This window comes from Lynx canadensis, chromosome E1, assembly GCF_007474595.2.
Source record: "Lynx canadensis isolate LIC74 chromosome E1, mLynCan4.pri.v2, whole genome shotgun sequence".
Lineage (NCBI taxonomy): Eukaryota > Metazoa > Chordata > Mammalia > Carnivora > Felidae > Lynx > Lynx canadensis.
In genome coordinates this window covers 44,053,612-44,287,564 of record NC_044316.2, presented here as the reverse complement: position 1 = coordinate 44,287,564, position 233,953 = coordinate 44,053,612, and the positions used below count along the sequence as shown (strand labels likewise).

The 233,953-nt window shown below is 37.9% G+C and overlaps 2 protein-coding genes, 2 long non-coding RNA genes and 2 pseudogenes across 4 annotated transcripts; 1 reads left to right on the top strand and 5 right to left on the bottom strand.

The window, feature by feature from the left end:
- Window positions 1-29,730: 29,730 nt before the first annotated feature.
- On the bottom strand, window positions 29,731-43,579 carry LOC116737755. The gene is made up of 3 exons (XR_004342890.1): window positions 43,526-43,579; window positions 42,734-42,838; window positions 29,731-29,785 (listed from the first exon to the last, which is right to left on the bottom strand). It is a non-coding gene; the product is annotated as an uncharacterized LOC116737755 (long non-coding RNA).
- Window positions 43,580-46,659: 3,080 nt separating this feature from the next.
- LOC116737752 lies at window positions 46,660-50,708 on the bottom strand. The gene is made up of 3 exons (XR_004342878.1): window positions 50,649-50,708; window positions 49,802-49,906; window positions 46,660-46,714 (listed from the first exon to the last, which is right to left on the bottom strand). It is a non-coding gene; the product is annotated as an uncharacterized LOC116737752 (long non-coding RNA).
- A 13,120-nt stretch (window positions 50,709-63,828) lies between these two features.
- LOC115501263 lies at window positions 63,829-88,882 on the bottom strand (annotated as a pseudogene).
- On the bottom strand, window positions 78,722-220,760 carry LOC115508163. Its single transcript, XM_036064353.1, has 60 exons — window positions 220,706-220,760; window positions 220,013-220,123; window positions 219,594-219,635; window positions 217,881-217,943; window positions 217,150-217,251; window positions 209,022-209,126; window positions 205,828-205,881; window positions 204,522-204,626; window positions 203,950-204,003; window positions 202,714-202,818; window positions 199,761-199,814; window positions 197,289-197,393; window positions 196,448-196,501; window positions 192,035-192,139; window positions 190,221-190,274; window positions 189,502-189,615; window positions 188,899-188,952; window positions 187,264-187,368; window positions 184,207-184,260; window positions 183,483-183,587; window positions 182,531-182,584; window positions 181,567-181,671; window positions 177,127-177,180; window positions 176,034-176,138; window positions 175,221-175,274; window positions 173,693-173,797; window positions 154,701-154,754; window positions 146,484-146,537; window positions 144,728-144,832; window positions 143,981-144,034; window positions 143,115-143,219; window positions 142,461-142,514; window positions 141,694-141,798; window positions 141,068-141,121; window positions 140,619-140,723; window positions 139,129-139,182; window positions 138,446-138,550; window positions 137,576-137,629; window positions 135,630-135,683; window positions 134,625-134,729; window positions 131,207-131,260; window positions 130,218-130,271; window positions 129,608-129,709; window positions 129,040-129,093; window positions 128,247-128,351; window positions 127,168-127,221; window positions 125,168-125,266; window positions 122,592-122,645; window positions 120,863-120,913; window positions 119,387-119,491; window positions 107,827-107,880; window positions 106,650-106,754; window positions 105,443-105,496; window positions 104,745-104,849; window positions 97,537-97,590; window positions 89,969-90,071; window positions 89,271-89,324; window positions 88,792-88,896; window positions 79,472-79,523; window positions 78,722-78,765 (listed from the first exon to the last, which is right to left on the bottom strand). The coding sequence occupies exons 2-56, from the start codon at window positions 220,086-220,088 to the stop codon at window positions 89,971-89,973; spliced, it is 4,254 nt and encodes a 1,417-aa protein (XP_035920246.1). The 5' UTR covers window positions 220,089-220,123; window positions 220,706-220,760; the 3' UTR covers window positions 78,722-78,765; window positions 79,472-79,523; window positions 88,792-88,896; window positions 89,271-89,324; window positions 89,969-89,970.
- LOC115500365 lies at window positions 166,422-171,247 on the bottom strand. Its single transcript, XM_030294690.2, is given in 2 exon segments — window positions 166,422-170,381; window positions 170,886-171,247. Coding segments are annotated over 2 exon segments (4,188 nt in total). The 5' UTR covers window positions 171,201-171,247; the 3' UTR covers window positions 166,422-166,508.
- Window positions 220,761-222,883: 2,123 nt separating the features above from the next.
- Window positions 222,884-223,530, top strand: LOC115501262 (annotated as a pseudogene).
- The last annotated feature ends 10,423 nt before the right edge of the window (window positions 223,531-233,953 follow it).

Here is a 233,953-nt window from a genome sequence, read left to right as displayed (position 1 = left end):
AAGGGCTTCAATGTAAAGTGCTACAATGAGCCAGACAGGGGAACATCAGACTCTCACCGAATGGGTAAGACACAAAGCTAACAAGTTTGTTTGGTAATGGACTTTTAGGAGGGTGGAAATCACCACTTATCCCTGCCCCCCAGTAGCTGTTTCCCAATCTGCTCGTAGGATGGCTGTGTGAAACTTTCCTTCATGATGGCTCTTGCCTCTAGCTTGAAGATGCAGTTTAGCAACAAAAACAACAAAATGGTAATTATGTGAGGTGACAAATGCGTTAGCTAACCATATTATGGCAAATATTCTGAAATACGTGTATCAAATCATCACATTGCATACATTAAACGTACACAGTTTAGTTTATATATATCTATTATATCTCAACAAAGCTGGGGAAAAAAATGCTGTTTAAGTGGGCAATTTGCACCTCCTAATCATTTCCGATTTCAGGAAAAGAAAACTCTTGCTTTTAGTCCTCTGGAACCACACCGCAGTACTTCCATTGGGAGGATAATACCTGGGGAGGGAGCCAGTCTTCTGCACAAGTGCCTGGGAGGAAATGTGTACAAGGGTTGCTCTCCCCTAGCTGCTTCAGACTCTTCTGGAAAGCCTTGCACCATGGAGCTTCGAAAATGCCCCCCACCCTGTAAGCAGCCAAGGAATGATTCTTCAGATACAATAGAGCAATTTCCTAGTCTGCTAGCTCGATCACTTTTTTTTTAATTAAAAAAAGGTTTTTTTAATGTTTATTTATTTTTGAGAGAGAGATAGAGAGACAGAGCGTGAGCAGGAGAGGGCCAGAGAGAGAAGGAGACACAGAATCTGAAGCAGGCTCCAGGCGCTGAGCTGTCGGCACAGAGCCTGATGCACAGGGCTTGAATGCACTAAACCCCCTCCAAGATCATGACCTGAGCTGAAGCCAGATGCTTAATCAACTGAGCCATCCAGGAGCCCCTAACTTGATCACATTTTGACAGACATGGGCCTTCTTCTAGGTTATCAGTCTAACTACCCCTGCCATCTGTATCATTCCCATTCTTCAAAATGTAAGCCCACAAAGTTTTCTATCCTCTCAAATCTATTCTGTGTTTTACCACTCTGATTTTTCTTTCCATTGCTAGCTTTCTTTTCACCCTTCCCACAGTGCCCTCTTGGGCTCATATTTCATTAAATATGAATTTCTCTAAATCTTCAGTCTCTTTGACTCTTAACTTCTTTCATAACTGAACTTTGTCTGTTCTGGATAGATTTTCCTTTTGCTTTTCCTTTTCCTTTTCCTTCCCTTCCCATGCCCTCCCCACCCCCTCCCTCCTTCTTTCCTTCCTTCCATCTCCCCTCCCTTCTTTCATTTCCTCCTTCCTTCCTTCCTTCCTTCCTTCCACCCTCTCTCCCTCCCTCCCTTCCTTCTGAGAGAAAGCTGCTCTTTTTTTTTTTCCCCATAACTCATTTGCCATAGGGCTTACATTCTCCGAGATCCTATTTGCTGCTTTCTGGCCATACTCAAACCTCTCCTTTTGTGAGAATTATGGTACTTGGCTTTCTTTTTATTGTCACTTACTGACTTCTTGGTCATTTAAGGAGCTTGTCCCATTACTCACAGTCTTCCTCTGCACCCAAATTCCTGGCATCATAATAGGCAATTCTAGTCTTTATATAGATAGTTCATTCCACAACCTGGCCTCTCAATTTCTTGAGCTCCTTAGCCTCAATGATGGTCCCCTAAATCCTATACTACTTACCTATCAAGGACACATCCTGAACTTTGTCATCACCTGGACATGCTTTGCCTCTAACATCTTCAATTGTAGCATACCTACTTTTGGTCAGAACCTATGTTCTTGCACTTCTTTTACTTCCTTCCTCCTACCACACCTGTTACAGTTTTGATAGAGACTTTCATTCCCTTCTCTCTTGCTTTCCTCCAAGTTCATGCTTTCCATGATAACTTCACTTCCTCTTTTAGCCACACTAGACCACCTAACCACTCTCTTCACAACACCACCATTGTCTTTAGGCTTTCATTCTTTTGGCACATCAGCTTTAAGAATCTCATACTTTGGGGGGCACCTGGGTGGCTCAGTCGGTTAAGTGTCCGACTTCGGTTCAGGTCATGATCTCGCGGTTTGTGAGTTCGATACCCGTGTCGGGTACTGTGCTGACAGCTCAGAGCCTGGAGCCTGCTTCGGATTCTGTATCTCCTGTCTGCCCCTCCCATGCTCATGCTCTGTCTCTCTCTGTCTCTCAATAATAAATAAATGTTAAAAAAAAAGAATCTCATACTTTGGGGGGTGCCTGGGTGACTCAATCGGTTAAGCATCCAACTTCAACTGAGGTCATGATCTCATGGTTCATGAGTTCAAGCCCTGCGCCCACTTTGGATTCTGTGTCTCCCTCTTTCTGCCCCTTCCCCATTCATGCTCTGTCTCTCAAAAATAAATAAATGTTAAAAATAAATAAATAAATAAAAAGAATCTCCTACTTTGGTCCAACTGAAGGATATCATAATCATGTGAAAAGTCGCCATTACTTATTTATGGTGTCTGACTTTGGTTAGACTCTTGGCACTTCTCAGCAAGGCTTTCATATATTCCTCATCAACTCTAGTTACTGTTCTCTTATCTGAATTATCCACCATCATTAACACTTTCCTTAAAGTCCTCTACCCCACCACTGGGTCCTTTCTTTTAGTAGCTGATCCTGTTTCCTACTATACAGAGGATGGAAGGTTTTAGATGAAATCCTCTGAATCTTACTTCCACGTCTACCTAGATTCTCTATATCTGTATCCTTCCTGACTCGAGGTCTGCTTGTCTCAGAAAAAGAGGTGGCCTCAGATTCTTACTCACATATTTAACTGCCTAAGGTTCAGTCTCCCTGGAACCTCAAACTCAGTATGACCAAAATGGAAACTGTATCTCTACTTCTAAATGTATTTTACTGAATTACATATTTTGGTCAACGTCACTGTCACCCACTCAACTACTCAGCTCAGAAACTGAGGAGTCGTCCTTCATTTCATCCTTTTGCTCTGGCTCTATACAAAATCTACAGTAACCAAACTCTACAGTTTCTATAGCTGTAACATCTCTTCTACATGTTCCTTCCTCTCAAGCCTCACAGAGAATGATTTACTTCTACTCTTTACTGTCATTCACCTGGACATTTACAACATGCTTCCTAGCTAGTTTCCTTGACTCTATTCTTGTACATACACCTCCCTCAATCCTTTATACTGCTGCTAGAGTAATCTTTCTAATTTACAAATCTAATTACATAGTCCCCTGCTTAAAATCCTTGGAAACTTTTCTGAGTAGGTCTTGTGGGTCTTGTATTATGGGGTCATGCTAACATATGCTAGGTGTGAATTATATAATGGCAAAGTACTTTGAAAATTATTCTCCATCTTGAAATTGTTTCTGGTAGTTCAGAATCTACTCTAGGTAAATGTTTTTTTTTTTTTTGTCTCTCTTTTAACACTATTTCCTCCTTATTCTATTTGCTTACTTTCAAACTTTTCTTATCAGATATTCCCTCCATTCTTCTTCTTTTTTTTTTTTTTTATCTTCTTCTTTTGGTCTGATTATAATCTCATCAGTGCTCTGGCATGTTGCTAAGCTTTGCTGAATCTGTGGATTGGTAACTTCCTAAGTAAAGATGAATTATTAGAGTATTCATTTCTAACCATATTCATACATATATCTAGTTGAATGTCATGTAGGTATATTAAAGTCAACATGTCTAAAACTGAAACTACTCTCTTGACACTGTAACCTGAACATCTTCCTGAATTCTCCAATTGGCTTATGATATGACTGATGACCTAGCCACCAAAAGGTCTCTGTTTTCTTAAAATTCTTATTTTTCATAATTCACATGTAATCAGTCATCAAACCTATTCATCTTAATTCTAAAATATTTCCCAAATCTCTTATCTGTCATTAAGTTTACTTCCCTTGCTCAGGCCTTATCATCTCTTGTTGCATCATAGCAATATCTTTCAAATTTGAGTCTTCGCTTCCAATAGTGCCTCCTACATTGTCATCAGTATTGACTTCCAAAAGAGAAATACTCTAGAAATATCATTGCCTATAGGATAAAGTCTAAGATCAAGGAGAAAAATAGAGAATTCAAGAACAATAGTTGGGATTTCAATATTCCCCTCTCAATAAAGGATAGAACAACTAAATAGAAAAGTCAGTAGCATAAAGGAGACTTGAACAATATTATCAACCATGAGAAATTATTTAGGATATACCAGGCCATAAGTCTCATTCAATTTAAAAGCACTGAAATCATAAAAAAGTATGTCCTCTGACTATCATGGAATTAATTCAAAATCAACAGCAGGAGAAAATTTGGGAAATTCACAAATATTTGGAAATTCAAAAACACATTTTGAAAAAACCCATGGATCAAAGAAGAAATATTGGAAATTAGACAGTATTTCTAACTGAAAATGAAAACACATCATATTGAGATTTCTGGAATGCAGCTAAAGTAGTGCTTTGAGGAAAATTTATAGTCGTAAATAAACACCTATATTAGAAAAGAAAAATTTCAAATTAATAATCTAAATTATCATCTTAAGAATCTAGAAACATAAGAGAAAATGAAATCAAATGTAAGCTGAAAGAAGGAAATAATAGAGATTAGAGCTGAAATCAATAAAATAGAAAGCAGAAAACCAGTAGGGAAAATTGATATTGGCTCTTTGAAAAGATCAACAAAATTGACGAATCTTTAGCTGGGTTAACCAAATAAAAAGAGAAAAGACATGGATCAAAATCAGGAGGGATGACATCACCATCAACTCTACAAGAATTAAAAGGATTATAAAGGAATACTGTGAACAATTTCGTGTCAACAAATTAGACATGAAATGGACAAAATGCTAGAAAGGTACAAATTACCAAAACTAATTCAAGAGGATGAAGGCTCAGCTCCACAGCATGGTATAAGGTCTTTCCAGTCTCGGCAGCCTACCTTTCCAGCCATGTTTCCTGTTTCTTTACAACATGAAGCATATATTCTAGCCACAAGGGAATACTTGCTGCTCTCCTAACATTCATGAATTTGCATGATTTTATGCTTTTGTATGCATTACTTTCCTCATCTGGAATGCCTTTATCCCCCCTCAGGTTATCCTTGAGTTTTCTCACATAAGTAAGCACTTGCAAGTATAGGCTCTATATGTACTGTACATGTAGCCTGTGGGTGGGTGCTTGTTTGCTGTGGGTTGTCCCAGCTTTCTTTTCTTTTTCTTTTTCTTTTTATCTTTATTTTTAATTTTTTTTTGAGAGAGAGAGAGAGAAAGAGAGAGAGAGAGAGAGAGAGAGAGAGAGAGAGAGAGAGAAGGAGGGAGGGAGGGAGAGAGAGAGAGAGAAAATCCTAAGCAGGCTCCATGCTCACCATAGAGTCTGATGCAGGGCTTGATCCCACCACCCTGGGAATCAAGAGTTAGAAACTCAACTGACTGAGCCACCCAGGCACCCCTCTTTTTAAACATTTTAATTCCAATATAGTTAATGTACAGTTATATTAGTTTCAGGTGTACAGTATAGTGATTCAAGAATTCTATACATCATCCAGTGCTCATCATGACAAATGCCTTCCTTTAACCCCATGGAATGCCTTTTTTTTTTCCCTGAAGAATTTCTATACAGTTTTTTTTTTTAATTTTTTTTTTCAACGTTTTTTATTTATTTTTGGGACAGAGAGAGACAGAGCATGAACAGGGGAGGGGCAGAGAGAGAGGGAGACACAGAATCGGAAACAGGCTCCAGGCTCTGAGCCATCAGCCCAGAGCCCGACGCGGGGCTCGAACTCACGGACCGCGAGATCGTGACCTGGCTGAAGTCGGACGCTTAACCGACTGCGCCACCCAGGCGCCCCTCTATACAGTTTTGACAAGTCTTCCTCTGATTCTTTACCTGGTGAACTTAGCTTTTCCCTTCCTCAGGATCTTACTGAATGCATTTTTAGTATTATAGCACAACCGCATAGTGGTATGATGGCCTGTCAGCATGTGAGACTCCTTACCAGATGCTGAACTCCTAGAGGACAGAGAACCATCATCTTCATTTTTATATTCCTAATAGCTTATGTATATTAGGCACTCAATAAAGTCCACTGCAGGAATTGATGAATTCTTGAGGATTGGGTCTCTTTCTTTTTGTTTTTTAATGTTTCTGCACACTCTAAACATGCTCTCAGAAATTCTCACATACAAATGCAAAGTTTCACCGTAGGAGCAGCTCACCATCAGCAGGCAGGTTGCTGAGCAGGTCCAAGTACTCCTCTTCTTCCAGGTCAAAGCCCATATTTTTCATGAAGAGCCCTAACTGATTAACATTAAGCTCCACTCCTTAGGGAAACAAAGGATGGAAGTGAGAAGGGCAAACAATAATGATAAAGTGAAAAATGCTAGGCGTGTCCATGCATTAATTGGAGGGACAACAACCAAAGGAACAATAAATTTGCTTAAATGAAAAGAGCTAGCATGGGAATCAGGAACAGAACCTGCTCTTCATTGTTGTCCAGAAGACTTGACTGTAGCTCTCGGGAGACATTTATAAGGAGAAAAATAAAGGATTGGCAAGTCTGATGAAGACCGTCTTTCTAATTCCTCTCTGGAAATGGGACTTGGAATGATAGAGACAAAAGTAATTCCTTCAAAGGTAGTTATGTTAAAAGTAGTAAATGATGAGACAAAAATTTGTTAGATTGACAAATTTGTCATCACCAAAAATAAATGTGGTTTTTAAAATGTAAATACGAAACATAAGGAATCTCAATTTTACCTGACTGCTCACTCACCTTTGAGAGACCTTATGCCACCCAGCAACTTATGCTTATACAACTTTCCAGCAGCTGTAAGATAGGGCACAATACAGTAATTGGTATGGGAATCTGTTGTAATAATTCAAAACCTAGCGATTTCAGAAAGAACAATTCTTATAGTTTTACTCATTCCCCCCCCCCCCCGTTTATTATATCCCAACTTAAGAGTTAGACCAATAGAAAAAGCTCTCAAGAGAGTAAATCTACACACTACTTAAAAAATGTTTATTTACTTTTGGGAGAGAAAGAGAGAGAGAGCACGTGTGGAGAGGGGCAGAGAGAGACGGAGACACAGAATCTGAAGCAGACTCCAGGCTCTGAGCTGTCAGCACAGAGCCTGGTCGGGGGCTCAAACTCATGGTCCGTGAGATCACAACCTGAGCTGAAGTCTAATGCTCGACTGACTGAGCCACCTAGGTGCCCTGTACCCACTTTCTGATTTGACAGTTGAAACAATTATTAGTGGTGTCTTTCCATACCTTTCCCATGTCTCTCTTTTCATCTACTTCTCATTTTCTCCTTTTTTTGCTTAAGATCACACATATTAATGCTCACAGGGATAAGAGTAGATACAGTGGGACTCATGAGTGAAGACATGGATGATTTCTGAGCTAAAAAAACCTGACAACCATGACAGGACTTCTTTGAATATTAGTAATGAGTATTTCTACATGTTTTCCACGTGACATCACATAGATGTTGTTTTAGATATTTTCATTGACAAGCCCATGAAAATGACTCTTCTGCAAGGTAATCCCTCAGTGAGATGTCCTGTGCTGCCAACACAGGTGTTGAATTTTACAAAAATTCAAACATGGATTTCTACTCCCACATAGGTGGTGGACTAGCATGAATATCTGGTTCCTTCCCCACAAATCAACCCTGAAGAAACTGAAGTCTGAGCAGTGTCTAACCACTGCCCTTAAACCCAACAGGCTGATGTTCACTGGAGCCTGACCTTACACCTTTACCTAAAGCATATTTTCAAACATAGTAATGATGCCCCAAGAGAACAAGGACTCACAGGACAGGACCAAAGTAGCCAGTCATCTGAGGAATATAACTACTTCAAAAACAAACAAACAAACAAACAAACAAACAAACAAACAAACTAAATAATGTATATCATTAGAATAACAATTATTGGAATAAAAGGACCAGGAATTTAAAATAAGCATGACAGATATACTTAAGGAGAGAAGATATTAGCAAAATATAAAAAGAACAAGAAAATATGAAAAGAATCAATGGAAATATTAGGTATAAAACATTTGGTATAAAAACAATTTTAATTTTTTTAATGTTTATTTATTTTTGAGAGAGAGCACAAGTAGGGGAGTGGTAGAGAGAGGGGGGGGGGGGAATCCTAAGCAGGCTCTGTTCTGTCAGCATGGAGCCAGATGAGGGGCTCAAACCCATGAACTATGAGATCATGACCTGAGGGGAAGCCGAATGCTCAACCAAGTGAACCACCCAGGCTCCCAGGACACCCAGGCACCTCTGCTATAAAAAAGTTTAAATAAAGAAACACAGTGGATGAGATAGAGTACAAAGGAAATATCTAAAAAATTAATTAGTGGGTAGTTTCATCAGATTGAAGAATTCTCTCGGAGGGCAGCAGAAAAGGATAAAGAGGTGGAAAATGGAAAATTATAAGATATGCCTATAGAAGTAGCAGTGCTAATCTCTGGGTAACAAGAGTTCCAAAGGAGAGAAAAAAAAATGGTAAGGAGAAACTATTTGATGAAATAATAATTTAAAATCTCCAGGATTAAAGAAAGATGACTTTATATTAAAATAGCTCATATAGATTTAAATAGAAGATGGAAAATTCCAACCTAGATATACATTATAGCGACTTTAATAATATCAAATAAAAAGAAAATTCTAAAACTCTTCAGAGAGAAAAGAAGGAGACCTATAAAGGAAGAAAAACCAGATTGACATCAGATTTCTCAACAATAATTCTAGATGCTGCAAGGCAATGGAGTAAAATTAATGGAGAAATATTAAAAGGGCTTCGAACTTAAATACAAATTGTTATTTAAGCATGAGGGCATAACCAAAATATTCCCAAGGACTCAAGGTTTATGATTCATCACACAGAGACCCGTATTGAAAACTTTTTAAAAAGAAAGTACTCAGGGGTACTTGGGTGGCTCAGTCGGTGAAGAAGTTGACTTCAGCTCAGGTCATGATCTCACAGTTGGTGAGTTCGAGCCCCCCATTGTGCTCTGTGCTGATAGCTCAGAGCCTGGATGGAGCCTCCTTCAGATTCTGTGTCTCCCTCTCTCTCTGCCCCTCCCCCCGTTGTGCTCTGTCTTTCTGTCTCTCAAAACTAAATAAACATTAAAAAAATTTTAAAAAAAGGGCAGTACTCGATAAGTAAAACAAATCTAGGAGTTGTTACAAGAGGTATGGAAGGGAAAAGTGACCAAATATCTGGTGAAGTATATTGATTTTTTTTAAAGTCAAGAGAAAAAAGAGTAAGAATATTATCCATAGTAACCCTGACTTAAATCCTAGTTAAATACCAACATAATTGGTATAGCAAGCAAGGTAAGTTGACAAATAGGACATGAGAGTATACGAAAATCCTTGTCTTATTTGGGGGATTGATGAATTTAAGAAAGTGAGGTAAGTGGCCATGAATATGGGTCTTAGGACAACCACTGTAATTTTTCAACCTGTAGAATAAAACTTAATGAATCTAACGGGAAATATAAAGACAGAAAAAAGTAATAAGAATACTGTAAATGGAAACTATGAAATATTATAGCAGAACCATGTCCTATAAACAGTAATTATGAAGGAATTTATTAAGGAATTTAACTCAACAATTATAAAATATAGACTCTTAGATGATATTAAAAAATAAAACCAAACAGTATATTGTCTACAAGTGACATAACAAAAAGACAGTAAAACTTGAAAACAAAAGCATGGATATGAACCAAAAGAAAGCCAGAGTAACAGTACTATACCTGACAAAATAGGATTTAAGGCAAAATATATATTATAAGGGACAAAGAAGGATGTTCTCTTAATGGTGTCTTATAAGTCCTTAGGCCTTCTTTATTCCTTTTCATTTTCTGTCCATTTTGCTTCTCTAATTAGATAATTTCAAATGATATTTCTTCAGGTTCACTGATTCTTTCTTCTGCTTGTGCCAGCTGGGTTCTTAAGTTTTTAAGCTCATTATTGAATTCTTCAGTTCAGTTATTTTATTTTTCAGCTCCAAAATTTGTTTGGTTCATTTTTACATTTTTCATCTCTATGCTGAATTTCTCATTTTGTTCTTGTATTGTTTTCATTATTTAAATTGTTTATTTGACTTCTCTTGTAGCTCTCTGAGTGTCTTTAGAACAATTATTTTGAATTCTTTGTTAGGTAATTTGTGTATCTCCATTTCTTTGGGGTCAGTTACTGGAAGTTTACTGTGTTCCTTTGGTGGTATCATGTTTCCCTGATTCTTCATGATCCCAATAGCCTTGTGTGTGTCTGTGCATTTAAAGAAGCAGTCTCCTATACTTTATATGGGCTGTTTTCAGTAAGGAAAGACCTTCACCCATCTTTAGGGATACACCAGAGTTGTTGCGGCTCTGGGACTAGTGGTACCTGATGCCAAGAGTGGAGATATGTGTTGACTCCGGGTCTGGGGGTATATGGTGTCTTGTCTGCTCACATTCCTGGGGTCCATGACATGAGCAACTCCATGTTCCTTAGTGAGAGCTATGGGGGATCCACAGTGGTTTCAAGGGCTTTTGGGGTCTTCAGTAGCACCTCCAGGTCCAGTGGCTAGGGAATAGGACAGGTGGCAGCGGTGGCTGGAGTTAGTGGTTTGCACATACTCAGCTGTGGGGCCTCACTGCAGGTGAGCCAGGGCTGGCTGCAGACATACTCATAGTAATGTGGGTAGCTGGCTTCTGTGAACACAAAAACCTTGAGCAAAAATCTTAGTGGCAAAATCTGCAGGAAGTCTGTAGTGGCTGTGTTGACATTTGCTTTCTTCAGTAGTGAAAGCTATTGGGGTCCTCTGTGGAGCAGTGTGCTGGGGTCTGTAATGAGGTCCTCAGTGATGAAAGCTTGGGGTAACTTTTGTATTTGCAAGGGCTACTGAAGTCATCAGCAGCAAAAATTGCTGGGGCCATTTGCAGATGAGGTCACTGGGAACTGTGGTTGCTCCCACTATGGACTGATAATGGTTTCCCTTTCCCTTCTTCCTTGTTCTTAGACATCTTTAGATGTCTTACCCTTGTTGGTCACCAGGTGGAGTGAAACGTAAGCAGGTCCTTTGTGCAGTGCCCCAAAGGCTTGGAAAGTTGGTCACTTATTCCATTCTCCTTTTCTTAGGAGGGGAACTCTTTTGGGCTGGGGAGTTTCCTCTCGGCACTGAGCAATGTTGGCCTAAGGGTGATGCAGGCAAAATGAAGCTGTTCTTTTTACTCTTTTTGTGTGGTTATTCATGGGTTTTCTTGATCCACTGTATTGCTTCAGGTTTTTAAGTGGACTCCTGAGCTCTCCCAGAGCTTTTTTTGTTTGTGGATAGCTGTCTAATTGTTGATCTTTGTTGAGGGAAGGAGGCTAGGGTCTCCTACTCTGCCACCTTGGTGACATCTCTCCCCCAAGTAGTTTTTAAAAAATGATATTAACTTATAAAATTTTTTTAATGTTTATTTATTTTTGAGAAGGAGAGAGAGACAGACAGACAGACATGAGCTGGGGAGAGGCAGAGTGAGAGGGAGACACAGAATCTGAAGCAGGCTCCAGGCTCTGAGCTGTAAGCACAGAGCCCGACATGGGGCTTGGACTCATGAACCATGAGATCATGACCTGAGCTGAAGTCAGATGCTTAACTGACTGAGCCACCCAGGTGCCCCTAGAAATGATATTAACTTAAAAACAATGTTTACTTATTTATTTTTCAAGAGAGACAGAGAGAGAGAGAGAGAGCGAGCCAGGGAGGGGCAGAGAGAAAGGGAGAGAGAAATCCCAAGCAGGTTCTCCACTGTCAGTGCACAGCCTGAGGCGTGGCTCAATCTCATGAACTGTGAGATCATGACCTGAACTGAAACCAACGGACACTTAACTGACTGAGCCACCCAGGTGCCCCCAAAATGGTATTTACGTAGGAATTTTTTTCTGAACCTTTGCTCAGAAAATGTCTTATTTTGTGACATATCAGATAAAGGGTTACTATCCAAAATCTATAAAGAACTTATCAAACTCACCCCCCCAAATAAATAAACCAGTGAAGAAATGGGCAAAAGACATGAATAGACACTTTTCCAAAGAAGACATCCAGATGGCTAACAGACACATAAAAAGACACTCAACATCACTCATCATCAGGGAAATACAAATCAAAACCACAATGAGGTATAACCTCACACCTGTCAGAATGGCTAACATTAACAACTCAGGAAACAACAGATGTTGGTGAGGATGCAGAGAAAGAGGAACACTTTTGCACTGCTGGTGGGAATGCAAACTGGTGCAGCCACTGGGGAATACAGTATGGAGGCACCTCAAAAAATTTAAAATAGAACTACCCTATGAATGGATAAAGAAAATGTGGTATATATACACAATGGAATATTATTAGGCCATCAAAAAGAATGAAATCTTGCCATTTGCAACAATGTGGATGGAACTAGAGTGTATTATTCTAAGCTTAATTAAGTCAAAGACATAGGATTTCACTCATATGTGGAATTAAAGAAACAAAACACATGAACATAGTGGAAAGGAAAGAAAAATAAGATAAAAGCAGAAAGGTAGGCAAACCGTAAGAGACTCTTAAATACAGAGAACAAACTGAGGGTTGCTGGATGGATATTGGCGGGAAAATGTGCTAAATGGGTGATAGGCATTAAGGAAGGCACTTGGGATGAGCACTGGGTGTTATATGTAAGTGATGGATCACTAAATTCTACTCCTGAAAGCATTATTACATTATATGTTAACTAATTTGGATTTAAATAAAAATAATTAATTAAAAAAAGAAAATGTCATATTTTGAAATATGTGAGGATATGAATTTTATTCTCATCCTTGATTGATAGGTTAGCTGGATATAGAATTCTAGGTTGGAAACAAATTTTCTAATAATGTTCAAGGTATTACACAATTGTCTTTCATCTTCAAGAGTTGTGGAGAAGTCCAATACCATTCACATACCCCCAACTTTCTATGTGACCTGCTTCTTTCTCTTTGGAAACTTTTATAATTTCGTTATTTCTGGTGTTCTGATTATTTTACAACCTACTCTGATGTGAATCTTTTTCTTTCTTTTCTTTTTTTTTTTAGTTTAATTATTTTTGAAAGAGAGAGAGAGAGCAAGCAAGCGAGCATGAGTGGGTGAAGAACAGAGAATGGCAAACAGAGAATCCCAAGCAGGTTCCACACTGACAGTGCAGATGTGGCGCTCGATCTCATGAACCATGAGATCATGACCTGAGCCAAATTCAAGAGTTAGTTGCTTGACTGACCGAGACATGTAGGAGCCTCGGGTGTGGATCTTTTCCTATTCTTTGGAGTGGTAGGTACTTGGTGAGCCTTTTCAGCCTGGAGTCACATTCTTTCAGATTTGAAGACATTTTTTTAGTAGGATTTATTTTACAGTTTGTTCCTCTATTTTCTTTGTTTCCTCTTTTTGGGACTCCTTCTATTATTCAGTTGTCAGAGTTGTCAGACTGATTTTCTTATTTTTTTTTTCTATTTTCCATCTTTTTTGTATTTTTGTTCCAATTTCCAAATTCATCTTCCAGCCCAATGAATTTCTAAATTTTTAGTGCTTTTTTTCCCAAAGAGCTTTTTTCTTTAAAAAAAAAAAAAGTTTGTTTATTTTGAGAGAGAGAGAGACAGAGAGAGAGAGAGAGAGAGAGAGAGAGAGAGAGAGAGAGAGAGAATATATGCAAGCTAGGGAGGGGTAGAGAGACAGGAAGAGAGAGAATCCCAAGCAGGCTCCACATTCAGTGGAGCCTGACATGAGGTTCTATCTCACCAACTGCGAGATCATGGCCTGAACTGAAATCAAGAGTCAGCTGCTTAACTGAGTGTGCCACCCAGGTGCACCTCCAAAAGAGCTTTAAAAAAATTTTTTAGAGTGCTCCTTTTTTTTAATTAAAAAAATTTTTGTAATGTTTTTATTTATTTTTGAGAGAGAGAGAGAGAGAGAGAGAGAGAGAGAGAAAGAGACCAAGCCCAAGGGGGGAAGGGACAGAGAGAGGGTGTGACACAGAATCCAAAGCAGGCTCCAGGCTGTGAGCTGTCAACACAGAGCCTGATGCAGAGCTTGAACTTGTGAACCATGAGATCATGATCTGAGCTGAAGTCAGATGCCTAACACACTGAGCCCCCCAGGAGCCCTGTTAAAAAATTTTTTTTAATGTTTACTTATTATCGAGAGACAGAGACAGCATGTGAGCTGTGAGATCATGACCTGAGCCAAAGTTGGACGCTTAACTGACTGAGCCACCCTGGCGCCCCATAGCGTGCTCCTTTTTCATAGTGTGTCCTAGCTTGTTGCACAGCCTCCTTTTCTTGTTTCGTAACTAGGGCTTTTCTCATCTTTCTGAAGATATTAGTTAAAATTGTTTTGAATTATTTTTCTGCTTTCTCTCTTGAGTATAGTAGTCTCCCCTTATCTTCAGTTTCACTTTCCCTGGTTTCAGTTACCTGTGTCAACTGTGGTCTGGAAGCAGATGACCTTCCTTCTGATGTATTATCCAAAGGTCAATAGTAGCCTAATGCTAATCACAATGCCTCCATAATTCATTTCACTTCATCTAATCATGTAGGCATTTTATCATCTCACATCATCACAAGAAGAAGAGTGAACACAGTACAATAAGATATTGAGAGAGACACAGAGCACATTCATGTCATGTTTATTATGGTGTATTTTTATAATTGTTCTATTTGATTTTTAGTTATTAGTGTTAATCTCTTACTATGCCTAATTTATAAATTAAACTTTATCATAGGTATGTTTGCATAGGAAAAAAACATATATAGTCTGGTACTAACCATGGTTTCAGACATCCCCTGGGGTTTTGGAACATATCCCCATGCATAAAGGGGGATTACTGTACTTCCTCCCAGTTCCTTCTTTTCTGCTAGCTTTTATTTCTGTCCTTCATGTAACAAACCTTCTTACAAGTCATATGATTCTTGGTTGTCTCTGTTTAAGGGTGAGGTGTTTTTGTTTTAGTAGTACACATGTTATTATCTATCGTTTCATTGCAAGCTACAGATCTAAGTATCTGAATAAAGGATATTAGAATTCACTGCCAGCATCTAGGCAGGCCAATGGGAGAAGATGACAGGGGATCTCACCATGCTACACGTTGACTTTCATGTAATTTCCTTGTTTCAGTAGAAAATTCACTCCCAACCTTGGCTGGGTCTGATGTCTGAAAATCTCCCCAGTTTAACCTCTCCAGAAAGTAAATCTCTATGCTGCATGGATAAGAAATACTTGCTTAGCTGTGGAGTGAGGAAGGGTATCTGTTGATTGCATTGATCTTTTTAAAGACTTTCAGCCATATCTCATACTCCTGACTTTAGAGGTAACTGGTGCCTCTATTTCCTGAGCTGTTTACAGTTTTGTGACATGAAGTAGCCCTATTTTTTTAAATATTTTATTGTAAGTAGTATCTATACCCCACATGGGGCTTGAACTCACAACCCTGAGATTAAGAGTTGCGTGGTCTACTGACTGAGCCAACCAGGTGCCCCTGAAGTGGACGCCTTCTTGTTTGCTTCTCCTTTCAGGCTCAGTTTTCACCTTTTATGGTCTTTCATGCAATTTGTTTTTCAAAATTTAACTGACATCTCTTATCTGCTATAATATTCTCTTCTCTTAGTCTTTGTGGAAATATTTAATTTGTTTTAAAATTAAAAGAAATTTTTAATTTGTTTTAAAATTAAAAGAAAATTTTTATTTCTTTTACATCTTTTTGGTATTTTAGAAAGTGGTAAAGATAAATGCAAATATTAAAAAAAGATTGCCATGTTTAGCCAGAAGGTCAAAATATGTATCTCTGTCTTATTTAGTCAACTAGATTATGAACTTTTTAAGTGCAAAGACTCTGTGTTATTTTGAGCAGTGAGCTTCTGGCACATATCTTCATAGCTCCTGAATCCAGAAAAATGCCTTAAATATAGAAATCATTTAATAAACATAACTGGAGTTCTGAAATAGAAAATCTAATAATTAATATCCTTAGATTTTAAACATTAATTTTTTCATATTTTCACAGCCACTATTTGGTTATCTTCACCACCATCATCATAGATATGCATTGTTATTATCCTGTTCCACAGATAGATTCTATAAGAATTATTGATTAGTTTGAGTCAAGCTCATAAAGTACTTGTCCACATAGTGTGAATGTGTACTCAGCATGAAACTGTGCATGGTGCCCGAAACTTGCCATGGTTAGGTATCCCTCTTTGACTTTTTCCATGCTTTTACTTTTGGTTCTTCGTACCCCCTACCATCAAACCTTTCAGGCCTGTTTAAAGTAATAACCACTCTGTGAGGTCTTAGACACTCCAGGAATAGTTGGTCAATATCTCCTTTGCAGTTTCATAGCAGAATAGATATTTATTAATATTATAGCACGCATCACAGTGTATAGCATTTCTTTCTGTTTTGTATGTGCTGTCCATCTCTAACTGAGGGCTTTTTAGGACCTTGGCTATGCCTCATTCATCTTTGTAACCCTTTGTAGTATTATGTCTCATACTTTATGGCAACCAGTAAACTTTTAGGGGGTGGATGAATACCTCATTGGTAAATTAAACACTCACCATCAAGTGGCAAACTTTTCATCAACACAGAGTTCTCCCTCAGTCTGAGTCTTAACCCAATGTTTTTCAGAATATTTTCCAGGTCTTCATAGTGAATTTCTTCCCCTTAAAAAAGAAAATAATGGTAGAAGGTCAAATTTCAAGCTTTAAATCATCATCATATCAACTATTTTTGTGTAGCATCACCCTCAAATATAGGGTAAAAAGTAATGGAAACATTAAGTGTTGTCTAATTACATAAAATTAGAAGGGAGATTCAGAAATAGAACTTCTTTTTGTAAAATGTTAGGAACAAGGAATTAATGCAACATGTAGAAAGTTGGTATTTTAACAGCCCACTAAGTTTACTGGTGTAAATAATTCTGCCAGCATGTACCATTTGCTATATTGTTTTATTTTTGCCTGAATTATGAGCTTGTTCATCTGGTCATATTACTGGTATGTGCAATCTGCCTTGGAATTTTGTCACTAGAACAGTAGAAAATAAAATTATACTATTGACACTCCAAAGAACATAGGGGTTGTTATTTCAACGTTATACTGTGGCCTTTTGCATAAGATGTAGATAGCAACTGATTATACTAATAACATTTAGTTTCTAAAGTTTTTCTTTAATTATGTATACATTACCAATTAAAAGAGATAAAATGACAGAATTATTATGTCATGGATAGGATAACAGAAAATACTTTAAAATGGATAAAGATTTGTTATATAGGCACAATGGAATATTACTCAGCCATCAAAAAGAATGATATTGTGCCATTTGCAATGACATGGATGGAGCTAGAATGTATCATGCTAATCGAAATAAGTTAGTCAGAGAAAGACAAATGACATATAATTTCACTCATATATGGAATTTAAGAAACAAGACAGATGAACATATGGGAAGGGAGGAAAAGAAGAGAAGACAGCAAACTACAAGAAACTTAAAAAAAAGAGAACAAACTGAGGGTTGATGGAGGGAGGTGGATGGGAGATGGGCTAGATGGGTGATGGGTATTAAGGAGGGCACTTGTAATGAGCACTGGGTGTTGTATGAAAGTGATGAATCACTGAATTCTACCCTTGAAACCAATATTGCACTGTATGTTGACCAAAATTTAAATAAAAAAATAATTGGGATGAGGTGGCCAAGTGGTTAAGGCAATGGACTTCTGAATAAAAAAGAATTATTTTAATATAGGAAAAAAATAACTTCTTTTGTTAAGTATTAATAAATTTTTTTTGAAGTAGGCTCCACCTCCAGTGTGAGGCTTGAACTCACAACCCTGAGATCAAGAGTTGGATCCTCTACAGACTAAGCCAGCCAGGTGCCCCAAGAGATTATTTTTATTATGCTTTATCATTATTTCTTCTCACTCACCTAGAAGTTCATGTACTTCATCCAGAAGTTTATCCAGTTTAACCCTCCTCTCATCTACAAGACAAGACAAAAATTAGGTATAGTTCCACTATGGACTGAAGTGTGTCCCCTCAAATTCCTAGTTTGAAGCCCTAACCTCTGATTTGACTGATTGGAGATAAGGTATTTAGGAGGTAATTAAGGTTATGAGGTCATAAGGGTGAGGCCCAACTCTGATAGGACTGTGGCCTTATAGGAAGAGGAAGATAACTCTTTCTCTTTCCGTCTCTCCATTTCTCCCCCTGTATCTCTCCCTGTCTCTCTCCCTCTTTCCTATCTCCCTGCCATGTGAAGACACAGTGAGAAGACAGCCTCTGCAAGCATGGAAGACAATCCCCATCAGAAACTGAATCAGCTAGTACCTTGATCTTGGATTTCCCTGCATCCAGAACTGTGAGAGAATACATTTCTGCTGTGTAAGTCACACAGACTATGGTATTCTGTTATGGGAGCCTGAGCAGACTAATTCAGGTTCCCATTACATAAAATTCTTAAACTGCAGAGTAAAGTATAAGGATTTAGCAGTGGCCTAAAATTTTTTTTCTAATTAGATATTTTATTTTCATACTGTAAAGCAAAAGGTCGAAAAAAGAAAAAAATCTAAATAAGATAGAGACATCTATTCTACTCATACTTTTTCTTTTTGTGTTCCTCACTCATCAGAATGGAAGAAGAGAAATTCTTTCCATTTTTTGTTTTTTTATATCTGCTTTATTGAGGTATAATTAACAAATAAAATTGTAATATATTTAAGGTGTACATCATGGTGATTTGATATATGTATACATGAAAGGAATCCCCCATCTAAACTAGCACATCTATCACCGATTATATTTGTCTTTTTGTGTGTGTGAGGATATTTAAATTCTATTCTCTTGGCAAATTTCAATTATATAATACAGTGCTATCAACCTTATTTTTCATTAGGCCCTCTGTCCTTACTCATCTTAGAGCTGGGAGTTGGTGCCCTATTGCCGTTTTGTTAATAATCATTTTCTGGCTGTTTCGTAATTCCTTTGATACTTTCTTCTCTTGATTTCTTCTTTTATAATTTGATTATTTTCAGGAGTGTTATGCTTAGATTCCTTTCTCTTTCTCTTTTGTGTACTGACTGTAGGTTTTTGCTTTGTGGTTACCAGGAGGCTTACATAAAACATATTTATAATAGTCTATTTTAAGCTTATAAGAACTTAACTAAGAATGCATACCAAAGGTATAAATTTCTATTTTCCCCTCCTTTTATGTTTTTGTTATCACAACTTACATCCTTTACCTTGTGTATCCATTAACAAATTGTTAACTAAAAATGTAGTTATAGTTATTTTTAATACTTTTGTCTTTTAATGTCCATACTAGATTAGTAAGTGATATACCCCCTACTATTACATTAGAATATTCTGAAATTAACTGTACATTTACCTTTAGCAGTGAGATTTACATTTTCATATGTTTTCCTGTTACTAGTTAAGCACCCTCTTGTTTCAGTTTGAAGAAGTTTCTTTAACATTTCTTGCAAGGCTGCTCTAGTGGTGATGGACTCCTTCAGCTTCCGCTTGTCTGGAGAACTATTTCTCTTTCAGTTCTGAAAGACAACTTTGCCAAGTAGAGCATCCTTGGTTGGCAAGTTTTTTCCTTCTCTCACTTTGAATATATAATGTCACTCCTCTCTGGCCTACCAAGTTTCTCCTGAAAAATCTGCTGATAGTCTTATGGGGTTTTCCTTGTATATAACAAGTTGTTTTCTTCTTTCCATATTTAAGATTTACCCCTTGAGTTTAACAATTGTAATGCATCTTAGTGTGGCTAGCTTTGATTTATCTTATTTGGGGCTACCTGAGTTTCCTGAATCCTCATGTCTGCTTCTTTTCTCAGGTTGGGGGTGTTTCCAGGCATTATTTCTTTGAATAGGCTTTCTGTCCTGTTCTCTCTCTCTTCTCCTTCTGGGAGCCCTATAATGTGAACATTGGTCCACTTCCTGTTGTTCCATAAATCCCTTCAGCTATTTTCACTCTTTTTCATTCTTTTACTTTTAGCTCTTCTATTTGGGTAAATTCCACTGCCCTGTATTTTGAGTTTGCTGGTTGTTTCTTCCACTTGATTGAGTCTACTGTTGAACCCCTCTACTGAATTTTTCAGCTGAGTTATTTTATTCTTCAGCTTTCTGATTTCTCTTTGGTACTTTCTTATGTTTTCTATCTCTTTGTTGAAATTCTCACTTTGTTCGTGCATTGTTCTCTTGACCTCAATAAGCATCTTTATGATCATTATTTTGAACTCCTTATCAGGTAAATCACTTAACTCCATTTCATTGAGGTCTGTTTCTGGACTTTTATCTTGTCCTTTTGTTTGGAACATATTCCTTTGCTTCTTCAATTTCCTTGACTCTGCTGGTTTCTGTACATTACATAAAAGAGCCACCTCTTTTAGTCTTTTTAATTTTTTTTTAATTTTAAGTTTTTAATTATAGTTAGTTAACAGTGTTGTATTAGTTTCAGGTGTACAATATAGTGATTCAGCATTTCTATATATCACCCTGTGCTCATCACAAGTATACACCTTGATCTTCCCTTACTTCCTTCCCCTCTGGTAACCATCAGTTTGTTCTCTATAATTAAGAGTCTATTTCTTGCTTTGCTTCTCTCTTATTTTTTCTCTTTGCTTGTTTGTTTGGTTTCTTAAATTCCATATGAGTGAAATCATATGCTATTTGTTTTGCTCTGACCTATTTCTCTTAGCATTATACTCTCTAGCTCCATCCATGTTGCAAATGGCAAGATTTCATTCTTCTTTTTATGGCTGAATAATATTCCATTGTGTGTGTGTGTGTGTATATATATATATATATATATATATATATATATAGCACATTTTCTTTATCCATTTATCAATCATCCTCTCAATAGAGTGGTCTTATGTAGGAGGTAAACCTTATTTGTTCAGCTTAGTGAGAACTCCTGGTTGTTTCTCAAGCCCATGTGTTTATCTAAGCTGTCTTTGTTTTCAGTGGCTACCAGGAGTTGGGGGTGTGCCAAGACTTGTCAGTGCCCCAAAATGTAAGATCTCAGGCAGCACCTTGATGCAGGCTGATTTTTTCATTTTTTAACTCACCAAAAAGTATTTGCTGGATGCCTACATATATGCCAGGCTCTATTTTCAGTGCTAGAAATACAAAGCAAACAACATGAACTCTCTGCTTCTGTTGTAGCAATTACCAACGTCAGAGCAACCACTGGGTTACGAACAATTTCAGAATGACCAATAGAGCATTGAATTAAAACAGAAATTTATTTAAAGTGCTCTATGTCTTTGTTCCTTAGATTTATTTGGGTATCTTTGTTTCTTTGGTTATATTTTTAAAAGTCAGTTCTTGGTAACCTGTTTTACAGAGCAGAGGCAATAATATTCATTTTGAGGTTTTTAGCTAGACTGCCCTCCAGATAATTTAGGGTGGGGCCATATTCCAATTCCAACAGGAGTTTTATAATCTTGTCTGGCTCATGTGTTACACATGTGAAAAAGAAATAGTTTGAGACAAGAAATAGGAGACTACTTTTTTGACAAGCATTTTGACAACGCTTGATTTCAAGCATGATCAGATCATATTAGATAAACTCGTAAACCAACACTTCTAGGATGCTTATCAAACTATTAATCCACAGAATCATTTCAAGATACTAAAGATGTTAAGATGCTCAAGATACTAAGACTTAAATAGAGTGCTTTGATCAAATGCTATTGCTGAAAACCATGCCAAAAAGTGCTAATCCTAGATAAATATACTAATTATATTTTTCTCTATATCATAAAGGTTAGCTATTTCAACAAATTAACTATAGTGGGGGTTGCTTATTTAAAATTAAGATTCATAGGAGCGCCTGGGTGGCTCAGTTGGTTAAGCTTCTGACTTCGGCTCAGGTCATGATCTCACGGTTCCTGGGTTTGAGCCCCACATCGGGCTCTGTGCTGGCAGCTCGGAGCCTGGAGCCTGCTTCGGATTCTGTGTTTCCTCTCTCTACCCCTCCCCTGCTCGCGCCCTGCCCTGCCTCTCTCTCTCTCTCCAAAATAAATAAATAAGCATTTAAAAAATAAAATTAATGGGGCGCCTGGGTGGCGCAGTCGGTTAAGCGTCCGACTTCAGCCAGGTCACGATCTCGCAGTCCGGGAGTTCGAGCCCCGCGTCAGGCTCTGGGCTGATGGCTCGGAGCCTGGAGCCTGTTTCCAATTCTGTGTCTCCCTCCCTCTCTGCCCCTCCCCCGTTCATGCTCTGTCTCTCTCTGTCCCAAAAATAAATAAACGTTGAAAAAAAAAATTAAAAAAAAAATTAAAAAAAAATAAATAAAATTAAGATTCATAGCCTCCACCTAAAACATATTTGATCATAGTCTTGAGGGGGCAGGTAATTTCTGTGTAATTTAAAGTTTGATACCTGTGAATTAATTTTAATGTGATTGTTAGATATATGCTGTATATATTTTACAATAGCACAAATAACATTTAACAGTTTCCAGCACCCTTCCCCATTTCTTTTTGTTGCTTTCTGAATTCCTTTATAATTTTCTGTCCCTACCCCTCAAAAATACTTTTTTGTTTGCTTTATTTTTTTCACTTTTATTTTTTAACATGTTTATGTATTCATTTGGTTGGGGGAGGGGCAGGGAGACAAGAAGAGAGAGAATCCCAAGCAGGCCCTGCAATGTCAGCATAGAGCCTAACATGGGGCTTGATCTCACAAACTGCAAGATCATGACCTGAGCCAAAATCAGTTAAGCCAGATGCTTAACTGACTGAGCCACCCAGGTGCCCCTGTTTAGCTTATTTTTTTAACTTGTTTACTTGATCCCAACACTGATTTTCATCTCATTTTGGTATTCTCTGGCATAGGAACTCTTCAAGCAGCAATATAAGCAATTATTGATATTTTATTTAAGATTAATATTGAGACAATATATCTCCATTCTTTAGGATTGGGTATCTATAAACTTCTGGCTTTTTCCATGAAATTAGTAAGTATGTTTAAGATCTTCCTACAGAGCTCGGTGTGGGAAGATGGCGGCGTAGGAGGACGCTGAGCTCACCACATCCTGCGGATCACTTAGATTCCACCCACACCTGCCTAAATAACCCAGAAAATCGCCAGAAGACTAGCAGAACAGATTCTCCAGAGCCAAGCGTAGACGAGAGGTCCACGGAAGAGAGTAGGAAGGGCGGAGAGGTGGTGTGTGCTACACGGACTGGCGGGAGGGAGCTGGGGTAGAGGGGTGGCCCGCGGGCCAAGCAGAGCCCCCGAGTCTGGCTTGCAAAAGCAGAGGGGCCGGACGGAGTGTGTTCTGACAGCAAGCGGGACTTAACATCCGGAAGGTTATAAGTTAACAGCTCTGCTCAGAGAGCGGGAGGGCTGGAGGACAACGGGAGGGAGAGTTGCTGAGCCCCGGACGACAGACCTCAGCTTGGCGGGGAACAAAGGCGCTCACCAGTGCCATCTCCCTCACCCATCCCCCAGCCAAAATCCCAAAGGGAACTTGTTCCTGCCAGGGAACTTGCTTGCACCACGCAAAAACCCAACGCTGTGCTTCTGCGGATCCGTCCCTCCAGCGTGTCTGACTCCCTCCCGCTGCCACAGGGCCCCTCCCAAAGCAGATCTCCCAAGGAAAAGCGAGCTGAGCCTGCCCCTCCTGCCCCTGTGCACCTTGCCAATCCACCCCAGCTAATACGCCAGATCCCCCACACCACAAGCCTGGCAGTGTGCAAGTAGCCCAGACAGGCCACACCACCCCACAGTGGATCCTGCGCCTAGGAGAGGGGAAGAGAAGGCACACACCAGTCTGACTGTGGCCCCAGGGGTGGGCTGGGGGCAGACATCAGGTCTGACTGCAGCCCCGCTCACCAATGCAAGTTATTCAAGACAGCAGAGGGGAAGTGCCCCACAGTCCCGCACCACTCCAGGGACTATCCAAAATGAAGAAATGGAAGAATTCCCCTCAAAAGAATCTCAAGGAAATAACAATAGCTAACGAACTGATCAAAAAGGATTTAAACAATGTAACAGAAAGTGAATACAGAATAATAGTCATAAAATTAATCGCTGGGCTTGAAAACAGTATAGAGGACAGCAGAGAATCTATTGCTACGGAGATCAAGGGACTAAGGAACAGCCAGGAGGAGCTAAAAAATGCAATAAACGAGCTGCAAAATAAAATGGAGACAACCACAGCTTGAAGAGGCAGAGGAGAGAATAGGTGAACTAGAAGATAAAATAATGGAAAAAGAAGAAGCTGAGAAAAAGAGAGATTAAAAAATCCAGGAGTATGAGGGGAAATTAGAGAACTAAGTGATGCACTAAAGAGAAATAATCTACGCATAATTGGTATTCCAGAGGAGGAAGAGAGAGGGAAAGGTGCTGAAGGTGTACTTGAAGAAATCATAGCTGAGAACTTCCCTGATCTGGGGAAGGAAAAAGGCATAGAAATCTAAGAGGCACAGAGAACTCCCTTCAGATGTAACTTGAATCAATCTTCTGCACGACATATCATAGTGAAACTGGCAAAGTACAAGGATAAAGAGAAAATTCTGAAAGCAGCTAGGGATAAACGTGCTCTAACATATAAAGGGAGACCTATAAGACTCGTGACCGATCTCTCTTCTGAAACTTGGCAGGCCAGAAAGGAATGGCAGGAGATCTTCAATGTGATGAACAGAAAAAATATGCAGCCAAGAATCCTTTATCCAGCAAGTCTGTCATTTAGAATAGAAGGAGAGATAAAGGTCTTCCCAAGCAAACAAAAACTGAAGGAATTTGTCACCACTAAACCAGCCCTACAAGAGATCCTAAGGGGGATCCTGTGAGACAAAGTACCAGAGACATCGCTACAAGCATGAAACCTACAGACATCACAATGACTCTAAACCTGTATCTTTCTATAATAACACTGAATGTAAATGGACTGAATGCACCAACCAAAAGACATAGGGTATCAGAATGGATAAAAAAAAAAAAAACAAGACCCATCTATTTCCTGTCTACAAGAGACTCATTTTAGACCTGAGGACACCTTCAGATTGAGAGTGAGGGGATGGAGAACTATTTATCATGCCACTGGAAGTCAAAAGAAAGCTGGAGTAGCCATACTTATATCAGACAAACTAGACTTTAAATTAAAGGCTGTAACAAGAGATGAAGAAGGGCATTATATAATAATTACAGGGTCTATCCATTGAGAAGAGCTAACAATTATAAGTGTCTATGTGCCGAATACGGGAGCCCCCAAGTATATAAAACAATTACTCACAAACATAAGCTACCTTATTGATAAGAATGTGGTAATTGCAGTGGACTTTAACACCCCACTCACAGCAATGTATAGATCATCTAGACATACGGTCAATAAAGAAACAAGAGTCCCGAATGATACATTGGATCAGATGGACTTGACAGATATATTTAGAGCTCTGCATCCCAAAGCAACAGAATATACTTTCTTCTCGAGTGCACATGGAACATTCTCCAAGATAGATCACACACTGGGTCACAAAACAGCCCTTCATAAGTATACAAGAATTGAAATCATACCATGCATACTTTCAAACCACAATGCTATGAAGCTTGAAATCAACCACAGGAAAAAGTCTGGAAAACCTCCAAAAGCATGGAGGTTAAAGAACACCCTACTAAAGAATGAATGGGTCAACCAGGCAATTAGAGAAGAAATTAAAAAATATATGGAAACAAACGAAAATGAAAATACAACAATCCAAACGCTTTGGGATGCAGTGAAGGCAATCCTGAGAGGAAAATACATTGCAATCCAGGCCTATCTCAAGAAACAAGAAAAATCCTAAATACAAAATCTAACAGCACACCTAAAGGAAGTAGAAGCAGAGCAGCAAAGACACCCCAAACCCAGCAGCAGAAGAGAAATAATAGAGATCAGAGCAGAAATAAACAATATAGAATCTAAAAAAACTGTAGAGCAGATCAACGAAACCAAGAGTTGTTTTTTTGAAAAAATAAACAAAATTGATAAACCTCTAGCCAGGCTTCTCAAAAAGAAAAGGGAGAAGACCCAAATAGATAAAATCATGAATGAAAATGGAATTATTACAACCTATCCCTCAGAAATACAAGCAATTATCAGGGAATACTATGAAAAATTATATGCCAACAAACTGGACAACCTGGAAGAAATGGACAAATTCCTAAACATGCACACACTTCTAAAATTCAAACAGGAGGAAATAGAAAGCTTGAACAGACCCCACAACCAGCGAAGACATTGAATCGGTTATCAAAAATCTCCCAACGAATAAGAGTCCAGGACCAGATGGCTTCCCTGGGGAATTCTACCAGACATTTAAAGCAGAGATAATACCTATCCTTCTCAAGCTATTCCAAAAAATGGAAAGGGAAGGAAAACTTCCAGACTCATTCTATGAAGCCAGTATTACTTTGATTCCTAAACCAGACAGAGACCCAGTAAAAAAAAGAGAACTACAGGCCAATATCCCTGATGAATATGGATGCAAAAATTCTCAATAAGATACTAGCAAATCGAATTCAACAGCTTCTAAAAAGAATTATTCACCATGATCAGTGGGATTCATTCCTGGGATGCAGGGGTGGTTCAACATTCGCAAATCAATCAACGTGATACATCACATTAATAAAAGAAAAGATAAGAACCATATGATCCTGTCAATCGCAGAAAAAGCATTTGACAAAATTCAGCATCCTTTCTTAATAAAAACCCTCGAGAAAGTCAGGGTAGAAGGAACATACTTAAACATCATAAAAGCCATTTATGAAAAGCCCACAGCTAATATCATCCTCAATGGGGAAAAACTGAGAGCTTTCCCCCTGAGATCAGGAACACGACAGGATGTCCACTTTCACCGCTGTTGTTTAACATAGTGTTGGAAGTTCTAGCATCAGCAATCAGACAACAAAAGGAAATCAAAGGCATCAAAATTGGCAAAGATGAAGTCAAGCTTTCGCTTTTTGCAGATGACATGATATTATACGTGGAAAATCCGATAGACTCCACCAAAAGTCTGCTAGAACTGATACATGAATTCAGCAAAGTTGCAGGATACAAAATCAATGTACAGAAATCAGTTGCATTCTTATACACTAATAATGAAGCAACAGAAAGACAAATAAAGAAACTGATCCCATTCACAATTGCACCAAGAAGCATAAAATACCTAGGGATAAATCTAACCAAAGATGTAAAAGATCTGTATGCTGAAAACTATAGAAAGCTTATGAAGGAAATTGAAGAAGATATAAAGAAATGGAAAAACATTCCGTGCTCATGGGTTGGGAGAATAAATATTGTCAAAATGTCAATACTACCCAAAGCTATCTACACATTCAATGCAATCCCAATCAAAATTGCACCAGCATTCTTCTCAAAGCTAGAACAAGCAATCCTAAAATTCATATGGAACCACAAAAGGCCCCGAATAGCCAAAGTAATTTTAAAGAAGAAGACCAAAGCAGTAGGCATCACAATCCCAGACTTTAGCCTCTACTACAAAGCTGTAATCATCAAGACAGCATGGTATTGGCACAAAAACAGACACATAGACCAATGGAATAGAATAGAAACACCAGAACTAGACCCACAAAAGGATGGCCAACTTATCTTTGACAAAGCAGGAAAGAATATCCAATGGAAAAAAAAGTCTCTTTAACAAATGGTGCTGGGAGAACTGGACAGCAACATGCAGAAGAATGAAACTAGACCACTTTCTTACACCATTCACAAAAAGTAACTCAAAATGCATAAAGGACTTGAATGTGAGACAGGAAACCATCAAAACCCTAGAGGAGAAAGCAGGAAAAGACCTCTCTGAGCTCAGTCGTAGCAATTTCTTACTTGACACATCCCCAAAGGCAAGGGAATTAAAAGCAAAAATGAACTATTGGGACCTCATGAAGATAAAAAGCTTCTGCACAGCAAAGGAAACAATCAACAAAACTAAAAGGCAACCAACGGAATGGGAAAAGATATTTGCAAATAACATATCGGACAAAGGGCTAGTATCCAAAATCTATAAAGAGCTCACCAAACTCCACACCCAAAAAACAAATAACCCAGTGAAGAAATGGGCAGAAAACACGAATAGACACTTCTCTAAAGAAGACATCTAGATGGCCAACAGGCACATGAAAAGATGCTCAACATCCCTCAGCATCAGGGAAATACAAATCAAAACCACACTCGGATATCACCTCACGCCAGTCAGAGTGGCCAAAATGAACAACTCAGGAGACTATAGATGCTGGAGAGGAGATGGAGAAACGGGAACCCTCTTGCACTGTTGGTGGGAATGCAAACTGGTGCAGCCGCTCTGGAAAACAGTGTGGAGGTTCCTCAAAAAATTAAAAATAGACCTACCCTATGACCCAGCAGTAACACTGCTAGGAATTTACCCAAGGGATACAGGAGTACTGATGCATAGGGGCACTTGTACCCCAATGTTTATAGCAGCACTCTCAACAATAGCCAAATTATGGAAAGAGCCTAAATGTCCATCAACTGATGAATGGATAAAGAAATTGTGGTTTATATACACAATGGAGTACTACGTGGCAATGAGAAAGAATGAAATATGGCCCTTTGTAGCAACGTGGATGGAACTGGAGAGTGTGATGCTAAGTGAAATAAGCCATACAGAGAAAGACAGATACCATATGGTTTCAGTCTTATGTGGATCCTGAGAAACTTAACAGAAACCCATGGAGGAGGGGAAGGAAAAAAAGAAAAATAAGAGGTTAGAGTGGGGGAGAGCCAAAGCATAAGAGACTCTTAAAAACTGAGAACAAACTAAGGATTGATGGGGGGTGGGAGGGAGGGGGAGGGTAGGTGATGGGCATTGAAGAGGGCATCTTTTGGGATGAGCACTGGGTGTTGTATGGAAACTAATTTGACAATAAATTTCATATAATAATAATAACAATAATAATAATAATAATAATAATAATAATAATAAAAATAAAAGATCTTCCTACAGAAAAACAAAAATTTCCTTACAGGGCACTGTGTACTTGAAATGCTCACCATCAACTGGCAGGTGATTGCACAATTTCTCAATTTCTTCCTCTTCAAGTGGGAATTCCATATTTTCAAGAGCATCATCTATTTTATTGACATTAACCTTTCCTCCTTAGGAAAGAAAGAGATAACAAAATAAATTTGTATTTATGCCAAAGAGGGAGAACTGCTTGGTCATACAAATCAAGAAACACAAATAGGAAGTAAAAAGCAGTGTTACCATTAAGTTCTCAGAGTGATCAAAAGAATTAGCTAAGGATTAAGAATAGAAAAATTCTCCCTGTCAATTTTCCAGAAAACACACTTATAGCAACGTGTATGATGAGTTTACCCAGAAGAGAGAGAAGAGCAGGCAAGACTGATGAGTTATAGCAAAGAGACAACCAATACACAAATTTCTTACCATTAAATAAGATTTGAAATTTGCTACAGTGACAAAATAGTGTAGGTTATTTTCCCAAATGTGACTGTGTACAACCAAGAATGATAGCTCATTAAAAAAAACAGAATAACATAATTAGCAGTCTAATCATTGAGAAATAAGAGAGATTTTAGAAAAGTAAATGCAAAAGCTTGAAGATGTTTTCTCTTTCTTGGCATGCTTCTCACTCACTTCTGTATGTCTTCACTCCATCCATCAACCTTTTTTTATACACCTTATTGTTATCTGTAAGATAAGGGTCAAATTTGGTTGACTAAGAAGTGGAAACAGAGAAAGGCAGTAGCATTTAGTTATTTGTAGATTTTTACAAGTTATTACTAGTTATAATTCCAAAGAAGAAGGAAGCAAAGAGATGACTAAGATTCTCAAGGTAACTATTTATCTCTGCATCTGAGCTACTATTGGTAGAACTCTAACATGTTAAAACAGATTTCTTTCTTTCTTTCTTTTTTCTAAAGTGTCCCTCCTTTCCCTACTACAACTGTTTTATCACCTTTTTCCTACCTTTAGCTTTAGACTTGTTATAGATGCTGGTTCCAACATTGAAAAATGTTTATCCATAACAGCAGTACCCCAAAGAGAACATTACTCCCAAATTAATATTTAAGTGGTAAGGACAAAATATTTTATATCAGAAGTGGCTCGTTCTACATTTATTTTTCTCTTAATTTTTAAACACTGAGTATAATTGACATACAACATTGTGAAGTTTAGGGTATACAACATATTGATTTGATATATTTATATTGTAGTATGATTCCATTGTATCATTAGCTAATACCTCTATCACATCAAAAAATTATTTCTTTTTGCAATGGGTAAAATTAAGATCTGGCTACTTAGCAACTTTAATGTTTACAATACAGTTTTGTTTTCTATAATCATGTTCTGTATACTAGATCTCTAGGACTCATTTATCTACTAGTTGTAAGTATGTATCCTTAAACAACATCTCTCCATTCTTCCATGATTCCCCCTACCACCCAGCCCCGGTAACCAGCATTCCACTGTCGAGTTTTTTTTTTTTTTAGATTTCACATATGAGATATCATTCAGTATTTGCCTTTCTCTGCTTCACCTATCTCATGTAGCATAATGTCCTCAAGGTCTACCCATGTTGTTGCAAATGGTAGGATTTTTTTCTTTTCTCATGGCTGAATAGTATTCCATTGACTATAATACACCACATCTTCTTTATTCATTCACTCATTGATAGGCACTTAGGTTGTTTCCATATCTTGGCTGCTATAAATAATGCCGCAATAAACATTGGAGTGCATAAATCTCTTTGATAACCTGTTTTTACTTTTTTCAGATATATATCCAGAAGTGGGATTGTATATTGTATTGTAGTTTTATTTTTAATTCTTTTGAGAAGCCTCCATATTTTTCTCCATAGTGGCCAAACCAGTTTACAATTCCATCAACAGTGTACAAGTGTTCCGTTTTCTCCACATCCTCACCAACACTTGTTATCTCTTGTCTTCTTGATGATAGCCATTTTTACAGGTGTGAGGTGGTATCTTATCGTGATTTTGATTTGCACTTCCTTAATGATTAGTGATGTTGAGCACCTTTTCATGTACATGTTGGCTATCTGTATGTCTTTGGAAAATGTCTATTTAAATACTCTGCCTTAAATTTTTTTTAATATTTATTTATTTTTCATAGAGAAAGAGAGAGAGAGAGAGAGAGAGAGAGAGAGAGAGAGAGAGAGAGTGAGTAGGGGAGAAGCAGATAGAGAGAGAGGAAGACACAGAATCTGAAGCAGGCTCCAGGCTGTGAGCTGTCAGCACAGACCCTGACATGGGGCTCAAACCCATGAGCCACGAGATCATGACCTGAGCTGAAGTCGGACATTTAACCAACTGAGCCACCCAGGCACTCCTAAATACTGTGCCTTTAAAAACATTTGATTGTCTTTTGCTATTGAGTTGTGTGAATTCCTTATATCTTTTGAATATTACCTTTTTATCCTATACATGGTTTGAAATTTTTTTTTTCCATTCTGTAGGTTACATTTTCATTTCATTAATTGTTTCTTTTGCAGTGCACAAGTTTTATGTAGTTCCACTTGTTAAATTTTTTTGTTGTTTGTGCTTTTGGTGTCATAGCCAAAATACCATCGCTAGGACCAATGTCAAGGACTTCCTTCCCAATGTATTCTTCCAGGAATTTTACCAAATTGGGTCTTGTGTTTAAGTCTTTGATCCATTTCAAGATATTTTATGTGAGTTGTGTAAGATAGGGGTTAAGTTTTAGTCTTCTGCATGTATTTATCCAGTTTTCCCAACATCATTTGTTGAAAAGACAATCCTTTCCTCATTGCATGTTCTTGGTTCCCTTATCAAATATTAGTTGACTGTAAATATGGGGGTTTAGTTCTGGGCTCTCTCTTCTATTCCATTTGCATATGTGTCTATTTTTATGTCAGTACCATACTGTTTTAGTTAACAAAACTTTGTAATCCGGAAGTGAGATGCCTCAGATTTTGTTCTTTCTCATGATTGCTTTGGACATTCAGGATCTTTTGTGGTTCTATACAATATTTAGGATTGTATTTTCTATTTCTGTGAAAAATACCATGGAATTTTTATAAGAATTGCATTGAATCTAGAGACAGCTTCAAGTAGCATGGGAATTTTAACATTAACTCAATTTATGAGCACAGGATGTCCTTCCAATTGTTTATGTCTTCTTTGATTTCTTTCAACAAAGTCTTGTAGAATTCATTTTACAAATCTTCCACTTCCACTTCTAGGTATTTTATTGTTTGTGATGCTATTGTGAATGGGATAGGTTTCATTTATACATTCATTTTACTTTTTTTTAAAGTAAGCTCTATGCCTAATATGGGGCTTGAACTTAAGACTGTGAGATCAAGAGTCACATGCTCTACTGACTGAGCCAGCCAGGCACTCCTGGGATAAGTTTTTTTTTCTTCCAGATGTTTTATTGTTCGTATATAGAAATGCAACGGATTTCTGTTTATTGCTTTTATATCCTGCAGCTTAACTGAATTGATTATATCCAACACTTTTTCTTAGTTGAGCCTTTGAGATTTTCTTTTTTTTTTTTTTTTTTTTAATTTTTTTTTCAACATTTATTCATTTTTGGGACAGAGAGAGACAGAGCATGAACGGGGGAGGGGCAGAGAGAGAGGGAGACACAGACTCGGAAACAGAGCCTTTGAGATTTTCAATGTCACTTGCATTTCAATATCATTTGCAATTAATGACAATTTTGCTTCTTCCTCGCTAATTTGGATGCCTTTTATTTCTTTGTCATGCCTGATTTCTTTAGCTAGTAGTTCTGGGATTATGTTGAACAAAAGTGTTGAGAAGGAACACCCTTGTCTTGTTCCTAATCTTAAAGGAAAAGGTTTTGGTTTTCCACCATTGAGTATAATTGCTGTGGGTTTGTTGCATATGGCCCTTTTTATGCTGAGGTATTTTCTTCTTATACCCAATCTGTTGAGGTATTTATAATGAAAGGATGTTGTGTTTGGTCAAATGTTTTTCTGTATCTACTAAGATGATCATACAATTTTATCTTTCATTCTATTAATTAGTGTATCACATGTATTGATATGCATATATTGAGCCATATTTGCATTCCAGGGATAAATCCTACTTGGTCATGGTGTATAATCCTTTTAATGAGTTCTTGAATTTGGCATGGTAATACATTGTTGAGAATTTTGCATCTGTGTCCATCAGGGATATTGGTATACAGTTTTCATTTTTGTAGCAGGTGATGCTGGTCTTGTAGAATGAGTTTGGAAATGTTCCTTTCTCTTCAGCCTTTTTGGCAGAGTTTGAGAAGGAGTGGAATTCTTTAACATTCTTTTTTTTTTTTTGAAGAGACAGCAGACTCTTGAAATTTATTTTATCTTTATAATACTGACTAGTTTTGTATTGCTTACTTGTTGTCATACATATTACTTATCCATTACTTGAGACTCCTCTATCATCTTTAACATTTTTTTTAAGAAAGAGAGCGCAAGCAGGGGAGAGGGGTAGAGGGAGAGAGAAAGAGAATTTCAAGCAGGCTCCATGCTAAACCTGGAGCCTGATGTAGGGCTCTATCTCACAACTACAAGATCATGACCTGAGCTGAAATCAAGAGTTGGCCACTTAACCAACTGAACCACCCAGGTACCCCAAGAAGGAGTGGCATGAATTCTTTAAACTTTTGGTAATATTTGCCAGTGAAGCCATCTGGTCCTGGAGTTTTCTAGGTTGGGAAGTTTTTCATTACTGAATCAATCTCCTTACTCATTATTAGTCTGTTCAATTTTCTATTTCTTCTTAATTCAGTCTTCATAGGTTGTATGTTTTTGGAAATTATATATTCCTGTTATCTATAGTGTCAGTTGTAATTTCTCCTCTTTCATTTCTGATTTTATTTGAGTCTTCTACTTTTTTGAACCTCATTAAGAGTTGTCAATTTTGTTTGTTAAAAAATCAGCTCTTAGTTTTACTTATCTTTTTTATTGCTTTTTTTCATCTCTATTTCATTTATTTCCACTCTGATCTTTCTTATTTCTTCCCTCCATTAATTTGAGCTTAACTGTTCTTCTTTTTTTTTTTCTAGTTCCTTTAGGTATAAAGTTAGGTTGCTTATATGTGATCTTTCTTATTTCCTGAAATATTCATTTATCACTCTAAACTTCTCTAACAGAACTACTTTTAAAGAATCCCATAGGTTTTTTTTTTTTTATTTTTTTTTATTTTTTTTTTAAATTTTTTTTTTCAACGTTTATTTATTTTTCGGACAGAGAGAGACAGAGCATGAACGGGGGAGGGGCAGAGAGAGAGGGAGACACAGAATCGGAAACAGGCTCCAGGCTCTGAGCCATCAGCCCAGAGCCTGACGCGGGGCTCGAACTCCCGGACCGCGAGATCGTGACCTGGCTGAAGTCGGACGCTTAACCGACTGCGCCACCCAGGCGCCCCAAATCCCATAGGTTTTGTATGTTGTATTTCCATTTTCATTTGTTTCAAGGTATTCTTTGATTTCCCTTTGATTTCGTCAACCCATTGACTTGCCAAGAGTGTGTTGTTTAGTTTCCACACATTTGTAGATTTTTCAGGTTTCCTCAAGTTGTTGATTTCTAGTTGTTCATTGTCTTTGGATAATGTACTTCTTTCTTTTTTTTTTTAAATTTTTTTTAACGTTTATTTATTTTTGAGACAGCGAGAGACAGAGCATGAACGGGGGAGGGTCAGAGAGAGGGAGACACAGAATCCGAAACAGGCTGCAGGCTCCGAGCTGTCAGCACAGAGCCCGATGCGGGGCTCGAACTCACGGACCGCGAGATCTTGACCTGAGCCAAAGTCGGCCGCTCAACCGACTGAGCCACCCAGGCGCCCCGGATAATGTACTTATTTCACTGTTGAAAGTAGGACATTCAAGTTCCCTACTATTATTGTACTGCTATCTATTTCCCCTCTCAGATCTGTTAGCATTTGCTTAATATATTTGGATGCTGTGATGGTTTGTGTATATTTATGATTGCTGTATATTCTTGATGATTTTACCCCTTTATTATTATGTAATGACTTTCTTTGTCTCTTGTTACCATTTTTGATTTAAAATCTAGTTTGTCTGATATGATCATAGCTGTCCCTGTTTCTTTTGGTTTCCACTCACATTAAATGCCTTTTTCGATCTCTTTACTTTGAGCCTATGTGTGTCCTTAAAGCTGAAGTGAGTCTCTTGTAGGCAGCATATAGTTGGATCTTGTTTTTATCCATCCAATCACTTTTGACTGGTGAATTCAATCCATTCACATTTAGAGTAGTTATTGGTATGTCAGAACTTACTAATGCCATCTTATTAATCGCTTTCTGGCTGTTTTGTGTTCCATTGTTTCTTTTCCCTTCTGTTTCTGCCTACCTTTATGAATTGGTAAGGTTTGGTGGTGGTATCCTCTGACTCCCCTCTTTGTATCTTTTGTAAATTAAAATTTTTTTTTCAACGTTTATTTATTTTTGGGACAGAGAGAGACAGAGCATGAACGGGGGAGGGACAGAGAGAGAGGGAGACACAGAATCGGAAACAGGCTCCAGGCTCTGAGCCATCAGCCCAGAGCCCGACGCGGGGCTCGAACTCACGGACCGCGAGATCGTGACCTGCTGAAGTCGGACGCTTAACCGACTGCGCCACCCAGGCGCCCCTTTTGTAAATTTAATCCAGGTTTTTGCTTTGTTGTGACACCATAGGGTTTACATAAAATATCTTATAGATAAAACAGTCCACTTTAGGCTTATGGCAACTTACTTCAATCACCTACAAAGGCTCCATCCTTATATTTCTCAGTTTCACATCACTGATGCTACAATTGACCTATTTTTAATATGTGTATTTGTTAATTTATAGTAGTTATAGGTATTTTTACTAGTATTCTTTTAACCTTTATGCTATAGTTGACTGATTAACACACCATTCTATTATAGAATTGGAGGTTTTTAAAAAAGTCTAACTGCATATTTTTCACCTTTGCCAGTATGTTGTGTACATTTGTATGTTTTCAGGTGACTGGATAGTGTCTTTTCATTTCAGCTTAAATAACTCCATTCAGTATTTCTTGGCCAGACAGGTCTATTAGTGGTGAACTCCCTCAGCTTTTGTTTGTCTGGGAAAGCCTTTATTCCTCCTTCATACGTAAAGGATAACTTTGCTGAATAAAGTATTCTTGGCTGGCAAATTTTCTTTTTCAGCACTTTGAATCTGTGATTAAACTCTGGAGTTTCTGCTGAGAAATCTGTAGATAGCATATAGTGGGAGTTCCTTTCTGGGTTACATTTGTTTTTTACTGCTCTTTTCAGGACTTTTTATCAATGATTTTTAAAATTGAGATATAATTGACATATAACATCATATTAGTTTCAGGTTTACAGCATAATAATTTGATATTTGTATAGATTATGAAGTGATTATCACAAAAAAGCTAGTTAATACTATTGATTTTTGACTGTTTCAATATAATGTGTCTTAGATAAAGTCTTTTTGCATTGAGATAATAGGATGATCTATTATTAGCTTGATGGACTTGGATGTCCAAATCGTTCCCCAGATTTGGGGGGTTCTCAACTATTATTTCTCTGTTCTCTGCCTCCTTTTCCCTTTTTTCCTTCTGGGAACTGACTATTCTAATATTTGTCTTTTGATGGAATTCTGTAGCTCGCATAGGCTTTCTTTGCTCTTTTAAAATCTTTGTTTTTCCCTCTTGCACTCTTGGTGGGAATGAAAACTGGTGCAGCCACTCTGTAGAATAGTATGGAGGTTCCTCAAAAAGTTACAACTAGAACTACCCTGTGATCCAGCAATTGCACTACTAGATATTTACCCAAAGGATACAAAAATACAGTTTCAAGGGGCACCTGGGTGGTTCAGTTGGTTAAGCATCTGACTTTGATCTCACAGTTCATGAGTTTGAACCTGCATCAGATTCTCTGCTGTCAGCACAGAGCCTGCTTCAGATCCTCTGTCTCCCTCTCTCTCTGCCCCTCCCCTGTTCTCTCTCTCAAAAATAACCAAACATTTAAAAAATACAGATTTGAAGGGACACATGCACCCTGATGTTTATAGCAGCATTATCAACAACAGCAAAACTATGGAAATAGACCAAGTGTCCATCAATTGATGAATGGATAAAGAAGATGTATATGTACAATGGAATGTTACTCAGCCATCAAAAAGAATGAAATCTTGCCATTTGCAATGACATAGATGGAGCTAGAGTGTATTGTGCTAAGTGAAAGAAGTCAGAGAAAGATAAATACCATATGATTTTCAATCATATGTAGAATTTAAGAAATGAAACAGATGAACATATGGGAGGCGGAGGAAAAGAGAGAGGGAAACAAACCATAAGAAACTTTTTTAAAATTTAATTTATCTTTTAAAATTTACATTCAAGTTAGTTACCATACAGTGCGACAATGATTTCAGGAGTAGATTCCTTAGTGCCCGTACCCATTTGGCCCAACCCCCTCCCAGAACCCCTTCAGTAACCCTCTGTTCTCCATATTTAAGAGTCTCTTATGTTTTGTCCCCCTTCCTGTTTTTATATTATTTTTGCTTCCCTTCCCTTATGTTCATCTGTTTTGTATCTTAAAGTCCTCATACAAGTGAAGTCCTATGATATTTGTTTTTCTCTAATTTCACTTAGCATAATACCCTCTAGTTCCTTCCATGTAGTTGCAAATGGCAAGATTTCATTCTTTTTTTTTTTTTTAAATTTTTTTTTTTCAACGTTTATTTATTTTTGGGACAGAGAGAGACAGAGCATGAACGGGGGAGGGGCAAAGAGAGAGGGAGACACAGAATCGGAAACAGGCTCCAGGCTCTGAGCCATCAGCCCAGAGCCCGACGCGGGGCTCGAACTCACGGACCGCGAGATCGTGACCTGGCTGAAGTCGGACGCTTAACCGACTGCGCCACCCAGGCGCCCCAAGATTTCATTCTTTTTGATTGCCAAGTAATACTCCATTGTATATATATATACTATATGTTCTTTATCCATTCATCCATCGATGGACATTTCGGCTCTTTCCATACTCTATTGTTGATAGTGCTGCTATAAACATTGGGGTGCATGTGCCCCATTGAAACAACATACGTGTATTCCCTTGGGTAAATACCTAGTAGTGCAATTGCTGGGTCGTGGGGCAGTTCTACTTTTAATTTTTTGAGGAACCTCCATACTGTTTTCCAGAGTGGCTGCACCAGTTTGCATTCCCACCAGCAGCGCAAAAGAGATCGTCTTTCTCCACATCCTTGCCAACATCTGTTGTTGCCTGAGTCGTTAATGGTAGCCATTCTAATAGGTGTAAGGTGGTATCTCATGGTGGTTTTGATTTGTATTTCCCTGATGATGAGTGATGCTGAGCATTTTTTCATGTGTCTGTTAGCTATCTGGATGTCTTCTTTGGGGAAGTGTCTATGTCCTTTGCCCATTTATTTCTTCACTGGGTTATTTGTTTTTTTGGGTGTTGAGTTTGATAAGTTCTTTATAGATTTTGGATACTAACCCTTTATCTGATATGTCATTTGCAAATATCTTCTCCCATTCTGTTGGCTGCCTTTTAGTTTTGCTGATTGTTTCCTTCACTGTGCAGAAGCTTTTTATTCTGATGAGGTCCCAATAGTTCATTTTTGCTTTTGTTTCCCTTGTCTCCAGAGACGTGTTGAGTAAGAAGTTGCTGCGGCCAAGATCAAAGAGGTTTTTGCCTGCTTTCTCCTCAAGGATTTTGATGGCTTCCTGTTTACATTGAGGTCTTCCATCCATTTTGAGTTTATTTTTGTGTATAGTGTAAGAAAGTGGTCCAGGTTCATTCTTCTGCATGTCGCTGTCCAGTTTTCCCAGCACCACTTGCTGAAGACTGTCTTTATTCCATTGAATATTCTTTCCTGCTTTGTCAAAGATTAGTTGGCCATATGTTTGTGGATCCATTTCTGGGTTTCCTATTCTGTTCCATTGATATGAGTCTGTTTTTGTGCCAGTACCATACTGTCTTAATGACTGCAGCTTTGTAATACAGCTTGAAGTCCGGGATTATGATGCCTCCTGCTTTGGTTTTCTTTTTCAAGATTGCTTTGGCTATTCGGGGTCTTTTGTAGTTCCATACAAATTTTAGGATTGTTTGTTCTAGCTCTGTGAAGAATGCTGGTGTTATTTTGATAGGTATTGCACTGAACATGTAGATTGCTCTGGGTAGTATTGACATGTTAACAATATTTGTTCTTCATATCCAGGAACATGGAATATTTTTCCATTTTTTGGTGTGTTCTTCAACTTCTTTCATAAGCTTTCTATAGTTTTCAGTGTATAGATTTTTTACCTCTTTGGTTAGATTTATTCCTATGTATTTTATGGTTTTTGTGCAATTGTAAATGAGATCGATTCCTTGATTTCTCTTTCTGTTGTTTCATTATTGGTGTATAGGAATGAAACCGATTTCTGTGCATTGATTTTATATTCTACAACTTTGCTGAATTCATGGATCAGTTCTAGCAGGTTTTTTTGGAATCTTTTGGGTTTTCCATAGAGTATCATGTCATCTGCAAAGGGTGAAAGTTTGACTTCCTCCTGGCCTATTTGGATGCCTTTTATTTCTTTGCGTTGTCTGATTGCTGAGGTTAAGACTTCCAATACTATGTTGAATAACAGTGGTGAGAGTGGACATCCCTGTCATGCTCCTGACCTTAGGGAGAAAGCTCTTAGTTTTTCCCCATTGAGCATGATATTAGTGTTGGGTCTTTCATATATGACTGTTATGATCTCAAGGTATGGTAAGAAATCCTTAAATAGAGAACAAACTGAGGGTTGATACAGGGAGGTAGGTGGGTGATGGGCTAGATGGGGGATGGGTATTAAGGGGGGCACTCGTTATGATGAGCACTTGGTGTTATATGTAAGTGATGAATGACTAAATTCTACTTCTGAATCCAATATTGCACTCTATGTTAACTAACTAGAATTTAAATTTTTAAAAAGGAAAAAATATTTATTGCTTTTATTCTATGTTATTTCAAAACTTCTATCCTCTGAGTAATTTATTCTTTCTTCCATTTTGTATGCCCTGCTACTGATGCTCTCTATTGCATTTTTCATTTCATTCACTAAATTCTTTAGCTCCAGAATTACTGCTTGGTTCTTTTTCATAATTTCAATTTCTTTGGGAAAGAACTCAATTTGTTCTTACATTTATTCCTGATTTCACTGAATTTTCTTTGAGTTTTCTTGTAGCTCATTGAGTTTCTTCAAAACAATTATCTTAAATTCTTTATCCACTAGATGTCAATATGCATACCTTTGAGCTCAATCTCTGAAGAATAATAATTTTCTTTTTATGATGTCATATTTCCTTGATTTTAAATTTTTCCTGTGGTCATGTGTTGCTACTTTGGCATTCGAAGGAACAGACACCTCCTTAGCTCTTTGCCTGTTGTCTTCAGATGGGGCGTTATATTCTATGGCGTTGTTATTATGAGTTTTTCCTTTGTCTTTGTGAAGGTATGCTTCCTCCACTCTTCTTGTTCACTTTGTGGCCAAATTTAATTTTAATTTTTTTCAACATATTTTTTAAAATTTGAGCATAGTCAATACATGTTACATTAATTTCAGGTACACAACATAGTAATTCAACAACTCTCTCTGTTATGCTATGTTCACTACAAGCGTAGATACCACCTGTCACTATGCAGCACTATGACAATACCATTGACTATATTCCCTATGCTGTACCTTTTACTCCCATGATGTATACATTCTGTAACTGGACACTTGTAACTCCTACTTCCATTTTGCCCAACTTCCACTCCCCCTGCGCCACAGCAACCATGTTTGTCTCTATTTATAGGTCTGATTCTGCTTTTTGTTTGTATAATCTTTATTTCTTTTTAGATTCACATATGAATGAAATCATATGGTATTTATCTTTCTCTAATTTATTTCACTTAGCATAATACTCTCTAGGTCCATCCATGTTGTTGCAAGTGGAAAGATCTCATCCTTTCTTATGGCTGAGTAATATTCCATTGCACATATACACCACATCTTCTTTATCCATTCATCTATCATTGGACACTTGAGCTGCTTCCCTATCTTGGCAGTTGTAAACAATGCTGCAATAAACACAGAAGTGCACACATCTTCTCAAATTGGTGTTTTTGTTTTCTTTGGGTAAATACCCAGTAGTGGAATTATTGCATCATATGGTATTTCTATTTTTAATTTTTTGAGGAACCTCCATACTGTTTTCCACAATGGCTGCACCAGTCTACATCCCCACCAACAGTGAATGAGCATTCCTTTTTCTCCACATTCTCACCACTACTAGTTATTTCATGTCTTTTTGACTCTAGCCATTCTGATGGGTGTAAGGCGAGATCTCAGGGAAATGCAAATCAGGACCACAAAGAGATGTTACCTTATACTTGTCAGAATGACTTTGTGGCCAAATTTTAAGCTTTTATATATATATTTTAATGGTCTTTAGAATTCACCAGGTTGGCTATTGAAAACTTTTGTTTTCCACCAGGTGGCGCTCTAGCTCAAGTTTATGGTTTCTCCCTTGCCACTCCTGGCGGTTTTCTGAGCATGCTTACTACTGGAAGTCTCTCTAGAGGACGCAGTTGTCACTCCTGCACAAGGAGCTAGCAGCAGAATAAGGGGAGGTGTGGGCTTAGCACTTGGGCATTGGGATTCTTGAGAACCATAGGGAGATCCCCAGGTGTATTCCCAGAGACTCATGGGTCGACTTCCTGCTGAGCACAATCTCAACACTGCCAGTTGAAATTCATCTCTGCCTTTAAGAGTTCCCGCCTTAGTCCCCTGGGTGCTGGTGGAGAGAAATGGGTTTTCCCAGCTGGTCCTGCTCTGCTGGGGAAGCCAGGCACTCAGGCACTCACTCACTGCTTTCCTTTCCCCTAGGGGAGAGGTCACTGTGGCCTATACATCACTCCTGTGCATTATTTGCCTCGGGGAGAGTGGCGCCAGGGAAGTTTCTCTTACTGCCTCCGCTGTGACCAAATTCGTATTTTTCTTTCTTTCTTTTTCTCTGATGGTGTGTTGGGAGTCTCCCTCCAGCAAGGCTAGACTTCTGCAGGTTCTCTCTCATGCCTGGGTCAGCACTCATCCGATTTTTGCCTGACAGCACTGAGAGAGATGTACACAATTTTGCCGGAATTTTGTGTTGTACGCAATTTGTACGCAATTCTGTGTTGGCTCTGCAGCCCCGTATGGAGGCTGGCTGTCTCTTGCGGGTTGCACAGGTGGGTGAGCCTCCTCCTGGGTCCCTTGGAGTAAGGTGCTAGTTCCCGAAACACTCCCAAAGGCACTCTTGTTTGTGTGTGAATGTCCAATTCATTGTTTTTGTTTTTAAAGTTTTATTTAAGTTATCTCTACACCCAATGTGGGGCTCCAACTCAGGACCAGAGATCAAGAGTTTTTTGCTCTTCCAATTGAGTCAGACAGGCGCCCTCTAATTCATTGAGTAAGAAGGGTGGTTAAAAGGACAAAGAGCTTCCATGCCATGTTGCTGATGTCACCCCTTTTAAAATTTTTAATAGGACTTTAAAGAGTTATACTTCGAGAATTTTATACAAAAACTCTTAAGCCCAATATTCTCTGAAATCCACAGCAATGCCTGAAATGCTTACCATCCAATGGCAGTATGTTCAGTAGATCCTGGCTTTCTTTATTTGTTAACTCAATACCTACATTTTTCAGATAAAGTTGTGTGTCACTGGCATTAATTTTATCACCTTTAAAAAGATGGGAGATAAGGTATGTGAACATTTTCATGCATAACAATTCTAATTTAAGAAAATTATAATAACATAGCAGCATCTCAACTTGCTAGAGATATAACTTCAGAACAAGGATACAGGGAGGCTTGTCTAACTGCATCACAAGAAGGGGTTAAAAGATAACATGTCTCCTTTAAGCCTTGTCAAAAGAATGCTTTTATTTTTTATTTTAATTTTTTTTAACGTTTATTTTTGAGACAGAGAGAGACACAGCATGAACGGGGGAGGGGCAGAGAGAGAGGGAGACACAGAATCGGAAGCAGGCTCCAGGCTCCGAGCCATCAGCCCAGAGCCCGACGCGGGGCTCGAACCCGCGGACCAAGAGATCGTGACCTGAGCTGAAGTCGGACGCTTAACCGACTGAGCCACCCAGGCACCCCAAGAATGCTTTTATTAATGCTCTAAAAAAGGGGGACAAGCCAACCAGCCTATAATAAAATAGACTTCTTAAAAAATGATACTTCTAAAACCATAGGTAATAAGAAGTCCATCTATATTCTTAAAGACAAACACGCCATCAGTATATTGGTGAAATAAGGCTTGTGTATAGTTTGGAATACTGGGATATACGATTAAAATATGGTATGTACATACAACAAAGGATCCTGATTTTACATTTTTTCCTCATTACTTCTCACTCACCAGAAAATAAATTTGCTGTCCTCATAAAGGAGTTCAGTGAAATCCTTCCACTCTCTGGAATACAAATCATAAATTGTACACAAACAAAACATGTATTGCTATTGGGAATAGGACGCCTTTCTTCCATGAAATTTTCTAACTTCTCATTCCTTACATAGAGGGAATTTGTTGATTTTTCATTTTCTTAAACCATCCAACAACCTTCTAGAATTCTAAAGAGGGTGTTTTAACATGCTAAATCAGATCTTTAATTCTTTTCCACTTGACCCTTTTCACTTAAAAGATATCTCTCTGGTGCCATATTACTGGTCTAAAGTCAGATATCACTGAGCTTCTATTTCAACCCAACCCGACATTCTTATTTGTGAAATCAGAATATGATCACCTCTGGTTTGTACACTACTTGTCAGACAATTCCAAACCTTTTTTTTTTTTTTTTTTTTTCCTCCTCATATGGTTTTGTCAATCTCTGACCTTTTTCCAGCATCACTTCTATTGTTTTCCTCTGAAGTACTGTTTTGCTTTTCCTAGCTAAATTGTAATCTACCAGCGCCCTATTGATCCTCACATGGTATTAACAATAATAATCAGAAGTCCTATTTCTCATCCTCGAGGATTATAACTCTACAAGTGCTTTTAACTTTCTAAGTGAAATTGAATAAGAATACTCAGATTTCATGAGAAGATTTCAAAGATTTTTCTGAAAGGAAGTGGTAAGTGAAATACTCACTATCAATTTTCAAATGATTCCGTAGATCTTTGATTTCTTCATTTTCAAGGTCATAGTTCAAGTTTTCCAGAATGGTTTCTAGTTTATTTTCTAAAATTTTCCCTCCTTAATAAATAAAGAGGCAAAACAGAAATGTGAAACTATGCCTATTATTAAAAGAATTCTAGTTAAGTCTATGCACCAAATCCCAATGGGGTTGGGGGAGAAAAGCAAAGTTGCCATGCAGATGTTCAAGGAAAACATAAAACTAAGGTGGAGGGGGACAGGGCTGGGGAATGTGAAGAAAAGAACATTGTCCTTACATATGCTATAAGACACCCTGCTAAAATTTGTTATAGAACATAAAGCAAGGAAAAGGAATGAAATTTCTTATTCGTTCTTCATTTATTATTCATAATGGAGGAATATGTCCGAAACAACAGCCACGATTCTGGCTGCTGAGTTTGAAACCTGCCATTATAACAGTAAACCATTTCTACACACTTAGTGGTTACCTGACCTTGAATTATAAGTCATAAAGGGGAACAAAAAGGTTAATAACCTAACTGTTAAATATAACAGAGTGGTTAGGAATAGGAGTTCAAATCCTCTTCCTAAGTTCAAACTGTGTGACCTTAGGCAAGTGAGTTAATACCTCCCATTTGTAAAATGGTGCTAATGTAAGTACATACCTCATAGAGTTTTTATGATAATTAAGCGAGTTATTAGACATCAAGTACTTAGGACAGTACCTGGCATTATAATCAAGAGAAATAAGCTATTGTTATCATTAAGCTTATCACTCACCTTGGAAAGTCTTTACACCTTCTAGCAACCGAACATGATACACCTTTCCATCAACTATAAGAGAAGTCATAATTGATGTCTTAGAGAAAGTGATACAGCAATTCATAACAAGAGTACAGTCTATTTAATAAAGACAATGTCACATGCTTTGCCTTACAGATTTATCTCATTTCTTATCCACACATCCTTCTCTTGGCTTTAAGAAAAAGGGAAGGAGGGGGTGCCTGGTTGGCTCAGTTGGTTAAGTGTTTGACTTCGGCTCACATAATGATCTAGCTCGCAGTTTGTGAGTCTGAGCCCTGTATCAGGCTCTCAGATATAGCATGGCTCTCTGAAGCAGCATGCAGCCTGCTTCAGATCCTCTGTCTCCCTTTCTCTCTGCCCCTTTCCCCTCTCAAAAATAAATCAACTTTTAAAAAAGTACATGTCTATTAAAAAAAAAAGAATAAAGGGAAGGAGTAGAGGAAGGTCTTAAATTTATCCATTTTACTGTTCTGAATCTTTCCATCTCTTTGATTTGACACTTTTTAACCTGACTTCCTCTCTTTTTCCCCCTTCTTTCTCTTTATGCTTTAGGGCTGCCAAACATTTCAAAGTTAATATACTAAATTAAATTTTATCAATTTAAAAATCTTAATTTCTTTATGAAGTCCTCAAGCTAAGTCCCAATCAAGTAAGCTCCATCCCCTATGGCAGCCTCCATGAGGGCAAGGATTTTTGTCTTTAATCCCATAACCTAAGAAGTGCTCAATAAATGCATTGAATATACATATATGTTTAATAAATGTTTAATAATTCCCCACCTACCCCAATAATATATACACTTAAACTACTTTCTCCTAAAGGCCAAACCAGTATCAGAAATGCTCACAAGTAATTGGCAGGGTTTTTAGCAGCCTCCAGCGTTCCTTAGGTGTGAGTTCTATCCCTATGTTTTTCAAAACGTCATCTACTTCATCAACATTAATCTTGATTCCTTTGAAAAGATGTAAATTATGACTGATGAAAAATTTAAGGGTGATGAGTGATTCTAAACTATGATTTTCATCTAAGTTTAATTGCAGAATTAAGAGTGGGGTTGGTCAAAATACTGAGTCAAGACTCTAAGGGAATGTCAGAAACAGCACTAAATCTCATAATTCTAGAGAGAAAAAAATACTCTTTGAATGCTCAAATAAAAATGGGATAAATCAACACTCTGAAATGGGAGTTGTATACGAGACTAGAACCACTTATATAAATGACTATATAAATCATTCCATAAAGATGGTATGTATATTACTTTTTATCTGCCTGTATGATAAGTTATTCAGAAAAAGATTTATACCAATGTTTTATCACGCCAGTTATTGTGGTAACATAGACTTTTGGCTCTTCCAACAATGGAAAGTGATGGGCATTTTTGAAAAAAAAAAATCCAGAGAACACAGGATATTTTAGTGAGACATAAAAATTTAGTAGTTTTGTTCAAAAAGCATATAACTCAGAGCTAATCTGGACTATTAATATACCAAGAAGACTAATAATGTCAGTATTATAGGAATAAAATGTGTAAAACCATAACATAAAAGCATCAGAATATTGCTATTTATAATAAGTTTTTCCTATAAGCTTTCACTCACCTCTGAATGGCTCTAAATTTTCCATGAGCATATTCAGCTTAACCTTTATATCTGTAAAATAATGTACAAATGAGACCCAGCCATAATGACTCAGACCCAGAAAACATTATAAAGATGTCATATTGTGGAACAAAACCCTGAAATTTAGAAGTTTATCCCAGATGAACATGGAATTGGAGAACAAAATTTTATTTTATTAATTTTTTAATGTTTATTATTATCTTTTTTTTGATAGAGAGAGAGAGAGAGGGAGGCAGGGGGGGAGGGGAAGAGAGGCAGAGAGAGAGGAAGACAGAATCTGAACCAGGCTCCAGGCTCTGAGTTGTCAGCACACAGCCCGATTCGGGGCCGGAACTCACAAGTGTGCGATCATGACCTGAGCCGAAGTCAGACACCCAACCGACTGAGCCACCCAGGTGCCCCAAGAATAAGAATTTAAATATGACAAATATATAGCAAAGAGGAAGAAGCTGCAGTATAAGATATCAAATGCTGTACATAGGAGTGTTAGCAAGTTTTATTTTTAAATTTATTTTTATTTTTACTTTGATAGTTTCATGTCTACAATTTATTGACTCAACACTTCCACAAATCATCCTGTGCTCATCACTACAAGTGTACCCTTAATCCCCATCACCTATTTCACCTATACCCCCACCACCTCCCTTTTGGTAACCATCACTGTGTTCTCTATAGTTAAGAGTCTGTTTCTTGGTTTCCCCCTCTATTTCTTCTCCCCTCTGATCTTTTGTTTTGGTTCTTAAATTCCACGAGTGAAATCATATGGTATTTGTCTTTCTCTGACTTATTTTGCTTAGCTCCTCTAGCCATATAAGCTCCTTATATCCTCTAGCTCCATCCACGTCGTTGCAAGTGGCAAGATTTCATTCTTCTTATGGCTGAGTAATATTCCATTGTATATATCTGTTTATCAGTTGATGGACATTTGGGCTCTTTCCATTATTTGGCTGTTGTTGATGATGTGTCTATAAACATCGGGGGGGGGGGCATGTATCCCTTCAAATTAGTATTTTTGCATTCATTGGGTAAATACCAGTAGTGCTAGAAAGTTTTGAAAGCATTGCTGGTCCTGCCTTCCACTTCACTTGTTCTACTTTGGACTCCAGGAGTATTCTGAGGTTTGGCCACCTTACATTGCAGGATTTAAAAGCAATGTATACTGTAACATCAATGTGTTCACCTACCTAAAATGTTGTACGTGGCTACTTCCACACTCAACCCTTACTCAGCACATTCTTTAAGCTTCCAATTCCATAGCCACCAAGATTTCCAGTCTTTTCTGAATCTCTCATTTGTGTACTTACTGGTTGAAAATCCTCATTTCTAGGGCCACATCACACAGCCCCCTGAGGGTATCATTCATACCACAGTCTATGTAGCCCTCCTTACCTCTCCTACACAAGGTAGTATTATTTAGTAGAAAGGGCAAACCTTTGAAGTTTATATAAACCTAGAAAGACTTCTATAGGGTTGACATCCCCACTCTGCCACTTAGCAGCCATGTGGCTTTGGTCAAGTCAATTAACTTCTGTGACTGACTCTCAGTTTCCACGTCAGAGAAACTAGGATTACAATCTATTTTTCAGAGTTGTTTTGAGGACTATTGATAACATATTTCAAGTGCCAAATATTGTTTGTGGTATATAGCAGGCATTTAATACTTTGTAATTATTGAGGAATAATGTCAGCATCATGGCAGGATAAGACATCCCTCCTTTTTGTCCCCCTTTCTAACAACGGAATTCAGCATCTATCCATGAACAAAAGTGTCTCTGTGGGAGTTGTGGGATCCGGCACCATAGGCCAAGGAACCCAGCAGGAATCTACCCACATGGGTACTGGGTAACAGGTAGACAGACCTTGGTACAGGCTGTAGAACCAGCAGGAACTTGCAAACCAGCCACAGGCCCTCTGTGGTTGGGAAAATCCAGAAGAGTAATGACTTGGGCAGACACCCACAATGAGTGGGCCTTTGTGGAGGTCCACCTCTCCTGAGGAGAGATTCCAGCACTCCACTGGTGTTTGGATGCACTGGAGAGGGTAAGAGGAATCCTGCCAGTGTGGCCCCACCCTGAAGGCAACACAGCGCAGGGCTATACTACTAGCTGGTGACAGTCTCTCCCGTGGAGGAAGGGATAGCTGTGAGTGATTGTCCAGCTACCCCAGCTGTGTGGAACACTGCTGGAGAAGCCGGTTTCTCTCCTGCAGCACCCCAAGTGTTGAGGTGGGACCACTATGACTGGGGAAAGGAAGAAGATCATGAACAGGCAGATAATGTTAAAGAGCATTCAACGGATGTGGTTTCTGCTGACTGCCTCAGGACGCAGTAGATAAGCCTGTCCATGAGCTTCTGGGAGAACCTCACCTGATGAACCCCACACCTGGCCTGTGTGGGCACCTCCAACACCCCGAGTTCTAAGCCCATACCTCTCCCCAACTCTGCAGCAAGCTGCTTGTGCAGGCTCATGAGTGTGGTGGCAACAGTAAACAGGAGTGTCCTCAGAGAACACTCCAGGGGCTGTGGACAAGGGAGAAACCACAAACTTGAGCTGTAGCTCCACCTTTTGGAAAACAAAAGAGAGGTTTCCAATAGCCAGCCTGGTGTGTTGTAAGAACCAAAGACAGACAAGCCTAAGAGTTCTTCTGGAAAGTGGAGCTAGAAGTGTGGGCCAGGTGTATCCAGACAATGTTGGAGGAAGTCCCAGATAGAAGCAGGACGAGTGAAAAATCTCTCCCATCTGAAGATAATCCTCAAGACAAGTAGATTTGGGGAAGTGATTACTTGTCTTTTCTGCTATTATATCTCCTTCTTTTAGTCTAGTTAAAATGTATGGTGATTTAAGGGCTTTTTCCTTTTTTTTTCCCCCTGGCTGGTTTTAAAATTTCTTCTTTGACTTTACTTGCCTTTGTTTCATTTCTCTACCTGCTTCTCAGGTCTGTCAATTTCTAGTTGGTGTCTATGAATTTAGGCCTGCAGGGGTGTCACTGTTTTAACAGATTACTGATGTCTGATTTAAACAATAATGATCTGAGATGATACATTTTTTCCCATATGAATAAATTTGGAAGTTTTATTAGAGGAGTTCACTTTCCCTAAAGGTGGAACAACAAACTCACCATCAGTTGGCAGACGATTCTGCAGGTCCTCAACTTCCTCATCCTCCAGCTCGTAACCCAAGTTTTCCAGGATGCTTTGCATTTTAGGGGTGTAGCACTTTCCACCTTAGGGAAGACGGAATAGGGATAAAAATAGGAACTGATATCCAAGAAAAATACTGGCTATATTCACACACCAACTGAATGAAACAAATCCACAGCACAATAATTAAAAACAAAACAAAACTGTTTAGGGCTACCTGTGGGACATGTTGACACATTCCACAATAGAAATGTATTGTGGAAGCCAAAAATAGAATATATTCATATATATTCATATATACACACATACATACACACACACATACATATATATATATATATACATATGTACATATATATGGTGAATCTGATGAATTATGTTAGAAAATAACTAGAGCTCTGGATAGCAAATAGATTTTTGAAACTTTTTCAGTATCAGAGGACTATAAATTATCACATTGGATGTAGTTGCATCTAAAGCAGATCTATAGGCTAATGGGATAATAAAATCAATAATCTAATTATTGTGTAATGATAAGGTCTTTTAAAAGTTAAGGTAAAGTCTGGGGTGCCTAGGTGGCTCAGTCAGTTAAGCATCCGACTTCAGCTCAGGTCATGATCTCTCACTCTGTGAGTTCAAGCCCCACATCCGGCTCTGTGCTGACAGCTCAGATCCTGGAGCCTCCTTCAGATTCTGTCTCCCTCCCCTGCTCATGCTCTGTCTGTCTCAAAAATAAATAAAAACATTAAAAAATTAAAAAAAAAAGTTAAGGTAAAGTCTGTAGATCTTAGTTTTATTTGCCTTCTTGTTGAGATTCTGACTTACCAGGAAAAGCTTTTATATAATAGAGCAGTGTATTTTTCTCTACCTTTCCATCAGCTGTAAAATAATACATATTTAAGGTTAAAAAAAATTAAGGTTATATGGACAGAGTAAGAAGAGTGAAATTTCATAAATACATACTTTAAAAATATCATCTTAAGTTATATGCCTACATTTCCCAGGCCTACCTATCCTTAATAAATAAGAAAAAAATAAGATGAAGAGAAATTTTTTAATGTGGACAGTCTGTCCATTCTTCTACACTGAAACAGATACACCTTTCCCTCTCATCCTGATTTCTCCTTTTTCTTCTTTTACTACCTGCTAAATTAGCCTTCTTTTTGTCTTTGCCTTGCTTAAGCTTCATTCACTTCAGAGTAATGATACTCTTAATGGCAGAATCTAGGTTGGAAGATACCGTAGCCTCCCAAAACAATACACTTAAATGTCAAAGGCATAATTTCTTTACAACTAAGTGTTGATCTTTTTGTCTTTTAGATTTTTATAGGAAACCAGATGGGTCCATTCTTTAGATGTTCTCACATTAAAGTTTACACTAGCATAGAGATATACCATACGTATACAGTGATACAGAAACTACCTACCAGTAATCGGCAATGTTTTCAACAGCCCCCAGAGCTCTCTATCTGTGAGTTCTATTCCCATGTTTCCCAGTGCTTTGTGTATATCCTTGGCTTCAACTTTTCCTCCTTTAAAAGATGGGAACGGTAACAGATGAGAATTGCCTACTGACTCCAAATGAAGCGTCTAAGCTTAAAAGGGTTATCTATAGTTATCAGAAAGTATTTCTTGAGTTCTAAATAAAATATTTATTCCTAGCGCCCTTAATGACCTCAGAGGAGTTAACCCAGATCACAGAAAGGAATATATAGGAGACAAAGTGATCTAAGTTATGTACAGGCAGCTACCTCATTTTAATTGTATTATCATCACTAAAATCTGTTACTCTTTGCTTTGCCCTACTTGGAAGATAGATTACCTTCACTGACCGCATTATTTGTATCCCTGCCAAAGTTTCACCTTAACAATTGCTGGGTTACAGTAAACGGTAGTTAAATATTTTAAGTAAATGACCACAGGTGTGTTGCCCATTGGAACGAGTCACAAAATAAAAATGAAGTTTCAGAGAATATAGAACTTGTTATAGAGAGAGAGCAGCGCAACATTTTTGCCAAAACATAAATGTCCAATGTAATCTTCATGTCATTAGAATCAAATTTTAATCATTAAAAAAGTAGAAGTTAACGGTCAATGACAGAATAAGAAAACATAACCTTAAATATGTATGTGAATGTGAAGTATTTGCTTTTTTTGTTTTACATCTTTTCACAAAGCATCTTGCTCACCTGTGAATTTCTTTATTTCTTTTAGCAGTTTATGCAGATCAGCCATCCCGGAAGCTAAAAAAATAAGCCACAATTCAGACAGACACAATTGTGCACTGATAGAGAACGACTGTTAAATAGAGCAAAGGGATTAATGTTTCTTTATGATTTGTTGTTGAATACACGTATGCAAATTAGCATGAAATGGAAAACTCCTCTCTAAAAATGCTCATTGTTAATTACACTATTTATTTTCTGCTTTCTTTTAATATCCCAACCTCCACACACCATGTAACATCTCCCTCCTCAGGCTTGTTCTCTTCAATGTATACCACCTACTATACCAGATCCTGGGAACAAGAGTAAAAAAGTTTCAGTTCAGAAATTTAAATCTAACTCTTTCCTCATTTAACATTCTCCAGTATTGACACTGCCAAGTTAACTTAGTTTATTGCATGTTTTCTAGTAGGTATGTTCATTATATGCTCAAAGATTGTGAGTGCCTTTAAATGAAAAAAAAAAAAAAAGTATTTATTCTGTATTCCCTCCAAACATCCTAACCCAGGAAGCACCATAAGGCTTTGCACATGGTAATGTTAAACACTTAAAAATTGAACAGTGGAGTGGAACATGTTAGAATGACAGAATTAGCTCTGAAATCAGTATATTTTTCCAGGATTGCAGATACAGTGTATTTTAGAGTAAGGAAAACTTAGAAATTATGCATATTATTAGCATTTTCTTACCCAAAAATATGCCACTTATGACTATGGAATCCCATTCTTCTTTTAGGGTAGGTTCCAGTATACCGTCTCCATATATATTTTGTTAGCAGATTTGCACCTTACGGGCTCTTGCTACATATATAGCACGACGTCATTTTACATAAAACTCCCAGTTAACTATCAGTTAATGCCTATTGCTGACCATAACTGGAAAGTCTTTGTGGAAAGCCTTGCAGAGTGGCTAAGAAACATATTACTTAATTAATTCAATTCCTCATTAATTCAACAAGTATTTACAAAGTATCAAGTATCTGCACATATGTGGGAGGCACTGAGGGATACAACAGTGAGCAACATAGACATGGTTCCTTTCCTCACAGAGCCTTTATTCATTACATATTTCACTGAGGCTAGGTAAGAAGAAACCTTTGATCTGTCAGCTTCTCTGTCAGGACACATTTTCAGAAATCTCTCTTTTATTTTTTATTCTAAGATAGCAAGGAAAATTTGTGCTGATTTCACAGGATCCACAGCAAAGGGATAACAGCTAATCATGCACACGATGATAATGGGAATCATTGAGGGAAGCATAGTATTATTTGTTTGACCTGGGTTTGTAAATGCTTATCTTTGCTCCAGAAGTACATAATATCCTCTAGCCTGAGGACTAAACCCAACGGCTTCTCACTTCTCAATTTTTAATTGGAGCTCTCTCTCTGGATTTCAGTTATTTCAGTTTTTTTCCTGAGGAAAAAAATTAGTTTGATCAATTTGTTGGCTAGGGTAATGTTTCAAAACCTTACTCTCCACAAGTATTTCTTTCTTCTTCTTCTTGGAAACTTCACTAAAATGATATGAAAGGAATAACAAATGAATATGCTCACAAAGACAACAATATAGAAGATACCAGTGAACAAAAAACTTCACAAATAATTGCAAATTAGAAAGCAAGTAAGGTAGTGGTAACTAATTTAGCAGAGCTGAGGAAATTATATTCCCCTTATGAGGGGAATAGTAATGAAAAGTCATTGGAATGTCTCTGAGAGATAGTAAACTCAAGTGAATAGGATGTAAAGCAAATCCTTTCTGGAGGAATGCATTTCATTTCAGGTGTCAAAGAATTCTCACAGGAATTTTTCAATAACATTGAACAGCGTATAGTAAATAACCAAACACATAGGGAAACAAGGACACCGTAAATGAGAATCAGAAGAAACAACAGAGACAAAACCCCCACCAATAATTCATTAACTGGAATTATGAGACCAAGATTGTAAGAGAACCATGTTAATTTGAAAGTATCTGTAGGGAACAACAAACTAAAAACCTGACCTACTAGATTCGGAAGAGAACTAAGTAGAATTTCTGGAAATTAAAAATAAAAAACCAAAAGGATACAAGACAAGATACAAAAAAATACAAACGACACAAACTATTGTTTATATTTCTATTGAAATACAAAAACTAAAACCAAGAGGTTAATAGCTAGATCTAACACCAGGCTAGACACAGTTGAAGAGTTAGTATACTGGAAGTCAAGTCAGGCGAAATTATCGAGAATGAAGCACAGGAAGAAAAATACAGAAAATACTGAAGAGGGGCTAAGTGTCATGAAGGATAGAGGAAAACGGTTTAATATACGTTTAATTAGAGTTCCAGGGGAAGAAAAAAAGACTATGTGATACAGACAATATTGGAAGAGAGGACGACTGAGAATTTTCCAGATGTGATGAAAGATTCTAATTTTCAGACTCAGAAGTCCCAAAGAATCCTAGGGAGAATAAGTGAAAAGAATTCCATTCTTATCTTCCACATTATAGTGAAACTTTGGAAACAAAGATAAATGTTTTAAAAGAAAAAAAAAAGATTACCCCCAAAGACCAATAGATTCATAGCTGACTTCTCATCAGCAACATTATAAAGCAGAAAACAATTGAGTAGTATTTTCAATGTGCTGAAAAAAAAAAAAAAACTGTCCACCTAGAATTCTAAACCCAGAGGAAATATTTTTCAAAAGTAAGTGGAAAATAAAGATATTTTTAGGCCCAACTCCCCTCCCAAATCATTATTTGTTACTAGCAGATCCTAAATAAAGGAAGTTACTAACAGCAGAAGAAAAATTATCCCAAATGAAAGATCTGAAGAATGAATAGAAAAGAAAAGGTAAGAGTGGTTAAATCTGGATGAATATTGGCTTTATAAAACACTGCTACTAATAATGCTTTGCTGAGTTAAAAGAATATAAGACAGTATTAAAAGACATTAAACAACTTTAATATAGGGAAGGGGAAAATGGAGTTAAAAATGTTCTTAGGTCCTTGTACTATCCAGGAGGAAATGAATTTGGAGGGGCATTAATCTGTAAGTTTATATGATTTTCTTTAGCAAGGCTCAGGAATAAGAGTGGAGATTTGAATGACTGAGATGATCAAATGTTGGAGTTATATACAGCATGTATGACAGAGAGAGTAGTCGGACAGTGAAAGAAGTAAAGTTAAAACAAGTTATATATTGAAAGAAAATGTAGAAATGCAGGGACTAGTATTTTTGATGAATATGAGGACTACATTTCTTGGTAATTAAGGTGAGAAAACTAGAAGGCTATTTTTGTTTGTAGGTATGTATGTAATCTCTCTATACCCAGTGTGGGGCTTGAAGTCACAACCCTGAGATCAAGAGTCACATGGTCTTCTGACTGAGCCAGCTGGGTACTCCTAGAAGGCTATGTGAAAGAAGGCAAAATATTGCTGTTTAAAGTTCCTAATGTAGACCAGGGAGGAATAATGAAAACTAGTACCAAAACACAGGAGGAGGGAATCAGGAAGTTGGTATATCACAAAGTTACAGAGGAATGGTTGGTTCACAACCTTGGAAGCTTCCTGGATGAAATCTAAACCTGGACCCCCTAAACGGAGGGCAGAGAGAGAGCAAAGAAAGAGGTGGACCACTCCAGATTGGTAGATGGCAGGTTTAATAAGCAAGGGAACTTACATATAAGGATTCTCCTGGGTAGCCACAAGATGAATAGATCTCTGCATCTACACTCTGGAATCTTAAAGGTCATAGAGAGGTCTTAACTGGGTTCGGTCATGTATACTATCCAGATGGTTTCAAAACACATTGTTTTTTCAAGACAACATCCTTGAATATAGCTCTCACTGTGGGAATGGTGGACAGAGCATATATTCCAGGGACAGGGGAGGGAGTGAGGAGCCTCTGATTGTCTGGGTCCAGCTCGATGGTCAACCAGTAGTCATATCCTTTTGATTATTCCTCCAACAGGATTGTATAGCTAGGTGATATGACTTTTAAAAGATATTTAATTTTTTTTAATGTTTATTTATTTTTGAGAGAGACAGAGACAGAATGCGAGTGGATTGAGGCAGAGAAAGAGGGAGGCTCAGAATCTGAAGCAGGCTCCATGCTCTGAGCTGTCAGCACAGAGCCCGACACGGGGCTCGAACTCACAAGCTGTGAGATCATGACCTGAGCCGAAGTCGGATGCTCAACTGACTGAGCCACCCAGGCGCCCCTATAAGATATTTAAGTCACATAGTTAATTTGAAATTAGCAACCTCTTCCTTTTGGGCAATAAGCCTTCCTTCAGCTACTTTCAAGTAAATACTTATCACCTATAACTTACTCTAACACATATACTATGCACCCTGAGATTAATGAAAACACACTGAATCAAAAATATTGTTATGTTTAAAGAGTTAAAAAGTCACCAAAACACCAAAACACCAAAACAGAATTAGATCCAGACACTCACATAAATAAGCTTTTAAGTCTAAATTTCCCTTAAGAGGTCTCTAATATCTATGATGCTTACCATCAGTTGGTAGGTTTTGTGATAAATCTTTAAGTTTCTTATCTGGGAGCTTGATTTTCATGTTTTCTAAAATGTTTTCCAGGTTACTGACATCAACCTTCCCACCTAAAGAAAGAATTGGGAATACAAGAGAAATTTAATGCCTTCTCCAAAGGAAAAAATTCCAATTAATCCCCCCGTGCCATGCAAAAATATCAGTGACTGAACACATTCAAGTTCCCAAAGGTGGACAAAGTAGAATGGCAACCTTTTCCTTGGTCTGGAGGACAATCCTGCAAAGTACAAATTCGTTCTCCAGTGAATTATAACGGTAGAGACAACCAATTGAAACCTTTTTTTCTGGTAGGCAGGGCATAAATGCTGAGTTTCATTCTTCCAGTCACTGAAATGCCCTGAACAACTGCCAATTCTTTTTTTTTTTAATTTTATTTATTTTGAGAAAGAGAGACTGAGAGAAAGAGAGAGGGAGAGCTGAAGTGGGAGAGGGAGGGCAGGAGAGGGAGGGAGGGAGGGAGGGAGGGAGAGAGAGAGAGAGAGAGAGAGAGAATCCCAAACAGGCTCCATGCTGTCAGTACAGATGTAGCCCTACATAGGGCTTCATCCCAGGAACCTCGAGATCATGACCTGAACTGAAACCGAGTCCGATGCTTAACTGACTGAGCCACCCTGGCACCCCTACCAATTTTTGCCTCATGTTTTCTATGTACATCCAGATTTAAATATGCTCTTAAATTAAATTTGACAAAAACCAAACTTACTCAACAGCAAAATGAAAGAATTTGAACAAGGCAGCTATATTCACAACAGCAAAATAAATACAGAATCAGTTCATATGAGAGGTGGTAAGAGCCACAAGAGAATAGCTAAATAATAATACAAATGTGAGGCAGGGGAATCTTATTTATCTTTCTTGTCATCATGTTACTCACCATTGAAAGATTTCAAACCGTCTAGCAATCTGTTTTCATATATGTTTCCATCATCTGTAAGAAAAGGCACAACTGATATCACAGATAAAGTGATATAGAGATAGACTTTATTTATTTATTTATTTATTTATTTATTTATTAATTATTTTAATACGAAATGTATTGTCATATTGGTTTCCATATCAAAGGGCTAGTATCCAAAATCTATAAAGAACTCACCAAACTCCACACCCGAAAAACAAATAATCCAGTGAAGAAATGGGCAGAAAACATGAATAGACACTTCTCTATAGAGATTTAAAGACACAGTACAAACATGTCATTTCACAAAGATACTTTTAAGTGATTTGCCTTAGAGATAAGTCTGATTCTTCTTTCCCTCCAATGAATCTGAAACCATGGAATGGAGAAAACTCTCAGAGAGCTGTGTCTGGCCAAGTGCAAAGCCAATAATTAGTGGCAGGTGCCATCATGGAATATGAAGATATTTTTCCTTCACTTTCTTTGACTTTTCCTTCTTTCTCCTAATCTCTTAATTCTCCCACCCTCACTTTTTTCTTACACCTCTCAGCTTAACTTTTAGTTTTGAGGGTGAAACCAAAATACCTGAAAATTTTATATCAAAAGGGAGGATTCAAGAAAATAGAGTTGCTGACTCCCAAAGAACTAATTACACTTTCTAAAGGAAGAACAAGGTTATGCTAAAATTTCTTAGACCTTCCTTTTGTTGTTGTTTTAAAATTAGGAATATGTAATAAGTATAGTTTTTAAAGATCTATTTAAATTCAAGCAGTTCACTAATAATGTAGTATTGGTTTCAGGAGTAGAATTTAGTGATTCATCACTTATATATAACACCAGTGCTCATCCCAACAAGTGCCCTCCTTAATGTCCATCACCCATTTAGTCCATCTCCCCACACACCTCTTCTCCTGCAACCCTCAGTTTGTTCTCTGTATTTAAGTCTCTTATGGTTTGGGCAGAAGACTTGAATAGACACTTTTCCAGAGAAGACATCCAGATGTCTAACAGACACATGAAAAGATGCTCAACATCACTCATCACCAGGGAAATACAAATCAAAACCACAACGAGATACCTCCTCACACCTGTCAGAATGGCTAACATTAACAACTCAGGCAACAACAGATGTTGGTGAGGATGCGGAGAAAGGGGAACACTTTTGCACTGTTGGTGGAGATGTAAACTGGTGTAGCCACTCTGGAAAACAGTATGGGGGTTCCTCTAAAAATTAGAAATAGAATTACCCTGTGACCCAGCAATTGCACTTCTAGGTATTTATCCAAAGGATACAAAAATGCTGAATCTAAGGGGTACATACACCCCAATGTTTATAGCAGGGCTATCAACAATAGCTAAATTATGGAAAGAGCCCAAATATCCATCGACTGATGAATGGATAAAGATGTGCTGTATATACATGCAATAGAATATTACTCAGTGATCAGAAAGAATGAAATCTCGCCATTTACAACAATGTGGATGGAACTAGCATGTATTATGCTAAGTGAAATAAGTCGTCAGAGAAAGACAAATGTCATATGATTTCAGTCATATGAGGAATTGAAGAAACCAAACAGATGAACATAGGGGAAGGGAAGGAAAAATAAGTATAGTGCTTTTTTAAAAAGTTGTTTTAAACACACAGGACCACCTCCCTTGAAGGCTCTAAGAGTATTTGAAATGCTTACCATCAACTTGAAGATTTTTCACCAGTTCCAGGTATTCTTTAGGTGTGAATTCTATCCCAATGTCTTCCAGAATATTTTTCAGATCTTTGACGTTAACTTTTTCTCCTTCAAAAAACAGAAATGGCAAGTATAGTTGACAATATTAAGAATTACCTAAGTATTCAAAAAGATGAAACAAAACTGCCCCTTTTTAAACATCACCCTCCCCAACTGCTAGGTAAAAAACAAAAGCACAAGACCTGCTTGGTGAAGTAAAGGGCAGGCAGAGAATTAGAATGTATTCCCTTGTCCCTAGGGAAAGGTGCACTTTCTTAACACTGGGGATAAGAAAGCACAATTCTCAGTAAACTGGGCTTTTTAGGTAATGTCTTGCTAATTAGAATATAAAGGTTAACTTAATATTGCTCTCAGTTCCCCCCCCAAATTATTAGATTCTTTGAACAATATACCCTAGTTTTTACTTCAACTATTGTTGTGGTGATCTAGATCAAGGATTGGTGAACTTTATCTGTAAAGGGCGAGATTGTAAATTAAATTTTAAGCTCTGCAGGGTATACAGCCTCTGTTACAGCTACTCAACTCTGCTGTTGTAGCACAAAAGCGGCCATTAATAATACATAAATGAGGAATATAACTGTGTTCTAATACAATTTTATTTATAAAAAGAGGCAGAGGACTAGATTTGGTCCATGGGCTGTAGTTTGTTTATCCTTGATACAGATTTTCAGGTTTTTTTTCCAGTGGTGAGGATCAGAAGCATTATTATAGGCAAGTATTTTAGAGGATATAGGACTTGCTACCGAGAAATGAGAAAAAAATTTTAATCCAGACAACCCAAAGATTGACTTTGGGCAATTAGACATAAGCACTTGGAACAACATCTTTGTAACCACCATGCAGGTGAGAAATAGAACATGACAACACTCTGGGGATCTGTCATACTCTTTCCCAATCCCTATCCACAGTCTTTCTCTAGAGGTAATCACTATGCTGACTTTTTTGGACAATGATTTCTTGCTTTTCTTTATAGATTTCTCACAATGATCTTAAAAAACAAGTTATAGAACCTGCAAATTATTAGGGTTAAGGAACACTGCACACTATTTGTGATAACATTTTTATAGAGGCAGATGAAGCAAAATGAAATACTATGCTATTATTATATAGGTAATACAACTATTATTTTTAAAAAGAATAATGAACAATATAAAATTCAGAATAGTGCTATCTCAACAAGTAAGGAGGCACGGTAAAGGAATAAGGAAACAACCATGTGTTGATGCAATGGTATTGGAAATATTCTAGCTACTTCATTGAGGTGGAGTCATGGAAATGAGTACTATACTTATGGATTATGTGTTCACTGAAAACAGGAAAATGTCATTAAAGAATTAGAATTTTAATCTTTATGATAACTTGTAACTTGCCTGTAACTGCTTTCACATCACTCATCACTTTTTTCAGAGAAACATTTCCATCAGCTGTAATACAAAATATAAAACATTCAGACCATGACATAACTGTTAGAGAAAATTGGGACTTAGGGCCCAGTGAAAGTCCATATATTCTACTAAATAATTTGTGTTCACCTTAAATATATTTTCTGCTTTGAGTGCTTGATTCCTTATTAGTAAGAAGGACAATGGCATTTGGGTCATGTTCCTTGAACACAGGGTCTGAATATGACAAACGTACTATCTCCAGATACTTTCTTATAAGCATGGCAAAATATATCATTTATAGAGGCCAGCTGGTTTTGTTTTTGGTGAACTTTGCATCTAGCACAGATACTGAGCAAGGGACTTTGCATCTTCCCTCTATTTGCCATTAACATTTCTTGAGTGTTTTCAACTCCTGTATCTATCTCAAAATGTTGGTGACATGTGGTTATTGGATATAATATTAGTGGTGGAAATATTAATGATGTTCTACTACTTCCAAGATGTATATTTTTCTCCCAATTATTTCAGGCCCCCTTGGTTAGTCATTCATTCATTTTCCCCACTGTTCCCATGTTTGTTTCTCTCTACCATTCTCTGGCATGACAACAGCTATGAATAACCTTTCTGCACTAATCACTGTTGAGTGGGATGATAATTTCAGATGAATAGAAATGAAAAAAGACAGGATTTCTTCTTAGTTTAAGACCAAGTTCTTTGGACGCCTGGATGGCTCAGTTGGTTAAGTGTCTGACTCTTGATTTTTTGCTCAGATTATGATCTCATGGTTCATGGATTGAGCCCTGCATCAGTCTCTGCACTAACAGCATGGAGCCTGCTTGGGATTCTCTTTCTGCCTCTATCTCTGCCCCTCACCCACTTGCAGGCACATGTTTTCTGTTTCTCAAAATAAATAAATAAATTTAAAAAAAGACCAAGTTCTTCTCCATGATTCTTAAAAATATCTTAAACTCCTCAAATCAATCTGGTTTTAGAAATTCTTATACATGATCCCAAGATTCTAAGTTTTCCCCTAAAAGGTGATGTAATTATTGACAATGCTCACCGTCAACAGGTTGATTTTGTATCACATTTTTAAATTCCTTATTTTTGAGCTTGATCCCCATGTTCCTCAGAACTGTGTTCAGGTTATTAGTATCAATCTTTCCTCCTTAGAAAGGGATGGAGATGTAAAAAAAAAAAACAATAAAGACACAATATGAAAAATACTTCTTGTGCTGATGAATTAAATCAACTCTGAATAGGTCTGGATGCTAGTCAGAATGTTAACTGGAATTACCTTACTGGAAAATGGTTTGGCAGTAACTATCGTGATTCTTCCCAATTTTTGTAATAGCCCACTAATTCCACCTTTGGGAATGTCGAAAAAGCTTATGCCACAGGGGAGAAAGAAATGTTTATTACAGTCTTACTTAAAATAAGGAAGGAAGGAAGGAAGGAAGGAAGGAAGGAAGGAAGGAAGGAAGGAAGGAAGGAAGGAAGACAAAGAAGGAAAGAAAGAAGGAAGGAAAGAAAGAAAGAAAGAAAGACCCAGAATTTCAATATCTAATGACAGGGTATTGGTAAGCAAACCATTATATCTTCATTCCACGGAAAAGTACATAGCCATAGCTGTTACAAAGGTGATTGCCACAGGAAAATAGTGTCATTTTATAGGGTGTTTTTATTAAAAAATTACATTATTTTATAGGGTGAAGTTATATCAATCATTTAACATATATGAATTAAAATCATATGCCCAGTAAAAATATACATAAAATGAACAATGTAAATAATGCATGGGATTCTGACATTCCGCAGTCAGCAAGTACATAAATAGAGTCAACCCAGATGGACATCAACTTGTTATTCCAGGAGATGGATTCATTTCCCCTATACCTATCATACTGCGAGCATCTTAAGTCAATGTGATTCTAGTATTAGATACAATTTTTTGTATATTGTGGCTCTTAGGCAAGCCAACCACTTTATCTAATTGCTTAACTATAGCGATAACAATGTATTTCATCGCTGGAAGAATATGTTTGACTTACCAAGACTAGCACATTGGTGTCTTTTATGGAGTCTTCCAATGGAATTTCAGAGCACTTGTGACTCTATGAGATTATTGCTATTTTAACCATATAGGGCTTTAAAATATTAACAGTGGTCATGATTGGATAGGATTATGAGTGATCATTTTTCTTTAATTTATATTTAGTGAGCACATGGCACATTTAATATTGAAAAAAAATAGAAGAAAACTAACAATTCACAGTTGACATTATGATGGTTATTTTCAGCATCATGAAGGCTGAAAGTCTAATTAGACCTATCCAAAAGTGCATAGAAAGACAACTGTGGAGATACTTAGGACTGATTCCTTTGAGTCTGATCCTGAGATCAAGCCTATATAGCACCAAAAAAAAAAAAAAAAAAAAAAAAAAAAAAAAAAAAGATTAATATATAGAAGGAATGGGAGAGGAATCATGATCTCATCACTAGGAAAAAAATACAAATACAAAGATTAAAGATGTCAATTTTATATACTTTCTCAGTACATTTCCTACCTACCTTTGAAAGACTTCAAAGCTGACAGCAATCTATTCTGAAAAACTCTGTTGTCATCTGAAAGAATAGGCACAGTTCAGGATAGAGAATGAGTCACAAATAGATACAGGGGTCAGACTTTCCTTTGTGTGACTAACTTTAGAAATCTATCCACTTTAACCTTCAAATCATGATGACGTTAAGCAATGAAAACAGTTCTCGCTATGGTATAGAGTAGTAGTATGGTTTAGAGGTTCAAATGGCCTGGGTTCAAATTCTTGCTCTGGTGATGACCAGTTTTGTGGCCTCAAGCAAATTATTTAGCCTTTCTGTGCGACAGTTTCCTCCTCTGTAAAATGGGCACCAGCTGTCATCATTTTGTGTGGTGAGGACAGAACCTGGCACATCATTAGGGCTCAACAAATTTGAGCTGTTGTTGTTATTAGATCTACTTTACTCTTTCACTCTCAAGGCAACTGTTGGTTCATATGCTACAGAGGTGAAGCTCACATACCCATACTTTACTGTTCTATTTTTGGCTCCTCTCATTTCTTATTTCTATCACATTTCCATTGTTTCCTTTACTTCTTACTCCCAAAGTTTGTCAGATCAGTGACCTAATGAGTAACAACAGGAATTTGCTTGTACCGTTTTTTCTTTTTCAACAGCACTTAATTTCTGAAAAGCAGGTGATTATTCCTCTGTGTTCTGCATCTTCTGTATCTGATTCACTTCCTGCAGGCGTTCTCTTGTGTTTTTTTGAGAGAGAATTCATAAATGCAGGAAGGCCTTTGCCAGAAAACATCTTTAGTAAATAAAGAGAACTCTGGTCCTGGGGAGATTTGAGATCATTTCTGGCATCTCCTGAACTTTTTCATAATTGACAAATGCTCTGAGAAACAGGACAAAGCCTAAAATCAGGAACACCTGCCAAAGCTCAGGATAGACCATCAAAATATCCAGAGAAATAGGTATAAAACTTGACAATCAAGATCCACTTAATTTGAGAGAGACCAAATCCTAGAATGGTCTCATACCTTCCTGTGGCTGAGGTGGTCAAGAAAAAGACGTAAAAAACCCAATCCAGTTAAAGGGGCATGCCATGAAAAAGAGTTAACATGAAAATCCTCAGTTGGTCAGCATCATCAAAATTATTCTGACCCACAAAATCCTCACCTCTTCCAGGAATCAAAGAGATAGTAGCTTCAGCCTTGGTTTTCATGGCTTCATCATAACTTCATCATAACGCTGCAGTGTCATAGATGGAGGCTTTGGAAACCCAGACTCATCTTTGCAGTCAAAATAATGCTGCATTCTCTTCCCATATGGTGGAGGAGTTTCACCTGCGGTCTGTTCAAGTTCCCCTCACCCTTTCTCATTTTGCAACTGCTGGTACCTGCTCCCATAAAGCTTGTGCTTGAAGGTTTTGCTAACTTCCAAACTGGTATAATAATGTCTAAAATTTTAATTTTCTAGGAGATGGCATAAGAGTTACTTTATAGATAGGCCTTTGTTAAGAAGATGCCGGGGCGCCTGGGTGGCGCAGTCGGTGAAGCGTCCGACTTCAGCCAGGTCACGATCTCGCGGTCCGTGAGTTCGAGCCCCGCGTCAGGCTCTGGGCTGATGGCTCAGAGCCTGGAGCCTGTTTCCGATTCTGTGTCTCCCTCTCTCTCTGCCCCTCCCCCGTTCATGCTCTGTCTCTCTCTGTCCCCAAAATAAATAAACGTTGAAAAAAAAATTAAAAAAAAAAAAAAAAGAAGATGCCATTTATTTATTTAGGAAGATGATGCCTTCCTTTGTGCTTAAAGGAAAAGAGAAATAATATTCATAAACAAAAGAGGAGACAATTTTGGCATCCTTTCAGAAACTGAGCTTAAAGAGGAAGGAAATAATAAAGATTAGAGCTGAAATAAATGATATAAAAATTAAAAAAACTTCAATAGAACATATCAGTGAAACCAGGAGCTGTTCGTTCGTTCGTTCGTTCTTTCTTTCTTTCTTTCTTTCTTTCTTTCTTTCTTTCTCTTAAAATTTAAAATTAAAATCAGGGGACTATAGATGCTGGAGAGGATGTGGAGAAACGGGAACCCTCTTGCACTGTTGGTGGGAATGGAAACTGGTGCAGCCTCTCTGGAAAACAGTGTGGAGGTTCCTCAAAAAATTAAAAATAGATCTACCCTATGACCTAGAAATAGCACTGCTAGGAATTTACCCAAGGGATACAGGAGTGCTGATGCATAGGGGCACTTGTACCCCAATGTTTATAGTGGCACTTTCAACAATAGCCAAATTATGGAAAGAGCCTAAACGTCCATCAACTGATGAATGGATAAAGAAGATGTGGTTTATATACACAATGGAATACTACTTGGCAATGAGAAAGAATGAAATATGGCCTTTTGTAGCAATGTGGATAGAACTGGAGAGTGTCATGCTAAGTGAAATAAGTCATACAGAGAAAGACAGATACCATATGTTGTGAAAACATGGATCCTGAGAAACTTAACAGAAGACCGTGGGGGAGGGGAAGGAAAAAAAAAGTTAGAGAGGGAGGGAGCCAAACCATAAGAGACTCTTAAAAACTGAGAATAAACTGAGGGTTGATGGGGGGATGGGGGGTGGGCGGGTGGGGAGGGTGGGTGATGGGCATTGATGGGGGCACCTGTTGGGATGAACACTGGGTGTTGTACGGAAACCAATTTGACGATAAATTTCATATTAAAAATTTTTTTAAGTTTTTAAATTTTATTTATTTATTTATTTATTTATTTTTAAGATTTTAAGTTGATTTATTTATTTTGAGAGAGAGAGAGAGAGAGAGAGAGAATGAATGGAGGAAGGGCAGAGAGAGGGGGGGACAGAGGATCCAAAGTGGGCTCTGTGCTGAAGCAGAGAGTCTGATGTGGGGCTCGAACTCACAAACTGTGAGATCATGACCTTAGTTGAAGTCAGATGCCTTATGAACTGAGCCATCCAGGTGCCCCTTAATTTAAAAAAAAATTTATTTAAATCCAAGTTAGTTAACATATAGTGTAATAATGGTTTCAGGAGTTGGAATTTAGTGATTCATCACTTACATATTACTCTCAGTGCTCATCCCAACAAGTGCCCTCCTTAATGCCCATCACCCATTTAGCCCATCCCCCGCCCACCTCCCTCCATCAACCCTCAGTTTGTTTTCTGCCATTAAGATTCTCTTATGCTTTGCTTCCCGCTCTCTTAAGAATCTTTTATGGGGGGCACCTGGGTGGTGGTTAAGTGTCTGACTTCAGCTCAGGTCATGATCTCAAGGTCCATGGGTTCAACCATGTCCGGCTCTGTGCTGACAGCTCAGAGCCTGGAGTCTGCTTCAGATTCTGTGTCTCCCTCTCTTTCTGCCCCTCCCTTGCTCACATTCTGTCTTTCTCTCTCTCAAAAATAAATAAACAATAAAAAAATTTTTTAAAAAAGAATCTTTTTATGATTTGCCTCCCTCTCTGTTTCTATCTTATTTTTTCCTTCCCTTCCTCTATGTTCACATCCTTTGTTTCTTAGATTCCACATGAGTGAAATCCTATGCTATTTATCTTTCTCTGACTTATTTTCCTTAGTATAATACACTGTATCTCCATCCACGTTCTTGCAAGTGGCAAAAGATCATTCTTTTTGATTGCTGAATAGTATTCCATTGTATATATATTTTGCATTTTCTTTATCTATTCATCAGTTGATGGACCTTTGGGCTCTTTCCATAATTTGGCTATTGTTTATATATATATATATATATATATATATATATATATATATATATGAAATTTATTGACAAATTGGTTTCCATACAACACCCAGTGCTCATCCCAAAAGGTGCCCTCCTCAATACCCATCACCCACCCTCCCCTCCCTCCCACCCCCCATCAACCCTCAGTTTGTTCTCAGTTTTTAACAGTCTCTTATGCTTTGGCTCTCTCCCACTCTAACCTCTTTTTTTTTTTTTTTCCCTTCCCCTCCCCCATGGGTTCCTGTTAAGTTTCTCAGGATCCACATAAGAGTGAAACCATATGGTATCTGTCTTTCTCTGTATGGCTTATTTCACTTAGCATTACACTCTCCAGTTCCATCCACGTTGCTACAAAAGGCCATATTTCATTTTTTCTCATTGCCACGTAGTATTCCATTGTGTATATATACCACAATTTCTTTATCCACTCATCAGTTGATGGACATTTAGGCTCTTTCCATAATTTGGCTATTGTTGAGAGTGCCGCTATGAACATTGGGGTACAAGTGCCCCTATGCATCAGTACTCCTGTATCCCTTGGATAAATTCCTAGCAGTGCTATTGCTGGGTCATAGGGTAGGTCTATTTTTAATTTTCTGAGGAACCTCCACACTGTTTTCCAGAGCGGCTGCACCAATTTGCATTCCCACCAACAGTGCAAGAGGGTTCCCGTTTCTCCACATCCTCTCCAGCATCTATAGTCTCCTGATTTGTTCATTTTGGCCACTCTGACTGGCGTGAGGTGATACCTGAGTGTGGTTTTGATTTGTATTTCCCTGATAAGGAGCGATGCTGAACATCTTTTCATGTGCCTGTTGGCCATCTGGATGTCTTCTTTAGAGAAGTGTCTATTCATGTTTTCTGCCCATTTCTTCACTGGGTTATTTGTTTTTCGGGTGTGGAGTTTGGTGAGCTCTTTATAGATTTTAGATACTAGCCCTTTGTCCGATATGTCATTTGCAAATATCTTTTCCCATTCCGTTGGTTGCCTTTTAGTTTTGTTGGTTGTTTCCTTTGCTGTGAAGAAGCTTTTTAACTTCATAAGGTCCCAGTAATTCACTTTTGCTTTTAATTCCCTTGCCTTTGGGGATGTGTCGAGTAAGAGATTGCTACGGCTGAGGTCAGAGAGGTCTTTTCCTGGTTTCTCCTCTAAGGTTTTGATGGTTTCCTGTCTCACATTTAGGTCCTTTATCCATTTTGAGTTTATTTTTGTAAATGGTGTGAGAAAGTGGTCTAGTTTCAACCTTCTGCATGTTGCTGTCCAGTTCTCCCAGCACCATTTGTTAAAGAGGCTGTCTTTTTTCCATTGGATGTTCTTTCCTGCTTTGTCAAAGATGAGTTGGCCATACGTTTGTGGGTCTAGTTCTGGGGTTTCTATTCTATTCCATTGGTCTATGTGTCTGTTTTTGTGCCAATACCATGCTGTCTTGATGATGACAGCTTTGTAGTAGAGGCTAAAGTCTGGGATTGTGATGCCTCCTGCTTTGGTCTTCTTCTTCAAAATTCCTTTGGCTATTCGGGGCCTTTTGTGGTTCCATATGAATTTTAGGATTGCTTGTTCTAGTTTCGAGAAGAATGCTGGTGCAATTTTGATTGGGATTGCATTGAATGTGTAGATAGCTTTGGGTAGTATTGACATTTTGACAATATTTATTTTTCCAATCCATGAGCAGGGAATGTCTTTCCATTTCTTTAAATCTTCTTCAATTACCTTCATAAGCTTTCTATAGTTTTCAGCATACAGATCCTTTACATCTTTGGTTAGATTTATTCCTAGGTATTTTATGCTTCTTGGTGCAATTGTGAATGGGATCAGTTTCTTTATTTGTCTTTCTGTTGCTTCGTTGTTAGTGTATAAGAATGCAACTGATTTCTGGACATTGATTTTGTATCCTGCAACTTTGCTGAATTCATGTATCAGTTCTAGCAGACTTTTGGTGGAGTCTATCGGATTTTCCATGTATAATATCATGTCATCTGCAAAAAGCGAAAGCTTGACTTCATCTTTGCCAATTTTGATGCCTTTGATTTCCTTTTGTTGTCTGATTGCTGATGCTAGAACTTCCAGCACTATGTTAAACAACAGCGGTGAGAGTGGGCATCCCTGTCGTGTTCCTGACCTCAGGGAAAAAGCTCTCAGTTTTTCCCTGTTGAGGATGATGTTAGCTGTGGGCTTTTCATAAATGGCTTTTATGATCTTTAAGTATGTTCCTTCTATCCCGACTTTCTCAGGGGTTTTTATTAAGAAAGGATGCTGGATTTTGTCAAAGGCCTTTTCTGCATTGATTGACAGGATCATATGGTTCTTCTCTTTTTTTTTGTTAATGTGATGTATCACGTTGATTGATTTGCGGATGTTGAACCAGCCCTGCATCCCAGGAATGAATCCCACTTGATCATGGTGAATAATTCTTTTTATATACTGTTGAATTCGATTTGCTAGTATCTTATTGAGAATTTTTGCATCCATATTCATCAGGGATATTGGCCTGTAGTTCTCTTTTTTTACTGGGTCTCTGTCTGGTTTAAGAACCAAAGTAATACTGGCTTCATAGAATGAGTCCGGAAGTTTTCCTTCCCTTTCTATTTCTTGGAATAGCTTGAGAAGGATAGGTATTATCTCTGCTTTAAACGTCTGGTAGAACTCCCCTGGGAAGCCATCTGGTCCTGGACTCTTATTTGTTGGGAGATTTTTGATAACCGATTCAATTTCTTCGCTGGTTATGGGTCTGTTCAAGCTTTCTATTTCCTCCTGATTGAGTTTTGGAAGAGTGTGGGTGTTCAGGAATTTGTCCATTTCTTCCAGGTTGTCCAATTTGTTGGCATATAATTTTTCATAGTATTCCCTGATAATTGTTTGTATCTCTGAGGGATTGGTTGTAATAATTGCATTTTCATTCATGACTTTATCTATTTGGGTCATCTCCCTTTTCTTTTTGAGAAGCCTGGCTAGAGGTTTGTCAATTTTGTTTATTTTTTCAAAAAACCAACTCTTGGTTTCGTTGATCTGCTCTACAGTTTTTTTAGATTCTATATTGTTTATTTCTGCTCTGATCTTTATTATTTCTCTTCTTCTGCTGGGTTTAGGCTGCCTTTGCTGTTCTGCTTCTATTTCCTTTAGGTGTGCTGTTAGATTTTGTATTTGGGATTTTTCTTGTTTCTTGAGATAGGCCTGGATTGCAATGTATTTTCCTCTCAGGACTGCCTTCGCTGCGTCCCAAAGCGTTTGGATTGTTGTATTTTCGTTTTCGTTTGTTTCCATATATTTTTTGATTTCTTCTCTAATTGCCTGGTTGACCCACTCATTCGTTAGTAGGGTGTTCTTTAACCTCCATGCTTTTGGAGGTTTTCCAGACTTTTTCCTGTGGTTGATTTCAAGCTTCATAGCATTGTGGTCTGAAAGTATGCATGGTATAATTTCAATTCTTGTAAACTTATGAAGGGCTGTTTTGTGACCCAGTATATGATCTATTTTGGAGAATGTTCCATGTGCACTCGAGAAGAAAGTATATTCTGTTGCTTTGGGATGCAGAGTTCTAAATATATCTGTCAAGTCCATCTGATCCAATGTCTCATTCAGGGCCCTTGTTTCTTTATTGACCGTGTGTCTAGATGATCTATCCATTTCTGTAAGTGGGGTGTTAAAGTCCCCAGCAATTACCACATTCTTATCAATAAGGTTGCTTATGTTTATGAGTAATTGTTTTATATATTTGGGGGCTCCGGTATTCGGCGCATAGACATTTATAATTGTTAGCTCTTCCTGATGGATAGACCCTGTAACTATTATATAATGTCCTTCTTCATCTCTTGTTACAGCCTTTAATTTAAAGTCTAGTTTGTCTGATATAAGTATGGCTACTCCAGCTTTCTTTTGGCTTCCAGTAGCATGATAAATAGTTCTCCATCCCCTCACTCTGAATCTAAAGGTGTCCTCAGGTCTAAAATGAGTCTCTTGTAGACAGCAAATAGATGGGTCTTGTTTTTTTATCCATTCTGATACCCTATGTCTTTTGGTTGGCGCATTTAATCCATTTACATTCAGTGTTATTATAGAAAGATATGGGTTTAGAGTCATTGTGATGTCTGTATGGTTTATGCTTGTAGTAATGTCTCTGGTACTTTGTCTCACAGGGTCCCCCTTAGGATCTCTTGTAGGGCTCGTTTAGTGGTGACAAATTCCTTCAGTTTTTGTTTGTTTGGGAAGACTTTTATCTCTCCTTCTATTCTAAATGACAGACTTGCTGGATAAAGGATTCTCGGCTGCATATTTTTTCTGTCTAGCACACTGAAAATCTCGTGCCAATTCTTTCTGGCCTGCCAAGTTTCAAAAGAGAGATCAGTCACGAGTCTTATAGGTCTCCCTTTATATGTGAGGGCACGTTTACCCCTTGCTGCTTTCAGAATTTTCTCTTTATCCTTGTATTTTGCCAGTTTCACTATGATATGTCATGCAGAAGATCGATTCAAGTTACGTCTGAAGGGAGTTCTCTGTGCCTCTTGGATTTCAATGCCTTTTTCCTTCCCCAGTTCAGGGAAGTTCTCAGCTATTATTTCTTCAAGTACCCCTTCAGCACCTTTCCCTCTCTCTTCCTCCTCTGGGATACCAATTATGCATATATTATTTCTTTTTAGTGTATCACTTAGTTCTCTAATTTTCCCCTCATACTCCTGGATTTTTTTTATCTCTCTTTTTCTCAGCTTCCTCTTTTTCCATAACTTTATCTTCTAGTTCACCTATTCTCTCCTCTGCCTCTTCCATCCGAGCCGTGGTGGTTTCCATTTTGTTTTGCATTTCATTTAAAGCGTTTTTCAGCTCCTCGTGACTGTTCCTTAGTCCCTTGACCTCTGTAGCAAGAGATTCTCTGCTGTCCTGTATACTGTTTTCCAGCCCAGCGATTAATTTTATGACTATTATTCTAAATTCACTTTCTGTTATATTATTTAAATCCTTTTTGATCAGCTCATTAGCTGTTGTTATTTCCTGGAGATTCTTCTGAGGGGAATTCTTCCGCTTGGTCATTTTGGATAGTCCCTGGAGTGGTGAGGGCCTGCAGGGCACTTCCCCTGTGCTGTGGTGTATAACTGGAGTTGGTGGGCGGGGCCGCAGTCAGTCCTGATGTCTGCCCCCAGCCCACCGCTGGGGCCACAGTCAGACTGGTGTGTGCCTTCTCTTCCCCGCTCCTAGGGGCGGGATTCACTGTGGGGTGGCGTGGCCCGTCTGGGCTACTTGCACACTGCCAGGCTTGTGATGCTGGGGATCTGGCATATTAGCTGGGGTGGGTAGGCAAGGTGCACAGCGGCAGGGGGGGCAGGCTTAGCTCACTTCTCCTTAGGTGATCCACTTCAGGAGGGGCCCTGGAGGCAGCCGGAGGGAGTCAGATCCGCTGCCGGAGGTTTGGCTCTGCAGAAGCACAGAGTTGGGTGTTTGCGCGGAGCGAGCAAGTTCCCTGGCAGGAACCGGTTCCCTTTGGGATTTTGGCTGGGGGATGGGCGGGGGAGATGGCGCTGGCGAGAGCCTTTGTTCCCCACCAAACTGAGCTCTGTCGTCCGGGGGCTCCGCAGCTCTCCCTCCCTTTGTCCTCCAGCCTTCCCGCTTTCCGATCAGAGCTGTTAACTTATGACCTTCCAGACGCTAAGTCGCGCTTGCTGTCGGAACACAGTCCGTCAGGCCCCTCCGCTTTTGCCAGCCAGACTCGGGGGCTCTGCTTGGCCGGCGAGCCGCCCCTCCGCCCCGGCTCCCTCCCGCCAGTCCGTGGAGCGCGCACCGCCTCGCCGCCCTTCCTACCCTCTTCCGTGGGCCTCTCGTCTGCGCTTGGGTCTGGCGACTCCGTTCTGCTAATCCTCTGGCGGTTTTCTGGGTTATTTAGGCAGGTATAGGTGGAATCTAAGTGATCAGCAGGATGCGCGGTGAGCCCAGCGTCCTCCTACGCCGCCATCTTCCCTAACACCTGGCTATTGTTGACAGTACTACTAAAAACATTGGGGTGCATGTGCCCCTTTGAATCAGCATTTTTCTATCCTTTTGGTAAATACCTAGTAGTGCAGTTGGATCATGGGGTAGTTCTATTTTTAATTTTTTCAGGAAACTCTACACTGTTTTCCAAAGTGGCCACACAAGTTTGCATTCCCACTGACAGTGCAAAAGTGTTCCCCTTTCTCTGCATTCTCACTAACATCTGTTGTTTTCTGAGTTGGTAATGTTAGCCATTCTGACAGGCGTGAGGTGGTATCTCGTTGTGGTTTTGATTTGTATTTCCGTGATGATGAGTGATGTTGAGCATCTTTTCATGTGTCTGTTAGCCATCTTCATTGGAAGCCATGTCTTCATTGGAAAAGTATCTGTTCATGTCTCTTGCCCATTTCTTCACTGAGTTGATAAGTTGAGTTTGATAAGTTCTTTATAGATTTTTAGGAGCTGGTTCTTTTAAAAGATCAGCAAAATTGATAAAGTAGCCAGACTCATCATCAAAAGAGAGAGAGAGAGAGGGAGGGAGAAAGGACTCAAACAAACAAAATCACCAGTGAAAGAAGAGAAATAACAAACACCACCACATAAATACAAACAATTATAAGAGAATATTAGAAAAAACTATACACCGACAAATTAGACAACTGAAAAGAAATGGATAAATTCCTAGAAACATATAACCTACCAAAATGGAAGCAAGAGGAAATAGAAAATTTGAAGTGAATGATTACCAGCAAGGAGATTAAATCAGTAACTAAAAAACTCTCAACAAACAAAAGACCAGGATCAGATGGCTTCACAGGTGAATCTTATCAAACATTTAAAGAATAATTAATGCCTATTCTACTCCAACTATTCCAAAAATAGAAGAAGGAAAAATTCCAAATTCATTTTATTAGGTGAGTATCACCTTTATCCTAAAACCGGATAAAGACACCACTGCCAATATTTCTGATAAACATAGATGCAAAAATCTTGAACAAAATACTAAGCAAACAGAACCCAACAATACTTTTAAAAAATCATTCACCATGATCAAGTGGGATTTATTCCTAGGATGTAAGGGTGGTTCAATATTCGCAAATCAATCAACGTCATACATCACATCGACAAACGAAAGGATAAAAACCATATGATCATCTCACTAGATGCAGAAAAAGCATTTGATAAAATACAACATCCATTCATGACACAAGCCCTCAACAAAGTAGTTTTAGAGGGAACACACCTCAACGTAATAAAGGTCACATATGAAAACTCCATGGCTAACAAAGACAAGGATGTCCATTCTCACCACTTTTATTCAAAATAGTACTGGAAGTCATAGCCACAGCAATTAGACAACGTAAAGAAATAAAAGGCATCCAAATTGGTAAGCAAGAAGTAAAACTCACTATTTGCAAATGACACAATACTCTATATAGAAAACCCCGGAGTCTTGTGGTTTTTCATTGCTGAGGAGACCCCAGGAAAGAAAGTGTGCAAGCTAATTTTGAGCTGCCTCTTTTTGTAGTCTTAAGAGAGCAGAGCACCTGTTGTCTGACTATTACCCTCTATTTTTCTGTAGACAAGTCTTGTCTATACCCCTCACCATGGCTCAGCTCCAGACACGCTTCTTCATGCTTGTCTGGATTTGTTCAAAATCTCCAGACATGCTTTTGAACAACTTTTTTTTTTGGGGGGGGGGTGGGGGTGGCCAGGGTCTGCAGTCTTTTCATTACTAGCAAGATATTGTTCTTGATTCAGAGATATTCACATAGCATTTCCCACAGGTGCTTATCTTTACTTCATCTGTTGATGTACAGAGATTCTTTTTTTTTAAGTTATTTATTTTGAGAGAGAGAAAGAGCAAGTGGGAAATGGGCAGAGAGAGAGGGAGAGAGAATCCCAGGCAGGCTCCGCACCATCAGCACAGAGCCTGATATGGGGCTTGAACTCATGAATTGTGAGATCATGACCTGAGCCAAAATCAAGGGTCAGACGCTTAGCCTGCGGAACCAGCCAGGTGCCCAAGAGATTTTGATACATAGTTACTTCTAAATTGAAAGACTGTCATATAGTCTTCTTGTTGAAAAAGTCTTTGAACTGGAATAAGAATTATTCTTGTAATAAGAGCTTTGCAATACCAGTATATGGATGTTTGTCGTTACCCAAACAGTTGTATATTTTTCTAAATTTGTAGACTGAACATTGATTTATTTTTGTATAAATCTAATAATTAAGTCATTGTTCTTTTTTTTTTTAATTTTTTCAACATTTATTTATTTTTGGGACAGAGAGAGACAGAGCATGAACGGGGGAGGGGCAGAGAGAGAGGGAGACACAGAATCGGAAGCAGGCTCCAGGCTCTGAGCCATCAGCCCAGAGCCTGACGCGGGGCTCGAACTCACGGACCGCGAGATCGTGACCTGGCTGAAGTCGGACGCTTAACCGACTGCGCCACCCAGGCGCCCCTTAAGTCATTGTTCTTAAGTTGAAGATGTAAATGATTCAGATTTCAGATTTTTAAAAAGTAAAAATCCAAATAATTTAGTGAGAGAATTCTTTCAGAAGTATTTTAGTTAATAGATGCAGGAAGAATGAAGAATTTTTACCATTTTGTAACTCCAAGTGAAATAATGGGTTTAAGTAGTGATTATCAATAGCTGCTAAAACTATTCATTAGGTAAAAGGCTGACAGAAAATATTACGATGGATGGGATCAGAATGACATCATCAGAGTCCAGATGTATATTTTCACATCATATAGAAAGAGATACAAAAAAAACCCAAACAAAAACAAACAAACAAACAAAAAACAAAAAAAAAGAAAGAGATACAAGCTAATGCACTTCCTCATGTGATGCAATATGAAGCACATGATACTAGGTGTAAATATTCTTTCTGGGGAAAAAAAAGCAAACCTGAAATCTAATCAAGTGTTTAGGTCTGCCTAGTGTACAGAATGTGTAGGTGGTAGAGGAACATTTAAAGAACTCCCTGGAGGGCTGCCTGTGTGGCTCAGTTGATTGAGTGTCCGACTTTGGATCAGGTCATGATCTCACAGTTCATGGGTTCAAGCCCCACATCAGGCTCTGTGCTGACAGCTTGGAGCCTGGAGCCTGGAGCCTGCTTCGGAGCCTGTGTCTCCCACTCTCTCTGCTCCTGTCCCACTTGTGCTGTCTCTCTCTCTCTCTCTCTCTCTCAACAATAAATAAAACATTTAAAAAAATTTGAGGAACACCCTGGAGATGTAATCAATGAAATCTAGAATGTAAGAAATATTAGAACAGATGACCCAGTTTCTTTAATAAATAAATGGCAAGAAAAAAGGGAGGGGGAACTGTTAAAGTTTAAATAAAACATACTAATAAAAAAGAAAACCCTACAGACTTCACCAAAAACTACTACAACTGATAAATGAATTCAGTAGTCACAGGATACAAATCAATAGTCAGAAATCTGTTGTATTTCTATACACTAATGATTAAGTAGTAGGAAGAAAAATGAAGAAAACAATCCCACTTACAACTGCACCAAAAATAACAAAATACCTAGGAATAAACCTAATCAAAGAGGTGAAAGACCTGTACTCTGAAAACTGTAAAACACTGATGAAAGAAATTGAAGAAAACACAAATGAATGAAAAGACATTCCATGCTCATGGATTGAGAGAACAGATATTCTTAAAATGTTTATACTACCCAAAGCAACCTATACATTATTGTAATCCTTATCAAGATATCAACACATTTTTTAACTAGAAAAAAACCCTAAAATTTATATGGAACCACAAGAGACCCCAAATAGCCAAAGCAATTTTGAAAAAGAAAAGCAAAGCTGGAGGTATCACAATTCTGGACTTCAAGTTATATTACAAAGCCGTAGTAACCAAAACAGTATGGTACTGGCACAAAAAGACACATAGATCAATGCAACAGAATAGAAAACCCAGAAATACACTCACAATTATATGGTCGATTAATCTTTGTCAAAGGAGATAAGAATATCCAATGGGGAAAAGATAGTCTCTTCAATAAATGGTGCTGGAAAAACTAAACAACCGCATGCAAAAGAATGAAACTGGACCACTTTCTTACACCATACATGAAAATAAATTCAAAATGGATTAAAGACCTAAATGTGAGACCTGAAGCCATAAAAATCCTATGAAAGAGCACAAGCAGTAATTTCTCTGGCATTAGCCATAGCAACATTTTTCTAGATGTGTCACCAGAGGCAAGGGAAACAAAAGTAAAAATAAACTATGGGGACTTCATCAAAATATAAAGCTTATGCACAACGAAGGAAACAATAAACAAAACTAAAGGCAATCTACTAAATGGGAGAAGATAATTGCAAATGACATATCCAATAAAGGGTTAGTATTAAGAATATATAAAGAACTGATACAACTCAACATTCAAAAACCAAATAATCCAATTTAAAAATGGGCAGAAGACGTGAACAGACATTTCTCCAAAGAAGACATACAGATGGCCAACAGACACATGAAAAGATGCTCAACATCACTCATCATCAGGGAAATGCTAATCAAAACTGCAATGAGATATCATCTCCCACCTGTCAGAATGGCTAAAATAAAAAACATAAGAAACAAGTTTTGGTGAGGATGTGGAGAAAAAGGAACACTCTTGCACTGTTGGCGGGAATGCAAACTGGTATAGCCAGTGTGGAAAAACAGTATGAAGGTTTCTCAGAAAAGCTAAAAATAGAACTACCCTTTGAATTGCACTACTGGATGTCTACCCAAAAAATACAAAAACACTAACTGAAAGGGATACATACACCCCTATGTTTATAGCAGCATTATTTACAATAGCCAAATTATGGAAGCAGCCCAAGGGTCCATAGAGAGATGAATGGATAAAGAAGATGTGGTAAATACACACACACACACACACACACACACACACACACACACACCCCAGAATATTATTCAGCCATAAAAAGAATGAAACCTTGCCATTTGCAACAACATGGATGGAGCCAGAGAGTATATATGCTAAGCAAAATAAGTTAGTCAGAGAAAGACAAATACCATATGATTTCACTCATGTGTGGAATTTAAGAACCAAAACAAGGAGAGAGAGAGAGAGAGAGAGAGAGAGAGAGAGAGAGAGAGACCGACCAAGAAATAGACTCTTAACTATAGAGAACAAACTGATGGCTACCAGAGGGGAGCTGAGTGGGGTGATCATGAAATAGGTGATGGGTATTAAGGAGTACACTTGTGATGAGTACCGAGTGAGGTATGGAATTGTTGAAATGACTATATTGTACACATAAAATGAATATATCACTGTATATTCACTACACTGGAATTAAAATAAAAACTTAATAAAAAAGAAATTGAGCTTAACAGAGGGGGGAGTTTTGAGGGTTCAGCTCTTAGAGGGATAAGGATTAGGAAAAGGGAACCCCCCAGGGACAATGTAAGGAACAGTAACTCTGGGAGAGAACAGGAATTTATGAGGACTTTTGCAATGTTTACTGAGACAAGATATAAATCCCTCTGTCCTTTCCCTTCCCAAATCATCAGTAACATCTTTCCTCAATACTGATTTTGTGGAAAAGGATTCTTTTTCACAGCTGAACTCTGTACTTGAATAGTACAGAGTAAGAGACTGTTCAAGCAAGAGCTGGAGGATGGGTGCAGGTAACAAATACCTGAACATGTGTCACTTTAAAATATAAAGATCATAAATAGAACCATTAAACTGAACTCTCTGGAGGTCACAGATGCAGCTCACCATCAGCAGGTAGTAATTTTTGTAGTTCCAGACATTCCTTATCGTTGACTTCTATCCCCATGTCTCCAAGAATGTTTTTCAGATCTGTGGCATCAATCTTTTCTCCTTTGAAAATACAGAAGGTTTATAGGTGAAAATTATAGAAATTAATTACTCAGTATTATGTAAGTTTAAGAGGTTCATAAGAAAATGTTATTGACCTATAGGATATGTACTTTTAAATATACTTAAAATAGCTTATATGGCATCATTCCCAGTTGGGGATTAAAGAGTGAAAGTAAAATGGAATGTGGAAATACAGTGTGTCATTAGAAGTCAAAGCAAATTTGTTCCTAAATTATTGATATAATAAAGGCTCCCTTAATTTGGGGGATAATGAACAGAATAAAATCTAGTTACCAAATTGGATAATGAATTGCCGAAAGAAATGATTATGGCAGGAGATCTTATATTGACTTATGTAATTGATTGTTGACAAAACCACATTATCTTGAGCTTTCCAAAACTTTACCTTATTTATTCATGTGCTTACCTAAAATTTAGCTATTTACATGTAGGTGAAGACATATATACATATATGAGAAAAAAATCTGTACAGTACATAGGACATGTTATCAAAAGCAAGTCTTATAGTTTATTTTTCAAACAGATAATCCAAGATCAAATGGATTTTATCAGGCAGAAATATTTTATATTTTATAATAACTGGGTAAAAAGGCAAAATTAATATGGACAATAGACTACTAGGAATATAAAAATTTAAATATAATTTATTATAAAGCATTAGGGTTTCAGTGTCATAGAAACTCACCTGTAAACTTTCATTTTCATTGTCACATTTTTCAGATCAACCTTCCCACCACCTGTAAGACAAAAAGCAGTCACAGACCAACAATGAGACTGTTCCTTCTGCTTTCTCTACTTATGATACCTGTCCCCCAACAGGAACGTTGATATCATCTTGAATTTTAGTTCCAGACTATTATATTACATTTTTCATCATATTTACTTAGATATAAGAATGCTTTTTACAGTTTTTTCCTCCACTTTGTTTCATGCATCTCAGTTTTTTCCCCTGTATTCAGATTCTGTTATTTTGTTTATAGTCGATTTTTTGTTCTCTTGTTAACTATTTATACATTTCTTTTGGTTCCTGATGCTGTAAAATTTTATATGACTGTTTAGGTGCAGGTTGAAAATATATTTTTTTTAATTAAAAAAATTTTTAAGTTTATTTATTTTGAGAGAGAGAGAGCACACACACAAGCAGGGGAGGGGCAGAGAGAGAGGGAGAGAGAGAATCTCAAGCAGGCTCCACATTGGCAGCACAGAGCCTGACACAGGCCTTGATCTCACAAACCCTGAGATCATGACCTGAGCAGAGATCAAGAGTCAGACACTTAGCCAAATGAGGCATCCAGATGCCTGAAAAAAATTTTTTTATTTGACTTAGCTCTCAGTGTTCCCTTTCAATATAGGACAACAGGGAAGGAAGGATAAGAAGAAATGAAATGATAATATATAAATAATTCTGGGAAAACATTGTATAAAACAAAAACAGTATCATCTTGAATGAGGATAAAAGTCCAAAATAAAATTGGATTATGATAGATTAAGGATGCATACTGTAATTTCTACAATAACCTTTGAGGCTTCTAAATTAACAAGAAAAATAAAAAATAATTAGTCCAAAAGGAAGGCAAGAATGGAAGGAAACAGAAAGTTGAACATGTGGTACAAAAACGGGAATTCAGTAAAAGTAGATTTAAACACAAATATGTCAGTAATCTCATAATTACCACTAATATTACAAAAATGATTTTCAGACTGCTAATTGTTTAGGGTTTTTGCATGCTAATTGGTTAGGATTTTTGCATTGTTTGTTTATACAAAGATTAGCCTGTGATTTTCCTTTTTTGTGTTGTCTTCATCAAATTTCGGTATAAAGATTATGATAGTTCCATAAATCAAACTGGCAAGTGGTTCTTGTTTTTATGTTTTTTGAAGAGTTGAGTAACGTGGAAATTATTTCTTACTTATATGCTAGGTAAAATTCATCAAGGAAGTGATCTAAGGCTCTAAAATTTAAGAATTTAAAATATCTGAAATCTAAGGATTCAGAGAAGTCAAAAGTAAAAGGATGGATAAGTATAGACCATACAAACACTAAGCAAAGGTAGAGTAGGAATATTAACATCAAACAAAATAGGCTTTAAGAAAAAGCTTTTCTAGTAATAACAAAAAGAAGTTTAATTCACCATGAAGATGTTATAATTCCAAACTTGTATGCTCGTATTAACACGGTCTCAAAAAAAACAAAGAAAATTATAAAATTATAATGAGAAATAAAAATCCAAAATTACACTGAGAGAAATTTTTTAAAGTTCATTTATTTTGAGATAGAGAGTGTGCGAGCAGAGGTCAGGAGCAGAGAGAGGGAGAATCTTAAGCAGGCTCCACGCTGTCTGCACAGAGCCAGATGTGGGGCTCAAAGTCACAAATTATGAGTCATGACTTGGGTCATAAGCCATCTAGGCGCCCAGGGGGAGATTTGATACATCTTTGTCAGTAGTTAATAGAATAAGCAGAGGGGCGCCTGGGTGGCGCAGTCGGTTAAGCGTCCGACTTCAGCCAGGTCACGATCTCACGGTCCGTGAGTTCAAGCCCCGCGTCAGGCTCTGGGCTGATGGCTCAGAGCCTGGAGCCTATTTCCGATTCTGTGTCTCCCTCTCTCTCTGCCCCTCCCCTGTTCATGCTCTGTCTCTCTCTGTCCCAAAAATAAATAAACGTTGAAAAAAAAATTAAAAAAAAATAGAATAAGCAGATATTAAGATATTAAATCCTTAAGACTTTAGGATATTTGAACAAGAAATTTAACAAAGTTGATTTAATGGAAATATAGGCAACACCGTACCCAATAATTCCAGAATGCATATTTTTTCACATAGGGAATATTTAGCAAAAATCACCAAGTACTGGATTATAAAGCCAAATCTCAACACACTAAAAAGTAATGGCTATAAGCAATTCAAAAATAATAGTAAGGAAAGTGTCACTTAGAAGAGCACTAAATAGAATAAATCACCTAGGAATAAAGTTAACAAAAGAAGTACAAAGATCATACTTCAAACACTACAAAACATTGTTGAAAGAAATAAGACAAAACTCTTAGCAAAATAGGAATAGAAGGGAACTCCTTTAATCTGATAAAAGTGATATATATAAAACTTCAATAAGGTAATACTTAATGGTGAAATATGGAAACGTTTCTCTTCGCGATCAGAAATGAGGCAGGCTGGGGCACCTGAGTGGCTCAGTCGGTTGAGTGTCCGACTTCGGCTCAGGTCTTGATCTCATGGTTCATGGGTTCAAGCCCCACATCGTGTTGACAGCTCAGAGCCTGCTTCAGATTCTGTGTCTCCCTCTCTCTCTGCCACTCTCCCACTCATGTTCTTTCTCTCTCTCAAAAATAAATAAACATTAAAAAAATTTTAATTAAAAAAAAAAAAGAAATGAAGTAGGAACTCCTGGGTGGCTCAGTCGTTTAAGCATCTCTTGATTTCAGCTCAAGTCACAATTTCATGGTCCTAAGATCGAGCCGTGGTGCTGAGCATGGAGCCTGCTTAAGATTCTCTCCCTTCCTCTCCCTCTGCCCAGCCCCCACTTGTGCGCGCTCTCTCTCTCTCTCTCTCTCTCTAAAAGAAAAAAAGGAAAAGAAATGAGGTAAGGATGTCCGCTATCATCACATTTACAATACTATACTGGAAATTCTAACTGAAGCAGTAAGGCATGATGAAGAAATAAAAGGCATAATGATAGAAAAGAAAGAAAACTGCCATTATTTGGAAACATAATTATATATGTAGAAAACTCAGGAGGATATTCAGATAATTATAATTTATAAAAGTATAGAAAGGTTGCTGGGTACAAAGTCATTACACAAAAATCAATATTTTTTATGTATCAGCAACAAACTGAAAAAGAAAAAAATTTAAATATACCATTTTCAATATTATAAAAAATACCTAAAAATAAATCCATTGCATTAAATGCAAAGCTTTACCTAGAAAATTATACAATAGCCAGCCTGGGACAACCAGAACACCAAGAAGGTGATGTTAACTTTGTTAGTCCAAGCCACTGTTTGGACTGTGAGGAAAGGAAGATGCAGGCCGACCCACCTGCCCCTACTCTGGCACTTTCAGCAGTAAACAACTTCTCAAAAATAAGTTTGAACACATAGGTGTGAAAGTTTGTGTTCAAGCCAGGGATTGTAATAGCTTTTCTTATATTCTAGAATATACCAAAACAAAAGTAGATTCCGATGGGGTCAGAGTGGAGTCAGAGTGTTCATCAAAAAGAAAGCACAGCTAACACTTTTAGGAACAGAATTGGTCTAAGTTGAAGAGTTTGTGTTCAACAACCCCAACAAGAAAAGAAACTTGTGGCTGTGGAGAAAGCTTTAATATGTGAAACCTCGGGACTAGTCTGGCTGTAAGCTCCTGGAGGCTTGTGGAAGTCTGCGGGCTTACGGAAAAAATCACGTGACTGTTATATGTTTAAGGTTTATAATGTATAACTGCCTTATGAGGAAAATACAGTGATGCATTTTGAAAACGAAGCCACTATGTTAGACTCTAGATGATGTTATTTGTATTCTTTTTAGAGGACAGAAAATGAGAAGCCCTCACTTTTGGGGGGTCATTTTTCTACTTTTTCTCTTCCTTTTAAAAAATTCATGTGTAATTAACATTCAGTAAGTTTCAGATGTACAATATCCTAATTACACAATTTTATACATTTCTCAGTGCTCATCAAGATAATTCTACTCTAAATCCCCTTTACCTATTTCACTCACCTGCTCCACTCACTTTTCTGTGAAGGAAAAAAATCCTACTCTGCACTTAACTCTCTTGAATCTTTTCTGTTAGAACTAATTCCATTACAGTTGCCTTTCTGAGAGGATTTTGGGAAATGTATTCTTAATAGGTATGCAGTCATTAGATCTCTGTTGAATGGCCTGACTGCAAATCCATTGGCATTTTCCTGACCAGTTGACAGCTTTTAAAATTTAGAGGTAGGAAGTTCTGACTTTTAATCATTAAAAATTTTTTTTTAGTGCTCACAAGTTTATATTTTTAGGTTTGTAAAGATTCTTGTGTATTTTCTAAATACACTGACAAAACAGATTTGGAGGTTTACATATGTCTTAGGACACTTATACTAGGCAGGTAAATTACATTAAAAAGATTGGTCTTCATAAAAGATCTTCCCAGAGAGCATTAATATATTTTTTTAAGAATTTATTTAAATTCCAGATAGCATTAGGGGTGCCTGGGTGGCTCAGTTGGTTAAATGTCCAACTCTTGATTTCAGCTCAGGTCATGATCTCACAGTTTGTGAGTTTCAGCCCCTCATAGGGCTCTGTGCACAGAGCCTGCTTGGGATTCTCTCTTTAACTCTCTACCCATCCCCTGCTCACTTGCTCTCTCTCTCTCTCTCTCTCTCTCAATAAATAAATAAATAAACATTAAAAACAATTTAAATTCCTGATAGCATTAATCTTTTCCCTCTGCTTTTACTGTGATTATCTTAAGTTCTCTTCGTCTGTCAATAGATTTCAGCCACATCTATTTTTTACTTTGATGTTTATAATTTATTTAGGAATTCTATAATGATTGCTTAGTACTTTGTTTCTTTAGTTAGGCAATTCCCCTTGTTTTATTTTTAAAATTTAATTATTTTTTAATTTTATTTTTTATAGTTTCAAGTTTTAATTAATTTTTTTAAATGTTTTTTAAAATTTATCTTGAGAGAAAGTGTGCGTGAGAGGGGGATGGGCAGAGGAGAGGGAGAGAAAGAATCTTAAGTCTGAAGCCAGGCTCCATCTCAGGACTGTGAGATCTTGGTGTGAGCTGAAATTAAGAGTCAGATGCTTAAGGGGTGCCTGGGTGGTTCAGTCGGTTGAGCGTCCGGCTTCGGCTCAGGTCATCTCACGGTTCGTGAGTTCGAGCCCCGCATTGGGCTCTGTGCTGACAGCTCAGAGCCTGGAGCCTGCTTCAGATTCTGTGTCCTCCTCTTTCTCCACCCCACACCTGCTTGTGCTCTGTCTCTCTCTGTCTTTCAAAAATGAATAAACATAAAAAAAATAAAAAAAAAAAAGAGTCGGATGCTTAAAACCAACTGAGCCAGCCAGGCGCCCCTCGTTTTTACTTAAACTCCAGTTAGTTAACATATAGTGTAATATTACTTTCAGGAGTAGAATTTAGTGATTCATCACTTCCATACAACACCCAGTGCTCATCACAAGTGCCCTCCTTAATCCCCATCACCCATTTAGCCCACCCTCCCCACCTTCCCTCCAGCAACCCTGTGGGGATAAGCTTAGGAATCCCCCAGGTTTACACCAATGGGTTAACAAGGCATAAAGAAATACAAAGTCATAAAATGCTCACACCCAAGTTTGGGTAAACTAGATTGGCACTCCAAGAATAGGGGGGTGCAAAGACACCCCAAGAATAGGGAGGCACAAAGGTGCCAGGAATAGGGAGGAGAAAAGGCACCCCAAAATAGAGAGGGGGTGCATAGGTCCCAAAATAGAGAGGGAGAGGCAAAGGCCTAAAATAGGTATGGTGCAAAGGTGCCCAATAGATAGGTATATGAAATTTTTTTTTTAATGTTTATTTATTTTTGACAGAGAGAGAGAGAGAGCATGAGCAGGGGAGGGGCAGAGAGAGAGAGGGAGACACAGAATCCGTAACAGGCTCCAGACTCTGAGCTATCAGCACAGAGCCCGACACGGGGCTTGAACCCACAGACCGTGAGATCATGACCTGAGCCGAAGTCGGATGCTCAACTGACTGAGCCACCCAGGCGCCCCTGATAGGTATATGAAATGAGCAAGATTAGATATTCAGGGTGGAAGTACCCCCAAGTTAGTACTACAGCAGAAAATCTGCTTTCATAGAAGAATAGGGCCAGGTTAGGTAAATTGGTGAATTGGACTATGGACCGCTGTGTGCAGGCAAAGCAGCCCGAAGCGGGAGATGGTTAAAGTAAGAAAAGGTGGGGCGCCTGGGTGGCGCAGTCGGTTAAGCGTCCGACTTCAGCCAGGTCACGATCTCGCGGTCCGTGAGTTTGAGCCCCGCGTCGGGCTCTGGGCTGATGGCTCAGAGCCTGGAGCCTGTTTCCGATTCTGTGTCTCCCTCTCTCTCTGCCCCTCCCCCGTTCATGCTCTGTCTCTCTCTGTCCCAAAAATAAATAAACGTTGAAAAAAAAATTAAAAAAAAAATAAAATAAAGTAAGAAAAGGTGCCTTATTAACCCTGAGGTTATTTCCCCTAACTGCCTTATCCCCTAGGCTGGCAAAGCTAAATAGGTATGATAAAGAGCGCCCCCTGTCTGCTGTTAACAACCATCTACCCATCTGCCTGGTGCCCAGATTTTGTTTTATATTGACCCAAACCCCAAACACTGTATATCTTCAAAACCCCCCTTTTCCCTCACGTCCCCAAGTTAATGTTCCTAGTTTGTCTCTTTGTACACACCCATTACATTTGGGTGTAAGTCTTCTGATCTGAATAAATATGGGGCAAGGGCCCTTATTCGGGGCTCTTGTCTTTTCCCCAGACATTATCCATCTCTTGCTTTAATCTTGTGTCCACTCTTTTGCTGGTCAAAAGAAAACTTTAGACTTAGAGTCTATGACACAACCCTTAGTTCTTTCTCTATCATTTGGAATCTGTTTCATGGTTTGTCTCTCTCTCTTTTTAAAAAAACATTTTTGGGGCGCCTGGGTGGCGCAGTCGGTTAAGCGTCCGACTTCAGCCAGGTCACGATCTCACGGTCCGTGAGTTCGAGCCCCGCGTCAGGCCCTGGGCTGATGGCTCAGAGCCTGGAGCCTGTGTCTCCCTCTCTTTCTGCCCCTCCCCCGTTCATGCTCTGTCTCTCTCTGTCCCAAAAATAAATAAATGTTGAAAAAAAAATTAAAAAAAACCATTTTTAATGTTTTATTTATTTTTGAGAGAAGAGCACAAGCAGAGGAGGAACAGAAAGAGAGGGAGACACAGCATCTGAAGCAGGCTCCAGGCTCTTAACTGTCAGCACAGAGCCTAACAAGGGGCTCGAACTCACTGAACCATGAGATCATGACCTGAGCCAAAGTCGGATGCTTAACCGACTGAGCAACCAAGGCACCCTTGTCTCTCTCTTTTTTTTTTTTTTTATAAAAAATTTTTTTTAAGGTTTATTCATTTCTCAGAGACAGAGCGTGAGCGGGGGAGGGGCAGAGAGAGAGAGGGAGACACAGAATCTGAAACAGGCTCCAGGCTTTGAGCTGTCAGCACAGAGCCCGATGCAGGGCTTGAACTCATGGACTGCAAGATCATGACCTGAGCCAAAGTCAGATGCTTAACCGACTGAGCCATCCAGGTACCCCTGTCTCTTTTGGTGCCACCAGGTTATGTAACCTTCTCATTTTGAGATCTAGTTTTATTGAATCCATGAAATTGCTCCGTAATATGAATTAATTGTCAAGTACTTCTTTTTGGTTGTTCCTTAGGTTAAACTGACTATATTACTACGAGATGGGGTTATTTGTTTTTTTGCATGCTATCTTCCTTCCATTCCATCTTGTTTCCTTATTTTTCTTTTGCTATTTTTCTCTGCTGTGCTAATGCTAGAATTGGTGCCATATCCTTTCTTTTCATTTTGCATATACTTCAGCAGTTGTGTTCAGATTTTCATTTTATTCTCAGGATTTAATGTAACAATGTTTAGTTGCTCTTTTGATAGCATCTCAGACCAGTTAGCTTTCTTCAGCTAGATGCATTTAAAGAAAACTGTTCTACTCACTTCTATTGTAATCGGAGAGTGTGGTGATATGTTACATGGTCTTCATTATATGTGAGCCCTGCTCCCATATCTGAGGTTTGATTTAATGTCCCAGCAGGGTTCGTTGCTCTAGTTAAGTAGAATGAACTCGGTAAAGACATTTAACCAAACCACAGATCTGTGCATGGGATGGTATTCTTGGGCTTCCCATCAGACCTTCAATTCTGCCTGTAGCTCTTTGTTCTTGTTCACTTTGTTAGGTATTGGAGGAAAGAAAAACTAGACAGATTTTGGTTTTTTCATCATCTTAAACTGGAATCCTCTGGACCGGTTTAGATAGGATTTAAATAAATTGAAGATTTGAAAGAACTTACTCCTAAAACTCTCTGTGCCTGTCACCTTTTGTTAGAGTGACAGGTGGTGGTGGACAGTTGATAGATGCAATTATTTGATAGGTTTTTGCAATTATTATTATTGGTCTCTCGATTTTTTTCACTTCTTTGCTCAACATAGGTAATTTATTTTACGCTGGAAAAATGTTCATTTTATTAATATTTTCAACATCTTAATCTCATGTTATATATAACATATTGTAATAGTATTATTATGCTTGATATCTAGTATGTTTTTAAAATTCTTATTATGTTTCTCTCTATCCCTTTTTAGTCTTTCTGACTATATCAGAATAGCTGAGGCATATATACTGGAAATAACCATCCGTCAATGTTTTAAAGATTTTTATTTTTTATATTTATTTTTATTAAAAACATTTTAAACGTTTTTATTTATTTTTTGAGAGAGAGAGAGAGAGATAACAGCAGAAGGGCAGAGAGAACAGGAGAGAGAGAATTCCAAGCAGGTTCCACACTGTCAGCGCAGAGCCTGATGCAGGGCCTGAACCCATGAACCATGAGATCATGACCTGAGCTGAAATCGAGTCGGACACTCAACCAACTGAGGCACCCAGGCACCCCAACCGTTAGTCAATTTGAATCATTCTTCATCATAGGCTGTTCTCTTATTGTTTAGTGTTTCTTTTAAATGTTTCTCATTCTGTTTTCATTTTCTTCCTTATTCTTTGATCTGAGAATGGTCTGTCAGTACTCTCACCAATTTTAATTATTCATAGTAGAACACTCTCTTAAAGAAGAGACAGGATGTACTTTCACGTGAAACTTGAATTCAGCCACATCCTTTAAAAAATGCCCTGTTGATACTAAATAAACACTATTACTGGTCTATGGATACTCTCAAACCCAAGCTGTCCTAAAGGGAATGCATTTTTATGTGCAATGCTCACCATCAACTGGTAGGTTTTGTGAAAAATCTTCAAGTTCTTTGTGTGACAGCTTAATCCCCATATTTTCCAGAAATGGGACGAGGTTATTCATAGCCACCTTTCCTCCTTAGGAGAGACAAATTATCATAAAAACAACCAAGATGCAGAAAATCTCCTTACTAATTCATGTATATTATGGTTATCACTTTACTCATGAAGAATTTAAGGTCCAGTAAAAGCTAGTCAACGGTATAAGGAGGGTCAATTTTAAGACTAGATGTAGAGTCTCATCCTCAGACTATCTTTTTGTTCATATCAACATAGTGCAAGTTTGAAAAGGGCTGGGTAATTTCCTAGGGATTTATGGCATATATCACATATCCATAAATATTGGGAAATACACATGTGAAATTTTTAATGTAATAAAAATAAATCAGTGTATATGAAAAATAAGAGAATATCACAGATATATCTGCTTTCTCATCATACTTCTCACTCACTTTGAAGAGCCTTCACACCATCCAGCAGCCTTTTTTGATACACCTTTCCTTCAGCTGAAAAATAATAAGGGTCAGAGAAAAATAATAAGGGAGATTCACCTAAATAATAAATATTCTACAATTTTCCCCCTATTTCCATAATTTCAAAAAAATAGACTTTTTAATGATTTTTCTGAAATGTACCTAATTTCCTCTCAAATAGTGACAAAGTTGGTTTGGACAAAGATTTTTAATGAGGCAAATTTATTCACTTTTGCATAAAAGGCAAGGATTAGTGGCTTAAAACTTATAAAACATATCTCATTTGATTTATTTTTACCTCTGACTTCTTTCCTTACATTCTTTCTTTTTCCATTTTTACATTTTTCCACGTACTCTCAGGAATATTAATGGAACTAAGGACAACAATACACATATCTTATTGGCAAGATTAAGGGAAATAGCTATTGATTACCATAATGAAAATGAAATGACCCTGATTTTTTGGGTCACTTAGTTTTTATTCTAAAATAAAAACTAAAATTTTAGTTTTATTCTAAAATTATTATTTAGAATCGTTCTAAATAATGCTAAAAGTTTTCAAAAATGATTAAATAAAACAAAACAACCTGTAACAATCTGACAGCATTTTAGAAGAAAATCTCACAGGCAAGTAGTCTAAACCCCTTGAAGTATACATATATATTTTAAATCCTTACCATCAACTGGTAGTTTTTACTAAATTAAAGTATTCCTTGTCTGTGACCTCAACTTTCATGTCTTTCAGAGCACTGTCTACATCACTGACATCAACTTGCTTTCCTAGAAAAGACAGAAATGGTGATAAAAAAGAACTTGGGAAGAACACAAAATTAGTGAGTTTGATTACAATCAAATGCTGTTAACTAGCAATATTTTTACTCATGTGCCATTAAGATAATTTCATCAGTACTTAAGAATCACATAATCTATAACAAACAAAAAAATTAAAGTAAAAAAACCTTTTTTTAATGTTTATTTATTTTTGAGAGAGAGAGAGAGACAGAACATGAGTAGGGAGGGGCAGAGAGAGAGAGACAGAATCTGAAGCAGGCTCCAGGCTTTGAGCTGCCAGCCCAGAGCCCAATGTGGGGCTCGAACTCATGAATGTGATCAAATCACGCATGACCTGAGCTGAAGTCGGACACTCAACCGACTGAGCCACCCAGGCACCCCCCAAAATTAAAATTTATTATCACCTTGGCTGGTTTATAAATATATAAAAAATAAAATAATAATTTGGGTCTTTTCTTCACAAAATAGAAATGTAAGTAGTTCTCCTGATGGTTTGAAATTGTAATTATGTTAGGAGCAGTATAATGTTAGGCACATAAATTGAGAAAGGTACAAAGATTACATGCCTTAATATGAATTAATAATTAATATAATATATATAAAAATACACATAGTGATACTTGTTAAAAAGTATGTTTCAAAACAGGTCCTCAGGCTTCCACAGTAATTTTTGTTTTGTACTATTTTTATGGTAAATAATCTTTTGATTATTATACTTTTGTAACTTTAAGAAGGAAAAACAATTTTGGTTTAATTAAGCCTTTTGTTTAAATCAGTGTAAAGGGAACCTCTGAAGTTTGCTGCCTAGAATCCTAAACTTTTAGTTCACAAATTAGATATGTTGCATATTTCAAGTGCATATGTCTAGTATAAATTTCTTTTTATTTATTCTGCTTAGGAGTCACTTGGCTTCATTAGATTTATACTATTTATCTGTTCTGGAAAGTTCTCTTCAAATATTGCCTCTGTCTTGCTTTCTTTCTCTTTTCTTCCTGGAATTCCAAATAGATATATATATAAGATTTTCTTATCTATCCTCGGTGTCTCTTAACCTCTCTTTCATAGTCTCCATTTCTTTGTCTTTCTGTGCTATATGCCTGGTATTGTCTTTCTCTGACTGACTTAGTTCACTTAGTATAATGCACTCTAGCTCTATCCACATTGTTGCAAATGGCAAGATTTCATTCTTTTTGGTGGCTGAGTATTATTCTACTGTATATATACACATCTTCTTTATCCATTTATCAGTTGATGGACACGTGGGCTCTTTCCATAATTTGGCTATTATTGATAAATGAAACTAAGAGCTGGTTCTTTGAAAGAATTAATAAAATTGATAGCCTCCTAGCCAGACTTATCAATAAGAAAAGAGAAAGGACCCAAATAAATAATATCATGAGTAAAAGAGGAGAGATTACAATCAACACCACAGAAATACAAATAATTATAAAAGAGTATTATGAAATTTTATATGCCAATACACCAGACAATCTGGAAGAAACGGACAAATGTTTTAAATTTTTACTATTTTCACGTCTCAAAAGTCTTTTTGGTTCTTTACCAAATTGCTTGCTCTTTCCTTATGTGTTCCAGCCTCTCTTTTGATTATTAAACTATATTAAGCATGCTTATTTAATAATTTTTGGTCTGATAATTCCAAAATCTAAAATCTCGGGGCACCTGGGTGGCTCAGTCGGTTGAGCGTCCGACTTTGGCTCAGGTCATGATCTCGCAGTCCGTGGGTTCGAGCCCTGCATCAGGCTCTGTGCTGACAGCTCGGAGCCTGGAGCCTGCTTCAGATTCTGTGTCTTCCTCTCTCTGACCCTCCCCCGTTCATGCTCTGTCTCTCGCTGTCTCAAAAATAAATAAACGTTAAAAAATAAAAATAAAAAAAAATCTACAATCTCTGCTCATCTGCTAAATGTTGTTCATTATGGGGGTCTTACTCATGGTGACTTGTTTCTTTGTATGTTTAATAATAATTTTAAACTCTAAACTGCTCTTTATGTGAAATTTTTGTTTTGAGAAAGAGAGTACCCTTCAAGACAAGAGTCAGATTGATTCATTCTAGATTATCAGTGCATGAGGTCAGGCGACACTTCAGGAGCATTAACATAGCACATCAACACACAAAGACCATTGCTTATTATAGATTATCCCTTAATTCAGTAGCCTTGGCTATATCCTCCTTGCTTCAGAGAAACAGCCATTTCTAAAGTTAGTCAAAACATCTTCAGATCTCACATTAAGATCATATTTAAATCTGACAGCACTATATACAATTATAATCTCTACTGCTACCTGAAAGTATCCAATATTGTTTTGACTAGTTGGTTACTAATAATGGACTATTGCTACTTTCTCCCCATATTACTATCCATGGTGGAGATATGATTACTATCATATCACTCTCAATCCAGTGACTCTATTTCCTTCACCGGTGGAGAAGAATTCTACTTCTGTAATTACAATTTCTGTAGTTCAAGAAGGGTCCATATCCTAAACAGATCATTTGGAAACTTCAGTACCACACTCCGATTTAATACTATTTGTTGGTGGGTCTTGTCTTAAAAGTGAAAAGGGACATAGTAGGCTAAATATGCAATAATTAGTTTAGTTTCTCTTGAAAGATCCAAGTCCTTAACAGATATAATATTGGTTCAAGTGACTGAACATTGCCCTTTCTAGAGATTTCAAACTGGTAAAACTAAAGGATAGGTGACATACTTTTGTAGTAATTATTACTTGGTGCTTTGATGCTGCTCAAAGAAATTGCTATCATAAAGGTAGAAGTCCACAGTAAAACAGATGATATAATGACTAGAGAGAATGCTGTAGCAGATCGTCTTATTAAATAGACTGTGCAGAAAAGAGTTAACACAGCAAACCTAAGTCTGCGATCTTTACAAGAGCCTGCTTGCCAGGTGGCACTTGGCTGGCATATGGGAACTCGGATTTCAGAATGTTCCCTCCAATATCAACTGATAAGCCTAAGTCACTGTGCCTAGACTTGTGCAAACAATGCGATTTATGGTGAATATTTGTTTTTCTTCTGGGAGTCTGGTATATTGAGAGTTGTTAGGCAGAGAGTGCCTATGTGACAAGCCTCCAATAAAAAACCTTGGGCACTGAGGGCTTAATGGACTTCCCTGGGCACACACGTGAAACTGCATTTTTGCTGCTGGAGGGAAAGTATGTTATGTGTGACCCTTCATAAGAAGGAGAGCATAGGAAGCCTTCACATAGATTCTTCTAGAAGCTGCCTACATGTTTTTCTCTGACTGATCCAGCTATATCCTTTGTGTTTACCCTTTGCATCATACAGTTCTATGGGTTTTGACAAGTGCAATATGTCACGTATTTACGATTACAGTAACATACAGAATAGTTTCGCTGAACTAAAATTCCCTTGTGACTCTCGTGTCCATCACTCCTTCCTATGCCACCCCCCGTAAACTCCTGGAAACCACTGATCTTTTAACTGTCTCTATAGTTTTCCCTTTTCCAGAATGTAATATGTTGGAATAACACAATATGTATGTAGCCTTTTCAGACTGGCTTCTTCCACTTAGCAGTATGCATTTAAGATTCCTTCATGTCTTTCCATAGATTGATAGCTCATTTCCTTTTAGAACTGAATAATATTTCATTATGTGAAGGTATCACCATTTGTTTATTCATTCTTTAATTGAAGGTCATCTTATTTGCGTCCAAGTTTCAGCAATTATGAATAAAGCTACTATAAGCATTTGTGTGCGGTTTTTGTGTAGACATGTTTTCAGCTCATTTGGGTAAATACCTAATTTGCAACTGTTGGATCTTATGGTAATACCGATTAAGTTTAGCTTTGTAAGAAATTGCCCAACTGTCTTCCAGAGTGACTCTACCATTTTGCATTCCACCAACCATGAATAAGAGTTCCTTTTGTTAGCCATTCTAATAGGTACATAGCATTCTCTCATTGTTTTCATTTGCAATTCCCTAATGCCGTATGATGTTGACCATCTTTTCATACCCTTCTTTGCCATCTGTATATCTTCCTGGGTGAGGTGAATATTCAGATCTTCTGTTCACTTTTTAAAAAATGTTTATTTATGAGAGAGAGTGTGTGCAAGGGAAGGGCAGAGAGAGATGGGGCAGAGAATCTGAAGCAGGGTCTGCGCTGACAGCAGAGAGCCCAATGCGGGGCTTGAACTCATAAACCATGAGATCATGACCTGAGGCGAAGTTAGATGCTCAGCCAACTGAGACACCCAGGTGCCCATGTTCACTTTTTAATTAGGGTTGTTTTCTTATTGTTTAGGTTTTTTTTGTTTGTTTGTTTGTTTTTTAATTTTTTTTGAACGTTTATTTATTTTTTTGGGGACAGAGAGAGACAGAGCATGAACGGGGAGGGGCAAAGAGAGAGGGAGACACAGAATCGGAAACAGGCTCCAGGCTCTGAGCCATCAGCCCAGAGCCCGACGCGGGGCTCGAACTCACGGACCGCGAGATCGTGACCTGGCTGAAGTCGGATGCTTAACCGACTGCGCCACCCAGGCGCCCCCTTATTGTTTAGTTTTAAGAATTCTTTGAATATTTTGGATATAAGTCCCTTATCAGATATGTGTTTTGCAAATATGTCCTTCCCGTCTGTGACTCATTTTTTCATTTTTAAAAACTAAAGTTCGTGTTTTTTTTAAAAAGTTTATTTATTTTGAGAGAGAGCATGCTCACCCATGCAAATAGGGGAGGGGTAGAGAGACAGATAGAATCCCAAGCAGGTTCTGTGCTGTCAGTGCAGAGTCGGACATGGGGCTCAAATTCATGAACCACGAGATCATGACCTGAGCCAAAACCAACAGTCAGACACTTAACCAACTGAGCCACCCAGGCGTCCCTAAACTAAAGTTCTTTTTGAGTGACCTCTTATAGATAAGAAAAACATGTGTAGGATCAGATTCAAAGATTCCATTATAGAATTACAAAATTTGACTTCAATTTTGTAAAGAAATACTTGGAATGGTCAGATTATAATATCCATGACAATAAGATCTGGCAAAGCCAGGATTTTTACCTCTTTGCATACATTTCAAATTTATTATTTGCTACAATCCTACATAAAACAACATATCACTGTAGGAATAAAAACCCCACATTATTGTATTTTTAATTTTATTTTGGGGGGGGGGGGGGGAGAGAGAGAGAGAGAGAGAGAGAGAGAGAGAGAGAGAGAGAATCCCAAGCAGGCTTCATGCTAGGCATGAAGCCTGATGTGGTCCTCAAACCCATGACCCTGGGATCATGACCTGAGCCAAAATCAAGAGTCAGATGCTCAATCAGGTGCCCCAAATTTGCCACATTATTAAAAACTGATTAAGATATTTTGTATTATATTAGAGGACATCACCAATTCATGCCTCCTCTGAAATAAAAATAATTCTGGAAAATCTGTAACCTTGAGCCCTGAATTAGAACTATACCTTAAGGGACCATTTGGGCATTTCCAAATGGATTTTATATAGTTGCTTCTGAGTTATGAATATGTACTAATAATATTATGTTTATTTTCTGGATGGGTTGAAACACTCTTTTGTCAAAAATCCATAGCACACATAGTGGTTAACAAACTTTTAGATGTCCTGTTACCTACCTAGAGCATTCCATCTTATCTATTCAAGTGTAGGGCAAAATATTTTCTTTTGGTAATTATTCATGATTATACAAGAAGTTTTGCCTATTATTCAGAAATTTCACTGCCTTTTGAACACAAAAACTTCTGGTAATATTTAAGAGACATTATCAGAATTGGAAAATTACATTAAAGACCTCAAACTGAGGTTCTTCAGAGAGTCCAAGAAGCAGGTGGTTCATATAAGTCACCTGCTGACCCCAAATCCAAGATCCTCAGAACAAGCGGAAAATTGCATGAAGTAGACAGCTTCCATGTAAGATCATGAGAATAAGAAAACACTGATTGTCAGTGCTTTGTATACTTTTCACGTTTTTTTATTCTTATTTTGTCATATTTATTCTTTTTATTACTTAATTATATACTTCTGATTTAGCCTATCATGATCTCCCTTAGTACTACCAATAACTTATTAAAGTTTAAGTTTTACTAGAGACAATCAGTTTGCTACAGTTAGGACAATCCTAACTCTATAACGCAGCCTTTTACTAGCAAATCAATTTAAAGAATTGCTGTGGGGTAAGTGACAATTTATGTGTATGAATTGTGCATGACTTTCCAATACTCTTGATGGACCTTGTCTTCTTATCAAGAGTCCATGAGATTAGAAGCTTTCCTGGGGAAATAAATAATATCTAGTGGAACAGATTCCTAAGTATAATGTATTCCATCTACAGTAATAAAAAAAATTTGTGGCTGACTTAGCATATCATACAGTCCATGCCCTATTATTCAGTACAATAAGCCAGGTAAAATTCCCTGGATAAATGATAGAATTGCCTTCAATTTTCTTTTGACTAGAGGGGGATTTGCCCCATTGTTAATAGTGCGTATTGTACTTAGATTCATACCATAGACCAATTTATCTAAGAAAAGATAACTTGATTATGTAAGGTAGACTTAAGGCATTATTGGGACTAGTTTTCTTTCAGGCCCAAGAAATACTGGACCATGATTCTAGACTGCCTTCCATTGCCTTCTTATAACACCTTCAGCTAGTTTTGTTTGTCTCACAGCTGTTTGAGTTCTGCTTTTCAGAGTCTTAAATGCTTCTATGTAGCTGCTGTATGAACAAATAATTAAACAAATGATTCAGAGGCAAAACCAGGATGAAACTATCCTGACATTCAGATGTCCGCTCATCTCAAAGAAAATCAACAATAGTGAAGGTCTGGACAGTTCCTGATAATCTCTCCTGGGGCTTTGGTTGAGTGAGGATCAAACGGTGGAATTAGGAATAAAAACATTCTCACATTATTAAGAAAAGTCTGTTGCTATAATAGAACATTATCAAAAGAATACCAATTGTGAAAGACAGAACAAAATGTATTTGGACAGTACCATATTCTATTGCCAGATGAAAAACAAAGACCTAAGGTCACCTGCTGTATTATGCGGAGTGAATACCAGACTTAAAAATATATATTGTTCCTTATTTATAATAAAAGGCACATCTTCATAATGTTGGAGGAAAATACTACATATAATAATATGAGGCTAATATTACTGAGCAGAAAATTATGTTGTTGATGACCTATTCAAATAATTATGTCTACATAATTATGTAGTATCTCAGTTATAACCTAAATTTTGAAATTTCTTCTCATAGGTAAAGACCTAGTACCTCTGTTGCAAAAGCGCAGATTACCAAAAATAAATAGGTTATCAAAGCAGGTAGAAATATTTAATCAATGAAAGGTTAAAATAGTGAAATTAACAAATAAAGGGATGGTAGAAAATATCATTTGAACCGTGTAAAGAATTAAGTAACTTTTCACTTACCTAAAACAGAACTCAATTCTTCAATCAATGTATCTAGTTTGACCTTCCCTTTATCTGTAAGTCAAGACAAAATTTAGACACTGAAAAATCCAAACTCAAAAAAAAATAAAGCATAAAACACTTAGATTATGAACTAGAGTAGAGCCTAGATGAAAGCCATTCACTATATCTTGTCCTTTTTTAAATTTATAATTCTTGGATTTTGAATGATAGCTCCATTATCTGCAAGGGACACTAAGATTGTTTGAATCATACAGTTTATCTTAGGTAAAATGTTCTCTTCAGTCTTTTGGATTCGTTCTGTTTCGAACTCCATGTTTCTTTAGGAATGGCTGATAACACATGACTGGTATACATTTAAAACCGTTGTTTGTCGGGTGTGGAGTTTGGTGAGCTCTTTATAGATTTTAGATACTAGCCCTTTGTCCGATATGTCATTTGCAAATATCTTTTCCCATTCCGTTGGTTGCCTTTTAGTTTTGTTGGTTGTTTCCTTTGCTGTGAAGAAGCTTTTTATCTTCATAAGGTCCCAGTAATTCACTTTTGCTTTTAATTCCCTTGCCTTTGGGGATGTGTCGAGTAAGAGATTGCTACGGCTGAGGTCAGAGAGGTCTTTTCCTGCTTTCTCCTCTAAGGTTCTGATGGTTTCCTGTCTCACATTTAGGTCCTTTATCCATTTTGAGTTTATTTTTGTAAATGGTGTGAGAAAGTGGTCTAGTTTCAACCTTCTGCATGTTGCTGTCCAGTTCTCCCAGCACCATTTGTTAAAGAGGCTGTCTTTTTTCCATTGGATGTTCTTTCCTGCTTTGTCAAAGATGAGTTGGCCATACGTTTGTGGGTCTAGTTCTGGGGTTTCTATTCTATTCCATTGGTCTATGTGTCTGTTTTTGTGCCAATACCATGCTGTCTTGATAATTACAGCTTTGTAGTAGAGGCTAAAGTCTGGGATTGTGATGCCTCCTGCTTTGGTCTTCTTCTTCAAAATTCCTTTGGCTATTCGGGGCCTTTTGTGGTTCCATATGAATTTTAGGATTGCTTGTTCTAATTTCGAGAAGAATGCTGGTGCAATTTTGATTGGGATTGCATTGAATGTGTAGATAGCTTTGGGTAGTATTGACATTTTGACAATATTTATTTTTCCAATCCATGAGCAGGGAATGTCTTTCCATTTCTTTAAATCTTCTTCTATTTCCTTCATAAGTTTTCTATAGTTTTCAGCATACAGATCCTTTACATCTTTGGTTAGATTTATTCCTAGGTATTTTATGCTTCTTGGTGCAATTGTGAATGGGATCATTTTCTTTATTTGTCTTTCTGTTGCTTCATTGTTAGTGTATAAGAATGCAACTGATTTCTGGACATTGATTTTGTATCCTGCAACTTTACTGAATTCATGTATCAGTTCTAGCAGACTTTTGGGGTATATATACAATGGAATACTATGTGGCAATGAGAAAAAATGAAATATGGCCTTTTGTAGCAACGTGGATGGAACTGGAGAGTGTAATGCTAAGTGAAATAAGCCATACAGAGAAAGACAGATACCATATGGTTTCACTCTTATGTGGATCCTGAGAAACTTAACAGGAACCCATGGGGGAGGGGAAGGAAAAAAAAAAAAAAAGAGGTTAGAGTGGGAGAGAGCCAAAGCATAAGAGACTGTTAAAAACTGAGAACAAACTGAGGGTTGATGGGGGGTGGGAGGGAGGGGAGGGTGGGTGATGGGTATTGAGGAGGGCACCTTTTGGGATGAGCACTGGGTGTTGTATGGAAACCAATTTGTCAATAAATTTCATATATATAAAAAAAAATAAATAAAAAAAAATAAAACCGTTGTTTGTGGTATTATGTTGCTTTCTATCATTGGAGAAAGACAAAAAATTTCAGGAAAAGGATCAATGAAGAGCAGAGTGTGTGGTGAAACTAAAGCTTTTAAATTTTGCTTGAGGGAAAAATGTCATGTAGGGAGTGGAAAGATGATTTGAAAGAGATTGGTTGGAACCAACAGTTTAGACATTGACATCAGATTGCCTGGATTTGGGAATAGAGTAGTGGGGGAAAAAAAGATAAAAATCTTGGCTCCACAAAATTTACATTAATTTGTTTTGTTTATGGCTGTATTCCTAAGGCTAAAATAGAGACTGCTAGGTGTTAGGTGTTCAATAGACATTATTACATGAATGAATAAATTAATTTATCATAAAAATGCTTAGCACTGGGTCTGGAATATTGCAAGACTCAATGCATATAAGGTAAGAGGGGTTCACTGAAAGTATTTTTTTTAATTAAAAGATTTCTTAATGTTTATTATTTATTTATTTTTGAGAGAGAGAGAGAGAGAGAGAGAGCAAGCAGGCCAGGGGCAGAGAGAGAGATTATCCCAAGCAGACTCCACGCTAACAGTGCAAGGCCTGACACAGGGCTTGAACTCAGGAACTGTGAGATCATGACCTGAGCCAGACGCTTAACTGACTGAGCCACCCAGGTACCCCCATTGAAAGGTTTTAATCGGAGGAATGACAAAGTCAGCTTTTCACTCTGGTTAAGTCATTCAGGCTAGTGTGTACGGAATGAATTTAAGGCAGTGTGACCAGTGGCTGTTACACCAATCGGGAGCCTCCTGTAGCAGTAAGTGAAGGATGATGAAGATTCATCAGTAGGGTAGCAAAGTCAGAGAATATGTCTTTGGGATATATTTAGGAGGGAAAATGAGGGAACATAAGTCAAAGATAGTTTGTGGCTTATTTCATGGGCAATTGTGGGTAGATGACAGCAGCAGAGAAATAAGAAAATAACTAGGAATGAATTTAACAGGGAAAATAGTTTACTTTTCATATGTTGAATTTGGATTTCCACTGGGAAATCTATGTCTCAATACGGATTTGTTCATATAGGAGATCTCTTAATTGATCTCCGTTTAATCAACCTGATGGCCTGACTATATTCATCATTCATACTGATGCTGATGGTATGCTAAACTTTTATATCTAGTAAGCTACACTTTTAGTAAGCCAGCACATTTGTGTTCTTATGGGTTGAGTTGTTGAACTTGTTTCCAGGCTTCTTTTTATAAAGAGTTGTACTTATTATTAAATTGATAACTTAATCATTATATAAACTGAGGAACTATAAATGGAAAAGGGAGTTATTACCATAAAAACAAATTTGAATGTTTTAGAGAGTTTATGTAAAGGCAAATTGCTAAAAAAATAGTTGTGTTGAATTTGGTGTGGATAAAGAACTATAAAAAAAATTGGGGAAAGAATTAAGATCTAGATGGATTCTGATGGAAAATTCTGCTCAACGTTTAAAAAAGCACTTTGCTCCACTTAAGAGAAACTGAAAATGGGGGTGCCTGGATGGCTTAGCTAGTTAAGCATACAATTCTTGGTTTCAGCTCAGATTATGATTTCACAGTTCATGAGGTTGAACCCCACAACAGGCTCTGTGCTGACAGTGTGGAGCCTGCTTGGGGTTCTCTCTCTCTCTCTCTCTCTCTCTCTCTCCCTCCCTCCCTCCCTCTTCTTCTCCCTCTCTCTCTGTCCCTCCCCAGCTCATGCACACACATGCATGCTCTCTCTCAAAATAAATTTTAAAAAAACTTAAGAAAAGAGAGAAACAGAAAATGGGAGTATAGATGACAAATGGGTATATTTGTGCAAAAAAATCTCCAAAGAGCATGGCTACATTAAATTAAAATGGCATTGGCTCAATTTTTTCATGGAAACAAAACATTTAAGGTATGTTTGTATATATATATATACATATGTGTATATATATATGGATATATGTATATGTATACATGTATATATATATAAATTTAAGGTATATATATGTATATATATGTATATATGTATATGTATACATGTGTGTGTGTATATATATGTGTATATATATATAAATTTTATTATTCCTTACTTTAACTAAATTTTTATATTATCAGATCTTGCCCCTGCCATGGTACATAAAAAGACCTCACTGTCCTAAACTGAAATGGATGAAATAAGTATAGGTTTGAGATAAAAGGCTTGAAATCTTAAATACATATGGTTAAGTGGAATCATACAGGAACAGTGTGGAAAGAGCCTGAAAATAGAACTGTTATATTACTATCATTTAAGCCAGTGATTTTCAAAAATTTTTACTGTAAACCATACTGAGAACTCTGAGCACGTGCGCACACACACATGTGATCAAGAAGACTCATGAAACAGTATCTAGCTTTACTATTTTATTCTATTTTATTAAAAAAAAACTCAACCCACTGGTTTGAAGTGAGAAAGAAAAGCCTATAAGAAAATGAGCCTTGTGAACAAGACAAGGGTACACATTCTCACCACCTCTACTCAACACAATACTGGAAGTCTATTCTAGAGCAATCAGTCTAGGGGAAGAAAAAGCATCCAAATAGGAAAGGAAGAAGCATAATTGTCTTTGTTTGCAGATTATATCGTCTTATATATAGAAAGTCCTGAAGACTCCACCAAAAAACTGGTAGAACTAATCAATGAATTTAGTAAAGTTGCAGGATACAAAATCAGCATAATGAAATCAGTTGCATTTCTATACACTAACAATGAAATATCTGAAAAAGATATAAAGAAAACAATACCACTCACAATAGCATAAAAAAAACAAGATATTTGGGAATAAATGTATGTATGTATGTATGTATGTATGTATCTATCTATCTATCTATCTATCTATCTATCTATCTATCTATTTATCTACAAATAGGCTTCACAACCAGTGCGGAGCCCAATGTGGGGCCTGAACTCACATCCCGGAGATCAAGACCTGAACTGAGATTGAGAGTTCGACACTTAACTGACTGAGTCACCCAGGCACCCCTTTGGAATAAATTTAAATAAGGAGGTGGAAGATCTATATAATGAAAACTACAAAACCTTGATGAAAGAAATCGAAGAAGACACAAGCAAATGGAAATATATCTCATATTCATGGGTCAGAAAAATTAATATTGTTAAAATGTCTATACTACCAAAAGTCATTTATAGATTCAATCCAATTCCTATAAAAATTTCAATGGTATTTTTTTCATAGACATACAAAAAAATCCTTAATTTATATGGAACCACAAAGGACCCTGAACAGCCAAAGCAATACTGAGAAAGAAGAACTAGGCTGGAGGCATTACCCTTCTTGATTTCAAACTATTATTACAAGGCTCATCAAGCAGTATGGTACAGCATAAAAACAGATACATGGGCCAAGAGAACAGAATTGAGAGCCTGGAAATAAAACTTCACATATACAGTCAACTGTCAACAAGGCAGCCAAGAATACTCAATAGGGAAAGGATAGTCTCTGATACGATGGTATTGGGAAAACTGGATAACCACACGCAAAAGAATGAAACTGTGCCGTAATCTTATACCACTCACAAAAATGAACTTGAAATGGATTAAAGACTTAAATGTAGGGCCTGAAAACTGTAAAACTTCCAGAAGAAAACATAGGGAAGAAAGCTCCTTGACATGAGTCTTGGCAATTATTTTTTTAGATAGGACACAAAAAGCACAAGCAAAAAAGAAAGAGAGAAAGAGAGAAAGAGAGAAAGAGAGAAAGAAAGAAAGAAAGAAAGAAAGAAAGAAAGAAAGAAAAAGAAAAAGAAAAAGAAAAAGAAAAAGAAAAAGAAGAAAAAATTACTAAGTGGGACTACATCACACCAAAAGGCTTCGGCCCAGAAAAAGAAACAATCAATCAAATGAATAGGCAACTTACAGAATGAGAGAAAATATTTTCAAACTGCATTTCTGGTAAGGGGTTAATATTCAAACTATATAAGGAACTTGTACATTCAGTAGCAAAACCCCCAAAAATCCAGGGAAAAAATGGGCAAAGAAACTGAATGGCCATCTTTTTTTTTTTTTTTTAATATATGAAATTTATTGTCAAATTGGTTTCCATACAACACCCAGTGCTCATCCCAAAAGGTGCCCTCCTCAATACCCATCACCCACCCTCCACTCCCTCCCACCCCCCATCAACCCTCAGTTTGTTCTCAGTTTTTAACAGTCTCTTATGCTTTGGCTCTCTCCCACTCTAACCTCTTTTTTTTTTTTTTCCTTCCCCTCCCCCATGGGTTTCTGTTAAGTTTCTCAGGATCCACATAAGAGTGAAACCATATGGTATCTGTCTTTCTCTGTATGGCTTATTTCACTTAGCATCACACTCTCCAGTTCCATCCATGTTGCTACAAAAGGTGAATGGCCATCTTTTTAAAGAACACACACAAATGGCCAATAGGTCCATGAAAAGGTGCTCAAAATGACTAATCATCAGGGAAATGCAAATCAAAACCATAATGAGATATCACCTCACACTTGTTAGAATGGCTATCATCAAAAAGATAAGAGATAACAAATGTTGATGGAGATGTGGAGAAAGGGAAACCCTTGTTCACCGTTGGTGGGAATATAAATTGGTGCAACCACTGTGGAAAACAGTATAGAGGTTCCTCAAGTAATGAAAAATAGAGTTACCATATAATCCAGCAATCCCACAGCATATGATTCAAAATCCCACTTTGAAAGAGGATTTCAAAAAGATATCTGCACTCCATGTTCTTTGAAACATTAATCACAATAACCAAGATATGTCTCTGTCAACAGATGATTAGAGAAAGATGTGGTATATTATATAGAATAGAAAATTATTCTGCCATGAGAAAAAATGAAATCTTGCCATTTGTGACATGGATAAACTTTGAAGGCATTGTGCTAAGTGAAATAAGTTGGACAGAGAAAGACCAATACTATATGATATCACTTGTATGTGGAATCTAAAAAAACTGAACTCACAGAAACAGTAAAATTGTGGTTATGAGGGGCTGAGGGAGGAGGTGGGGAAATGGGGAGATGTTAGGTTAAAAGTACAAACTCCCATTTCTAATGTGAGTAAATTCTGAGACTACAATACAAAATGGTGATTATAGTTAATAACACTGTCTTACATACTTGAAAGTTCCTAAGACAGTAGATCGTAAATGTTTTCACCATAAAAAAGGTAATTATATGATGCAACAGGGGTGTTAGTTATGGCATAAACATTTTGCAATATACAAGTATATAAAATCAACAGGTTTACACCTTAAACTTACACAACGTTATATGTTGACTGCATCTCAATAAAGATGAAAACAATAAATATCTCTTAAAAAGTACAGGGGGGATGTCAGTGCTCACCATCATCTGGCAATCTTTCTATCAGATCCATGAATTCTCCTTCTGTGATGCTGATTCCCATGTTTTCTAAAAGAGTGTCCAGCTTATTGACATCAACACTGCCTCCTAAGCAAGGAGCAGGAAAGGAATATAGTAAAACAATCTTTCTAAAACTGGGACGGTGCATTCACTCTACTGTGTTATTATTCCTCTTTATCAAGCATATGTTTTATTATAATAAGGAACATTTCACATATTTCTTAGCATTATTGCTAAGATTTTCAAGGCAAACACCAAAAATCCAGTTTTGTTCAGTTAATAGGACAATAAACTTCCTTTCACTTTTATGTTAGGATTCTGAAAAGCCAGAGCTAGAGGTGACTGACATAATATTCATAAAACAAGAGGTATTTTTGTTGCCTGCGCTTTCAAATTATTTGCCTTTACTTTTGATTGAAATCTTTATCTGACAGCATTCATTCTTCACCTTTTGCTTCGTACTTTATTTTGTTTCTTTGGGGCTAAGGTAGGAAAATCCCAGACAGTTTAACACTTTCTGTCAAGTATTAGTGCAGGAAACTACTTGGTTTACCTGATAAAATGCAGATCTACTAAAGAAACATAAATAAAGACACAATTATATAGGAAAGGATGATTCCTATTTTAACAATACAACTAAAGGTTTCAGATTCCGTCTTTTCACAGTGCTTCTTACTCACGTTTGAGAGACTTTATGCCCTTCATCAACCTTTTCTTATACAATTTTCCATCAGCTATAAAAAATGGGTATTTTGAAAACAGAGTCAGAAAGAAAGAGTTTAGAAATCTTTGAGTAAGGAACATTTCAAATTACAAACAGATAAATAGATATACCAAAATGTTTGCTCTCAGGGGTAAAGGAGTAAATTGGAAATCATAATCATTGAGATACTCTTTTTTGTTGTTGTTCTGTATTGAGAATGTAGGGACAATAACATCCTCAAATACTGTTTGTGGGAGTTCAAATTATAAATATTCTGGAAGGCAAGTGAGAAGACAAAATATCTTCCATTCTGTAAGTCTACTTAAAGGAATTTCATCTCAAAAGATTTCAGAATGCTTACAAAGATTTATCCACAAGGCTGTCAAATAAAAAAAGGACATCTATTCAAAGATGGAAAACTGTAAAATATACATCTCATTTTTCACAGTAGCTATCACTTTGAGTTGGGAATAGAGAGGTTTTATTTTCACTTATCTACACTATCAAGATTTCTATGATAAATACACGTTACCATTGTGAAGACATAACAGTTATAAATAAATTAATAACACATAAATATTATCTATCAATCTAGTATCTACTGTGCACTAGAAGGAAATGTATGAAAATATTAATAATGATTATCTTTGGGTTAGAGGATTAAAAGCATTTTTTATGAAATTTTTTGGTGTAGTTAAGAACTATGGCCTTTTCTCAATGTACCATATTACCCACTTATTGATAAACTATATATTCGAAGCTGCAGAAACACACAACTACATTATTAGTTGGTGCTGGGAAAACTGGACACCTTCCTCTCTCTCTTTTTTCTTTTTATTTAAATGCTTTTTTTTTTTTTTTTTTTTTTTTTTTTTACAAATCCAGCTGATCAGTAACCTGAGGGCTGAGTAATGAATTTTTCCTTTGATAGCAACTTATAACTGAAAAGGCTTAGACAGATGATTTTTATTTTTTTTATTTTTTTATTTGTTAATTTATTTTATTTTATTTTTTATTTTTAGACAGATGATTTTTAAATCAAAATCCAAGTGGTGAGATTTTTCTGTGTATTTGCATTAGCTTTTTAACAGTTTTCAAGCATTTTTAGTTTATTTTGTAATTTTTCATATAGTTCTACAAAACTAGTCTTTCTAAAACACCAAAATAGCACCCATAAGACTCACCATCAAGTGGCAGTGTCTTCAGCAAGTTCAAATGTTCATTAGGTGTGAGCTTAATCCCCAAGTTTTCGAAAACACTTTGAAGTCTATTGGCATCAACTTTGTCTCCTTTGAAAGAAAAACGGATTGTTGACACATGGAAATTTTAGGACATTAGAATGATCCAAAATAATGAAAAGGCTGACTTATAAGAATACCATCCTCACTTTCATATTCTCATATATTCTAATAGTGTTTAAGAATAATGAGGCAAGGGGCGCCTGGGTGGCGCAGTCGGTTAAGCGTCCGACTTCAGCCAGGTCACGATCTCGCGGTCCGGGAGTTCGAGCCCCGCGTCAGGCTCTGGGCTGATGGCTCAGAGCCTGGAGCCTGTTTCCGATTCTGTGTCTCCCTCTCTCTCTGCCCCTCCCCCGTTCATGCTCTGTCTCTCTCTGTCCCAAATAAATAAATAAACGTTGAAAAAAAAAATTAAAAAAAAAAAAAGAATAATGAGGCAAAACTTATTCCTTGTTTCTTCATAAAGACAAGAGTGGCCTCCGAAGACTAATGGCAAGACACCATAGAAGAAAATCAGGTTATATAATTGGCTAGTAATTTAGGATATTTAATCTGTTTTTCTCTTTTTAATGTTGAATCATGTGATTATTATTTAAAGCAGAATATTTTCTAAACTTATTCATCTTCCTATATTCTGTGCCTACCTATATTTGGCTACTCAAGCCAGTAGTCATTAACTCAAAAGCTTATAGGAGCCTAGACAAAGAAGGAATGAGTGAAACTAGCACATGCCTTGTCCCAAGAGAAAATACATCAGTTATTGTGGTGAGGAAATGTAGGGCCAGTGTTGCCTTATCTTACAAAACTTGACTGCAGACTGGATTCAATTCATGGGTGGCCTGTTTGTTAAACCTCTGATTTAAACACTGGTTAGGATCAATATAATACTGGCAGAAACTACAAAAAAATATCATTATTACTTAAATATCACCATTTTCTTTTGTAGCCAAATGCTAGATAATTCAAAGTCAAAGGGAAAAGTAACGTTGAATGGAAATACTTCATGAAAATATGTAAAATATCAACATTAATAAATTTATGATATAATATTGGGAAAACACTATGCAAAATATAACATAGGGTTAGAATTTAATTAAAAATGTTTAAGTAATGTCTTACTCACCCGAAAAAGATTTCACTTCATTCATCAGCTTTTCCAGATCAACCTTGCCTTTAACTGTAAGGCAAGGAATAAATTGGATAGAAACATGACAATGAGACCAAGAAAATGTGTTGCATAGAGCAGAAAAACTTAGCAGTATTTATTTGCTTTAGAAAATTTAACCTTTTGCAGGTACACACTTTTAGTTACAAAATAAGTCATGGGGTTGTAATACACAGTATGATGACTATACTTAATACTGAAATATTAATATTTGAAAGTTGTTAAGAGAGTAGATCTTAATTTTTTTAACGTTTTTTTCCTTTGAGAGAGAGAGAGACAAAGAGAGAGCATGCAGGGGAGAAGGGCAGAGAGAGAGAGAGAGAGAGAGAGAGAGAGAGAATCCCAAGCAGGCTCCAAGCTCAGTATGGAGCCTGATGCAGGGCTCAATCCCAATATCCTGGGATTGTGACCTGAGCTGAAATCCAGAGTCGGATGCTCAATCGCCTGAGCCACCCAGGCACCCTGAGAGATCTTAAAAGTTCTCATCAAAACAAAAAATATTTGTAACTATATAGTATGATGGATGTTAACTAGACTTAGTATGGTAATCATTTTGCAATATATACAAATATTGAATCATTATGCCTGAATGTAATGTTATATGTCAGTTATACTTCAATATAAAAAATATAAAAACTGGTTACACATACACACACACACGCATGTGCACATCACACACAAGCGCACACACACTAAAACTTAACCTTTGCTACACCCTTCATAAGAAGGTAGACATCTTCGTCTGTACCTGGATGGCTCAGTTGGTTGAGCAGCTGACTTTGGCACAGGTCATGATCTCACGGTTCATGAGTTCGAGTCCTGCATCAGGCTCTGTGCTGACAGCTCAGAGCCTGGAGCCTGCTTCGGATTCTGTGGTTCCCTCTCTCTCTGTCCCTCCCTGCCTCATGCTCTGTCTCTCCATCTCTCTCTCAAAAATAAATAAACATTAAAAAAAAAGAAGGTAGAAGAAGAAAGATGTCAGCTTGAATGATAATAAGCACAATTATTTCCTGAAACAAGTAATACTCCAATATTTCCAATATATTATGCTCAGGGAAGAAAAGTGGCTAATTCCCATCATTTAGTTTCTGAAAAGTGCTTTTTTCCCCACAGTAAAATAATACTCCATGTTGATGAGAAAATCTAGCTATAACCTAGTGTTATAGGAAACACGGTGTAACATGTAGTTATTCATGAATTCAACAAACTTGTTTTTGAGTGCCTACAAAATACTCAAAGAATAACCAGAAAAGTGTATCAATTACCAATAATGTTGCTAATTCTGTGGTGAGAATTTTTGGACCTTATTCTTTGTCTCTTAAAGTATTCTTAGCCACTAATAACTTCTGCGTCAATACCAACTACAGGTCAGGGCAAAATGGAAAATGTGTGCTGGTTTACCTGGGTCATTACAAGTAATCAAGTCTGTCATGAAAAAGAGATGGGATCCTTGGAGAGGATTACAATTTTTGGCCTGGCTTTGTACATGGGTCACTGTGGTTTTCTGTTCATCCTTTCCTTTGCCCATCTGGCTTATTACTGGGAAAATTCTGACCCAAGATGAAAGGGCTCTCTGCCATAGGCCGTCTAATTGGGAGGGAATTCTGTTCCATTAAAATATTCCAAGTTCCTCTCAGCAGAGGAGGAATCTACTAGTAAGATTTAAAACATCTGGGTGACAAGGGAATTTTTTTAAACTGAAGTTGATCATTTTTCTTTATTTATAATGTTATTCTTACTCTCTTGTATTTACTTTAATAAAAATTTTGGAAGGGCTTCTGTGAACATGGAGACTGGAACATGGCTCATATCCCTTTAACTACCACCTCAAAGCTGTCTGCCTTTGAAATTCAAATGCTGCTGGTCTCTCTAGGCTGCCAGGGCTATGTCAAACCTTCAGCTCTGGTTGTGTCCTGGAAGAAGAATGGGCATGGGATTCTTTCCCCTCTCAACTAGGGAAGCACCAGAGAGGTGTCAGAGTGCACGAAGAGAACTAGAAAGTAATAGATCTGGGGAAAAGCTTGGCATTTAGAATCCTGAAGACCCTGGTGAAGACCAGTAGAGGCCAGCATGAGGGCATTCCAATTCCTCTGACTCCTAAAAGAGCACGAAGGAAGAAGATAGGTGGGCAGAAACATATATGCTCCTGAGGTGGTAGAAATACAGAGATGTCAAAACAGATGCTTCCTTCTTTTCTAGAAGCTTGAAAGTAATCTTTTATGGAATATGTAATATTAAGTGTTAAATAAAGAATCTTGAAATAGAAAGGAAATTATTTAAGATAGTTTTTTTTTTATTATTGAGAGAGAGAGAAACACACACACACACACACACACACAGCAAGCAGAGAAGGGGCAGAGGGAGAGGGAGAGAATCTTAAGAAGGCTCTGTGCTCAGTGCAGAGCCCAATGCAGGGCTCAATCTCACAACTGTGAGATCATGACCTGAGGAGAAATCAAAAGTTGGATGCTTAACTGAATGAGCCACCCAGACACCCCTAAGAGAAATTTTATGAGTTGTTTGTTTGTGGGAGTTAAAACTATATGGTTGGGGAAGTAAAAGACATTCCCAAGGTCTCATGGTGAGGAGTGGGGGAAATGGTAGGAGGAATAAGAGTCTTCCAAAAGTTTGCCCGTATTGTGATTGTGTGGGGGGTGAGAGGGAAGGGATAAAAGTGAAATGAAATATTTGATCGGAAAGGCTATCTTGATGGAGAATAAAGTAGTATTTTATTGCCAGTAATAGTTATTATATGTAAGTATGACAGTGAATGGGAGGAAAAGAAATGTAAGGCTTGATGAAATTTGACCCTCCTCTGAAACTTCAGAATTAATTAGGAAGAAAACAAACATAATGAATGACAACTTGAACAAACCAGTGATAATAAGCATAAGAAAAAAGAAAAAAAAACAACAGAAAATAAATAATAAACATAAGATTAAATAAATAAAATTAAATATATCCAGTATTACACCAAATCGGAGCAAACTGAAATTTCTCATTAAAAAAGGAACGATAGGGGCGCCTAGGTGGCTCAGTCGGTTGAGCGTCCGACTTCGGCTCAGGTCATGATTTCGCGGTCTGTGAGTTGGAGCCCCTCGTGGGGCTCTGTGCAGACTGCTCAGAGCCTGGAGCCTGTTTCAGATTCTGTGTCTCCCTCTCTCTCTGCCCCTCCCCCGTTCATGCTCCGTCTCTCTCTCTCTCTCTCTGTCAAAAATAAATAAACATTACAAAAAAATTAAAAAAAAAAAAAAGGAATGATAGGGGCACCTGGGTGGCTTGGTTAAGGGTCTGACTTCGGCTCAGGTCATGATCTTGGCAGTTCGTGAGTTCGAGTCCCACATCAGGCTCTGTGCTGACAGCTCAGAGCCTGAAGCCAGCTTCGGATTCTGTGTCTCCCTTTCTCTCAGCCCCTCCCATACTTGTGCTCTGTCTCTCTCTCTCTCTCTCTCAAGAATGAATAAACTTAAAAAAAAATTTTTTTAAATAAAAAAAATAAAAAAGGAACGATTGTCAGATGGGTTCCTTAAAAACCCAGCTATATGGGGGCGCCTGGGTGGCGCAGTCGGTTAAGCGTCCGACTTCAGCCAGGTCACGATCTCGCGGTCCGGGAGTTCGAGCCCCGCGTCAGGCTCTGGGCTGATGGCTCAGAGCCTGGAGCCTGTTTCCGATTCTGTGTCTCCCTCTCTCTGTGCCCCTCCCCCATTCACGCTCTGTCTCTCTCTGTCCCAAAAATAAAATAAAAATGTTGAAGAAAAAAAAAAAATTTAAAAAACCCAGCTATATGATGATTTCACAAAATATATTTCAACCAAATGATAAGAAGATTGAAAACAGAGGAATGGGCAAAGATATATGAGGCATATATACAAGCAAAAAGAAACCAGTACCATCAGTTATTAATATCAAAGTATAACTTAGAGTCAAATCATTAAACAGATATAAAGGGGACATCAAAAGGTATAGTTTATGAATAATATTATAGCAGTCATAAACCTATAAACAAAGATTAATATTTTATCAACATTTATTTAGAATTTGAATATGGATTATGGTCTGATTCAATTTTCTTTTTTTCTGGTTAAGTATTTAATCGTATTTGTTTTCGTTTTTAAAATTTATTAATTTTTTAAAAATTTACATCCAAGTTAGTCAATGTATAGTGCAATAATAATTTCAGGAGTAGATTCCAGGGATTCATCCCCTACATATAACACCTAGTGCTCATCCCAACAAGTGTCTGCCTTAATGTCCCTGGCCCAATTAGCCCATCCCCCCACCCACAACTCCTCCACCAACTCTCAGTTTGTTCTCTGTATTTAAGAGTCTCTTATGGTTTGTCCCCCTCCTTGTTTTTATATTATTTTTGCTTCCCTTCTCTTGTGTTCATCTGTTTTCTATCTTAAATTCCACATATGAGAGAAGTCATATGATATTTGTCTTTCCTAATTTCACTTAGCATAATACACTCTAGTTCCATCCACGTTATTGCAAATGGCAATGGCAAGATTTCATTCTTTTTTGATCACTGAGTAACACTCCATTACACACACACACACACACACACACACACACACACACACACACACGTACTACATCTTCTTTTTTCATTTATGTGTCGATGGATGTTTGGGCTCTTTCCATACTTTGACTATTGTTGATAGCTCTGCTATAAACACTGGGGTGTATGTGCCCCTTCGAAAAGCATTCCTGTATCCTTTGGATAAATACCTAGTAGTGTAATTGCTCAGCTGTAGGGTAGTTCCATTTTTCTTTTTTTTGAGGAAACTCCATACTGTTTTCCAGAATGCCTGCACTGGTTGGCACTCCCACCAGCAGTGCAAAAGGATTCCTCTTTTTCCACATCCTCACCAACATCTGTCATTGCCTGAGTTGTTAATTTTAGCCATTCTGACAGGTGTGAGGTAGTATCTCATAGTGGTTTTGATTTGTATTTCCCTGATTATGAGTGACGCTGAGTATCTTTTTAAGCCTGTTAGCCATCTGGATGTCTTCTTTGGAAAATGTCTAGTCATGTCTTTTGTCTATTTTTTCACTGGATTATTTATTTTTTGGGTGTTGAGTTTGATAAGTTCTTTGTAGATTTTGGATACTAACTCTTTATCTGATATCTTTGCAAATATCTTCTCCCATTCCGTCAGTTGCCTTTTAGTTGTGCTGTTTTCCTTGCCGTGCTTAATGAGGTCCCAATAGTTCATTTTTGCTTTTGTTTCCCTTGCCTCTGGAGACATATCAAGTAAGAAGTTGCTGTAGCTGAGGTCAAAGAGGTTTTTTTCCCGCTTTCTCCTCTAGGATTTTGATGGCTTCCTGTCTTTCGTCCATTTTGAGTTTATTTTTGTGTGCGGTGTAAGAAAGTGGTCCAGGTTTCCTAACACCATTTGCTAAAAACATTGTCTTTATTCCATTGGATATTCTTTCCTGCCTTGTCAAAGATCAGTTGGCCATACGTTTGTGGGTCCATTTCTGGGTTCTCTATTCTGTTCCATTGATCTATGTGTCTGTTTTTGTGCCAATACCATACTGTCTTGATGATTACATGTTTGTAATACAGCTTGAAGTCTGGAATTGTGATGCCTCCAGCTTTGGTTTTCTTTTTCAGGATTGCTTTGGCTATTTGGGGTCTTATCTGGTTCCATACAAATTTTAGGACTGTTTGTTCTAGCTCTGCGAAGCATGCTGGTGTTATTTTGATAGGGATTGCACTGAATATGTACATTGCTTTGGGTAGTATCAACATTTTAACAATATTTTTTCTTCCAATCCAGGAGCATGGATATTTTTCCTTTTGTGTGTGTGTTTTCTTCAATTTCTTTCATAAGCTTCCTATAGTTTTCAGCGTATAGATTTTTCACATCCTTGGTTAGGTTTATTCTTCCGTATTTTATGGTTTTTGGTGCAACTGTAAGTGGGATCGATTTCTTGATTTCTCTTTCTGCTGCTTCATTATTGTGTAGTGAAATGCAAGTGATTTCTGTGCATTGATGTTATATCCTGCGACTTTGCTGAATTCATGGGTCAGTTCTAGCAGTTTTTGGGGGAAATCTTTTGGGTTTTCCACATAGAGTATCATGTCATCTTTGAAGAGTGAAAGTTTTACTTCCTCCTTGCTGATTTGGATGCTTTTATTTCTTCATGTTTTCTGCTTGCTGAGGCTATGACTTCCAATACTATGTTGAATAACAGTGGTGAGAGTGGACACCCCTGTCGTGTTGCTGACCTTAGGGGGAAAGCTCTCAGTTTTTCTCCATTGAGGATGATATTGGCAGTGGATCTCTCATATATGGCTTTTATGATCTTGAGGTATGATCCTTCTATCCCTACTTCCTTTAGGGTTTTTTATCAAGAAAGGATGCTGTATTTTGTCAAATGCTTTCTTTGCATCTATTGAGAGGATCATGTGGTCCTTATCCTTTCATTTATTAATGTGATGTATCACATTGATTTGTGGATATTGAATCAGTCCTGTATCCCAGGTATAAATCCCACTTGATTGTGATGAATAACTCTTTTAATGTATTGTTGGATCTGGTTGGCTAGTATCTTGTTGAGAATTTTTGCATCCATGTTCATCAGGGAAATTGGTCTGTAGTTCTTTTTTTAGTGGGGGCTTTGCCTGGTTTTGAAATCAAGGTAATGCCGGCCTCGTAGAATGAGTTTGGAAGTTTCCCTTCCATTCTTTTTTTTTTTTTTTTTTTTTTTTGGACAGCTTCAAAGGAATAGGTGTTAACTCTTCTTTAAATGTTTGGTAGAATTCCCCTGGAAAGCCATCCAGCCCTGGACTCCTGTTTTTTGGGAGATTTTTGATTACTGATTCAATTTCTTTACCAGTTATGGGTCTGTTCAAATTTCCTTTTCTTCCTGCTTCAGTTTTGGTAGTTTATTTGTTTCTAGGAATTTGTCCATTTCTTCCAGATTGCCCAAATTGTTGGCATGTAGTTGCTCATGATATTCTTACTATTGCTTGTAGTTCTGCAGTGTTGGTTGTGGTCTCTTCTCTTTCATTCATGATTTAATTTATTTGGGTCCTTTCCTTTTTCTTTTTGATCAGTCTGGCTAGAGTTTTATCCATTTTGTTAATTCTTTTAAAGAACCACCTCCTGGTTTCATTGATCTGTTCTACTGTTTTTTTCTATTTCAATATCATTGATTTCTGCTCTAATCTTTATTATCTCCCTTTTTCTGCTGGTTTAGGTTTTTTTTTTTTTCATATTTTTGTTTTTGTTTTTGTTTGTTTTTGCTGTTCTTTTCCCAGCTCTTCTAGGTGTAACGTTAGGTTGTGCATTTGAGACCTTCCTTCCTTCTTTAGGAAGGCCTGGATTGCCATATATTTCCCTCCAGTGACTGCCTTTGCTCCATCCCAGAGGTTTTAGCCTGTCGTGTTTTCATTTTCATCGGCTTCCATGTACTTTTTAATTTCCTCTTTAAATTCCTGGTTAACCCATTCATTCTTTACTAGGATGTTCTTTAACTCCAAGTATTCATGGTCTTTCCAAATTTTTTCGTTTAGTTGATTCTGAGTTTCATAGCATTGTGGTGTGCAATCATGCAAGGTATGACTTTGATCTTTCTGTACTCATTGAGGGCTGATTTGTGTCCCAGCATGTGATCTACTCTGGAGAATGATCCATGTGCACTCGAAAAGAATGTGTATTCTGCTGCTTTAGGATGAAGAGTTCTGAATATATCTGTTAAGTCCATTCAGTCCAGTGTGTCATTCAAAGCCATTGGTTCCTTGTTGATTTTCTGCTGATGTGATATGTCCATTGTTGTGAGTGGGGTGTTGAAGTCTCTTACTATTATGGTATTATTATCAATGAATTTATGTTTGTGATTGATTTACATATTTGGGTGGAAACGTTGGTGACACAAATATTTACAACTGTTAGATCTTCTTGGTGGACAGACTCCTTAATTACGATATAATGACCTTCTTCATCTCTTGTTACAGCGTTTACTTTAAAATCTAGTTTGTCTGATATAAGTATGTCTACTCCAACTTTCTTTTGATGACCATTAGCATGATAGATGGTTCTCCATTCCCTTACTTTCAATCTGTCAGTGTGTTTAGGTCTAAAATGAGTCTCTTATAAACAGCATAGAGAAGGATCTTTTTTCTTATCCATTCTGATACCCTATGTCTTTTGATTGGAGTGTTTAGTCCATTGATATTTAGAGTGAGTACTGAAAGATATGAATTTAGAGCCATCGTGTTACCTGTAGAGTTGGTGTTTCTGGTGATAATCTCTGGTCCTTTCCATTCTTTGTTGCTTTTGGTCTTTTTTTGTTTTATCTTTTCTCCAAAGAGCCCCCTTAAAATTTCTTGCAGGGCTGGTTTAGTGGTCACAAACTCCTTTAGTTATGTTTGTCTGGGAAACCCTTTCTCTCTCCTTCTATTTTGAATGACAGCCTTGCTGGATAAATAATTCTTTGCTGTGTATTTTTCCTATTCAGCATGTTGAATATATCCTGCCACTCCTTTCTTGCCTGCCAATTTTCTGTGGATAAGTCTGCTGTGAATCTGATCTGTCTTCCCTAATAGATCTACGACTTTTTTCCCCCTTGCTGCTTTCACAATTCTTTCCTTGTCTGTGTATTTTGTGAATTTTACTATGACATGCTTTGTTGATGGTCCATTTTTGTTGAATCTAATGGGAGTTTTCTGTGCTTCTTGGATCTTGATGTCTGTGTCCTTCCCCAGATTAGGAAAGTTTTCTGCTATAATTTGCTCACATAAACCTTCTGCCCCTTTCCCCTCTTTTCATCTTCTGGGACTCCTATGATTCAGATGTTATTCCTTTTTAATAAGTCACTGAGTTCTCTAAGTCTTGTATCATGCTCTTTTGCCTATATTTCTCTCTTTTTTTTCTGCTTCATTATTCTCCATAATTTTGTCTTCTATATCGCTATTTGCTTCTCCGCTTCATCCATTTTTGCCGCTGTGGCATCCATTTGAGATTGCATCTCAGTTATAGCATTTTTAATTATGTCCTGACTAGACTTTACTTCTTTTATCTCTGCAGAAAGGGATTCTCTACTTTTTCAACACCAGCTAGTGTTTTTATTATCATGGTTCTAAATTCTGCATCAGACATCTTGCTTATATCTGTGTTGATTAAGCCCTTGGCTGTCATTTTTCTTGTTCTTTCTTTTGGGGTGAATTCCTTCACTTTGTCATTTTAGAGGAAGAAAAATTAATTAAATAAAAAATAAAAATTAAAAACTGGAAGACAAAATATCAAATGAAGGAAGCTAGATCCTATATGTGTTTTGGTCTGCTTCTTAAAAGAAGCTTGATAGAATAGAGGCAAGAAAGGGGAAGGAAAGGGGGAAAAAAAGGTAAGAAAATTTATATAATAGAATAAAATTAAAGAAAATGAAATGGAAGAAAGTAGTTTTAAAAATAAAGAATAAGGTATAAAAAATAAGAATAAAATTTTCTCTTTCTGTATCCAAGAAAGAGGAAAAACAGAAAACAATTTAAGCAAAAACAGAAGGAAAGGAAATGAAGAAATAAATGAACCATCAGGTGGAATGAAACCTGAATGAAGTTATATCCAGTTTCCCCTAGAACTAGAACTATGAAGTCTTCTTTAGTCCGTACACTAAACAGGTGGAGTGACTTGTGCTGGTCTTCTAGGAGATGTGCCTGGAAGCGCAGTTGGGTGGGGCTTGGTGTAACAGTCTGTTCTCCACTAGGTGGCGCTGCTTAGCTTGCTGGGGTGGATCAGTGTGGTGAGCATGTGCGTGCAAGGGAGAGGTGGCTTCGCCACCTAGTCTCTGGCATTGGAACTTTGTGCTTTCACTGACACAATCAAGCACCCCTCCTTTGTCTCAGGCCTTCCTCGACTCCCTGTCCCTACCCGGTCTGTGTCCAAGCTGTCCACCTGCCAGGTGGCACCTCCCTCTAGAGTTTATCTCAGATGGGGCTGTGTTTCAAAACCCCAGACACTTGAGAGACCCCTGAGGCTGGGACCGGTGCCAACTCTGGGGAGAGTCTTGCTGAGCAATGGCCAGGTGCTGACTTGCCCCAGAAGACATTTGTGCGATCGTGCAGTGGCAGAGGGTCAGGGATTATGGCAAACCACAACACACAGCCGGTTCCAGGTTTCATTGCACTCTGATGTCCAATACCAGCAAATGTGGCTGCTCTCTGGGGTCTGTGGGGACTTTTGCCAATGGGGAAGCCATATGGCCTCTACCAAATGCACCCCAAGTAGGAGAACTGCTTCTCCCTATTGGCACAAGGACCCGTCAAACCCCACTACCTGCTCCTGGAGATTTGCCCTACTTCCTCACCAGAGCACCACCAGGCACTGACCTCCAGAACTTCAGGCTCTGTGCTCCACTGTTTATAGAATCCTGGTGGTACTGACACCCTCTCCTTTCTTCCCATCCATAGATTTTGGGGGGCAGATTTCTTGTTCAGTCCCTTGAGAGTGTTTCTCTTTCTCTTTCTCTTTCTCTCCAGCTACTTTCAGGGAAGTGTTGTTCTTCCATGATCGTGATGGACCGCGCTCTCTTCCTCTCTCTTTCCTCTGGCCTCTCTCAGCAAAAACAGCTCCCTACCCTCCGTGGCTTTTCTCTCCCCCAGTCCACCTCCCCACACTGTGTACCTGCTGAGTTCTGTGGCTCAAGTTATGCAGATTGTTGTGTTGATCCTCAGCTCAGTTTCCTAGGTGCTTGACATGGTTTGGTGCTGATCTAGCTGCGCTTCAGGGATGAGGCAAGCTCAGGGTCCCCATGCTGCTCCACCGTCTTAACTCCCACCAAAACAAATCACTGACACAGACAACACCAGAGATGAATCTAAAACACGTATGCTGAGTAAAAGGAGCTGTGGCAGAACATATGTTTCAAGGATGGCTGAGACATAGATTTCCCGCCCCACACGATCTTATTACAGTGTGACTGATACATCTCCCACCAAAAGCTTAGACTGAATCTGGGCAGGGTCTTGTGATGCTTCAGTAACAGCATTTGGTGGAAGGGAGGCTCTGTGACTTCTGTGACTTCACTCGGCTACTGATTTAGAGTTTTCCCCATAGGACCCAGGTGAAGGTGAGACACAGACAGACACTGAGATGGCGGCCATGTAGTGCAGGGATACTCTGGCCACATTAACAAAGAAAAAAAACAACAACATTACAGATAGCCACAGCTATACTAAGTACCCTTTTTATAAATACTGATGTCACCCATTAGCAAATGTGGCCAAAGAGCTCAATTGTAATTTGAGCAATACCTATCAATTCTCCCTTACTCTGTAGGGAAAAAAAGGTAAGGTTGAGTGAAAAAGTCAAGTTATCTTGAAATCTTTCTCTAGTGTGCGTGTGAAACCAGCGACAGACAGGATGCGTTCTTTCTTTGGACCTGAGTTTTTTTCCCCAAGCTTTTCACAATGCCTTCTTGATGTCAAATAAGCATTTTGAATGATTGTTATAAATAGGCTTACAAAAGTAGTTTTTCTGGAGTGTTCAGTGGCATCCAAAATGCTCACCATTAACTGGCAGATTTTGCATTATGTCTTTAAGCTCCTTTTCAGTGAGGTCCATGCCCATAGCTCCCAAAACTTCATCCACTTTACTGGAATCAATCTTCCCTCCTTATGGAAAAAGAAGTATACAGGTAACAGTTAATGTCCCTAAAATGTGGGATAAACCCTGACCTCCGGAGGATTATGGTTATCATGTTCCTCCAAAAAAAACAAAGCCTGATGAGATCTTTACAGGAGGACAGAGTCAATAATAAGAGTTTGAGTTTGGGGCGCCTGGGTGGCGCAGTCGGTTAAGCGTCCGACTTCAGCCAGGTCACGATCTCGCGGTCCGTGAGTTCGAGCCCCGCGTCTGGCTCTGGGCTGATGGCTCAGAGCCTGGAGCCTGTTTCCGATTCTGTGTCTCCCTCTCTCTCTGCCCCTCCCCCGTTCATGCTCTGTCTCTCTCGGTCCCAAAAATAAATAAACGTTGAAAAAAAATGTTTAAAAAAAAAAAAAAGAGTTTGAGTTTGAGTTTATTGTTTTAATTTTAATCTTTTTTTTTTTTTAATTTTTAACGTTTATTTATTTTTGAGACAGAGACAGACAGAGCATGAACGGGGGAGGGTCACAGAGAGAGGGAGACACAGAATCTGAAACAGGCTCCAGGCTCTGAGCAGTCAGCACAGAGCCCGATGCGGGGCTCGAACTCACATACCGCGAGATCGTGACCTGAGCCGAAGCCGGACGCTCAACCCACTGAGCCACCCAGGCGCCCCAATTTTAATCTTAATATAAGCATGCCCAGTATAAAAACTGAAAGGTGACAGAATGACTTCTCAGAGAATTCTAGTAGGGTGATAACAATTCCAGCTTTTCTAACCACTATTGTCTCCTTTTCATTATGTTCGTTTTTACAATTAATGTCTAGTTATGTTAAGGCATGCTGTTTTTCCATTACCATTTAAAATTTTTTAAAATTTAAGTAAAAAGTAAATCAGTATCAGTGAAAATATTAATAGTAGTACAAATAGTGTGTGGATTTGGCAGAAATCATGAAGGTGGTATTCGGAACCTTGCTCAGACATGACCTTTTTCCTGGCCTGCTCCCTGTCTATCTATTCAGTCCCATGTTCTTTCAGTTTCTTGGAGACTTTCTAGCACTCTCTTGCTCTCTTGGTCTAAATGTCAGATTAGTAGTCTTTTGTTGCTGCATAAACTAACTGAAGAGGTGCTAATTTTCCCTTTACTTTTGCTATGTAGCCTGGGCTCTGATAATTTCTACTTCTGTCAAAGTTTGAAAAATCCAGAGAAAGCATAGGAATTCTTTCCAAGTTACAACATAAAAGATGATCTCCTAAAGAACACGATCATCCACAAAAGAAACAAAAGTATATAATAATGTGTTAAGTGGCAGAGTTGACAATTTAATCACAAGGAATTAGTCTAAATGCCAAACGTGATGATCTCAGACTGATGTGTTTTGTTAAGTTTCTCCCTTACCTTTAAGAAACTTTATACCATCCAGCAACCTTCTTCGATAGACCTTTCCATCTGTAAGGAAAAGGACTATTCAGATCACAGAAGAGTAATGTGGAATTTCATTACTGTCTAGTAAGAAATCAGCCATTTCAGTAAGACATCTTTTGTGAACTGCCTTAGAAATTTTCTGAGTTAGTGTCAAATAATGAAATTATAAGGGATGGGGATACTGACATTCTGCCATTCTGAAAAATATCTTTTACTTTTCTTTTGTGATATTTTCATTTTCCCCTATTAGATCACTCCTTTCTCTTTTTCTCATTTATTCTGGATTAAATTTTACATCTCTTGATAGACTCAAAAGTTATAAGTAATATAACTGAATCCTGATGATAGGAGTCATGATGATACAACGGTTACTTCTCAAACTAAAGATAAATTTGGCACAGAGAAAATTTTAACATATAATAGTCATTTAAAATTATGTAACATGAATCATAAAATTATTTCTGACAAGCAATAAGATAGAGACAATTTTACAAGTTTTCACAAGTTAACAATACACTTCCCTGTATGACTACATTTTTATTTAATACTCACTATCAACTGGCAGATTTTTCACCAGTTGTGAGAGTTCTTTATCTGTGAGTTCTATTCCCATGTTTCCTAGAACTGTTTCCATGTCATTGACATCAATTTCCTCTCCTTTAAAAGGACAGAAATGGTAACATGTGACATTTTAAAGAACCATCTAATTATTCTAAATAATAATGAAATCTCTTATTACTGTTTAATTATTAGCACCAATTACTCAATCCATAATAAAGTCAAATGAGTCCTGTTTGACTGTAGTTATGGTAAAATATTAAAGTGTTTATTTCCATAACTTTAGTAATAATAGAGACAAAATAACAGAGTGCAGGGTAATGCATTTCATAATACTCTGTTGTGGGAGATTACTAGTAGGTAATAAAACTTTAGTCTCTTTTTATCGCACTAATATGTTTTTAGTAAAAATCTGGAAAAAATGAGATTGTAGGGCCTAACAAAATATGGCACTATGTTTTGTTGTTAAAGCATTGACAAACCGGAGAAAGACAAATACTTTCTGATTTCAGTCATATGTGGAATTTAAGAAACAAAACAGATGAACATAGGGGAAGGAGAAAAAAAAGGGAGAGGGAGGCAAACTCTTAACTATAGAGAACAAACTGAGGGTTGATGGAGAACGAACTGAGGTGGGCAAGGGATGGGCTAAATGGGTGATGGGTATTAAGGGGGGCACTTGTTATGATGAGCACTGGGTGTTACATAAGTGATGAATCACTAAATTCTACTCCTGAAACCAATATTACACTATATGATAACTAACTAGAATTTAAAGAAAAACTTAAAAAGAAAACCCTGAAAAACCAAAGTCCAGGAAATCAGTTTATTAAAAATTATGCCTAATTTATTTACTATTATTTTTAATGCTTATTTATTTTGAGAGAGAGTAAGCAGGGGAGGGGCAGAGAGAAAGGGACAGAGAGAATCCCAAGCAGGCTCCGTGCAGAGCCAGGTGCGGGGCTTGATCTCACGAACCGTGAGATCATGACCTGAACCAAAATCAAGAGTCAGACACTTAACTGACCGAGCTACCCAGGTGCCCCAAAATATCATAATTTAAAAGGAGTATAAAGTAACAGGGAAGAATATAAAATATGTGTAAAGAATCAGAATCATATGTATTTGGTAACTTTTTCCTCACCTGTAACAGCTTCTACTTTTTCCATCAGTTTTTGCAGATCAACTTTCTTAGAGCCTGTAAGACAAAGTTTCATCAGAGAAGAACAATAACATGGACTCAGAAAAAAGAAGATACACAGGACAGGAGGTTTTTTTTTTTAAATCTAAGATTTATGGTTGCAGAAGATGACCGAGGAAAATAATTCATTAGCAATGAGGACCAAGATTTAATAATAAATAATGAAAAAAAAATATCTTAAATGGTTTTATTAAATAATAAAGATGAAAACTGTCAAAGTTTATTTCACCTAATATTTAAGAAAATTCAGGTTATAACTATTCCATGATTCTTAGAAGAAACAATGAATTCAATGCCGACTGTTACAAGTGTGTTGGGATGTGATTTTTTTCTGAGCAAATTAGGGTATTGTACTCCACAGCTTTTGAACTTTGAAATGAGACATATAAAAATAACCTTTACCAAAAGATTGACTTTGTTCTAAGAGGTCCTTTAAGATCTTTTGAAATTGAAAACACTGTATGTTGAATGTCCTGTCATATTATTCATGTACATATTATTCATGTACAATTTTTTTTCTTCAATTATTAAATGTTCTAACTCTGCCAGGTCCACATTCGTTAGTGGCTTTATGTGATTTGAGTAATCCTTCAATCTTACTTTCCTCACTTTTTAAAATTATGTATCTCCCAGTATTCGTTAGGATTGTTCTCTTGTGTTACCACATGTTGATGCAATGGGCAGATAGAGACCAGTGTTAAGCAGTGAGGGATATTTGATAGGAACTAGTTACTTAAATGGTCAATTTAGTGATCTGCTGAACCTAATTGGTAGATAAAAACACAGCCAAAATCCTGTCATTTTACCACACCATTTGTATACATCTTTTTAAAAAATTTTTTAATGTTTATTTATTTTTGAGACACACACACACACACACACACACACACACACACACACACAGAATGTGAGCAGGGGAGGGGCAGAAAGAGAGACAGACACAGCATCTGAAGCAGGCTTCAGGCTCTGAGCTGTCAGCACAGAGCCTGATGCAGGGCTCAAACTCACAAACCGTGAGATCATGACCTGAGCCGAAGTTGGACGCTTAACCGACTGAGCCACCCAGGCACCCCATGTATTCATCTTAAATTAAAAACAAAATAGGGGCGCCTGGGTGGCGCAGTCGGTTAAGCGTCCGACTTCAGCCAGGTCACGATCTCGCGCTCCGTGAGTTCGAGCCCCGCGTCGGGCTCTGGGCTGATGGCTCGGAGCCTGGAGCCTGTTTCCAATTCTGTGTCTCCCTCTCTCTCTGCCCCTCCCCCGTTCATGCTCTGTCTCTCTCTGTCCCAAAAATAAATAAACGTTGAAAAACAAAATAAATTAAGCTTAAAAAAGTGGAATTTAAAACATACTTTGTGTAACAGACTAAAAAAAAAAAAGAGCGTTTAAGAAAAGGTAAACGTCCCTTCTTTTACCTCTCCTCAGCTTCAGTACCTCTCCTAACAGTTTTGTGTATAGCCTTCCAGAACTTTCTTATGTTTATAAAGTGTATTACATATATTTTTTAACAATTGTAATACTATACATATTTTTCTGTTAACTTTCTTTGTTATAGTGACCAGAAAAGAAAGCACCTCAATATCTATGAATAGAGAAATGAGGAATGGCTGAATAATTACATTTCATTTACATTTGTAAATAAAAAAGGCAGATGTTACCACTTTACACTGACAGATTCCTCAGAATGTGCCAATCTACACAGGCTCCTCTTTACACGGGACATACTGCATTATCAAGATTTGACACATGGAGCTTTCTCCTGAAGGCACAGACAGGTGTGTGGCATTTCTAGGTTTTAGTTTTGAGAACCCTGTGTCAATGACAGGTGCACTTAGTGGCTGTCAAATCTTCATATTCTTTTATAAGCGAATAAGCCATCCGGCTCAATGGTCAGAACACAGGGAGGACTGTATTTGGCAGGTACACACAATGGCCTTGGCACTGAGGAGTGGAGCCTCTCATGGATGATGTTCTGCACCATGGTGTGAATGGCAGTGATATATGGATCAGCGAAAAAAAAACCAAAAAAAACCACATTGCAGATCCTATTTTTGTAAAACCAGACAACAAAAATCCCTCCCCTTGTCACTAGCATCCACCCCTAGTCCAAGATGTATAAAGAAATAGATGAGAGGTTTTAAAGCCACAAAAATGAACAGCCTTTGGGGCACCTGGGTGGCTCAGTCGGTTGAGCATCAACTTCAGCTCAGGTCATGATCTCACGGTTCCTGGGCATTGGGCTCTGTGCTGACAGCTTGGAGCCTGGAACCTGCTTTGGGTTGTGTGTCTCCCTCTCTGCCCCTCCCCTACTCACATTCTGTCTGGCTCTCTCTCAAAAATAAATAAATGTTAAAAAAAAAAAAAACTAAAAAAAAAAACAGCCTTTTTCCCCCCTGAGTTCTTCTGCAAGCTATTCAAATGCCTTCAGGCAACAAATAATTTAAACCTTGGAAACAGTCAAAATTAATCCTGCAAGCACAACATCTGTTTAAAATCACAGTGTTTTCTATAATGCTCACCACGCAGAAGATCCTTTAACAGATTCAGTTCCTTTTCTGTCAGCTTGACCTCCATGGCTTCTAAAACAGGATCCAGGTTATTTACATCAATCTTCCCTCCTTGAAAACATGAAAAGGAAAGAAAAAATGGAATGATTACAAAATATTTAGAAAAATTCATGAACGTATATTATTATCTTCAACCAACAGACATGAATGTTTTCCCCCTTTCCCCCAGTTTTATCTTATTTAAAAAAATTTTTTAATGTTTATTCATTTGTGAGAGAGACAGAGCATGAGCAGGGAAGGGGCAGAGAGAGGGAGACACAGAATCCGAAGCAGGCTCCAGGCTCTGAGCTGTCAGCACAGAGCCCGACGCGGGGCTCAAACTCACGAACTGCAAGATCATGACCTGAGCCGAAGTCCCTCGCTCAACCCCCGAGCCACCCAGGCGCCCCTCCCCCAGTTTTATTGAATAATTGACATATGACAGTGTATAAGGTTAAGGTGTACAATATATGCATATATATACACTGCAAAATGATTACCACAATAAGGTTAGTTAACACATCTGTCATCTCACATCGCGACACTTTTGGTTGTGTGTATGGTGAGAACTTTTAAATTGACTCTTTTAGCAATTTCCAAAAATATGATAGTGTTGTTAATTATAGTCAGTGTGCCTTACGTTATATCTCCAGAACTTACTCCTCTTATAGCTGGAAGTTTGCATCCTTTTGACTACCTTCACCTATTCCTCTCCCCAACCCCCTGCCTCTGGCAGCTACCAATCAGGTCTCTGTTTCTATGAGTTTGGTTTTTTAGATTCCACCCATAGGAGGTATCACATAGTATTTGTTTTCTTCTGTCTGACTTATTTCACTTAGCATAATGCCCTCAAGTTTCATCCTTGTAAATGGCAGGCTTTCCTTCTTTTCTGCGGTCAAATAATATTCTATTATGTATTATGTATGTGTATATATATATATATATATATATATTCTATTTTCTTCATTCATCTGTCAAGAGACATGTTGTGTCTTTGTCTTGGGTATTGCAGATAATGCTGCAATGAACATGGGGGTGCAAATATCTCTTTAAGATAGTAATAGTTGGTGCTGTTACATGAATATACTGCTAAAAGAGAATGACTTCACAATCTAGCATAACTGCTAAAATTTTCAAGCAAAGAACAAAACTACAATATATATGTACAGCTCTTTACAAGCTGAGTTACAATTTAAAGAGTTAAAAGCAGGGGCACCTGGGTGGCTCAGTTGGTTGAGCGTCCAACCTCAGCTCAGGTCATGATCTCATGGTTTGTGAGTTCGAGCCCCACGTTGGGCTCTGTGCTGACAGCTCAGAGCCTGGAGCCTGCTTTTGGGTTCTGTGTCTCTCTCTCTCTCTGCTCCCTCCCGCCCCCACTCACACTCTGTCTCTCTCGGTCTCTCTCTTAAAAATAAAAAAGCATTAAAAAATTAAAAAAAAAATAAAGAGTTAAAAGCAGAGTTAGAATTAGAATTTGTTTCCTCAAACGTTAAACATACAGGCCCAGGATAAAGTTAGGTGGGGCAGGGCTGAGCAAGTGTAACTAAAGAGCAATAACCAGTAATCTCCACCAAGAAGTAAAAATTATAGTCCTTTCCTAAACTCTTACTCTGAGATTGTTTTGTTTGCTTCTGCTCACATTTTGGAGTAAGTCCCAAACCTTCTTCCTTTCTCCTTCCCACCTTCCTCCCTTGCACACGCCTGCCTGCCTTCCTTCCTTCCTTCCTTCCTTTCTTCCTTCCTTCCTTCCCTCCTTCCTTTCCTTCCATCTTTATTTCCGTTCATATAATTGTTTCTTCAGAGAGAGCTTCAAAAACACAATGCAGTAGAGAACTTTTCATCTAAGATAAAGGATTACTACCAGCAAAAACATAGATGTGGTACAAGAAGCAAAATAAGGTGTTATATTCTAGTGATATAAATTTAATGCTTAAGGATATTTCATATGCCTCATCTTTGTGCTTCTTACTCACTTTTATTATACTTCACATCCTTCAGCAACCTGCTTTGAAACACCTTTCCATGGGCTGTAAGAAAAAGTACAATGCAGATCTCCAGAAAACCAAAACATTACAAATTATACGATTGTAGAAAGATACATTTCAATGATTTGCTTTAAAAATGCATCTATTTTATAGTTATACGATGTGGACATTTAAAAATATAAATGTTTGTGGTGCCTGAGTGGCTCAGTCGGTTAAGGATCTGACTTTTTTTTTTTTTTTTTAATTGTTTTTTTTCAACGTTTATTTATTTTTGGGACAGAGAGAGACAGAGCATGAACGGGGGAGGGGCAGAGAGAGAGGGAGACACAGAATCGGAAACAGGCTCCAGGCTCTGAGCCATCAGCCCAGAGCCTGACGCGGGGCTCGAACTCACAGACCGCAAGATCGTGACCTGGCTGAAGTCGGACGCTTAACCGACTGCGCCACCCAGGCGCCCCAAGGATCTGACTCTTGATTTGGGACCAGGTCATGATCTCTGTCATGAGACTGAACCCCATGTCAGGCTCTGTGGTGAGTGTGGAGCCTGCTTGAGATTCTCTCACTCTCTCTCTCTCTCTCTCTCTCTCTCTCTCTCTCCCCCTGCCCTGCTCATGTGCTCTTAGATAGATAGATAGATAGATAGATAGATAGATAGATAGATGTTTTCCACAGTGACAAACTTACCCATTCTTTGGAATTAGAGACATTTATTAAACTCTCTCATGGTGCAATTCTAAAAAATACATTAAAATATTTCTTCCTTTTTATTCTACTAATATCCTCTTTCTCCTTCATTATGTTTCCTTGCTCTTATTGCAAAACTAATACCAATCTGAGAGGATAGTATTAGTCACTCAGATTACTATATGGCAATGTAGTGATGAATTTCAGATTGTGTTCCAAGAAGTAATGAAAGAATTTCTTTTCAAGTCAGAAATGCCTTTCTCTATTAATTTATGGCATTTTAAGACAAAACTGTACTACTAAAAGATTAAGAGTGGCTCGCACTGACCCATAAAGTCAGGTTCCCTGGAAGGCATGGTGGCATTTATGTGGCATTCACTTACCATCAAGGGGCAGTGTTTTCCTCAGTTGCTTGGCCTCCTTGTCTGTAAGCTCAATCCCCATGTCTTTTAGAGTATTTTGTAGGTCCCTGGAATCAACCTTTTCTCCTTTGAAAAGACAGAATAGTTACAGGTTAAACTATTAACGGACAATCTGATTATTTAACGTGATCTAAACATTTACTTTTGCTGCTCTAGTCCTTTCTCTGATACCAGAATGAAAAGGAAAGATGGAGTGAAAGATTTTCTAATAAAAAGAGTCAAATGCTAAATAAAAAATAGAATTTGTCCCTCAATATTAGCAAATGGGATGTATCCCTAACACTGGGAATGATATCACATAGTACAGAAGCAAATCTGGTCATATAATTATCCAGAAATAAGGTCAAGAGACGGTTAGTATGATACAAGACACAATTAACAAAGTATGACATATTTTACTTTACTTTGTTAAAACTATGTAATTAGCTGTTGGTAATGGACTTTTATTTCTACAGCTCCACTCTGCTTTTGCTGTGATCATCTAGGTTTGGGTGTATAAATAAGAGCCAGGCACTTTTACTGAAAAAAAGCATCAAAGAATATATGACTTACAATGAAGAAATAGTCCTTTTGTTTTACTTATAAACCCAGATAATGTTAGATTAAGATGTTGATCAGTAGGTGCACATATTTATCAAAATGAATACTGAAAGTATGTGAATCTGTAAAGCAGTAGTAGAATTTTGAGAAAATGCTATTAAAATTTTTAGTGTAAATCACAATTTGTTGCAAATCATTTATAACAAATTCTTGCCTGTAAAAGCTTTCACTTCATCCTTCAAAGTTTTCAGAGCAACTGTATTATCAACTGTAACAAAAAAAAAACACATAACTTGAAGCTCATAAAATGATATAAAATAGCATAAGAACGCTCTCCTCCCCTTCAGATTATAACAGCATTTTGTTACTGGGCATTTTGTTATGCACTTTAAATAGCCATTCAACAAATATTTACTCAGAATATGCTTGAATATAGAACAGAAGAAAAGATTTAAAATATTAAAAATATACTTATTTAAAAAATGTAAATTTGACTTTCTATTTCATAAAATATCAACTCTTGAATTTGATAACAAAAAGATGAGATTCAAAAGCGGCCATTTTGTAAAGGCAAACTTTGTTGTCCTCAGAACTTCGCAGACTCTTCTAGTGGCCATGCCACCTGTGTCCAAATACTACATTCTCAACTTCTTTGTCAGTGTTCTTGTCCCATCTACAATCTGGACCTCTTCTGCATAGAAAGTTCCCTCATTCCATTCCTTTCATTGCTAACGGTACATAACACCCAAAGCTCAAAATCCAATGGTATCTCACGTGCTCACCACTGACTGGCAGGTTTTCTTTCAGATCTTCAAGTTCCTGGTCTGTGAGCTTGATTCCCATGTCACCTAGAACGGTTTCCAGGTTTTTGATGTCAACTTTCCCTTAATCAGAAAGAGAAAGGCTCGTGAGGGAAATTTAGTGACTCTAAAAAAGTTATTTTTAGATGATATATATATTTTTTAAATTTTTTTTTCAACGTTTTTAATTTATTTTTGGGACAGAGAGAGACAGAGCATGAACGGGGGAGGGGCAGAGAGAGAGGGAGACACAGAATCGGAAACAGGCTCCAGGCTCCGAGCCATCAGCCCAGAGCCTGATGCGGGGCTCGAACTCACGGACCGTGAGATCGTGACCTGGCTGAAGTCGGACGCTTAACCGACTGTGCCACCCAGGCGCCCCTAGATTATATTTTTAAGAGAGTAAGGGTCTTCCTACCAAGACTTGAAGCTAAAATTTTATTACCAAAACACGAATACCACAAAGCCCAACTATGGACAAATATTTATAATAAGGAGTACAGTAACAGAATCAACATGGCATTTAAGGTTAATGGTAAAATATAGTTAGTGTTCTAATGGGAATTTAGGTTTATAGTGACTTTGTGCTCACCTGTAATAGCTTTCATTCCTTCCATCACGTCATGCAGATCAACATTCCCGTTTGCTACAGAAGTCCAAAAGAGACATGTAATCAATGACATGAGCTCAGAAAAAGATACACTTTGTTTATAGAGTATAATAAAGTCCAGCTAAATTTGTCTCACAACATAATTTTAACTGATACTCCTTTAAATCGAAGATCAAGATAAATAGATCCTGAATGCTATCTTTGGTACTCACCATCAACTTGTAGGTCTCCTGACAATCCAGCAAGTTCCTCATCTGTGAGCCCCATTCCCATATTTCCCAAACTAGTATGGAGGTAATTCTTTTTAATCTTCCCATCTTAGGAAAGAGACAGTAAAGCAACATTTGAAAAAAAAAAGTTGTATAATAGTAAAATTGAAAAATGTTTTTTTAGGAAAACTATTATTAACTTTAATGACCACATATTATTAAAACAAAAGAAACAAAAGATAAAATATATTTCATGCCTCTGTTATTATTACACTTTGACAAGGCTGAAATCCCGAATAGACTTTTCCACTTAAAGACTCAAATAGAAAGTCAATGGAGTCAGAACTGCATTTCCTTTAGTCTATTCTTGTGGACAAGCCTACAAAGTAAAACGAGGTTAAGGTGCTGGAACAAACAGAACTGCAGACCACTAACTTAATTACTCTGCATAAAAAGTAGGGTTCTTTTTTGTTTACTGGCTTGACTTATTAGTGATTATTGTAGCTGACCATTGCTTTTCAATAACAACCAGGGTTTTTTGTTTGTTTTTGCCAGGGTTGGTTTTTCTTCTTGAGAAAAAGTTGAAAAAAATCTAAGAAGACAGTGGACTTCCTGTCAAGAGAAAGTGTATATTAACAGCAGGTAAGATGTAGTTATGCTGGAAGAATTATAAATAAAAGCTTCTATAGGGCCAAGATTCATGCTTGGATGGTGTATCTGGAGACCTAGATAACATGCCTTATAATTTCGGTTTTTACTTACTTTTGAGAGACTTCATAGCCTTCAGTAGTCTATTACGATATAACTTTCCATTGGCTGTAAGAAAAGTCATAATTCATGTAATGGTAGAATGAATACGAGTTTCACAAAAATAGCATGAACTGAATAATTTCAGAAGCAGAAAATGCAGTCTTGTATCAACATACAAAAATCAACTGTATTGCTGCTATAGAGTTGCAACAAGCAAATGAAAAGAAAACTTAAGAAAGCAATTTCATTTACAAGAGCATGAAAAGCATAAAATGCCTAAGAATAATTTTAACAAAAGAAGTACAAAACTTATACTCTGGAGACTATAAACCATTATAGAAAGAGATTAAAGAAGACCTAAATAAATGAAAAGACATCCTATGTTTATGGATTGGAAGACGTAATACTGTGAATGTGACAATATTCCCTAAACTGATCCACGGAGTCAATACATTCTTATAAAAAATTCCAGCTGGTTTGTCTGCAGAAACTGATGAGCTGGTCCTAATATTCATATGATGAAGCTCAGGCTCCAAAAAGCAAAAGTAATCTTAAAAAGGAAAAAGAAGTAGGGGACTCACACTTTTCAGTTTAAAAACTACAAAGTGACAGTAATCAAGACAGGGAGGTACTGGCATAAAACTAGATATATAGATTAATGGAATAGAATTTACAATCCAGAAATAAACCTTCCAATGTTTGGTCAGCTGATTTTTGACAAAGGTACTTGCACATTCAATGAAGAGAGAACAGTCTTTTTAATAAATGGTGCTGGGACAACTGGACAGTCACATGCAAAGAGAATATTCTTTTGATTCCCTATCTCACATTTTATACAAAAAGTAACTCAAAATGGATCAAAGACCTAATTGTAAGTGTTAAAACTATAAAAATGTTGAAAGAAAACATAACTGTAAATTTTCTTAACCTTAGATTAGACATTTTTTAAATATATGACACCCAAACACAAGCAACAAAAGAAAAAAGTTATATTATACACTGGACATCATCAAAGTTAAAAATCTTTTGTGCATCAAGGAACACTGTCAAGAAAGTAAAAAGATAATTCACAGAACAGGAGAAAACTTTTGCAATCATGTATCTGATAAGGAACTTATATCTAGAAAATATAAGGGACTTGTATCTAGAATGTATAAAGAACTTCTACGATTCAATAATAAGAAGATAACCAAATTTAAAAACGGATGAGGGTTATGAATGGATTTTTCTCCAAAGGAGGTATACGTTTAGCCAATATTCACATGAAAAGATGCTTAACATCATTAGCAATCACGGTAATGCAAGTCGAAACCAGATTAAGATACCACCTCATACCCACTAGGATATTATCAAAGGACAGAAGTAACAAGTGTTGACCAGGATGTGGAGGAACTGGAACTCTGATACACCGCTGGTGGAAATGGAAAGTAATGCAGCCTCTTTGGAAAACAGCCTGCACTTCCTCAAAAGGTGAAACACAGAATTACCATATGACCCAACAATTTCTCTCTTAGGTATATACCCAAGACAAATGAAAATATATATCCATGTAAAAACTTATACATGAACGTTCATAAGAGAATTATTCATAATAGCTAAAATGTGGAAACAATCCAAATGCGCATCAACCAATGAATGGATAAATAAAATGTGTTATATCCATAGAATAGCCTATTTTTCTGCAGTGAAAAGAAACAAAGTACAGTTGACTTTAGAAAAACAGAGGTTTAGGGGCGCCTGGGTGGCGCAGTCGGTTAAGCGTCCGACTTCAGCCAGGTCACGATCTCGCGGTCTGTGAGTTCGAGCCCCGCGTCAGGCTCTGGGCGGATGGCTCAGAGCCTGGAGCCTGTTTCCGATTCTGTGTCTCCCTCTCTCTCTGCCCCTCCCCCGTTCATGCTCTGTCTCTCTCTGTCCCAAAAATAAATAAACGTTGAAAAAAAATTTTTTTAAAAAGAAAAACAGAGGTTTGAACTGTGCAGGTCCATTTATATGTGGGGTTTTTTTTTTATAGTATAGCACTGTAAATGTATTTTCTCTTCCTTAGGATTTTCTTAAATTATTTTTTTAATGTTGATTTAGTTTTGAGAGAGAGCTGTCAGCACAGATCCTGATGCAGGGCTCGAACCCACAAACCGTGAGATCATGACCTGAGCTCAAGTCAGACGCTTAACTGACTGAGCCACCCAGGTGCCCACCTTATGATTTTCTTATTAGCATTTTATTTTCTCTGGCTTACCTATTGTAAGAATAGGGTATATAATACATATAACAACAAAATGTATGTTAATTGACTTTATGTTATCAGTTAGGCTTTTGGTCATCAGTAAGCAATTAGTAGCTAAGTTTTTGGAGAGTCAAAAGTTATACACAGATTTTCGACTACACAGGGAGTCAGTGCTCTTAACCCGTGTTGTTCAAGCGTCAACTGTATTAATACATAACAGGACAGAGATAAACCTGGAAAACATTATGTTAAGTGAAACTAGTCACTACGGACCACATATTATATGATTCTATTTATGTGGAATATCCAGAATAGGGCAACTGATGGAGACAGAAAATAGATTAGTGGTTGCCCAGGGCTGAGGGAGATGGAGAAATTGGGAGGGGACTGTTAATAGGTATGGAATATCTTTCTGGGATAATAAAAATGTTCTAAAATTGATTGTTGTGATGAATGTGGTGAATACATTAGAATTCACTTCATTGTGTGCTATATTGGGTTACTTGTACAATATGTGGATGATAATTCAGTAGTACCATTATAAATATTTCACTTATGGGGTACCTGGATGACTCAGGTGGCTAAGCGTCTGACTTCGGCTCAGGTCGTGATCTCGCAGTTTGTGAGTTTGAGCCTCGCGTCAGGCTCTGTGCTGACAACTCAGAGTCTGGAGCCTGCTTCGGATTCTGTGTCTCCCTCTCTCTCTGCCCCTCCCCTGCTCGTGCTCTATCACTCTCTGTCTCTCAAAAATAAATAAACATTAAAAATTTTTAAAAAAATGTTTCACCTAAAATTTTCATCTTTATATAACAGTGAAATTAAGGAAGAGAAGGCTTTTTCAATATGATAAGCTGGTCCCCTTGAGTGGGCCTACTGTACTGTACAAATATCTCTTTCCTTTCTTTTTAATTCTGACTTTTATTTTTAATTTCTTCCATTGCTCGCTTATCTCTCTCTTTTTCCTTCTTATGGTATAAGCCCTGAAGGGAGACAGTAGACATTTGTTGGCTCTGATGGCAACTTACATCTGAGGAGTTGCTTGGCTTCTAAAATAAACTCTAAACGACACTTACTGTCTTAAGATGTAGCTTACATTTTAGTTTTTTAAAAATGTTCCATCATGTTTGAGAAGAAGTGAAAATTTTCATGCAGATCTGTAAAAATCTAATTTCCCTGGAAGCTCCCACAGACACTTGTATGACTCACCATCAATTGGCAGTATTTTCAGCAGCTTCTCTAGTTCCTTATCTGTGAGCTCAATTCCGAGATTTCCCAGAACATTTTTTAGCTCACTAGATTCAATCTTCTCACCTTTGAAAATAAGAAATTTGGTATACATCTTCATTTCAGATAGCAGTAATAATTTCTTTTCTTTTTTTTTAAGTTTTTAAATGTTTTATCACTTATTTTTGAGAGAGAGAGCAAGTGGGTGAGGGGCAGAGAGAGAGGGAGACACAGAATCTGAAGCAGGCTCCAGGCCCTGAGCTGTCAGCACAGAGCCTGATGCGGGGCTTGAACTCACAAGCTGCAAGATCATGACCTGAGCTGAAGTCGGACGATTAACCGACTGAGCCACCCAGGCACCTCCAGATAATAGTAATTATTTCTAATGAAAAAAGTTATTTTAGGATAATACCATCTCCTTGTTTTCAGACTGAAAACTACAGTAATAAAAACAAACATTTTCAACTACAGAATCAATGTAGATGATAGGTCAAATTTATTTTCTTAATGTGAACAAGAGAGTCTTCTAAAATCAGGACAGACTACTTTCAGAATGAAATTTGATCTATTAATTAGAAAAATAGATGCTTATATGAATTTTTCTTTGAAAAAGTATTTTAATTTAAAAAATAAGAATTATATGATAAATACAATAAATTCATTACTTCCATCAATTTTAGGCTTCACTCTCTAATTTGCTGTGCCATACTATACTGTGGTTATTAAACACTGGTGAAGTGAATTACATTATTGGCATAAACAACAGAGACTGTAGAATTTGAAAGCAAGAAATAGTATGGTAATTTCATTGCAAAATCAGATAATTTTATATCAATACATGTAACACTAGAAGCAAATATTTCATTAATAAATATAGAGAAATGTCAGAATTTACAAGTCAGTGATGAAGTACCAGGAAATATTAGCAAAAACCAAAATTTAATGTCGATAATTGGAATCCTAATTTTATAGTAACTTTTCAGTCACCTGTAAAATCTGTGATGTTTTCCATCAGTGTTTCTAGAGGAATTTTCTCATCAACTATAAGAGAAGATAAAATCGCAGTATATTATAGATCCCATATATTATGGATCTCATATATTATATAGACTTCAAATATTACATTCTAGATATAATACAAAAGTTTGTGGGAAAACATGGGAAGAACTATAACAGTTGCACTTAACTATGTGTCAGGCCCCATCATAATTGCTAATATTTACTTAAACAAATATTTTTGAACACACTTTTTAGATTATTATTCTATTCCACTTTTATTCTAAGACAAGCATGAATAACAAGAAAATTCTAAACATGAAAACCACGCAATCGCAATGGTGCAGTTTGGCCTATGATATCTCAAATTTATTTGTGTTAGTAAGGGGAAGTTACTTAGAAGTGAATGTGTCTAAAGAATCTGCATTCTTGTATTCAAAACTGGAAAGACTCAACTACTAAACATGATACTTACAGAGAACACAAAAGACATACATCACACACATATAAAAAACTGGTTTAATTTTGACTTTATTAACTGGATACTCATAAACTCAAATGACATTCTCTGTGTTTTAGTCATTGATATGGTGTCTCACACTGCTCTTGGGCCTTCCCTTCTCCCTATGAAAAAGGGCATTTCCCCGCCCCCCCCCCCCAAGTTTCTTGTAACTAACCTCTCTCCGGGGTTAACTAGTGTATATGATAATATGCTTACCACCAACATGCATGTTTTCAGCCAGATCTTTAAGTTCCGTATCTGAAAGCTTTATCCCCAGGTTGTTCAGAACAGTGCCCAGGTTGTTCATATTGACCTTCCCACCTAAGAAAAGTGACAGTCCATAAAGAATATTAAATGACTTCAAAAGAGAAGTTCTTACACTTTTTTGATACACATATCCCATTGTGAATTTCTTAAGCAGTAGATCATTATTCACAAAATTTGCTTCGGACCAAACAGAAAATGTTTGCTCTAAAGTGAAAAAAATAAATTAATGTTCAACAATTTTAGCACAGAGACAAAATATTTTAAGCAGTCAATTACAAATTTAGAACTATGGCTACTTCTCTTGAGACTTGTCTTGGGGACCAGCCTACAGAAACACAAGGTTTTAAATGGCATTTAATACTGAAATTAGTTTGAGAATAAGGTACAGAAATATGGGCTCAGAGTACAGAAAAGTCTCTCAAGAAATGGATGAAAAAGGGAAGAAAGAGATTGAGTTGTGGCCAAAAAGGGGTGTGGAGAGTTCTAGTTTGCTTATTTTATAGGATGGTGTATGTTGAACATGTAAATGGGCTGAAGAGGTTGAAAATGGCCAGTGGGGCAAGGTCTTAAAAGATATGGGAGACAGTGGAGTCAAGGGCATCCTGGTAAGCTTTGAGGAGGAAGAGGCACTTCTCACTCATCCTTTATACTAACATGGGTGTGCTTAAAGATACCTGAATAGGGAGGGATTGAAGATGTAAAGCTGAGGGCTATCACTCTTGCCAGCCTCAATTTTCTTAATGAATTAAAAAAAATCTGGTTGAAAAAAATGGTGTTCAATGAATGCTTAGGGAATTCTGGTACTGGAGACAAACATTATTTAGTTCTAAACAATAGTAGGTTGACTTTTGATGAATGAACTTCCAATTTAGTTTTTTCTATTTATTAAGTTCTCTGAATCACTGCTAATCATTTATATTTTTTCCCATGTAAACATGAAATTTGATATTTCTCTTCCTGAAAATTTCAAAAATGACAAGAAAGTGTGGTGCTTTACTTCCAAGATAGAACATCAGATTCAACTGCTAAAATAAAGATTGAGGTCCAAAAAAGCATACATTTGCAATCAGTACATATGACAGATGGCAGCATTCAAATTCATATCTTGGAAACAGTATAAAATGAAGATCTCATATTCATTTGTATTCTTATTATGTTTCTCACTCACCTTTAAGGGACTTCACACCATCTAGCAACCTGTTCTTAAAGACCTTGTTATCATCTATAAAAAAGAACACAATTAAGGTCATAGAGAAATGATGTGGCTATTCACTAAAACTTTAGTAAAACTGAGAGTTTCATGATTTGCCCTAGAAACTTCCCTCATTAAAACAAAGTTTGAGAGAAAATTAGGGAAAGTTTATAATATGGTAAGCCTATCTAAAATTTAGCATACAAGGCACTCTATAACATGCACAGCTTTTTTGGAAAATATCACCTCTAACCTTTTATCCCCTTCCAGTCTAACACCACTTCTTTCCCTTGGTTGCTTCCCACAATTGCCTATACGTATCTAAAAAGGTAAGGGTAGCCTCAGAAATGTAGTCCCCTTGATGGCATGAGTCAGCATCATGGGGATGATTATTCTAAAACAGAGAGTTAAACTGCATAGGTGGAAATTTCCCTCTAGAATGAGTGAACATTTAAATTATTTTGTTTGGCATTTGTTTGTTTATTTACTGTTGCATCTTAGCAAATGGGGATAGTTTGAGTTTCTAAAAAAAAAAAAAAAGCTTAAGAGGAGACAAAACAAACACGGGGTAAAAAAGCCAGGCAAACCAAGAAACAGACTCCTAACTATAGGGAATAAACTGATGGTCACCAGAAGGGAAGATGGTGAGGGAAGGGTGACACAGGTGATGGGGATGAAGGAGGGCACTTGTGATGAGCACAGGGTGATGTGTGGATGTGTTGAATCACCAAATTGTACACCTGAAACTAGTATTACACTGTATGTTAACTAACTGGAATTTAAATTAAAAAGTCTTTAAAAGCTTCAAAGAAGACTTTAAGGTCACATCAGTATATAAATGCCTACCATTGAAAGGCAGATTTTTCAGCAGCTTCAAACGTTCCTTATCTGTGAACTCTATTCCCATGTTTTTCAGAATAGCTTTCACATCTTTGACATCAACCTCCCCTCCTTAAAAAAATAGACATCATTACATATACGAATTTAAAGGATCATCTAATGACTCCAAACCGGGAAAATTAATCTATGGCTATGTAGATTAAATCGGTATAGAATAAAGAGCATAGGCCAATGAGACCTCTCCAAATATACTGATGATGACTTTCACAGAAAAAGAATTTGATCTCTAAGTGCTAATAAAAGAAGTCACAGTCACAGTGACAATGGCAAGGCAACTCTGAACCCTGTGAGATTTACATTATGTATCTGCTATTCAATTGGAATATTATAAATTACTTATTCAAATAAATGTATAAAATAAGGTAAGATCTGTTAGTCTCATTTTTTGTCAGTTATCTGTAGTCTTTATCAAAATTTTACTTCATATATTATTTCACTAGTACAGAGTTTGGCCATTCTAAAAAAGAGAAGAGCAAAATATACAAATAAAAAATATACCAGAAAACAAATGAGTTGCTAGTAATTTAATGAACAAATAAATGCCATAACTAATATGGCAATTGAGGAATAATGATGAAATATAATTATTATAAATACTAAATGTTTTAGATTCATAATTTCTCTCTTACCTGTAGTAGCTTTTACTCCATCCATCACCTCTTTCAGACCAACCATTCCATTAGCTACAAGAAAAGGCACAATGAAAATAATGTCAGAAGCCCAGAAGACAAATTTAAGACATATATTTTAAGGAAACAATTCCATTAAAAATTCCTTACATCTTCATTTTACCTGAGACCATTTAGAAAATGCCTGGATCTCAGGGAGTTAAGATGATCTCCATTAATACAAAGGTCTCTTGTATACTAGAAACTGAATCAGGAAAAGTGTGCTCTTCCTAGTATTTTGGATGCCATTATAAGCCATAGCTGAAGATACTATTGGAGTTGGCCAGGTATTCTGGTAACTTTACCTCATGTACCCACAAACAGCTGAGGAAGGGACCACTAATCTAGCTTGGTATGTTCTAAGATTGCTTCCTGCAGGAGATGTGTGTGAACTACATTAATGTATCAGAGCAGTTGATATGAAATATGGAAGGATGGAAGAGACTTCACATGGAGGAGAAGTTGAGAAAAATGTCCAGGGACATCATGCTTATATGTGAAACTACAAGCAGCTCAACATGGCTTAAACAGTAGAAAAATGAGAGAAGATATGTCCACACAGGCAGATGGAGCTTGAAGGTCTCATGCACTATGATAAAAATCTTTGAACACGTTTTCGAGTGAAGATTTCATTAGACAGAAGGATAGATAGAAGAATGGCTTGTTGACTTCTCTATAAATAGATTTTCATATCCCTATTATTTTGCTTTCTTATTATTTAGGCTATTAGAGTCCTGACAGCACCATCTGCAGTTTTTGGTATATTTACGGAACGATGATGCTGTTTTAGGTTAATTGTAATGAAGATCCACGATTTATTCTGACTTTAATATTGGGCTCTCCTCCAAGTGTCCATCAATAGATGAATGGATAAAGACGTAGCACATATGTGTGTGTGTGTGTGTGTGTGTGTGTGCGTGCGTGTGTGTGTGTGTGTGTGTGTGATGGAGTATTATTCAGCCTTAAAAAAGAATGGAATCTTGCCATTTGCAACAACATGGATGGAGCTAAAGAGTATAATGCTAAGAGAAATGTTAAAGACAAATACTATATGATTTCACTCATATGTGAAATTTAAGAAACAAAATGAGTAAACAAAGAAAAAAAAAAGAAGAGAGAGACAAACGAAGAAGTAGACTCTTAACTATAGAGAACAAACTGGTAGTTACCAGAGGGGAGGTGGGTGGGGGAATGGGTGAAACAGGTGATGGGGACGAAAGAGTATACTTATCACATATATATATAGAATTGTTGATATATTGTATACCTGAAATAATACAATTTTCTATGTTAACTATATTGGAATTAAAATTAAAGACTTAAGTAAAAAAAATAAAATTGGGCTCTCCTCCAAGCTTTCTAACATGTATCTGTCAATTAAATCTATTTTCAAACATGTCAGATATAAAGGAAAAATTAAAAAATGGCCTGAGGACATCTGTAGTGTTTACCATCAACTTGTAGATTTTTTGACAGCTTTGCAAGTTCCTCTTCCGTGAGCTCAAGTCCCAATTTTTTAAGGGTGTTGTCCAGGTTATTTACAAGAACCTTTCCCCCTTAGGAAAGACAGAAGGTAGGAACATGAAAAAAAAGTGTATTATGCCAAAATTCTGCATGCATGTCAACTTTCTATTTATTTACTTATTATGTTTGTTTGTTTAAGGTGAAGTGATTTTTTCGTGCATGGAGAAGGGGTGTACAGAGTTGAAAAAAAATGCAAGTTCCATATGGAACTTCCTACAAGATAAAATATACGCTGTTATCAGTTAAAATGTGGGTAGCCTGCAAGAATCATAAATAAGGAATGATACCAAAGTGAGGAGCCAGAATTCATAATGGGAATAAAAGTGTCAAGTTGGGGAATGTCAGACAGTATGACTTTTAATTGGGTCTTACTCACCATTGAGACATTTCACACCCTTTAGCAACCTGTTGTGATATACCTTTCCAGCAGCTGTAAGAAAAGCCATAATTCATGCAATGGGGAAATTAACATGAAATCACAAAAATGGTGTGAAATAAATAATAATTTAAATAAATAATTTCAAAAATAACATTTTAAGAAGAGTTGTCTCTAATTTTTAGTTTATTTCATCTAATATAATGAAGTTTGGAAACAGAAACCTCTCTCCTTGTGACAAACCTCTTTATTCCAGTACCTGAGGAAGTCTCCTTGCTCAAACATGAGTATAGCTTCCCTTTGCTTTTAAATTTCTGCTTCCCATCTTTATTTTTTTGTCATGGATCTCCAATCTTTCTTTTTTTTTCTCTTCTCATGATATGAACAAATTAGTAGCTTGATAGGTAACAATATGTTTAGCTGTTAATGTCAACTCTTGTCTAAAGGGTTATTTAACTTCCAATATAAATTCTAAGCGACAGTGACAGGTTTCTATATGCTTAGAACTCAATTTAATATTTTTTCTTTTATACTTTTGGAGAAAAATAAATAGAAACAAAGTTGGAAATATTTACACAGACCTAAAGACCAACAAAAGACCTCCATGACACCTCTATCAATCTCACCGTCAATTGGCAGTGTTTTCAGTAGCTTCTCTTTTTCCTGATCTGTGAGCTCAATCCCCAGGCTTCCCAGGAAAATTTTCAGGTCATTAGAATCGACCTTCTCATCTTTTAAGAGAGGGAACAATAGACATATAAGATTTTGGAACTCTGGTATTATATCAAGTTGTAAAATATGTTCTATGAAGTTTAATGATATCCTAATATCAAGATGAGGTGTTAGGCGAAGATGTTCTCAATTGCAGAACCCTTGAGCATATCTTATGGTAATAAAGCATATCTTTATGAGCATATCTTATGGTATCTTATGGTAATAAAATACCACATTTATTATAAATTAAAGACCATTTTTCCTAAAGCTGGAAAAAAACAACTTTCAGAATAAAATCTGATGAGTGAATTAAGATAACGCAGGTTCTTATATAAATTATTCTTCAAAAACATTTGCTTTGTTAAGAATTATTGATGATATCAGGAATACATTATCTTGATCATTTCTAAGCTTCACCATGCCATTTTCTATACATTTCTAGATATTTTTCATTTAAACATTTGTGACCCAAAGCATATTACTTGCACAAGTAACAGAAAACTTAGGATTTAAAATTGACATATAGTCTTGTATCCTAGTGTAGAAACTTTCCTAATGTTAATCCATGATTCATATATTTAAAAATAAAACATCAGAATTTATAAGATACCAGAAATACCACTGAAAAAAACTATTATAAAGGACCAAAACCCTAGATTTACATCAACTTCTCATTTACCTGTAAAAGTTTGCAGTTCCTTCATCGGTGTTTTAGGAGAAGTCCTCTTATCAACTGCAAAAGAAAATTAAAGTCATAATGAGATATAAAAGACTCATGAAATATCGTGAAGAACAATGTGGGAATAAATATAATAAATCCTAACTTACTATGTGCCAGGCATTATCTTAAGTACTTTATATATGCTTACTTAAGAACTATTTACTGAAGAATATCTTTCTAGGCTATTAATTTATTCAGTTTTCATTGTCTTCATTAATACTAGAAAGAAAAGCCTAAACATAAAAACATGCCATTTCAAAAATATTAATTTTACTTATAGTTCTATACCATTTCAAAGCTATATGCATTAGTAATGGGAAGAAATTCAGAAGTACCGTCATCTAAGTGGCCTGCATCTTTCTTTTTAAAATGTGGAAGACTATCTTCTAGTGACCATAATATGGGTAAAGAACATAAAAGACATTCATACAAAGGGCAATGTTTTCACGGTGACTTGGTAGTTGGCTGCTTATATGCTGTTTACATGCTTTGCCCATACTTGTAGCTTCCTACCATCAGTGTAGATTACCATTCCTAAGGGCCCTTTCCCTCGCAACCTTTATTGTCCAAGCTCTCCCAACGTGGAACTATGGTATCTGGAAACTTGCTCACCATCACCAGGGAGATTTTGAGTCAGAGCCTCAAGTTCCTTATCTGAGAGCTTGATTCCCATATTATCCAGTATTGCGTTCAAGTCGTTGACATTGACTTTCCCATCTAAGGAAAGAGAGTCCATGAAGAAAATTATGTAACTTCAAAAAAGAGGTTCATAAACCTTTTAGAGACACATGCCCTGTCGTGAATTTCATGAGCTATATGCTAGTGTTCACAAAGATTACATATCATTTCGGGGGGGGGGGTCATATATTCTCTAAAGCCTATTCACAGACCCCCCCCTTAGTAGTAAGGTTAATAATCCTTGTTCTAAAATGTGAAAAAAAAAACCACACCAATTTTAGAACAAGAGACTAAGGACCTTATTATGCCTATAGAGAAAGTCAACTATGACATTAGAACGAAGGTCAGTTCTCGTGAGATTTGTCTTGGGGATCAGACTATAAAATACAAAGTTTTAAATACCATTGAATAAATGCTAAGTGAATTCTAGTTCTGGAGGCAAACATTTTTTACTTCTAAACAATAAGTTTTGAGGACTGAATTCCCAGTTTAGTATTTATCTGCAGCTGATTAAATTCCCTGAATCAGTGCTAATCTTGTCTGTCACATTTTGCTATGCAAACTTGAAATCTGGTATTTTTTCTCTTGACAAGTTTGGAAGAATCTTGAGAAAGTAGAAGGCTTTCTTCCTAGATATAAAGTAAAAGATCAGCAGCTAACGTGAAGCTTGATCTTCAGTGGGAGCATAAATTTGCAATCAGTATATATGATCAGTATAGCAGCAACCACTAATACCTTGGAAACAGTATAAAAGCAAGGATCCCATATTGGTCTGCACTCTCATTATGCTGCTCACGTACCTTTTAGAGACATCACAACTTCTAGCAACCTGTTTTGAAAGATCTTGTCATCATCTATAAGAAAAGGCAGAATTTAAGTCACAGAGAAATGTGGAAAATCACAGAGAAATTAGGAAAAATGACTTTTCGAGAGTTTTCTCTTATTTTAATAAAATTTGAGAGAAAATCGGGTGAAATTTAGCACATCATGCGCACCTCTGTTCTTCTTCCCAATCCTGCCTTTATTCACTTCCAATTATTAATCCTTTCCTCTTTCACAAATCCCAGTTTAACCTTTGTTTTTTCCTTTTTTGTTTTTCACTATTGATAAAAAGACCCATCGTAATGGAAATGCTGCTTCCTAATCTAAAAGTAAAACCACTTAGGGATTCATTTCAGGTATAAGTGGACATTCTAAAAAAAAAAAATTTTTTTTTGAAATGGATTTTCTATATCCTAGAACTTAGGAAATGGAGATAATTTTAGAGCTTCTCGCAGACACAGAAATCTAAAACTTCTTTTTGGGGACAGCTGGGTGGCGCAGTTAAGCATCCAACTCTTGGTTTTGGCTCAGGTCATATCTCACGGGTTGTGAGATCAAGCTCTGAGTCCAACTCCATGCTGACAGTGCGGAGCCTGCTTGGGATTCTCTCGCTCTCCCTCTCTCTCTGCTCCTCCCCAACTCACACATGCTCTCACCCTCTCAATATGAATAAATAAACTTAAAAAAAACCTCTCTTTGAATACATCAATATTTAAAATGCTTACCCTTAAAAGGAAGAGTTTTCACCAGCTCCAAGCATTCTTTACCTTTGAGCTCGATCCCCATGTTTCCCAGAACAGCTTTAACGCTATTGACATCAACATTTTCTCCTTAATAAAAAGATTAAAACAATGACATACATGGAATTTAAGTATAATCAAATTATTGCAAATAATTAAATTATGATGCTAAAACAATAGGATTATGAGCTGGGGAAAGTAATGATCACTGAGCTCTGCCCAAATACATGGAGATAATGTCATTTATGGAAACATAATTGCCTTTTTAAAAATAAGTTTATTTATTTTTGAGACAGAGAGAGACAGAGCATGAATGGGGGAGGGGCAGAGAGAGAGGGAGACACAGAATCAGAAGCAGGCTCCAGGCTCTGAGCCATCAGCCCAGAGCCCGACGCAGGGCTGGAACTCACCGACCGTGAGATCGTGACCTGAGCTGAAGTCAGACGCTTAACCGATTGAGCCACCCAGGTGCCCCAGCTTTCTAAAGGCTAATAAGAGATGGCACTCTCACTCTTAAATACTGAGAACAATACTCAGGGGTGATCGGGGTAGGGGAGAGGGGAAAGTGGGTGATGGGCATTGAAGAGGGCACCTGTTGGGATGAGCACTGGGTGTTGTATGGAAACCAATTTGACAATAAATTATACTTAATAAAAAAAACAAGAGAGAGAGAGAGATGGAACTCTCAACGGCGGTCATGAGAATGTATCCATAGGAGTTCCAACTATGGAGAACATAATTAACCAAGGGCCCCACCTTCTGCTTTGAAATTAACCTGTGTTTTTTTGCACTAATGCCATATGTATCATTGGCACTGGCCAATCACAAGTGTAGCCAAGATACTAGGGGAGCCCTGTTCCTGGAAGATACAGGATGGTGATTCTAACCAGAGGATTCTTTTTTTTTTTTTTTTTAATTTTTTTTTTCAACGTTTATTTATTTTTGGGACAGAGAGACAGAGCATGAACGGGGGAGGGGCAGAGAGAGAGGGAGACACAGAATTGGAAACAGGCTCCAGGCTCTGAGCCATCAGCCCAGAGCCCGATGCGGGGCTCGAACTCCCGGACCGCGAGATCGTGACCTGGCTGAAGTCGGACGCTTAACCGACTGCGCCACCCAGGCGCCCCACCAGAGGATTCTTGAAAGCACTTTTGCCAGGCCCTCCTCAGACTGCATGACAATCTAGGATGCTTCCGCCCAAACATTTCTTCCTCTTTCCTTCTCCTGGTGACAGATTTGCCCTGCAGTCTGACAGCCTCCCAGCCTTTCAGGCATCCTCCTTATTTTCTCTTACGCAGGCATTTCCCCTAATAATGTCCTGGCATGTTTAACCCTGCCCCGGCTTTTGCTTCTTGGGAGGTTTGGACTAACATACTCAAAATAACAATGACACAAAGTGGGTATTGTAGATCTCTTTTGTCAATTTTCAAGCTGCAGATGGCTCATCTTCATAATTCTATTGACATGAAGAATGTATCACCTCTCCTTTAAGTAATTACCAGGGACTTTTCCAAAGATTCATTTCACCTTTTATTGTACATTTTGGCTGTCTTAAAATAAGGAAAATGAAGTGTATTCGTGAAGAATACATCAGAAAATTCTCCAATTTCTGGGCTACTGGTTATGAAAACCTTAAGCAAATAGGAGGTAAAAATGATAGAATTAGCCTAGCAATTAAGGCATGAAGAAAAACAGTTCTGTAAAAATTAGGATCCTATGTTTACATTAACTTCTCAATCACCTGTGACAGCTTTCACGCCATCCATCACTTTATTCAGATCAACTTTTCCATTAGCTATGAAGAGAAGGGACAATTGAGACATGTAATCAATGTCATGAGCTCCAAAAAACATATACAAAGGATATACGTTGATGGAAAATTCCAGATAAATTCCATTAATATCATAATTTTATACACACTTATATTAAATCTCTGAATTTCAAGGATTTAAGCTGATCTATTTTTCCAGTGTTTCTGGATCATTGGTATTTATCAGCTCTCTGGTAGCACTTCAGGTACTGCTGTGAGCCATGAGTGCCATAGCTCATATAGGAACCACTAATTCAAACTAGAGTGTTAAATGAATACATCATAGAGTATGTAGTGCCTGGCAAGTTAAAATATCAGATTTTAACTAAAGGAAAGGGGAATGCATAGAAAGAGTCTTCTACATGGAAGAGAGGCTGAGAAATATAAAGTAAAACCACACATGGGTACAACATATACAACATATACATATGCAGTGCATGGAGAACTATAGTCAGTTCAGCACTGCAGAAGAATAAAGTATGGATTTGGGAAAGGAAAGTTCATACAAGAGAGGAAGGTTGGACTCAGATTATTAAGGGATTTGTAAGTAATTTTAAGAAGCTTAGCCTTTATCTACTAGGTTATATAGAATCATTGAGTGGTTGGTTATAAGTTCAAGAATGATATGGACCAATTTGCATTTTATTTTAATTTTCTTTAACTTTAAATTATAATTAATTTTATTATTACAAAATTACATTTATATTGAAATATATATAGAGTGATGTCATCAAGATGGTGACATAAGTTTTTCCTGACTTCAGTCCCCCTCACAAAAAGACCATCTTGCAAGTATCCACAGACAAGGCACCATTGTGAAAATCCCAGGATATGGTTGTGAGGCTGATGAATCTCCCTGAACCACAGAGACTGAGAAGGACCACATTAGAAGGGTAAGACAATCAGCTATGCTCTGACTGCACTGCCCCTCTCCCAGGCTAGTATAGTGCTGCACTGAGAGGGCTTCCCAGAGCTATGGTTTCTCTGGTGGGAAAAAGAGAGCCCAAGGCAGACATCCAGCTCCTCCAGAGTTGTGGGTTGCTTCCTGGAAGGCCCACCTGGGTCCTGTCCCATAGGTATTGCGGGGGCGGGGGGTATCCGTGGGTCTTAACCATTTGAGATCAGAATGAGATGGAGAAGGGAAACATAGCTTACATTAACCAGCACTTGGATCTTGGCAGATTGTTTCTCCTAGTAGCAATGCCTGAGTAGATATCTGACACAGTGGTTTTGCCCATCTGCAGAGCCAAGATGGTGGTCCCTCTGGCCAGGGAACCATTCTGCTTGAGTTGGGTCCCCAGCCAATAAGCCTTTCTGGCCTTGGAGCCTCTTCTATCACCCCATCCAGATGAGGAAGCAAATTCATGGCTCCTGCCTATTGCTGAGTATAGATAGTCCTCTGTCCTGCCCGACCAGAAAACCTATTGAGACCATCCCAGAGACTGTGTAGATTACCCTACAGCCCCTCTTACAGCAGTGCCTGAGTGAAGAGCCCACTCATAGGCTCTGCCTCTCTGCAGAACTGAGCTAGTGGCACTATCTGGCCAGGGATATTGATGGATACTCCTGCCTGACTCAGGTACCCAGCCAATAAGCCTTATCAGCAAAGGAGCCTATGATATAGAGACTGGGCTGGGAAGGAAATTCAAAGCCCTGACCAGGGATGAATATAGCTTCCAGCCTTATCTGACCAAGAAGCCTAACCAGAACACCTGGGAAGTTGCATAGTCCATCCTACAGATCTGGTTATAATGGTGCCTGAGCAGAGACCCCAAAATTGACAACCTAGAAGAAACAGATAAATTATTCCTAGAAACATACAACCTACTGAGATTGAATCATGAAGAAACAGAAAATCTGAAGAGACCAAAAACAAGTAAGGATATTGAGTTAATAATCAAAATCTTCTTCCCCAAAAGTCCAGGACAAATGGTTTTATTGCTGAATTTTTACCATTTAATGAAGAGTTAACACCAATCCTTCTCAAATTCTTCCCAAAAAATTTAAGAGGAGGGAACACTGCCAAACTCATTTACAAGGTAGCATTTACCCTGATACCAAAGCCAGACAAAGATACTACAAAAAAATTAAAACTATAGGCCAATGTCCCTGACGAATATAAATGCAAAAATTCTCAACAAAATTCTAGCAAACCAATTCAATAGCACATTAAAAGGATCATATAGCATGATTAAGTGGGATTCATCCCTAGGATGCAAAGATATTTCAACATGTGCAAATCAATAAATGTGACATACTGCATTAATAGAATGAAAGATAAAAATCACATGATCATCTCCATTGATGCAGAAAAAGCATATGACAAAATTCAACATCCATTCATGATAAAAGCTGTCACTAAATTAGGTATAGAAGGAAAGAATCTCAACATAATAAAAGCCATGTATGACAATACTCAATACTTAACATCATACTCTAACAGTGAAAGGTTGAAAGCTTTTCCTCTATAATCAGAAATAAGACAAGTGCTCACTCTTACCACTCCTATTCAGTATAGTACTAGAAGTGTTAGCTAGAACAATTAGGCAAGAAAAGAAATAAAAGTCACCAGAATCAGAAAGAACGAAAGAAAGAAAGAAAGAAAGAAAGAAAGAAAGAAAGAAAGAAAGAAAGAAAGAAAGAAAGAAAGAAGTAAAAGTGTGTCTATTTGCAGATGACATTATTTTAAGTATAGAAAATCCTAAAGACTCAACCAAAAAAAAAAATAATAACTTGTTAAATTTAATGAATGAATTCAGTAAAGATGCAGGATACAAAATCAACATACAAAAATCAATGGTGTTTCTATATACTAACGATGAATTATCAGAAAAAGAAATGAAGAAAATAATCTCACTTACAACAGCATCACAAACTATAAAGTACTTAGGAGTAAATTTGGAAGAGACACAAATAGAAAGATATCCTGTGTTCATAGATTAGAAGAATTATTAACCTTAAAATGTCCACACTAAGGCAACGTCATCTATAGATTCAATGTAATTCTTAAGATTCCAATGGCATTTTTTACACATACATAAAACATAATCCTAAAATTCATTTGGAACCACAAAAGCTAAACCAATCCTCAAAAGAAGGGTAAAGCTGGAGGATCACAATTTTTTACTTCAAACTGTATTATAAAGCTATAGTAATCAAAACAGTATGGCACTGGCATAAAAACACACACTTGGACCAATGATGAGTTAGATACAAACTCATACATATATGGCCAACTTCTATTTGACACAGAAGCCAACAATATTCAAGCAAGCCTAGAATACTCAATGGAGAAAAGAGTGTCTTCATTAAATGGTGTTAGGAAAATTGGATATTTACATGACAAAGAGTGAGATTAGACCCCTGTCTTATACTGTTCACAAAAATCAACTCAAAATGAGTTAAAGAATTAAATGTAAGGCCTGAAATCATACATAAAACTCCCAAGGGAAACGGAGAAAAAAGCTCTTTGATGTTGCTCTTGGCAATGATTTTTTGGATATGACTCCTATAAAGCATAAGCAACAACATAAAAAATAAACAAATAAGTAGGGCTACATCAAACTGAAGAGCTTCTCTGCATGGCAAAATAACCATAAGAGACCCTTAAATACAGAGAACAAACTGAGGTTGATGAGGTTTGGAGGGGAGGTAAATGGGTGACAGGCACTAAGGAGGGCACTTTTCAGGATGAGCACTGGGTGTCATATGTAAGAGAGGAATCTCTGGGTTCTACTCTTGAAGCTAAGACTACACTGTATGTTCACTAAGTTGAGAATAATAATAATAAAAAAAGAATCAACAAAATGAAAAGACAGCCTATGTAATGGAAGAAAATATTTACAAACCATATATCTTATAAGAGGTTAATATCCAAACTATATAAGGAACTCATACACCTCAATAACAAAGAAACCAAATAACACAATTTAAAAATGGGTGAAATATCTGAAAAGACATTTTTCCAAAGAAGATATTCAAAGGGCCAACAGGTCCATTAAAAGGTGGCTCATCCTCACTAATCATCAGGGAAATGTAAATCAAAACCACAATGAGGTATCACCTCACACCTGTTAGAATGGCTATCATCAAAAAGACAAGAGATAGAAAGTACTGGTAAGGATGTGGGGGAAAGGGAAGCCTCGTGCACTGCTGGTGAAAGTGTAAATTGGTGCAGCCAACGTGAAGAGTATGAAGGTTCCTCAAAAAATTAAAAATGGAACTACATATGATCCAGAAATTATGACTTGGGTATATATCCAAAGTAAACAAAATCACTGTCTTGAAGAGATAACTGCATCTTCACATCCATTATAGCATAATTTATAATAGCAAAGACATGGAAAAAACCTAAGCATCCATTGATGGAGGAATACATAAAGAAAATGTGGGGTATATATACAATGGGATATGAGGGTATATATGGGGTATATATACAATGGGAATGAGTTTTGGAAGCATGTGGGTGTTTAGGAATTTGTCCATTTCTTCCAGGTTGTCCAGTTTGTTGGCATATAATTTTTCATAGTATTCCCTGATAATTGCTTGTATCTCTGAGGGATTGGTTGTAATAATTCCATTTTCATTCATGATTTTATCTATTTGGGTCATCTCCCTTTTCTTTTTGAGAAGCCTGGCTAGAGGTTTATCGACTTTGTTTATTTTTTCAAAAAACCAACTCTTGGTTTCGTTGATCTGCTCTACAGTTTTTTTAGATTCTATACTGTTTATTTCTGCTCTGATCTTTATTATTTCTCTTTTTCTGCTGGGTTTAGGCTGTCTTTGCTGTTCTGCTTCTATTTACTTTGGGTGTGCTGTTAGATTTTGTATTTAGGATTTTTCTTGTTTCTTGAGATAGGCCTGGATTGCAATGTATTTTCCTCTCAGGACTGCCTTTGCTGCATCCCAAAGCGTTTGGATTGTTGTATTTTCATTTTCATTTGTTTCCATGTATTTTTAAATTTCTTCTCTAATTGCCTGGTTGACCCATGCATTCTTTAGTAGGGTGTTCTTTAACCTCCATACTTTTGGAGGTTTTCCAGACTTTTTCCTGTGGTTGATTTCAAGCTTCATAGCATTGTGGTCTGAAAGTATGCATGGTACGATCTCAATTCTTGTATACTTATGAAGGGCTGTTTTGTGACCCAGTATGTGATCTATCTTGGAGAATGTTCCATGTGCACTCGAGAAGAAAGTATATTCTGTTGCTTTGGGATGCAGAGTTCTAAATACATCTGTCAAGTCCATCTGATCCAATGTATCATTCAGGACCCTTGTTTCTTTATTGACCGTGTGTCTAGATGATCTATCCATTTCTGTAAGTGGGGTGTTAAAGTCCCCAGCAATTACCACATTCTTATCAATAAGGTTGCTTATGTTTATGAGTAATTGTTTTATATATTTGGGGGCTCCGGTATTCGGCGCATAGACATTTATAATTGTTAGCTCTTCCTGATGGATAGACCCTGTAACTATTATATAATGTCCTTCTTCATCTCTTGTTACAGCCTTTAATTTAAAGTCTAGTTTGTCTGATATAAGTATGGCTACTCCAGCTTTCTTTTGACTTCCAGTAGCATGATAAATAGCTCTCCATCCCCTCACTCTCAATCTGAAGGTGTCCTCAGGTCTAAAATGAGTCTCTTGTAGACAGCAAATAGATGGGTCTTGGTTTTTTATCCATTCTGATACCCTATGTCTTTTGGTTGGCACATTTAGTCCATTTACATTCAGTGTTATTATAGAAAGATATGGGTTTAGAGTCATTGTGATGTCTGTAGGTTTCATGCTTGTAGCGATGTCTCTGGTACTTTGTCTCACAGGATCCCCCTTAGGATCTCTTGTAGGGCTGGTTTAGTGGTGACAAATTCCTTCAGTTTTTGTTTGTTTGGGAAGACCTTTATCTGTCCGTCTATTCTAAATGACAGACTTGCTGGATAAAGGATTCTCGGCTGCATATTTTTCCTGTTCATCACATTGAAGATCTCCTGCCATTCCTTTCTGGCCTGCCAAGTTTCAGAAGAGAGATCGGTCATGAGTCCTATAGGTCTCCCTCTATATGTTAGAGCACGTTTATCCCTTGCTGCTTTCAGAATTTTCTCTTTATCCTTGTACCTTGCCAGTTTCACTATGATATGTCATGCAGAAGATCGATTCAAGTTACGTCTGAAGGGAGTTCTCTGTGCCTCTTGGATTTCTATGCCTTTTTCCTTCCCCAGATCAGGGAAGTTCTCAGCTATGATTTCTTCAAGTACACCTTCAGCACCTTTCCCTCTCTCTTCCTCCTCTGGAATACCAATTATGCGTAGATTATTTCTTTTTAGTGCATCACTTAGTTCTCTAATTTTCCCCTCATACTCCTGGATTTTTTTATCTCTCTTTTTCTCAGCTGCTTCTTTTTCCATAATTTTATCTTCTAGTTCACCTATTCTCCCCTCTGCCTCTTCAATCTGAAGCGTGGTCATTTCCATTTTATTTTGCAGCTCGTTTATCGCATTTTTTAGCTCCTCCTGACTATACCTTAGTCCCTTGATCTCTGAAGCAAGAGATTCTCTGCTGTCCTCTATACTGTTTTCAAGCCCAGTGATTAATTTTATGACTATTACTGTAAATTCACTTTCTGTTACGTTGTTTAAATCCTTTTTGATCAGTTCGTTAGCTGTCATTATTTCCTGGAGATTCTTTTGAGGGGAATTCTTCCGTTTGGTCATTTTGGATAGTTTCTGGAGGGGTGTGGAACTGCAGGGCACTTCCCCTGTGCTGTCTTGAATAACTCGCGTTGGTGGGCGGGGCCGCAGTCAGACCTGATGTCTGCCCCCAGCCCACCGCTGGGGCCACAGTCAGACTGGTGTGTGCCTTCTCTTCCCCTCTCCTAGGGGCGGGATTCACTGTGGGGTGGCGTGGCCTCTCTGGGCTACTTGCACACTGCCTGGCTTGTGGTGCTGGGGATCTGGCATATTAGCTGGGGTAGATAGGCAAGGTGCATGGGGGGTAGGAGGGGCAGGCTCAGCTCACTTCTCCTTCTGTGATCCGCTTTGGGAGGGGCCCTGAGGCAGCTGGAGGGAGTCAGGCGCGCTGCCGGAGGTGTGGGTCCGCAGAAGCACAGCGTTGGGTGTTTGCGTGGTGCAAGCAAGTTCCCTGGCAGGAACTGGTTCCCTTTGGGATTTTGGCTGGGGGGTGGGCGAGGGAGATGGCACTGGCGAGCGCCTTTCTTCCCCGCCAAACTGAGCTCTGTTTCCCGGGGCTCAGCAACTCTCCCTCCCATTGTCCTCCAGCCCTCCTGTTCTCGGAGCAGAGCTGTTAGCTTATAACCTTCCAGATGTCAAGTCCCGCTTGCTGTCGGAACACACTCCATCTGGCCCCTCCGCTTCTGCAAGCCAGACTCGGGGGCTCTGCTTGGCTGGTGGGCTGCCCCTCCGCCCCGACTCCCTCCCGCCAGTCCTAGCATGCAGGGCCTCTCCGCCCTTCCTACCCTCTTCCGTGGGCCTCTCGTCTGTGCTTGGCTCCGGAGACTCCGTTCTGCTAATCCTCTGGTGGTTTTCTGGGTTATTTAGGCAGGTGTAGGTGGAATCTAAGTGATCAGCAGGACGCAGTGAGCCCAGTGTCCTCCTACGCCGCCATCTTCCTCTCTGTCCTAACTCTACTATTCACTGATTTAATACAGAATATTTTTCCCCAACATAGAAGAGGTGTCATATATTAATGTCAAATTAAACAAAAAAAGAATTTGCTACCAAGACACAGAATTGAAATTATTTATTTTTATTTGTTATTTTGAAAGAGAAAGAGAGACAGAGAGAGAGAGAGAATGAGTGAGGGAGGGGCAGAGATAAAGAGAGGGACAGAAATCCCAAGCAGGCTCCATGTTTTCAGGGCAGAGCCCTATGTGGCACTTGATACCATGAACCTCAGACCATGACCCGAGGCAAAATCAAAAGTCAGCTGCTTAACCAACTGAGCCACCCAGGCCCCCCAGAATTTAAATTTTATTACTAACATGCAGAGATTTAAAAGTGTAACTCTAAGAAATTAGATAAAAAACGATCTATCAAATGAAGGATAAAATGGTAGAATAAGCAAAGAAATAAAAGTCTTTGAAATATAATTTTGACTAAAACTTATATTCTTAGATTTATATTAACTTCTCACCTGTAAGAGTTTTCACTCCATCCATCAATTTATCAAGATCAACCTTCCCATTATCTATAAGAAAAGGTAAAGATAAAAATAATAAAATGATGCAGACTCAGAAAAACAGAGTATGAAAACCTTATATTGTGAAAGTCCACTTGTTTTCATTGTGCTCTATGTCAATCCTCAACTTATAAATCCAGTTCTTTAGAAATTCTATGATAGAAGACGTGCCCTATTCCCTATCAGGGGTGAGCCAACTATCGTCCATTGGCCAAATCCAGCCCACTGCCACGTATCTTTTTATTTTTTCACTGCCTATTTTTATATGGCCCATGAGCTAAGAATCATTTTTACATTTTCAAATGATTGTAAAACCCAAAAGGATATTATTTGTGACACATACAACTTACACAAATTTAAAATTTTAGTGTCCATAAATAAAATTTTATTGGAACGCAGCCACACTAATTTGTTTGCACATTGTTTACAGCTGCTTTTGTACTACAACAACATTATTGAGAAGTAGGACAGAGATCACATCATCCACAAAGCCTGAAGTATTTATTATTTGCCCTTTATAGAAACATTGCTGACCCTGCCCTAGAAGATAGAGTCCACTCAGAGGCAATTTATACTCCTAAATTGTTTAGATTCACCCTACTTTATAAACCTGGAAGAAACTATTATTGATGTTGGCCATGTTCTATGACCCTGCTCAATTATGGTATATCCATAAAGCCTACCTATCATTGTATAATAAAAGGAAAAATGAAGTAATCTTTCATATATTCCCAATATAATTTTTTTAAAAAGTCTTTTCAATTACTATGATAATCATGGAATGGCTAGTGACATATGACTGGTGTATTTTTGAAGCAATTGTTAAAAACCTTCATTCATCTCATTATAGGCAAATTTCCCTTTTTTTTCTTATTTTCCACTCTTTACTTAGTCATCATACATTAGTTACTGACAAGTGGTCAAGAAGTTCCTAAGAAGAGTTCCTAAGAAGAGGTATGGTATTTAACAGGATCACAAAAGATTGCCACTGAAACTGCTAGGTTGGCTCGTCACGTTTCCACAGATTTTGATGGTAATGAGACAATGAGCCCAAATGGATTAAGATAGTTTATTACTTATACCCAAGAAGTAAGATCAGCATGGTGTTGGATCTCTGCCACTTTAGTCCCAGAATACAACACGGAACCAGCTGGACAGTGGACTGGTGGGACATGCGATGAGTTGTTCTGCTGCTGGGAAGCTCACTCAAATGGTACCCAACAAGTTTTATAGACTTATACAGAAATATGCAGCTGTATCCTAGGGGAGAGAGGCGGAAAGTTGTGTTCAACTGAAACTAAGGAGATGAATGAGAAATGACCTTGTGACCGTCTCCTGTAGATAGGGAAACAGATGGAGACACTGCTTGGTGGCAGCTCTTCACAAGGCTGTCTACTTCCCCTTGTTCCAGGAGGAATTGTGACGCTTTCAAGAAAGACTATGGTAAGATTGTGGTCAAGATATATTTATGTGGCCTAGGTGGAGATGTGCAAAGTTGTTAGAGAAGAACCATTTCCCTCAAATTACATATCTAATATTTGAAATATGCTAGGTCTTAAGGGCACAAAGATAATTAAAGTACACTTTCTACTTTCAAGGACTTCAGAGTTTGGAAAAACTGGTTATGCTGAGTAAACAAAATTCAGAGATAGTGTACTTTTATGGAAGACTCTGATCAAATTGCCTGAAATTTTCCCATATACACCACATAGGAATTTTCCTTTTCCATAAATAACAAGTTAAATTAGGAGATTATTATCTATTATTGTCGAGCCAAGTATTTTATTTATTTATATATATTTTTTAATATAATTTACTGTCAAATTGGCTTACATACAACACTCAATACTCATCCCAACAAGTGCCCTCCTCAATGCCCACCACCCTCTTTCCCCTCTCCCCCACCCTCCATCAACCCTCAGTTTGTTCTCTGTATTTAAGTATCTCTTGTGATTTGCCTCCCTCCCTCTCTGTAACTATTTCTTTTTTTTCCCCTTCTCATCTCCCATGGTCTTCTGTTAAGTTTCTCAAGATCCACATGAGTAAAAACATATGATATCTGTCTTTCTCTGACTTACTTATTTCACTTAGCATAATACCTTCCGGTTCCATCCACGTTGCTGCAAATGGCATGATTTTATTCTTTCTCATTGCCAAGTAGTATTCCATTGTATATATAAACCATATTTGCTCTATCCATTCATCAGTTGATGGACATTTTGGCTCTTTCCATAATTTGGCTATTGTTGAAAGTGCTGCTATAAATATTGGGCTACATGAGCCCCTATGCATCAGCACTCCTGTATCCCTTGGGTAAATTCCTAGCAGTGGGTCATAGGATAGTTCTATTTTGAGTTTTCTGAGGAACCTCCACACTGTTTTCCAGAGCAGCTCTACCAGTTTGCATTCCCACCAACAGTGCAAGAGGGTTCCCATTTCTTCACATCCTGGCCAGCATCTATAATCACCTGATTTGTTCATTTTAGCCACTCTGACCACTCTGATCACTTGGTGTGACGTGGTATCTCAGCGTGAGTGTGGCTTTGATTTGTATTTCCCTGATGATGAGTGATATCGAGCATCATTTCATGTGTCCATTGGCCATCTGGATGTCTTCTTTGGAAAAGTGTCTATTCATGTCTTCTGCCCATTTCTTCACTGGGTTATTTGTTTTTCAGGTGTGGAGTTTGCGAGTTCTTTATAGATTTTGGATACTAGCCCTTTATCCGATATGTCATTTGCAAATATCTTCTCCCGTTCCGTTCCATCGGTTGCCTTTTAGTTTTGTTGATTGTTTCCTTTGTAGTGCAGAAGCTTTTTATCTTGATGAGGTCCCAATAGTTCATTTTTGCTTTTAATTTCCTTGCCTTTGGAGAGGTGTCGAGCAAGAAATTGCTGTGGCTGAGGTCAAAGAGGTTGTTGCCTTTAAGCAAAGTATTTTAAATATACATATGTCCTATTGTAAAAGATAGATTACAAACTGTAAGAAGAATATGAAAATCATCTAGGCCTGGAAATCGGCTAACTTCCTTTTTTTTCCTTATAATTTAGAATATTTATTTTATATCATTGAATGATGTTTAGAGTTAAACCGATTTTTAAAATATCACTCTTGTGCAGGGGCGCCTGGGTGGCTCAGTTGGTTGAGCGTCCAACTTCAGCTCAGGTCATGATCTTGGAGTCTGTGAGGTCAAGCCCCCCACCTCGGGCTCTATGCTGACAGCTCAGAGCCTGGAGCCTGCTTCAGATTCTGTGTTTCCCTCTCTCTCTGCCCCTTCCCTGCTTGTAGTCTCTCTCTCTCTCTCAAAAATAAATAAGAAACATTAAAAAAAATTTAAAAATTAAAAAAATTAAAATGTCATGCTTATGCAAACATAAAAATATGTGAGATAAACTTGCAATTACTATAATTTCATATTTAGAATCTAATTCTTTTAAATTGCTGTTCAGCTCTTCAACTCAGAATCACTGGTGTCTGCTTTTGTCTCCAAAATATTGTCCAGTGTGCTATCAACAGCACTGGTGACACAGCATTTCTTAGATGAGGGCTCCACTAGAGTTTTTTATTTAAAGCTAACAAGAAATTAAAAATGTTTCTTGAGAGTAGTTGACACATAAGGCTACATTGGTTTTAGGTGTACAACGCAGTCATCTGATAGGTTTTTACACGTGATGCCATAGCACCACAGGTCTAGCTACCATCTGTCACCATATAACGCTATTACAATATCATTGATTATATTCCTTATACAGTGTCTTTTATTCCCATGACTTATTCATTCCATTCCTGGAAGCCTGTATCTCCTACTCCTCTGCATCCATTTTGCTAATACTCACATCCCCACCCCTCCGGCAATCAGTTTGTTCTCTGCATTTACAGGTCTGATTGTTTTTTTGTTCATTTATTGACTTTTTTTTAGATTCTATGTGTGAGTGAATTGACATATTTGTCTTTCTCTGACTTACTTCACTTAGCATAATACCCTCTAGGTCATCTGTGTTGTCCCAAATGGCAAAATTTCATCTTTCTTGACGAATATGGCTGAGTAATATTCCAGTGTGTGTGTCTTCTTTGTCCATTCATCTATTGATAGGCACTTAGGATGCTTCCATATTGTGGCTATTATAAATAATGCTGCAATAAACATAGAGTGCATCTATCTTTTTGAATTAGTATTTTTGTTTTCTTTGGGTAAATACTCAGTAGTGGAATTATTGGATTATATGGTATTTCTAGTTTTACTTTCTTGAGGAACCTCCATACTGTTTTCCATAGTGGCTGTACCAATTTACATTCCCATCAGTAGTGCACAAGAGTTCTTTTCCTCTACATCCTCACCAACAATTGTTATCCTCACCAACACTTATTATTCTCATTGTTTTGATTTTAGCCAGTCTGACAGGTCTGAGTTGATATCTCATTGTGGTTTTTATTTGCACTTCTCTGATAATGAGTGATACTGAGCATCTTTTCATGTGTCTTTTGGCCATCTGTATGACTTCTTTGGAAAAGTATCTATTCAGATCCTATGCTCATTTTAAAAATCAGATTTTGTTTTTGGTGTTGAGTTGTATAAGTTCTTCATATTTTTGGATATTAACCCCTTATTGGATATATCATTTGCAAATATCTTCTCCCATTCAGTAGGTTGTCTTTTTGTTTTGTTGATAGTTTCCACCACTGTGCAAAAAGGCTTTTATTTTGAGGTAGTCCCAATAGTTTACTTTTGCTTTTGTTTCCCTTGTGTTAGAAGACATATCTAGAAAAATGTTGCTACAGCTGATATCAAAGAGATTACTGCTTGTATTCTCTTCTAGGACTTTTATGGTTTCAGGTCTCACAGTTAGGTTTTTAATACATTTTGAACTTATTTTTGTGTATGGTATTAAAGAGTGGTCCAGTTTCATTATTTTATATGTAGCTGTCTAGTTTTCCGGACAAATGGTCCAACAATACCATTTGTTGAAGAAACTGTCTATTCTCTATTGTATATTCTTGCCTCTTTTGTCATAGATTAATTGACCATATCATCACGGGGTTATTTCTGGGCTCTCTATTCTGTTCCTTTGATCCCTGTGTCTATTTTTTTTTTTTTTGATTTAACTTTTTATTTTTTTATTTTTTTATTTTTTTTATATATATATATATGAAATTTATTGACAAATTGGTTTCCATACAACACCCAGTGCTCATCCCAAAAGGTGCCCTCCTCAATACCCATCACCCACCCTCCCCTCCCTCCCACCCCCCATCAACCCTCAGTTTGTTCTCAGTTTTTAACAGTCTCTTATGCTTTGGCTCTCTCCCACTCTAACCTCTTTTTTTTTTTTTCCTTCCCCTCCCCCATGGGTTCCTGTTGAGTTTCTCAGGATCCACATAAGAGTGAAACCATATGGTATCTGTCTTTCTCTGTATTCTATTTTTATGCCAGCACCATACTGTTTTGATTAGTATGGCTTTGAAGTAGATCTTGAAATATGGAATTGTGACATCTCCAACTTTGTTTTTCTTTCTCAAGATTACTTTGGCTATTTGGGGTCCTTTGCAGTTCCAAACAAATTTTAGGATTATTTTTTCTAGTATTGTAGAACGCGCTTTTGGTAACTTGCACTGAATTGTAGGTTGCTTTGGATAGTATGGACATTTTAACAATATTTGTTCTTCCAATCCCTAAGCATGGAATATCTTTCTATTTGTTTGTTGTGTCATCTTCAAATTCTTTCACCAATGTGTTATAGTTTTCAGAGCACAGATTTTTTTCCCTCTTTGGTTAAATTTATTCCTATGTCATTCTTTTTGGTGCAATTAAAGTTAACAAGAAATTTTGACAAGTTGATGTCTGATGTCCATCCTCATTGCTTGGAACTTTATTTTACCTTTGTGAGGGATTTGGCAGTTTCTTTTGCCTTCACTTACACTGTATGGTGTATCATAGGCAATTCTTTTGTGTATGCATCATTAACAACAGGTAGTATAGATTTTCTACTTGTGGGTTTCTTTCTTTCTTAGGTCCAAAAAGCATTTTGTTGTAGCTTTGCAATAAAATTTTGAAAAACAGAATTGTGGTCTTTCCTCCAATGGTGAGATGTTTTCTTCACTAATAATAAATTTATACTTTGCCACTGTTTCCATGCTTTTCCTGTATACACAACTTTCCCTTCAATTCTTAATGACAACGCAATTTTTTTGGAGAAGTTTTTAAACAGCAATTAAACTCAACACATGGGGTACCAACAATACACAACTTAAAGTGGTAATGTGCCACAGTGACAGGCTAAAACCAAATTCACAAATGCAGATTCAATGACAAGAATGTAATAACTCTACTATGTGATTGGTAACAATTATAAGATACATCCTGATTCACATGCTAAAATGTGAAAGTATTATTTACATATATATATTTTTTAATTTTTTAAATAATGAAATATGAGGCTGATTCTGATTCTGCCACGGCCGTATCAGCTCTCTACAATCTATTTTTCCTGATGATTAGACTAAAAGTCTAAAGAAAACACAAAAAGCAACAACACTAGACTGTAGAAGAGAACCAAAACTTGCAGAAGTGACTGGCAAGGGGAGTGAGCCTTCTGTTTTGGTTTTCTCTTTTCCCTAATGGCTTTGTCCTGAGGGTGGGGCCCCAATCACAGAACTGCAAGGCAGAACAGGAAGCTAAGACTGATAAAAACTCCATCTCTTTGACCAGGGAAACCTGGAAAAGAGGCCCCTTCAGGTTGGAAAATATGGGGTAATTCCAGAGAGGAGAGAACAATGGAGAAAGGGATCCCCTAATTCTGTGTATGAATCTGTAAAAGTCTTGGGCTCACTTTTGAGTTGTGCATGCATGAGACAGATACAAAGAAAGCATTCTTGCAATGGCTTTGAGAACTGAATTAAGATTTAAACCAGGGCCCAAGTCTCAGACTAACCCAAGTGGCACATGCAGACAGACCCACAGCAGTAAAACAAAGCTTTGTAGAATGAACTGAGACTGGAACCATCCAGAGAAATGGGAGATGGAATTTGTGTTCTGAATCTCAGAGTTGATTACCTGCTAAAACAAAACCCACCAGCATTGTTCAATGAATTTTAAAAGGACCCAGAGTCTACACAACAAAATAGTTGACAAAGTTGAGGATACAATTCAGAATTATTTAACATACAAAAAGTTAGGAAAATGAGATCAATTATCAAGTGAAAAGGCAATCAACACATGCCAATCCTTGGACGACTCAAGTGTTAGAATTATAAAAAAAAAAAAAAAAAGGCTCTAAAACAAATATTTTGGTCACAGAATCCCTTTACACTGTTAGAAGTTTTTGGAGACTCCAAAGAGCGTCTGATTCTCTTGTATGCTAAATCGTAAAACAAGTGTTAATAAAATGCAAAGGACTGAAATCATGCAAAGTATGCTTGCTGACCACAACAGTTAAATTAGAAATGAACAACCAAAGGAAATCCGAGAAATTCAAATATTTTGAAATCAAACAACACATTTCAAAGTAATCCATGAGTCAAAGAAGAAATTACAAGAGAAATTAGAATGTATTTTTACCTGAATAAAAATTAAATACATGAGACACAGTAAAGGTGGTGCTTAAAGTAAAATTTATAGCCTTAAATAACTATGTTAGAGAAGAAGAGAGATCTCAAATCCATAATTAAGTCTTTATCTTCATCTAGGAAAGTAAGAGCAAGCCAAACCAAAGACAAGCAGAAGGAAGAAAATAATGAAGATTAGAGTGGATATGAGAACAATGACAGAGAAACTCAATGCAACCAAACATTTAGTCTTCAAAAACATCATCAAAATTGACTAGCCAAGAAAAAAAGAGAGAGGACACAGATGACTAAAATTAGTAATGAAAGAAAGGATTAACCCATTGAACTTAACAGTAATTTAAAGGCTAAAGAGGGAATACTGTGAACAACTTTATGCCAGAAATTAAACAACTTACATGAAATAGATTCCAAAATGGACACAAGCTGCCAAAATGGAACAAAAAAGAAACAGAAAATCTGAATAGTGTTGTAACACACAAGAAAATTAAGCATTGGAAATTTTCTCAGAGAGAAGGGACTATGTCCAGATGGCTTCTTTGGTAAATTATTACAAATAATTAAAGAAATAATATCAGTCCTACATAAATTATTTCAGAAAACAGAAGTGGGAAAAAACACCAATTCATTCTATGAGGCTAGTGCTACCTTAATACGAAAGCTAGACAAAGACATCACAAGACAAACTCCAGTGGTGATGCCTTGTAATGATACTGGGAAGGGATGAGTTTTAGTAGAAAAATCAAGAGCTCGGACTAAGACAAGTTAAGTTACAAGTTATTTGAGCTATCCAAGTGGAGATTGCAAATAGGTAGTAAATAAACCAAATAGAGATCCAAGGAGTGTTTTAGGTTAGGAATATCTATCAGTGATTCATTACCATACAGATAGAATTCAGAGCTCAAAAAGTAGGTAAGATCACTTAGAGAACCCATCAGAGCCTTGAGTTATTTCAACGTTTTGAAAGAAGGTACAGAAAAGTAGAAGAGGGGAAGATAAGATGGGGAGAAAAAAACCCCAACTAGTTTTATGATCAGGTTTACATAGAAATGGATCATTCTGCCCACTGTGTGTAGAGTGGATTTAAAAGTAACAAAATTATAGGCAGAGAGAGAGTTATCTAGCAGTCTAAGAAGAGATAAAAAGAAATAGAAAGAAGGGTAGCGATACAGGGCTAAAGAGTAGGAACCGATTTTAAAAATATTTAGGAGTTTAAATAGGCAGCAGCAAGTAATTGAGTGGATAGAGATTTCTGGCAGGGTCAGTGAAGCAGAAAAAAGGATGATCAGTTTAAAAAGATATGGAATATATTAGATTATAAATTTTATCCTTGAACAGCTATTTGGGGTGGAATAAACAGAAATGTCTCAGAAGATTTAGAATAAAATAGTTTGAAGACTGGGGAGAAGACTGGAAAGAATATAACTGATGGTTCAAACAGATGGTTAAAAGTAGGGGTTCATAAAATCACTCAGGGAGAACACATAAGACAAAAAAGCAAATGGTTCAGATTGGAAGAACTAAGAAATGAAGCATTAGCCAGCGTATGATCACTTTTAAATTTAATCCGTAGAAGTTTTATTCTACATTCTGACTATTCCTCAGATAAACATTCTGGCTTCTCTGGTTTCTGTATGAAAACATGTTGATAACTTTAAATTTTAAAAATGAGGCTGTAATGCCCAAAGTTCCGAAACCTCCCACAAAAGTCCACCAGAGTCGTAAGTCAAAGCCAAGCGGCAAGGGTCGTTTATTGCAGGTTCGAACCTGGTCCTCTGCGCACTCGTCGCCGGTGACGCAAGAGGCCACGATCAGGGTTGGTACAGCGTTTTTATAGACAGAGACAAATAGCACAGGGGAGGTTTCAAATTATGAGGGGCCTGATTAGTTGATTTTAAAGTAAGGACATTTGTTGTTCTCTGATTGGGCGTCCTTTGTCTGTCCTTTGGCGGGAAGGCTTTGTCCGTTACTTGTGGGAGGAAAAAAGGGGGAAGGGGGTAGGGTAGGTGGGGAATGTGCTAAGCAAGCAGGTTTACAGAAGCGAGAAATGCCGGTTAGTTTATGTATAATCACTCATTCCATTACATATCAGACTACATTTAGGAAGGTTTACAACCCATTCTACTACACAGCGGGTTACATTCAGGAAAGGCCTCACAATGCTCGTAGCAAACAGCAAGCAAAACAGACTTCTCAGCAATTGTATTTCTTATCAAAGATCCATAATAAGCAGAAAAGAGAACTTTAGCTTTAAACTAAGGCAGGGCTGTCATTTGGATTTAAAGCTGTTCTTTTCATTCCCCCCTTTTCCTTGTGCCTAAAGAGCCAATCTTGGGTCTTTTAAGCCTCTGTTTGTAATGTCTCTAGCGGTAGGTACTGAGTTCGTAAGACCATTAATTGTACAGCATTGAACCTGTCTTGGACAAAATTAATAATTTTGTTTATGATGCAGGGGCCTAATGTGAGAGCGAGAAGTAGGATGGCTAGAGGCCCGAGTAAAGCGGAGAGCAGGGTAGTTAACCATGGGGACGCACTGAACCAGGATTCAAACCATCCAGCCTCCTGTTCTCTTTCCTTTTTTCGTTTATTTAGCCCTTCTCGGACCTTGGCCATAGAATCTCTTACTATTCCTGTGTGGTCAGCATAGAAACAACACTCTTCTCCTAGTGCTGCACAGAGACCACCTTGCTGTAGGAACAGCAGGTCTAATCCTCTCCTATTTTGTAAAACTACTTCCGAGAGGGAGGTTAGGGACCTTTCAAGCGAAGTGATGGCAGTTTCAATTCTTTCCATATCTTTGTCAACCGCTTCTCTAAGTATACTAAATCCCTTGTTTTGTATAGTTAAGGCCGAGATCCCTGTCCCTGTTCCGATGGCCCCGAGTCCGAATATGGTGGCTAGTGTTAGAGCCCCTGCAGTAATGAGTGCTCTCTTAGTTACTCTTTTGGGTGCTATCCACATCTGGTCTACATACTCAGTTGTGTGGTATATGATTTTTGGGAACACAATTACCATTACACAGAATTCTGACTGATTGAACATATCCTTGTAGAGACAAGGGGTTAATCCCGCATAAGAACAAAGCCACCATGAGTTATTTGGTGGAATAATCCAGTTTTCTGAAGTATTGAATATATTTCTGTTACTTATGCATAAGTGGCTATATTTTGTTGGCACTGTTCCTATACATGTCCCATTCCCCGTAAGCACTGGTAGTGTGAGGCCGGGTCTTCTCTGTCCCCAACTGCAAGCATCTGAGTTGTTCGCAGTGCTATAATTTCCTACTATTGCTACTGACTCGTAAAATGGAGGCTTTGTGGAATAGCACAGCCAACAAGCTTCTGTTTCATTGGGTTTAGTATGGTTTAAGGCCTTATAAGTGGTATTCATCATTACCCATAAGGGGTCATCTTTGAATGGGGTTTGAATTTTTGGGGGTTTTCTTGGAGTAGTCCCGGTTACAGTGACCACCTGAGTGGCCAGAGGATTAGTACCCTTATTTGTGGACCTCGGGGTAGTATTGGGCTTACTTGTGGGCCATACTGACTGGTTTGGCCCTAGTAGTGTTGGTGAGGCTTTGGGTTTTATTTTTAATCTTATCTGAATAACAGTTGCAAAGTAAGGCGGTCCCCGATACAGGTAAATTCCCCAATTTAGTCCCGTAATCCATCTCGTCTCCTTTTTTCCGTCCTCTAGGAATTTGATACGAATAAGGTTACAGGCACGGGTTTGCTTGGGACAGGGGCTGGCAAACTTCATGTCAATATAATGGGGTTTTACCTCCCATTTCCAGCTTCCATCATTGGTAGTGACACAACTCCAAGCCTTACAGTAGAGGGATTCGATTCCTCCACAGGTTTTTTTCATTGCTCCTGTTCTGAACCCGGGACATGCATAAAACCCACTAGATCTTATACGCTCTTTTTCATTTTCTGGGGTTCCGGTCCATGACGGATTAGGACGCTGGCGGCTTCCATTGGGGGGAAGTACCCCCATGGTTATGGCTACGTCCTCTAGGTTAAAATATAGATCAGGCCACCAGGCATTTAGGGGAGTATCGTCTGCTGTGGTAGTATTATAGACTTCCTGGGTTTCTAAATTAGAAACCTCCCAAGTTAAAGTATAGGGTATATGGGGGTTGCTCGCAATACTTATCAGTCCGTAGGAGGTGAGCAGGAGCACGCTAATGTGTGTTCCTCCGATCATTGTGGGTCAGGAGCTGCTGCAACAGTCTTGGTATGGGACACCCAGGCCTTTGGTCTCAGCCGGTTTTCGGGGTCCGGTTTTCGACGCAGAGTCAATTTTAAAGGATGGGTCTTACTCTGGTCAACTGTCCAGGCGGTGTTGGCTTCCGGCACGAAGTCTTCTCGAACCGCAAAGGGATCAGCTGGTCGGGCGTGGGCGTAATGGATCCAGGTGGCAATCCCGTCGACTTTGAGAGCAGTGGGTGTGGTTAGGATCACAATGTAGGGTCCCTTCCACCGTGGTTGGAGGGTCTCTTGCTTGTGTCTCCGCACGTATACCCAATCTCCGGGTCGGTAGTGATGCGGCTCAGGAGGGGGCCCGCTCTCATAAATGGCTCTCAATCTGGGCCAAACTTCCTGGTGTGTGTGCTGGAGTTCCCTCAGGGAAATAAGAAGTTTATGATCATCAAATTCAGTTAACACATTAGACTGTAGGTTGGGAATTATAGGGGGGGGCACTCCATACATGATTTCAAAGGGGGTTAATCCCAGTTTGTAAGGGGAGTTCCGCACCCTGAACAGAGCGTAGGGGAGTAAGACTACCCAGTTAGCGCCAGTCTCCATGGTCAATTTGGTTAGGGTCTCTTTTAGGGTTCTATTCATTCTTTCTACCTGTCCTGAGCTTTGGGGTCTATATGCACAATGTAGTTTCCAATCGGCCCCAATAAACTGCGCTATCCCTTGTATTACCTTTGAAACGAATGCTGGTCCGTTGTCTGATCCTATTAGGGTAGGGAATCCGTACCTGGGCATGATGTCTTCCAACATTTTCTTTGCTACTACCTGCGCAGTCTCATGCTTGGTGGGGAAGGCCTCTGTCCATCCTGAAAAGGTATCTATAAACACTAACAAATATTTGTATCCATATTTTCCAGGCTTTACCTCAGTGAAGTCTACTTCCCAATAGGCTCCCGGCCTGGTTCCGCGGGTTCTGGAGCCAGGGTTTTTCCCGTGGTTGGTGGCGTTAGTTAATTGGCAAGCTTTACAGCTAGTAACTATCTGTTCAATTTTTGTCCTAGAGTCTTTAATGGTGACCCTAGCATGTCTTATTAAGTCTTGCATTTTTCTTGTGCCCATATGAGTGGCTCGGTGCATCTTGGATAAGACTTTATTTCCCATTTCTTCTGGGAGGATTATGCTACAGTCTGCTGCTCTCCACCATCCATTAAGGCACTGAGTCATAGGCAATTTTTGGATCCAGCTTAGGTCTTCTTTAGTGTAGGTGGGACTTTCTGGTAAACTAGCTGAACCGGGGTCTGGTAGGGTGGTCATTAAAGCACAGTCCACCTGTAAGGCCACCTCTCGGGCCACCTGGTCAGCCAAATTATTTCCTCTGGCCACCAGTGTGACCGGTTTTTGGTGGCCTGGGCAATGTATGATGGCTAGTCGTTTAGGCAGCCAGAGTGCCTTTAAAAGAGCCAATATTTCTTCTTTGTTTTTGATAGTTTTCCCCTCTGCAGTTAACAGTCCCCTCTCTCTGTATATAGCTCCATGTATGTGGGCCGTAGCAAAAGCATATCTGCTATCGGTATACACGTTTAGTCTCTTGTCTTTTCCCAAAGTCAGTGCCTTGGTTAAGGCCACAAGTTCAGCCCGTTGGGCAGAGGTGCCAGCTGGCAAAGGTTCTGCCCAAACAGTCTCAGTTTCAGTTGTGACTGCTGCCCCCGCATACCTTTGACCCTGATGTACAAAGCTGCTGCCGTCAGTGAACCAGGTAACTTCGGCATCTGGTAGCGGGCGATCCTGTAAATCTTCCCGAACTCCATGAACCTGTGCCAATATCTCAGCGCAGTCATGAAGGGGGGTATCCAAGTCCGGGTCTGGTAACAGGGAGGCAGGGTTTAGTGTTCGGGGGGGAGCATAAATGATTCTGAGGGGATTTAATAATAGTCCCTGGTAGTGAACCAGTCGGGCGTTACTTATCCATCGGTCAGGAGGTTGCTTGAGGACTCCCTCGATGGCATGAGGAGTTGTAACATGTAACTCTTGTCCCATAGTTAATTTATCAGCATCCTTTACCATTAGAGCTGTAGCAGCGATCATACGGAGGCAAGAGGGCCAGCCAGCCGCTACTGGGTCCAGTCTTTTTGAAAGATAGGCAACGGGCCTGGGCCATGGGCCAAGGAGTTGCGTCAGCACTGCTTTGGCTACCCCTTTGTTTTCATCTACGAAGAGATGAAAGGGTTTGGAGACATCGGGGAGCCCTAAGGCTGGTGCCGACAACAGGGCGAGTTTAATTTGCTGGAAAGCCTGCTCAGTTTCCTCTGTCCATTCAAAGGGCACCTGTTCTCGGGTGACGAGGTAAAGAGGCTTAGCCATTTCGGCGAACCGAGGTATCCACAAGCGGCAGAACCCAGCCGATCCCAGGAATTCTCTTACCTGCCTTCGCGTTGTGGGTCGGGGGATGCGGAGGACGGTTTCCTTCCGTGCATCAGTGAGCCATCGTTGGCCTTCTCTTAACAGATACCCCAAGTAGGTTACCTCGGATCTGCAAATTTGGGCTTTCTTTGCTGAAGCCCGGTACCCCAGGGCACCAAGTGTCCGGAGGAGGTTTTTGGTGCTTTGCAAACAAGCTTCAGCAGTCTCAGCAGCGATTAAAAGATCGTCAACGTACTGCAAGAGAGTCACTTCGGGGTTTTGATTCCGGTACTCACCCAGATCCTCGTGAAGTGCCTCATCGAACAAGGTGGGTGAGTTTTTAAATCCTTGGGGGAGCCGGGTCCAGGTGAGTTGCCCATTTATGCCTCTCTCAGGGTCGGACCACTCGAAGGCGAAGAGCTCTTGGCTTTTGGGGGCCAGAGGCAGGCTGAAAAAAGCATCTTTTAAATCAAGGACAGTATACCATTGTCTTCCTGGGCTGAGGGCATTTAGGAGGGTATAGGGGTTGGGTACTGTTGGGTGTATGTCCATGACTCGGCAGTTAACTTCTCTCAGATCTTGTACCGGACGGTAGTCCGCACTGTTAGGTTTTCGTACAGGCAGCAGGGGGGTGTTCCAGGCTGAATGGCAGGGACGCAAGATGCCTAAGTCTAGGAGGCGACGGATATGTGGCGTGATGCCATTTCTGGCCTCCATTGACATCGGGTATTGTCGGACCCGAACTGGATCTGCCCCTGGTTTCAGCTCTATGAATAGAGCTGGGCGATGTTTAGCCAACCCCATACCCCCGGTTTCAGCCCATGCTTCTGGAAACTGCTGGAGCCAGGGCTCTATGTTTTGACTTTGTGAGGGTGGCCCCTGATGGAGTCGATATTCATCTTCTAATCTTAGAGTAAGTATGGTAATGGGTTGGTTGTGAGGGCCAGTCACTTGGGGGCCCCCTGGCGTAAAATGAATCTGGGCCCCCATTTTAGTGAGTAAGTCTCTTCCTAATAAGGGGCAGGGGCTGTCGGGGATGACTAGGAAGGAATGGGTGACCTTTCCATTTCCTAGGTCCACAGTCCTCTGGGTGGTCCAGGGATATTTTTTTATCCCGGTAGCCCCTTGGACCCAGGAAGATTTTTCAGAAATTTTTCCATGGGGTCTGATCAAGACCGAATGTTGTGCCCCTGTGTCGACTAGGAATTGAACTGGGTTCCCCTCCACTTGTAGCGTTACCCTAGGTTCGGGGAGGGGATCCGAACCCCGTCTCCCCTATTCTGCATCTTGAGTGAAGAGGGCGGGTGTGGTTTTTGGCTGCCACGGTTTTTGATCATGACGTGGCTTTTTCTTTTTAGGGCATTCTCGGGCCCAATGGCCTTTTTCTTTGCAATAGGCACATTGGTCCTTATCTAGGGACTTTTGTTTATCCAGGGGCTTTTGGACAACAGCGGCCAGGACTTTGGTCATTTCCTCGGTGGCTTTAAGTTGCCTGTCCTCTGGAGTCTCTCTATTATTATAGACACGTTGGGCAATGCGGAGTAAGTCCTGAATCTGTTTTCCCTCTAGGTCCTCTAGTTTCTGGAGTTTCTTTTTAATATCAGTGGCTGCCTGATTTACAAAGGCCATTACAACAGCAGCTTGATTTTCGGGGGCCTCAGGGTTCATGGGGGTATACTGTCTGAAGGTTTCCATTAATCTTTCTAAATAAGCAGCAGGGCTCTCTGTCTTACCTTGTATTACTGAATACACTTTTGCCAAATTAGTGGGCTTGCGTGCAGCAGCCCGGAGACCCGCCATTAGAGTCTGGCGATAAATGCGCAGCCGTCCCCTACCTTCTGCCGTGTTGTAGTCCCAGCCATCCTGTGGGGGTCGGGTCAAGGGAAAAGCTGCATTAATGAGATCAAGGTTAGCAGTGGGTTGGCCGTCATCTCCAGGAACCAGCTTTCTTGCTTCCAATTGAATTCTTTCTCGCTCCTCGGTGGTGAACAGGATTCGGAGGAGCTGCTGACAATCATCCCAGGTGGGTTGGTGGGTAAACATAACACTGTCTAAGAGACTTATTAAATCTTTAGGGTTGTCAGAAAATCGGGCATTCTGGGTTTTCCAGTTATATAGGTCACTGGTAGAGAAGGGCCAGTATTGAAGTCGGGGGTTCCCCGTACCATCGGGAGGCCCTATTTCCCGTAAGGGTAAAGCTACGGTGGAGTCAGGAAGGCGGAGTCCTGGCTCATGAGGGGCCCGCCTACGGGTGCGTCCAGCCGGCCTTTGGACTTCGCCCCCACTAGGCATGGGCGCGGGTTGAGCCTCCCTATTCTCTAGTTCTCCTATGGGCTGGGCTACGGGAAGCTCTGCCGGCGCAGCAGGGATAGGGGCAGCTTGCGGAATGAGAGGAGGAACCTGGTAAGGGGGAGGGTCAAGGGAAAGTAAGTCTTGGCTGTCGGGGAGAACAGGGGGTGCAGTTGGAGTTGGCGGCTTGGGTGGGTTGATAGGTTTAGCCGCTAGAATTTTGCATGGCCCTGTTGTTAAGAAAGAGGCCATCCAGGGAGGTGGGTTTTCTACTAAATCTTGCCACACCAGAATATAGGGAATCTGATCCGAGTGACCTTCTTTCCCTGGTAGGAAAATTATTGATTTTACTTTAAGGACCACGGGGAGGCAGAAGGTTCCCTCTGTAGGCCAATTGACCCCAAAGGTGGGCCATTCAGAGCGGCAATAGGTGATCAACTTCCTTTTGCGAATGTCTAGGCTTAAGTTGTGTCCCCTAGCTTTTACGTCCCTGAAGTTGGTGAGAAGGAGGGAGAGAGGGGTGCTCTGCGTTTGGCCCATGTTATGATTCTGAGGAAGAGGAGAAGAGAAGGGGGCGCGGGCAACACGGACGTGGGGGAAGGGGCGCCGCTGGCCAGGGGGCGGGAGGGAAAGCCGCAGGGAGCTGAGGAAGGAGGAGAGAGGAACAAAGGATGGAATAATTAATTCTGATCAGCCGAGAAAACACTTAATTCCAATAAAACATCCGACCCATGAAAGAAAAACAAGAACTAACAAGAATCTTTCGCAGCGGTTCCAACTTTCTGGTGCCATCTCGGCCAGCCCAACAGAGAGGGTTGTGGCTAGGACGGCGGTAATTACAAGGGCCCAGGGGTGACGATACATTTAGACTGACATAGAAGCACTCGCGTACTCGCCCGTCCGCGTCCCTCTCGGGAACTTAGGTGCCTCTTAGCATGGGCGGGCAGGTATAATCCCCCTGCTTGGATCAAAATAAATTTTGACCGCCTTAAGCCGTATGAGGATCACCGCGGAAGTCGGGTTAGAGCCCACTCGAATCCCGTAGCTTATGCCGTGGGACTACACATAGGGTAAGTCAGGCGCGTGCCCCTGACTCCCAACAATCATTCCAGTCAGTTTAACAGACAGACACACAGACACACATCACATCAAAATACGGGTAACAATTGGCATGCCTAGATGGTTTTTCTTTTAGACGCGTAGAGATATTTCTTAGCACTCTGGTAGTTCATAAAGAAAATGAAAGTATTTAGTTCGCAGGCGCGTTGGGCGTAAGCAGCCCACAGAAAAGAATCCTGATGGGCCAAAAAGGTCCCCCGATGGACCAAGAAGGTCCCCAGACGGGCCAAGAAGGCCCCCAGATGGGCCAAGTAGGCCCCAGACGGGCCAAGAAGGCCCCCAGATGGGCCAAGAAGGCCCCAGACGGGCCAAGAAGGCCCCCAGATGGGCCAAGAAGGCCCCAGACGGGCCAAGAAGGCCCCCAGACGGGCCAAGAAGGCCCCCAGATGTCAGTGGACGTCTCCAACTGACCCCGGCTGGGTGCCCTATAGCGCGTCCGCCAGGGTCACACCAGCTTCCAGACAGAACCGGTTCTCCAGAGAAGAAACACAGATCAGAGAGAAAAGGAAGAACTTTAGAGCCGGCTTACTTACCGATCGGAATCAGATACGACCCGTTGACCAGAAGTCTGGTGGGCTCGGGGGGGATCTCGGTGGGACCTCCAAATGTAATGCCCAAAGTTCCGAAACCTCCCACAAAAGTCCACCAGAGTCGTAAGTCAAAGCCAAGCGGCAAGGGTCGTTTATTGCAGGTTCGAACCTGGTCCTCTGCGCACTCGTCGCCGGTGACGCAAGAGGCCACGATCAGGGTTGGTACAGCGTTTTTATAGACAGAGACAAATAGCACAGGGGAGGTTTCAAATTATGAGGGGCCTGATTAGTTGATTTTAAAGTAAGGACATTTGTTGTTCTCTGATTGGGCGTCCTTTGTCTGTCCTTTGGCGGGAAGGCTTTGTCCGTTACTTGTGGGAGGAAAAAAGGGGGAAGGGGGTAGGGTAGGTGGGGAATGTGCTAAGCAAGCAGGTTTACAGAAGCGAGAAATGCCGGTTAGTTTATGTATAATCACTCATTCCATTACATATCAGACTACATTTAGGAAGGTTTACAACCCATTCTACTACACAGCGGGTTACATTCAGGAAAGGCCTCACAATGCTCGTAGCAAACAGCAAGCAAAACAGACTTCTCAGCAATTGTATTTCTTATCAAAGATCCATAATAAGCAGAAAAGAGAACTTTAGCTTTAAACTAAGGCAGGGCTGTCATTTGGATTTAAAGCTGTTCTTTTCAAGGCAGGATTTCTTTTTACTTTAGAATGGGTTCTACTCTAAGATACATTTCCTTTCAGCATCAAATAATCCTAATTTCAAAAATTCTCATATGCACATTCACAGGCAAAGCTCTGCAGAAACGCAGAGAAATAACCACAGTGCTTACTGTTAACTGGTAGGTTATCTGTTAGACTTTGAAGCCCCTCTCCTGTGAGCACAATTCCCATGTTTTCCAGAACAGTATTGGCTTTACTTCTTTCAACCTTCCCTCCTTAGGAAAGAGACATAAAGAATGACAAAAAATATTAAAATATGAAAGAACATTAAATACTAGAAATCTATCAGTGCTCTGTTACTATTATATTGAAAATGTTTTTACTATTAATATGAAAAAACTAGGAATAAGGAAAAATAGAATCCTTTTCAGTACTATTAATATTGCTTTGAAACATGAGTACCAAACTCTATTTTAACATCGTGTTAAAGAGCCTTAAGCTTTGCCTTGATGAAACTATGGACAAGAAATAATTTATGAAGGGATTTTGCAACTTAAGCTAAAGACAACTAATTGAATTTGCAGTAGAGAAGGATTTTGAAAAAAAACTCTCAGTTGCCAAAAAACTTGTACTGCTTTCCACTGGAACTTGACAATTACTTTACGCCTGGTTTATCCATACTGTGAAAACAGTTTATGAACACCAATTTTTTGGTGAATATTTTAAGATAGAAAACTATTTGTATTAGTTAAAAAGAATAGATAATTATCTTGTAAACTACCTAGCATGGTAGTTTACAGAGGGCTTTAGTTAAAATGTTAAAAATTTAGTTAAAAATGTTCTGAAGCTGAAGCAGGAGCTGAGGCTCAGAGTGCATGGAAAGCAAAATTTATTATTAAAATTGTAAAACAGGAGGCCTAGAGACTAGAAAAACTAGATAGATAGGGAAAGAGAACTACAGGGAGGCCGACAAGTATCTGGCTATGATTGCCTCATTTTTAAGGTGACGATTTAGTTGATAAAGACACATAGCAAGATGCTATCAAATGGGCAGCATGGTGGACAACTTCCACATTAAATTAAAAAATAATCCTGCTCCCACTCTTCTGGAGGGCCTAGGAATGCGAAGAGGCACTCTTCTTTTGACAGGTGACTCCTCTCAATAGGTACCAAGTGGCAGAGCTTTTAAGTCATTTCTTCATTCTCTTTATGTTCTTCTCTTCTTTTGGACTAAGCACTAGGAGGGAAAGCAAAACCAAAACAAATCCTAGGCACAAGTTGGTACCTTTGCCTACATTTTTTTTTTCTGTCTTAACTGAATCTCACTAAAAACACATTCTTTTTAGAGGAATTATAATGAACATTAATTTATGATTTGGATTCTATCAGGAAACAATGTCCAATATTTCTAACAATAGAAACTATTTTTATTTTCTTTGCTTAACTAATTTTCAGACTACCTACCATTCTCTTCACGTGTTGTTTTATCTATCTAGAATTCAATTTACACTTTCAAGATTAAGTTATGAAAAATACAAGAAAATGTGGGACCTACAAAGATTTAAAAAAACTCATCACAAAATACCTCTTTTAAAATAAAGAAACTACATTTAAAAATCAGTTCATAAAAGGATGGCTTGGGTAAAGCTCTAATGATATAAATTAAAATGTTAAATCTCAAACTGCTCATTAACTCACCTTTGAAAGACTTCAGACCATCCAACAATCTATTTTGATAGATCTTCCCAGAAGCTACAATGCAAATCACACTCTATGTCAGACAAAGCATTCTATAGATGCTCAGAAACATAATACATATACTTCAGAATTTCAGGGAGAGTTTTCATTTACTGAGTAAATATGTTCTTATTCATCCTCGAATAACAACAAAAAAATGAGACGGGATACAATAGTGACAGTTATGCCATTCTAAACCCCTGACAGAACAGTTGACAGTCTCTCTATGCTGGTTTCTTTATCCTTTGATTTCTCTTGTCCAATTCTTCTAAAATTCTCTCCCCTGATCACATTCCTTCATTTTTTTTTCTAATAGTTTTGTCATTGGCTAGAAGGCATGACATGGCAGCATTTATTTTGCCCCTGGTGGCCTGGGTTATATAGAGAGATAGAGATATATAGATTGATAGATATAACTTAAAATCTGCCTTTTCTAATTACTTTAAATATATATATATTTTAAATGCTAGAAGAGAAATTAAAAAAAAATTAAGTTTATATATTTAGAGAGAGAGAGAGTGAGTGGGAGATGGGCGGAGAGAGCTAGGGAGAAAGAGAGAAAGAATCTCAAGCAGGCTCCATGCTGCCAGCACAGAGCCTGGCACAGGGCTCAGTCTCACGAACTGTGAGATCATGACCTGAGCCAAAATCGAGAGTTGGACGTTCAACCGACTGAGCCACCCAGGCGCCCCTAAAGAGAACTTTGAAAACTTCTCCCATGGTACCATAAAGCTAAGTATTCTAGAAGGCTACTAAAGTATCTTTATGGCTTACCATCAACTGGAAGCTTCTTTAGCAGCCTCTTTTGTTCTTTATCTGTTAGCTCAATACCCATGTTCCTCACAAAATCTGATAGATGATGCACCTTAATATTTTTTCCTTTGAAAATATGAAACGTGATCATTCAAGAATTTTATAGAATAATTATTTCAAGTAATAATTTAATAGTGTTAAGCATGTTTCTTCCTAACTTGAGGAAGTTCAAAGATATAATAAGATATATACATCCATACAGAATTGAGAAGGGTCATATATCAAATTTGCTTAAAAATACTGAAAAGTATGATTTCTTAATCTGACAAGAAGTCAAAGTAGAAGAGAATAGATTTTACCTAAATAACTGTCTGATTAATGAAATATCAACATTAATTCATTTATCCATCTTACCAGAGAATACTATATATTTTAAATTTTTTTCTGAAATATGTTATTTGCTCTTGATACTGACAATAAATAAACTTTTTTTAATGAATATAATATATTGTCAAATTGGCTTACGTACAACACCCAGTGCTCATCCCAACAAGTGCCCTCCTCAATGCCCATCACCCATTTTCCCCTCTCCCCCACCCCTTCATCCACCCTTAGTTTGCTCTCTGTATTTAAGAGTCTCTTGTGGTTTGCCTCCCTCTCTCTCTGTTTGTAACTATTTTCTTCCCTTCCCTCCCCCCCATCATCTTCTGTTCAGTTTCTCAAGATCCACATATGAGTGAAAACATATGATACCTGTCCTCCTCTGACTTATTTCACTCAGCATAATTCTTTCCAGTTCCAAGAATGGAAAAAAAAAAAAAAAAGCTTTATTTTGCTGTTGCTTGATATACTCTGATTTGGGAATCTATTAATAATGTTGAAGTAAGTATTATTAGTATAAAAACTCCAGAAAGTTCAGAAGTTATTAGTAAGTTATAGGCTTTTAATTACTATATATAAAGGTAAACTGTGGGACATTAGGAGCAAATGTTTCATTAGAAAAGGTTGAAAGCTACAATTTACAAATCAGCAATAGAATGGTAAAAAATATTATTTAAAACTATACTACTACAAAAAGTCTGCAGATCTTGGTTTTATATAACTTCCCACTGACCTGTAAAAGCTTTTAATCCACTACACAACTTTTTCATTGTAGTTCTCCCATATACTGTAAGAAGAAATACAAATAATAAAAAGAGACAGTGAAACACACAAATAATAGGAGAGGAAAATACTCCAGCAACACTTCCGTACTAATAATATTCTCTACTTTTACCCACTTCTTGAGAATGAGTGTAAAGAGGTTAAATATGAAAAATATAACATCAACAATACAACTATGACTTAATTCTTCTATAAAAAATCAAACCTACAATAGTCAAGGGATAAGATTCAAAAGCCACTTACTGTCCAGGGTCTACTTTTTAGCTCTAAGACTTTGAAGAACTTTCTTATTTCTATCAGGCCATGACAATGGGTTTATGTTTGGTACATGCTATTCAAAAATGTTTAAACTTGGGTTTCAGCAGTGATTTTCTCAGGTAATGTGTTCTCATTCAATATTCCCTGATGTTTTAACAGACTCAGAAAGATTTATTTCCTCCATTTGGATTACAAGATAAATTATTAAGCACTTTGAAGACAAATCCTTTATATTAGCAATTGGGGGGGGGCAGTTATCACACTGATAGACTAACAGATTTTATTTCCAATTTAATATTTTTTTTGAAAATTTTATTTGGGTAATTGTAGATGCATATGAAGTTAGTAGAAAAAAATAGAGAGAGATACCTTGTACGTTTTTGCCCAGCTTCCCTTAATGATAAGACTTACAAAGCCATAGAATAATACCAAAAACAGAATACTGGCATTGATAAAATCCACTGATGTTATTTAGATTTCCTTAGTGTTACTTGTACTCATATGTATGTCTCTGTATTATTAAATTCCAGACAATTTTACTACCTGTGTAGGTTCACGTATGCACTGCCACAGTCAAGATACTGAACAGTTCCAGTCCCACAAGGACCCTATTATAACCACATCCACCTCCTTCTGCCTCCACCAATCCCCTATCTCTAAATCCAGGCAAGCTCTAATCTGTCCTCCATTTCTAAAATTTTGTTATTTCAAAAATGATATGTAAAGATCTTACAGTATGTAAGCTCTGAGGTTGGCTTTTTTAGATCTGGATAACTATCTGGAAATTTGTCCAAGATGTTGCATGAATCAGATAGTGTACTTTTACTGATGAATGATAGTATTCCATAATATGTATGTACCACAAGTTTGTTTAGCCATTTACCTGTTGAAGGAGACTTGGGCTGATTCCAGTTTTTGGCTCTTACGTTCATGTACAGATTTTGTGCGAACCTAAGTTTCAAAAGTGTAATTGCTACGGTAGCTCTATGCTTAGTTTTGTAAGAAACTGGTACTTTTTCTATAGTGATTGTATCACTACCTTCCCACTACCAAGTATGAGTGGTCCGGTTTCTCTAGCATCCTCATCAACATTTGGTGTTGTCATTATTTTTTATTTTAGCTATTCTGATAGGTATGCAGTGATATCTCACTGCAGTTTCAAATGGCACTTCCTTAATACCTAATGACGTCAAGCATCTCTTCATGTGTTTATCTGATACCTGTATATCCTCTTTGGTGCAATGTATTTTCATTCATATAGTTTCATATATTTTCCCCATCTTCTTATTGGTTTGTTTGTATTTTATATTGCTGAGGTTTTCTCAAATAAAAAAAAAAACCTTTTAATGTTTATTTTTGAGAGAGAGAGAGAGAGAAAGACAGAGCACGAGAGGGGGAGGGGCAGAGAGAGAGGAAGACACAGAATCTGAAGCAGGCTCCGGGCTCTGAGCTGTCAGCATAGAGCCCAAGACGAGGCTCAGCCAAAGTCAGACGCTCAACTGACTGAACCACCAGATGCCCCTATATTGCTGAGTTTTGCGTGTTCTTTAAATGCCATAGATGCTGCTGCTTTGTCAGATGTATCATTTGCAAATATTTTCTCCCAGACTGTAGGTTGTCTTCCACCATCTCCACACAGCTTTCCAGAGTGAAAGCTTTTAATTTTAATGAAGTACAATTTATCAATTTTTTCCTTTTGTGAATCATGCTTTTCTCATAATATGTTTCTAAATCAATTTATTCTTACTAGGCAGCATAAGCATAAATTACATAACTCAAATGTTACCAATAAGAATACAGTGAAAAATATATCTCCTTTATAAACATCTCCATTGTCAGAATTCTCTTCCTTCTAAGGAACAAACATTGACATTTTTTGTGTATCTTTTTTAGAGATATTCTATGCATATATTTGTATATAAGAATAGAGCTGACTGGTTCTTTTGATGGCTCCATATATTAAATTGACTAGATGTTCTGTAATTATGGAATCAGTTTTAAAATGCATCAAAGTGGGTATAAATTGTTTTTCCTTGCATTTTCAGATACATTGTTTTAAGAGAATATATCTCGTTTGTCCAAATATTCTCTTCCCCTCTGTATCAAGTCTGTCTTATGGGAGGATTATACTTCTGTTCCCAATGATATCATGCAATTTGCTTTGTCAAATGAAATATTTGAGTCTCTTCTGAGTAGAAACTTTAAGAACTATCACATGGCTCCATCATCTCTCTTTTTCCTGTTACAAAAGTGACACTGTCCAGACAGGGACTGTTCTTGCATCCTATGTCCTATAGTAGAGAACAGATGGACAGCCAACCTATGGGCAGTGTCTAATATTGAGTGTCATGCAAAAAAACTCTGTTGCCACTGAGATTTGGGGGTTGTTTGTTGCTACTGCAGCATAGCTAGCTGATAATAGGAACTGGAACCACAGGGCGCCTGGGTGGCTCAGTCGGTTGAGCGTCTGACTCTTAGTTTCAGCTCAGGTCATGATCTCACAGTTCATGAGTTCGAGCACAGTGTTGGGCTCTGCACTGACACTGAGGAGCCTCCTTGGGTTTCTCTGTCTCTCTCTCTCTCTCTCCCTCTTACTCTGCCCCTCCCCTGCTTAGGCCATCTCTGTCTCTCTCAAAATAAAGAAACTTAAAAAAAAAAGGAACTGGAACCACAAGTGTGTTGCTGTCTTAGCAACAACAAAAGTAGTAGCAAAAACACCAAAACTATGTGGCATTGGCTCTGGTCCTGGAAGTGTTTGGTGAAGAAATTGTTACTGGAGGCTGGAATGAACCCATGCCTTGCAATGGTGTTGGTGAGTTTATCAATTTCAACAACTTAGAAGGTAGATAATGTACTGAATATGTTTGTACTTTAAAAGAAGAAGCTGGGTGGGGCGCCTGAGTAACTCAGTCATGTAAGCCCCCAATTCTTGGTTTTGGCTCAGGTCATGATCTCACAGTTTGTGGGTTCGAGCCCCACATCGGGCTCCATGCGGAAGCCTGCTTGGGATTCTCTCTTTCTCTCCCCCTCTCTGCATCCCTCCTCCACTCCCTCTCTCTCTTTCTCTCAAAAATAAATAAATAAACTTTAAAAAAAAAAAAAGAAGAAGAAGCTAGGAAATACAGTGTTACTAGAGTATCTGGTTGATATTGGCAGCAATGGACAAGTTACTACAAAAAGAAATGAACCCAGAAAACAACTGGCTGGCTAGCAAGCAAGGATAAAGGAGAACAGAGAGAATCCAGAGATTCTGGGTGCGACATGGCACAAAAAATGAAGTAGTTCTCATCTTCTACAAATAGAAGATAACACCTGGAATTTCTTTTAGTGACCAAGGGCATTCAAAACTAAGGCTTCTGGCAAAGACAATATGAAGAGTGTGATCATCATTCCTTTTGTTGAAACCTCTGATTTGATTAAGATGGTGCCTAGTAAATCCTCCAAATTTGAAAAAATAATTCAGGAACAAACATCTTAGGTTGTGCTTCTCCCCAGGGTAGTCTGATAAAACTCAAGGGGTCTACAATTAAATCTAATGAGAAGCACATCTCAACAAGAATTGTAGATGTAACTATTGGCACATTAAGCAAGTCGTCATCAATCAGATAAAAGTCAACCCTATTTTAGTATAAAACTTAAACTAAAAGGTACTCTGTTCATGACTTAAAGTGGGGTTCCTGCCCTCTACAAATAGGAAGTACACTAAGAAAGTTGCCCCAGCCCCCAAGAAGGGGTTATTCTTCAATGCCTTCTTCAGATGTGAGAAGAAGAATAATGGAAAAAGGTAGAACTTCTTCAATCCCATAACCAAGATCCATAAAGAACAATGAGCTGGGAATCTAATCATCATGGTAAGATTTTTCCCAAAGAACTTAAAAATATTTTCAGGGGCGCCTGGGTGGCGCAGTCGGTTAAGCGTCCGACTTCAGCCAGGTCACGATCTCGCGGTCCGTGAGTTCGAGCCCCGCGTCGGGCTCTGGGCTGATGGCTCAGAGCCTGGAGCCTGTTTCCGATTCTGTGTCTCCCTCTCTCTCTGCCCCTCCCCCGTTCATGCTCTGTCTCTCTCTGTCCCAAAAATAAATAAACGTTGAAAAAAAAAAATTTAAAAAAAAAAAATATTTTCAATGCTCACCATCAGTGGGCAGGTTGCATTTGAGATCCTTAATTTCATCTTCTGTGAGTTTCCATCCCATGGTTTTCAAAACTGAATCAAGTTTATTGGCATTAACAATCCCTACTTAGAAAAGCAAAATGGTCAAGAAATAGCCAAAGGAAAGAAAAATACAGTTTATATATTTAAATAACCTATGGGCCCACATGGCTGTAGTGTAGGTGGAAATATAAAGGGTGTCCCCTGTCAGAAATATTTTTCTTTTGCAAGCAAGGGATCTTTTTCTAAAATTTTTGTTTGGGGATTTTAGTTCTTAGAAATTTCCGTCTGCAGAAAAAAAAAACAAAACTGAAATCTTGAACTAATTGTCCAGAATGCATTTTATTATAGTCAATTAGCATGCTGTATAGTTTTTGGATTTAATAACTTAAATAGGCTCATATATAGCATGACAGTTGACTTGTTTTAGCAAATACATCAAATTGTTGACATATACTAACGTTATTTTCAGCAGGAACATCAAGTGTCTATAGTACAAAGCGGCTCAATAATAGATAATAATAGATAATAGCTCTTTAAAAAGAACCTCTTTCTTTAGTGGGATCATGGGGACAGGTTTACAAAGCATAAGCTTTAAAAGGGCCTGCATTACTATTTAATAATTCATAGTAATGAAAAACATTATTTTATCTTCTCACTAATAAGTGGGCTCATTTGTGTTTATTTTATTGATTGTCTCAACGCCTAACCAAATTCCCCAAATATTTTCCCTTTAATTTTACTGTTCTGACACAGACTTTATTTTCTCTTATGTAAAATATTATTTAAATTTCTATATGGAGATAATTTGCTCACAGGTCTATATCAGAAGCTAGGAATGATATCAGTATTTAAGGAGGTTAGTGAAGTTCACAATTGGATATCTAGGAGATAGTATAATGTGTCTCTTAGAATCATCTGGCTTTGTATTATGCTTCTCACTTACCATTAAGAGACTTCAAACCATCCAGTAACCTATTCTTGTAGACTTTTCCTTTAGCTACGTGGAAACATAAATCAGGTCATACACAAGTAAGTGATGTGGAGATTCACCAAGGCAGCAAGTCATTATTTAATGTAAGGAGGATTTGTAATTTTCTCTAGAAAATTTCCAATTTACTTTCAAATTTTTAAAAATGAAATAGCCACCAATGTATCCACTCTCTTCAATTATTGACACTTAAGCATGTTAATCTTGTAATCTTAGTGCTTTTTTTTAAATTCCTTTTCAGCTCTCTAATGTCCTTTTCTGTTCTCTCACCTAGTTAGCACCCAGTATAACTTTTACAATTCCCCATCTATAGAACCACAACTACAAAAGGTATTTCTTAGCCCTGATGGCAGGTTGTGAATAAAGCAGCAACTGATTTCCAACTAAAAATTAATGGAATTCCTTCTTAAAAATCTTCTCTTGAAATGTTTTTATTGTAAAGAATTTTAAATATATACGAAAGTAGAATAGAAACAATGAATCCCCATATACACTCAGCTTACAGTTACTGATGTTCTACCATTAGATAGCATCCTTTTAAGGTGAAAACGTACCATTCATTTTTTTTTAAAAATTATTTGCATACATAAGTGTATAAATTGAACCGTATCACAATGGCTGTACTTTTTCGGTCTTTGTTTTTGTTTAAGTGCCTTTTTCTACTTCTTCCTTCTCAGTCTATAGTGCAGCCACAAGTCCCTAGATGATTCATGTTAACAACCTAGAATATACCTACATATTATCTATCAGTATGTGAAGATACATAATTACATGAGTGAAATCATTCATACTAAGTAGTTTTTGAAAGCATTTTTTCTATGCTATCAGAAAGTATATAGAAGTTCTCATAAACAAAATAAGAAATGTATGCTTCCTTCAAGACCATATTAATATTTTAAATGCTTACCATTAACTGGCAGGTTTTTTACGAGCTCTACACATTCCTTATCTGTGACAGTTACTCCCATGTTTTCCAGAACATCTCCTACATCACTGACATCAACCTCTCCCCCTTCAACATAACAAATGGTCACAGATTAGTAGAGAGAAGGGCCTAACCACAGCCCCCCCCAAACCTGTTGACCCTTTACAGCTTCAGCTACAATAGCTGAATGAGCAAACACACACAATATGTTAACTGTTTGCCACTGTCATTAATTGGGGGTAGAAATAGAATTTCTCTCTTACGCTTAGTAAAGTAATAGACGTACTGATGCAGTTTATATAATACAAATTAGGACACTGTAGGCATAAGATCCATTTATTTTGTAAGGATATTATCTCTCCCCTAATCTCTTAATGATAACAGAATTTTATCTCTGTGAAAGTTTGCTGTATCATTAGCTATGCTAATTCAAATTTAGGCTTTCAAAATCAAGAATAGTGACTATTCTTGGCAAATATTCCAGAAACTAAGAAATTTGCTACTATAAATTCACACAGAAAAATTAGTGCTAAAATGCAAATGTTCTAATGTGTAATTCTGGGCAACTGTATGCAGATATTCATCAATATAGAAGAAAAATGGGTAGAATAGAATAAAAAAGGGAATGTAAAAATGATGGTTCTACATAAAAATATAAATTAGCTAAAGAATAAAGACATTAGATTTGTAGAAACTTCTAATTAACCTGTAATAGTTTCCACTGCTTCCATCAATTTTTTGAGCTCAGTCTTCCCATTAGCTGTAAGAAATACCATAATTTGGCAATATTATAAAAAGATAAAGGAGCTAAATTAAGAGATAGAGATTCTCCCCACAATTTAATCTCACCAGCCAAAAACTTTTATGCAATGGATTGCAAAGAATTCATTCTATGGCAGATAGAGGGTTAACCCAAGAAAGCTTTCTCTGTCTTACGCTTGCAGGAATGTTACAGTAGGCTAAGTATGTTGTTGTTTGGTCTCTGATAGCCCTTCTGATGCAAACGCAAGGTTCTTCCCATGATTGATGTTGAAAACATTTTTCATGTTCTATCTTCTACTAATACTTTTCTTTAGTTATTTCAACTATTAACTTGGAATGGCTGGTTATGTGTTCTCAATCTTTTGTTACCAGCACATGCATAAAGTTTGGGTAAATGTTTCTACCTTTCTATGTTTGGGAAAAAAGAAATCATTAGCTAAAGCTAGAGAGTTATAGCAATATGGCATTGTTCCAATATCAGGAAGGATTGATCAACCCCCTAAGACCAGCTACTTTATTTACTGAGCCAAGTACAAAATGAAAACGTGGGACCCCTTGTTCAAAAATCAGGAAAAAAAAACTTTGCTTTTTTTTTTCTTCCACAGTCTTGTTCCCAAACTGTCATGGTGGTGTTTTTATTTTAGTTTTTGTTTATAAGTCAGCTGGTAAATGTTGCACTGTCACAGGCATGGCATCTTCTAGGGTTGAGTGCAGAACTTCACAGGCACCCTGGGTGGTCCCATTACTCAGCATGCACGAGGCTCACTAGCAGCAGACTTCCTTCCTTCCTCCTGCCGCCAGAACCACACATCTGAAAATTGAGTCACGTGTCTCACTTTCCTATGCACTGGTTGCCTCAACTCACTATGGACAGGCGACTCCCAAGAGTAATGCAGCCTTGATGTGGGGACACACTAGATACCTGGAAGGGGATGAGGAACAGGCTTGACCCTGCCAGCCGAGTGGGGACTGCTGCTGCCATGTCTTGTCACAAGATGCCTTCAGGTACAGGTTGCCAATGCCAGCCCTCCCTGCAACCATGCCCAGGTCCCTGCTGGGGTCAGGGGATGCAGATGTTGCCAGGCATGGTGGTGAAAGGGAGGTTGGCCATACCAGAGGCTGTGGAGTGGTTGATCCAGAATACATCCTGGGGACTAAATGGCAGGGGCAATCACATGCCTGAGCCAGGGTGCCAAGCCCCAGCCATGCTCTAGTTTCCCATCAGACTTCAATTAGGAAACACAAATTCAAAGATAAAATTGTGAAGACTCTCTTGTGGCACTTGGGCAGCTCAGTCGGTTAAGCGTCCAACTTCAGCTCAGGTCACGATCTCACGATCCGTGGGTTCGAGCCCCGCATCGGGCTCTGTGCTGACAGCTCGGAGCCTGGAGCCTACTTCAGATTCTGGGTCTCCCTCTCTCTCTGCCCCTCCCCTGCTCCCTCTGTCTCTCTCAGTCTCCAAAATAAATAAACATTAAAAAATTTAAAAGCAAATTATGAAGACTCTTTTGATGGCCAAATCAGAGCACTAAACCCCAAGCATGACACTTAGATCACGGCTGTGTCCAACTAACCTCACTGGTTGCACACCACTATTCCCCAAAGCAAAATAAAGGAAGGCCTACAATGCCACAAATCTATAAACCAAAAGCCTCAAGAGGATAGCTGACTGCATAAACCATAACCCCTGTTCCTTCGGTCTTTCTAACATTTCTGAGTGATGTTTTAAAACATAATGAGAAGGTAAGTGATTCGACTTGAAGAACATGAAGCTGGAATGGGCAGGTGACAGAGAAGCCAAGCATGTGCAAGAGAAGCAAAGAAGCCTAAGACTACACCTTTTTTCTGTTAATGAGCCAGTTTCCCCATTGCGGAACTCAAGGCTTGTCTAAGTTGTGGTTGGTTACAGGCTCCTTTAGGCATTAACAGTCCTCAGCTGGGGACAAAGCAAAACTATCTGCTGCAATCTGGTGTTGGGCTTGTTACCTGGAAATATATACTGTTAACCTCAATGAAGATGACTAGGAAACAGTTTTCCTTTATGGATTTATTTTGATTTGATTTAGTTTTATTTTATCTTCCTCAGTTCTAGTCTCACGGAGACTTTTTAGGGAAGGCCTCCTGGGCTTCAAATCACATGGTGCATGTATATTTGAGGCAACTGTCAATGAATACAAAACAAAACACAAAAAGCAGCTAACTACCTACCAATACTCTGATTTCCTCTCAGAGCACAGAATCATAAATGGAAGTGGATGCCCAGAAAGATACTACATCTCTACCGCCCCACCTCCGCCTCACATTTATTTAGGTGCAGCCACGTGACCAGTTCTCCACAAAGGAATGGCTACGGAAATAACGTGTGCACTCTCTCTCCTTCACGCTCTCCTTTCCATTCCATTATTAGATAGAAACGATGACAAGGCCTTAAAAAGGAATCCAAGAGACAAGGAACCTGGATCCCTGTATCGCTGAATGGAGAAGAGCCACTGTCTATTACCCAAAGATACTCTCGCCTTGGACTTTCACAGGGGAAAGAATTTAACTTCTGCTGCATTTACCCGGACATAATTTTAGGTTTGTTTTTAAATTTTTTTTTTTTCAACGTTTATTTATTTTCGGGACAGAGAGAGACAGAGCATGAACAGGGGAGGGGCAGAGAGAGAGGGAGACACAGAATCAGAAACAGGCTCCAGGCTCTGAGCCATCAGCCCAGAGCCCGACGCGGGGCTCGAACTCGCGGACCGCGAGATCGTGACCTGGCTGAAGTCGGACGCTTAACCGACTGCGCCACCCAGGCGCCCCAGGTTTGTTTTTAAATAAAAATGTAGTTTCCCCTAAATAATACGTGATCTGTTCTTAAATGAAGACTGTTCATCCCTATCTTTGCAAATGCTTCTAATTTCTTTTGGTATACCAAATATCACTAGTTAATATACATTCTCTTACACAAGCTCATAGATGTAAACTCCTAAGGCTCATTATTATCTACAATGCTTACCACTAAGTGGCAGATTTTCTGCCAGAGCTTCACGTTCCTTTTCTGTGAGTTCAATTCCCAGATTTTCCAGAACATTGTCTAGGTTATTGGCTTTAACCATTCCTCCTTAAGGAACAAACAGGAAGTAATCATGAAAAAAAAATTACGTGATTTCCAAAGATTATAATTTTTTTTCTCACATGCATTTTAGTATGATAAAAAAAACAAAGAAAAAGGTACAATTTATTTGTATTAGTGAACAGGCATATAAGGTTGACTCAGTAAATCACCGAAAATGATGTCAAGAACAACTTAGATAAAATGTTCTGAGGTTGGGGGTGCCTGGCTGGCTTAGTCAGTAGAATGTGTGACTCTTGATCTTGGCGTCGTGAGTTCAGGCCCCACATTGGGCATTTAGCCTACTTAAAAAATATTCTGAGGTTGAAGCATTACTGGGTGACAGGCTGTGATTATGTGTTTAAAGTTACTATTTGTAGTATTAAGTAATACTCATCTGTTAAAAGAGGGGCCAAAAGAATACCAATGATAGGACTGTCCCCATGGGGAATACAGAGAGAGTACTGTGCAGGTCTGTCCCCAAAACAAAGCCAAGGTATCAGCTGAGAGGGATAGTTCAAGATTCAGATCATCAATGTTCTGCTATTGCAATATACAAAAAGTGTATGAAAGATGAAAAGACTATAAAAATGGATTCAATGCTCTCAAAGAGAAAACTGTCATGAACAACACATTCACCACAAAATTCTCCAAGAATGTTGCTGACTGGAATTATTCCAAGTATCTGGGATGTCAGGAGGCCAAGTGCCACCTGCAAGAGACTTCTCTCATTAAATAGCAGCAAATCTTCTACCCTTTTCCTCTTTCCCTTCCTACTTCCCCTTCTGGTCTCTTTTTCTAAGGACCTACAGGAAGAGGAAGTAAAAAAGCATTTTGGCCACAATACCATGCTTCTTTTCCACATTTGCTGTTGCTGCTATTGTTGTTAACTGGTCTTTAGGAAAGAATGTTTTAGAGAAAATAACTTGAGGGGCGCCTGGGTGGCTCAGTTGGTTGGGCGTCCGACTTCGGCTCAGGTCATGATCTCACAGTTTGTGGGTTCAAGCCCCGCATCGGGGTCTGTGCTCACAACTCAGAGCCTGGAGCCTGCTTCCAGTTCTGTGTCTCCCTCTCTCTCTCTGCCCCATCCCCACTCATGCTCTGTCTCTCTCTGCCTTAAAAATAAAATAAAATAAAATAAAATAAAATAAAATAAAATAAAATAAAATAAATAAAAAATAAAAAAGAAAATAACTTGATTTGTGCCATAAAATTATTAAAGATCACTCCAAAATCCTTTGTATTGTTTTTGGGCAAACGCTCAGAAAAACTGCCTATGATATTCTGTATATTATGTGTTGTATAAATTAGATTTCAAATGATTCTTTGGGGGTGCTATTTAGAAATATTCTCCAAGAGTGAATGGATCCCTTGCAATACTATACCATGGGTGATTATGCAAAAGTGCTTAACATAATGAAATAAAAAAATCTAAATACAGGAATGTAGACATGACTCAAAACCTGGTGGTAAGATGTTTGTGTTGATATTTGTGTTGACATTTAGCAGACTTTTCTGCTAATCATGGTTCTTAAATACCTTTTACAGACTTCACACCATCCAACAATCTGTTCTTATACACCTTTCCAGCAGCTATTAAAAAAGAAAAACCATAATTTATATCCAAAGGAAAAGAACATGGACACACAGTTTTTGGGCAATTGGGTAATTCTAGGAGCAATCTTTTTTACTCTTTCCCTAGGAAATCTGTTCTATCTCCTCATCAAATAAAAATTACTTTAGGAAAAAAAATTGTGACAAAAATGTACCCAGTGTTCAGCAACCAAGAAGACTGCTGGGAAGACTATACTGTGCAGGAAAAAAAAAAAATCACTACTTCTTTGTGTCCCCTCCCCCTTTTTTTTTTAACCTGTGTCTCACTTCCCTCAGTTTCCTTCCTATCATGCAGGCCTCTCAGGGGCGTGACTGGGTAGTGTTATTACAACCTGCATCAACTCTGATGGCAATATGGTTATGGTTAAAGAGCTGGGTTGACAGATTGAATCTGTACGTCAGAAAACTTAATTTGTTTTAAAAATTATTTTCAGTACTTTTTAGGAGAAACAAAGAGACAACAATTTAGAACTGCTGACAATGACCCCCCAAAACCAATGTCCCCGGAAAGGCTGTTCTGAGACTTATATGGCTCACCGTCGATAGGTACCGTCTGTCTCAGCCTCACTAGTTCCTTTTCAGGGAGCTCGATCCCCATGGCTGCCAAGACCTTTAGCAGATCGTTGGCATCAATCTTTTTTCCTTTCAAAAGACAGGAACATCAGTGCATGACAATTTGGAATCTAATGATTCCAGATAATGAAAAAATGATCACCTTCAGCTCGGAAGTAGCGAGCGAGTAAAAGGAAACACGTACAACTACGCAGAATCACAGGGAGGCCACAAATAGAACACAGGTCCTTAATCTCCTAAAAGGCATACTCTCTTAGTGATGGATCTGTGTGCATCTAATGCAGCAGAGGGTAGATTTGCTTTTAAGATTGGCCAGCAAGTTAGAATGATGGAAATTATGGAAATTTATAATTTTGGCAGGGGAGCTTAGAATTCTGGGGAGATCCTAAATTATGTGATTTTCCTCTTCATATATGCCTATCAAGGTATGGGATTATTTGAATATTAGTGAGATACGTGATATTATTGCTTTATTAAAAACATTTGGGCCAGATTTCTTACCAAGACACAGAATTTTCATTGTATTTTTAAAATTTAAGTTGTACAAATAAATACAGCATAAGACTCTGAAAACAAGTATTCAATGAGACATAATATAAAGACATATAAACAGTTTGGGGAAGTTGAGGAGATATTTTAAAAATAGTACAATTTTATAGTAACTTGCCACTCACCAGAAAACATTTTCAATGCATCCATTAACTTTTTCACTTCAACCTTCCCATTATCTGTTAAGAGAGCCACGTAAATCAAATACAAATATAACACCGGCACTCATTTGCAATACGGAATTTAAAAAAGAAAGCAATATATGTATACTCTAATATTTTATCCTATATTTATCTTGAGCCAGAAGTTCTAAAATATTACTAGAGTGTTGATTAATTGAACTACAGAAAATTAAACCTCTGGTAGTTAAGGATGAGATATAAAATTAAGTCACCATTTCCCACAGAGTCGGCTTCATGACTCCTATACGTTGGGAAACTCTCCACTGTTTACATCAGGCACAAGGAATGGAATTTACAATTTTTGTGTGCTACATATTAATGTTTGTATCTGGCTCCTACAATTGATCTCCTTATGTAATAAGCTGATACTTAGTAGTTCCTGACTTTTTTTTTTTTTTTTGACACAGAGTTTCTTACTCCTTTATTCCCTATGAGTAAATTAATGATCACTTCAGTGATTGGCTTGAGATAATTTTAAAAGTACAGATTCTGTATATTTTTAAATCAATATTTAAAGACATTAACATGAAAGCATATTACAAAGATAGAAATTTGGGATTCTATAGGATCTCAGGTTCATTTTTCCTTACTAGACCAAAAACAACTAAGACATTGCATTTGCACACATTATTATTTTTTGTCTAACTTGTAGATGACAAATATGTAAATAGAAGCTTCATGTCACTTTTGTTCTTTATTATCTTCTGGCTCTAAAAGTACAGAGCAGGCCAATATTCGTTTTTAAACAATTTATTGAGATATAATTTGCATACCAAACAAACTCATCCATTTCAAGTATACAAGTGAACAGTTTTAGGATATAGACTGAATTCTGCAACTATCACTGCAATCTAATTTTGGAACATTTTCATATTCCGCAAAAGAAACCTCATTATAAAAAAAAAGAAACCTCATAACATTAATTTGCAGTTCCCATCTACAGCCCCAACCGCAGTCCTAGGCAATCACTAATCTATCTGTGTCAGGGAGAGTGTCAGGACTAAGTGTCAGTATATTATATGAGGAAAAGATTTCTAAAAATCCAAATGGAAACATTAATATGTAGTACATACAGATCTGCTTATTCTGGACATTTCCTATAAATGGAATCATACAATACGTGCTCTTTTGTGACTGGCTTCTTTCACTTAGCATAATATTTTCATTGAACCACTGCATTTCAGCCCTCATTCAGCTTCAATTGTATTTCAGTGTTTCTAGTTCTAGCTTCAAGGGAGCTGCCTGAGAATGTGGCCTTTAGTTAGATCATGGAATTTGAAATAGGAGTGGGATATTATGTAGCTTCAGAAAAAGGCAAAATTCTGTATGTTATAGCCTGCGTGTTTGCAGACCGCTCTGAGAAAATGAATGAGTGCTATCATACGGCTTTGGAATGTGCCTCTCGTGTTTAATCTCCCACATTTTCTCTTTTATTTTCCGATTTTTTCTGTATTCATCTCCTCTAGACCGTTTTTCATGCTATTTTCACCCCTAATTATTTATCTATTCCCTCACTTTTTGTAGTCCTAATCAAAGATCTATGTTTTTAGCATTCCTTTGGATCCAGAATTAAAAAGGTTGATGAAACATGTTAATAAAATGACAAGAAAGAATGTTACTTTATTTTCTTTCTGAGCTCATTTCTAAGTTTTTACAAATATCTTCTTACGGGCAAACAAACTTCTTCAGAGATGATTTTATAGAAGCTCACAACTCAAGTTATATTCAGTGATGCAAAAATGTATATGCTTACTCACCATCAACAGGTAGGTTCTTTATCAAATCGCTCTTTTCCATTCCTGTGAGATTCATTCCCATGTTTTGCAAAGCAGTGTCTAGGTTAGCAACATCAACAATCCCTCCTTGGAAGAAAGAGAAGAATGTAAGCAACATTGAATAACCTTAGAATGTGACAATAGCTATGAATTCCTGTGTGTTATAGATATTGGTTTCACCTTAAAGAAAAAGGTCGAATGTATATTCAGTTGTATCTAAGAGTGTCAGTAATAAAGGCGGAATTAGAATTTCCTCCAATGAGTAATTGCGGGAATCCATTTATATAATTAGCTTTTAAAGACTGTGGCAGAACTTCAAGACGATTTACAGAAATACAGAAAACAAAATTCATACGCTTCTGCCAGTAGGAAAGTATTATTTTTGTTTGCTGAACAGTTTACATGGTTCTTTCCTCTGAATAAATTTTCCCAAAAATGTCTAATAATTTCTCTCATCTTGTGAGATTGAAATATATATATAGTAGAATATGCATGACATACATTTACCATTTTAACCATTTTTCAGGATAGAGTTCAGTGGCATGGAATATACTCACCTTGTTTTAGAACCATCACCCACTATCCATCCCAGAACCTTTTACCTTCCCAAATTAAAAGTCCGTACTCCTCAAACAATACTCCTCATTCCTCCCTACACCCAGCCTCTGTCTCTATGAATCTGACTGCTCCAGGTTATCTTACATTAACAGAACCATACAGTATCTGTCTTTTTGTGATTGGCTTATTTCACTTAGCAAAATGTCTTCAATGTTCACCATGTTGTAGCCTGTGTCCCAATTTCTTTCCATTTTAAGGTTGATGAACACACAGACTGAGCCCATCTCTTGGCTCTTTGAATAGTGCTGGATATACAAATTTGGATACGCACTACAAAAGCCTGAATGTCTGTGTGCCCCCCTACCCCCTGCCATTCATATACTGAAAACCTAATTCTCAAATTGATGGTATTAAGAGATGGGTCCTTTGGGAGGTTATTAGGTCATGAGGGCAGAGCCCTTATGAATGAGATTAGTGTCTTTATAAAGGATAACCTGCAGAGATCCCTTGCCCCTTCCACCTTGGAATGATACAATGCGAAGTCACTGTACAAATACAACCCAAAGGAGGGCCCTTACCCACCATGCTGGCATCCTGATCTTGGGACTCCAGTCCCCAGAACTGTGAGAAATGAACTTCTGTTGTTTATAAGCCATCCAGTCCCTGGAAATTTATTATAGCAGCCTGAATGCACTAAGACACATGCCCAGAAATGGAATTGCCGAATCATGTAGTAATTTTAAGTTTCTGAGGAACTGCCATACTGGTTTTCATAGTGGCTGCACCATTTCACGCTTCCACCACCAGTGCACAAGTGTTCCAACTTCTCCACATTCTCACCAACACTTGTTATTTTCTGTTCCTTTTTAAAAAAATTTATTTTTTTAAATGTTTATTTTTGAGCGGGGGGGGGGGGGGAGAAAGCATGAGTGGGGTGTGGCGGGGGGTGGGGGGGGCAGAGAAAGGATAGAGGATCCAAAGCACAGCCTGATGTGGGTCTCACACTCACAAACTGTGAGATCATGACCTGAGCTGAAGTTGGATGCTTAACTGACTGACTGAGCCATGCAGGCGCTTCTGTTCCTTTTTATAAAATCGCCATCCTATGGGGTGTAAGGTGAATTCTCATTGTAGTCCACTATAAGTCTAATTGTTTATTTGTAGGTAGTCAGAATGCACTGTGGTTGCCTGTAGGGTTTTTTGTTTTGTTCTGTTTTGGTGTTCTGTGACTTCCTTACGAGATGATTAACCAGAGACCTCTTTTTTTTTTTTTTTTTTTTTCAACGTTTATTTATTTTTGGGACAGAGAGAGACAGAGCATGAACGGGGGAGGGGCAGAGAGAGAGGGAGACACAGAATCGGAAACAGGCTCCAGGCTCTGAGCCATCAGCCCAGAGCCTGACGCGGGGCTCGAACTCCCGGACCGCGAGATCGTGACCTGGCTGAAGTCGGACGCTTAACCGACTGCGCCACCCAGGCGCCCCTAACCAGAGACCTCTTAAGCAACATTTTAGGACTCATTACGTGTCCTGTGTTTTAGGATCCATGTCTTTGAATAATCACAAAAAATTACCAACTGTTAGGTCTTCAAATTAGCATTTTCTTTCTTTGTCTCTGTTAGCTCTCTTGTATACTGTTGGATAAACTGGCAGATTTTTCACTCTGACCCTCCGGCCTCTTACTCCTCCTTCCTGTTTGTTACTTTTTTGTCTTTATGCTGGAATCTTGGTAATTTTTTTCAGAGTTCTATTCCAGTAATCCAATTAATTCTTCATTTACATCTGCCAATAAAACCATTATGTTTTTAAATTTTCCAGGCTAGACATTTCATTTCTAGAAATTTTGACTCCTTTCAAATCCATTTTTTCCTGTGCTAGTTTTTAAGAGTATTTCCATTTTCCTTTTGTGAATTTAGTCATTTAAAGCATACTTATTTTATGGTCTATCTAAAATATTTGTATCATATGAAGTCTTTGGGGGTTCCATTTGTTATCGTATATATTGGCAAATTTTTTTTAAATATACTTTATTGTCAAATTTGTTTCCATACAACACCCAGTGCTCATCCCAACAAGTGCCCTCCTCAATGCCCATCACCCACTTTCCCCTCTCCCCCAACACCCATCAACCCTCAGTTTGTTCTCAGTTTTTAAGTCTCTTCTGGTTTGCCTCCTTCCCTCTCTAACTTTTTTTTCCCCCTTCCTCTCCCCCATAGTCTTCTGTTAAGTTTCTCAGGATCCACATATGAGTGAAAGCATATGGTATCTGTCTTTCTCTGCCTGACTTATTTCACTTAGCATAACACTCTCCAGTTCCATCCACGTTGCTACAAAAGGCCGGATTTCATTCTTTCTCATTGCCAAGTAGTATTCCGTTGCATATATAAACCACATCTTCTTTAGCCATTCATCAGTTGATGGACAGTTAGGCTCTTTCCATGATTTGGCTATTGTTGAAAGCACTGCTATCAACATTGGGGTACATGTGCCCCCATGCATCAGCACTCCTGTATCCCTTGGGTAAATTCCTAACAGTGCTATTGCTGGGTCATAGGGTAGATCTATTTTTAATTTTTTGAGGAACCTCCACACTGTTTTCCAGAGCGGCTCTACCAGTTTGCATTCCCACCAACAGTGCAAGAGGGTTCCATTTCTTCACATCCTGGCCAGCATCTATAATCACCTGATTTGTTCATTTTAGCCACTCTGACCACTCAGCGTGAGATGGTATCTCAGCGTGGCTTTGATTTGTATTTCCCTGATGATGAGTGATGTTGAGCATCATTTCATTTGTCTGTTGGCTATCTGGATGTTTTCTTTGGAAAAGTGTCTATTCATGTCTTCTGCCCATTTCTTCACTGGGTTATTTGTTTTTCAGGTGTGGAGTTTGCGAGTTCTTTATAGATTTCGGATACTAGCCCTTTATCCAATATGTCATTTGCAAATATCTTCTCCCATTCCGACGGTTGCCTTTTAGTTTTGTTGATTGTTTCCCTTGTAGTGCAGAAGCCTTTTATCTTGATGAGGTCCCAATAGTTCATTTTTGCTTTTAATTCCCTTTTGGCAAAATTTTTTCATCTTTTGTAATTTTCTGTTTCAAGTTCATTTTAAGAAAAGTTTTATAGGGAAAATTCTTCTGACCATGATATGAGGATGAATTTCTTTAATACTAGAGTTACTACAATGCTGGTGCAAACTTTAAAAAATTTTTCTTTTAATATTTATTTCTTTTGAGAGAGAGAGAGAACGCACATGCGTGTGAGTGGGGGAGGTGCGGAGAGAGACTGAGACAGAGAATCCAAAGCAGGCTCTGCACTCTCAGCACAGAGCGTGACATGGGGCTCAAACCCACAAACCATGAGATCATGACCTGAGCCAAAGTCACACACTCAACTGACAGAGCCACCCAGGTGCCTCACTTTTTGTTAAATTTTTGTGAGTTCCTGGGCCATGCAGGGAGTGCAAATATGAATTGGAACCAACATGAACATAGGTCCATAGTCATGAATTTTCAAAGGAGACATTTCTTCATGATCTTAGAATCCATGACTATACACATAAACTTCCTTTTACCTACTTGTGCTGATTAGACATTTTTCTAGTTTACCATTTCCTTAAGGGTGAAGTTATTCAAGAGCTCTACTTTTATGTGGATTTTTGCTTCCATCTTAAGGTAAAAGAATGGTACAGGAGGCCATTTCGTAAAATAAATACAGAAAAGATCTTTGGAAAAAACATGAATGTAGCTTTACACACACATACACACACAGTGGTAAAGGCTTCTCATCTGCTTTTCAGATTCAGATTCATCTGCTTTTTTGCTATAACTGTCACTCACCTTTAAGGGTTTTTACACCATCCATCAACCTGTTTTGGTACACCTTTCCAACAGCTGTAAGAAAGAAAGAAATTAGACCACACCAATGAAATATTAAGTTAGGCATTTAGGAAAGACAGACATCATAATTTACCCCCAGAAAAGGCCTAATTTAATTGTAAACAACCAAGAAAACAGTTAACAAGTAGAGAAAATTTTCAATACTGCCCCCTGGCTTCTGAGGGAGTTATTATGGGCACTCTACTATGCTGAAACACACACATCTTAATTCCCTATGCCTCCCTTTAATTTCCCCATTTTCCCTTTCTGGCATTTTCTCACTCTTTTTACTTTCCTGTATGTCCCTGTTTATTCTTGAGGATGCCTTCTGACTAGAATCAAAAGTTAGAATAGGCACTTCCTTGACTTAATACCAGGTTAGTGACTGAAGGGGCCAATGATTCTATAAATAAAGTGGCACCGCTGGGGTTACTTCTTAAACTGGAACTGCATAATTCCTTCTAAATCCTGTTTTTATCAAATGGAAATAATTCTAGAACTTCTCAAAAAATAAACACAAGTCTGAGTTCCTTAAAGGCTACATTGTTTGTTTGTTTGTTTTTAAATTTTTTTTTCAACGTTTATTTATTTTTGGGACAGAGAGAGACAGAGCATGAACGGGGGAGGGGCAGAGAGAGAGGGAGACACAGAATCGGAAACAGGCTCCAGGCTCTGAGCCATCAGCCCAGAGCCTGACTCAGGGCTCGAACTCACAGACCGCGAGATCGTGACCTGGCTGAAGTCGGACACTTAACGGACTGCGCCACCCAGGCGCCCCTACATTGTTTTTTTAAATACTCACCATTGACTGGCAGATATTTCTTTAGTTTTGAGCACTCCTTATCTGTGAGCTCTATCCCCATTTTTTCCAGAATACTTTGAATATCACTGACATTAACTTCTCCTCCTTCAAAGAAAGAAATCGAAGTAGATGAAAAGTTTGGATATGACCTAAAAATCTCCAAAATATGAAAAAAAAGAAGTCATTTATCTATTCAGCAGATCATGCAACAGCTATGAACAAAGTAGCATGAGACCTTTGTGCCATCAGACATCATGGAAACAGAATTGTTCCCTTTACTCAAAAAATTCAATATCTATAATTATGGAGTAAGGCAATTTTTTTTTTTGAGTAAAGCAATTTAAGCAAGATATAAGTGGCTTGGGGGATTCCAAGTTATTTAAAATATCACAGATATTTAAAATTCAGTGTCTCTGTTATTATCTTAATTATGAGTGTTGTGTCTGGTTTTACTTCACTACTTAATATGTTAATTCAGCATAATGTGCATTTGCCTTTGAGAACATTTAATTCTTTTTTTAAAAAAATTTTTTTTTTAACGTTTATTTATTTTTGAGACAGAGAGAGAGAGAGAGAGAGCATGAACGGGGGAGGGTCAGAGAGAGAGGAAGACACAGAATCTGAAACAGGCTCCAGGCCCTGAGCTGTCAGCACAGAGCCTGACGCGGGGCTCGAACTCACGGACCGCGAGATCATGACCTGGCTGAAGTCGGACGCTCAACCGACTGCGCCACCCAGGCGCCCCGAGAACATTTAATTCTATTACACAAGTGAAGTAAGTACATTAGTTCAAGTTTGTAGTTTACAAAACATGGGCTACATCTTTTAAGATGTTTTGCAGTACAGACAAGTAGTTTTTAAGTAAAGGGTATGTAAGTTAGATAGAAGGGAATGAAAGAACTGAGCAATATTTAATACTCATGAGGTTACATGCACATGGAGAACATGTTCACTAAATATATGTTAGACTAAATGTATAAGAAGTGCTAAATATTTGTGATACTCAAATTGCTTGAGGCACCAAATATTCAAGATGTGGTAAATATTTATGACACTTGTTCAAATGACTCTAATTTGGCAATCCATTGGTGACACTGTTTTTAGGTCTTCTGTGTCCTCTGCTCAAGGAACACAAAACCTATGCTCTTTGATGGCCTTAATGGCAAGCTACAACTATTAACAACAGGTACTTGTCCTTGTGTCTTTCTTTTTTTGTTTTTGTTTTTGTTTTTTTAAGTTTATTTACTTTGAGATAGAGTGGGGAGAGGGGCAGAGAGAGAGAGAGAGAGAGAGAGAGAGAGAATATCCCATGCAGGCTCTGTGCTGTCAGTGCAGAGCCTGACATGGGGCTCGATCTCACGAACTGTGAGATCATGACCTGATACAAAGTCAAGAGTCAGATGCTCAACTGACTGAGCCACCCAGGTGCCCCTAACCCCGAGTCTTTCTGAAAGAGGTTGTGTCACAGGCTAGAGCACTTTCCATCTGTGGTCCATTCTGCTTGAATCTCAATTCTGGTCCTTATAACCACATCAGCAGCAGGAAAAACTAATGCTGCTGAACAGAGAGAGACACAAAACTTATTATGCACATCACACACCTCAGATTCAAGTAGTGTAGTCCTTCCATTCACTCTACCCTGAATTTGTTAATGTATTCCATATTTCTGCCCCATTTTTTGCTGTGTGTTTTTATTTTATTTTGTTTTGTTTTGTTTTGTTTTTTGCTGTGTGTTTTTAAATGATTTAATACTGTGTGACTCAAACATTTTAACTGGGTCCATGAGCCTTTCTGTCCTGCGCACTCTGGGCTAGTACTTTGAGGCTACATTTGCAGAAAGTCAGTTTCCCTTCAAGACACTCAGATTATGCATATCGAAGTACTGTTTGGAAGAAACCTCAGAAGATAAAGAATTTTTTATCAAGCATTGCACTTCAGTATATAGTGTAAATATCAAAAGTTAAAATTCCATACAATTTATCACATATACAAGGACTACTTGGAGTAAAAGAGGGTATTAAAAATAATTCATTAAAATTAATCTCCCTCAGTGGTAAACCATAACAATCTAGGATGTAAGATCACTCTGAAGTTAAACTCTAGGCTAGGAGTCAGCCAACTTTTCTATAAAAGTTTATAAACAATAGAAAATATTCTAGGCTTTGTAGGACTTATGATCTCTGTCACAACTACTCAGCTCCACCTTTGTATGGTAAAAGCAGCCATAAATAATGCACAAACTAATGGGCTGGATGTGTTCCAATGAAATTGTTTACACAAACGGAAGCAGATTTGGCCCAAGGGTCAGAGTTTGCCAACCCGTAGTTTAGACAATTAAAGTAGAAACACTTCCCCAATAAAATAGTAAAATGGCAGAGTAAAAAGGTAGTGATGGGAGAGTTGGAATAGAGCATTAAAATATAACTTAATGTACGAATTAGGAGCTTAGAGTCACAGTAATTGTTCACTAACCTGTAACAGTGGCCACTGCATCCATCAATGTGCTGAGCTCAACCTTCCCATTAGCTACAAGGAAAGCCAAAATAAGGTAATAAGGCCAGAGAGCCATATATAAACAGACAAAAAATAGGGTAAATTGGGAAATAAGAGATCGAAGTTCATTAGCTCCACTGCTTTATCTGACTCAACTATAAGGATATAAACCCTGGATTTAAAGAATTAGCTCCACATTAGTTGAGGGAGAGTCTTTATCTCTTGGACAAAATGGAGTCTTGAATGTACCTCTTGAATTTGAAGGCTGCTCTCCATCTTACCAGCAGGGTGAAAGGTCCCAGTGACTTATTTGGCTGTGTAGCAATTTATCAGCTTTGGTTCAGCCACATTTGTCAGAGGAGTCTTTGGGGACCACCTTTCTTGTCTTCTTACTTTTTCCCAATTTGTCTTTCTCTAGTTTCTTTGTCTATCACAACTATCTTGGGATTTTTGATCACACAAATTGGTGACCTGTTTCTTCTATTAACACTATATATACTTGTGTGTAAAGATAGGTATGTATTTCTCTTTAACCCTAAAAGACGGGTAGATATTTCAGAGAGTCTCCAAACTGAAAGGACTTGTGGTAACATAATAACTAGTTACAAAGGGGATTCAACAGTTCACTGAAAGCTAATGGGTTAATAAAAATTCTGTGTGATGAGTCGAATGTGCAGACTTGCTCTCCTATGTCCTAAGGCTTCATGAAGTCCTTGTGTAACACTAGTAATTATTTTTTTTAAAAAAAGGGTAATGAGTCATTAAAAAAAGCAGTAAACTTTAGAAGAATATTATGCCTTATTGGGAATAACTTGGAATTAGGATGGTTCTGAGGGGGGGTTTCAAGAGAAGGCCAAGTTTGCACCCATGTGCTAAGTATGAACAAGTATTCCCTTGTATGCCACTGAAATTGGCCAGGATGTTGCTGGTTGTTTCAAAATGAGTATAATTTCTGCCAAACCTTCTTTGGAAAGCAGAAAACTGCATGAGTGATGATTAGGCAATTGTCTTTTTGCTTTGATAACATTTATACCAATGATTTGGAGCCCTTTGGTTATGTACTGCTCAAATGAAGTGTTAGAAGGCCAGCCTATATTTGACGTTCCTCTTGAAGACTTTCTGTCACTTTGAATTATTTGTATTTTTCACTGTTTTTCATTTGTTTAGTCTAATTATTCCATCATTCCATTCATTCTTCAATATTTATTGCCTCTAAATATAAAATGATGTACGTATGGTTTCTACTTACGAGAAAATCACAGTTCATAAACAAAGAAGAGTGATATAAAGACACTCACTTTTTATACAATATGCTAAGTGTATAATAATATATGTGTGAATAGGATGAATTTTAAACTAAGAGGAAGAGTAAATAAAGTGAATTCCAGGGATCAGGGAGCTCTGGAAAAGGTAAACTTTGAGATTAATTTTATAGACAAGAATTGGCCTGGTGAAATATGCCTAAGTATTTTTGTTCTAGGAGTTGGAGAGTATGTGGAAAAGGACAATTGGATAATCAAATCAGATGCCATGGTATAAGCATTAAATAACAAAGAAGATCTGTATATTAATTGAAGAAAATTTTATGAATTATCTACTAAATTTCAGGCACCATATGAGGCACTAAAGATTAAAATATATTTAATAATAAATTTAATATAATTTCTGAACAAGTCAGTTTCTGGGGTGAGACGGACAAGTAAACATACTGTAATAGAGTAGTTGGGTTGACGTAGAGCAAACGATAAAATCAGGAGATGCTCCCGCTAAAATTCATCCATTTATAGCTACTGCTTTGCAACAGGGTGGAGAGCCGACTATATAAGAATCTTGAACCCTGCCTATACCCAATACTATGGTTCAGACACCTCAGTGTTATAGGGCAATGTGGAAGCAGGAAATAATGTAAGATAAAGCTAAATGGAAAGCAAGGGTCAGATCACAGATGTATGAAGTAGTCAGCACTCCTAATTGGTAGGACTTGGTATTCAATGAGATGTGGCACTAAGAAAAAGTTGCAGTGAAAAATACCAATTCGGTTTTTTTTTTAATATTTATTGATTTTTTGAGAGAGAGAGAGAGAGAGAGAAAGAAAACGAACAATTGGGGGAGGGGCAGAGAGAGACACACACAGAATCTGAAGCAGGCTGTAGGCTCTGAGCTGTCAGCACAGAGCCCAGCACGGGACTCGAACTCATGGACAGCGAGATCATGACCTAAACCAAAGTTGGAGGCTTAACCGACTGAGCCACCCAGGTGCCCTGAAAAATGTCAATTTTTAAATTTGTTTTACTAAGAACACGATGGTGCCACCAGCTGAGAAAGGGAATGTATAATTAGGAGATAGTTTGGGGTAGGTATTTTTAAATATAGTGAATTTAAGATCTGAGGCTTTGCTGAGCAAGAATGAATTTGGCAGATACAACCCAACAGGAATCTGGATGTGGTTTTACCCAACCCATATTTGGGGAGGAATTTGGGCTGCAGAAAAACATCTAGAAGTTTTCAGCATATAATGACACTTGGAAATAGGAGTGTGGATAATACTGTCCACGGAGAATTGTAACACGGAATTGTAAAAGTTAAAGTGATTAATGGGCTTAGGACACAACTATTTGAGGGATACTAATAATAGGGAAATTAGTCATATTTTTCTTCCTTCCTTTCTATTCTCTAGCCTATGAGATTCATTTTGCTCCTTGTAAATTCATTACTGGGTCAGAAAGTAGTTATAATAGTTCTGTGTGTGATGCTTGGAATCCAAAAGAGAAGAGGTTAAAGATATGGGGCTTATAGAAATGAAGAGAAGGCTAGTTTCTTCTCTAAGCTTTGCAAAAATGTCATTTTGAGACTAGGTAAAACTAATTATGGACACACTCATGTACAAGTGCAGAAAGTCTCCGTAAGATACAGTAGTATGTGAAACACGCACCGGTAAGCGGTAGATTTTCTGTCACATCTTCGTGTTCCTTTTGTGTGAGCTTGATTCCCAAGTTTTCCAGGACAGTGTCCAGGTTATTCACCTTAACTTTGCCTGCTTAGGAAACATACAGGAATGAAACATGAAAAAAAATGAGTTTAAAATATTAGAAATATATTTTTGAATGCAAATTGTTATCTGAACATATATACTTTGTCATTATTACAATAAAAAACAAAAGAGAAAATGTACTTATGTGATTATTACTTTTCTGTATGAACTCCCATTTAACATGTCTAAGAGCATTAAATAATCAACAGAAAAATCAGAATTAGTAATTCTTCCTTTAAACCTTGAATGGAAGCCTGTATTATAAACAGCTCATGAAGGGATAGGCTACATGATTTGATTATAACCAATATTAGAGAGAATAGGAATGAGCTTTGATGACAGGACCTCATTAATTTATTAACTAACTAATATTAAAACAGAGTGAAGATCATAAGGTAACCTTAAAAACAAGCAGAATCTTAGCACTTTTTTAGATAAAATCAATCATTTTAAAGTGAACACCTTAGTGGAATTTGGTACATATTCACAATGTTGTACAAATATCACTTCCAGTTCCAAAACATTTTCATCATCCCCAAAGGAGAGCCCATACATATTAAGTAGTCACTCCCTACTTCCCTCTCCACCCAGCCCCCCGCAACCCTAACCTACTTTTTGTTTCTATGGATTTGCCTTCAATCTTCCTTCATAACAAGCTTTCCTTACACAACTCCCTAAAAATTCGGTAATTCTTTTCTTCATAATTTGCTGTGTATGATTAGATTTTTGGGGTTGTGAGTATGGATTCCTAGCAAGATGTATTGAGACATTATAGCGTAAAATATGATGATGATGAAAGTAACTAAGTAACTGGGGTGCCTAGGTGGCTCAGTCAGTTAAGCATCTGACTCTTGATTTCAGCTCAGGTCATGATCTCAGGGATGGTGAGTTCAAGCCCTGCGTCTGGCTCTGCACTGTCAGTGCAGGGCCTGCTTGGGATTCCCCTTCTCTCTCTTTCTCTCTGCACTCCCCCACTTACTATCTTTCTCTCTCAAAGTAAATAAATAAACTTAAAATAAAAGAAAGTAACTAAGTAATCTATACATAGGAAGCTAGACAGGACTCGTGTCTAAATGATAAATGTGAACCTTGAAGATTTCAGATGTCTCTGCCTTTCTTATCAGGCTTTTAACCTACCCTGAGTGGATTTCACCCCATCCAACATTGCATTCTGAAATACGTTTCCAGCAGCTATAGGAAAAGGAACAATTCATGTCAGAAGGGAAATGGTATGAACATTCACTTACTTATAACTTCAGTAAAACAACTGTAACTGAGTGGGAAATGTGTTCTGTCTCAGTATTAAATTTAAAAAGAAGTTATGGAAAAGAAAACTGTCTCAGTGTGACAAATACATGTACTTTCTGGCAAGTAGGAGACTGACAGCTGAGGGAAACACTATTATGTTGAAACAATCACACATCTTTCCTTTTTCTGTTGACTTCCCCTTTTATTTCTTTTCCTAGTCCCCTCCAGGGTCCTTCCTTTTCTTCCTTAGGATATAGGCTGATCAACTACCTGACACTCAGATGGCAAAGCTATGGCTGAAGGGTTTGGTAAACTGCAGACTAAATCCAAATGACAATGCCTTTTCCTAATCAATTTCAGGATTTTTCAGAAAGCCCTTGACAGGTAAAAATTTTAAATTGTTCACACGGGCCACAAAACCAAGTTCCCTAGAAAGTCTTTGTGGCTTCTGTATAGCTCACCATCAATTGGCAGAGTTTCCTGCAGCTTTTTAAGCTCCTCAGCTGTGAGCTCGATCCCCATGCTTCCCAGAACTTTCTCCAGATCACTGACATGAACCTTTTTTCCTTTGAAAATACAAGAACATTAATGTCTGAGAATAATCATTCCATGAAATGGTGAAAAATTCATTCTCATTATAATGCATCCCCCCATTTGAGGAAATGGAAGGGGAAAATGAAACACGTCTACACAGAATTATGGGGAAGTCACATAATAGAACATAACCCCTTAGTGTTTACAAAAGGAAGGTCTTTTATTTCTGGGAACGAGTCTGCCCTGTTGAGAACAAATTTGTTTTATAATTGGCCAGCAAATTAAGATACTAGATGAAAAAAGTATAAATTCAGCTATCATTTATTGTATTTATTCTTGTCTCTGAATAATGTGACTTTTTTCTTCATAATGACAATAATTTGATCCTGTCAGGGCTTTACAATGTAACTGGAATAAGTGTACAATGCACAATATAATGATTCCACAACTCTAGACATTAATCGGTGCTCATGATAACAAATGAACTCTTAATCCCATCAACTTATTTCACTCATCCCCTCACCCACCTCCCTTCTGGCAACAATGTGGTCTCTATAGTTAAGAGTCTAGTTTTTTTTTGGTTTGTGTTTCTGTTTTTTTTTTTTTAATTTTTTTTAATGCTTATTCATTTGTGAGAGAGAGAGAGAGAAATACAGAGCGTGAGTGGGGGAGGGGCAGAGAAAGAGAGGGAGACACAGAAGCTGAAGCAGCTCCAGGCTCAGAGCTGTCAGCACAGAGCCCAATGAGGGGCTCAAACTCATGAACCATGAGATCGTGACCTGAGTCGAAGTCGGATACTTAATTGACTGAGCCACCCCCGCACCCCATTCGTTTGTTTCTTAAATTCCACACGAGTGAAATCAAACGGTATTTGTCTTTTTCTGGCTGATTTATTTCACTTAGCATTGTACCCTCTAGATCTACTTAAAAGTAATTTCTTATTGAAAGATTGAGCGACATTGGCAAAAATAGCTGAGGAGTGGGTTCCTTCATGAAACTATCCTTCCACCAAAACACAGTGAGTGAGAAAGAACTATCAGAATCAACTTCCTTAGAACTCTGGAAAATAGTCAAAGGTTGGTACATCAACCAAGTGGAAGCAGAATTGAGAAAAAGGTGACTTATAGTAAGAGAGCTCTGTGGCATTTTGACCCCCTTCCCCAAACTGTTTTTGATCATCCATCCCTGTGAGCAAAATATTTTCCAGGACAAAAGTGACAGTCTCTTATTTACCTGTAAAAGGTTTCATTCCATCCATATGCGTTCTCATTTCAACCTTCGCATGAACTGGAAGAAAATGTAAATCAAATACACAGTGGCATTCACTGAGAAACGCAAAACAGGAAGCACAGTGGCATTCATTGGCTACTTTTTATCCCCCACCTACCCCAAGGAGCACAAAAGGACATGGAAAAGAATCACTCTACTTGTTCTAAAGGTGCCTGCTTTAACAACTGCTTTCATCCATTGTCTTACGGCAAAACGCTAACGGTGTGAGATTCAAAAGTCATCTCTTTTCATCAGACTTTATTTTTAGCTTTACACTTTGGAAAACCAAAGATGATTTGGGCCACGCCAGGGAAAACAAAATTTAAAACTGGGATCTTATTCACCACTGTTTTAACAGGACTTTTGAAATGATCTCTTTCTTTACTGAGATTCTAATTACTATTTCCTTTCATGTTCACTGACCCAGGCAGACCAGTTTACTCTTGATTTGCATGACGTACGATTTGCTTGAGGGCAATATTCATTTTGAGCTTAACTTCCCAACTCTAATGATTTGCATAGTTTTCATAGTAGACATAGTAGACAAATTGAATTTCATACAAATTAATATTTAAAAAGACATTAATATGTTAAAGAATAGAAATATCTCACGAATAGATGATTTTTGAGATCTATATTTTGCCAAGAAAGAAAAACGACCTAAAAAACTGTCACTGTTGGTAAGTTATTTGAAAAATTCCTGATTTTAGATTGTAAGTAATAAATTACAGTATACAGTATCTAAAAACCCCTATACCATGGAAAATTTACAAATGAAGGTCCTGGATAACTCAAAAATATTTACTGAAGTATTAGAAGTACACAGTGACTCTTAGCAGAAGCTGTGTGACACTTACATGTACACAATAACAAGTATTAGAACAGTGAGCAGGATAAATATACATTTATTCATTGGTTGCTAAATCTAGGCTAAATGAGAATCTTCCTTGTTTTTCTTCTGGATCTTTTGAGGCAGAACATTCCAAAAGTTATTTCTGTAGTAAAACCAATTAGTGAGGTCAGGAAAGCATGAAGATATGTGTCAGTTTTACGGGGCCACTGGAAATTCTCAGAAACAAAGATGATAACACCTATTTGGTGTAAAATTCGCTATTTAACTCGGGTCCCATTTCAACTGAATCTTGCCCTCTCCAGTAAATTCATATCTCCGTCCTGACAGACACAGTATGAGAAAAGCTTTGCCCTAAATGGGGTCTTTCTGTCCCAAATGATATAATTGGGGCTCTATGCTTGAGCCTTAATCTTTCACAAAACTTCTTTTTAAGCTCAATACTGATGGTAACTCTTCAGATGAGCAGATCACCAATAAGCAATAACTTAAAAATTTTAACTCTGGGGGTGCCTGGGTGGCTCGGTCGGTTAAGCATCCGACTTCAGTTCAGGTCATAATCTCACGGTTCATGAGTTCAAGCCTGCATCAAGCTTGCTGCTGTCAGCACAGAGCCCACTTTGGATCCTCTGTCCACCCCCCTCTTTGTCCCAGCCCCCGCTTACGCTCTCTTCGTGTCTTTCAAAATAAATAAACTTAAAAAAAATTCTAACTCTGATTTAAAGAAAAAAGGATTAATCATTCCACATGTCCATTTTATTTCATGTGTACTTTTTAATCTCACAATGATTTTCATTATGTTGGTTGATCTGAAATTATTATTTTAAAATAAGGAACAGAAATCATTGGCAATACCAGAGGATAGTTTCAAATAATAGCTAGATTTCCACCCATAATTCTGCTTTTTTTAGCAATATTAAAAAAAATTCCACCATAATCTCAAATAGATAAAAAAATAGTTTTCTATTACGGAAGCTGATTGTTCCATATCTAGTCTCATTCACGGATACACCATTGCAAGCAAAGAAAACAAGACAGTGAAGACCACTTGCATGGTCCTTCTAGTACACTACCAGTGGTAAAAACTAGAGAATAAATTAAATGAATTAACACAAATATTTTTAAGGGTACACTGCTTATCTTACACAATGACGTGAATAAATGCACCTTAATAAGATGAGCAAGTATTGATTCATCTAAGGTTATATGATAGTTAAGGCATGTTCCAGACAGATACTTCTTAGCCCTACTATAACGTTCTCAGGCTGATATTTAACATTTGCTTATTTAGCTTGAGAATTCTTTTAGCCCCAATTCAGAATGTACTAAACTTTAGACTTTGTCTCTAGCCCATCAAGGGAGATTAGAGCTTTGGGAACAGTCAGTCCTTGGACCATGGAATCCAGCTCAGAATGATGGGATGTAAGCAGAGGCATAGGTGGGGCCGCTGAGCATTCAGGCATTCCACACATTCAGGCCTGAGTGGTTACTGTTCCTTTTCCCCTCAAGGGTATCTGGAAAACTTGGTCCTATTCCTTTGGTGCAGGAAATAGGTCCTACACTTCATATTCCTCCTTTATCATGCTTTTTTTTTTCTTTTAAGAGAGAGAGAGTGAGCGCGCGTGTGCACGAGAGAGACAGAGAGAGAGAGAGAAAGAGAGACAGAGAGAGAGAGAGACAGTCCAAAGCAGGCCACACTCTGCACAGAGTTGGATGCAGGGCTCGATCCCACATCCCTGGGACCATGACCTGGGCCGAAATCAAGAGTTGGATGCTCAACTAACTGAATCACCCAAACGCCCCTATTCTGTCTTTCTACATGTCCTTGAAAACGGTGAGGCAAAGACAGAAATGCTATTTTAATAACCTCCCACTTAGGGGTACCTGGCTGTCTCAGGTGGTAAAGCATGCAACTCTTGATCTCAGATTGTGAACTCAGCTCTACACTGGGCCTAGAGCTTACTTAAAAGAAATTAAAAATACTTTCCCACTTTGGGCTCTGCTCTCTTTTCTCTATAATTTTTAAAAATTTTTTCTGTGTTAAAGTTTCTTCTATTTAATGCACCCCACTCCCTTCCCTCCACAGCAGTGTCTCTCTCTAATTTTGTTCAGTTCTAATAGTGGCCTTGGCCTTGGCCATACTCCAAGTGGAAATGAAGTTACTGAAAATGTCAAGGGGCAAAACATGTTTACTTCCAGTCTGAGTCATCTTTCATGTTTTCCGTCTTCTTAATGCCAAAGTAGAGTTTTCAGAGATTCTTTTATAGAAGCTCAGATTAACCAATTCAAACATATCTTAAATACTCACCATCGGCTGGTAGATCACGTGTCAGATCATTAATTTCCTCTTCTGAAAGGTTCATCCCCATAGTTTGCAAAGGAGAATCCATTTTATCGACATCAATAATCTCTCCTTGTGAAAAAGTAAAGAATACGGGGAAAACTCACGGATTCCAAAATGTGACCACTCGCATTACTCATAGTGCATTAATGATTATCAGTCTCATGAGGAAAACAAGATTTAATATAGTCTACTCACATATATCAAGGGGGTCAATAAGGATGTTAGAATTCGAATAGAAATCTTCCAGGTGAATGAGCAATTTTCAAATCTTTCACAGCAAATGGTAAAATCAAACTGTGGCTGACAATGAGGGTTTTTTTTTTTTTTCCTGAACTCCCAGATTAGATGCCTCAACTCCTGACAAAAATCGATCATCAAGTTCTGTTTCCATTTATGTGGAGGACGATGTTATTCAGACCAACCTTCCTCTGGAAACCGAAATCTTGGATAAAATGTAAAAAGCATCTCCTCATAAGTACTAAAGAGCTGATAAGAGAGTACGTTACTAGTGCAAAGTCTCATCAAAAGTAGGAACCTAGGGAGGTAAGCAGAGCCCTGTTACTGTTTCTGTTCTAAGGATACTTGCTCCATCTGGATTTGAACTGTCATGTTGATGACCTCATGGAGTGTGGGTGATTCTGTCCAAGTGCCCAGCAGAAGCAAAGGCAAGTATTCCTTAGGAACATGCTTCCATCCTTACCCTCAAAGGTTTCTTTCTATAATTTTCCAAGGAAAATAGCTTCCACTCCAAAGAATCAAACACAGAGCGAAACAAGTTACCTGAGAGAGAATAAGCAGAAATAACAGGCAGCAGCAACATGCTCATAAAAACTTTAGATTTAGAAGTTATCAGGCACAAGTTACAAAACTATTGTGCTTCCTATGTGTAAAGCAATGGAAAACAAGCTAAAAGTATCTGCATCTGCAGGAGATAGGAAACAATACAAAATGACCCAGGATAGCCGAAAAAGAGAAAAAAATGCTTAGAAATGAAAAGAAGGGGGAAAGAGGAGGAAGGAGGGAGGAAGGAAACAAGACAGCTGTATGGGAACATGAAGGGGACCTTGAACCACATGGAACTCATCCTCTACCCACTACTGAATCTAGGGCTGCGGGAAAGTCCTTTGGGACAATCCTTGGTTTAGTGCCAAGTAGCGGTGGTGTGTCTTTCCCGAGCTTCCTAGTGGGCAGCTCACGGTGTCTATGGGGCACTCTTACTGGTGCACACCGTGCATATGGCATTGTCTGCACTCACAGAGGCCGGAGCTACAGCCAAGTGGGTACATCACCACGTGGTTAAATCTTGACTCACAATAACGCGGATCTGTATTGAATGTGGAAGATTTCGATGTTAAAGTTGAAAGGGTAGTCAGTATTTCTATACCACAGAAAACAAGAAATAAGGGTGCATGATATGCTTTCATATTTCTTCATTATGTTGGGATTTAAACTTGGCACAACAGTAAACACGTACATGTGATAAGTCCTCTCATAATATAAGTGGTTTTCAAACCCTAAGAAATCAATCTTCTCACCAGGGAATATGTTACACAGCAAATGGAAAATGAAAGAAAAAAAAAAAAACAAGACAAATACACTCCTACTAAAAGTCACACAAAAAAGATGTTTCTATAAAGAACAGCCAGAACTGGGCGGGGTGGACAAGGGAGCGTGTGTGTGTGCATGTGTGTGTGTGCGTACAAGGGCTGAGGAGTGAGGGGTTAGATCTACTCATATCAAAAGACTATAAAGCTGTTATACTCAACACAATTTAGAGCATGAATAAGCAGACCAATAGAACAGAATGGAAATTCTCAAAATATACAAGTGCATATGGAAATCAAGTATATAGTTAGGATGGCATCTCAAATTCAAGGATGTGGTGACAGACTTTTAAATAAATGATTTGGGACAACTGTAGAGCCATTTTCAAAAAGATAAACTAGATCTGTATCTCCTGATGGAAGGCAATGTGAAATAAACAGTATTACTTATGAAGTATTCTTGTCAAAAAATGTTGAAGATGAAAATAATTAAGCCATCAGAGCTGACTCCTGGTTTATGAGGAATACGGACAACAGAGAAACAAGAGAGATGAGAAAACAGACAAAAACGGGTAAATTTAGTATATGGGAAATTTTTCTTTTTTTAGTATATAGAAATGCTACAAGACAATCGGCAACCCAGTTTCTTAAAAAAAAAATCAGTGCCTAAAAAGAAAAGACGAAGAAGGTAGAGGAATAGCTGTAGAGTACGTGAGATTTAAGTGTCATAATAGATGCAGTGTGTAAAGCTTGTTAGGTTCTTTATTTGAATAAGCTCACTGTAAAAAATATTTTAAAGAAGGGAAATTTAAAAATAAACTGTATAATGGTATTGCAGTCATGTAAAAAAATCCATACTTTATTTAAAAAAAAAATTTTTAACGTTTATTTATTTTTGGGACAGAGAGAGACACAGCATGAACGGGGGAGGGGCAGAGGGAGGGGGAGACACAGAATCGGAAACAGGCTCCAGGCTCTGAGCCATCAGCCCAGAGCCTGACGCGGGGCTCGAACTCACGGACCGCGAGATCGTGACCTGAGCTGAAGTCCGAGGCTTAACCGACTGCACCACCCAGGCGCCCCAAAAAATCCATACTTTTAAGAAGATGTATACTGAAGTATATAAGGACTAAATGAAAATTTGCTTTGAAATAAATAAGAGGGGCGCCTGGGTGGCTCAGTCGGTTGAGCATTAGACTTCGGCTCAGGTCAGGATCTCACGGTTTGTGAGTTCGAGCCCCACGTCAGGCTCTGTGCTGACAGCTCAGAGCCTGGAGCCTGCTTTGGATTCTGTGTCTCCTTCTCTCTGCCCCTTCCCCGCTCATGCTCTGTCTCTGTCTGTCTCTCAAAAATGAATAAACGTTAAAATTAAAAAAATAAATAAATAAATAAGAAGCAAGTGAGATGAATCTTCATAACTGTTGAATCTAGGTTCATTCTATTATTCTTTATTCTTTATCATTCATTATATTATTCTACCTACTTTGTATACGTTTGGAAATGCTCATTATAGCCAAAAGGCAGAAAGAACCCAGATGCCCATCAAAGGATGAGTGAATAAACACAACATATACACATACAACAGAATGTGTTATTAGGCAACAAAAAGGAATGAAATTGTATACGCATGTTCACAGAACATATTCACAATCACTAAAATGTGGAAACAACTCAAGTATCCACCGATGGATGAATGAATATATATACATATAGTAGAATATTATTCAGTCTTAAGAAGGAAGGAAATTTTGACATATGTTACAACCTGGATGAAACATGAGGACATTAGGGTAAGTAAAATAAACTAGTCACGAAAATAGATACTGCATGATTCCACTTATATAAGGTATTTAAATTAGTCAAAACCATACAGAAAGTAGAGTGGTGGTTGTCAGGGGCTCGTGGGAGGGGAGAATGGGAAGTGTTTGTTTAATGGATACAGAGTTTTAATTTTACAAAATGAAAAGAATTCTGGAGACGGATGGTGGTAGTCATTGCACAAAAAATGTGAAGGTGCTTAATAACACTGAACTGGACACTTAAAAATGGTTAAGGTAGTAAACTTTATGTTATGTGCATTTTACCACCATAAATTGGAAAAACGGAAGAATGGAATATTGATACATGCTACAATATAGATGAACCTGAAACCATCATATTAAGTGAAAGAAGCTAATCATAAAGACTACATACTATCCCGCTTATATGAAATGTCCAGAATAGGTAAATCTATAGGGACAGAAAATAGATTAGTAAGTTGCCTAGGGCTTGTAGGGTGGTGGGGAGAGAATAAAAGGGTGATAGCTAAAGGATATAGGGTTTCGTTTTGGGGTGTTCTGGGTATTCACAGAGTCCTTTGATAAAGCTACTAACTATAATGAAATTGTAATTAGTCCCAATAAAGTAAATTATAACCCAAAAAGGGACATTCGGTGCCTCAGACTAGAAGGACATGGGGGTAGAATGGGGAGACGATAAAGAAGAAATTGGAAGAAAATAAGAGAAGTTTCGGTCTCTATCTCTGCATTGTCTATGAAACCATCTTTCTACCATGTCATTGAGACTTGAACAGACTGCAATAGATTACAAGGTTCCTTGAGTGGAGCACCTGGGTGGCTCAGTTGGTTAAGTGTCTGACTCTTGATCTCAGCTCAGGTCATGATCTCATGGTTCGTGGAATTCAGTCCTGCGTTGGGCTCTGTGCTGACAATGCAGAGCCTGCTTGGGATTCTCTCTCTCTCTCTCTCTCTCTCTCTCTCTCCTCGCTCTCCGACCCTCCCCCACTCTCTCTGTCTCTCAAAAATAAACTTTAAAAAGAAAGAAAAGTCCTATAAAACTTACAACACACAATATTTGAGTGAGAAAATTGATCTGAAGATATAAATCTGAATATTTTGAGGATATAGGGATGATGGGGGAAAGGAAGTTTTTTCAGAGAGTGTTAAATGAAACAATGAACTACAAACAGAACTTCATTCTGCTCCCTGGAGTTTATAAAAATGAAGAAATAGGACTTTTACATTAGGAATTAATCCCTCCTTAAGATCTGCAAATATCTTCTGAGTGCTTTAGAAATTCTGGTATGCATGTTCACAAGCGCTAACTCTCTTCAAAGACACAGTTATTTCTAAAATCCTCACTATTAAGTAGCAGGTTTTCTGTCAGCTTTTTCTGTTCCTTTTCTGGGAGCTTAATCCTCATTTCCCCCAGAATGCTGTCCAAATTACCCACATTACCCTTCCCACCTTAGGAAAGCAATAGGGATGGGAAATAAGAAAAATGGAATGTTTCCACAGTATTAAAAATGCATTCGTTTCTGTGTATTATTAACTTAATTAGCCCGTGCTAATGATATGAAAAAAGAGAGAAAGTGTAATTCATGTCTTCATATTATCATTTAACATTTTAAATAGGAGTACCAAGACTCATTTGACTTTTCTAAGTATCTGGAAAAATTTAATAGGATGGGTAAAACTAGAACCTGTCTCCTTTCACCTTATCTTGGGACAACTTGAGACAGCAAAAGGTGCCTAAGGTATATTTTAGCACCTTAGGGCTATTAGACCACAGATCTCATTGCTGCAGACAAGAACAGGAGCCATTCTCATTTTCCTGAACTCCCAGGACACTTCCACTGAACAATGGCCAGTACTTCACTTCAATGTCTGCGGTATAGACCTAGATTTGATTTTCCAATTTAAGATTTTTTTTCATCTTATTTCCATGCTCCCTATCCCCCTGACTCTTCTCTGGCCTTTTGTGGCCTGTGGAAACCTCAGCATTACTTATGATTCACAGTGAAAGAAGTTGTTGATATAATAAACTTAATATAAGTTTTTACGATAGCATTCATTTCTATTTAGAGATGTGTTCTGTGAGTTTTTAAAATGTCTTCTTAGTGCCAAATTAGTGGCTTTCGAGAGTCTTTCCATCACTTCATAAGCCCAAGACTTCCCAAGTGGTTCAATGCTATATTAAATGCTCAGCATTAATTTGTAGATTCTGTCTCATATTTTTAGGTTCCTTTTCTGTAAGATTCAACCTCATGTTTTCCAGAACAGTGATTGTTGTTATATCAACATGATTGTTGATATCAATCATCTTCACCCCTAGGAAACTGAAAGAAATAACACCAAAATGTAGTCACTCTTAAATGTGACCAAGACTATTAATTCGTGTATAATATATAGTTACAAGTTCTAGCACAAAAAACATAGCTAAATACATTGTTCAAATATTTAAAATATGTTCAATAATAGAGTTAGAATAAAATATCTTCCTTTGGTCAGTCCATAGAGCAGAAAGCTTTAAAGGTAATCGGTGAGCTACTCAGTGAAATACACTAGTGGGGATAACAAATTTCATCTTTCCATCCAATAAGCATGATTTTTTTGTTGATGATACCCAGAGAAAAATTTCTTTTTCTGAGTAAATTTCCTTAACCATTACTAATTTTTTTGTTTATTAATCACTTTTCAGACTAGACTTGTTTTCTTCTTTGCCACAAATTGTAAACTTTTCAATAAATTATGGAACTCTATCCCCCAGGATAGAACATACATTGTCTGCAAAAGTATGGGCGGATTAAAAGAAGCATAAATATGCTATCAAAATATCTGAAAAGTGGCAAGTATCAAAATTTAACATCGTATGTATATTTTCATCTTTAAAGGCCTTCATTGCACAGCAAAGGAAACCATCAACAAAACAAAAAGGCAACTACTGAATGGGAGAAGATATTTGCAAATGATATATCCAGTGAGGGGTTAAAATCCAAAATATGCAAAGAACTCATACGACTGAACACCGAAAAATGACAAATAATCCAATTTAAAAATGGGCAGAGCACATGAATAGACTTTTCCAAAGAAGACATGTAGATGGCCCACAGACACATGAAAAGATGCTCAGCATCACTAATCATCAGGAAAATGCAAATCAAAACCCAATGAGATATCACTTCACACCAATCAGAATGGGTAGGATCAAAAAGATAAATAATAAGTCCTGGTGAAGGTGAGGAGAAAAGGGAGCCCTTGTGCACTATTGGTGGGAATGTAAATTGGTGCAGCCACTCTGGAAAATAGTAGGGAGGTTCCTCCAAAAACTAAAAATAGAAGTACCATATGGTCTAGTAATTCCACTTCTGGGTATTTACAAGAAAAAAATGGAAACGCTAATTTGGCAAGATACTATGCCATTTTGTTTGCTGCAGCATTACTTACAATAGCCAAGATGGGGAAGCAACCTAGGTGTCCATTAACCGATGAATGGATAAAGAAGATGTGGTACACATACACATAATGGAATACTACTCGGCCGTAAAAAAGAATGAAATCTTGCCATTAATGACAACATGGATGGACCTGGAGGCTATTATGATAAATGAAGTAAGTGAGACAGAGAAATACAAATATCATATGATTTTGCTTACTTGTGGAATCTAAAAAGTAAAACAAACAAACAACAGACTCATAAATAGAGAGAACAGGTGGTTGTCAAAGTAGAGGTGGGTGGGGGATTAGGTGAAATAGAAGATTAAGAGGTGCAAACTTCTAGTTATAAAGAAAATAAGTCAGAGGGATGAAAAGTATAGCATAGGGAACAGAGTCGATAATGTAGTAACTACGACAACAGAAGGCAACTACACTTACCATGGTGTTTCATAATGTGTGTAATTGTTGAATCACTATGTTGTACACACGAAACTAATGTTATATGTCAGTTATCCTTTGATTTAGAATAAATTAATGAAAAAGGCCTCTGTGCCAACCATCAGCCTATCCTGATAGATGTATCAGCTTTAAGAAGCATACAAATCAGGGGCGCCTGGGTGGCGCAGTCGGTTGAGCGTCCGACTTCAGCCAGGTCACGATCTCGCGGTCCGTGAGTTCGAGCCCCGCGTCAGGCTCTGGGCTGATGGCTCGGAGCCTGGAGCCTGTTTCCGATTCTGTGTCTCCCTCTCTCTCTGCCCCTCCCCCGCTCATGCTCTGTCTCTCTCTGTCCCAAAAATAAATAAACGTTGAAAAAAAAAATTAAAAAAAAAGAAGCATACAAATCAAAATCTCACCAAAATTCGTTACTAAGCAACAGAGAAGCCATCATTTCACAAAGTCGGACTTTACATTTCCATACAGTACAAATATACTCTCAATAATTTTTAAAAATATATGAAATGGAGAAAATAAGGCCACTCTTCATTCACTGGCACCTAAGGCAGTTATTGCTGGCCCTCTAACAGGCAGAACCCCTCCCATCCATTTATTCTTTGTAATTTCTCATTTATTTCCATTTCATACTTTTCAATGCCTTCCTTTTCCTCTTCTCATTTTAAAATTTCAGACTCACAGTGTATTCAAGAATAATAGCCAGGATTTCTCAACCATGGTCGCAGGATTTCTGACTAAAGCCACCTCATTCCCAACTAAGAATGAGATGACACCGTTGGTATTTCTTCGTAAGAGAAAACAGTCATTACCTTGTAAAAGATTTTTTTGGACAATCTTTTTCACTTAGATATGAAATAGAATTGTTAGAGAAATCCTCACCATCGACTGGCAGATTGTTCACCAACTCTCCCTGTTTCTTATCTTTGAGTTCTATCCCTCTGTTTCCTGGAACTTTTTTCATGTCATTGACCTCAACCTCTCCTTCAAAGCAAAAGAAGGGAGACTTCTGGTATTATTGTGAATGGTGTCGTGATTCCACACAATTAAAAAAAAAATTGCCTTTGTAGCATTACAGCTAACTGCTGAATGAAAAGAGACCCAGCCTAAAAAATAGGCCTTTGGGCCTACAGAGGTTTCTCGTTATTTCTAGTATAATCTCTGAATGATAGGCAGGGCAACAGAGCATGCGATTATGAGTATAAACTTTGCAGTACATTAGAATGATACAGATTGCTGATCTAAATAGTTTTCTCAGCACTTTTATTGCTTTGAGATCGCCTCTAACTTTACCAAAACTTTCCTTCACTTTTTACTGTGTTAAACTGGAATTTAGCTTTCCGCCATAAAAGAAGGTATGCTAATTATTGGCAGAGATTTCAGATAATGACTTGGGAAACAACAAAGAGCACTGAAGTTTTATTGCTAAAAGTTCTGATAATCTATTACTAACTGTAGGCATTTATACATAAACATTTTTATAAGATGTGTAAGACAGATTTTAAAAGTCCATGCAATCATGATGTGGAAAGAGCATTATATTGTAATTTAGTGGAAAGAATTTGGTTCTTAGATTTCTGGTAGCATCTTACTCTTAGTTGTTATTCTATTACCTGTTTTGGCTTTTATTCCATCCATTCCATCCATTAAGATACCAACATCAAAGTTCCCATTAGCTGTTAAAAAAAAAAAAAAAGACTGGGGCGCCTGGGTGGCGCAGTCGGTTACGCGTCCGACTTCAGCCAGGTCACGATCTCGCGGTCCGTGAGTTCGAGCCCTGCGTCGGGCTCTGGGCTGATGGCTCAGAGCCTGGAGCCTGTTTCCGATTCTGTGTCTCCCTCTCTCTCTGCCCCTCCCCCGTTCATGCTCTGTCTCTCTCTGTCCTAAAAATAAATAAAAAACGTTGAAAAAAAAAATTAAAAAAAAAAAAAAGACTTAGTTGGGATCCAGAAAATGATAGAGCTTTAGAATGAAAACATAAAGTACCCATACTGTAAAAAAGCTTAAGGCAGAGTCCAGTATTTCCACTATTTTATTTGAGTCCATTTTTAATTTTTAATTTCAGGCTTTCTGGGGTTCAATTTGTATTTGCAAAATGGACTCGGAGTCTAGGAAAAACATTTTATGATGCCACACTAGTTCATAAACTCTATAGGACAGTTCATGCTCTCTGTGTTCATCTTTGTTCTGGCAGGGACAAGACTCATGCAGGTACCAAGAGTAAAAGAAGTAAAGGCCATAATTCTCATCTCATGTCTTTTACTAACATACTTTCTCCTCTTCTTTCTAATCACTGCGTCCATTTCAGTCTGGCTGCTGACTAATTATTACTCTACCACTGCAGTAATTGCTATTAGTTCTTTATGACTCTGAATAATTATTATTTTTTCTTATTCTTTTCTGCTCTTTTCAGTTTATCTCTTGATTCATCTTTCCATACTCATGAATTATTCATTTATTAATTCATACATAAAGGGAGACAGATATAAAGCCTCACTCCAAGGAACCACCAAACGGACCAAATAATGACAGTTCTTAGGCAATAAGGCTTTGAAAGAGCTCCAGTTCCCCTCTGCTCCCTCCAGTGGTTTCCAGGCTACTAGTTTTCACTGCAAATAGAAAATGTTAATTTTCAAGGCTATTACGGAGCTGTAAGACAGAGGATGGGAATAGGGCAAATTAAAATATCACAAAGCTCACTATTCTTACTGAGATTCAGTCTTTTTTCTCTTAAATCCTCCCAGATTGCAGCAAACCTTTGGTTAATTTCCAGTTCTGAAAATGTTAATTTTGACAATTTTTGCCAGTTTGCTCATTGCTCTTATGGTGGAGAGAGTTTTTCGGTGGCTCCTATTCTGCCTTTTATCTGACATCCCCAAGTGAGTTTCTGAAGCTAAAAATAACCTCTGGCAATTGTTGATAGTCCCACTTAGTTATTTTTTCCAGATGTCCCAGGGAAACTTAAAAGCATAAAGAAAATAAGCAAATAAAAAACTAACTACATGTTTTTCATTGGTACACAGTAGTACTTGAAAATTAAGGAATGATTCAATAAAAATATCTTTTGGGGAAAAAAAACTCACCCTATCAGAAGGGTAGAAAACCCATGGCAAAGACATAACTAAATAGTATATGAATCATGTGAAAAAAAATATTTTTTCAGGTAAGAGGCAGTATTCAGTAAAATGTTTCTAGGTGATATTGCTTGACCTCAGTGGATTGTGCTCAGCTAAATATATTCTTTTTTGGTTTATTTAAAGTGGGGATTACTTTGTGATACATCACACTTCAATCCTAATATTTTATTTAATACATACAATACTGACCTTGAATCGTGAAGTCTGGTCCAAGGATATGATGATCCATGCCTATATAGAAGTAGCAAAAATGTCATTCATATTGGCTGAAACCAAAGCCCTTGTTCCTGTGAAAACTACTAACCTGACTGAGGCCCCAGCAACATTCTCAGCCTCTACTAGAATACTAAGAATTGTGATACACTAGACATTAAGTTCCTTGGGTCAAGGACTATGTCTGTATTTCGTGGTCATTGTATTTCTGGCACTGAGCAGAATACATGATATATAGTGCCCAGTAAATATTTGTTAAATAAACGAATAAGTATCAACTTTAGATTAATATATTGAGAGAAAAAATAATTCTTATTTCAGCTACATAAGTCCTATAAAAAATGTCAGCAAAACCCAAATTTTCATGAAGGCGTAATGATATCTAAATCACTCACCATCAACTGGTACATCTGAAGCATCTGAAGCAACTGGTACATCATTAAGTTCTTCAGCTGTAAGTTTGATTGCCATGTTTTCAAGAATAGAGTCAAGGTCATGGTCATCATCTTGCAACCCAACAAAAGAGAAAGATATGAGGATATTAAAATAAAAATCAAAATATAATATAAATTCCTAATGTATGGTGGTATCAATTTCATCATAAAAAAAGAGGCTAAGGACATTTAAATTTTTAAAGAGAAATACTAATGGACTAAAATTATCTATTCATTTATACCCAAAATATCCCACACTGAAGATAAGCTTACATAACACAATACATCAGAATAAGGCTGAGACACCACTCAGGTTAATTTTAGCAGCAAAAACTGCAAATATAATAGTTGTTTTTTATATAAACATTTATACAAGGAGATTCAGTTTGGTCACTGTATTTCAAGATATACTATCTTAAATTTTTATAGCTGGGCCTAAATTTTATTATTTCCACATCAAAAATCTAGGTAAACCTAAATATTTAGAACACCTGTTAAAAACAAGACAGAAAATTATTTAATCAGTAGGAACATATGTGTGTATTAAAACTAATCGTGGAAATATATATGAGAATGGCAGGGGGCAATATTTAATAAGAAAAAAAGCAAAACACAAGAGTCTCAATATGACATCTTTATTTGAATCTCACTCACCTTTTACATCTTCTGCACAATTCAGCAAACTAGTCTTATATATTTTTCTACTAGCTGTAGCTGCAAGAAACACATAATTTAGGTCACAGAGAAAATATCTAGACATGCTAAAACAATATCAAATATCCAAGTTCAGAAATATACAGCATAAAATAATTTGCTCCTAAAATTTACCTAGTATCTTCTGGAAATAATAAAACAAAAAATGTAAATGAAATTCTTAATATGGTAAATCAATTCTTTAGCACCTGAGACAATTATTAATATTTACCAGGCCAAAGCAAAAACACTTCCTTATGTTGTATTTTTTCTGAGTCCACATTTTTCCCCCTCTACTAGTAAGGATAGTTCTACATCTCTCCTCGTCCTCCTCCTTTTTCCTAGAGGTCTTAACCCAAGGCATCTCAATGGAAGGAAAAATAACTATCAATATTCCTTAGTCCAGATGGCAAGACTGATGATTGATGAGCCTCTTGATTTTGACATATTTTTAAATGGCAATTTATGTATTCCTAAATATTAAAAATAATTATCTTTAGAATTATGGATATTTTTAACTCTAACTTCTAAGTGATCTAGAATAAACACGGAGATTTGGATTATAAAAAATTTTTAGGCTATAATTCTAATTCCCTCAAGATTCTACCTGATACTTGCAATGGCTGAACAACTCCCTGGATGACTATATTAACTCTCTTGAAGACTATTCTGATATTTGAAATGCCCACCATTAATTGGAAGTAATTTCTTTAGCTCCGAATGCTCTGGTGAGGACTCTATCCCCATATTTTGCAAGACATTTTCCAGGTCACTGAGGTCAACTTCTCCTCCTGCAGAACAAAAGAAGTAGAGAAAGATGACATTTTAAAAAATAACATAATTTCCAATTATTAAAGAGAAATAAAGCATAATGATACCTGCTAAAAAATAAGCAGTTACAGACACAAAATGAACAGTGTTTCTTTAACACTGGCAAAAGAGATGCTCCCATAATAATGGTTATAAAGTAATATTTCACAATTGAATAAGGTTCATATAATTTAAAAATTATTAGAATAATAAAGATGATCGGTACAAATAACTTAATATAGGGTATGGAAATTAAGCTAGAAATCAATAGCAAAAGCTACTAGGAAACTCCCCTAACTTTGGAAACTAAAGAATTCCTCTCTAAGTAAATCATGTGTCAAAAAAATAAACCATACTGGAAGTTAGAATATTTTGAATTGAGTAAAAATAATATTACATATTAAAACTTGTAGGATATGGTAAGGTTGTGCTGAGGGAAATTCACAGCCTTAAATGCATGTAATAGAAAAGATGAAAAGATCAATAACCCAAGGTTCTATCTTAAAACGTTAGGCAAGAACAGCAAATTAAACCCCTCAAAAGGAGAAGAAAAGTTCTAAGGACAAAAGCAGAAACTACTGAAATGAAAAGCAAACTTTAAATAAAATCAATACAGCCAAATGTTGGGTTTTGGAAAGACCAACAAAAGTGATACATACCTGCGCTAAGACTGACAAAGGAAAAAAAGAGAGAAAGCACAAAGAATAAATATTTCTAATGACAAAAAGGACATTACTAAGAATAGCCAAGAAGAGTTTAAAGAAGTAAATAAAATTGGGAGGATTTATGCTTCAGATATCAAGACATATTAAATCTACATTAAAAGAGTAGGTATACTGGTGCAAGGACCAGCAGATAGACCAAAGAACAAAAAGAATAAAAAGTCCAGATATAGCAACACATTTATTATCTTTGATTTATGAAAAAGCTAGCCTTACATTAAAGTAGGGAAAGGATCATCTTGTCAATAAATGGTGAATATCCATTTAGAAGAAAAAGGGACCCTTATCCCACATCATGTAGAAAAATCAATTGAGTGGATTATAGATCTAAATGTGAAAGGAAAATAATAAAGCTCCCAGAAGATAAAATAGGAGACGTTTTCATGACCGCGGTGTATGGAAGGATTTCTTCAACAGGCTCCCAAACATTCTAACTATAAAAGAAAAAAGGTTGACTAATTCAACTACGTGTCAAAGAGAAACTTTTGTTCATCAGAAGATAAAATACAAGAGGAGACACCACACAGCACTGCCAATGCCCCTGCGGAGAAGCTGAGATCACCACCGAATTTGAAATATTTAAAGTGGATACAAAATTGTTTCAGTAATGCAGACAATTAAGTGCGTTGTTGTGGGTGACGGTGCTGTTGGTAAAACATGTCTCCTGATATCCTACACAACAAACACATTTCCGAGGATGTACCGACTCTTGGTGACAACTATGCAGTCACCGTTATGATCGATAGGGGGCCATACACTCTTGGACTTTCTGATACTGCGGGGCAAGAGGACTATGACAGATTACAACTGCCAAGTTATTCTACAAACGTATTTCAATGTATCTACGAATACATTTCTACAAATGTATTCCAGTCTGTTATTCAGTGATCTCTGCCTCCTCATTCGAAAATGTGAAGGAAATGTGGGTGCCTGAGATAACTTACCACTGTCCCAAGACTCCTTTCTTGCTTGTTGGGACCCAAATTGATCTTAAAGATGACTCCTCTACGATTGAGAAACCAAGAACAAAGAGAAGTCTATCCCTCCGGAGACTGCTGAAATGATGTGAAAAGGTGGCCCATGACCTGAAAGTGGTCAAATATGTGGCGGGTTCTGCACTCACAGAAAGGCCTAAAGAATGTATGTGACGAGGCAATGTTGGCTGGCCTGGAGCCTCCAGAACCAAAGGAGAGCTGCTGCTATGAACAACTCTCCAGAGCCCTTTCTGCACTGCTGGTGTCAGCATTGTACTAAAAGCAATGTTAAACTAAAGATGAAAAATTCAAATTCATTTCTGCAATAATGACAAGTGCCCTGCACCTACAAACATGCACTTGTGTGAGACAAGGCCCATAGGTATGATTCCCTTCCCCTTCTTAATATTAGTTAATTCAGTAATTGTGTATTGTCAGAAAGTGATTAGTACTAGGTTTTTATCTTGTTGTTTCAAAAATATTTTTTTTGTTGTTTAAAAGCAAGGCATGCTTGTGATGACTCTGTAATCGACGAATTTGGGTTGTTAAAGCTACTCCCAGGCTCCATCCACTCTCGAGTTGCAAATATTTATGTACCCAACATGAAAGCAGCCAAATACATAAAGCAACTATTAATAGATATGTAAAGGAAGAAATTGATAGCAATGAACAGTAAAGGACTTTAACATCCCACTTATACCAAATATATAAAGCAACTATTATTCTGGAGAACAATCTGGGAAATCCAGTTTTTTTCTTTTACCTTTATTGGGGGAGAGGAGAGAGTATGTGGGCATTTGTTTTTATTTAGTCATGCTTTTTAAATTCACTAGCCACTGGACAGCTCTTAGGGGGAAGAGGATGGACTGACTCCACATTCCATTTCCTAGATCAAGTTTAGAACACTTGTCCCCCACCTGGTGCTCTTAGGAAGGAGTATAGTAAATGCCTCATTTAATAACATACTCATAGTTAAAAGTTGCCTTTTCTCTCCACCCATGAGTAGGTCCAGTACTTGATGAAATTCCTGAAAGTAGGGAGAACCTGTCTGGCCCCTCCTCTTTTCTAGGATGTACTCTATATGTGACTATGACTTTCAGGGAAATTTGATTGCCATATGCTATTTTTTTGACGTTACTTTCTAACTTCTTTCACTGATAAATGAAGAAAAGTGTTTTGGGGGGTATTTTGAAATACATCCAATGGATTGAGTGTGTAATTAAAAAACGTTTTTCCCTATCGAAAAAAAGAAGATAAAATATAAGTGAAAAGTTAAACTATACAGCAAGATATTTATAATTTATATAACCTGCAAGGGACTTGTATCTAGAGTACATTAAAAAAACAAACAGGTAAAAGATAAACGAAAAATGCAATATGAATTTCTGGGAAAGATGGCAAGGTAGGAGGATCCTAAGCTCATCTGTCTCATGGATACCCCTCGATACACCCATATCAGTGTAACCAACCCAGAAAACAACCTGAAGACTGTCAGAACAGACCCTCCACAGTTAATTGAAGAGAAGAGGCCACAATGAAAAGAATGGGAGGAATAACGGAGATGTGGTTAGAACCAGACCCCCAGGGAAACCGACCACAAATGTGAGGGACGCCACAAGCACGGAAAAGGGAGAGGAAGAGATCTCCTACCAGGCACCCCAGACATGGGTGACCTGCACTGTAAAGACAAACCCCCATAATATTTGGCTTTGAAAGACAGAGGGGCTTAACTTTTTTTTTTTAGCTTTTACAATCACTGGAGCTTAACACCTAGAATTTTAAAAATCAGTTGGCTTGGCTCTGGGAGAGCTGGAGGGCAAGAGGAAACAGTCTCCATCCTTAAAGAGACAGCATAACAAACAGCCCTGCAGGGATCCAGCATAGAAGTGGCAGTTTGAAAAGTGGCTGGGATATAGAGAAAGGAGATTTATTTACTAATCTCAGAACTTCTCCTGGAAGGGCAGGGATCTTTAGGAGACTTCTCCAAGAATAAAAGACCTGGCAGGCACCATTTCTCTCCCCTACCCCCACCCTAATCCAGATACCCAGACAGCTGCAGGAACCAGTTGGAACACTTGCCATGTAGCTTGCTAACACCGCTTCACCCACCCCTGCATTCTCCTGCAGACTGCCCCCTCCAACCATCCCCACTGGGCAGGGGTCCATCCAAAGCAGCACTAGATGCCTCTCATTTTGTAAGCAGCGGGCAGCTCCAACACTGTCCAGGACCACTCCCAAGTGACTCTTGCCCTGGGAGAGGGAACATAATCATACACATCAGTTTGACTATATTCCCAGCTCTGGGATGGGTACAGACCTCTGACTGCCAGCTCTACCCACCAACGAAGATCTCACAGCGGGCAGCAGAAAGTGAGCACCCTGAAGTTTGGTGCAACCACAGCTCTGGCAAATGGGGTGAGGGCAGGCATCTGGTCTGACCCAACTCAAGCCCAAGGTGGCCCCAGCCTGGCCCTTTAGCATCACAGGGACCAAACCTTGTCCACAACAGGCAAAGAAGGCCATTGCAGATGACAACTGATGGCAAACATGACTCAACAATCACAGCCCTAGGGCATGCAACACCCAGAGAAGACACCTGAAATGCTAGTTTTTGGTGAACAGGGGACATTACACAACAGGACACTACAGGGCCTCTTCTTCATAAGACCGCTTTTTTCAAGATCAGGGACATAGCTGACTTTCCCAATACATAGAAACAGACACAGGGAGTTAGACAAAATGAAACTGTGGCCTATGTCCCAAATGAAAGAACAGGTCAAAATCACAGCAAAAGAGCTAAATGAAACAGAGATAAGCAATATACCCGATAGAGAATTCAAAGTAATGGTCATGAAGATACTTACTGGATGTGAGAAAAGAGCAGAGGATCATAGTAAGAAATTCAACAAAGATATTAGAAAATACAAAAAAAGAACCAGAGAGGAAGAACTCATTAACTAAAATTAAAAACACACTAGAGTGAATAAATAGTAGACTAGAGGAAGCAAAAGAACAGATCATTACTGAAAGAACAGTAATGGAAAGCAACTAAGCTGAAAAGGAAAGAGTAAAAGAACAATATAAAATGAGAATAGAGAACTCAGTGACACCATCAAATGTAATAACATTAGCATTATAGGGATCCCAGAAGGAGAAGAGAGAGAAAAGTGGCCAGAAAAGTTTGTTAGAAGAAATAATAGCTGAAAAGTTCCCTAATGTGGAGAAGGAGACAAATCAAGATTCAGAAGACTCTGAGTCCCCAACAAAATAAACCCAAGGAAGTCTACACCAAGACACATAATAATTAAAATGGCAAAAAATAGTGGTAAAGAGAGAACTTTAAAAGCAGCAAGAGAAAAAAGTTATATGCAAGGGAAACTCCTTAAGTCTATCCGCTGATTTTTCAGAAGAAACTTTGCAGTCCAGAAGGGAGTGGTATGATATATTCAAAGTGCTGAAAGAAAAAAACCTGCAACCAAGAATACTCTACCCAGCAAGGCTATCATTCAGAATAGACAGAGAGACAGAGTTTCCCAGACAAACAAAAGTAAAAGGCATTCCTCACCATTAAACCAGTCTTACAAGCAATGTTAAGAGGAATTCTTTGGAAAGGAAAGGCCATAATCAGGAGCAAGCAAATTAGGAAAGGAAAAAAATTCACAGGGGCATACAAACATAACCAAAGTGGTAGATCAATCACTTATAAAACCAGTATGGAAGTTAAAGCACAAAACCAGTAAAATCAATTATAGCTATAGAAATCAGTCAAGGAATTCACAAAATAAAAGCAAGTAAAATATGAAATCATACATATAAAATGTGTGTGTGTGGGGGGGGGCGAAATTTAGTGCTTTTAGAATGGGTTCAAACTTAAGCAACCAGCACCTAATATACGCTGCTATATGCATAGGATATTATATATAAACCTGATGGCAACCACAAATAAAAAAACGTGTAATAGATATGCAAAAAACAAAAGAAAAAGATATTGAAGCATATCACTAAAGGCCATCAAACCACAATGGAAGAAAGCAAGAGAAGAAAGGAACAAAGAAGAACTACAAAAGCCACCAAAAGCTACTAGAACCGATAAATGAAATCAGCCAAGTTACAGGGTACAAAATCAATATACAGAAATCTGTTGCATTTCTACATGTTAATAATGAAGTAGCAGAAAGAGAAATTAAGAAAACAATCCCATTTTCAATTGCACTAAAAATAATAAAATATTTAGGAGTAAATTCAACCACAGAGGTGAAAGACCCATACATTGAAAACTATAAAATATTGATGAAAACATTTGAAGATGACATAAATGGAAAGATATTCCATGCTCATGAAGTAGAAGAATATTGTTAAAATGTCCATAGTATGCAAAGCAATCTACAGATTTAATGAATTCTCTATCAAAATGCCAGTAACAGGGGCGCCTGGGTGGCGCAGTCGGTTAAGCGTCCGACTTCAGCCAGGTCACGATCTCACGGTCCGTGAGTTCGAGCCCCGCGTCAGGCTCTGGGCTGATGGCTCGGAGCCTGGAGCCTGTTTCCGATTCTGTGTCTCCCTCTCTCTCTGCCCCTCCCCCGTTCATGCTCTGTCTCTCTCTGTCCCAAAAATAAATAAACGTTGAAAAAAAAAATTTAAAAAAAAAATGCCAGTAACAACTATAACAAATAGTCCTAAAATTTATACGGAACCTCAGAAACCCCGAACAGCCAAAACAATCTTGAAAAAGAAGAACAAAGCGGGTGGTATCACAATTCCAGATTTCAAGTTATACTACATTGCGGTAGCAATCAAAACAATATAGTACTGGTATAAAAAGAGACATATAGATCAATAGAAAAGGGTAGAAAGCATATAAAGCATATTTAGGCATATAATCCACAATTCTATGGTTAATTAATCTTTGACAAAAGATTGTACAAAGGGAAAAAAGACAATCTCTTCAACAAATGGTGCTGGGAAAACTGGACAGCTACATATAACAGAATGAAACTGGACCACTTTACACCCCACACCAAGGGATACTAAAATGGATTAAAGACCTAAATAGGAGACTTAATACTATAAAAATCTAGAAAAGAGCACAAGCAGTAATTTCTCTGACATCGGCTGTAGCAACATTTTTTCTAGATATGTCTCCTGAGGCAAGGGGAATAAAAGCAAAAATAAACTATTGGGATTCCATCAAAATAAAAACTTCTGCATAGCAAAGGAAATAATCAACAAAATTAAAAGACAACCTATTGGATGGGAGAAGATATTTGCAAATGATGTATCTGATAAAGAGTTAGTATCAAAATGTATAAAGAACTTACACCAAGTCAACATCAAAAAACCCCAAATAAACCAATTAAAAAATGGGCAGAAGACACAAGCAGACATTTCTCCAAAGAAGACATACAGATGACCAACAGACATGTGAAAACAAGCTCAATATCACCTATCATCAGGGATACACAAATCAAAACTCCAATGAGATATCACCTCACACCGGTCAGGATAGCTAAAATCAAAAACACAAGAAACAACAAGGGTTGGTGAGGATGTGGAAGAAAAGGAACTCTCGTGCACTGTTGGTGGGAATGCAAGGTGGTGCAGCCACTGTGGAAGACATTATGGAGAGTCCTCAAAAAATTAAAAATAGACTACCCTATGATCCAGTAATCACATTACTGGGTATTTATCCAAAGAATACAAAAACACTAATTCAGAAGGATATGTGCACCTCTATGTTTATTGCAGCTTATTTACAATAACCATACTATAGAAGCAGCCCAAGTGTCCATCAGCTGATGAATGGATAAAGAAGATGTAGTGTGTGTGTGTGTGTGTGTGTGTGTGTGTGTGTATACACATACATACATATAATGGAATATATATATATAATGGAATATATATATAATAATGGAATATATATATAATGGAATATATATATAATGGATTATATATAATGGAATATATATATATAATGGAACATATATATATATAATGGAATATATATAATGGAATATATATATAATGGAATATATATATAATGGAATATATATGTAATGGAATATTATTCGGCCATAAAAAGAATGAAATCTTGCCATTTGCAACAACATGGATGGAGCTAGAGACTATAATGCTAAGTGAAATAAGTCAATCAGAGAAAGGCAAATATCAAAGGATTTCACTCATATGTGGAATTTAAGAAATAAACAAAGAGAAAAAAAAAGTGAGAGAAACTAAGGAACAGACTCTGAAGTACAGAGAACACACCGATGGTTACCAGGAGGCAGATGGGTGGGTGGGTTGGGGGATGAGTGAAGTAGGTAATGAGGATTGAAGAGTACACTTAGCTGATGAGCACTGAGTAATGTATAGAGCTGTTGAATAATGTATAGCTGTCACTAGAATGTACACCTGAAACTAATATAACACCTTATGATACATATACTTGAATTTAAAAAACAAATAAAAAATTTTTAAAAAATTCAGTATGTAGAACACAGACATCCAAGCAAATAGGCAACAGACATGAAAGGAGCTTTATAGTAGAGGTATCCAAATAACCAGTAAACATGAATGCTCAACATCATTAATCATTAGGGAAATCCAAAAATAACAGTGGGATACCACAGCATGCTCACCAGAATGGCTACAATGGAGAAGAGAGATAATACCAAGTATTAGCAAGGATATAAAGCAATTGTTGATGTGTCAAATGGTACAACTGCTTTAGAAAATGGATTGACAATATCTAATCAAGTACACACAATCCCATCTTACAACAAAGAAATTTCATTTCTAGGTGGATGGCCTAGAATTGTGCACATATGTTCACCAAAAGGCATATACAAGAATATTCATAGCAATATGTTCTTCATAACTGCTCCAAACTAGAAATGTCCTGCGATGGTAGACTGGATACATATCTTGTGGTATACCGACGCAGTGGAATATCGCACGGCAATTCAGGTACAACGAGCTAGTCAGAAATCATTTTACCTACTACCGCACATTCTCTAAAGATCTCCTTGACTATAATTTGACTGTACAATATGCAGCAATGAAAACTAACAAACTGCCGCTACATGCAACAATGTGGACAAATCTCAGAGAATAAGATGTAATACAATGTTACATGAAAGAAGTCAGACATCATGGAACACAGATCAGATGACTGCATTTATACAAATTTCAAAAGCAGGTGAAACTAATCTGTGGTCCTAGAATACAGGACGCAGTTACCTCCAGAGAGTCCAGAGGACATGACTGTGAAGTGGTATAGTGGATCTTCTGTATTATTGATAATGTATTTCTTCATCCAGGTGATAGATAAATGTGTATGTTCACTTGGTAATAATTCTTAAGCTGGACACATTATACAACGTAGTAATTACGTGTTTCATACTTCAGTAAAATCTTTATCACAGGAAAAAATATAATTTAGTGTAGACTTGGGATCTCATATTTATAGTAATTTCTCACTGACCTGTAATAACTTGTACTGAATCTATCAATGTTTTTAGATCAGTCTTCCCTTTAGCTAAAAAATAAGACATAATGGAGATACAAAGCAGGTTCTTAACAAGTTTTTTTTTTTTTTTTTTTTAACGTTTATTTATTTTTGGGACAGAGAGAGACAGAGCATGAACGGGGGAGGGGCAGAGAGAGAGGGAGACACAGAATCGGAACCAGGCTCCAGGCTCTGAGCCATCAGCCCAGAGCCCGACGCGGGGCTCGAACTCACCGACCGCGAGATCGTGACCTGGCTGAAGTCGGACACTTAACCGACTGCGCCACCCAGGCGCCCCACAAAGCAGGTTCTTTAAAAAATTATAAAATAAGAAACCAGAAATAAGCTAAATTTCATTATTCCACATCACCATTTGGGCTCACTTGAATTGCTTAATTCTTAGTTTTATGACATTGATTCTATTTTACTTTTTTAAATTTTTTTAATGTTTTAATTTATTTTTCTTTGAGACAGAGAGAGACAGAGTATGAGCAGGGGAGGGGCAAAGAGAGAGGGAGACACAGAATCCAAAGCAGGCTCCAGGCTCTGAGCTGTCAGCACAGAGCCTGATGCTGGGCTTGAACCCATGAACTGTGAGATCATGACCTGAGCCGAAGTCGGACGCTTAACCGACTGAGCCACCCAGGTTCCCCAAGACATTGATTCTATTTTAGTAAGCTGGCCTTTGACCCTTGAACCATAAAGTCTGGCCCATGGAAAAATATGCTTTTACTCAGCTATTTTAGTCCTTATAAACAGGATAGAAAATACCATCCATGCAAGTTAATTCTCTAAAGGCCCTCAATTCTGGTAATGCTATGACTCTTAAGTATGAGTCTCTAGTGAAGAAAAGTCTATTTTCATCTCTGGTTTATTGCTAATATACTCTGATTCTCCCTGTTGCTCAGAATTGCTGCAAATGATTACAATGTACTAGAAGTAAGTATTAGTGGCCTGACCAAAGGCAGTTTTTGTTTTCCTTAGGAATCATTCACTTTTTCGCTCATTTACTCTATCATCTCTCACTCAACATTTATAGGGTGCTTACTTATAGGCCAGACACTCTGCTAGGTACTAGATACAGAATAACCTTTTCTATTCTAAGGTCACATTAAAGTGACAAGACAGGCAAATAAGCATACATTTACACAATGTGGCAATTATAATGAAAAATGTATGCAGTTATTGTGGAAACACAGAGAAGAGACATCTAATGGAGCCTGGGTATTTAAAGAACTTACTAGAAAAAGTGCCCTCAACTCTAATAAGCAATGGTGAGGAGTAGGTCAAACAAAGGGGAAGGGGAAACTCTCTGAATAGCGGGGAAAGTATAAACAAAACAAAGATGCGACAAAAAGCATGATATATGTATGCTTGGAATAAAAGTTCAATGTTAGTGAGGGTAAAATACGAGATTGGACAGATAAGGCCAACCCAGATAATGAAAGAGCTTGTTTGTCATAAAAAGGACTTGAGACATTCCCAAGTACCTAACTGAAAGCCATTAAAGGATTTTAAATTGGTGCAGAATGTCATCAGATTTGCATCTTATATGGATCACTCTAATGTCTAATATTTTGTGGAAGCCGTTGTAGTAGCTGAAGTCAGGAATGAAAGGACCTAAAATAGGGCAGTGGTAGCAGGGAGTGAGAGAAACTGATGGATTTACATATGGGATTTTTTCCAATGGTTTATTATGAAAATTTGTAAACATATAGCAAAGTTGAAGGAACTGTGCAATAAACACCCATATGCCCACCATCTGATTCTACTATTTAACATTTTACTATACTTGGCTTGTCACATATCCATCCATCTACCCATCTGTGTGCAGTAATTTTTAAATTTAGGTTTATATAAAGGTAAAACTTACAAAATTAGGTGACAGATAATCCAGATAGTGGTTGACAGGGATTGGGGGAATCAAAAATGAATTCCATATATCTAGCTTAGGTGAATAGATGGATAGGGAGAGCACAAATGAGATTGAGAATACAGGACGAGGAGACTGGACAGGAAAATACTGAATTCAGTTCTAAATTCTAAATTCAGTTCAGTTGGGAAAAAGAAGCATCCCATGGAATATCCAAGTAGAAATGTCTAGCAGGCATTTGGATACACCAGTCTGAAGCTGTATAGAAACACAGATTTACAGTCATAAGCATGTAGATGATAGGTTGAACAAAAGACAGTGATGAGATTACCCAGGTAGAGTATGCAAAATGAAAATCAAAAAATGAGAAGATCCAGGTTAGGAGGAAAAAAACACAGAAGCCAAAGGAGAATAATTTCAAGAAGGTGAGAATTATCACCAATACAAAAGACAGTAGGAAGCTCCAATAAAAAGTGAATAATGTCTAATGCAACCAGCAAATGGCAGGTTACTGGTGCCCAGAGAGAACTTTCAGTAGTATTATGGGGCTGTGTCCGAAGAGAGGAATGATGGGGAATGTGGGAAGGGTACACAGTGGGCTTGCATTTATTTCCTTTCCCATCGTTTAACTGTGCTTCCTCAACATTCCCAGATGTGAAAGATGGTCTTGGAATCAACCTAGTCAAGTGCTTTGTGTTCTATATACATTCAGAAAATGGAAGACAGGATTAGTTCTTGTTCTAGAACTACATTTTTCCCTAAGATTTTACATCACAAAATTAATCTGGTTTCAGAATAACTCTTACATAGACCCTCGAGACCAAATTTTCCTGAAAGACTTTTTATATCTAAAATGAGTCACCATAAAGTGGAAGTTTTCTTTTCATCTCTCCAGAATCTTCTTTGGTGAGTTCAAAGCCCATGTTCCCTAGTGTCTCATCCAGGTCTCTGACAGCTACTGTCTCTCCTTAGGGAAAGAGAAAAAAATATGAAAATTCCTACTAATGCTGAAATGTTCCATATATTTTACCCATTCATTATAGACTTGGCAGAAATATGCAAGATCCATGGAACATGTTTCAGTTTACGGCAGGGCTTCAATACGGTTAGAATTAAGCTCACTTCTCTTAAACCTTTTTGGAAAAATAACCATATACACCATAAACTTCTAAAGGAACAGAATTACTTTCCAGTGTACAATTTTTATGATAGAAACAGGCAGGGGGCGCCTGGGTGGCTCTGTCAGTTAAGTGTCCGACTTCAGCTCAGGTCATGATCTCACAGTTCCTGGGTTCAAGACCCACATCTAGTTCTGTGCTGACGGCT

Coding starts and splice junctions, on each gene's coding strand:
- LOC115508163 (XM_036064353.1), bottom strand. CDS start 220,088: ATGGCAATCAAACTTACAGCTGAAGAACTTAATGATGTACCAGTTGCT. Junction 219,636..220,012: donor TTCAGATGTACCAGTTGATG/GTGAGTGATTTA, acceptor ACTTCTATATAG/GCATGGATCATCATATCCTT. Junction 196,502..197,288: donor GAAATATCTGCCAGTCAATG/GTGAGTATTTAA, acceptor TCTTTCTTACAG/CTGTTGGAAAGGTGTACCAA.